The sequence below is a fragment of the Pipistrellus kuhlii genome, unplaced genomic scaffold, assembly GCF_014108245.1.
Source record: "Pipistrellus kuhlii isolate mPipKuh1 unplaced genomic scaffold, mPipKuh1.p scaffold_m20_p_2, whole genome shotgun sequence".
NCBI classification, from domain to species: domain Eukaryota; kingdom Metazoa; phylum Chordata; class Mammalia; order Chiroptera; family Vespertilionidae; genus Pipistrellus; species Pipistrellus kuhlii.
In genome coordinates, this window is record NW_023425515.1 from 142561911 (window position 1) to 142850268 (window position 288358).

Consider the following 288358-nt stretch of genomic DNA (forward strand, 5'->3'; position numbering starts at 1 on the left):
GACCCTATTTCAGTACACCTATCTCAGTAACTGATAGAATAGCAGGAAAAAATTAGTAAGAATATAAAAGATTTGGGCCACACTAGCAATGAACTTGACTTAATTGATTTAAAGAATACTCTCCACAGCCATGACAAAAATATCCACTTTTTAAAAGTTCACATAGAATATTCATCAAAATAGACAAGATCTGGGCCATAAAACAAGTCTCAATAAATTTCAAAAACTGAAATCATGCAGCGTATAATCTTTGACCACAATGAAATTAAATTAGAAAATAGTAGCCAGAATATTTCTATAAATTTCTAAGTATTTGAAAATTAAGCAACACACATATAAATAACCAATATATTAATGAAAAAACACATAATAGAAACAACAAAATATTTTAAACTGAATGAGAATATGATTCAACATATTTACAACTTGTAGGATGATGCTAAAGCAGAATTTAGAGAATTATTTATAGCTCTAAATTTAAATATTACACAAGACAAGAAGAATGGTTGAAGAATCAATGGTCTAAATCTCTACTTTAAGAAACTAAAATATGCACAATAAATTTAACTGAAGAAAGGAGAGGGTGAAAATCATAAAAATAAAAAATTTAAGGACACATTAAACAAATATAAAATAAAGACAAGATCCGTCTGGTAAATTATAATGAGAAAAAGAGATATACTATATATCCTATAGAAATTAAGAAGAGATTATTATAAAAAACTTTATTCAATTTAGATTAAATTTACTAAAAAACATGACAAACAATTGATCCAAGAGGAAATAAAACTCTAAATAGCTCTATATGTATTAAAGATATTTAATCTATAATTAAAAATCTCTTCACACAGAAAATTAGAGTTCTAAATGCCTTCAATTTTTCCAAACACTTTAGAAAGAAATAATACCAGTATTACATAAATGCTTTTAGAAAATAAAAAAGAGGAAACAATTCCTAATTTATTAATGACACCGCATAACTTTTATACCAAAACTTGATCAAGTTATACAAGAAAAATTATATCAAGCTATTTCATGAACAATAATGTAAAAATCCTTAAAAAATATTGGCACTCAAATACAATAATATAGAGAAAAGATTTTGCATTATGAAGTTTACTAGTATTCTAGTAATGCAAGTTTGTATTACCTTTTGAAAATCAATGTAATTTACCACAGTTACAAAATAAGGGAGAAAATCTATATGCTTATCATAATACATGCACAGTAAGCATTTTCTTTAATCTAAAACACACTAAAGATACAAATTCTTAGCAAACTAGAAATAGAAGGAATTGCCCTTTAATTAATTAAGCATATCTACTAAAAGCCTACAACTAGCATCATTTTTTGGTGAAATATTAAACAATTTTCCTCAAGGTTTTGAAGAAAATAGAAATGACTACTCTTCAATTCTAATCAATACCGCACTGGGAGTCTTACTTGATAAGAAAATAAAATATTACTATAATAAGAAAATTAAAAATATAAGATTGGAAAGAAAGGACTAAACCTGTCAGTTTTCATAAAAATAGGAAGAAAAGAATTCACAAACTTTTCAAATCCCAGAGTTCATTTAGTGGTTATTCTGGATATAAGATCAATATAAAAATTAAAATTTTCTATACTAATAACAAATAGGTAGAAAATTAAGTTGAACAAAAATTATTTAAAATTGCACCGAACAAACCTATCAAATACAAGTACCTAAGGATATATATTTTGATAGAATAAAAATGTGGAAAGCCTCTACATGGAAAACTTCAAATTGAGTTCATGAATTGAAAGACTTGATACTGTTAAATTGTCAATTCTCGACAAAATGATTCTTATAATCAATTCAATCTCAATAGAAATTCCAGCACGTTTTATTAAATGTGGAAGCTGCTAACTCTGATTCTAAAATCGTATGTGGGAATACAAAGTGCCAAGAATAATTAAAGCAATATTGAAGATTAATAAGCTGGATACTTCCCATTCTAGATATAAAGACTTATGCAGCTACTAGAGGCCCAATGCATGAAATTTGTAATGAGTAGGGTGCCTACCCACCCCTCTCAACCTCAGTGACCCCACCGGGCTCCTCCTGCTGCCCCATGATCCCCTGTCTGACCCTCAGCCTTGCTCCAGCCGCCACCACTCCCACATGCTGGCCCCGCTTGTGCTCACTGACACATGGAGCCATTGGGCCAGCACCAGCAGTGGGTGCGAGTGAGGGCTGCTAGCCCTGATGGCCCCTCAGGAGCAGGGGGAAGTGGAGAAGCCCTCAGGGGTGATGGGGGCCGGCAGCCACCGTTCACACCCTCTAATGAACTGAGTCAGAAGGGCTGGTGCCGGCAGCAGATACAAATGGGGCTGGGGGTGGCAGCAGGGGCAAGCACGAGTGGGAATGTGGCACGCTGGAGCAAAGATTTTCAGTAACACCAGAGGTTTGGCCTGCCTTGGTCTGACACACCTCCCCTCCCCACCTACTCCACCATCCTGCAGTGGTCCAGGCCCACCATGTTCTGCACTCTGCTGCCTGCTGCTGAGACTTCCATGTTCTGCGTGTGCCCCCTGGTGGTCAGCGCATGTCATAATGAGCGGTTGAGCAGCCTTAGCATATTATTAGCATATGATGTTTTGATTAGTTGGTTGTTCTGCCCTTTGGTTTATTTGCATATTACCCTTTTAATATATATGATATTAATTAAGATAACATGACAATTGTGCAAGAATAAAAAATGATTTAGAATTTAAAGTCAAGAAATACCAGCATAATCTTAAAGCAAAGCAATCTAACATATAAATAGTGACCTGATTTACTATCAAAGCACAACTCTAATTCAGTGGAGAAAGGTGGTATCTATAATAATAAAAGTTAATATGCAAATTGACCGAACAGCCAATCAGTGTGATGACCATCTGGATACCCTCTGGACTAAGCCAAGGCTGTGAGTCCTGAGGCAGCCAGAGCTGTGAGGGCCTACCTTTGCATGATTTTTGAATTTTGTGGATCAGGCCTCTAGTTTACAATAAATGGTGCTATGTCAATTGTGATCTTGGTATTTGTTACATGTGTGTACAGATATAGAAAATTTCATCTAAATATACATAACATCTGTGTAATTTATTGAATAAAAACAACCCAGTAAAAATTAGTGACTTACAAAATGAAAATAAGCATGGCATTCTTCAAGAAGAATAAGGTGAGGGGAAAGAGCCCTACCAGATATCAAGACTTATTATAAAGCTGTGTAATGAGGACTGTGTGGGGATAGACAATTCAGTTAGAATGGACCAGAATACAGAGAACAGAAATAAATCCTCACATATCCAGAAATTTGTTTTGCAAATCACTGGAAAAGAATGAATTCTTCAGGAAATTGTGCTGGGACAGTTGGTATCTACAGAAAACAAAAGTGATTTCTACCTCACTTCCTACAAAAACGTAAGTCCCTTACTGCCCCATGAAAGACAAAAACTTTGAAAATTTCAAGATCAAAATGTAGAAAAATAATTACTGATGGCTGTGGAAAATTTATTAAATAAAATATAGGCACCTCTAATCATATAAGAAAAGATAGAAAACATGACTGTACTGAAATTTAAAACTTTTCTGTTCATTGAAAGGCATCAGTGAAAAAGAAAAGACAAGCCACAGAGTGGAAGAAGATATTTGCAACACATGCAATCAATAAAACACAGTATCTGGAATATATTAAAAATTTATTCAAATAAAAAAAGGAAAGAAAAGTAACCAGCAGAAAGGGTGATGAAGAGCCATTTCACAGAAGAGGTCATACTAATGAAGAAAAAATACTAAACTTCATAAGTTTAGTCAGAGAAATGCAAGTTAAGATCACATGAGATAAATTTATAGGTACCAGATGGGCAAACTTTGCAGTCTGAAAATACCTAGCCAAGTGTTAGCAAAAAATGTGGACAACTACTGTTAGGAATATAAAGTGTCCAGACACTTTGGAAGACAATCTGGCAAAATCATGCACATGTGAACAATTTTTCTTCATAGCCCCACAATTATATATATTTTTAACATATCCTATATAATAAAGAGGTAATATGCAAATTGACCCTAACACCCTCACACAAGATGGCCACCCCCATGTGGTCAAAGATGGCTGCCACAAGATAGCCAGCAGGAGAGGGTAGTTGTGGGCGATCAGGCCAGCAGGGGAAGGCAGTTGGAAGCAATCAGGCCAGCAGGGGAGCATTTAGGCATTGATCAGGCTAGCAGGGGAATGGTTAGGGGGTGATCAGGCTGGCAGGCAGGCGAGTGGTTGGGAGCCAGCAGTCCCGGATTGTGAGAGGGATGTCCAACTGTCAGTTTAGACCTGATCCCACCGTTGCACATCATCTGAGGGGTCCCAGATTGGAGAGTTTACAGGCTGGGCTGAGGAACATCCCCTCCCCCCAGTGCACAAATTTCATGCACCTGGCCTCTAGTACTCTATATAAAAGTTCTTGAGCCCTAAAAGAACTTTCCAAGAATGTTCATAAAAGCATTGTGCATGTTAGCAACACACTGAAAACATTAATGTTCACTAAAAGAAGAATGGATAAAAATAAAATATGACATATTCACACAACAGCATTGTGCAATAGTGAAAATAAACTAGAGTTACATGCAAAATAAATAAATAAATAAATAAATCATGGGGGTGGAAGCAAGTATTAGAAACTAAACACACTGTTTTAATAACCTTATGTTTATTCACATGAAAAACTAAACAATAGATTATTCATTGATATATCTGTATATAATAAAACTATTTAAAAGCAAGAGAATGGTAAATAGAAAATCCAGGACCATAGAAGGAACATTCATGTAGGTTAATGGCTAGTGGTAATATCCTTCTTATATTTGCTTCATGATTTACATATGTGTCACTTATTATTTGGTATGTATCAAATATGACATATACTATAAATGTGATGTGATAGAATTGCTACCTGTAGGGTTAAATTTCTGCCACTAAGTACAAGGTGACCGAGGGCAGACTTTGGAGAGACCCTGTGGCTTCTAACTCGACTTTCCCACTTACCAGCCTCCTGACCTTGGGAAAATTACTGAAAGGCCCTGTGCCTCAGTTTTCATATCTGTAAAAGGGGGATGATAAAATAACCTATGTATTTATTGGGGCAATTGTGCATATTAAAGGCACTTATATATGCAAATCTATTGGAATAGTGCCTGGTATGTGACAGCCTTGTGTCCACCCTCCTGATCATCACTGTGGGGGGCCAGATACACAAACTCTCTTTGTCTTCCTGTACTTATTTGCACAATGACATAATAGGATTATTGTGAAATAATATATACAAGGCAAATGTCATTGTACAAAGCGCCCAGCAGATATTCAGTAGCTAAAGTGTAACGGGAATATTTTTATTCAGTCTCATGGATTTCCTATAGTTGGTTTTGAAATTGAAGAATTAGTCACATGGTAAAGAACTAAAGATGCTAACCCTTGAGATGATTTATGTAGTGAAGCAAAGACATTCTTTTAATGTGTAGTTAGACACGGCATGTACTAGATTTTCTCTGAGCACTCCTGTTGGGATTCAGTTTGAAATCCTGTTCTGATATCTTTTTAAATATTTCATGAAATAACATTATGTGATTATAATAACAATTTTGAAATTGTGAGAAGATCTCTAACTCTATCTATTCAGAAACAAGCACTTTTCTCAGTTTAATGCTGTGTCTTCTAGTGCTTTTCCGACACTTGACAAAAAGAAATAGAGATTACACAATTGTGGAAGAGTAGATGATGAAAGAAAGGAATTCTGTACTTAAGAAAGTAATGATTATGGTAGCCATTGGCTGCTAACTCAGCTTTACTGACTTTATGCCATCTTGCCTTCACAAGCAACCTGGAGGTAGCTGGATACCAGGTGCTGGCCAGGTAGTATCTCAGGAGCCTGGAATGCTCCACCTTTTCCCATGAGTTCTTTCCCCTCCCATTTGGGTAGAGATGAAACCATTTTGGATCACTTTATGGAAACACAAGGGTTTTTTTTGTTTTTGTTTTTTTTTAAGACACCTGAAAACTTAATTTTTACAGACCCTCAGTAACCACCAGTTGGATTTCCAGCAGCTTTTGGGAGCTGTCAAGTTCAAGGTAGTCTGTAACTCATCTCATTTTAGCCCTCCCTTTTGTAGTTGTACCACACAAGTCAGAGCCCACATTGCCCTTGGGTGTATGGTATAGCTTTTGTCAATGTTAAATTTAATTTGTGCCACTAACAGTGAGGACACAAAGCTTGCTGAACTTTACTTCACCTGTGTTCAGTACAGTCAGCCTTAGCAAACCCAATGAGTTCAGCAACATTATTCTACCAAAAATCTAGGTCAGCTCTGCCGATTAAAAACATTATACACTTGACATCTCTTAAGATGTAACTGTTTTACCATCTATTCTGTCTCCTGTACATCTTGAATGGAAGACTATATATCATTTACCAATCCACTAGGTATAGGTCAACATTAAGAGGTTATCATCAACAACAGACATTTATTGAGTGCCTATTGTGTGCAAGGCACTATACTAGGCATGAGGCTACAAAGATAAAGGAGAAACAGTTCCTGCTCTCTAAGAGCTTACAATCTAATTAGACTAACAGGACACACACATAAGAAGACAGAGCCACCCAAGGTAGTATATAACATTAGAGCTCTAAGTAGAAACAAACAGGAGTGCAACACTTTTTTTTTCTTTTTTTTTTTTTTTTTCATATTGGTTCAATACCCTGAGTTGGTGGGGATGAGTGAGCCAGAATAGAGGGGGTACTCCGTTCATGTTTGAATCTTACAGGCACTCTACCACCTCTCTCCATTCCAAATTATCTGTTGGCATATGCTAGGACCTAGGCAATTAGTTCTCTTTCCCTCCAAGGCTTTAGCATCACAGTTCTTTTTCTTGAGGTGGCCTTTCGATAGGGTGACTCAGTATCCTGTTTGCCTAGGAGTGTCCTGATTTTAGTACCAGGAGTCCGTGTCTTGATCCTCCTTCCCTCTCCTGCTCCTCTGGGAAACCATGATGGTATTTCAAAGACCCTTGTCTTGTAGCCAGATATTAATAGAATCTTCTCACCTAAAATGGTCATGGCATGATCCATCCTAAACGTGTTCCTACGATAGGTCTCTAGTTTAAAAATCTACAAGGGAGTCTTCAACAGCAGATGGTAAGACTGCTGGTTTAAGAGCACATTGCGGACAACAAAAAGCCTACCATGAGACAATGATAGCAACAAGATGAAATGAGGTTTAAGAGAGAAGCAGTGAAGATGGAAGAAGTAACGTGGTCAGGTATGAAATCTGCAGGTGTATAGTCACCTGGTAATTCAGTGAGAGAGAACAGAGACTCTTCTCTCAGAGTAGGTCTATTGGATAATCTCAGTCATCACCCCCTTGGAAGCCAGGGTACATTTCTGAAATGAGGCCATGCCTACATGAGGATATATATTTGGTCTATTGTAAATAGGTATTTAAGTGTTTAAATAACACTATTTTAGACCTAACAGAATTTCAACGTTTCCTTCCACTTTTATGTAGCATTCATTTAGCTTCAAAATCAAGATTTTTAATCCACGAGGAGTTTTTTTTTAATTTAAAAAGCTATAGAGGACCAGTGCATGAAATTCATGCACAGGTGTGGTCCCTAGGCCTGGCCAGAGATCAGGGCCAATTGGGGCTTTCCAGCTGCTGGCCACAGCCTTCCTTCCTGCTGTGGCCAGGATCTTCCTTTGTTCCATGCTGCCCCCTGGTGGTCAGCTCATGTCATGTTGAGCAATGGGACCCCTGGTCTCCTGGTTGAACTCCCAAGGAGACATTTTGCATAGTAGCCTTTTATATATATAGATGTTAGAGTCAGCCACTGTGGCTCAGTGGTTGAGCATCAACCTGTGAACCAGAAGGTTATCGCATATATCCAGGTTGTGGGCTTGGTCTCCAGTGGAGGAAATTGGGGATGCAGGAGGCAGCCAATTAATGACTCTCTCATAATTGATGTTTCTATTCCTCTCTCCCTCTCCCTTCCTCTCTGAAATCAAGTAAAAGAATTTTTGCCAAAACCAGTTTGGCTCAGTGGTAGAACGTCGGTCTGAGGACTGAAAGGTCCCAGGTTCGATTCCGGTCAAGGGCATGTATCTGGGTTGCGGGCACATCCCCAGTAGGGGGTGTGCAAGAGACAGCTGGTAGATGTTTCTCTCTCATTGACGTTTCTAGCTCTTTATATCTCTCCCTTCCTCTCTGTGAAAAATCAATAAAATATATTTTAAAAAAAAGAAAAAGAATTTTTTTTAAAAAAATGAGGTTATATCCTTCTATTTAAATGTAATTCAAATAATACTCTCAACAATAAAGGTTAAGATGAATAAATAAATGTAATTAAAATAGATCAGTAATGGAGAGAATTTCAGAAAACAAACATAATCTGACTTGAGAAGTGTTGTTTGGGATCTGATACACATATCTAGTAGTCACTAAGGACGCCGCAAAACCATACATAATTCTCTCTTTTGGGCACAATACTTCATGTTTTGCTTTCACTTATTTTTTTAAGAAAAGCTCTAACTCTGAAATCTTAGGAAATTGCTGAACTGCCCCGGTTTTACGTCTAGCCCTTAGGAACACATACCAGGATTAGTGAAGCGCAGGGACTCAGTTATCAAACACCCATCCACCACAATGGAAACCACACAGCGAAGTCCCTGCGCAGCACACTGACTATTCACCTCCTGATGTTCCTTTAATGTACGCTTTCTTCGGTGAATATTTACTATAGAATATTAAATGCAAGTGCCTCTTTTCATGGGCCATTTGAAGTGATTGATTTTGTTTGTGAATTCCTGTATCTTTGCTCATGATGGTTATCTATGGTAATGGCCTCTGCCAAACGTTGTTGCGTTGAAATAACAGACGCCATGGACCGTCCAGCTGTGGTTTTGTGCTGCTGGGGTCTTAGGCTGGGAGGAAGCTGATGACACAGCTGGGGAGAGAAGAAAAAGGTATATAACATAACGAGTATGACTTAGGCTTCAAACACAATCAGATACCGAAATCACTGAGGTCTGTAAACATGGTTTTATAGTCACCTTTTATATCAGAGTTGATGCTTAATGGTGTTGAATGGTGGTAAGACTGATAGTTATGAAATAGTGGCAATATAAGAATTCAATTGCCCACAACCAGGTCCATCAGCACAATCTATCAGAATTCTAGGCATTTTCTTTAAATGTTGTAATAAAACCACTGCCTAAGCGATAATTTCTTACATTTATTTATGGCATGTTTTAAAAAATATAAACTCACACACTCACATGTCCTAGCTACACATATATTTAAAATATTTCCCAGTGAAGACAGAAATTTCAGAATTTGCTGTTTTTTCCCACTGTTTTGGGTTTTTGAGAGGGAGGAGTTACAAAAAAAGAAGTTATCATAGGGTCTTTAAAAAACAAACAAACCCTAAAACTTGAGGATAGCACAGACATTTGAGATATTATTGGATTAGTAATATGTAGTTCTTTGCATTTCCCAAGTATGCCTTCTTAACTGTCTATAAAAATAAAAGTAGTTAAAGGAGCTACTTACATCTGAACAATATAATCCCTTCAAGTGATGGTACGGGTGGCCTGTAAGTCAACTATCTAAAATTTATACACTTTTCAAAGGTTCATAAAGTATTGTGTATTCAGAGTCCATGCTGCAGAAGAGATTGTACTGGAAAAAAAATTCTCTTTACAAACTATGAGAAAATTTATAGGACACATTCCAGTATGTTTTGAATAGACATTTCAATTGTACTGACTTTTAATAGCTCAAGCCACACCACGATAACACCAACTTCATTTTGCTATATGTATAAATATCTAGGCTGTGTTTGCATCTCAACAACCAGACTCTAGGTAATTAATAGACCCAGTTAGTGCAGGGACATGGGATCTTAGTACTGATAAGGACAGGGAAAAGAACTGGTAATTTTGTGAGACAACTTCCTGAATCACAAGCCAGGTCATGTTCTGTAAAAACAATGTCAGTCTTCAGACCTGGTATATGCTGGTGCCTTCAAATTTGGCATTAGAGAAACTAACGCCTCTTAATCCATGGGTAAAAAACAACACTGTTATATCTTTTAAAAGACTTTTTGAACAATATTACTTGCTTAAATGAAAATCTTTCATACCGACTGGCCTTGGCTCTGAATAAAACAAGTTCTTCACACTCCTCCACATCAGGGGATGAATGGTGTGAATCTAAATAGTTCATGGGATAAATGAGTGGTATGATGGGAGAATTCTCCTGACAGACTCACAGAAGTGCAGTCCCTTGCTCTTATAGTCAGGCAGCACCATGGAAGTTCTCTCTCTTACTTCTCTCTCTCTCTCAAAGCCGGGAGTAGATTTTAGTTACTGGGGACTTGGGATAACATATGGTTTTTTTTTTAATTTTTTTTTTTTTTTTTTTTTTTTTTTTTTTTTTTTATCACCAGAGGGAGATAGGTAGTAGGGCAATATGAAAGGTCCCCTAAAAAGGCCCCTGCTACTGTGGGAGCCCCATCATTCCAAGTTCAAGGTCCTGACATGGCTCAAAGTCCCATAGAATTTCAGGTTTGGAATGAAATGTTAAGAGGTCATCTATTATAGTACAGTGACATCATTCTGCCGAAGAGGAAACTGGGCTTAAGTGAACTCCATCGATTATTAGTGAAGGAAACCATCTCTCAGTTTCTCTTCTTAGTATTTTTCTGTGCTAATGACACAGTTTTTGGTTTTCAGTTTTGTCATTTGAGCATTTCTGCGCCTTGGAAAATGTTATAGCTATTCTGGAAGCCTAAGGGTTCGCAAAAATGTGAGACAACATTTCCAAGCGGAAATTCGAACTGCCCGCTCGCTGACCATGAGCATTGTGAGCACAGCAACTCCTCAACCCGACTCCAGGCCTTTCCAACCGTCTTTCAGGATTCAAGACTTAGAATACGTTACCTAAACAAAGATAGGGCTAAATTACCACATAATAATCTATAAAAATACTGGCCTAAAGTACACTACAAAACTCTCCATAAATAAATACTGGGCATTTGCTTTAGGAAAGTCCACGGAGCTGTGCTCATCAGAGACACTTTCAGGCAGCTTTATACAAACCACACACACAGGGGCCAACTGATGACAAAGGTTATATAGGTCAGTTCAGGATACACCTTGATAGAAAAATGTCTTTTGACAAGGCATTTCTATAAAGGAATACAACTAATAAATGCTGTTGAGCTGCTCATGTTTCAGTTTTGAAGGCAATACTTAAAGAGATCCAAAATGTAACCATGGCAGCATCATTGAAAGAAGAGGTCTGCTTCTTTGAAAGTGAGAACACACGTCAGAGTGCATTAATTCTGGCATTTTCCTGTAAGCCAGCAGCGCTGTTTTGTAGTCACTTCTCGTAGGCATCTGCACAGGGTACTTCTTGAGGAGTGAAGCTATTTCCTGCCACTTCTGCTCCTCTTTTGTGTCTGGGGCTCAGGAAGTCCAGTGGCCTGGTGTCTGGTTCTGGGGTGGGTGCTTGGGGTTTCGGTCTGACACACTCATTTCTCAGAACACAGGTTTATTCTCAGGATGATTTATAGCAAGTGGTTCTGGTTTCCAGTCTGGCTGGAAAAAGTGAATATTGAATGTCCGTGCCCAGTTCTTAAAGACTCGTTTCTCTGTGATGAAGCGGTGATGACTGCCCTTCCGCCCTCGCTCATGAGACAGGTACATTGTACATTCATCTGGTCCGAAAGGTTCATAATAGTGATAAGGGACTGAAGGGTGATGGGGTTCCCTGTAGAAGGAAGATGAAGTAAGTCATTAAAGCCAAAATAAAATTCTATGACTGATTGAGGTGTTATCTTTAATAAGCTGATAAGCACAAATCATATTTTCAAGTTAAATGAATTTCAACAAATGCTTTTATTCTGATGTTTAAGCAATAAGCAAGCAGAGAGGTTTTGATGCTGGGAAATAAAAGCAGTGGCCATCATTATCAGACAGAGATTCAAACAGTACAGTAGGATGTTTCAGCTTTTGGGATTCAAAAACTATATATTATCAAGACCCAACTAGAGTCTCTACTTCTACTCTTGCACCCATACAGTCTATAATTGCAAGCATCTCTAGAGATATTTGTAAAATAAAACAGGTCATATCCCTTCTCCATTCCAACTCCCAAATGGTCCAGGGACACCCAATTATACTAAGAGTATGGCTTTACAGAGTATTAGTTACCTGACTCCTTTCCAGACAGAGCCTTCTCCTAACCCACTTGACTTTGTCCCTATGCTGCAATCATACTGGCCTTCTGGTTGTCAGACCCTCCAAGCTCGTCCCAATTTTGAGGCCTTTGCACTGGAGGCTATCACCTGGCTGGAACATGCTCTCCCCAGCTCACTCCTCTCACCTCTGAGGATGGACTCAAATGTACTCCCCTCAGAGAGGCTGTACCTGGTGCCCGCCCCTCCAAGCCCTCTCACTCGGGTTTATTTATTTTTACAGCTGTCTGAAGCCATTGTTATTCCCTTGCTCATTGTCTGTTCATGAGGGCAGGTCTTTGTCTTATTCCTAGAAGGTGCTCAATAAATAATTTTTGAATTTCTTTTGTTTAAAGAAATGTATTCAGAGCTAGAGCTACACAGTAAGCCTCTAAAGACAATCTCTTCTCCAAGAATGGAGGGCTGATGATCTTAATTTGATTGCTTGAAAGAGAAATAAGACAGAAGTCGCAACGCCTTCATTTTCCTCCTGTTGCCCAGAAAGATGACAATGTACTTAATTCTACTCCTTAGTCCCTGCTGGGCAGCCTGATGGTCCCAACATCTTCATGTCTATATCTGTCTCCATTTCAAACAAGAAACACTGGCTCATGTCTTCAAGGTAATGTGTGCCCTTGTTGTAGGGTTACTAAAATGTCTAAAACCAGAGAGCCCTGGTTTCAGACTGGTTTTTATTCTAGGTCAGTCTACTCTACTTCTTCTGTCTTGAAGTCCAGACGGTAACTATTAATAGATAAGTCTTCCTACCCTGAGCTAACCAGTTAGGGGTCAGAGACTATGCTCTTCTTAGTCTCTTCTTAGCTCTCTTCTTAAAAGGGCCGGGCACATCTAGCCAGTTTGGCTCAATGGGTAGAGCATTGGCCTGTGGACTGAAGGGTGCCTTGATTGAAAGCTCGATCCCCTACCCTGGTTTGGGTGAGTGTGGAAGAAAACCAATCGATGTGTCTCCCTCACATCAATGTTCCTCTTTCTCTGCTGTCTCTTCCCCTCCTTTCCACTCTCTCTAAAATCAATAGAAAAATAACCTCAGGTGATGATTAACAAAAAACATAGAAAACAAAAAACAAACAAAAAAGGGCCAGGCATTCCAGCAAAACACCTTTTAGCACCTACTGTCCCTTCCGGTCACTAGGACTCTATCACAGTAACTTGGGCTCCCAAAGATGCTCGTCCTGCTAGACACCTATTCATTTTCTTTGGAGGAGATCAATACACAAATGGCTTTTAGAGTAGCAACTCTACCGGAGTCAGGGATCGAAGTATTTTATCAAGAGGGGTGTCGAGTTTGTGGCTCTGACAACAATAAACCTTTAAGCTGCCTCTCCTTGGAGGTTAAAGTTCTTCCAGGAAGAGAGATTTATTTTGGTCATGCAGCATTCAAACATTCCTCATTCTGGGTTGGATGCTGTGCTGAATGAATACTTTGCATCTCTCTATGTCCGTCTTGTAAGTATCTGTATGTTGGGTAGTGAAACACCAGCAACTGTCCTGTCTAGTTATGAAAGGTATTACTTATTTACTTACCCTATCAATTGGAGTCTCCTTAAATAGAAGGTGTTTTCGAAAATGCATGCTAGGAAAAGAGTAAGTTGGAACAACCACTATGATAAAAAGATAGGAAATGGAATCTTGTGAGATAAATCTCCCTAAACTCCCATGGCACAATTTGGGAAACCATGCCAAATTCATGCTGCTGTGGTCTACTTGGGGTTAAGCTTCTAATCCAGTACAGATCAAGCTTTAAATCTGATTCCTCTAAGTTTTGGACATATTCTTGGCATCAATCTGGACTGAAGAAACAATTAGGTTTCTAAAAATAACCATGAGATTGATTTGGCACCTGGAATAGAGGGAAATTGGAAACCAGCTGAAGGATGCTGGAGGATCAATTTTCTCTTTCAGGATGACCATCGCTTTGAATGAAACCCTATCTGGCTATATATTGATTACCTAAAGAGAGAATTATATTTACATATTTGGTAAATTTAATTCTTGATCTCAAAGGTGTCAAAAGCAGCAGGGGTTTGGATTCTGTCCAAATGGCAGACACGTGCTTTGTGGGACTGAGGAGGCAGAGCCACACCCCAGCTGTAATCCACCTTTCCATTCAGAAAGCCCTTCATAGTTCAAGGTCAAACAAATCTGACTTTCTAAAGGCTGCCGTGGCTGTTTCCTCCTTCACCTGATCCCAGTGGAAACAACAATAAATATCTGCAGAGATGCCACACCAGGAGGCCACTGTTGTAAAGGTAGAATCTGGCCCCAAGTCTCTGTTTGGGGCTAGGGGAGCTGAAGGAGTGAAGGTGTGAGGCAGGGGCCCTAGCTAATCACAGAGCCGGACACCTAAGTGGCCGCAGCCCGTCATCAGTACTCCAGGGCCAGGGTAGGAGCTAATCCTGCAGAAAAATGTGAGGAGGAATTTTTTATTTTTTTTTTCTTTATGAAGGAAGCAGGTAGGGAGAGTAAGAGAACTCACATTTAGCGCACACGGGGAGCTTTAAAGAAATACCGTTGTCTGTGTTCCACCTCCTTAGATTCAGATTTAATTGACTTGGAGATGGTCCCAGGCATGGTTATTTAAAAAAGTGCCTTAGGTTTCAGTATCAAAATAAATAATGACAGTACTGGATTATAAAACCCATAAAATAAAATAAATATCCACGAGTCCATGATGATCTCAATAAACAACCAAGTAATTAAATAAATGAAGGAGATGAAATGGCATTTCCTTAGAGAAAAATTCCAATGAACAAATCTAGAAAGAATGGGGGAATAGAATCACCATTAAAAGCGCATAGTAATTGTTGCAGGCAAGATGCACCAATGAATAGAACTTTAGTGGGGATTTAGATAGGAGAAATGGGTTTTTGCATAGAATATATTTCCCCAAGCTACTTATTAATGTCAAAGGGGATAATAGTGATTTTACAAGGAGTAAGTTCAGCAGACATAACCTCGACCAAGTGATAAAGGTTAACATGGCCAGCAATGAGACATTTTGACAGCATGTACCTCTTGATATGAGATACCAAGGGCTTATCTCTTCTGTGATATCCTTTCCCATAATGTGTTACCTAAATCTAGTCACAGAAATACAAAGCAAGGGACATCCTACAGTAATGACCAGAATTCTTCAAGAACATCAAGGTCATAAAAGATAAGGAAAGACTGAGGCCACAGATGGGAGGAGACTCAGGGCACATGACAAAGAAAAGCAAAGGCATCCGGGTTTGGATCTTCCAAGGAGTTAAGGGCATCAGTAAGAAAACTGCAGCAATCTGAGTAAAGTCTAGTTTAGTTAGGAGTATTGCACTGGTGTTAATTTCATAGTTTTGAAAATTGGACCATAATTATGCAAAATATTAACATTAGGGAAAATTGGGTGAAGGGTATACCAGAACTGTATTATTTTTGCAAGTCTAAAACTTGATGATCAAAACATAAAATTAAAAAGATATAATAATGTTACAAAGCTCCTTAGGGGATTCTTCTATGCAGCCAGGTTTGAAATGACTGATTTAGTTAAATACCTGCAAAGGACTTGGTGCTTAAATTACATTACCTCATGTACCCCTCCATCCATCTAAGAGAGTGGTCAGCAAACTCATTAGTCAACAGAGCCAAATATCAACAGTACAACAATTGAAATTTCTTTTGAGAGCCAAAGTTTTTAAACTTAAACTTCTTCTAATGCCACTTCTTCAAAACAGGCTCGCCCACGTGTTTGTGGAAGAGCCACACTCACGAGCTGCAGTTTGCCGATCATGGATCTAAGGTAAGTATACCTGCTACATTTGATAGGCGACTGTTTGGCACCCAGGTGGAGTCCAGTGCCTGGCTTTAAGCACGTGGCCTCATCCACAGTCCACCCAAGATGCTAGACTTGGCACTTTCACCCTCAAAACCAGTGCTCAGCACTCTACATAGACCAACTTATCTAATCCTCCCTGCACCCCAGGGAGAAAGGTACTGTCATTATTGCTATTTTACAAATGAGAAAACTCTTACAGAGAGCAATTGGAGAACTTTCAGGGCCTAATTTTGGACCAAAGTTGTCTTCTTAAGAGTGAGGCTTTGTGTCTTGGAAAAACTTCTGTCTCACCATGTGGGTTTCTGTACTAATGGCACCCAGGTTCCCATTGGGGTTGGCAACACATGGTTGGTAACAGCTTTGTCCTTTCAAGTTTTCCCAAGTACCCATCCACAGAGGTGTCTTGAGGTTGGTGCAGCAGATTAGGGTGCAAAGCAGAGGCCTCATGCTCATGGACAATCCTGCCCACTAATGTTAATGGCAGTGGGAGTTTGTCATGCACCATTTTTCAACCTTCTAAAGCTAAGCTGCACAATTGGAACAAAGCCTTATAACATTAACAAGCAAAGGAGGATAATTGCATTTCCAGATATGATCTAGGTGAGCCCTGCTCTCTGGGTTTGTGGCTGGATTATCTATAAAGAAAGAATGATGCCTTTGCTTCTCTCTAGACACTCTCTCTGAGCACTCTTCTTATTCTTGGCATGGCACTTGGCATATACTGGGTAGTCAGGAAATGTTTGAGGAAGGGAGTGAAATCAATAACTGTCAAGTGTCTGCGTTGTTCTGAAATTGGCTTGCAGGGGGGCCTCTGGGAACACCGTGTAGCATTCAGAAGAAAATGTTCCTAAAACAGGCCTTCCCAAACATCTGCCTCAGGCTGATGAAACCTACTGAGCCACCTTTATTCTGCTGCCTGGTTCCTCGTCTTTGGAGCCTCTTTTGGAAGGTAAACTGCTGCACACCTTAGAAGCTGGTGGAATACTTGTGTATTTGGGGCACACTGAGCACCGAGACATTGCAGCTGTTTACCCATCTTCGGGCAAAGAGCCAATGGGAGTCACCTGATCTTACCCTCCAACACCCAGGAAGCTCAGGTGGTGCCATAACAGTTCACAATATATCAGGAGTGCTGTACCCACAGGAGAGAAAAGGAAGGGAATGAAAACCCCTAGTGACTGGCAAGACCTGGACGAATTATGGTAAAGAAAGAAGAAAGGAGAAACCAAGATGGCAGCATAGGGTAGACACCTGAATGCAGCCTACCACAACAAATTTGAATTTAGAACTGGAAAACCGGGGAGGCATTGCCCTGAAGCGCCAGACAGCTGGCTGAGAGGAGGCTCTGCCATCTGGAAAGGAGAGAGAAGGCACGCTGAACCTCGGGAACTGTGAAGGACTTTTCTAAGGAGTTACTGACAGGAAACCAAAGATTGTCTGCACCACCCCGAGACCCCGCCCTATCCAAGCGGAGTACAGAAGCCCTCTTAGCTGAGACACTGCTGATCCTCACAGCCAATTGGCTTGGAGATCAACGCTTCCCAGTGATACCAACAATAAGCAAGGCTTAACAACAAGACTGCACACACAGCCCACAAAAAGCTACATCAAGACTGTCCACCACAGGAAACTGGGAAGGCTGTGCTACTGGGCTCTACCAGAACACCTAGCACAAAAGCTATTCCATCAAATCAGGGAAACAACTAAAATGCAGACAAGAAGAAGGACACAAAGGAAGGAGATGGAGGAAAAGAAAAGATTGGACATTGAGTTCAAAACTACAGTTATAAGGTTATTCAACAAAATCCTAAAAAAGGCAGATAAAATAAATGAGACCTATGAGGATATGAAAAGGGAGCAACTAGAAATAATAAGGGATCAACAAGAAATGAAGAAAAGATTGTCTGAAATAAAAAAAAATATACAAACTCCTAAAAACAGACTGGAAGATCGCAAGAATCAAGACAAAGATTTAGAATACAAAGAGCCAGAGGACACTCCTCTGCAGAAGAGAGAAGATAAGAGAATCCAGAAAGTTGAAGATAGTGTAAGAAACCTCTGGGACAATTTCAAGCAAACCAACATCAGAATTATGGGGATCCCAGAAGAAGAGAGAGAGCAAGATACCAAAAGAATACTGGAAGAAATAGTGACAGAAAACTTCCCCCACCTGAGGAAAGAAATAGACTTACAAGTCCAGGAAGCCCACAGAACCCCAAACAAAAGGAATCCAAGGAGGACCACACCAAGACACATCATAATTAAAATTCCAAGAGTAAAAGACAAAGAGAGAATATTAAAAGCAGCAAGAGCAAAGCAGGTAGTTACCTATAAAGGAGCACCCATACGATTGTCTGCTGATTTCTCAATCAGCAGGCCAGACGGGAATGGCAAGAAATATTCAAGGTGATGAATAGTAAGAACCTACAGCCAAAAATAATCTACCCAGCAAAGCTATCACTCAGAATCAAAGGACAGATAAAGAGCTTCACAAATAAAAAAAAGCTAAAAGAGTTTATCACTACCAAACCAGAATTATATGAATTGCTGAAGGGGGTTATTTAAAAAGAGGAAGAAGATAAAGATAAAAATTATGATCAACAAATACGTAACTATCAACAAGTGAATCTAAAAACCAAGGGAATTAAAAAATCTGATGAACAATATTAACTGGTGAATATAATAGAATCAGAGGTATGGAAGGGGAGTGGACTGACGATTCTCGGGGAAAAGGGGAGTGGGGATATGGGAAGAGCCTGAACAAAAACTGTGCATCTATGGATGAGGACAATGGGGGATGGGAAAAGGACAGAGGGTGGGGTGGGAACCTGGTGGAGGGGAGCAATTGAGGGGGGGAAGGGGATCACATTTGTAATAATCTGAACAATAAAGATTTATTTTTTTAAAAAAGAAGAAAGACAACAATATATTTAAAGACTGTCATAGAATGTGAACCACACAGGTGCATCACCACTTCCTACCCGTCCTCTGAAAGCATCTGACTCCACGTGTGCACTGTGGCCGTGCAGGAATGTTCTCTGTTATGCTGGCAGCTTTATTCATGTTCACAGACTAATAATTCTAGCAGAATCAACTCTCTGATACTCACGATGCCTTTGAGATGTCCTTCACATTACAGATGAGATATTAATTTAGTTCCATGACAGTGATCACTCTGAGTCATTACTCCTCTAATTAAGACTGAAGAAATAATGGGTAGCGGAGAGTTGTAAACTTGGTAATGTGTTAAGTAGGACCAGAAATAAGATGATTAGATAGAATTTAAATGCTGGGCCCATTATTATCGCCAATAATTGACAATGGAAAACAAGATGAAAAATACTCGATTTGGAAAGCAATGATAACAGATCTTTCCACTGCAATTTATAGTCCACTGAGGAACAGTGGATTGGCTTCCTGTGTGGGTATGGCATGATTTAAGGTCTCCGGTCCACACACTAGTGTATTTTGATGCTGTCTGGGATGCAGCATGGGATGGATTTTTCTCCAGCTTTCTGAACATGGATGAGCCTGGAGTCTGGTGAAGGCAAACTTTTGATGCCTGATGCTGAGCCCCTGTTGGAGGACCCAGTGCTGGCTCAGGTGGAGAATGAAACAGGAGGCCACCAGTGACTTCTGAGGACCCTTGAAATCTGAATTTGCCATTTGCAATTATACTTCTTACTCACCCGACACTTTTGGTCTTGAGATAAATTTAGAATCAGTCTCTTAAACATCGTCAAGGTAAGAGAGATTTTAAAATTCATCTATTAAGCCAACCCATATTAACATATATAGCAAGTGCAAGACACAATGACAAGTGCTAAAGCGACACATGTGGACATGACCCCTCCTCTTAAGGAGCCTGCAGGCAAATGAGGGAGATGGGGAAACCAGCCAATGAGGTGGGGCGGGGGGGAGGAGGCCAGGTAGGGTCTGACTCAGCAAGGAGGTGGGAGAGAGGAGAAGGAGGGCCTGCTGCATTGGACACAGTGAGTCCTGCAGACCTGAGGTGAAATCCTAGCTCTGCACTATCTGCTCTGCAAGCCTGGCCAGCTGGTTCACGTCTCTCAGCTTCCTACGTAAAATGATGACACTGACAACGTTCATCTCATGGGATTATCATAAAGGTTAGGTGAATTGGCACATGGATTCATATTAAGTGTAGGAGGGGGGGCATGCGGTATGTACAGAAAAAAAAATCAGCCATTAATATTCTTAGTAAGGAACCAGCAGTAATCTGGAGCAAGGGGCGGATATTCCAAGCTCAGGGCAAAGAGACCGGTACAGCTCCTTTATGCATTTTTCAGTCTGGCTAAAACACGTCTGTGGAAGCAGAGACGATGAGACTAAAGTGAACACAGAAGCCAGGTCCTAAAGGGCTTGTGTGCTAAGCTAGGGAATCACAAATCTGACTGTCATTTAAACTCTGTTCTAAAAGCTTTGGGGGGAGGGGGGGTGCCCAAGGATTTTAAGTGACAGTCAGATTTATGACACTCAGGTGACTGAAGGCAAAGGCCCTGTGTCATTCATCGTCAATTAAGTCCCCAGTGCCTAGCACACGGACGCTGAATGAATGAAAGTCTCTTTGTCTCTCTGATCCATTTAGTAAATGACTTCTTCTGAGGTTACTAATCGTGCCATAAGTTCCAAAAAGGTTAATTTTTTTTAAATGAACAGTTCGTTCTCTCTTTTTGCTGAAATCTGGCCCCATGTGTCTAACTCTTCATTCCAGTGAGAAACTGGGCACTTGTAGGAAGTACTGGAATGGGGTGAACAGCCGGTGATGTCCCATGAGCAGCTGGAGGCCACATGAGAACAGTTCTCCATAGTGAAGAGCAATGGGACACAGCTCACGTAGGAGGTCATGCCTGTCCTTCCCTTCCCAGCAGCCAGGCCTCCTCACCTCTGAGCACCATTTGTTAGTGCTCTCTCTGGACATCTCCTTAAAATGTACTGATAGGTGAGTGAGCCCCTTTGCCTGGTAAGTGAATGCAGCTTAACATATACCAGGGCTGCTTAACCTACACCAAGCACTCCTCACCTCTTAGCTCTTAGAACTATTATATAAACACTTGAGGTAAGTACTGTTGTCATCACCATCTTACAGACATGTAAGTACAGGCTTCTGAGACAGTCATTCCGTAATTCGCCCAAGGTCACTAAGGCTCAATGAGGTCAGAGAGTTTTGTTTTTTTTTTTTAAATTTATCTTTATTGTTAAAAGTATGACAAATGTTCCCTTTGTTTATTTTGTTGTTGTTGCTGTTTTTCTTCCCATTGACCCCCTCCTCTTCACACCTGGCACACCCAAGCCACACTATTGTTTGTGTCCATGGCTATGCATACATGCATATATGTTCCCTGGTCAACCTCTCCTCCCAGACCCCCTCATCCCAAACTTCCTTCTGAAATCAGTCTATTCCACAGATAGTTTTCTCAAAGGCAGTAGTTTCTGCCTTTCACCTACATCAGCACCCTTTCACTACAGCACTAAAGAGAGTAGTGAAGGACAGGACCTTTCACTTATATAATACTTACGGATTATCGCTATCGGCCAGAACAGAACTATCCCTTGCTGCCCCTCTAGGGGAGAAAGCACTAGTGCTCCAGCCGGGAGGCAGACACAGTCTCTGCCTATGGGGAGTGTACATGCCAATGGACTCACTAGCCCTTGCTCCACCAAAGGCTCTGTTCTCACAAAACCTCCCCTTACCACTTTTGGCCCTGTTGCTATCTTGCCTCTTTAAGGCCTAGAGATCATGACACATGTATCCTGCATGACATACAATCCTCACCTCCTTTCAAAATAAATACAAAAGGGGGTGTACTGGGCAGTGTGAGTGTTGGGGCTGTGGAGGTAGGAATGCCCGACCTGGGTGGAGAGTTCCCTCTCTCCAGCTGCCTGCAGTCAGAGCATGCCCCCATGACCTGGGGACCCCCAGCCTCACTTGCTTATAAAGACATGGCCCCCTGCCTACACCTCTGTTGCTGGAGAACAGCCAGGCAGAGCAGCTGGGAGGAGCAGGCCAACCCCCCCCTCCCCCCCAAAAAAAAAAAAGTTTGGGGGTGGAAACAATCAGACCAGTGGAGGAATTGACACACATATTGCTTTTTTATTCTTTGGTTACAGATACTGTTTGCAGGAATCCTTTGACTCTAAGAGGCTTTGCCGTGTTCATTATTTTTCAGTGTGGGTAAGGCTCATCGAAGGCTGTGTCCTATTCTTTGAACTTCTAAATTCTCAGTACCTTTTAGGGTAAATCTCATGTCCTCAGGAAAAATAGTAATAATGATAATTTCACAGACTAGTATCTTATGGTAGAGTAGTAATGCATTAGTAATAATAATGATCTTTCCTGAGCACTAATTGTCTGTTGGGCAATGATCTCATTTAATCCTCCCCATGACATACTTGCCCGTGATCTGCTTGCTCTTATTATTTTCTTATCATCACTTTGCAGATGAGGGGAAGCAAGGCTCAAGGTCTCCCCGTGAGAAATTGGTGCCTGGTGGTTTAACCATCATGTTCTGGAATGAAGATGAAAGGAACTTGAGCATCCGTCTGTGCTCCTCCTGCTCCTTCTCTTCCCATCTTCACAAACAGGCATTGTGACTGCCCTCTCTAGCCTAGCCCTCTCCTCCAGGGGACACCCAGCACAATTTTCCACTTGCTCTGACAGGATGCTGGGCATAGGGATCTATTGGAAGAGGTTTTTCTTTCCCAACACGTTTTTATTGATTTTTAGAGAGAGGGGAGGGGGATAAATAATGAGAGGAAAACACTGGTGAGAGAAATACCAATTGGCTGCCTCCTGCACGCCCCCTACTGGGGATTGAGCTCACAACCCAGGCATGTGCCCTGAGCAGGAATTGAACCAGTGACCTCTTGGTGCAAGAGTCAATGATCAACCACTGAGACACACGGCCAAGCTGGAAGAGTTCTTCCTGAAAGCATCTTGGGAGAACAACTACCGGGACAGATGATGGGAGCTGAGGGACAGACACCCAGAGCTGTGGCAGCATGTCGAGCCTGGACAATATCTTGACTTCCTTGCTGGTATCATTCCATAAACTGTTGGCATCGATGTAAAGAAGTCTTAATGAACTCACTCTGAGTAAGAGAAATGACAGGCTAACTCGCCTTTCATTTGTTTTCCATAATAAATTGAACATTTCTTTGAACACTTCAGTCATTAACATTTCAATTTAATCAAGCGTTTTCTCTCCGGTTCCTACTGGCAATATTACATAATTATATCTGCCCTATGACCATGGACTTTGACAGCTCTCTGCATGCCCATAAGGACTGCTCCCATTGTCTTTGTTAGCCTGTTGGTTTGAGGAAACAGTTTGCTTTCTTGCACCATCCTACCTACTTTTTGCACAGGAAAACAAGGCCAGTGAATTAAGTGATGAGGAACTGGGTAAAAATCCAAGCTAACTGCTGCCATGTACTAGCCCCTGATCCAAGCACTTTATGGGTATTAACTTATTTAATCCACCTGCAACCCTATGAGGTAGAAAAAAAGTTTTTTTTTAAAAAAAATAATAAAAAAAAAGGTTTTTATCAACACCTCCAGTCCTAATGACGAAGAAGCTGAGACACTGAGAGATTAAGCGATGTGCTCAAGATCATGCTAGGTTAGTAATGGCCAGGCCGGCTCCGGACCCCACACCCTTCTTCACTACATTATGTCACCCTAGGGACGAGTGAGTTCAGCACATAACAAAGGCCTGCTCTGCCCACACCTTTCCTTCTCTTTCATGACCTGACCCTTACATTTAAATGACGACTGTTGCTGTTGGGTTTTTAGGTTCAAAAGGGTGGGAGAAAAGTGGTCAAGCATGATTAAATACCCTTTTCTTATTTTTGCCTCAAACTGCACATTTTGTGTAAAGGCTATGGCCTTTTGAGAGGTTGTTAGGTGTCATATGTGGAGCAAGCATACATTTTACTGAACAACTTTAAAACATCCCTCACCCCAGGTTTTACCATTTGAAGACGGTAACGTGCCGCTGTCAGGCATTCCTAAATTCAAGGGCACTTTCTGAATTTATAGGCATAACAACTTTAAATTACAGATGAGTTTTCAGTCGAGCTTACGCAAATCAGCACATCTGTTAAGAAACCAAATTCTGCCTGGGCACCTGCAAGGCAGTAACTTATGGTAGCAACAGAGATGTGAGTATGTTGCCGTCAAAGTAATACATCAAAATAATTATGCCTGTGCTCTGGCCTTAGAAGCACAAACCGAGGTGACTCAGTGGTGAGAGAAAGAGACTCAAAGGAATATTTTAATTTTAGAAAACAGGCATTGCCGTCAAAGAAATTGCCCTCTTTAATTCATTAAAAATTACCACAGTCCTTTCAAATAAGAATCAAACTAATATTTCCTAATGCTTGCTCATCGTGAATATTATGTCAATTACTGCATTACTTTGGGTTGATAAATATTCAGAGGATAAACGAAGCCCACAAGATGGCTTAATTCTCCAGCAGTACAAACAAAAACTTTCAATATTTTATACCACATCATTAAATGCTGTTTGCTTTTCTAGAACCAGAACTTGGGGCGTGTTAATTGATTGCTTCAAGAAGACAGACGTGTTTTGTGGTTGACATTTGGAATCAGATGTTTATAAACATCTGGTGAGTTACACCTGCAGGATCAATCCTACCTGCAGAAGTCCGGGGGCACCATGCCGTACACGTCGATCCTGTCGCAGAGCTCCAGGGCGATGGTCATTGTGAACCAGCCAGTGCTGAGCCAGGTGTTGGAGATCTTCCTGGAAGTAACAGCAATTCAGTCTGCACACTGGTAAGATGGTCATTATACCCACCACCATTTCAAACCCTTTCTGGAGCAAAGCTGACTGTAAACACACACACACACACACACACACACACCCTCTCTCCATTTGATAAATAACTGGAACGTTTAACTCCACCAATACCACCATGTTCCACAGTACAAACATAAATGATGATGAGCCACCAGAGCAGATTTGTGACACTAAAGGATGCTCAAGGGACTTCCTCATCATCAAAGATGATGGTCAATGTTTCAGTGTTCAAGTGCACATTGCCACAACTCAATGTCCTGTAAGATGGTAACCCCCTTGTGTCAACCCTTTATTAACTAAAATACTTGACTAACCAGAAATATTCCTTGTTCATCCAGTGGCATGGATTAGAAAGAGCTCATTACATATGATTAAATGCAGATGTGTCTATTAATTGATTGTTCTTTCAAACAATCTAGTTGAAACTTGTCTTTAACTTGATTGAATGGCTTTCTTAGAGTACAGTAAGTCCTCACTTAACCCATCATAGATGGATTCTTGGAAACTGCCACGTTAAGCACAATCAATGACTTACCACAAAACCAATTTTACCATAGGCTAATTGATATAAATAAGAGTTCCAGTGGCATATTTCTAGTAACCGGAACATGACCAAACATCTAAATAAAGACTCCAAACACTTCAAATGTTAAACATTGAAATACATGTGAGATATACATATATTTAAGAAATATTAATAAAGAAGTAAGATGATTATTTTCCAACTTCATTTATTCCAGTTCAGGGTCAGGTTGACCAGAATCTATCTTAGCAGCTCAGGGCACAAGGTGGGACCATCCCTGGATAGAACGCTCTTCCATCACAGGGCACACTCCCACCCACACCCCTATATACCCACACACCCACATGGGGACAATGGAGATACAAAAGTTAACCTCCCAGGCACATCTTTGGGATGTGAGAGGAAACTGGAACATCTGGAGAAACCCCACACAGACAGGGTGAAAAGGTGCAAACTCTACACACACACACAGGGACTCTGGCTGGGAATTGATTTTCCCCCTCATTAACATTATGACAAAACATATTGAACAAAACGGTGCTATTTGAGGACCTGGTGTACATTCATTTGAGAGGGGCTAATGACCAGAGGAAGGGGACCAAAGTAATGCTTATGTTTAAACAAGATTTGCTTTATTTTACGTCAGAATACTCAGAGCCCTCTGGAATTTTTTTATTAGAAGACCAAACATTGACAAAGTTGAAGAAATGAATCTGTGCATTCCAACATTTATTCACTTGTCCACTCAAACATCAGTATTGAGCTCCAACCACGTGCCAAGCCTAAGGACCACTGTGGAGACACACACCAAGGTCTAATTTGACCTGTGAGAATGACTCGGTCTACTACACTATGCTGCTGTGTACAGTAATTCAATTCTTTGGGGGTTGCACTCCTACTTTCTCCTTAGTGCTTAGGGCATGCCTCAACAGCCAGCTTCAAACACCTATCCCCAAGGTCAGGCTGTCTGACTGCCCAGCCGCAGCCATGTGATGTGAACAACAGGACCGCAGAAAAGCTTTTCTACTTGCTCTGTGTGCCACCCCTCTTTCAGAAGGAAGGATTTTTGTAAAGCAGGTTGCATTATTTCCATTTCACATGAAGAACAACAACAAAAAAAAAAAGGGCATTTTAAAAAGTCCTTTCTTTTGTCAAATACCTGACAGGAATGAGTGATTTAGTCATTCCCGAATTCATGGATTCAACTTTCTGGTGCTAATGCCTTTACTCATTTCTGTTTTCCATTCCACTGTGTCGTGACCCATTAATAGCCCAGGAAGTACACTGAAAAGCTCCTAGAGGTGAGAACATCATGGGTTTGTATCACACCAGCTTCTGTCACTAACCCGCTGAGTGACCTGAGCAGGTTATTGCTGGTCTCTGCAAAGCGGGCATGGAAAGCTCCTTTTTCCTGGTCTCTTTGGAGGAACAATGAGAGAACGCCATACTTAAAAAGTACCTAGGCTGATGTGTAGATACATGGAGATCCCTTCTTCCTCTCGGGTTGCTAGGTTGGAGCAAATGAAAATAATAATTCAGCATCCCTTTTGGTGCATGGTGCGCTTTAGCAAGCACAAAGAAACTGATAGCCTTTAGTCATTCCGGAATTCATGCGTAGGAACCACCATCAGAAGTCAGGGCAGTAATTGCTACATTCTAAAGCCTCTAGCTTATGTGTGTATTAACAATTCCTGTGTCTTCTCACCCAGGATAGTTCATCAGACCTTTGGGAATGAAGGAGATGGGATAGAGCAGAAATGACTAAACTGGAAGAGAGAAGGGAAGGAAGTTCCTTGGCTCAAATTAGATCCTGTCTCCACCTATGTGGCTGTGACAATGGGATGGATGGCTGGGGGTTCTAGGCTCAAACAGGTGAGTGAATAGCTGGGAGGACGTGGAGCCCAGAACTGGAAAGCCTACCCATGTCTCTATGCTTTTAGAGTTGTCTGAAACACCATAAGAATATTTCCAAATGGAAGAAGTTCCCCCATGATTTTGGCTTTCTTTGTGTGTTGAAGTGATCACAAGCTACAGCCTGAAATACAGGAGGATGTGGCTTCCAGAGAAAGGTTTTGTGGGTAAAAATGGGAAGAATACCAAGTGAAAGACTAAAGAAACTAAAATAAATAATTATTTAAAGTGCCCTTAAAATTCCCCAGACTTTCTAAATAATAGCCTTTTGGGATCACATGCTATAGAAATGCAACTTCTTTGTGCTGTCTTTCTTTAAAAGATCTGAATTCTTTTTCCAACAAAGGAATAGCTACTGTTTTTACATTTAATCATCTGTAATGAAGGAATATGAAGAGCTGTCATGTGCTTATTAGGGAAAATTATCAGATATTCTTTTATATGATGAAGTAACACACTGAGCCGATAATTCCATAGTGCACACTAAATTACAATTAAAGGCCTTTCTGCTCCACCAGAATCTCATTTATAATCTCTATGGAAATATTCTTCCTGCAGTTATTTCATTTATGCTTCCTTTATTTAATTACTATAATATTGGTTCTGAATCATATTTTCCTAATGTACCCTTATTCAATTATAAAGTTATTTTCAAGTACAGTTACTTTCTAATGTTAAGAATACCACTTGGCCATCTATCTCATTTGTCATGCTTCTTAATTGCAGATTGTTCCTGAGTCATTTTTTTCTTCACTTTGAAGTAGTATGAAACTTCTATAAATCAAAATCTATTGAACTATTCTATTTCTTCAAAATATTAGCCTGAAGTGAATGTCCTATTATAAGATGGGCAAAATTAAATATTCCATACTTTGTGTATCTTTGATACATGCTACATTGTTGTTGGGTTTCAAGACAAGCATACATAGAGGAAATACTGTAGGACCTTATATGTTTTGTGTGTTAGTTTACAGAAGTAGTTTTGTTCTGAAGGGCTGTTTTGGACTTGTTCTTTTAGCTTGGAGTAAGTTGCAGGTTAAGAATATAGACACATGAGAATATCGAATCAATACAATATTATTTCCTATAAGAGAGTTTCCTGGCAGCACACTCCGAGGTCCTGATCTGTCTCTTGCTTCAACAGTGTTTGGACGGAACAGACCCAGGGATGCCCATTCTTCCAGCATCCAGCCACCCTCCTGCGTCTCATCCAGTCACCACCTTCAAAACCACCTCTGGGACCAGCCAACACACCATTTTTTTTTCTACCTTAACTCTTTATTGCTGAACAACCATGAGCTCCCAAATTCATCAGAATTATTCCACTGAGATGGAGGCTGTGGTCAATTGCCTGGCCAACCTGAATCTGCAGGCCTCCCACACCTACCTCTCTTTGGGCTACTATTTTTTTAAAAATATATTTTATTGATTTTTTACAGAGAGGAAGGGAGAGGGATAGAGAGTTAGAAACAACGATGAGAGAGAAACATTGATCAGCTGCCTCCTGCACACCTCCCACTGGAGATGTGCCTGCAACCACTGTACAGGCATGCCCTTGACCGGAATTGAACCTGGGACCTTTCAGTCCGCAGACCAACGTTCTATCCAAACCGGTTTCAGCTGGGCTATTATTTTGACTGTGATGATGTAGCTCTGGAGGCTGTGGGCCACCTCTTTTTTATTTATTTATTTTTTTAATGCTTTATTTTATTTTATTTTATTTTAAAATATATTTTATTGATTTTTTACAGAGAGGAAGAAAGAGGGATAGAGAGTTAGAAACATCGATGAGAGAGAAACATCGATTAGCTGCCTCCTGCACACCCCCTACTGGGGATATGCCTGCAACCAAGGTACATGCCTTTGACAGGAATCGAACTCAGGACCTTTCAATCCGCAGGCTGATGCTCTATCCACTGAGCCAAACCATTTTGGCTGGGCCACCTCTTTCGTGAGTTGGCTGAGAAGAAGCACGAAGGTGCTGAGCATCTCTTAAAGATGCAAAACAAGGGGGGCGGCCTCATTCTCTCCCAGGATGTGCAGAGACCTTCCCAGGATGACTGGGCAAAGCTCAGGGCCATGGAAGCCGCCCTGGCCTTGGAGTAGAGCCTGAACCAAGCCCTTTTGGAGCTGCAGGTCCTGGCTTCTACCCATGCAGATCCTTATCTCTGTGATTTCCTGGAGAACTACTTCCCAAGTGAGGAGGTGAAACTGATCAAGAAGATGAGCGGCCACCTGACTAACATCTGCAGGTCCTGGCCTCAGGCTGGGCTGGGCGAGTGTCTCTTCGGAAGGTTTACCCTCGAGCATGACTAGGAGCCTTTGGAGCTCAGAGGCCTTTCAGAGGCCCACTGCATCCCCCTGGGGTCTCTGGCTTTTACCTGGGCCTCTTCCCGAAACTACTAGCCATTCTTTTAACCAGCCTGGAGCCCTCTCCCATGCATTGGACCAAATGAAACAATACAGCTTTTTGCAGAAGAAGAAGAAGAAGAAGAAGAAGAAGAAGAAGAAGAAGAAGAAGAAGAAGAAGAAGAAGAAGAAGAAAAAATAGTTTCCTAAAGATAAGAGGCACAGAGGCATAGAGGCACTAGTCTCCAAATTTCCAACTTAAAATTATTTCTTAAGAAGATCCATAGCAATTGGTAATTATCTTAAATAGCAAACACTGCAGCAGTGTTTTAAAAATATTTAAAATTAGCCAACAACCATTACACTAAAAAGAGAGACATGCTTTCTATTGAAAAGATTGTTTCTACTTTTCAGTTTTCTAACCAGTCAAAAATTAAACTATAAATAATTCCCTTCATTATTCTTCCCCTATAAAATGCTCTCTTGATTAAATAACTAATTTAAATGAGTGACATTCTCTTTTACTTGTGGTTTTTAAAGGGCAATAAGTGAGTGGATTTTGTGGCAGCTTGTGACGATGACCTATGTGATCTGCTGGTTAGGCTGAGCAGGAAAGGAGGCCACAGTGCCAAAAGCCAGCTCCCCTTCTCCTCTTTTATTCAGATGCCACACCCAGTCCTGCCTAGACCAGCTTTCACTGGTCACAGGTTTCCAGGATTTAAGAAGAAAGCTCTGCCTGGTCAGGATGGCTCAGTGGTTGAGCATCAACCTATAAACCAGGAGATCAGGGTTCAATTCCTGGACAGGGTGCATGCCTGTGTTGTGGGCTAGATCCCCAATAAGGGACATCCAGAAGGCAGCCAATCAATGAGTCTTTCTCATCATTGATGTTTCTATCACTCTCTCCCTCTCCCTTCTTCTCTGAAATCAATAAAACTATATTAAAAATAAGTAAAAAGAAAGCTCTTCCAAGCAAAAAATTTGGGAACAATTGGTTTTGTTCTCAAAAAATGAGTTGCCTGAACTAGCCAAACAGTGGATTTAGTACTTTATATTCTTTATTTATCACATCTCTTTAGTTTTAAGATGAGATTGAGTCAGCAACAGTTCTAAGGGAGGGAGTAAATGACATGATTAAATGTATATTAATTATAAAAGTACATGCTTGGAATTAAGGAAACAAGAGAGATTAATTATTAGACCAGTCATATGAGGCATAGTCCCTATGTTCTTTTCACATGTGAAGTCACTGAAAGACTAGATAAGATGTCTAAGGACACACAACTCATGAGGGGCAGGGTCAGAATTCCAACCTAGAGCTGTGTATTTGGAATACCATGTACTGCTCCTTCTGATACCTAACTGCTCTTTTTTTAAAAAAATTTAAACCTAGATTTTGCCAGCTCATGAGCCTATATGTCTGCCTCATCTCTGGCTGTGACCCTCATCCCACCCTCTCCCCACAGCTTTAGGGAACTTTTCTCCAATTTAGGGTTAGGGTTAGAGTTTAGGGTTCTTCCGCCTCTGACTCCAGTGCCCATAAAGAGGTTTCTCTCTTCCCTTCCCAGGTTCTTCTTTTCCTGGATAAAAATTATTGGCTTAGGTCTCAGCTTAAATACACCTTTTTGAGAAAGCCTTTCCCTCATTCCTCATCTCCTAGACTCATGCTTTTCAAAACATTTTAATCTACAGTGAGAAATGCATGTAACATCATGATTGAGCACATATACAGATGTTTGTATGCATGTGTGGTTTTCATTTTATTTCACTTTTTGAAGTGTGCATTCAGAAGTTTTTAGTATATTCATAAGATTGTGCAATCATCACCACTATCTAATCCTAGAACATTTTTGTCACCTCATAAAGAACCTTCTACATATGTGTAGTTACATCTCTAAAACCAAAACCAATATTATTGAATTAAGCAATACTTTGCAGTGATGAGGGTAATAATGTCTATTCTATGTCATTCTTGCTATTACATTAAAAACAACAACAACAACAAAAACCATCCTGCCGTGATTACTACGCTGACTTCATGTCTCATTACTGAGTTGTGACTAAGAATTGGAAAAGCCTTCCCTAGACTCGGGCAGGCCTCCCTGCCCTCCTCACTGAAGCACGGCTTTCTTCCCCTCGCGACGCTCAGCACACTGGCCACTTCTCGGTGCCTGTGCGCCTGCCCTGTAAGCTTTATATTCCAGGAAGGCAGGATCTAGATCTATCTCGTGTTTTACTCCATCTCTGGTGCCTGGTGCAGTGAAATAATAGGTATTCCATAAATATCAGCTGACTGAATAAACGCTTGCATTTGAAAAGAAAAAAAAAATCAACCCCTATATTTCTTTTTGGTTCATGTTCACACAAATCAAATCAAATGAAATCAGTAAGGTGATTAACTCACACTCGTTACACCAGGGTAAGCCAGCCCTGTGTGGCCTCTCCCTCACAAATAGGGATTTGGTCCTGCATTCCCCACACAGCTGTCTCGTTTCTTTATTTCACTCTGCCTTACACACTCAGCCTGAGCCGCCCAGTTTCCAGGAGGCCCTGCAGGTGAGCTCAGTCAATGGCATGAGCAGTGGGGCCACAGTAGTTGTTTGGGGTGAACCAGCCAGCGACATTCCTCCCCCCACTCCACCCCCGCGCCCCTACAGGGACCCCCAACCCCGCGCTCTGTACCTGTCTTTGCCCGTCTCCCGCTTGAAGAGCTCGTCGAACTGCAGCATCTTGTGTCGCGTGATCATGAAGGCCTTGAGCCGCGGCAGCACCTGGCTCAGCAGGTGCAGGTTGTTGTACACCTGGCCCTTGCCGTCGCGCCGCATGTAGCTGCTGGGACCCCAGAAGATGAACACGGTGCCCTGGCTCACGTTGAGCAGGTCGTGTCGGTTGCGCAGGATCCGCTGGATGCTGGAGTGCGCGATGACCCGCAGGCTGGTGCGGTTGCCCACGTCGCGCCCGTAGCCGCGCGTGGGGGCGTCGTTCATGCGGATGACACACTCGGTCTGGTCGATCCGGGGGCCTAGCTGGCTGCGCAGCAGATGTCCCGAGCTTGTCACCAGGGCACAGACCCTGCAGTGCATCTTCAGGGGCTGGAAGGCGCGGGGAGAAGGACACCATCAGCGGCAATTATAGAACAGTACCTGGCATCTGAGAACATCCAAGAATATATTAGCCAAAAATATGTTAGCCAAAAATATATTAGGCAAAGCAACCACTCTTTCCTTTGTGCGGAGCCTGGCTGTGCTCTCCGTAGTCCCTTTTACTAATACTTTTTTGCACAGCGCCCCTCCTCAACCTATTACACTTACTGCACCCCTCTACGACCCACTGTCCCTCACGAAGGGATTCTGCTTTTCCCGTCTACTTGCATTCTTACTGCCCAGCAGAGTTCCTGTCACCTGAGAAGAATTAGATGTCAAGTGAAGGATGTGTAATGGCAGAGTCTCCATTGCATAAGCCCATGTGTCAATTATCAATCCAAAGTGATTAGTACTGACTTACTGAGTGCCTACAACGTGCTTTGTTTGGGCTGATAATCCCAATAGCGGTTACCACTTGCTGAATGATCGCTGTACCAGGTCTTATGGTGAGGATCAGGCTCAACTCCCTGCAATGGCTATTTTTACAGGTCAAATAGTGGCTGTTCCAAATGGCTCAATCTAATGCTGTATCTTAATAATATCAAGGTGACATGGGGATATTAACTATCCTTGGTTAAAAAAAAAAAAAAAAAGAGGCTTGAGATTAGTGGCTTGCCAAAGTCCCATGGCTAATAGGTAAGGTGACCAGACGTCCTGCTTTTGGCGGGACAGTCACGATTTTGAAAAATCGGGACTTTTTAAAAAACGCCTTGGGACGTGGGACAAATTGTTAAAAATCAGAACTGTCCCGCCCCAAAGCGGGATGTCTGGTCCCCTTACTAACAGGTGAAGACAAGGCTGCACCTATCCAGTGAGCCCCCCGCAGTGAGGTGCAGAAGACAGAGCTCTGGCTCAGGAAACGCCCAGGGTAAAAGCAAGACTGACCTCATGCCGCACTAAATTGGATCCGACTTCCTGAGACCGTACAGGGTGTCAGCGTATTCTGTTCAAAGCCGACAGGGAAGAAGGGCTGAAGCTCCCGGGAAAATCTAACAATGCAACTTCCCTTCCGAACCTTCTTGATTGTCATTTTTCTTGTGCACTCACTGGCCTTGGCCTCGGGCCCTAATTACATTATCTTCATACAGCAACTGAGAGATGTTTCTCATTAAACACGAGCAGGGGAATGTTTAATTTGTCAGCACACAGGTTGTTCAGAAAGCAAATCATTGCCTCGGGGTGTTGAAACGAGCATCGCCGTTGCAGCTGTCCCCGGTGGGCATGACGTGGCCAGGGCTTCCACAGGGCACACGCGTGTTCACCGGGGGAGGTCTGTGACTCTGAGCTCCAGGCTGTCTACATTTTTAAAAATGGGCCAACCCAATTTCTCTCCCTCTACCCTTAAAATGGGGCAAAATGTCATTCCAGAATCATAGCATCTTAGGAATTACAATTTGTATGTTTTCCCCCAGGCTATTCTTAGATGTTTCTTATGGATAAACATATTTGTACAGCATCCAAGAATATCGATAAACACTTAACCTCCAATAAGGTGAATCAAGAGCATTCAAGCTAGTGTCACAGTAATTTGTGGGATAGTCTGTTCTCCAATTATGAGGTAACTCTGGGTCTAGAAATACCTGGGTTTGAAAGTGTGACTCCATTACCTGCTAGTTCTGCATCTTTGGGCAAATTTCTTAACATCTCTGAGTTTGGTATCCTTGCCTGTAAAGTGACTGCAACCCTCTATTGACACCAGGAGGTCACTTCCCTGACCCTGAAGGCTGCCATCTCCATCTCCTCCCTTTCATGCCCTGCTGTTAACTCATCAGCATTTTCATTCTTACCATTCTCTTTTAAATTGGTGACAGAGAGGGAAAGAGAGCTAGCCCTGACTCCAGGCTCTAGGCTTTGCTAATTTTTGGAATATTAGTTCTAGATCTGTGAGATATGCTACTGGTATTTTAATAGAAATTACTTTGGATCTATAGATTTCTCTGGGTAGTATGGGTATTTTAATAATGTTAATTCTTCCTATCTAAGAACACGGTATATGCTTCCGCTTGTTTGTATCTCTTCAATTTCTTTCTTCAGTTTCCTATGGTTTTTTTGACCACAGGTCTTTAACCTCCTTGGTTAAAATTATTCCTGGGTACATTATTTATTTTTTCAAAGATAAATGGGATTGTTTTCTTAATTTCTCTTTCTAATAGTTCATTATTGGTGTATTAAAATGCCACTGATTTCTGAATATTAATTTTGTATCCTGCTACTTTACCAAATTCATTTATCAGTTCTAGTAGTTTTTGGTGGAGTCCTGAGGATGTAATATATACAGTATCATGCCATATGCAAATAATGACAGTTTTACTATCTCCTTTCTAATTTGGAAGCATTTTTTTTTTCGTTTTGTCTGATTGTTGTGGCAAGAGCTTCCATACAATCTATATATAAAAACATAAGCAACCTTTAGGACTGAACAACCAGAACAACTGGAAAGACCAATCGCTATGATGCACACTGACCACCAGGGGTCAGACACTTACCTCAAGAGCTGCCTCCTGGTGGTCAGTGCACTCCCACAGCCAACCCCCTGTGGCTGGCCAACCTTCTGTGGCCCCTCCCCCTGGGCCAGCCAAACTCCCACAGGCCCTCCCCCATGCCAGCTAACACCCCCCCCCCCCCCTTTGTCCTTGATTGCTAGCCATGCTGAGGGACCCCACTTGTGCACGAATTTTTGCACTGGGCCTCTAGTGTTGAATAAGAGTGGTGCAAGCAGACATTCTTATCTTATTCCTAATCTTAAGGGAAACACTGTTATTTTTTTGCTCATTGAGTATGATGTTGACTGTGGATTTGTCATACATGGCCTTTATTATGTTAAGTTATAACTTGGTTGAGAGTTTTTATCATGAGTGGGTGCTGAATTTTATCAAATTCTTTTTCTGCATCTACTGATATGATCATGTAATTTTCATCCTTAATTTTATTTGTGACATATCATGTTTATTAACTTGCAAACATGGTACCAACTTTATATTCCCAGAATAAATTTCATTTGATCATGGTGTATGATCTTTTCAGCATATTGCTGGATTTAATTTGTTAATATTTTGTTGAGGATTTTAGCACCTATGTTCATCAGATTGATCTATAATTTTCTTTCTGTGTAGTGTCTTCATCTAGTTTTGGAATTAGGATAATGCTGGCCCTTTAAAATGAGCTTGGGAGTCTTCCCTTCTCTTTAAATTTTTTGGAATTGTTTGAGAAAGATAGGTGTTAATTCTTTGAATATTTGGTAAAATTCATAAAGACATCTGATTTAGGACTTTTGTTTTCTGTGAGTTTTGTTTTTTCTTATCACTGCTTCAATTTCATTAGTATAATTGTTCTATTCAGATTTTCAGATTTTTCCTGATTCACTTTTGGAAGATTGTATGTTTTATGAATTTGTCCATAAAATTTGTCCACCCAGGTTGTCCAATTTATTGGCATATAATTGTTCATAGTATTTTCTTATGTCCCTTTGTATTTCTGTGGTGTTAGTTGTTATTTCTTTTCTTTCATTTCTGATTTTACTTATTTGAGTCCCCTCCCTTTTTTCTTGGTGAGTCTGGTTAAAGGTTTGTCAATCTTGTTTATCTTTTCAAAGAACCAGTTCTTGGTTTCATTGATCTTTTGTATTGTTTCTTAGTGGCTATGACATTTATTTCCATTATGGTCCTTATTATTTTCTTCCTTCTACTTACACTGGCTTTGTTTGTTGTTCTTTTTCTAGTTCTTTTAGGTTTGGGGCTATATTGTTTATTGGATAGTTTTCTTGCTTCTTGAGGTAAGCTTGTAATGCTAAGAACTTACCTCTCAGGACTGCTTTCACTGTGTCCCACAGATTATGGTTTGTTGTGTGTTCATTTTCATTGGTCTCCAGTTAATTTTTGATTTCTTCCTGGATCTTATTGTTAACCCATTCATTGTTTAAAAAGTACTATTTAACCTCCATGTGTGGGTGCAGGGGTCAGCTCTCTCTGTACAGATGAGTTAATTTTTAAAAAGAGGGAGTGCTCAATGGTGTCATAAAACTTGATAGGACAAGTGAAACCAGACTTGGAAAGTGATCTTTGGATTTGGTGGCCTTGACCAAAATAGTCTCAGTTGAACAGAGGTAGCAGAATTTGATTGTGGTTGGATATAAGGAAGCAGAAGCTGAAGACTGGCTGCTGAGGGCGGATGGAGGTTTGATGTTGGAGCAGGACAGATCCCTAAGACAGATCCCCAGGACAGACTCTGACACTTAAGGTGACCAACTCAACTGGTTTGTTAGAGGTTGTTTGGGTTTTAGTATTAAAAGTTCTACATCTCAAGAAACCTCTACTCATGGAGAAGCCCACTCAAAGGATCCTACAAAGATGACAGGGGCATCTGTAAATAGGATGCATCTCATTAATGATTAGGCACAGGAAACCCAGGGTCTAAAGCAGACTTTATCACAAATCAAGCACTTGACCTTGCCTGTAAAACAAAAAGAGGACCAACTAGATACTTGTGACCAAATGACCTTCATTTGTTCATTCACTTAAAAGACATTTCTCTAGCACTTAATACACCCCTGAGGTGCTATGCAGCTTAGATTTGCTTAATAAGGACACTTTGTAAGATTTCATTCCACTGGACCTGAAGAGCATTGGGACCTGCTTTTCCTCATCAGACTCACCTAGAATTATCATCCTGAATTTCCCAGTTTGATTTATAATTTCAAGACATCGTGCTGACTTTTATAGGAGAAAACAATCTGAAGAAGGGTTCCAGCATCTTTCTCCCATGATTAATTATTCTGCTGAAACTCTCAGATCACAGGCTGGTTGGCAAGTGAAATCCGTGTCACCTTATGGAGATTCCAAGGTCTTCTGTCTCTTTCTTTACCCTGAACCCATGTGAGTTCATCTGAGGACCCTTCCAAGGAAGGCCAAGGCTCCTGCCTGTGCCACACTGACCCTCTGTGATTAGTGGGCACCACAAACACACTGGGGTCCACTCACTCCCAGAAGCCCTCCCTCATGATGCCTGCCCATCTGCCTTAGCTTCTAGTATTGATTACCTTGGGCACCAATACCCACTCTCTGAGTTGTGCAGATGCATCAAACAGTGCGAAAAAAAAAAAAAAAAAAAAAAAAGAAGTTTGAATTATGCCTTAAGTGTTTTTTGGTAAGGGTGCCAATAAAATGACAATAATGGTTCTAAACATAATGTTACACTTCCTGCAGCTGACAAGAGCATGTGCCAAAGGCTGAATCACTTCCAAAGGAGGAAATGAAGTCTGTTTTCTGCATTTGGAGGGACTAATGATGTCTTGAGAGGCAGAATGATTACAAATTATACTGTGTGACCGTTTCTCAGGGTGCGATGCTATCCTTGGAGAGAGTCAAGACCCTGCTCCTCTCAGTACCTTTGTAATCCTTAGCGTCTTAATGACATGGGTGGAACTACTCGTGTTTTGGTGAGTTATTATAAGATTCCTCGCCGGTTTTTGCATGATCTCCCTCGTGTCACGCAGTGGAGTGCGGGAACGTGAGCTTTGGGCTCCGCTAGGCGGCCTAGGAGATAAAACTCCAAGGAGGGGAGGGGCTGTCCAGGGAACTCACTGCCCAGCAAGGCCTCCTCTCTGACTCCTCCTCACAGTAGCCAGCTTCCATGATTCCTGGTGACATTTCCCTTAAACACCTGTTTGCTGAGGTGTTTCATCCTTCGGTAGGAATCATGGGCACCCATATTAGGTCACTTTAATCTTGGTATCTGACCCACAAAAATCACCCCGTTAATGTTGAATAGGTAGATGGATCGATAAATGACTGAGTGAAACTTAACCTCCTGCTTTCTCTGTCCTCTGAGAAAACCTAGTTCCTGAGACATAAAAAGAAGACCTAACGTGGTGCCCTCACCAGTGACTTGCCCACAGACCCAGCCCTTTGTGTTACTGCCATAGGGCGGAGAAGGGGGAGTCACTGTGGGAGTCTCTGCAGAGAAGAAGGCTCCTGCCATTTGCCTCAGGGCAGCCACTCGGCCCAGGGAGCCGTAATGGCCAGAGCCTGGGGAACTGCTTGGAATTAATGGCTGGCTGAGAAAATGGCCCAGGACACAGTAAGGGCCATTAAGCCCAGCCAGTTATTAATCCCCAGTAAGAGCTCGATGCCAAGGTCATTAGAGCTGTTGTGAGGTGAAAAATGCCCGGAAAAATCTACAGCACACAGAGGAGTAACCGCCCTCCAGCCCACTGATCTCGGAGCTTTAGGCCAGGCCCCAGAGCCTGCGGGACAGGAGCCCTCCGGAGGCAGGCGGGCTGGCTCTCTAGAGGGAATGCGTGGGTACACACACATACACACACACACACACACACACACACATGCCAACACAAAGCTTTCCACTTTACTTCTGCTGTCATATATATATATATATATATTATTGATTTCAGAGAGGAAGGGAGAGGGAGAGAGATAGAAACATCAATGATGAGAAAGAATCATTGACTGGCTGCCTCCATGCCCCTCACTGGGGATCGAGCCTGCAACCCTGGCATGTGCCCTTGACTGGAATCAAACCTGGGACCCTTCAGTCCACAGGCAGACGCTCTATCCACCGAGCCAGACCGGCTAGGGCTCTGCTGTCATTTTTGCTTTATAATAATGTGTGAGCATTTGTCATTATCCTGGTACCTGGGACAGTGTCTGCAACTTAGTGAGGGCTTGCGAATGTTTTAAAATGTTTGAATGAGACTCTTCTTCCACTATCCCCACCCACTCGCCACTACCCCTCCCCCCAAAAATATTCAGGGAATAGGGAAGCATGACAGCTTTCATCACAGCTTATTCCTTTGGGCCGTGGGGACAGCAGCAATCCTTGCCTGACAAAGCACGCCTGGAGAATAAGTCACAGCCCGAGAGCAAGAGCAGACGGACTCCTCCCAGTGACCCAGCCGAGGCCTCTGGGGCTTTTCCTAACAGAACAGACCCGGCCACGTCAAATTTAACTCGACACCTGAAACACCCGGTGATGTCCCTGCAAACATTTGCAGCATGGCAATCTCAGGCTTCACTTTTCAAAATTCTGATTTATGTGGAGAGGGAAAGGTACCTTGGAGCACAATGTCCATTAGCTCAGTAATGAGACCAGTCTTGCCCTGGGAGCTGCCTGTTGGTCTGGAGCAAACATAAGATATATGAAATGGCTTCAGGTGTTTCGAGACTCTCTGTACTTTCCAATCTGATGTTTTCCTGTAATTACTGGGCTTTTATTAGCTGTCAGTCTCGGTTCAGCCTGACACTGGGTATAAGCCACTCTGATGATGTAATGCAATTCATGAGGAAAAGGCTACCCTTCTAAGCTGTTCCTTTTCCTCTTGTTCAATGACAAACCCACCCACTAGCCTTCACTGCCAAGATGTCCTCCGCTCTCCATGCAATGCCACCTCCATGCTTTCCATCTCCCAGCTGGCTAAGGACGAAGTGCTCCATTGGGTGTTTAAAATCTAGCATTTGGAGTTACTGGCTTTGAACCTGCGTCTTCTGCTTTTTAGGTGGATAATTTTGGGCCAAGTGGCTTAGCTTTTCTGAGCCTCAGTTTCTTCATCTGTAATTTAAACATCATCAAGCCCACCTCAAAGGGAAGGTTTACCATGTAATTTAATGACATTCCTTCTACCCAGTTGCTCAAGACAGAATTCAAGGATCATGCTTGATACCTCTCTTTCTCTACCCCCTACAAGTCATCCAATCCTGTTGTATCTGTTCTTCTACATATATCCCAAATCCTACCACTTCTTACCATCCCTGCTGCCACCAGCTTCATCTAAGCCACCACAATCTCTCTTGAGGCTCTCGCTGCAAACTCCTAACACTTCTTCCCTAATTCTCTCCCTTCTGTCTCCTGGGTTGCCATTTAATATATAAATCAGATCATGTCACTCAACTGCTTAAATCCTCCAGTGGTTTCCTATTGCACTGGGAATGAGAAGCCAGACTCTAAGTCAAACTCTTTATTGTAGTCCTCAAGACATGCAGCTTCTTTATCCTGTCTATCTCTCCAGCTTCACCTTGTACAGAATCCCACATTTCTCCATCGCCTGCTGTCGGATGTGAGTCATATTAGTTATCCCCCCCTGCCCCTCCCTAGGTCACTCTTCTCCTGATCTTTGCATGTCTGCTCCTTTACATTCTTCAAGTATTCCCAGGTAGGCCTCCCTGACCCTTTAATCCACACTGTCCCACCTTTCCTATATCCTGCCCTTCTCTCCATTATCCAGATTTATTTCATTAAACTCATGTACCACTACCTCCATACTCTTACTGATGGCTTATGTCTTTAATGTTTAGTAGTACAGGATTTCTCTTTTATTAGAATGGAAGGTCCATGAAAGAGCCTTTCTTAGCCACACTGTATCTTCAACACCAGGAATAGTGCCTAGCACAAAGAAGAACTTCAAGAAATACTTTTGAATAAATGGATGAATGGAAAGACATGTCTCCTGAGGAATCCCGAACACCAATTCAAAAGAATATATGCACCCCTATGTTCACAGTAGCATTATTTACAATAGCTAAGATTTGGAAACAGCCCAAGTGCCCATCAGTAGAGGATAAAAAAAAGCTGTGGTACATTTACACAATGGAATACTATGCAGCAATAAAAAAGGAAGGACCTCTTACCTTTTGCTATAGCATGGATGGACCTGAAGATTATTAGGCTAAGTAAAACAATCCAGTCCGAGAAAGAGAAACACCATATAATCTCACTTACATGTGGACTCTGATCAACAAAATAAACTGATGAACAAAATAGAAACAGAGGCATGGATATATGCACCAGACTGACATGTGTCAGAGAGAAGGCTAGAGGGGGAACTGCATAAAAGTTCTATATGCATAACCCACAGACACAGGCAACAGCGTGGTGATAGTCAGAGGGAAGAGTGGACTGGGATTGGGTGCAGGCGGGCAAAAGTGGTGGGGGAAATGAAAGTAAAGGGCAAAAAACTGGGGGGAGGGGGGGGAAGAAAAGGCATATAGAACTCACCACATTGCTTAGCACATGAAGAATATGAAAGAGATGTACTCATTGTATTTAAGTATCACTGTCTTCTAGTAACCAGTGTCTGATATTTTCTGTCTGGGTAACTAGATTGATGTTTCCTGAAGGAATCTCCTGCATATGTCATTACCACCTTCAGCACTAGGTGACCTTCAATGAGAGGCCCAGGAAATCACATTCGTTTTCTTTTTATTTATTTAATTACATTCTATTTTCCAAGTGTCTTTTTAATAACTTCGTTGATATATAAAACATAAATTCAATCCTTTTTAGTATATTTACAGAATTGTGCAGCCATTACCACAATCTAATTCTAGAACATTTCTATCACCCTGAAAAGAAACCTCATGCCCATATATAGTCATTATCTATTCCCAAGGCCAGCCATAGGCAACAACTAATCTATCTATCTATCTATCTATCTATCTATCTATCTATCTATCTATCTATCTATCTATCTATATTTCTCTACAGATTGGCCATTTCTGGACATTTTATATAAACAGAATCATTTAGTCTCTTGGGTCTGGCTTTTTCACTTAGCATATCTAGAAGTGAAATTATTGGGTCACCTATGACAACTCTGTTTAACATTTGGGGAAGTTGCCAAATTGCTTTTCAAAGTGGCTACACCATTTTACACTCCCATCTGCCCTGTATAAATAAGGGTTCCAATTTGTCTACAGGTTCATCAACACTATTGTCTCTCTATTTTATTATAACCATTCTAATGGGTGAAAGGAAGTTCTCATTGTGCTTTTGATTTGCATTTTCCTAATGGCTAATGGAGTTGAGTATCTTTTCCTGGGCTTATCTATGCCATTAGTTTTCAAGTTTCTAATTCCATCTATTATAATCCCATCTCTGCCTTAAATAATTCACACCAGGGTTAAATGCTTCTGTTGAACTCTGGGTCAACATTCTGCTGATTTCTGCAGAATCTTATATGTACAGAGCCCAGTAGCTGGAGGAGCATGGATGGTCTAAGGAGAATAGAGAGAAAGAGGAGTCACTTAATCAACACACTTGTAAGGAGAGGTAAATCCAAAGTAAAATAAGGTAAGCAATGGCTGAGTCATATTTTAAGTCATATTTTGTAAAACTGATTTGCCAAATGACCCAGCAATCCCACTTCTGAGTATATATCTGAAGGAAACAAAATCAGAATTTTGGAGAGATATCTTCACTCCCATGATCAATGCAGCTTTTCCCACAATAGCCAAGATACAGAAACAATCTAAGTGCTCACTTATGGATGAAAGGATAAGGAAAATGTGCCACATATATGCAATTAAATAGCATTCAGCCATAAAAAAATAAGGAAATTCTGCAATTTATGACAACCTGGATAAACTTGGAGGACATTATGCTAAGTGAAATAAGCCAGATAGAAAAAGACAAATACTGTGTCATCTACGTGACTTACAAAATCTAAAAAAATGTATTTTAAAAAGTCAAACTCATAGAAAGAGAGTATAATAGTGGTTGCCAGGGCCAGGGGTAAGCAAAATAGGATGTTGTTGGTCAACAGGTTCAAACACTCATTTATAAGATAAATAAGTTCTGGGGATCTAATATACAGAATGGTGACTACAGTTACTTGAAATTTGCTAAGGAGTAGAGCTTGAGCATTCTCACCAACACATACACACACACACATACACACAGTAATAATATGAGGGATAACTATGTTAATTAACGATTATGGTGATCATTTCACAATGTGTATGTATATCAAATCATTACATTATTCACTTTAAATATATACAATTTCATGTGTCAATTATACCTCAATAAAATCAGGAAAGAAACAGATTTTGATAGCTGAAGTTAGAATATTCACTTTACCTAGCTAATTATATTGTAATGAGTTTCTTGGAATTACAGAATATCTTTACTGGCTGAAATCTCAGAGATTATCTCTGCCAATAATTCTAACACTATGGTTCCCAGATCAGCAGCATCAAGGGAAGTTAGGAACTTGCTAGAAATGCAAATCCTCAGGCCCCACCCTAACCTTCTGAATCCAATGTTCTGAGGTGGGTCTCAGCAATATAGGTTTTAAAAAGTCCTAAAGGTGATTCTGATGTATCCTCCAGGCCGAGAACCCCTAGACCAGGCCAGTACCCCCATTTTACAAAGGAAGAAGCTGAAGAAATTCAGGGAGTTTATGTGACTTGCTCAAAGTCATATGCTAAGAGTAGCACCTAGGATAACCCCAGGTTTCCTCACTTATAGATACCTAAGAAAATCCACTATGTCCATTGACAGTTCAAAGTCACTGGGTACTCACTAAAGGGGAATCATGACTTAATAGTGCCCTTAAGATGGACCTAAAAATGGAAGTATTATGGTGAAGAAAGATAAATAAGAAGAAACATTCATACTTGTCAAGCCATGCTCAGCAGGGCTCTCTGCCTCTGTTCCACCAGCCTGCTTATTTGGAATAAGCTTATCTATCTATATACTATATATAAAGAAGTAATATGCAAATTAGCCAGGACACCTTAAGGTGTCACAACTGGCTCAGGAGGAGGCTGCATCACGACCGGCTCAGGAGAAGCTTTGCACAGAGGGGCAGGAAGGGACTGTGTGCAGTCCCCAGTCCCAGCAGCTGCAGGAAGGCTGGGGTTGGGGGCGGGCTGGAGCGGAGACACAACACACAGGGCACCTGCTCCGAGCTGCCAGGCCAGACTGTGGGGTGTGGGCTCCAGAACTGTGAGAGGGGGCAGGCTGGGCTGAGGGACACCCCCCTTTAGTGCATGAATTTTGTGCACCAGGTCTCTAGTTTGGAATAAGCTGTAGAGCATTTCAATCCCCTATGAGAGGGAAGATGTTGAATGCCTCTATGCATGACTGGGGGCTGTTCTTGCCCCAGCAGTTGAGCTATAGCTGCTTCTCTCCAGCCAACACAACCCCTCGGAGTTGTGCCTCGTCAGTACCTTCCTGTTCATTGTGGGTTAAATCATGTTCTCCCTTCAAAAGAAATGTTGAAGTCCTACACCCAAGCACCTATGCATATGACCTTATTTGGAGAAAGGCTTTTTGCAGATGTAATTACGATGTAAATCAAGATGAGGTCATATTGGATCAACGTGGGCCTTAAATCCAATCACTGGCATCCTTTTAGAAGGAGACTCAGAGACACAGTGCCACATGAGGGAGAAACCATTGATGATAGAGCCAGAGATTGGAGTGATGTGTCTGCTGGCCAAGGAGCACTGAGGACTGCCAGCAATCACCAGAAGCTGGAAGATGTAAGGTAGAACTCTCCCTTAGAGCTTTCAGACAGAGCACGTCCCTGCCAAAAACCTCAATTTCAGATTCCTGGCCTCCAGAATTATAAGGGAATACACTTTTGTTGTTTTAAGACACCAAGCTTGTGGTAATTTGTTCTGGGAGCTCTGAGAAACGAATATACTGCCATCTATCCTCTCACCAGCATCTCCACCCACCAATGCTGCTTCCTGGTCTCTTGGCTTTCACCCTTACAGTTCAGTCTCTGCACAGCTGCCAGAGTGAGATTTAAAGCAGGAAGCATGCCATTCCCCTATCATGCTTGAAGAATAAAATCCTAATTCTTTACCTGGTTGGAGTCTTTCCTGCCTTGTGCCCCTCCACTCTTTCTACTCTCCATCCTCCTGCTCCATTAACCGCCAATCTCCGTTCTGCTCCCGAAAGACCGTGCTCCTTCTTTTGTCTCTGGCCTTTGCTTCCCCAGTTATTCACATGCTTGGCCCCTTATCATCTCTGAGGTGTCAGATTAAAAGCCTTCTCCTCCAGGAGGCCCTCCCTGACTGCCCTAATTGAAATGGGCCTTCCCCACCTATGAAACCACAAAGATATTAACCACTAATAATACGGACAATAATGTGTCAGGCACTGTTCTAAGTACCATGCATGCCTCATCTAACCTAAATCCTGAAAATAGCTTTGAGAGGCAGGTTCTACCATTTTCCTTAATTTACCAGGTAAGGATGTGGAGGCACACATTAATCATCTGTCATGATCCTGTTTATTTTCTTCACATCATAACCTCTAACGATTTACACTTTTCTTTACTTCTTTCTTATCTATCTTAACCACTAAAACATGAGTGCCGTGGGGCAGGGATCATGATATACCCATGGCATATCCCAGTGCCCAAGAGATAAAGAAATATCTTGCTGAAACCGGTTTGGCTCAGTGGTAGAGCGTCAGTCTGCGGACTGAAAGGTCCCAGGTTCGATTCCAGTCAGGGGCATGTATGTTGGTTGCGGGCACATCCCTGGTGGGGGGTGTGCAGGAGGCAGCTGGTCAATGTTTCTCTCTCATGGACGTTTCTGGCTCTCTATCTCTCTCCCTTCCTCTCTGTAAAAAAAAAAAAAAAAAAAAAAAAAAAAAAAAGAAATATCTTAATACCTCACTGCTTCACTTTTTTGGCAAGAAGTAGGTAATTTTTCCTTACCCAAAACAGGTGTGGGTGAGTTGTCAGTGAGACAAACCTGTTTCCAGAGCCCATTTCTTCTCTGCGATGCTAGTGCAATGGTTGATGTTACACACGGGCTCACCACACAGCCTTTCCAATGACTCCCTGAGGTGATTTCCTTCAAAGGTCACTTACAGGCAATTACCTCCTCCAGGAGGAGATGAGATGTAAAGGCCCCCTGCGCTCATTAAAACAAACAAAAAGATGCATTTTCATTAGAGCGAGGTGATATTTAATGCTGCCAGACAGGCCTAATTCCACAAAGCTGGCTTCTGCCACATTTGAAAAGGCCCTAAGATATATACAGTATGGCCCCAAACTGGAAAGATAACTAAAAATTATGGTCAAAGGCAAGTAAATTATGAGAGCTTAGAAGTTCCACATATAGCTGAATTAAATGGGTGGCTGGGAGTGGAAGCAAAGGTTTCAGTTAAGTAAGTGAGAAAAATATAGAATTGAACAGAACTTTATATTTGTAGAGTTAAGATGGCAAAAGCACTGTCTTGGGAGTCAGACTTGAGTTCAAATCTCAATTCAGTTATTTGTTCAGATCTCAGTTCAGTTATTTGTTGGTTGGTATTTTCTTACTCTCAACCTCAGTTTTCTCATCTGTAAAATGGCCATGATAGACACGTAGTAAGGAGTAACTATGATGACTATCATAGCTTAATTATTACAGATACTAAAAAAACCCTTCTGAATAAAGTGTTACTCCTCATGTTCAATCACTCATGGAGGGAGCCTGCTATCTCTGTTGAATTTGCTAATTTTTATCTATCTGTACTTTGATTCCCCTTGACCTACCCCTGGTTCAACCCAGCATCTCACCCAGTCACAGCCACACCTCCTACGCAGTCCTCTTACATCTACTTTCTATCTATTCTCCACACCAGGTAGAATGGTCTCTCTAAAATGTACATCTAATTAGGATATGCTTTTGCTTATTATCCCTAAACTAGAGGTCTGATGCATGAAGATTAGTGCAAAAATGGGCCTTCCTTCCCCTGGCTGCAGGCACCACCCTCACTCCAGATGGAGCCACCTTTTTGCCTTTCCATGCTGCCCAGAGGCCCGAGCAGCTGAAATGGTGCGGAATGCCTGTGACCTGCCCCGCCCACTTGCTCCTGTGTATACAAATCAATCTGCCACATTTGTTGTGTTAATTTGCATACTCATTCCTGATTGGCTGGTGGGCATCACAAAGGTATGGTCAGTTTGCATATTACTCTTTTATTAGTGTGGATTAGTGTAGATGGCCTCCTGTTGCTTTCAGAATGAGGTCCTTCCAGGGGCTTACCAGTTCCTGATACCTTGCCAAGTCTTGAATTGGCCACCCTTTTATGGCTCTCCACACACAGTAACACAGACTTCGTTGGACTTTGCAGCTCCATCACTCATTTAAAGCAAAATTTCCTCAGAGAACTTTCCCTAAACTTCAAAGCTAGCTTAGTATCCTGTTTCTCCCGTTATAATTTTATCACATCTGCAATTACTGATTCAAGGTCTCTCTTCCCCACAAAATGGCAAGGTTCTTAAGAACTGGATTCATGTCTCTGTTAGGTCACCAAACACAGATCTCCACAATATCCCTGGGACCTAACATACAGTAAGTGTTTGCTAAATATTTGCTGCCCAAGTAACTAAATTGGTTCAGGCCCATAGCCTCTCTCCCAGGCTTCTGTTTGGGTTTCCATTTCCATTTGACATGCCCAAGTGTAGACCAAGAAACAAACTCGTTCAAAAGAGAATATTTGATTTGGGACAAATACTCATTTTTCTCATCGAAGGCTGAGTAGTATAATACAAACTAAACTAATCACACTGAAACCTTACTTCTACTCTCTTTATTATCCAAGCATAGAAAAGTTTCCCAAATGAATCATTATCTGAGGTTGTTGAGACTGACTACTACCAAGTAGCAAGTATAACCAGACTGTGTCAGTGTTGACACTTTGGTTCAAGCTGATAGTTTGTTTACTGAACCGCTACTTTAGGGGCTCTGAGAATATAGGACCAGTCCTCAGCAGCCCGGATAACAGCTCAGCACCTCAGCTGGAAACACATGAGTAAACAAAATCATAATTTTTCACTTTGCCAAGCTCAGTAAACACCATCGTGATGAGCTACCAGTGAGGCAGTCATTAGTTATATAAATAGAGCACGAGGCTAGGAACAGGATTATGGATGCAAGCACAGTCTACTCATTTACTGACCATCGATGGACATTAGCCGAGATGTAATAGGGAGGTATAATACTTTGCCATCTGCTTTCATTTGCTAAACATGATGCCTCCTCTAGGCCCTAGAATGACTTTCTTTGTATTAGTAAAACAAACAAACAAACAAAAAACTAATCACACTGAAATCCTTTTTTCTTTTTTTTCCATTTCATTTTCTCCACATAGTTATTAAGGACCTACTGTCTGGGTCATGGAACCTCTTGGGCAGGCTGCCCAGTATGCAGCTACCTTCACTCCTCTGGCTACACCTGAACTCAGGCAGGGATATAAGGAAGCTGATTCCTAGCAACAGGCATCCTAGCTCCTTCAGGAGGCCTGGGAGTGGATGGAGGCAGAAAGAAGTGCTGGTTTTGTTTATAAAGGTGTTTGTTGTTATTTTTAGAAACTTGGAAGACTTTTACCCACTTTTCTTTTTTACTTGCTATTTCTCTTTTTGGCTTCATTCATTTATATTAGATTTTTCTTTAGATCATGCTCAATCACATTAGTAGATCCATAACTCCTTGCAGACTTTCAGGAATCCTGATTCATGGCTACAGTCATCCACTCTGTGGAAATGTGTCCTATATTCTGACTCTTTTTCCATCTGTTCCTGAATTTTCACTCCCTGGAGTCCTGTGGGTTGTTTTCATGTCTACTGAGGGTGCCCATGAAAACCAGGTTTTAAGTGCCCAAATGACAATAATAATGGTTACCAATGTTTACAGAGAAACGTTTTATGTTATTAATATTATTATCTGAATTAACCCTAAGGTAAACCAATAAGGTCTATATGACAACCTTGGTTCATATCTGAGGAAACAGAAGTTGGAGGTTAAATTGCTCAAGGTCATAGAGTTTCTATTGCACACTCCGTGTTGGCACCTAAATTAATCCCACTCCCAAGCATGTGCAAGACCTTTTGCCTTAACAGGCAAAACAGAGTTGAAGAGGAAGGATTGAAAAAAAAAAAAAAAAAAAGACGATTAAAGAGTAAAGGGGAAAAAAGGAAAGCCTATGGAGGGGAGGGAGTAGTAGAAAACAAAACTGGCAGGAAGAGAGAAAACATTAGAAAACCAAAATAAGAGGCATCGAGATGACACAGTGACTGTGAACATTCTGAGGCAGCCAGAACTGTTAAAGAGGAAACTTTGCAGAACAGCCCAGAATTCTGGAGGCATTCAGAGCAGGAACAAACATTTCCACACCTCTCTAAAGCCATCGGTATACAACACGCTGCATTATGGTAAGTGACATGCATAATGGAGATTCTAAGTCATCAAGAAAAGCTTAAATTAGCTTAAGCTCTGTTCACTTAGGTGGGGAAGTTTAGGATCAATTTCGAACCTTCAAAAAATAACTTAGACAAATATGAGTTGCTGCCAAAAGGAACCTTGCTTTTTATGTTATTTTAAGCCTCATTTGCTCATAACATTCATTCCTCAACCAAGCTTCAAAAGGAGGTGCTAGACTACTTTGAGAAGTTATTGCTGAAGGATAAATAAGTGTTTCTTCTCTCACCCAGGTGTTAATAGACTTCTCACCAAAATTCTTGCTTCCCTTCCATAGTGTAGTCAGAGATGAAAGTGGCTGCCCAGGGACTATATTCCTCATCCCCAGGCTTCTAGGGGGAACCCTGTGTCTCCCAATGGAATTGAAACAGGTCATTGGAGAATTTAAGAAACAGGTGCATTCTGCACTCTCTTTCCCCTTTGAATGCCTTCATATGCTTGGTATGGTGAACTCGGAAGCCAGGTGTTAGAAATGGCAGAGCCAAAGAATGGAAGGAGAACAAGTCTGTGGATCATTGCTTGTGCGAGAGATGTTAGGAACTCTCACTGTTTTGACTATGTGAGCAAGAACCATTATATGTAATTTGGACCTGTTTACGAAGCAGGCAGTATGAATGGAATTATTATACCAGGCATCCAGGAAACTTCATTTTTTTTGTCCACTTATCGAACGAAGGGGCCAGCGTGCAGGAACTGTGTTTTCTTTCTGAAGTGCAGTTCTGATCCTATCAGTCCTGCTCAAAGATCTTTTACAACTCTGTTACCTACAGAGGACAGCCTACTAAAAGTGGCCCTTCATATCTGATTTCTTTTAACCGATACATTTTGAGAACTCTAAACTCCCTCAAACTGGACCGCTGCTCCTATTTTACTAGAAAGTTTTGTTTCAGCTTTGAAGGCATGAGACTTAATGAGTGGCTCTGGCTAGGTTGAGCAGAGGTCAACACTTTTGTCTTTTGTGCTTATTCCTGGACATGCCTGGGGTGTCTGAGATATCCAGGATTTGTCTTAGAGGCTATGGAGGTTTAAATAATTTGAGGCTCGAAGGACTAAGTAACCTTCAAAGCTGACAGTGCAGGAGGCCAGGGCAGGGGTTACTGAGGGAAGGCATGGCAAGTACAGAGCCTGACAGGCCGTATTCCCCACTGGTCTGGCCTGGCTCATTTTCAGCTGCACTCACAGCTGATGCGGTGTTTGTTTCTAAAATAAGACAGACGGAGGAGGGATGCCAGGACTGTAAATCAGTCCTCAAGTGCAGGAGGACATGTCTACCCAGATCATTGCTGGTGTAATGTAAAAATATTACACAGTGAAACTCTTCCACTTTTCAACTGGTGTTTTGTAATAAATTATTCCACTTCCTAATGGACTTTTCCTGGATGGACCCTTACCTGCTTCATAAACATCTGGGGCTGAACCCATCATCAGTCTCCTCGACTGCCTCTCTTCCTCTCCTGGGGGAAGGCCCCGGCTGCACCCAGCTGCCCACACCCCAAACCTGGGAGTCATACTTCACCCTCCCTTTTTTCCTCTGCCTCAACCAAGAAAGCATTCGGTTTGGTTGTCCTTCATCCTCTGTTTCTCTCACCTCTGTTCACTTCTCCTCATTCCTAGACTAAGCACCCCTGGTCAGTTCTCTAGCATCCCTCACCCGAATGACTGCAACTCTTTACAGCTGTCATTTACTTGTTGGGGTCCCTGGCCCCACCACAAATGCCTGGGGAATGATGTCTGATCCACGGAGCTTAGCGCAGTATCTGACACACAGTAGATGCTCAATAAGTAGTCACTTAGGCTCACGCTTCCAGCCATTGGAAGAAGACAAAGAGAACCTGAAGTAGACCTTGACCCCTGCTCCCAATGGCTGGTCCCCTGAGACTGGGTCATAAATGCCACATCCAACTATAAAGAAACCTAAACACATTTCATTTCCTCCTCAGTATAAACAACACTATTTTTTTAAATATATTTTTTATTGATTTCGGAGAGGAAAGGAAAGGGAGAGATAGAAACACCAATGATGAGAGAGAATCATTGATTGGCTGCCTCCTGCACACTCCACACTGGGGACTGAGCTCGCAACCAAGACATGTGACCTGACTGGAAATTGAATTGTGACCTCATGGTTCATAGGTTGATTCTCAACCACTGAGACACACTGGCCAAGCAACACTTACTATTCTTAGTGTAAGTAATTAGCATCCAAGAAACATATATATTTTTTTAGGATTAAATACATTATATTGTAGAACTGGTAATGGAACCCCCAAGCACTGTGCAGCTCACTTCCTTTTGCTCTCTTCTATGTCAATAGCTCTCATAACATCCTGCCTTTGGAGGGGAAGGGAAAGCACTCGTTGTCAGCACTGCTCTTCCCCATTCCTTCTGTCACCCGGGGACATTCACAGTGGGCAGCTGATGACCCAGACCACTGTGCCCTCCCGGGACCTTTGCCTGCTTTGATTTTGACCAGTTTAGGGATGGCCTGTAGGGTGAGGGCCAGACTCCAAGAGTGTGTTCTGCACCATTTTCATTCATTCATTCATTGGTTCAAAATCTATTTCTTAGTAGTTTATTATGTTCCAGGTACTGTGCTGAGTGCTAAGGACACAAGAGTGAGCAAACAAGACAGAATCTCTGCCATCACAGAGGCCACCCATAAACCGAGGGGATGGACAGTAAAACATGTGCAGTGGTTGGTGGTCCCCTCTCTGCTGACTTTGAAGAGCCCTGGCCAGTATGCTGCTCCTGGGCACATGGAGCCGGGCTCTGTTCCCATGCCCTGGAGGGTCACTAAGTTAGTTTCTGGACCCCCACAATGACACCTCTGTGAGCCCTGCTGGGCTGGAATTAGGCCGCTGAGATGCTCAGTCCCAGCTCCACACAGAGGCAGCCCAGCCAGGCAGCATGCATGTGCTCCTTAGGAAGCAGTTTTAAATGCCATCGGCCATGCTGGGCCCTTATACAGGGACAGCAGGGTTGGAGAGAAGGAGGGGGAAACTCACACAGAGGCACTGGGGCTGATTGATCCAAAGTGCCCACGTGGTCTGAGCAAGAGGGCCTGTCCCCTGGCCAAGAGGCCGGAGTCTCTTTTTTAATCACCTCTCCCAGGAAGCTTCTCCCCTCCTCCTACCCCCGCAAAACTGGCAGCAAACAAGCCAAAGGTGGCATGGCATTTACATGAAAGAAAGAGCAGCCCCAGGAGGTGAGGGAACCTGCCTAAGGTCACACAGTGCTTCCTGCTCAAAGGGGATCAGAATTCTGGTGAAAACTTCTGGCCCAGTTCCCTTCCCATGATGCAATGCTGCTCTTCACAGAAAATCTGGGGGATAATATTCTTTCCTGACAATAGTTTGGACAACTGCTGGCCTCCCTATGGAAATAAGCTCTGTGATAGAGATAAGCTCTGTGATAGAGTAGGCTCATCTACCTGCATTTACAGGGAGGGGAGTTAGGCCTCTGGGCCACGTGGTCTTTGCAGGTGGGGGGGTCTGCAGTGGAAAAGGAGGAGACTGCCAGTGGGGGGAGGGGCAGCAGGAGGGAGGGCGGCTTGGGGTGGGCCAGTGACTTTGCCACAATGGTAGATCTGTGAACTGGTTGCCTCACTTCTTTTAGCCTCTTCTAACTAACACTCCGATCTTCCTTGCATCACCTCCCTTGGGCCCTCCCATCCCTCCCGCTACGACACAGTCAGTGCATGGTCTTTGCCTGCCTCCAGCCATGCAAGGGTCTCACTGTAGCTAGGAAGCACCTCATGTTCCAGACCTTTTCTAACTACATTTCCTGATCAAAATCCATGTAGTCCACAACCCATATTTTACCAAGATTATCCCAGGTACCTAGAGAAAGCTAATTCTCACCAAGTAAACTGTCCAGATATCAGAATGGTTTAATTGTTATTCCATATATATATATATATTATTGATTTCTTATAGAGAGGAAGAGAGAGGGATAGAGGGTTAGAATCATCGACGAGAGAGAATCATTGATCAGCTGCCAGAATCATCGACCAGCTGCCTCTTGCACTGGGGATGTGCCTGCAAACAAGGTACATGCCCTTGACCGGAATCAAACCTTTCAGTCCACAGACTGATGCTCCATCCACTGAGCCAAACCAGTTTCGGCTCATTGTTATTTCTTTAATTCCTTGAGCCAAAGGAGTGACTGTGTCACATGAAATAGCCCAAATTTGGTGTCCATAGAGTGGGATGTGGACAGGGATAGGTGTGTGTGTGGGTGAGAAAGAGAGAGGGAGAGAGAGGAAAAGAGCAAGGTTTTAGAATCAATGGGCGTTTCCAGCATCTTTAATGCCTACAGCATTTATGCGTAGGACAAATGGAATCCACAGAGGGAGAGCTGGGGACCTGGGGTTGATGCAGAAGAAGTTAGACTGTGCAGAGGGCCTTGGCAATGACCCAACTGGTGTTGGGCAAGAAAGGCAGGTCACAGCAGATGGCCTTAGGGGGTAGGCAGCTTCTCTGAGTCCCTGCTCTGGGCAGCAGGGTCTGGTGCTTCCTGGATTGCGATGGTCTTTATTTGCTCCATCACACCAGGCTTGGAGGCTGCCGAACAGCTGTCTGTGTGGTCCGTGCTTCTGCCTGCAAGGACCATGGACTTTTTGGACAAAGATCATAACCAGGCCTGGTATCCACAGGCAAGTCCACTGGCCTTGTTTTCTTTGCAGAAAGTTTCTGTGCCTCACATGTCAACGCCTTTTCTGAAATCCAAAAATTTGGCTAATTCACTAGGATCCCTGTTGGCCTTCCAGAGGCAAAATGCTCTTCCAATCCACATTGATACACCTGCCATCTGAGACCCTGAGGCCAGCTGAGGGCATGGCACGGCCTTCTCTGCTGGCCCCTGGGAGGACGCGACTTTCTGTCCTTGACATTCCATGCATCCCACCACGTTCGTAGCAGAAGTGAGGCTCTGACAGCTTGGGAGCATCAACATACATCAACTCATTCGCCCATTCAACAAATATTTCTTGAGTGTCAGCTCTTGCCAGGGACCGTGTTCGGTATTGGGACTTCAGTGAAAAATGAAATAGTCATTGTTTCTGCCTACTGCAACATTCAGTATAGTAGGGAAGACAGACATTAATCAAATAATTGCACAAGTACGTAATTACAAACTGTAATAAATGCTAGGAAAGAACAGCACAGGGTGTTATGAGAAGAGAGCTGGTGGGGAGCTGACCCAGTCCTGTGTGGGGTGTCAGAATGATGCTGTGGTCCTGGCTTCTGAGAAGCCCCTAAGCTTTCAGGGCCCCCTGAACTGAGCCAGCCTCTCCTCTTCTCCCTAGGCTGGGCTGCAGCTCGTTGCCCGGATTATCTCCGAACTGTCACCCTGACAGTGACCCCTTTACCTGAATGGGCACTATTCAGCCAGCCTTAGCACAGGACAGAGATCCCATGGCACCCATATGGCACTGGCTCATGCCCCCTTTTGTAAACTCTTCTACCTGCTTTGTAGCTCAGGCTCTTCTAGTTGTCTCTGCACTGACCCAGTTCCTCTAGACGCCATGTGCAGCCTCCCATTTCTCTGCCTGCGCTGTGGAAACACAATAAAGGGCAGCGGGCACAGAAAATCATGCCAAGCCTACATTCTGACTTCAAAGGCTCCTGCCCCCTTCCCTGCCAGGATTGCTGAGCCTGCCCAATATTTCAGGTCTGCTTTTATGGGGTTTCCTCCTGGGCCCATGACATCCCACAGTTCAGCATGGCTCCGGATTCCATGACTGATTGCTGCTATGTCAATACAAACTCTGGTTCCTTCCCATGCCTCTCAGTGCTAGAAGGGCTTCAATAGCACTTGTCTGTGTATAGGCTGTGTCTGACTCCGGTGGCCCTTGACAAAGATCCCTTGATCAGACTCTAGGAAGGCTTCTCTGGGCCTTCCTCTCTACTAGCCTGTGAACCTTGGTCTCTGAAGAGCACTAACGTGGGTCTAGGCTGCGTCCCTAGGAGGACCCTAGCTCCCCTTCCAGTGCCTCCTGAGAAAGCTCCAGGCTGTCAAAAGGATGGACTGCTTGTTCCAGCCAACACCTGAGCGTGGAGCTCCTGTCTTCCAGTCTCTGTGGGAGGACAGGGGACTAACTTCAGTAAGTGCCAGTTAACAAGCGTGGGTGGTTTTCACATGGACCAACTGGCCCTTCTATAGTTTTGTAAATTTTCAGTTCCTGGATTCTGCTGAGTCCCCTGGCTCACTCCCCTGGCTCAGTCCCTCAACCTCTCTTTAAAAACCTCACTCACCTTTGTATAATTGAACTTGAGTTTAGTTCATCTTTCTTTCTTTAGTTCATCATTCTTTCTTCTTTTTTTTTTCTAAATAATAAGTATATAATTATTTTTGTATATATTTTTAATTGATTTCTGAGAGGAAAGGAGAGGGAGAAAGAGATAGGAACATCAACGATAGGAGAGAAGCTTGCACACCCTCTACTAGAAATTGGGCCCTCAACCCAGGCATGATCCCTGATGGGGAACTGAACCATGACCTCCTGATTAATAGGTTGATGCTCAACCACTGAGCTACATAGGTAGGGTAAATCAGTATATTATTATTATTTTTTCATTAAATATATTTTTATTGATTTCAGAGAGAAAAAGAGAGGGAGAGGGAGATAGAAACATCAATGATGAGAGAGAATCATTGATCAGCTGCCTCCTGCACATCCCCCTCCGGGGATTGAGCCCGCAACCTGGGCATGTGCCCTAGACTGGAATCAAATCTGGGACCCTTCAGTCCCCAGGCTGACTCTATCCACTAAGCCAAACCAGCAAGGGCACAAATCAGTATATTACTGATACAAGTTCATCCTTATCACTTTAACCGGTATCCAACTTTTTCATTGACATCCTGAAAGTAAGACCAAGCTATTGTCACCTTGCTCAGAGCTGCCCTAGAAATGTGCAGGTCACTTTTCCTTAGTTACCCAGAAAAATGAGTTCCTGTTATAGGCAGGAAAAAATTTCATTCGCGAGTGGGTGGCTTAGTAATAAAAATGTATTTTCTCACAGTTCTGGAGGCTGGAAGTCTAAGAACAAGGTGTCAGCAGGTTTGGTTTCCTCTGAGGCCTCTCTCCATGGCTTGCAGATGGTGCCTTCTCCCTGTGTTCTCACATGGTTGCCTCTTGTTCTGGGATGTCTGTGCCCTACTTTCCTATTCTTGTAAGGACATCAATAATATTGGATTATAACCCACCTAAAGTCTTAATTTTAACTTGATTACCTTTCAAAAGCCCTATCTGCAAATAAAATTATATTCTGAGGTAATGAGGGTGAAGGCTTCAAAATACATATTTTGGGAGAACACAATTTAACCCATAAGGCCCAATTTCCACAGAAATATTTATTCAGAAAAGAACACAGATAGAGGGGAAAAAACAAAAGGGTTCTGGGAAATTATATCCTCTGAAAGGGCTAATATAGATGTGAGAACAAGATTGGGAGTGATATTTAACTACCCCAAAGAACTAAGTTTTTGTATATTCATTTTTCTCAATATATATAACTGGCTCTGAATTTTTAAGTTAAAATACCAATCCAGCCCACTTTTCACAACTATTTGTTTTACTGGTGCACTGTGTGACCATCCTGAGGGAGAAGAGACAGGCACTTCTTAGAGTTTCATGTAGTCTAATTAACAAATTTTATATCTAGCTTGTGTTGCTTAACAGTGTTGAGTCAGACAAGTGCCTTATTTTCTAGTGCAAGCACTCATTTGAAGAATACACTGGATCTAATACAGTTGCAAGCAAATAGAGCATTGTATTGCTGCTTTGATTTTCCCATTTTAGGGGCTCAAACTTTTATATGAGGAATCAAAGCTTTTCAGAAAACAACTTCTTGGGTCTGGAAAAATAAAATATCAACCCAAGCATGTATCAAATGAGGAGGGTGACAAGCGTGTCTGTAAATCTGTCAGGAGCTCAGTTTTCCTAGGAAAGGTACAGTTATATTAGGAAGCAAAGCTCCTGCTTCAGTGAGGTGTTTGCAATCACCTTAATTTTTGTATGTACTTTTTAAAATGGAATCAATGGTAAATGAAAGCTTTCATTAGTAATTAAAAACCATGTTCTTTAGAAGAGAGAAATGAGCCCTAGCCAGTTTAGATCAGTGAATAAAGTGTTGGCCTGTGAACTGAAAGGTCCCAGGTTTGATTTCAGTCAAGGGCACAGGCCCAGGTTGTGGGCTTGATCCTCAGTGGAAGGGTTGCTCACTCATCACTGATGTTTCTAGCTCTCTCTCTCTCTTCCTTCCTCTCTGATATCAATAAAAATATGTTTAAAAAAGAAGAGATAAATGATGTATGCTGATCTCCTAGGAACTGGCCATGTCCCGAATAGCACTAATCTAAAAATTTAGATCCAGAATTTCATTTAAAGAGAGAGAGAAGGAGAGAGATGTGAGAGAGAAATATCAATTGGATGCCTATCTGACATGCATCTTGACCAGGGATTGAACCTACATCCCAGGTTTATATCCTAACCTGACCTGGAATTGAACCAGCAACCTTGCAGTGCACAGGATCACATTCAACCAACTGAACCACTCCAGCTGGGCTGAATTATTTTTTTTTAAGACAGCACAGACTGCTGAATGGCATGACAGGCATTTCTGTTCTTATTAGAAGGTCTGGTTCTCAAATTTCCCCTAAAGCCTCCTCAGATGAGTGTAAGGTGCAACCTTGTAATTGTCAGCACATATAAAGCTCAGATTTAGAGAGTGGTTTTGCACTGTGCGTCCATGAAATGTGTCCCATGAGGAAGATTAGTATCAATCACAGGCTTATTGGAGAGGGAGTTGGAAGCCAATGATAACCTGGCACTATCAACTAGAGTAATGGTCTAAAAGAAAAAGCAATCAGAGAGGAGGAAGGAATACCCTGAAAGAAAGACAGAAGTAGAAAATCAGTGTGCAATGCATCATATTGATTTACAGGAGCTGTTATCCAAGACAAAGGCTCATGTGAACCATGCATGTTCTCAAAAAATGGATATTGCCAACTGCTCAGCTTAAGAATGCAAGGAGACGTACACATCACAGCTAGCAGCCTGACTCTGGGCAAGGCAGCACCAAAATGTAATGGAGTCATTACTGCTCAGGAGTCATGCCTATCTTCCCATTTGCTAATTTCAGGGCTTCTAAAATAGGATCTGTCATCCTAGTTTCACAGATAACTTCATCCTGGAAAAGAAAAAACGCAACATTCTTCAGCCCAGCCAATTTGGTTAGTTGGAGTCTGGTAGACTTATTTGAGTTGTTTGTGTATAAATGTCCTAAGGAATGCAGAAAACATATGACCACTTTTTAAAAAGGAGGCTGGTCTGACTCTTTTTTAAAATAAAACTGATTTGAAGTTTTTCATCTTAGAATTCTTTGACACGCTCTTATCAAGAGATACAGCCTAACCCCCTTTGCCTAACTATAGGCTCACCTGTTACAGAAAACCAGAGAAGAATCAAGCAATACTTAGAGAGATGGAGTTATGCGGGTCCAGAGGAATATATCTCTCAAATTCTCGGCCCCAAGATGGAGGAACTTTCCCTATTTATATGTTTTTACCTTCTCTGTCTCCCAAATATGGGGTGTTTCTGGCCCCCTTTGTAAGTTCTTAAAGAACCCCTATGTGCTAAGGCCTTGAGATCTCAACCAAAGGCCTGGCCTGGTGCCAGCACTGATAACCCCATCCAGGGAAGGTTTAATGGCCTCTCTGAAGTGGGAGTAGCCTTATTTTCCTTATTATTTAAGCAAGCAAGCAATTACAGAAGCCAAATATCAGGGTTAAAATTCCAAACAGCAGTTTTTCTATAAGATGGATGCTTCACACCTTCCTGCCTCACCCTTGATGAATGTAATGCATTGGTAATTATCCCTGGGAGACTCCAGGCTAAATTAGAAATGGTGATATGGCTTCTGCATGACCCTCTGTACTGGGATGTTCCACTTTGGAACTCAGCAGCCATGCTGTGAGGAAGTCCAGGTAACACAAAGGGACCATTTGTAGATGCTCTGGCCACAGCACCTACTGAAGTCTCAGCTAAGAGCCAACATCAGCCCCAAGAGATGTGACCCAACCTGTGATGATTCCAGCCCCAGACTCTGACTGCAACAGTGTGAGTTATGTGACAGACCTCAATGGAGGTCTGCCCCCCTGGATCTAATCAATCCTCAGAACTGAGAGGTAATAACAGTGAGTCTTGTGGTTTTATACCAAGTTTGGGGTAGTTTGTTACTGATATATTCAGTAAGAGGCATGGCCTAAACCCGTTGCCCCTCTCCCCCAAACTATAGAACTCCAGCATAATGAGAAAGAAGCTGAAAATTCTTGGGACTCCTTCATGAATGCAACACCACAGCCTTAAAAATCAAATTCTAGGCACTTTAAAAACATTAATTAAATAGGAGCAACTCCTCCCACGCACACTTGTCATCTTTGCATGGATCATAAGGAGATGCCATAGTAGAAAAGCCATCCCCGATTTACAATTCAGAGTTATTGCTAAAGCCTCACTTTAATGTTAGTGCAATGAACGTTTTCTTCACCAGCAAAATAACACGGATAGTTGGCTCAATTCTTTGCACCGTTTGGTAGTATAAATGCAGTCTGAGGGGTTTTCACATAGAATATGGTCTGGTTCTTTTCCCTGTACTGTTGTGTTTGCACCACAGCCTGATGTCTGAGTTGATGCCAAGTTTTTTTTTTGTTTTCAGTGCAGTGAGAAGCCTAAGATGGGAATCTGGAGGAGGGAACGAAACACGAGACACTCCTACATTCTCATAATTGTGAGCAAAGTGGCAATTTTTAAATGTGACAAGCACATTTAAAAAAACACGTGTGCCAAGGCTGCAGGCACATCCAAGGTAGCTTTTTTAGCAAAAGGAACTAACCTCCTCAATGCTACAAAAAGAACTTTCGGGACCCTTCTGCTCCTTGGCTCATTGCAAGCACAGGACTCAGGCAAGCTAGGCTCACTTTAAAGTCTGCGAAGGCCCTCCAGGCAGGCTTTGGAATGAACATGAACTGGGAATGGAGGTGGTGCCTTGGACAGTGTGGGGAACTTTCTGCCGGAAGGGCCTGCAGGTGCTGCTTTCAGTTCTCTTCTCCTTGTTAGCTACGAAGATGCCTCTGAGAGAATGCAGGGGAGTGTGAGCAGCAGGTGTACCATGAACACAGCAGCCACAGCACATCTGCCCGGCCTGCTCCTCACTGCACTGAAGGGCTTTCTCCTGCCCAACCTCACCTGTGCCCAGAGGCACTTTGGTGGTGAGAACAGAGCACTCCGCTGATGGCTTCACTCCCTCTCCTTGCACACACACCCATGTAGAGAAAGGGCGTGTTTTCCAGTGTTTCTCGCCATCGAGCTGTGGGGAGCATTTTCGTACTTCCGCCTCTAACAAATTACATGTGAGAATACCCACGAGCATTCTCCCGCCCTGTCATTTGGAGGATGTCACTGCTTTACAATGGAACAGTTTAAGCGGTGATGACATTTTTTTCCCTCCCTGAAGCTCAAGGGATTTGATGTGGTTTCACTCCCTCCTGGGGGCTTCTAGGAATCAACGTATCCAGTCAGTGGGGCCTAGGGACTGGGCAGAGGCCCGCCTCGTCCTTTCGTGTCTATGGCTCCTTGAGGAAATTCCATATTCATCTGTTGTGTAAGTTCCTTGTCTTCCTGCTCTCCTTATCTCATACCCATCTCTTTCCATCCGATTGAAATATATAGCAAATGACCATTGTTCCTCTTAGTAAATAAGGATACAACCAAGGGGTTGCAACATTTCAAAATCAGAAACTCCCTAATATAAAAACAAAAGAATCACAAAAACCAGAGTTTAGTTTTCCTTGTAAAGTTAGAGGATTGGGATCACTGGATGGACCCCAGGCTTGTGGAGCTACATTACAGAGGGCATTTGCCATGTGCCCTTGGCACTAGCCAGGCCAGCCTCACACAGTCATAGCTCCCGCCTGGCTCTGGGGGCATCTGTGTTTGCACCCCCAACACCATACAGTTGGACAGCTACCAGCTCTGTTCTCCAATGAACAGCGATGCTGGAGGAATTAGAAACTGGCGTCACATAGTTCAAGTGCCCCAGCACGTACTCCCTGGAAGGCAGTGGAGGGGTACTAGGCTCCCCATTCTTTTGCCTTTTCCTGGTGACACAGCTTGGACTAGGTGTGCTCCCCAACTCTGAAATATCGCAGGAAGGCCCAGTCTCTCTTTTTTGAATGATCCCACCCAGACTTGTGGCATGTGATGTCTTATCCACGTCATTGCTAATTCTCCTTCCTTTTGAATAAATTGCTCATGTCAGTCGAACTAAGACGTCTAATATCAAGGCTTACCACATTATTTTTGAAACAATGGTGCATGGATTACTTTATTTCAAATGAAAAGGTAGCATTTGAGAATTTGTTGAAGATCCTAATTTTGGTGCAAAACCCCAAACTCCAAACCCCTTTTGTGGATGAAGGAAAGTTTAAAGACTGTCCTCCACCCCAGATCCACATATTTTCTCCAATATGAAGCATTTTGGAAAGGAAATAATATATTAATAATTTAAAAGAGTGTGTATCTCAGTGATTTTTGTTGTTGTTGAAAAGACTGACATACAAGAGTCAAAAGCAGTGCTAAGTATCACCATGAAAGCAGCCGGGCCAGGTAGCCTGGCCTCAGAGCTCAGCTCCTTCCCTGATCAGCAGCAAGTGACCTTGATCAGATCACTTAGCCTACAGTCCTTTTCTGGGGGAAATGGTTGCCTGAGCCATCACCATTGTTTCTATAAAGCAGAAGCATTACTTCTGATATCGCCACTCTCTCTGGTTCTTGATGGTGACCAAAAGTCAAACCTTCTTTCTCCTGGAGGGAAGGGCATGGAGGAGGAGGAGAAGAGGGGAGCAAGGCCTGGATCTGAGGGGATAGCCCCTTTCAGGCTTCCAAGCTTCTCCATGAATAGGCCCAGGAGGCCTTCAGCCCACTTCTCCCTCTATCCACCTATTCCCAAAGATAAAAGTTGGCGCCCCTTCTCCATACTCCCAAAGCACCCACCCTCCAACCACCTTCGTCACATCCACATTGTATCGTATTGCTGCCTTGCTGCTCTCTCTCCCTGGATTACAAGCTCCTTTAGGGTACAAAAGTAAGCACACAGCACACGGTGAGTACTCAATAAATTTTTGTTGGGTAACAGGACAATAAAGGATGTGTCTATGCAAGAGAAAACCGGTTAATTGACATCTACTGATTAAGGTGATACTAATAAGGTTTACGGAAAATACACTTTGCACTGATGATCTGGAATCAAAACTCAGCTTTGCCATTAAGGAGCCACGGCATTAGGAAGGCTGATCAAATTTCTTTTCCTACATTGTAAAACAGGTTTTAAATACTTCACCCTTTCCGTTTTCTCACAGTTAATTGTGAGAAAATCAAAGGCGGTGTTTTAAATACCAAAGGCAGTGCTAAATGCCACAATTAATTGTGAGGAAAATGTGATCATTTTGTACTTGGCCATGTTTCTCAGAAAATTCCCTTCTGCTTATTTCCTGGGTGATGGTGTCCAGATCCTCAAGGCCTTCTCTGCCCGGGCTCCAGCAGGTCCTGTGTACGGGAGGAGGTGAGGGTGTGGGGTTCACTGGAGTGAGGAAGTGTGCACATAAACTTGAATCTGTAGGATCTCTGCTTTCTCCAGGGTCCACTGGCCCACCTGGTAGGTCTCTACCAACCCTGCCAGCAGGGAGTTTTAGGGGCTGCCAGTCAACTTATCCAGGACACAGTCCATTTCCCATCATCCTCGGAGAGGGCAGTGCTTAAAGTCACAAAATTCATCGCTTGGATCTATCCAAGTCTTTTTTCTTTTCTTTTCTTTCCTTTTTTTTTTCTTCTTTTTTTTTTCGGAGAGGGGGTAGGGGAGAGGGGGGACCTGCCTCCCTGCATCCTTTATTCACAACTTCCAGAAAAGCTACATTAAATCTTCCATTGCCTCCTGCTAATTGCCTGTAAATCAGTCATGTGTGAGGTTCCGCAGGCCTGTCCACGGGCATAAAGCTGAAGGGCCCCGCACATTCCGAGGCCCTGATGGGGGACCCTGTCAGTTGGCTGATGGAATGGTAATAGATGTGGAAGTAAGCGATGCATAATGGATCATGGGATTTAAAAACCAACCTCCACATCCGAGCTGCTTGACAGGGTTAGGGATTATATGGCTGCTGGCGCATCTATTATGAAACAGAAAGTACTCTCGCCTCCCTTTGCATCTCGGAAGGTGGTAAACATTTTATACTGTTCCCTCCGTAAGAACAACATACTTGCTCTTTATCGATCAGCCTGGGATCTAAGTCAGTGGAAGAGATAGGGAAAGCCGGTCCCGAGAATGATGGGCAATGATCCTTTACTTATGGCTTTATCCACAATTTGGCTTGACAATTGATGGGAAATGAAGTGTGATCAATTTCAGCCGCCTGTATGTTGTTTCTCATCGACTGACCTGCCAAATCCTTGATTGAATAATTAGTTAAAGGTCCGTCTGAGCAGCCATGTTGCACAGCCCTCCCTGAGACAAGCCTTAATGGCATCCCAGAAAGGCCAGCCTGCCGTCTGGAGCTGGGGCATTAATTGTTTGTCCTTTCACTTAAGATGGTGAGCCCCACGTCCATGTAAATAATTGTAAGAGTCCCTAAAGGATGAGTGGCAGCTGGGAGTAGGGCTGTTGAGGCAAGTCACTTATTGAAATACAATGTAGCATTAGGATTGAGGGATGGCTTCTCACAGAGGAAGATGCATCTAAATGCAAATAGAAGCCCAGGAGAAAACAAGTCACAACTCATCTCTGGGTAACAGAGGATGCTGCCCAGTGATTGATTAAGGCTAGCAGCTACAAATTGGTGAGAAAGTTGCTGGGAAGAGCAATGATGAAAAAAAAAAAAAAAGACCCCCTCCTACCAAAAAGCACCTACCCCTGTGCCTGAGACACAGTGACTATTCAAAAAATATTGACTCATTTCCTCCTTGGCAATTCTAATTTCACAAAAGGGGCATCCACTGTCCAAGTGGCGTTAATATGAAATTGTGCACAGAATCCCAGATGAGGCTCCAGAAGCAGGGAGTTTGGATTCAGACTGAAATGCAGACCCTGCCTAGCCAGCGTGGCTTAGTGGTTGAGCGTGGACCTAAGAACCAGGAGGTCACTGATTCGATTCTGGTCAGGGCATGTGTCCGGGTTGCAGGCTAGTTTTTCAGGGTGGGGTGTGCAGGAGGCAGTCGATCAATGATTCTCCCTCATCATTTATGTTTCTATCTATCTCTCTCTCCCTCTACCTTCTTCTCTGAAATCAATACAAAAAAAAAAAAAAAAAAAAGAAAAAAAAAGAAAAAAGAAACATAGACCCTGGCTTGGGGTTCTTAAGGTTCTAGAACTGGATTTCCACATTCCATCAAAGAGTACAAAGGAGTTGGGGGTGGACAGTTCCAGGTGGTCACAGTGCACCTGCAGAATTGTGGGTGCCTTAGCTTTGTGTTCTCCTGAGAACACACTGCTCCCTCTGCCTGGGATGCTCTCCACATCGGCCTGGACAGCTGCAGATCTCTCATGACATAATGCCAGGCCTCCTATAGGGGACTTTCTTACCCCTACGAGATTGTTTTTAAATTTTTTATTTAAAATAATATATTTTTATTTATTTCAGAGAGAGATAGAAACATCAATGATAAGAATCATTGATCAGCTACCTCCTGCACACTTCCTACTGGGGAATTGAGCACAAAACCTGGGTATGTGCCCTGACTGGGAATCAAACGAAGACCTCTTGGTTCATTGGTCCATGCTCAACCACTGAGTCACACCAGCCAGGCACCCCGATGAGGTGTTAAGTGCCTCTGCCTCATGGATATTATAGTAAATCTTAAATATGTCTATGGAAACACCTCTTGAAGCTGGTGCTGGTTTTTTCTTGTCTGTTTCCACCACTCAACTGTTAGGTTATTGGAGAAAAGAACTATTTTTTCCTTATTTCTATATCCATTCTGCCATATCCCTTTCTGTATACCTTACTGTGCTGCCTCGTTTACTGGAAACACTCGATAAATGTTTACAGAAGAATAAATGAATCCTAAGGGGTATTAGAAACCTCTCCTAATTTACCCACAATCAACTGGAACTTTAGCTAAACGCATCTAGGCTGGCTTGTTACAAAATCCTCTCTACTGCCTTTCAATGGCCAACGGGGCCCCAACCAGGAGGAGGACCATTCACATCAATGAGGACTGGTCCTTCTAGCCTTCTTTCAGCACAGAAGACTGTCCATGAAATGGAAAATCCAACAAGGCTTTTAATTAGAAGAGTAAGTTTCTGTATCTCCTTCTGTGCCCCTGCTCCTAATGTCCCTAGTTTGAACTGGCATTTAGAAGCAAGACCTCCTCCCATTCTGGGGTGGGTGAAGCCCTGGCGATATTTCATCTTGATGCTTTTTCTTTCTCATTTCCAGAGTAAGTGCTGACCTGGAGCTCCCGTGTCTTCTGTACCACATTCTCAGCTGGTTGGTGAGGTTCTGCAAAGTCTCTATTTCTATAGGTTTGGATATTAATCAACTGAGTATGCTTCTGGCTACAGTAGTTGGTATTAGTTTATCTAAGGCCTGAGAGACTCCTAACCATTATGTCTACAGAGAAGGCATCTTTCTTTCCCTTTCCATAGACTTTTATATTTCTCTGCTACCTAGCCATGCGATTTTCTCCAGTCTGATTTCCAAAAGTGTCTGGTCACTGTGCCCAGTGCAGTGTGGTGGTTAAAAGTCTCAGGCATCTGAACCGCCAGGTCTGGGGTAAATTTCAGCTCCACCATTCAGCAGCTAGAGGATTTTGGGCAAATAACTTAGCTTCTCTCATCTGTAAAATGATGATAATAATACCACTTCTCTCAAAAACAAATGTGAGGATTAATAGTGATAATGTATATAAAGCATTTGGAACAATATTGTGTATATAGCATGGAGTTATTATATACACAGTTAATACATATGTTATTATCACTATATTACAATATAAAATATAATATAGATATACTGTGTGCTAAATAATTATATACTACATATGCACAGTATAAAGATATTTTATATACAAAATGAAAAAAAAGTATTATTATTATTATTATTTAAAAAATATGTTTTATTGGTTTTTTTACAGAGAGAAAGAGAGAGGGATAGAGAGCTAGCAACATCAATGAGAGAGAAACATCGACCAGCTGCCTCTTGCACATCCCCACCGGGGATGTGCCTGCAACCAAGGTACATGCCCTTGACCAGAATCGAACCTGGGACCCTTCAGTCCACAGGCTAATGCTCTATCCACTGAGCCATACCAGTTTCAGCACAAATATTATTATTTATAAAATAAAATTTAAACATGTTTAACTAGTCTGACATACAACTAGACAGACTACCAATGAGGGCATGCTGTCAGGGACAGTTACTCTCCAACCTTTAGAATCATTTGAAGTGTTTGGTAAGAAACAAAAATAATTGGGCTACATCCCTGGAGAATAATAAAGTTTCTCTGTCCCCTAACAACTCCAGGAGGTAACGTGGTACTGTTTCCACCGACAGCACTAAGTCTTCACTCCTTCCTGTTTAAATGTGTGGGTGCCTTTGGACAGGCCAGAGAGACCATGACACATAAAATAAAATAAATATTTCTCCACCCTTTAATTCTGTCTGGGGAGTCAGTGCTTCCCCTGTTAAAGCTCTCATCACTTTAATCACTATTGTCCTACTGAGTGCCACACATAAGTTACTGGGCAACCTTGGAAGACAGTGGAGCTTATTCTCAGCAAGGACTCACCTACCGGTCAGAAAGTGCTGGGCTGCCATGTCCCCTGCTTTAATGAGGCCAACAGCAGTAGCTTCCAACTTCAAGGAAGATGATCAAAGTTTCTTATTTGCACTGAGACATCAGGGGTTGAAAAAAAAAAAATGTCTGCCTGTTGAGGGTCCTCTGCATCTAAATAACATGAAGATTTCCTTGGGAAGGTAAAGGCAGCTGAAGTGTGCTTTCAAACATTTTCAGGAGAATTGGTGAGCTGAATCAATTCATCCCCAGGTTGCACTTGCTTTTGGGAATATTCTAAGAATTTCCACTTCCAAATTAACAAGAGCATGATCCTTGACATATTGAAAGAGAGGAGTGGCCAGGTGTTCAGTCTAGTATGCCCAGGTGTCCTGGAAACACAGGCTCAGATGACGGTTGCACACTGGCTTCCCAGGATTGAGTCCACAGGCCACACTTTAGGATGAGTGGCTTCTCAGGTTGAGGCAGAGTATTTTAAGGAAGGAGGAAAACGCTGCCCTGAGCAGAACTGCCAAGCACCACCTGTTGGAGGTGCTAACTCCAATGGTTTCACTTCTACCTAGCAAGGTTATATTACATTGTAGACCATCTCTCCAATCGGTGCTGAATACATATTTATGGAGCCCTGATGGAGCAGCAGGCCCTGTGCTTGGGCCTGGATAAGACAGACACAGTGAAGTGCCATGTCATAGCATTATCACTTCACAACAGTCACTGGTGAAAATGACCCGGGGCTTTGCTTCAAGGTCACCATCAATGTGGTGACTGGCATTGAGCTAACAGTTCCTTCAATTCAATTTGTCCTGCCTCGTGCTAGAAATTAGAAAGAACAGCGCATGGGAAGGGATCAAGGCCACTCTATTAAAAAAAAAAGAAAAAAGAAAAAAAAAGGGCATTTTAGTATTTTCCATAAAAGAGAAAATTGGCAATTTGTCCTAAGAAAATATTCTAAGACTAGTAAGAAACTTGAAGACTCTCAATTTCCACCGTGTTAGAATTATGATTTCCTCCCGGGGGAAAATATTACCCTATAACAAGGTAGAGGGTGAGGGGAAAAAGTGAGGAGAGAACCAAAACCCCTGAGAGAAATAAATCTAGGCAGGCAGATCAGTGTCCTGTCATACAGGGGAAGATGGGAAGATGGTGTTTCCCACACTGCTTTCCAGTTAATGTGCCTCATGGAACTCAGCTGAGAAGTTTGCTGTTCACCTTCATTCATTTCCTCTAGGCTCCTTGCCTTACCTCCCTGCATCCTCGGCTCCAAAGAAACACAGTCTCCCTGGATGCCCAGAGGTGGCATCTGACCCTCTCCTAAGTGTCTCATGTTTATGGTGAAATTGGATTGTTCTAGAGAATGTGAGTAGCATGGCTCTCATACCCATGCTCCAAAATTCTCTTTCCCTCCTCCTCTTACCTCATAAAACTCCTGTTCCCATCCATCAAAGTCGACTCCCAACCCAACTCCCACTGGGCCCAGCTGCTACTTTCAGCTCAGTCCAAACTGGAAAACATGAGATGGAATACATTCACATTTTGGTAGTGAGCTCTTCTAGAAAGCTTAGTGGAAAACCACTCAGTGGATATTTGGGGGAAAAGAGGTTTCTTTAAAAAATATTTTTATTGATTTTAGAGAGAGGAATAGAGAGGGATAGAGAGATAGAAACTTTGATAACAGAGAAACATCAATTGGCTACCTCTTACATGCCCCCTTCCCCCCTACCCCACTGGGGACCGAGCCCACAATCTGGGCATGTGCCCTGACCAAGAATTGAACTGTGATCACCTGGTTCATAGGTTGACACTCACCCACCGAGCCACACCAGCCAGGCAACCCTAAAATCATTCCCAGCAGGGTGCTAATGTTTGAAGTGCTGGGTTTTGTTGTTGTTGGGGAAAGACTGATTTGTTGCTGTTTCTGGGAGAACTCCAAGTCACAGAAAAATAGCTCAATTAGTGGGCAATAGCCCAAACAGAAATCCCAGACCGGCAATGAATAAGCAGCAAAACTCAGCTTCCTAAATGTCTTTGTCTGAGTTTGAAACAAGGCAACGATAGTTCATGGAGTACTTCCCTTATAGTTTAGATTCTGTCCAAGAGCCAGGCCAAGACACCTCCTGTGGTAATGAAACTGTAGATTATAAGAGTGTTTATGAAGGTAACAGCCTTTAGCTGGTATTTTTTTTTTATCAAGTCCCCACTACAATACTGTGCTAAGATGTCTACATGCAGTCTCTTAAGATTTCCAAACTTCCTGAGGTAGATAGTAGTATCATCCCATTTTATAGATAAACTAAGACTCAGAGAGGTTCAGTCACATTTGCTCAAGGTCAATGCTAATAACTGACACATCTGTGGGACTTTACAGTGCACCCGTTGAGCCCTCCCACATGTCATCTTCTAATCCTCTGCCACTGTGATGTCCGATTACCCAGAAGCCTGAAGCTCGGCTGCTCCCCTAAAAGAGCTCTCATTTACATAGTGAGTTTTAGTTGGCCAAGGTGCTTAGTTCTGGGTCTCTCAGTCCCTCTGAACCACTGGCTGGGCATTAAGCTGATCTCATCTCCAGTTGCAAAAAGGCTGTGAGAGACTTTTAGTCTATAAAAGTCAACCTTTCCAACAAAGTGGTGTTAGTTTAAGAATACAGAATTCCACTCTACTCCCACAGGACTAAACACGCACAATAAAAAAAAAAATGTCTCAAGAAAATGTGTGCCTAGACATCCATCAGTATTCAGCTGTAAGTGGCACTTCAGTGCCCTTTGAGCTGTAACGATCAGCTTCCCTCCTTCAAGCAGCAGTGAGGCCAAAAGTTTCAGCCATCAAACCTTGCAGAAAACATAATGGAGGTGAAACACAAATCCACCTTGTGTAAAGATTATTACCTAAAACTCACATTCCATGTCCTTACAGAGCTTTACATCTGCTTTTCGGCATTCAAATATCTGGAACTTTTATTTAAACAAACTATTTTTCTATATTCAAATAGTCATAAAAAGCACAAAGGGGTGGAGAATGGGAAAATGAGTGAGACTGAAAAAACAAACAACTTCCTGGATATGTGTGGGAATCCAAACACATTTATTCTTACTCTCAAACTTTCCCACCTACAAGGGAAGGGAAGTCCTGAGAGAATAGAAGCCTGCACTATTTTGTTGGTGGCATTGTCCCCAAAGCCTAGAAGAGTTCCAGACACAAATAGATGCACAATAAACGCCTGTTAAATGAATGAATGAGCACAAAAACGAAGAGCATTTCAGAGAAGCTGGGACATGTAGGTCTTGAGGCCCCCATGCAATTTCAGAGACCATTATGTTTCACTGACTGATTTGGGATGGCAGGAGGAAGTTTTTGGGTAACCCAGAGTTCATCAGAAAATTGAATTAAGCAGGTAAGCTGTGATGGAGTGATAACAGCAATGGCCCCAGCTCTTTTTTCTGCTTCTTGATACCCACTCTTTGGTAGTGTCTTCCACACTGACTCTGGGCTTGGCCAGGTGACCTACTTTGACCAATGGGACAAGCAAATGTAATGCAAGCAAAGACCTGCAAAGGGATTGTGCATTGGGGCTTGCCCGTTTGCTGTTCTTGGAATCCTGCCAGCATGGGAACATGCCTGGGTGAGGCTGCTGGACAATGAAATTCTACACCCAGTCACATCATTGCCGTGGTCCATGATGTGAAACTAAATAATCACCATATTTATGATGGAAGCTATCTGGGACCAGCTGACACCCAGTGACCAACCAAGTGACCATAAAAGCATGAGCTAGATAAGACAGAGATCAGATAAACCCATCCAAGTCCAGAAGAGCCACCCAGTAGCATGGTGAGCTGAAAAAAATGAATACTGTTTTAAGCTATTAATTATTGGGGTGGTTTGTTCAGTAGAGGTATGTAACTGATAAATGTTTCCCAAATTATCTGATCAAGTCACCTGCAATATTGATTAAAAACTACATTATTGTTCTTCCTCAAAAAATTAAACATAGAATTACCTATGATCCAGCAATTCCACTTCCAGACATATACCCATAAGAATTGAAGGGAGAGGATTGAGCAGATATTCATACCCTAGTGTCCTCAGCACTATTCTCACTAGCCAAATGGCGGAAACATCCAAATGCCTATTGATGGCTGAATGGATAGACAAAGTATAGTACATACATACAATGGACACAATATTCAGCCTTAAAAATGAATGAAATTATGATATGCTACAAAATGATTAGCCTTGAAAACATGCTAAGTGAAACAATTCAGGTTCAAGAGGATGACTGTTGTATGATTGGATGATTTCACTTAGAGGAGGTACCCAGCAGAGTCTAATTCCTGGAGACAGAAAGTAGAGCCTGATTACTATCCTGGGGAAAGGGAGAGTGAGCAGTTATTATTTAATGGGTACACAGCTTCCAAAAAAGTCTGGGTATGGATGGTCATGCTGGTTGCCCAACAATATAGTTGTACTTAATGCCATGGATTGGTGCACTAAAAGTGATGGAAATGATCAGTTTTATGTCATGTAAATTTCACCACCACCATCACCATAAAAAATTCCCCATACATTCCTGAACCACCCCTCAGATCTACTAAGTCACCATCTCTAGCGCGGGTGCAGGTTTGTACTAGACAACCCATCTCCCAAATTGTTTTAGTGTATGATTCAAAAGAACATACATACACATTAGATAAGAATTAAAGGAAGTCTCTTCCTCTTTATGAACCAGGACAGTCTCTGGAAAAGGCACAAGACATTGGCTTTGTTGGAAGGATTACACTCAGTAATCTAAACCTCTCATTATTATAAAAAAGCACCAGGTTTGAGATAAAACACAAGAGAAATCCCTTACTATCCTGGAGTCCAAAGTTGGCAAAGCCATTTGCCTTCCATTTGTTTAAGCATCAAGGGGAAATACCACACTGAATCCAAATGGCAATTCTAACCTTTTATTTTCCTATTGGAACAAAAATAAATTGAATCACCCTGTCTGAAAAGAGCCAGCTATGTGAGTTTACTTCTCTTTCACAGTCACTAGATCTAACTAATAATGAAAAAAATGTTGCATGAGAATGATTCTAAAATAATTTTCATTCCAGATAGGAAAACACTGCTACTCTTCTGCAAGAGACTGTTATTTATGCAAGACGGGACTTTCAAATAGTATCCTCAGGTAGGTAATTCATATGGCAGAAACTATTCCATATTCTGCAGTGTATAATTACAAAAGAGAGTTTCATCTTCAAACATTTCACACAAATTAGTCACAGAACTTTTAACGCCTCTGGATTTTGGATGGATTACTCAGTGTGGGTTCAAAGTCTTTGGAGAATTTTAAAAGTCTAGCCTTTAAAAATTTAAGTTCTAATCGTGAGGAAGGAAAAAAACCCCACATACACACACCCAATATGCAAGTGGTATATAAAGGAAATCAGATTTCCTTTTCCTGTGAATAATGCCATTCATGCTGCTCAACACAGAACACAATTCATCTCCTTGTTCAGAGTCCTTGCAGATCGTCATTGGATCTGAAATAAGAACATGCTTTGTTCAATTATACAATGCAATTGTCCTAAACTTTTTCCCCCCCTTTAAAATGTCATTTACAGAGGGTTTCAGATGAAACACAAAGGAGATCCTTTCTGTACAGCCCCAAACTGCTAGTTTCAAATGTCACCTGTATTACAGGTATCTAATTTCATATCTTTACTACTAAATGAAAGGAAAGATTAAATCTTGACATGATACCCACTATAGTATTCAATGAGTGGTAATGTAGTCGCCTGGATTATCTTTGGGGGAATCAGCTAATAACATTCCTAGAGAAGCTTCAATCCATGTGGCAGGGTCTTCCACATTCAAGCACTCATTGGTTGGAAACTTTCTATACAAGATTTTCAGGCCGTGTGGAGCCAAAGCTAGCCTAATCTTGCTGCCATGTTTCATGCAAAGGTACTCCCTCTAGACACATTGCAACCTTGCCATGTTCCTTCATGCTCTGAACCACTGTTCCCAACTGTCTCCTCCTGAGTGTTCTATCATTTGTTGAAACTAGGAATTATTGCCTCCCAAAACAGTACACATTCTGTGTATCGCCTACATGTGAGAACTCACCCTTTGTCACTTAGTTTACTTCTCAAGTTCTACTTATTTACAGCATTATTTTTCTTTTTGCTTCAAATTCCTCTGTTGTGCAATAAACAAAAAACAGATTTGTTTTTTAATTTGCACTTCTTCACAGGACCTCACCTCTTCCTGCTCTGCTTGACCTGCAAGTGTGACAGCCCATCAACAGCCTATTCTTGTCCGGGTCTCAAGTGGCATTCCTGAAGCTGACCCTCCTGGGAACTCTTCTTGTTAAAATATAACAGGTCCTCGTACAAATCCTGGAAGACTGCTCTCATGCATTAAAGCATCATTTTCTTTCCCGTCATCTCTGACGATCTCACCTGCATGAATGTTATAATGTGATCTCCAACTCACACCTTTGCAGGTTATTTTCTCACTTGGGATTCTATGGAGACATGAATGCTGAAGAAATGGAAAAAGCAAAAGGCACTGTCTGCCTATATTTTCCTGAGTAGTTCTCTGACAATGACATCCTGGTTCCAACTGTACATTCTGAAGGAAGTGCCATAGTCATTTCACAAATGCAATCTTCTGGCCTCAATTTTCAAACATGCAATATCGTGAGGATTCTAAACCCATCTGTAGAATGGTTAAAATCTTGTTTCAAACCCAAGGCAATCGTAGTTAATGTATGTGCAAGCCACCAAGCCTTGCTTTTCCTTCCATGTCACTGAATGCTATTAGAATTGTGGGCAGGGTAGGATAGCAACCACAAAAAAATTCAGCAATATAAGTTGAAAATTTGCATATTCTAAATGACAGATCATGAGTGTTTTTGAGGGCAAGAACTATATCTTATTCATGTTTGCTACATGAAAGCTTTGTGCACTATCTAACGCTGAACAAGCACAGACACATGTGTTGGGTGAGGGATAAGACATAATCACCATCTCCCCACTCCGATACAGAGGAGTCCTGTACTGGCAGGAGAGGCCACCTGGTATGGAGAGCACCCACTGGCCTCGTTCTGGCTTAGAAGACGGGGCTTCAAAGCCTGGTTTTGCCAGGAGTTAGCTGTGCAACTTTGTGCAAGTTGCTTAACCTCTCCAATTCTCAGTCTCCTCAGTAAATGGGTGGAGGCCAGCCTGCTTGTCATGTTTTGAATGAGGACATATTTACAAAAGCTCTTTGTGAATGAAAAAGATACCTACAGCCCTGCAACATGATTAAGCCACATTTACTAAGAGCAGAACTTTCAGACTGAAACCTAGAGTTCTCTCTCTTCTATTTTCTATTCATTTAATATATACTTACTAGAGGTCCAGTGCATGAAATTCATGCACAGGGGCCCAGGGGGCCCATCAGGCCAGATTGCACCCTCTCCAATCTAGGACCTCTCAGGGAATATCCGACTGCTGGTTTAGGCCTATCCAGAACTGGGAGTCAGACATACCTCTCACAATCCAGGATGGCTGGCTCCTAACCCCTCACCTGCCTCTCTGCCTGATTGTCCCTAACTACCTCTGCCTGCTGGCCTGACCACCCCTAACTGCCCTCCCCTGATGGCCTGATCTCACCCCTAACTGCTTGCTCCCCTGCCAGCCTGATTGCCCCTACCCAACTCTGCCTCAGCTCCTGACACCATGGCTTTGTCCAGAAGGAAGTTGGATGTCCAGAAGATGTCTGGTTGACCTGGTCTAATTAGCATATTGCCCTTTTATTAGTATAGATTCTGCTACTTCTGGTCTCACTGCTATTTGTTGAGAATGAAATGGTGAGAGAGAAAGCAGAAAAAAAAGAAAACAGCCCTAGCTGGTATTGTTCAGTGGTTAGAGCATTGGCCCAAGTACCTAAGGGCTATAGTCAAGGGCATGTACCTGGGTTGCAGGTTCCATTCTTGGCCCCCATCAGGGTGCATGTGGGAAGCAAACAATCTCTTGCACATTGATGCTCTCTCTCTCTCTCTCTCTCTCTCTCTCTCTCTCTCTCTCTCTCTCTCTCTCTCTTTCTTTCTCTCTCTCTCTCTCCCCTCCATCATTTCCTCCCTTTCACTTTCTCCAAAAAAAAAAAAAAAAAATGAAAGGGAAAAAAAGGAGGGGAAGAGGCCTTAGATGGTTTGGCTCAGTGGATAGAGCATCAGCTTGCAGACTGAAGGGTCCCAGGTTAGATTCTGGTCAAGGGCATATGGCCGAATTGCAGGCTCGATTCCTAGTAGGCAGCATGCAGGAGGCAGCTGATCAATGATTCTCTCTGATCATTGATATTTCTATCTCTCTCTGCCTCACCCTTCCTCTCTGAAATGAACAAATATATATTTTTAAAAAGGGGGAGGGGGAGAAGAAATAGTAATTTGAGAGGTGCAGGTAACTTGGTGTCAGTGAGAATGTGGCCCATATACATTTGAGGTAGTGACTCTGAATCTACACTTTCCTCACTTTGTTCAGTTCCCCTGCCTCTCAATGCCATGTTGAATTAAATACAATCTCTAGTAGTTAAAGATACTAGGTTTTATGCAACAAGACTTAATGCAAACTGACTACTTAATCTGGTGCTCATGTTTTTTAATGCATGCCATTCACATTCTTTTTCTCTTTCATTAACATGAGACTTAAGAAAAGGTGTACAGCTCATTCAACAGGAGGCCACACTACAGACAGACAGCTCTGAGAAACTTTGGGAAACCCATTACCTGCCCCAGGTCACACCATTTCACATTCAGTTGTGCATGTTTTAGTCACCGAAAAATTATCACCTAAAACAAAGTCATTTTGGAAAGAGAGCCAATGACCAAATTAATTCTTTTATGGAGCTGTCTGATTTGATTAAGTTGTTGCACTACATTTTAAAACTCATTAACAGGAGCTATCAAGCCATTTTGTAAGCGATTTTTTTTTTCTCTTGTCTTTGCAATTCATTGTCCTAGAAGGCTTTTGGTGTCAATCAAAATAGATGACAATGCTGAATCCCTGGCTTAATAACATAATTCAGCAGTGGGTGAACTCAGCTGTCTCCGTGAAATCTGACCTTGCAAGAGTGGCTGATTCACCTGTTGTCTTCTTTGATAAGAAAATGTATTTATAATGAGATTGTGGGTGCATGTACCTCTTACTGTGCGTGTTATTTTATAACAGGTTTGTTTAATCTTAAACCAATTTCCTCCGATATTAGGTAAAAAGGAGAGACCTTTAAAAACAAGGCCTTTCCCCCTCTTTCTCCTTTTCAGCCAACACTTCCTCAGATTCCATGTCAGAAAGCTCCAGTGGAGAGAAACTCACAGATGAAAAGGGAAGGAATATGGCTTTCCTGGGAGAGCTTACTGAAAGGCAGGGGAGTCAGTCAGATAAATCCGCATGAAGGAGATGAACAAGGAGCATTTTCCGGGGCTGAAAGCCAAACATAACACAGCGGAGAATGAACTGCTTAGATACAAGGTATACAGCCCGGCAAAGCCAGGCTTTGCAAATTTCTCCAACAATAACGATTTCCTTAAACAGAAATCTCCGAGGGTTGCCATTGTAGGGAAAGTTATTTCTAGCAATACAGGGAAATTATAAATAGGAATTAAATTCCCATGTGCCCAAAGGACAGTGCAGCAATATTCCATATTTATCTCAAAATTCATTAGAGAAATCTTCAGTGAAATATAAGAGAGATGGTACTGTTTAATGACCACTAAAAATGCTCAATAAATTAGGTTAATAAAATGCTCATTAATTTATTAAACATTGATTCAGCCTTTGCTATTTTCCCAATTTTGCACAAAGAAAAACTATGATTTTTCCACATCTTTGAGGCTTTTGAAGTAGCCGAATAAACATAAATATAAACATGTAATTACTGTGCAGTGCAGACATAGACAAAACCCTGCAAAATCACAGAGGAAGGAACAACAAAAACTAGAGAGTTCATAAAGACATCATGGTTGGGGAGATATTTGAAGTCTTTCTTTTTTATTTTGTTTTTAAAGCTTTATTGTTTCCATTTAGTCTTATGCATGGGAGAGAGCTCCAGGGTTGTTAAAAGAATGAGTAATGGTTTCAGAGAGAGAGAAGCTCAGGCAAAAGCCAGACACCAGGGAGATGCAGAGGGACCCGGGGAAGACCTCTGGGCTCCAATGGCTCCCAGTCCTGCTCTAGATGGAGGCGTTCGACGAGATAATCCCCCAGCCCAGCCTGGGGGCCCACCAGCCTGCAGAGGTGAGTCAGGTGGTCACCCATTTTCTAGATGAGTTTCACCTCCTCATCCAGGAAGTAATTCTCTAGGAAGTCTGAGATGAGTGTCTGTGTGGGTATAACCTAGGGCCTTCAGCTCCACAAGAGCCTCATTTAGGTTCCTTTCCAAGGCCAGGGCGGCTTCCATGGCATCCTGAGTCCCATCCCACTCATCTTGGGGAGGCTCCAGCCCATCCTGAAAGAGAATGCAGCCATGGCGCTGGCTTTGCATCTTTAAGAGATGCACAGGGCCCTTATGCTTTTTCTCTGCCAACTCACAGAAGAAGTGGCCCACACCCTCCAGAGCCACATTACTGAGGTCTAACTAGAAGCCCAGGGAGATGTAGGTATGGGAGGCCCGCAGATGCAGGTTGGCCAGGCAGTTGATGGCAGCTTCCATTTGGTGGAATAATTCTGACAAATTTGGAAGCTCATGGTTGTTCAGCAATGAGGAATTAAGAGAAAAAAACAAACAAACAAACAAAAAAACCCCACAACAAAACAGTGTTGGCTGGTGTTGGAGGTTGAGGATGGCTGTGAGGTGGTTCTGAAGGTGGTGACTGGAAGAAAGGTTGGATGATGGTCAGAGGCTGGAAGAAGGGATATTCCTGGGTCTATTCCACCCAAACACTTTTAAAGAGACAGATCTGGAGGCACTGCAGAGGCATTTCTTAAAGGATAAGTAGGAACTACTGAGAAAGTGAGAAAGGTACACGACACACAAAAAACATTTTAGAGAACTGTGGAAGTTGAGGTTTCATGTTTCAAATGCATGGATGGATAAGGAGGGAAAGATGAGGCTAGAAAAGCAAGTTAATTTTCATGCTAAGGATGTGAGGCAGCAAATGAATATTTGTACATGGGGACAAACTATAATCCAGTTTCTTTCTTTTGCATGTGGCTTTCCAATTTTCCCCAAATCGTTTATTGAAGAGGCTTTCTTGACTCCATTGTATGTTTCTGGCTCCTCTGTCGAAAATTATCTGCCCACATACATGTGGTTTTATAGCTGGGCTCTTAATTATGTTCCACTGACCTGTGTGTCTATTTTTCTGCCAATACTATGCTATTTTGATCATTGTAGTTTTGTAGTATAATTTGAAGTCAGGTGTTGAAGATCACCCTTGAGGTGTGCTTTTGGGAAACTGACCCAAAAAAGACTATAGAAATATTTGATTTCTTCCTCACTATAGAAAGCACTGGTGAAAACTTTTGAATATTTCCTTATTTCCCTGGCAAAGGAATCCCTTCCATAATTTATCTATTTTTGTTAGAAAACAAAAATTAAGGAGGCCATAAAATGTTAAATAAGTTTGAGAATTCAGGAACAAGTGTAAGTGTGTGTGCTGGGGGAGGGGTGTCAGATGGTTTAAACAGTGGTCAGCAAACTCATTAGTCAACAGAGTGGCAAACCGCGGCTCACGAGCCAAAGTTTGCTGACCACTGGTTAAGATAATGGGTTAGGTTTTCAGTATGTAAATTTAAGATGTTTATAAACCACACAAGTGTGAGTGTCCAGTGGACAGCTAGATCTATGGGTCGGGAGCTCAGGAGGCAGAGCTGAGTTGAAGAAATAGTTTGAAGTCACATTAGAGAAGACATGGAAACAACATCAAAGAAACAAACAAATCTATTCAAGAGGAAGAGTGGAAGTAGCAGAGAAGAAGACAGGTAGGAAATCTAGTAGAAAAATTAGGCTGGGAAGAAGAAAACTGTTTATGGAAACTGAATGAGAAGTGGTGGGGCATTCAGGATAAAATGGTAATACAAAAGCTGAATGTTTTTCAGGTTAATACTCAGTGCGTATGTGTTTAAACAATTCTGTGCCTTACCTTTTAGCTTTGGATACTTGTTCATTTGTACATAATGATGCATAACTGTGTTGATCCTCCAAATTCACCTTTTAATTGACATGTAGCCTCAGTTTTGTTTTCTTTAGAATAATCTTGTATTTTCTTTCAGCAAGCCAACTGTCTTTGCAACGTGTTTGCTATGGAATAAAGTGCCTTTTCAATTTTGTTTAGTCAATTGGTTAATCCACAGAGTACTGTTAATCTTCTGTCTGCCCCTCCAGGTCCACTCTCCACCCTCTTCCCCTCTGCTCTGGGAGGCTGATCATTATGGACTGATCAATGGACTGTATTTCCCATGTGGCTTTTAACTGGTTTGGCCAATGAGAGGCTCTGAGGGAGCTGGAGAGTGAGAGGGGAGAGGTTGGCAATTCCCCTCATATGCTGTCCAAATCCTATTATTGAAGGCCTCAGTTTTTCCAGGAGCCCTCTCTCTACAATACCTTCAATGGGTTCCTGTACCACTTTCATGGTTGGCCTAAAGATGGCACAAGGCTTCCTGCCATTTAAACCCCCCAGATACTGCAATCACTGCTTGACTGCTTTCCTCAGTCCCTGGTTGAGTGTTCTGAGTCCCACAGAGTTAATTAGTAGCTCCTTTATTAAAATTCTCAAATCACCCAGATCTTACCTCACAGCTATCTGGTTTGCTGTGAGGAACAAGTTATTTCATGAAACAATTTGTCAACTGTCACTGATCCATTGGCTTCTAGTAGGAACAAGGAGTGTATCTGAGAAGATTAGGCAGGAGAAGAAGCAGGACTAAATCCGGGAAGGCACAGGATCCCAACTTTTAGAGTCCGGCTACCTGCATAGAACCTGGAAGTTAGCCCCAGGTTATTCCTCAGGGGGCATTTCTGCTCATCCGGTTTGAAATAAGCAAAAGACAAAAGAAAGCTGGGAAGGTCCACATTTCGCCTTAGCAGAAGAGACAGATTGGGGGAGGCAACCTCATGTGTCTGGGTTTTCAGGTAACTGCTATTTGAGTTCATGCTGAGAACCATCAATTCTGTGGTGAAGTTCCATACATCAGGCTGCCATACAATGAACAAGGCCTACAGTTGCAAAGAAGATTTTTTTGCACTATTTTTGGCTATTGTACAAAGAAACTAAGGTGGCAAAAGAATCTTCAAATGTATAAAAGAATAACCTTCTGGTAGAGGTTGGGGTTGGGGCAGAAACTCTCAGCACATATGCATGGTTCTGTTATGCAACCTTACACTTTTTCTACCTGGGAACCAGCCTATAGCAACAGAAGAATGGGAAAGATAAACACAGACTCAGCTTTCAATAAAATGTCAAGACAGATTCTATTATATTTTTAATATTTTCTAAAAACTAAGTTCTCCCAGGAGAAAGTACAGAGATACTGAGGGAAATTCTCAAGATTTCAGTGGTTGGAGCTCAGCCTTGACAGATTGCAGGAAATGCCACACACACACACACACACACACACACACACACACACACACACGGAGTTCCAGAAAGTGGAAAATGTGCCTTGAGATGCCGAAGTCGAATCCTTTGCTGGCAAAAGTGTGTAGACAAACAGGTCACTTTCCACCCCCAACAGAACCATAGTAAGTTTAATGAAAAAGAGGAAACAAGGCCAAATGGAGATTCAGACAGAAAGGAACATTTTTAGGAGGCATTGTAATTTGTGGAAGCTTAGAGAAGAAGAGAGCCTGTGCAATGTGAAGCTGTGCTGGACAGGAATGCTAACCTGAACCTGCTTCAAGAGGACTCAGTAAAATTCCTAACTGTCATTTTAATGGGTCAAAAGGGAAAATAATATCTTCATATGTACAAGAAAATATTTGAAAGATCCAAATCCATTCTTGATAAACACTCAACAAAATAATAATCAATGGTTAGTTACTTAACACAAGATAATGTTTCTATCCTTTCTCAAAGCCAATGTCATTCTTAATAGAGAAACACTAGAAATATTCTCACAAGCAAAGGATAGCAAGTCTTAACATTATCATTGAACAATGTACAGGTTTACAGTCTCATAAAATTATTATAAAAAATGAGAGGCAAAAATATTGGAAAGGAGAAGACATAATAAGACATAATAAAATAAAGAAATATAGTAATGCATTTGCTTATAAAACTAACACATGGAAATCAATAGCCTTCATACAAGACTCCATTTACAACAGCATCAAAAATAATAAAATACCTATAAATAAGTTTACCAAGAAAGTGTGCAGGCTTCTATAAGGGGGAAAGCCTATAAAGCAGGCATAAAGAATATAAAACAAGACTTCAGCAAATGAAAAGGCATATTACATGCCTTTTTGATACAAAGCTGTAGAATCATAAAAATGTTAATCTTACCTAATTTATAAATTTAATAAAAATACAAACATGTTTTCCCCCCTGTAATCCGATGAACTGATTTTTAATTTTATAAACTAGAACCATCAAAAAACAAGAGGGGAGAACTAGCTTTGTTAGAAATTAGAATGTTGCAGAAAGCATCAGTAATTAAAGCAGTCTGGTTCTGCTGCATAATAAGGCAAATGAATACATCCAATCAGCGTAGCAGAACACTACAGAAAATTATGGGGCAATCTCACTTGGCCTAGATGTAAAAATCCTGAATAAAATATTAGCAAACTGAATCTAGTAAGACACACAGACACACACACACACACACACACACACACACACCCCTCATGATCCATTGGGGTTTATTTTTGGAATACAAGGTTGGTTTAACATTTCAAGGATTAATTAATATAATTTACCTTATTAACAGCATAAAAATTAATGATATGGTCATCTTTGTCGATCAACCTCCATCCATGTTTTAAACATTTAGCAAATTAGATATAGGAGAGAACATATTTAACCTGATAAATGCTATCTACAAAAACAAAACAAAATAATAACTTTCAACAAACTTCATACCTAATAATAACTTGCTGACATCTTTCTCAAATTGAAATGTGACAAAAATGGCTGCTATTGCCATTTTAATTCAACACTGTACTGGAAATTCTAAATAGTGCAACAAAGAAAGAACAAGAAATAAAAGGAGTATTTTTTTGTCAGATGGGTGCTAGATTATGGTGCGACTATTTCATAAGGTATATAAATGTCTAATTACTATGTTGTACACCTGAAACTAATATATTATTGTATTCCAACTATCATTGAAAAAAATCTAAAGTACCTTTGGAAAGATACAGATTTCCCCTTGCTTACAGATATTATTGTTTACCCAACCAATCCAAAAGAATTCAGAGCTCATGGGCATAGACAATAGCGTGGTGAAGGCCTGGAAGGGGTGGGTGTGCTTGGGAGGGGTCAATGGGGAAAAACAACAAAAAACAAAGGGGATATCTGTAATACTTTCAACAATAATGATGAAAGTCAAAGTTAGAAGAGGTAGGGGAGGTAGCATATGGAGATTTTATTACTTATTATAAAAATGGTAACTAAATTCCCCCTTAAAAAAAGAATTCAGAGATTAATTATTAGAATGAAAATGAACAAATTTTACCTATATGCAACACATGATTTTCAAAGAGAGTGTTGAGTAAAAGCCACACTCAAAGGAATACTTACTGAATTGCTCCATTTATATAATCAACAAACTGATAAAATTAAATTGTATGATTTAGTGACATATACATAGGTGATTATGTTATAAAAAAGTCAGAAAAGTTACCTCTGAGAGGGAATTTCTGGGTCATGAGGGAAAGCAGTGTGGTCTCAGGTTAGAGAGGGGCCATTAAGAATTATGGGTTTCATCCTAACAAAAATGGATTTATTGAACAGTTTTAAGCTAGAAAATACTACTTATCTGAACAATTGTGGGTTGTGGAAGAAGAGAACTGCAAGTAGAGAAGGAAACTAGTTAGGAGGTGGCTGCAGTAGTTCAGCTGAGTGATGTTGGTGGCTCAGATTATGGGACTGTATTAGTTTCCATTGCTGCTGTAACAAATTACCACATACTAGGGAGTATAAAACAACATAATTTATTTTACATTCTGTAGGTCCGAAGTCTGATGAAGGTATCATTGAGCTAAAATTGAAGAGCTGACAGAGCTGTGTTCCCTCCTGGATACGTTAAAAAGAATTTATTCCCTTGCCTTTTCCAGCTTCTAGAGACTACATACATTCTTTGGTTTATGGCCCCTTTCCTTCCTCTTCAGATACAGCGGTGTTGCATCTCTGTTACCATTCTTTTAGAAAATGTTATCTTTATTGTTGGAAGTATTACAGATATTCCTCTTTTACCCCCACTGTCCCTTCAACTCAGCTCCTATCCCCTCCCCAGGCCTTTCCTATACTATTGTCTGCCAGTGGGCTATGCATATATGCATGTAAATTCATTTGTTAATATCTTCAGAAAGAATATATGCATCCCCATATTCATAGCAGTATTCTTTACAATAGCTAAGATTGAAATAAGTCAGTCTCTTGGATGCTTCAATGTCTACGGGTCCTTTTTGTTCATCAGTTTATTTTGTTCATTAGAGTCTACATATAAGTGAGATTATGTGATACTTGTCTGTCTCTGATGGGCTTATTTCACTTAGCTTAAAACTCTCCAAGGCCCTCTATGCTGTCTCAAGGTGTAAGAGATCCTCATTTTTTATAGCTGCATAGCATTCCATTGTGTAAACGTTCCACAGCTTTTTTATCCACTCATCTACTGATGGGCACTTTGGCTTTCTCCAGATCTTAGCTACTGATTGGTGTTTCTGGATTCTTAGAATATATTTCTAGAAGTGGATCACTGGGTCAAATGGCAGTGACATCTGCCTTTGACTCTGACTTCAGCTTGGAAAGAGTCTCCTTTTTAAAGGACTCATATGATTATACTGGATTCACCTGGATAAGACAGGACAGTTACCTCATCTCAAGGTCTCTAACCTTCACATCTGCAAAGTCTCTTTTGACAAGATAAGGTAAGGAATTTGAGGTAACATTCACAAGTTCTGGGGAGTAGAATATCTATTAGGAACTAATAGATATTAGGATATCTTTGTGGGCTTTTATTCCCCTATCACAGAGGTAAATGTGGAAATGGAGAAGAAAGAACATACAGTATTCATCTGCCTTTGAGAAGGAGTCTGAGTGCTTCTGGTAGCCTCTGCCTACCTACTGAATTAGATCCCCAACCCACTCTTCTATATGCTCATCACCTAAACTAGGCTGTCCTATAATTAAGATACCCCACTCTCAATTCAGGTCTGTCCTGAATTTGTTCCTTAGCTCCCATTTTGCTTAGTCCTACTTATTATCTCAAGGTCAAAGACATTCAGATGAACTCAAGTCTTTGCTTATGCATAATTTCATGATGGCTTTGTAGGCAGAATTGTATCTATTCTAACACAAATGGTTGTAAATGCACAGTAATCAATTAACCAGAATACTCACTGTGTGATCTTAGCCTATCTATAATAATTAAAGCATAATACGCTAATTAGACCAGACAGCCAAATGACCTTTTGGATGTCATTCTGGTGGTGGGCTGAGGGAGAGGCAGTTAGGGGCAATCAGGCAGGCAGGCAGGCCAGTGGTTAGGAGCCAGAGGTCCCGGATTATGAGAGGAATGTACAACTGCCAGTTTAGGCTCAATCCCACAGGGATCCCGCAAGCCTAAACAGGCAGTCGGTCATCCCCTGAGGGGTCCCGGATTGAGAGAAGGTGCAGGCCGGAATGAGGAACACCCCTCCTCCTATGTATGAATTTTGTGCTCCGGGCCTCTAGTTATTAATAAAACATTGGCTGGTCATGTTTGAGTTGCTTTATCTTCTAGCTAGAAATAAATGCATGGCTCTGAGTCTTTAGCCACATTCCTTAATGTGATAAGTAATCAAAGTCTAGCTAATGAGCTATATTGCTCTACTATCATAGTCTTCACCTTAGCTGCTTCTTAACTCTGTCTGTTCCCAGTCATCCTCCCAACTTCCTTCTTCTCTATTCTCACCAGATCTTCTAAAAATGACCCTAATAATTCTATACACAAATTCTCCACAGGATAGAAGAACTATGTTTCAAGAACTATATTTAGAGAAGCCAACTCCATCTCTATAACTGTATGAAGTATAACAAACAATTCTATAAAAAAGTCAATGTTCAGCTATTCCCTAGAAAGCCCTTAGTAAATAGTAAAAAAAATTATAAATTTCTCCTCATTTTTTAAGTCAATTGAATACACTGAGTGAAAAACAACAGCCATTCTTCTGTTTCTGTTAAACTAAGAAGAAAGAGGCTGATTAACATGCAGGGGAAATATGTAGCATTTTGGTTTAAAAGGTCAAATTAACACTATCTCTGTGTTATACTGTTTACTTTTACACTTTGTGTAAAATGAAGGTATATTTATATGTGTGTGTATGAGAGAGAGAGAAAGAAGAAAGGGAGAGAGAGAATGAGAAAAGTCATCCACAAATATAAGGACACTTTATCCTTAGATATAAATTTTAAATACTCAACATTACCATATGCTTTTAGGTGCTTTAGTTGCTTCTGATAAAACAAAATGGAACAATACCCTAAATTTGTTTTGAATTTTCTGGACCTCCACTCCAGGATCTTCACTGCATACATAGGTGTTTGTTAAAATGAAAGTATTGGAGACATTATCATACACAGCATTTGAGATTTGGATCAATAACTACATCTCCTTTAAGACTTCTTGACTTTCTACTGTTAGTCTCTCAACTTTCTGTGAGCTGCTTGGCATTTGATCTGGGATCATCCAAGCTGCACTTCCAGGCTCTTCTCTTCACTATGTCTTTAAACTCCTTGAGGAAGTGATGTGACTAGGAATGAACACTGAACTTTCAGACCGAACCAACAAGTAGTTCTGAATTTTAAAATTATGTTTTCTCCAACATTTCCCCTCAAATTTCCCTCTTTGTTATTCCATCTTTCTCTTAGGCTATGTATGTGTCTATTTCAGCATTGTTTTCAGAGATTACCAAATAATTATTTTATAAAATCAGTCCACTGTCTATCTGATTAAATGACTGTTCAGTACTGTACTGGCGTCACTTTGGACAGTAAGCCCTCACCAATTGTTTTCCATTAAACAATTCATTCATTTTTCTGACAAAAAAATGTATTCAGCATTTCCTATGGATCAGCCTTTGTTCTAGGCATATGGGATTCAATGATGGCAAGAATAAACTATGTTTCTACATTTATGGACCTTATCGTCTGGTGGAGAAGGAGACCATTGTTAGTGAAAAGACCCTGTCAAAAGTTTATAGTTATAAGTACTCTGGAAGTAGAAGTTACTGTGAAAATGTGTAATAGAACATTCAATTGGCCCTGCCAATCTGATCTTTACTCCTAAACCAGAAAAACTAATGAAGGGCTTATTTAAGGGAGGGTGACCCATCATTCAATTTTCATCCCTTCCTTCCTTCCTTCCTTCCTTCCTTCCTTCCTTCCTTCCTTCCTCTTCCTCCCTCCCTCCCTCCCTCCCTCCCTCCCTCCCTCCCTCCCTCCCTCCCTCCTCCTTCCTTCCTTCCTTCCTTCCTTCCTTCCTTCCTTCCTTCCTTCCTTCCTTCCTTTCTCCTCCTCCCTCTCTCCCTCCCTTCTCTCTCTCTCTCTCTCTCTCTCTCTCTCTCTCTCTCTCTCTTCTCTCTCTCTCTCTCTCTCTCTCTCTCTCTCTCTCTCTCTCTCTCTCTCTCCCTCTCCCTCTCTCTCCTTTTCTCCCCCTCCTTCTCTCTCTTACTTTCTTTCATTTTTATTTATATTCTAGGGACATGTGTGCACTATGAATAACAATTGTAAAGAGAACTTTTAGAAGGCCTGTGACCTTTTGAATTTTCCATACAAAGATTCTTAATTGAATCCATAATCTTGTCCCTCCAAAAGTGCTTTACAGGCAATACCCAGGCAACTATTAGGGTGTCTGTTGTTGGCTATATCAATATAACGTAAACTTCAAAGGGTAGTATTGACGGCCTTGCTTTTTCACCACTTCTTGAGCAAAATGAAAAGGGTTTAGCATGTTAGAGTCAGCCTCAGAGAGGTTGCTCCTAAACTCATTTTTGTTCAGGTGTCTTTCTTTTATCAGTCTCCAAAGAAAAATAAGCTGCTTTGGATGTAACACTGCTTGTGATCTCAAGGGAGAGGCTTTCAAATGTGATGGAATAATCCCTGAGAATTTACTTAGGGCAAGGCTCCAGCTGGGTGCCCTGGGAGAGAAGGAAGTAGTGGTTGCTCATGAGAAGATGAAATCTGAATGAAGAATTGGGTGTAAAAACAAGTGACTAAGAATATGACAATCCATAAAGCTGAGAAATCTGACAAGCAGCCAACTTTGAAGGGCAGTTGGTCCTAAACAATAGCTCATTAGAAATGAGAGCCTCAGGTGCCAAAAGACTGGCACTTAACTTTTGTTAAGAAATTTACAAGCAAACCTACCCCTGCCTCTGTCCATTTTGTGATTCAAAAATCACCAACCACATTTGGACCAAGTCCTAGTTTGCCCTTCATTTCTCTAAGCATCTGTCTGCCTCTAAGCAAACTAGGCCATGATTACTTATGTTCTACTGTGCCCGTAGGCCACAACAGAAGGGGTAAATAAGCCAGAAGCAAGTGATATTTACAGGAGAATTAAAGAGTTAAGTGTAAAAAACAAACCACAAAAAAAGAGAAAAATATGGATATTATTATGCTGCCATGATAGATTTTAAAATGCAAAATATATCACTGTATTTATATTAAAACACTAAGAAAACATGCAGACTTTACGTACTAGACATTAACGAAATAAGGATCTCTCCACGTCTGTTGTCCACAGCCTACAGAGGTCATGAAGAGCAAATAAAACCACCCATAGCCCTGCCTACAGCATATCAAACCATTATGTTGAGAACCTGAGATGAATATGTTTTATGCCAGTTATATCTAAAAAGAAAAATGATAAAGCACATCAACCAAGAAATAGAAGTGCTCAGATGCCTCATAGCCCCTGCCCTGTCTTGCCCTGCTTGGGTGGCCCGCAGTGAGGCCAGTTGCCTAGTAAGCCAGGGGAGACTTAGAGGAAAACCAGAACAAAACATCACAACCATCTAAATCACATGTGTCAAACACAAGGCCCGAGGGCCAAATCCCTCCCGCCAGGCCTTGCAATGTGGCCCGCACCGCGCTGTCATCACTGCACTCCGCTGCGTTTCCATCACAATGACAGTTTATGACTGTTCAGTAAACCATTCGGCCCGCGATTTAGGCTGGATTTTAGATTTTGGCCCCTTCTCTGATTGAGTTCGACACCCCTAATCTAAATTGACTTTAGTGAGTTATTCTGATGCAAATACAGAAACTCAAGTGGGAAAGCAAAAGGATATTAACAGGCTTGGAATTTTATTTAATGTGGATTTATGGACTTTATGACAAAAAACACACACTTTGATTTACAATAACTTACTACCAAACAAAACCCTAAGTTGAAAATAAAATCACCAAACACTTCCATAGTCATCTCATTGTCCTAGGTTTCAGGATTCTAGTTCCTAAATACGTTTTCATAATTTACAAAAGGGCACAATGACTGAGGGTATGGTAAAAATGTTATTAAAAATATAAACATATATAACATCTGACCTAAAGGCTAGCACATTGATTGCTCTATGTAAACATATTAAACAGATCCCTGCTGGACACATATGATGATCAGAGATTCTTAGAATAGGAGAGGGCCCTTAAAATACATCCAATTTAGCTTTGCATGCAAAGTGGGCATTATAATGTACAACATAAATGACAAGTAGTCAGGACCTCAGATGAGGTCTCAAAGTGTGCTACACCGATTTTACCCAAAATCTGTAATCATCATCATCATCATCATCATCATTATCTACCACTTAGTAACCGCTGTGAGCTAGGAACCAGGCTATTGTTTTTTTTTATTATTTGTTTGTTTGAATCATAGCACCTGCTTTTTCCCCTTTATGCCAGTTATCACAGCTTTAATACCATTTTACTAATGTGCTCATTTGGCCCCTGCCCAGCTCTCCACTGGACCATAAGTTCCTTAAGGACCAAAATCATGATGACTTTGCGCAAGCTGTATCCCCAATCCCTTCAACATAGCCTGGAACTCATCAAGTATTTGTTAAGTAAATGGGCACAGCTTTTAATTCTTCTCCCCAGTGAGTTGCTTCTTCAGAGATGGTGAATGTCAGAACCAAAATTCAGACTGGCTTTATCTGGCCACAGAGGCCATGAAAGTTCTCTACCAAGCTTCTTGGTCACTCAATTAGCTTGAAGGAAGCCTATTAATTAAGCAATTTCAAATGAATAGCATGAGTTACATTCAATTCCTGCTCTCTCTCCTCAAAGCTAATAAAGTATGAGTTTCAAACCTGAGTTTTAATTTTCTGTAAGATGGTACTAATGCTACCTCCGGGCCTAATGCTTTTATAATGTTTAATGTTATATGTTTCACTGTTTACACACACTTAACATCCTTAATCATCCCTATGATGGTCTTTTCTCCTCCTAATCAAAACCATACAGACACAGTTCAAACTAATAGTGTGCTGAAAACAGACTATAAGGTCTCCCAGAGCAGACTGTTACATTTTTAGAGAGTTTGTGAGCTTGATATTAAGCATAGCCATTATTAAAAATTAACTTACAATGAGATAAATTACACGAGCAACAAAGGAAATTTCAGTAGAAAAAGGGCAGTCTTTTTAACAAATGATGTTGGAACAATTGGACATCCATGGGACAAAAAAGAAATTAAGCTTTGACTTAACACTTCACACACTATTAAAATTAATTAAAAATGGATCATGGGTTTCAATGTAAAATGTAAAGCTTTAAAATTTCATAAGAAAATTTAGTAGAAAATCTTTAAGATCTAAACCTATGTGAAGTGTTCTCAGATATGACACTAAGGCTGTGATCCATAAAATGGAATGCTGACACATTAAACTTGATAAAAATTTAAACTTTTTGTGCTATAAAAGACTCTTTTAAGAGGATGAAAAGAGCAGTTATAGACTGGGAGGGAAAACTTGCAAACTACATATCTAACAAAGATCTTTTAAAAAAAATTTTTTTAAATTGATTTCAGAGAGGAGGGGTGAGAGAGACAGAAACATCAATGATGAGAACAAATCATCGATCCGCTGCTTCCTGCATGTCCCCCACTGGGGATCAAGCCCACAAGCTGGGCATGTGCCCTTGACCAGAACTGAACCTTGGACCCTTTAGTCCACAGGCCAAGACTCAGTCCATTGAGCCAAACTAACTAGGACCTGACAAAGTTCTTATATCTAGAAAATGTAAACAACTGTCAAAACTCAACAGCAAAGTAACAAACAATCCAGTTAGTAAGTGGGAAGAAGATATAAAGAGACATATCACCAAAGAGATGATATGGGTGACCAATCTACACATGCAAAGATTTCCAAGGTTATTAGCCATTAAATAATGCAAATTAAAATCACAATGAGGTATCAGTGCTGAAATATTAAAGTAGTTGAAATGAAAAATGGTAACAAAGCTAAATGCTGGCAAGGATGCAGAGGGGCTTGCCCCTCATACCTGCTGGTGGGATAGTGAAATGAAACAGCCACCGTGGAAAGTAATTTGGAAGTTTCTTGCACTTATAATATGACCCCAGAATCACACTCTTGGATATCTATTCCAGAAAAATGAAAAATTACATTCACACACCACCCTGTACAGAAATATTTATAGCAACTCTATGCATAATAGCCAAACTGGAACAACCCAAATATCCATCAGTGAGTGAATGGTTAAACAAATGGGGAAATCCACACTATGGAACAGAACTCAGAAATAACAAGGAATGATACACACAACAAGCTGTAAAAACTCCAGGGAATTATGCTTAATGAAACAGATCAGTCTTATAAGTTTATATACTACATGGTTATATATTTTTGACATTCTGGAAATAATAAAACCATAGAAATGGAGAAGAGATTAATGGTTATCAGGGAACAAGAAAGGTATGCTGACAAAATAAAGAGAAAGAACAATGGAATTTCTTTGTTGCAGTTGGACATTTTCCACTTAAATGTGCTGATGGTTACACAATCTACACCTGGGATAAAATTACAACACACACACACACAGATGAGCATATATAAAAATGCTGACAACTGATGAAAGTCTATAGTCCAGCCATATCATGGCAGTCTCAATTTTCTATTTGTGATATTGTACTATAGTCATATAAGATGTCAGCATCCGGTCATCCCACTGGTTGTTCCTCCATTCAGTCATATTAGGCTTTTTTAAAAATATATAGGATAAAAAGTAAACAACACAAAAAGGAAAGAAACAAATACTCAAAATTCACCCCCTTCGAATTGTCTTATCACATTTTACTATTAATCATGAGGTTATTTACATTACCTGTATGGCAGATATATTAGTCTGCCATAATAAACTACCATAGATTGAGTGACTTAAACAGTATGCATTTATTTCTCACAGTTCTGGAGGCTTGGAAGTGCAAGGTCAAGATGCTGGGCAGATTAAGTTTCTGATGAGGACCCTTTTCCTGGCTGGTGGTGACAGTCTTCTAGCTGTGGTTGTGTCATCACACGGGGGGAAGATAATAAGCACTGGTCTCTCCTTCCTCTTCTTCTGAGGACACTAATGCCATCAGAGGGGCTCCACCCTTCAGGACTTATCTAAGTACATCCCAAAGGCTTCACCTCCAGCTACAACCATATTGGGGGGTGGGGAATGAATGAAGGAATTTTAGGGGGACCTAAATATTCAGTCCACACCAGGGGAAACATTATATAAAGTCTGATACTCTGCTTCTCTTCCCTACTCTGCATTCAGTGATCTCTCACTGGTAGCTGGAAATCAGCCTTACGAGAGTATTTTTATCAAGAAAGAAAGCAAATTCTACAGATCATAACATGATTATACTGTTGAATGTTAAAAAAAAATAATGGAGAAAATATTAATAGATTAAAATTGCAAGTGTGTCATGTCTGTAGCCATTACATCATGAATAGCCTAAAAGTGAAATTATAGCTTTTAATTATTTGAAACTATTGTTTGACTCAGCAGAGAAGTCACTCATGCTACTATTGAAGAGTAAGTCAAGTTCCAACATAGGTTTTTTTTGTTCTTCACTTTCATCTTACTCAATAAGTAACCCAAAATATCAACCACATTCATGTTGGAACTATACTTATTCATCCATTGCAATCACAGGCTGGCTACAGACATAAGAATTTGGCAAAAATCAATGAAAGCATTCTTGGAGAGCAAAAGGGCTATATGAAATTATAACAAAGAGCATTATATATTTTATTATTGTAAATTGTGTGCTACCTTTATTTTAGTAAAATTCAAAATAAATGTAAGTGTGTCTAAGTATTAAAGCCTGCGAGTGTTTAAACCTTTACCTTCACTGGTTTAAACCCAATCTCTTTTAGTTCTTCAGTGGAGAGAACTCCCCACTCCACTTTAATGCGGTGATGCAAGTTATCAAGTTGTATCAGGCTTTTGTCTTTTGCAGAGTCCCTGTTTCCTGGAGACTGATTTGACCCATAATATGTTCAGATTCATGGACTCACAGAATCAATGGCCTCAACAACTGTAAACCCTTTTGACTTTCCAGGAACATCCTCTAGTTTCTCCCATGAAGAGAAGCTCACAGAGGGCTGGGTCACTTCCACTTTGCTTTTAGTTTGACACCAACCTTACACATTTTGTATTAATTTTCTGATTTTTTTTTTTTTGTATAACAAAATCAGAAAGTAAGATTTTTTTTTTTTTTTAATAGCAGGTGGTTAATAAGATTAGTCACATTGGGGATTTATTTACCAAATGTTTGACACTCACTGTCCCTTTGTTGCCTGGCCATGTACTGGTCAGAGATCAAACTTCCCGACTAATTTGTTTGGTTTTATGCATGGAACCAGAGCACGTGGGCTCTGTGCTTGCTTCTGTATAGTCTGGAATTTCTTTCACCCCAATTCCAGTTCTCAGCACATATCCTTCTTTTGAGGCTCAGTTCTGCTTCATCCTTCCTTGTGTTCCCTCCCCTAATCTATTTGATATGGAAAAAATACTTTCTTTTCTTTGAATTCCCTTGGGATATAGCCAAATCTTCTGACAGTAGTTCTATTTCTCCATTTTATAACTATTACACATGTCTGTGGTTTATGTCAGATGTCACTGTTGTTATCCCTTTGAAGGCTCAGCTTTTTCCTAATTTATCTTTAAATTTTACCACAAGAACTAGTTTAATACTTTTACATAGGAAAGGTCTAAGTTGGTTCAATGGGATGTCACCAAATAAACGAATTAATTAATCTCTCTAAGCCTCATTTTTCTTACTTATACATTTAGAATAATAATAATAAAGAGAGTTATTATTAAAAATAAAGCTAAAGTTTCTATAATAATAAAGGATAATATGCTAATTAGTCTGGATGTCTTCTGTAGTACTTTCTGACAAAGCAGGGGCTGGAAGGAAACCGGCCTGGGTCTTGGGTGCTTGCGGGTAGCCGGAGGAGGGAATCCCTGGTCTCAGATGCCGGAGGGAAGCTGGTGCCAGGGGAAGAAAGGCCTACTCTTGCACAAATTTTTCTGCATGGGATCTCTAGTATAAAATGATTAGCACAGTGGCTAGCTAATGCTGACTGCTCAATAAATGGTGTGTGTGTGCATAGTAAATATGATATACATATAATATAAATATATGGTATATATAATTACCATTATGGGTACTACATTAGCATGTTACTCTTCTTGATACCAAGTTCAGGTTTCAATAAGAGTCTGAATTCCCTAGCACAGGGTGGTGTAAGGACATAGGCCTCTGAGTTAGGATCCAGAAGATACACGTTTCCGTTTCAGTTCTGCCCACTGTTCATGATCTTGGGTTAGTCAACCTCTCTGAGCTTCAGTTCCCACTGCAAAATGTGTGCGAACACGGGGAGAGGGCTGAGCCTCTGTGAAACCTGAAAGGTCTAAGGTCCACAGTGATATATGACAAGACCCATGGGCTGAGTTGGAGTCCCAGTGTCAGCCAGCACTCTACCCTCTATAATTTTATCTAACTCCATGGACTCTCTCTCAGCAGTGGGCTAAAGACTCTTGGCAAGGATGTCTTAGTGATGTATTAGTAGGTGCAAAGACACCCAGACATTCCACTTTGTGACTTTACTAGCTAGAGAAGGATAATTTTCTTCTGTGGTCGAGACCACAGGGAGCATTTGGAAGTTGCAGGAGACAAAATAAATGCCAAAGAACTCCTAGGTGATGTACCAAATGGTTTTTCTCCTGGCATGTCTCTGTGGGAGGGCTCTTCCTGAGTTGATCAGCCTGGTGACACATCTCTAACACATCCTCCCTGCAGAGCCCCTTGACACAGGGCTGGTGACCTCAATTACAGAGGCAGGTGGTGACCATGACCAATGGAATATGAGAGGAAGTGACAAGATACTTGGAGAAAACTTTTGGCTCTATTCTTGACACAGCAACCTTGCAGGCTACGTGATGGAAGAGGGCCATCTATCTGATTTACTTTGGATTTTGAGTTAGTGCAGAATAAACCCTTAGTGTATTAAATAATTTACTCCTTTTTTTGTTTTTTGTTTTGTTACTGAAGTATAACTTTCCCTACCCTGACTTTTCTTCTGATTTATCAAGTTCCCATCTGAGGTTGACACAGGGTGGGGGGTGGGATGTGGGGGAGGCAAGATTCAGGACAGGAGATTTCTGTAGGATCAAAGATTTTCATTTGTCCAGACATCATCTCCTGCTATCCTATTTGGGAATATAAATGTGTCGGTACAGGATAGAGAAATTTGAAAAGAAAATATATTCATGCCCCAATTTTCTCTTCTGCTTTAACACATTCTAGAAGTCATGGTTTTCCCTAATTGTTCCTTGTTTTAATGTGTTCAAAAATTCTTTAAGATAAAATAGAAAACATTTAAATGAATTAAGTGCTTCAGCTAGTTTTTAATACTTTTATAACTTTTTAATAATAATGATCTAATTTAAACTCTCAAAATCCATTATAAAAAGTTATTTATTTAGTATAAAGAGCTTAGTTTCTACTTATGTCCTGCTATATGACAGAAAAACCATTTTTTCCTCTTAATCCTCATATGAGGATAGTTTTTATTAATTTTTTTTTTTTTTTTTTTTTTTTTTTTTTTTAGAGAGAGAGAGAGAGAGGAAGAGAGAGAGGGAGAGAGAGAAAAACAAACAAACATTGATATGAGAGAGAAACATCCATCAATTGCCTCCCATATTCCCCCCTCAACTAGGGACCAAACCCACAACCTAGGTATATGCCCCAGCTGGGAATTGAATCCACAATGTTTTATGGTATATGGGATGAACCAACCCATAAACCAGGGCGAGAAAACTTTTGCAAAACCTACAAGATAGGGCTTTTAGGTCACAATTATTTATATCATTATCTACCTAAATGTAAAATTATTTTTATTCTAAATGTCAGTTATTGTCTAATGAAACAAACAAACAAACAAACAAAAAACGAGTTCATGAATTTTGAGCCTGGCTGCATTTTTGTTCTTGAAGTTAATCTACTGTTAATAAATAAAATTATTGTTATGAATTTGAATTGTTGCCCACATAGATTAGAATCATGGATGACTGAATAAATAAAATGTGTTTGAGTTTGAATAAGTATGTTTCATAGGCCTAATATTTCATAAGAGGAAACCAGACTCAGCTAATACTTCCACATACTAAAATTATATAATTCATATCTAGTTAAATTAATTTTATAATTTGTTAGGATGCCAATCTATCCATTCAGGGATGGGAACATCCATTTGAAAATAGGTTGTTATAAGTTCCAAAAAAAAATGTATGTGTGCTTACTCTTGTATACATAGAATGCGCCATTAAGTTTAGACAGAGAAACGTAAATCTAAAACCACTTAAATTTTCAGGTCAATTCATTTGAAGTGTTAAAACTAAACACTTCAAACTTTTTATCATCTACAAACCATTCTGGCCTATTCTAGCGAAAAAGAAGCTCGCTAGGCGATTTGTTTTGGAGGCATTTTTCTTCTTTGTCTCTTCCAATAATATTGTATTAGCATGTTCAATAAAGCAAGTAACACTTGCACTTGATTGTTTGAAACCATTCTTGACCCTCACTTTATTCTAGTTGGAGGTAATTACTTGCTGCTAATGCAAAGTGCTAAGGACAGCCTTAAATTCTGTTGAGTTATTATGTAGATTGGGAATCAGACCTCATTTCTTCACTTAAAACAGCACTGTAATTCCAATCTCTACTTTGTCAAATTCAAAAGTCAACCAATTTTTTCAGAGTGAAAAGTTCTTACTTACAGTAACGTATCGGTCTTGGACATGCTGGGAGAAATGGGTGAGTTGCCTTGGTAATGAGGTCAGGAATAAATAAATCAGAAATGGTGGAGGTGAAGGATACGCTATTTTTAGGGTCTAATATACATTAGAATTGTGCAAAGTAGCTTTTGCTCCCTTTTGTCATATTCAGTGCATTGGAAATGCAAGTCTTACTTAGGCAATTTAAGGAGCAGCTCTAGAATTTAGCTACAGTGACTGGATAATTTTGTTTTATCTGAGTCTCGATGGAAACCCTGAATAGTAGTAATTCATTTAAATTCAAATCAATCATTTCTGTACACTAAGAACTCATGTCTTGATTAATAATATTTACGGTAAAAGGAAGCAGGGTCTCTCTCAGCCTCCTTCCTGGAATCTATAAAAACAACAGGGAAAGGCTGTTTTTCCCCGTGAATACCTAAATGACTTTCACAACCATTAGTCCGCTCAGAGGAAAAAAAACGATTCTTATATCATCGTGAGGGGGAGCGAATGCATGGCTTCTGTTAAGACTAATGGCAGCCGGGATGCAAAGTTCAGTTGTCAGAGAAGACGTCAGTGGCCACAGGCCTGGAGAACCAGAGGGAAATTTACTAATTAGTTCTTCCTAAACCAAGGAGCTTCTTGTTTTCCTCTCTCTTCTTCATGAGACAGTAAAACACAGGATCATCCTAAATTCCAGAAAAGGGTATATGAAATTTCTTCCAAAGATGGCACATATAATAATGTAAGCTTAAATATAGGTGGTTGTGTATTAGTTATTTCCCCCTCCCCCCCCCCCCCCACACACACAATGTAGCACATGTAAGCCTACAAATATAGATGTATCAGACCTAAAAAATTGGCAACAGTGGGGATGATTTATGACCTTGGTTCATCCCAGGAGGGCAGGCTCCAAGCATATTTTCTCCCACAATTCTACTGCTTTCCATTTTCCAAAATTATGCTGTTGGTCTAATCAAAACACTAGTTTGACATAGTGTTAAACTTTTTAATCTTCCTTGTCTTTCCCCCCTCCTAAAAAAATCACCTTGGGGATCACAGGTACATTTTATTGGAAACCATCATCAGTCCTGTACTTAAGGCACAACCCCAGGCCCCCTGGACACTTAAGTCAGGTTTAGGTGAGTGCTAACGTCTCAGAATGGCAGATGGGATTGGGGCCCATAAGGAGGCTTTCACAGACCCTCACCATGTGTGGTTCAACCCGAAATCACGTTACGCAGAGACTCTCGCATTGGCTTTGCTCTTCTGCTTAACCAAGATTGAATCCAGAGTTTGTTCCAGTTCCCCAGAAGAACCACCCTGTGCCAAGCCCAAACTGCCAATCATCCCCAAGGCAGCCAGGGCAGACTGTCTTGAGCTTCCATGCCTCTGATGTTTCAAAAACAGTCAACTATTCACCCAAGTTGGTTTACTCAATTTGCTGAATCTTAAATGTAAGGAAAACAATTTTTCCTCAGATGAGTTCTGGAGAGACAATGCTATACCTGCAGGTCCAAAACAAATGCTGGGGAAGAAAAACTGGTGGAGGGAAGCAGAGAACAGTCCTCTGAGAAAGCAATGTCATTGGACTAGATGCTAAAATCCCCAGCTCTATCGCATGTTAATTCTAAAGCCTGCCCTTAATCAGAGTCTAGCTTATTTCCACAAATGCATTCTTTTGAAAGGATAGTTCTTCATATTGCAATGCACTCATTCATTCATTGGCTTATCAATGAATATCTGTTGAATACCAGTATACACCAGACTGTGCTAGGCACCAGGGTTAACACAATGATCAAATGTGAACAAAAATCCCTGCCTTCATGTGGCTCACATTCTTGGAGTGGGTAGGGGATGCAGAAGGATGACTAAGGGAGATAGAGAAAGAGCCAACCTAATTTATATTCAGGACCCTAAATACTCTTTTATATTTACACTCCCTGGGCCTGTGATTGAAGAACAATTCTTTTCAAAAAAATATATATTTTATTGATTTTTTTACACAGAGGAAGAGAGAGGGATAGAGAGTTAGAAACATCGATGAGAGAGAAACATCAATCAGCTGCCTCTTGCACACCCCCTATGGGGATGTGCCTGCAACCAAGGTACATGGCCTTGACCGGAATTGAACCTGGATCCTTCAGTCCGCAGGCCAATGCTCTATCCACTGATCCAAACCAGTTTCGGCTTGAAGAACAATTCTTTACCAAACAAAACTTTTTCATGCTGTATCACAATGAATACTATTGACCTGTAAACTATTACTAGATGCGGAAATAATATAATGGCCGCCTTCTTTAAAAAAATGAAAGCAATCCTAAAAGAGTTGTTGCCCATGTTCTCAGACAGGTGCAGGGTGATATAATCTCAAGCTGGTTAATGTAACTATATCTGCAATATCCTTTTTCCAAATAAGGTCATGCTCATTGTTTCCAGAGTTTAAGAAGTGGACATATGTTTTGGTAAGCCACCATTCAACTCACTATTGCAGGTGAGGCTAGCAACCAGTCCTCTTAATTCGATTTTTAGGGTTCAGGCAGAACTCCTGCATTACCTCACATAAAAGTCAATGATAACAGTGTCTATTATGCTGATGATAGTGGGGACTCCTCAGCATGGGATGCAAAGATAAATCCAGGTCCATGTTAGAGAAGCTGCTGACTAACTTTCCTGAACACTGCCTGTTACATATTCAGTACAACGGTTGAGCACAACACTGGGAATTTAAGAATGCACAAAATGGTATTTAAAAGGCCAGTGTAACAGGAAATTACACTATGTCTGACCTATTAGCCAAGCTTGCACAGTTGTCAATGCTGACATCTGGTCACCACAGCCACACCTTCTGTCTCTTGTCTTCACTTGCTACATAACCAGAGCTGTGCCCCATAATGACAATTTTTGTTTAATACCCCCAATTAAAATACTAATTTTGTGAGGCTCCAAACAAAAATTTTCAGTGAATTTAAGCAAGCATAACTAAGCCACAGACATCCAGTGAAACCAGCTCTGATCATCAATCCTGGCTGGTATTTGTGTTTGGCAACAATTTCTTTGAAACTGCTTTCACTTTTTAAAAGAGAGAAATAGATGGTTAGTGTATCACTTACGTAGCCAGTACTTTACAGGTCAAGGTGATCTGGAGCTAAGAAATGTAATATTCAGTATGATACAACATGAAAAAGACAAAAGTTCTCTTTTGTAAAAGACAGATGGCAGAGCCTGGCCGATGTGGCTGAGTGGTTGAGAGTCAACCTATGAATCAGGAGGTCATGGTTTGATTCCTGGTCAGGGCACATAACCAGGTTGCAGGCTCAGTTCCCAGTAGGGGGATCTCATCATTGATGTTTCTCTCGCTCCCGCTCCAAAATCAATCAATCAATCAATCAATCAATCAATCAATCTAAAAGTTTAATATGCAAAGTGTCCCCTGGCGAGTTCAATCACTCGCTACGATGTGCGCTGACCACCAGGGGTTGGCGCGGAACATGGCATGCAACTAGCGGGGGTAGCAGGATGCTGAGGGAGCGAGGGAAGGAGGAGGCAGGGAGGTAGGGAACCTGGTCTCGGAATTTCATGCACCAGGCCTCTAAAAATACAATATATATATGAAAGTGGCAGAAAGGTGAGGAGCCAGAGAAGGCAAAATTGGTGCAAACCAACACTTGTAACTAATCTTGGCATAACAAGAAAGGTGTTTGAAGCCTGCTACTGTGGTGTGAATGGTACTTATCACCACTGTCATTGAATATGAGATGAAGTGGTTAGAGGAGAGGCATGTGGGGTACAGCAGGCCTCTTCCCGCTGGGCAGACTTTAGTTCCAGTTTGCCACTCACTATGTGACCTGGGCAAGTTATTTTACTTCTCTGGGTCTTATGTTTCATCATCTTGAGGGAGCCAGATGACTTCATTTCTATGGACCTTTCTATTTAGTACATACTTGAAGTAGCTCATCCTAAAAATGCACACTAATTTGTGTTAACTAATGTTTATTAATGATTTGTTATGTACAAGCACCATAATTGTGCTCCATGATGTCAGTCTTATTTACTTACGAAGGCTTCAGAGTCTAGTATTCATAATAACACTGACAACAAAAGCATTTATTGAGAACTTATTTCATGCCAACTCTTATATCCATTACTTGAATTCAGAAATATGTCCTCTTGAACATCTGGTCACCACAGCCACATCTTCTGTATCTTGTCTCCAATTGCTACTTAATCTAGAGCTTTGCCTAGTAATAGTTTTTAATTTACTGCTCATAATTAAAATGCTAATTTTGTAAAATGCCTCAAGTACAAGTTTTGAGTGAAACTATACACGCGTAACTAAGTTGCAACATTACAGTGAAGCCAGATGCAAATACCAGTCTTATGATTTCTGAGTTTTACATACATTTGCATGTAAATAAATATTCACCACAACCATCCTATGTGGGAGATATTCTGGTTATTTCTATTTTACAGATAAGGAAATTGAGGCCTTACAGATAAGGAAAAATGGAAATTAACCTATCCAAAATCATTCTGCTAGGAGATGGCAGCCATAACTCAAATTCTAGAGTATAACATTCACTGGAATATAAGATTCATGGAGGTAGCAACCACATCAGTCTTATTTGCTTTTATGTCTCTGGTACCGAGTGCCTACCACAGTGCCTGGTGTACAACAGATGATCAGTAAATACTTGTGAAATAAAGTTCTCATTCATATATCTTACTCTTAACTACTATGCTGTATTTATGACATAAACAACTTTCCCAGTGATCTTTTAAGTGACTAAAGGCCCGGGGCTTGAAATCCATGCATGGGTGTGTGTAGTCCTTCAGCCCAGCCTGCACCTTCTCTAATCTGGAACCCCTCAGGGGATGTCCAACTGCCAGTTTAGGCCCAATCCCTTCAGGCTTAAACTGGCAGTCGGACATCCCTCTAACAATCTGGGACTGCTGGCTCCTAACCACTCACCTGCCTGCCTAATTGCCCCTAACCACTCTCCTGCTGGCCTGATTGACGCCTAAATGCTCCCCTGCTGGCCTGGTTGCCCCCAACTGCCCTCTCCTACTGGCCCGATCACCCCCAATTGCCTTCCTCTGTAGGACTGAAAGGACTAGGAATCTCCAGCTGGATGAGGCAGGGCTGAGGGGACTGGGTACCACCATCTAGTGGCTGTGGGCACCACCATCTTGTGAGGGTATGATGGCCAATTAGTATATTCTCTCTTTTTTTAGATAACAAGGGAGATTCCTCTAGTGAGCATAGGTAGATTAGCATAATAGGTACATTCCCATAAATTCTTCTAACTCCGCTCCTGGAAAATCAACAGAAAACAGTTCACATTTTGTTGAGCACAGTTCAAAGGATAATGGAGCTGTGGGGTATTTGTGTCAGAGATGCCACAGTGAATAAGCCTATTTCCCTTGGCCTTTGTTGCAGAAATGACATTCTCATTGACAATGGGTTTTGATTTTGTTTTGGAAAAATTGCCTGATCAGTTGTGTGACTCACCATCTCTTGTGGGAGCTGTGATTAGTTTTCATCATGCCTCTGCTTTTTTACCACAAATGAAATTCTTCATTCTTCTATTACCAGAACTGGTTCCTTGTAAATACATTTTCAGCTGTTCTGCAGGATAGATAGCTGCTAAGGCAGGAGGAGGGAAAGGGGGAGGAGAAGGAAGGGTTTACCTCACCCACTGGACAAAGAAGTCAGCAGTCTTGGGACTTGCCAAGATAAAATCGCCAGATGTTCTCACAAATTCTGGGAAAAGCCACAACAATGTAAAAGGAGGACCTTGAAATCTAGTCTATCTGGCAGGGGAACCTTGAAACCTATAGGTGGGAAAGTCTAAAACCCTTGAACAGGCAGGATGCTCAGACTAGCTGAGTTGCCCCCTTGTGCTTTATTTGCTTGCTTTACTTCTTTCATAAATTTGCTTCCTTTTCTTCAACACTGCTTTCTGTCACCTGTCTGAATTCTTTCTCAAGAGAATGACAAGAGCCATGGAGGGAGGGCTCCCTCTGGCTCTCTGTAACACAGTCCTTTCAGAAGACAAATGAGAAGGGAGATGCGTGAGTATCCCAATAGCACTCAGCCTGCTAACACTAATGCCACGTAGGACAGTCCATCCCATTCCATTCATCAGAATCTCCTTGAGACAAAATGGATGCTGCCATAGCTGAAGCTGTAAGAGCCCAGAGAGCAGTCACCTCCAGAGCACTGGTGTGCGAAGGAAGCCTCCTGGAGGAAAGATTTGCTGCAAGTTGAAAATATTTACTTCTGTGAAACCCAAGAGGATTGATTGTTTAGTAAATATTTCAATGAGGACATTGTGGAATTCAGATGCTTATGTAATGCAGACAACAAAATCTAAATACTTAAAATTAATAATGTTTGAAATGTTAAGAATAAGGTGATAAGTGGTTCATCAGTATAAAGGGGGTCCACTGGTCATGAATATCTGCTTATTACCATCAGTCACAGCAGAAATGGCTGCATTGATTCCCAGTTTTCCTCAGAGTCAACCCTTCACTCCAACTTGGAAAAAAGCACTGTCAGTGGATATCTTCTTGTAGAAAGTACTATTACCCACATATCTTTCCAAAGGAATGACACAGAGCAGTTACTAGGGTATGTGTGTGAAAGAGAGCAGGGGAGATTTTGCAAAGATATTGCCAGACATCAAACTTCCAGCCAGGAGCTAGCAATGAAACAAAGATGAATCCACATTTGTATAGTGAATTATGTAATGGAAATAAGCACTCTAGAGAGTTGTTTTATTTAATCTTTTCTGTTCCTCTCATGGTCTCATCTTCAATCTCTTTTCCTCCTCAGTAGCTACTTCTCTTCAGTCCAAAAATAATATGTCTAAATGTTCCTCACTGTACAAGGACTTGCCTCCTTATAAAAGCAACTCTCCTCTCTCCTTCCTTCCTCATCAAGCTTCTTGAAAAAAAAAAAAAAAAAATGGAGCACATTTCCTGCCTCACCCCCTGCAGGCCCTTTCCTGGTACAGCAGCTTGGCTCTGCCCCTAGCAAACCAGCAAAACTGTTCTTACCAAAGTTATCAATGCTAGACTAGCTGATGAATCCAATGATCTCTTAGGACCTTTCAACAGCATCTTATCCTTGTGACACTCTTTTTCTGAAATCCCCTCCTCCTTTGATTTTGGGTCTAAAATTTTCTCCAGACTCTTCATCTTCCGCTCTGATTGCCAGTTTTTAGATCCTGGCCTGTCTTTAAGTATGATCTTTTCCCCAAGTTATTTTATTCTCTACACAAGGATTGCAAACCAAAATTCAACAGACACAAGGCAGGAAACTTAAATGTGTGAAGTGGATGGAAGGTGAGGGTGTATAAGACAATAGGGAGTGGTGGAGTGTGTGGCAAATGAATATTGAATATCCAAGTCTCAGAGGCATTCAAATGGAAAAGTTAGTTTTGACCTCTTCAGGCTCCTTACTCAGAACAATGAATTATGAGCATAAATATTACTTATCAAGTAGATGAGGGGAAAAAGGGCATGCTTCATTTTAAAAAATTCTTTATTGATTAAAGTATTACATATGTCTCCTTTCTCCTTCATTGACCTCTCCCCGGCCACTTCCACCCTCTAGCACATAAGGCATGTTTCTTTTATGTGCTCCTCTGGTAACAATGAAACTGACATCAGTATCAGGTACACGCTCATATTGGTTTTAGTTTCTCCCCCCCCCCCCCATAATCTTAATGTGTTGCCCCAGTAAGTAGCAGCAACTGATCCCTAAGTGCTTAGCCAGCCTAATGTATTCATTCTCTCTTCCTTAAAGTTTGCATGTATTCTGTGTTGGCAGTACCTCTTGGGTACTTATCTTAATGAATGCATTTTGCTCTTTCCTCTACAAGTCAGCAGCTTCAACTCTTCCTCATACCATCTTCCATCAAACTACCAATCATTTTCTTTTAAAGAAATTTTATTGGGCCCTGGCCAGTGTGCTCAGTTGTTAAGAGTGTTGGCCCATGTGGTAGGTCCAATTCTCAGTCAAGGGCAAGTACCTGGGTTGCAGGTTCGATCCCAGATCCTGGTTGGGGTGCGTGTGGAAGGCAGCAAATCGATGTCTCTCTCTCAAACACATAAATATTTCTCTATCTCTTCCCACTCCTTCCCTCCCTTTCACTTTCTCTAAAATTCAATGGAAAAAAATCCTTGGGTGAGGATTAACAACAAAAATTTATTGGGAATCTAACATGGTTTTGATTACAAATGTTTGGGTCTTGAGTAGTCTGTCTCACTCATATTTTTAGCACTTAAGTTTTTCAGTGCATGATTTTGCAAACTTAGGTCTTTAAGAAAAACCTGTATAGTCAAACATAAAAAACAACAATTAAAAAGAAAAGACAAGAAAAAAAACAAAACATAACAAAACAAAACAAAACCCTGCAAGCTCAGGCTCTCTGTTCTGTCTCTCTTCCTGGAGTGATCCCAGTCCTATATACTCTAGACTAGAAGACTCTTTGGAGAGATAGATGATATTCAATTATCTACAAAAAATATCAATGTGGCATCTCCAAGGATTGAGTCAAACATAAGCCTCTTAAAGTTCCCCTTTCCATACCACCATCAGCATGCATACACGTGTACACACACACACACACACAGGCCCTGCTTCTCTTCTTGTCTGCTAACTTGAATTGTGACTTCAGAGTCAGCTTTGAGTTTCTATTCTTTTTTACCTTCCACCTTCAGTAGGTAACAAAGTCGTATTGATTCTCACTCTGAAATAACTTTTCATCTGATAGTTTTGCATCTAATTCTGTTGTCACTTCCCTCATTGAAAGCTGAAGAAATCCTCCAACCTTGAACTGCTTCTCAGATACCATCCCTTCTTTGTGCCAGTGTATCTCACTGAGGTTTCAGATAGAAATGAGAGAAAGACAGCCAGGGGAATAGATGAAAAATGAAAATGGCTGTTCTTAAACTTCTATTTTGGTCAGAATCAGCCTTACTACCTCTTTAGGGGGAGAAAAAAATAGTGAGACCATCCTGAAAATCATCTAAATCCATTTCATCTGATGGCTGCCAACAGTAGATGAGGCTGATTTTCTGAGCATCTGATCCTTAGAGAGTGGTTGGTAGATGTTTGCTGAATGAAGGATGGTGCCTTAGGAACCAGAGAACTCCCTGCCATTTTTACCCATAGCACTCTGATTTCAGATTAAAATCCTTCCATCAACTAAGAGAATGGGGGGCTATATGGTATTTAGTCAGAGGATGGTTATTCTGCTTCCTCAGAAAACACACAAACTTGACTTTGAGGTATCTCCTGTTTCTTGGAGATGCCAGGGAACTGATGATAGAGTCTGGGAATGACCTTGCAAACATAAGGGTCATTCACTTTCATTTTAGTTTTTTGCCTTTCCTTTTACTCAGACTTTCAAATTGTACCTAAAGGAAAATCTCTTCTAAATCTTTTTTACAGAGAGGAAGAGAGAGGGGTAGAGAGTTAGACACATCGATGAGAGAGAATCATCGATCAGCTGCCTCTTGCACACCCACCCCTGGGGATGTCCCCACAACCAAGGTACATGCCCTTGACTGGAATCTATCCCGGGACCTTTCAGTCTGCAGGCCGATGCTCTATCCACTGAGCCAAACCGGTCCCAGTGTAAATCTCCATTTTAAATGGTTATCTTTAGAGCAAACTTCTTTACTGAAAATGCATTAACTTTCAATTACCTGACTGGTTAGGAATAAGCTCTTCCACTGGCATTTAATGTTTCATAATATCTGTCCACCTCCAGCCCTTAACTCACTCACACAAGGACTGGCTGGAGCCCGCTCAGCCCCTATTCCGCTTTCCGAGCATGTCCTATTTATGCCCTTTTCCTGCTTTGGATTAGTTTTTCTCCTCTATCTGGAATGTCTTCAACTTTAGTTTCTCCCACTGTCCTTTAGGCCCAGATGAATTATTTCCGCCTTCATGAAAAATTTCCTGAAGATTTTCTCGATTCCCCTTTTCTTTAAAATAGGATATAAGGCTCTTTCTTCTAAATCCTAAATTACATAGGAATTCAAACAATCATTATATGAATAAGATTTATTATATGAACCTTTTAATACCTTGATTGTTGGATTATTATTATATTTTTTTGTCTTAATTAATTCTGCATCTCATGGGACTACCAAATGGCATCCCCAAATGGTGGCCTGCCTTCTTTTCCAGTTCCATTTCTATAGAACCACTATATTAAATTTTTTCAGTGTACTTTCCTGAGTCCTTCTAATTTCATGTGTTTTTTTTATGTTGCCAATGTCCATGGGCATTAAATAATATTTGCCTACTAACAACTTCAAAATGTGTGCCTTCAGTTATATTAGGTCTAGTAATAATTAATGTCGTTTTCTAATATCAATACTTTTTAAAATCAAATTTATTTAAGCAATACAACAAAATTTAATCAACAATATAGTTGCCGTTGTTTTCTACTACTTGTGCCCAATGCTCAGGAAGCATTTTAATCCCTCTGTTGTAAAATTCTTGTGATTTTGATGCAAAAAATTCGGTCAATGCATTTTTGAGGCATTCTTCATTATTAAATTTTTTTCCAAGAAGAAAGTTTTGCAAAGAGTGAAACAAATGGTAATCGGAAGGGGCAATATCAGGAGAATATGCAGGTTGAGGGAGAACTTCCCATTCCAACTGGCGCAGTTTTTCAGCGGTGATTCTTGCAGTATGCGGTCGTGCGTTATCATGATGAAGAATTACGCCCTTCCGATTAATCAGCACAGGTTCTTTTTCTCTTAAAGCTTGGGCTAACCTTTCCAATTGGGCACTATACACTGCACTTGTAATGGTTTGGTTCAGGCGTCTTCAAACTATGGCCCGCGGGCCACATGCGGCCCGCAGAGGAGTCTGATCCGGCCCTCCAGGTTTTTTGGGCAGTGAGCGCAGCCGAGGTGTTACAGTAGGAATTAGCAGTTCATATAGTCCGGCCCTCCAGCTCTCTGAGGGACCGTGATCTGGCCCCCACTTTAAAAACTTTGAGGACCCCTGGTTTGGTTAGATGGTAAAAGTTCATAATGAAGAATTCCTTTAAAATTCCACCAAACACACAACATCCCTTTTTTTGCATGCAAGTCAGGTTTTGGCGTGGGCTGCGGAGCCTCATTTTTGTCCAACCATTGAGGCTGCCTTTTCAAATTAACATACAGCACCCAGTTTTCATCTCTGGTAACAATTTGCTCTAAAAACGGCAAACGGTTTTGACAAGAGAGGAGCGAACTGCAAATTGTGACTCTTTGATTACGGTTGTTGTCGGTCAACTCATGAGGAACCCATTTATTTTCCAAACTTTTGGACTTTGCCAAGTGCACGAAATTGATTGGAAATTGTTTTTTGTGAACAATTTAAAGTTGTCGCAAGCTCTTGTTGGGTAATTTGAGGATTTTGCACCAAAAGAACTTGAAGAGCTTCTTGATCAAAATTGGACACACGGCCTCGACCACTCTTGTCATCTAACGAAAAATTTCCCTCACGAAATTTCTCAAACCAATGCTGGCATTTTCTGGCGCTAACTGCATCTTGACCAAGAGCACTACAGATGTTTTTTGCAGCCTCACTTGTTTTTCTTCCTAATTGGAACTCGTAAAGCATGCAGTGCCAAATATGCTCTTCATCCGCCATCTTCTTAGCCCTAGTTTTGCAACAAAAACCAAATCAAACACAAACTTTTTCAAGCAAAACTTGTTAATTGCACTTCACACGTTCTGTAGATACCACGTGTTTGAAGGTTATGTCAATACAAGTCAACGCCAAGCAAGATTTTAAACGAATGTTTAAAAACGACATTAATTATTACTAGACCCAATAGTTTTTTATTTGGACTTCAAATCCATACAGCTAGCTAAGAGCCAGCTCAGATATCTAAGACTCAACATGTACAATTAATTTCTTGAACTTTCTAAGTCTGGGAAGGAGAAGAAAACAGAAACAATAATCCTTATTTAAAAAGAGAAAGACTTTTCCAATGGTCTTAAAGGACCATGGAATAATACAATCCATATCTTCATTTCTAGATGAAAACTAGATTTTCTGGCACAAAGTCCTATGAATATTCTTTCCACTGCATCACCACATGATTTTGCTATGGGCCTTAAAAGAATCTTTAGTATCTAAGATTTATTATCAGTAGTATAGCAATTAATGCAATTTCAGAAGAATAGTGATTATATAGTTGAAAGTAAATCTTCCAGATTCATTTTATTTGAGCAACCTCACGAAACACTATTAAATTACCTTAGAATAAACTTCTCTAAATTAAGGATTGGCCCCACAAACAAAGCCACTCCATTGAAAGGATTCCTTCTCCCTCAGACTCCCAAAGCACATGCACATAATGTCTCAACGAAAGCACTTCCTTCACTGAAACTTGCCCATAAACTTTAGTCCAAGGGGAAAGGCTCATTCACAGGAATAAATAAACTATTATTTTTGGTGTCTATCTTTTTCAAACCATATTTTAGAGTTCGAAAAACCAAATAAATTGCATGTTTGGTTCTCACTTTAGTCATCAGATAGATCTGTTGCTTCAAATAAAAGATAATGAACCAGATATTTGCTTTAAAGAACTGTGTACCAATAAAATAAAGTGACAGACAGGGGCACTTTTTATAGTATATGCAACAAAGGAATACTACTTTAATATATAAAGAGCTTCAAATGAATGTAAAAATATGAATGCCCCTGAAAAATATTCAAAGAAGAGGTTACAAAAGGAAATAATATGAACAAACAAACTTGCAAATTTCTTTTAACCCATGTAGAGGTGTCTTTATTGCCTGTTAGTTTTCCTTTGAGAAAGTAATAATATTTTTTTACGTCTGTAGAAGATTACCTTCCTGCTGCCCCAGAGGAAAGTTCAGAGTGCTTGGGGAATCAGACAGGAGCCAACTCCTGGTTCTTCCCCAGTCTAACAAATGACCGCTCAGAGTCTCAACTTCATTTGCTAAGAAATTGGTACAATACCTCAAAGAGCTATTGGCAATTTTACCTGAGATGTTACACACAGGGTTTGGCACAGAATGCATGCCTAATAAGTGTAAGCTCATGAAAGCAGAAATTAATTTTGTTTACTTTTCTATTCTCAGGGGCTAGAAAGTGTCTGGGCTTTTCAGGCATTTAACAATAATAATAATTATTGAATTAAATTGCATAAAAATAATTTGAATTACCACCTTGTTGTAGGTCTTTTCTACAAATCCAAAATGCATGGCTATAAATGTTAGGGCCCAAGGTCTTTAGTTCTTGTGTTACTATCTTTACATTTCAATTATTCGATATCTAGGCAAGTTTTCCTTTACAAAATACATAAATAAATAAAAACCCAGGGAATTTAAATCATAATAACCAACTGAAACAACATTAATTTAATTCCCAAATTATTAATATTACTTCCAGTATGAATATTAATATTTATCACTTCACAGCAGAATTAATGTGCTAACCTACAGGTTTACATACCCATATCTATTCAATTCTACAAGAGTATGCAACACCACACTCACTAAACATTGCCACTAGTGATTATTTGTGCCTAAATAGTAACTCCTGAATAGAGCTCACTGTTATATAGGTCTTTAGTGGGATTTTTTAAAAATGAATTCTGCACCAGAAATGACATAAAAAAGCGAAAAACCCATAATCTGATATTTCCCCCCCTCTGGACTTGTATTAGTTTCCTTTTATTAATATAAGCTATAAAATCTCTTTGACATGCTATTGTTATTATTTATTTCCTATATTTCCAAAAGAGAATTTAGAGTAGTGTGTTTTAGCATGCTGTTAGTGTCTTTAATACAGAATGTGGTTCCCTGGAAGCAGCTGTAGAATTGAATATACTGTATAGAGCTAGCTCAGGATAGCATAATATAGAACATTTTTTTTCTGTGACAAAAGTGTTTATTATATGCCCACAGACCTATTATGCTGAAATTAATTTCTATTAAATGAACAGTTAAGCAAAGTAGAATCTAAATTATAAAACAGCCAACAACAGAAAGAAATGGAAATAATGTCTTATTTGTGAAGATTGTATCCAGCCTTAAAATATAACTCATGAGTTCCTAATTTAAAAATCATGACTGAAGACGCCATGGAGGCTTCCTTCGTTTCTCTCTCCCTCTCGTCTTCCCCCTTCAGGATTGCTTCAGAAGAGCTAATGAGCAAATACTTTCCTTTTAACCTGCCAGTAACGACCACAATATACACACTATACCCTGGGCTTTCCCATCTTCAGGGTTTAGCATGCAGGCCTTATTCTCAACCCAATTACCTGGATATAAAGCAGGGACTTCGCAGCTGTCACAAAACACCTATACCATTTTAGAAAGGCATTGCTATCAATAACCCCAAACGGGGATTTTATCACAGACAGTATGTGAAATTGCACCTCCCTGAAAAAACCATTGCAGAACCCGGGTGATATACAATATTATTACAGTAATTACCATATGTCTTACACCAAATGCAACTCCAGCTTTATTATCTTTCAGGTTTTCCAGAAGGAGATAGGAGGAAGCTGTCACAATTCGACAGGTAGCGTGTCCTCTATTCCACTGCCATCCCCTCTGAAAACCAAGCTTTCCTTTTCACAGAAGGAAATACGATTATAAATTATAACTCCATTTGCGTTGAGAACAGGGGAATCCCAGGGTTAATTACAGGTAAGGTTCTGTTTACATCCCCTGGGGCTAGCCACTGCCAGATTCCATTTTTGAGGTGAAAAAAGCTGCTGGAGTTTGAACTACATCCACATTTTTTATTTCACTCTTGCAATTCTGTGTGGCCAGAGGGAGCCTGTCACTCAAAGATCGTTTAAACGTAACCTCAGAAACCTCCATTTCCAACAGCCTGAATGTAGTTAAAGTAAGTTCAGAATCCAAAGTCTAAACAAAAAGAAGGAAAGATGATAGTTTGATAGCATCTCTGTGAAGATCAGGAATAATCAACTGATTAAATATAAGACAAAGGAGTAATAAGAGGGGGGAGAATTAACCAACACACTAAGGGAACTATTTACTGACAAGGGACTGCATTTCTAAAAAATAATTTTCCTCATCTGTAATGCTTCCTGGCCTCTTCTTTTCTGGCTTATTGGGACTTTTTTTTTTCTCTCTTCCCCCCCCCCCCCCCCCCCCCCCCCCCCCCCCCAGAAAGGATGGTCTGGCAATATTACCCTCCACAGATGTCAGGGATGTGTCTGTCTCTGGGCTCCCAGGTTCCCCAAAGAGTTATTTCTCCTAATTTAGATTCAGCTCTTCAGAAATATGCTCAGAGAAGGTCTTATGCCATTTATGCTCTTGCCAGGGTAATTGAAACTATTTAGCTGTCTGATTGCAACCTGATAATCTTGTGAATCCTGTATATTTTAGATGTCTAAAGCTAGCCTCTTTCTATTCATTATGTATCATACGTCCATATTTCATTTTGCTTATCATTCTCACTTAATAATTATTTGATGTATCTTATTTGTTCATTTTCAACTTCATTGTCCTTCCCCTCCCCAATCACGTGTACATAATACAAAAGGGACCCCTGGCTGGTTTGGCTCAGTGGGTAGAACGTCAGCCTGTGGACTGAAGGATCCTGCGTTGGATTCTGTCAAGGGCACATACCTGGGTTGCAGGCTCAATCCCAGTGGAGGGCACGTATGAGACAGCCAATCAATGATTCTCTCATCATTGATGTTTCTATTTCTTTCTCTCTCTCCTTTCCTCTCTGAAGTCAATAAAAATAATAATAAATAAATAAAACAATGCAACAGGGGTCTTTATTTGGATCCTAGAAGAGCACCAGATATGTAACAGGTATTAATCACTATGTTAAATGAAAGAATAGGCTGTTATAACAATTCCAGAACATCTGAATGCTGGCTTTGGAAGCAGTCATTGCCGGAGCTCCATCTAGGCACAGCTGCGCTAGATATAGAAGGTATTTTACAGATAGACCATTTTTCTAGGAGCAATATTTTAAGATTCCACTTACGAAATGAAATGGAAAACAACCCTAATTTTATTATCTTAGATTCTCTGAAGAAAAAACAAGTTAGCATGCATAGTTTCCAGAAGAAAGAGTCTTAAAGAAAAATGAGGGATGACTCACATTGTTTCTCTTAAATCAGGGGAAGGAAGAGGTGGGGACGAAACAGTAAAGTACTATCACCCCTTCTGGCGAGGAAGGTGACCATGCCACCCCGTTCCTTGCAAGGAGCATGTCCTATCAATGGAATTCTTTCATTTCAACCTGAACACCTATTTTTCTTTTTATGTTCATGCTAAATTAAAACAAGACGAAAGCCGTGTTCGTCAGCCAAGAGGCATGAGAATAGTTCATGTGAATGCAAGAGAGATGACCTTGGGAACAGTCTTAAAACTAGGCTGCAAGGTACTGCTCAAGTTCAGGTTTCTCACGCTACTGTAGACAAACCAAAATCTCCTCACCTTTAATGCAACTGTACCCCAATTACTCTTAACAGATAGGGAAACTGAAGTCATGTTAATTCCATGACTTCTTACCCCACACCTATGAATGCATCTACTTCTACACATAGACTAATTTCTTTCTCTGTAGTCTGAAAGTTGTTCTTCCCCACCTCAGGCTAATTCTACATGCTGTAAACTCCACCCCTGCCCTCTTATCAATCCTGGACTTGAACAATGATCCCCTTCCTTCCCTTGATAATTCTTCTTGGCTAACAAATATAAAAAGCCTCTTCTATCATTTAAGAAAGAGTCTTTCCCTGACTCTGTGTTCTCTTTACCTATCACCTCAGTGAGTATTTTCCTCATTCTAAGTTATTCAGTGAGTCACTGAAGTCCAACTTTTATTCCACTAAGCTCAGCAATTACTTCTTAATTCCTAAATCCAATTAACTTAGGTGTATGTATGTATGTATGTTATCTCTTAAGTTTGAAACTCTTGGCATCTCTGACATCACTGACTCCTAAATCTCTGCTTACCTTCCTGACTTGGTTTCCCTTTTGCTGATTCTTCTTTGTGCTCCCTTAATTATTGTTTCTTTCTTGGGCTTTGTCCTAAGTCTTTTTTTTTTTAATCTTCTACAGATGATGAAGTAATTTAATCCATTTCAGTAGCTTAATTACCATCTGGAAAAGCCTAATGATTTGAAAAAAAAAAATCTCTCTCTGGTCCATATCTCTCTTTGGAGCTCTAGATATATATGCCTGATACAGACCCAACCAAAGAATTATGTCAAGGTAACAGATGAGAAACTGAATCATCATCTACTAACTAAAAGGTATTAAATGCAAGCTTTAAATGCTGTAAATGATAACCGATTTGTTGTTAAATATACACTAAAATCCCTCAGCCAGGCTTGCTAAAATGGCAGAAGCTACTAAAAAAAGGAAAAGAAACTAGTTTCAATTATTGAAAGAAATGTATCTTGCTTTGCTCACAAAATATGCTTAGAGGTTAAAATTCAGATAGTTCAAGGCAATTAGTTATCTATTGCTGAATAACAATATTACTACAAATTAGCAGCTGAAATCCACACACTTATTGTCACCGTTTCTATGGGTCAGGAGTATGGGTGTGGCTTTGCTGGAGCCCCTGCTTAGAGTCTCACAAGGCTACAAACAAGTTGTTGGCAAGGGTTTTGGCTTTATCAGAGGCTCGACTCGTGGGAGATCGACTTCTCAACTCAATCTGGTTTTTGGTGGAACTTAGATGATAAGACTTGGTGCATGCAATTGTATTAATAAAAATTGTGCTAGAGCCCCTGATAGGCACCAAGACCTGAGGATAGACAGATGCCAGGCCTGTGTTCTGCTCTTAAGATGCACACAGGAAGACAGGCACTTTAACACTATCATGTGAGTATGAACAGGGGCAGGACCCTAACAGCCTTGAGAATGATTACTTGAGGTGGAGATAGGGATGTGGGGATGGCAAGAGGCCCAATCCTCAAAAGCAAAGCTGACAAATTTTGAGGTTGGGCAAGAGCAGATAATGCACATTTCCTAAATAAGGCACTTTTCTCACTTGTAGTTGTCCAATTATGCACTTGACTCTTACTAGCTAGAGTAGATTCACCCATATGATTTAGTTAGGTGAAATGCCATGGAAACTACAGGCAAAACCCTCATTAGGTCAAAATAACTCTATCACCTATGTAAGGCAATGGAACCAACTGCTATGAAATAGGAAAAAAACGTCTTTATTGAATTATAGTATATTAAGAACTTCATGTGTCTCAGTTGATGTGGCACAAACATTCAGAAGTATTTCCTTTTATTGAAGTTGCACTTCCAAAAGTATAATTCGGTGCATCACACTGTAATGAATATAGATATAACACATCACATCACATTAAAAAAATCAATGAAGGATAAAGATGCAAGTATAGTATTAAAACAATTCAGATTGGGATGAAGCTGCTGACCTTTATGTTCTATTCCCTGGTCTTAGTGAAGAAAAGAGAGAGATCAACAGAGTCGGTAGTCAAACGTGAGACTATACTTCACCCTGTTTGGGGCTAGAAGTCCCGCAGTGTAAACCGTTGAATAACAGCCAAGCAATACGAGGGCTATCTGGGGGCTCCCTCCCAACAGTGTGCTCCCAGATTGTCCCCATCAAACTTCGTTTTCTTTCAATAAAACACAGATTGAAAAGATCACTTCTTTCCTCATTGAACCCCAAATTAGGCCTACAACATATGGTTAATCTTCTGGAAAGCAGCATTAATGCTGGCATACACAATTATACTGGAATCACAAATAAATGACTTAAACAGATTTATGAACAACCTTTTTGGATAAACTCATCAATCAAGTTTAAATGCTTGAATAATGCAATAATGGCACTTATTAGACAAGTCTAAAGAGAATGAATACATTTTATTGTCGGCAAGAGTAACAAAAAGCGATGGAAACCACGAGGGACTCTATGATTAAGGCAAAAAGGCCTCATGTCCCAATTAAACTAACGGGACAAATGCAAAGAAAAAAAACCTTGAAGTTCAATTAAAATCACCGGTCTATTAAAACATATAAATTTAAAGTGCTGCTGTTCTTTGTTTATTAGTTTTCCTTGGGGTTATTTTTTCTAAACATGCATCCCATCTATTTTTAGGGTATCACAATTGGGCCTTTGCTAGTTCCTCGTCCCTTTTCCCAATAGTAATAAAAGAAAAATAGTCTCACCTCACTTTCAATTTCTGTTGTTAATAAAAATTTGAAGATCACAGCTACTTTATTTTTCTGCCAGCTTATCACCTCACTACCCTCAATACAGTATTATTTATAGTTGGGAGAATCTGAAGCAATAGAAATATAGCCAACAGTAAGGAAACAGCTAAAAGGTGATACATTTTAAAATGTATCACTTTATACATTAATTAAATCATTTTATTAGAATTTTAATAATAAGGAAAAGTAAAAGCAATACAATGTTAAAAAGGCAAAGCCAGATATAAAATTATGTATTAGGTGCTTGTATGAAGATATTAAAATGTATACATAATTTTAAAACGTTATAAACAAACCAAAAGACAACAAATTGGGAAAATATTTGCAATAAATGAAGCCTATATTAGTTACATAAAGTAAATCTTTACAAAGCAATTTAAAATGAGACAAAAAATCCCAATCTGAAATAGGCAGTTTATAAAAGAAGTAAACATGGTCAATAAATACATGAAAAACTGAACTATTCATGAAAATCTACTCGTACAAATGACTTATTTTTTCATAATGAAAGGAGTAAATATTTTATTTTCTCCTAGCAAACTGCTGATAAGAGTCTGAATAATCAGATACATTGCTATGTGCATACATTCTCATAACCTCTCCTTTGGCAATTGTAAAACTATAAAAATTGATCCATCAATTCCTCATCTAGAAATGTCTCTGAAGGAGCTATTAAATGTAAGAACACACACACACACACACACACACACACGTGTATATATATATATATAAACACCTAAGCAACCGTCCAACCAGTAGCTATGACACACACTGACCACCGGGGGCAGATGCTCAACACAGGAGCTGTCGAGCTGCGGTGACTTGGCAGCAGCGGTTCTCAGGTGATGCACCTGGAACCAGAGAGGAGGGAGCCGATTACAGGGTGCATCACCCAAGAACCACCCTCTAGCAACTCAGGACCCCTCAGGGGGTGTCTCGGAGCTAGATTCCCACAGACCAGACTGAGAGACCCCACCAGTGCATGAATCCATGCATTGGGCCTCTAGTGAATGTATAAACAGTTTCACTAAAGCATTAATTGGAGAACAAAAAACTGGAAACCACCTACATATTCATAAATAAGTGATAGGCTGAATAATTTCTAAAACAGCCACCCACCATTTAAAAGAATTATCTGCATTTATTACAATAAAAGTTTTCTATATTTCCTAAAATGGATAGATCTCACTGAAATTGAATTGAATAAACAAAGCCCATGTGCAGGGCATGATGACACCTTACATAAGTTATAGTGATAATTGTGAGTGTGTGAGTGTGAATAGAGAGGACAGAGGATTCCCTGGTACATTGACAATGATTGCCTCTAGGTGATAGGATACTCCACCCACCCTTTATTGCCTGAATTTCCTAAATAAACATGATACTTTAATTTTAGAAAAATATACACAGAGATAAAAGTGATCATCACTTGATATCAGGGTTATGTGAGTCTTTTTCTCTTTTAGAGCTTTTGATATTTTCTGAGTTTTCTACTATTACTTGGCTTTATTTTCATAACAAGAAGGAATGAAAAGAGCAATGAAGTTGTCCCCTGGTCCCACCAGGCAGACCCATTTGCTGAGTTGTCTTGCACTTGTGTCAGCTGAGTGGGAGGTGCGCAGGTGTCAGTGTTCTGCTGACCTGGCCAGGTTTCAGTAGCCAGGCAGCCTGTAAAGCTGCATGTGGGTTGGAAATCCTGGTTTCAGTGTTGCTGCCTTATGGACTAAAATGTGTCAATCTAGCCCGGTTGGTTTGGCTCAGTGTTTGAACATTGACCTAGCAATCAAGGAGGTTATGGTTCAACTTCTGGTCAGGACACATGCCTGGATTGCAGGCTTGATCTCCAGTTGGGGGATGTGCAGGAGGCAGCTGATCAATGGTTCTCTCTCATCATAGATGTTTCTATCTCTCTCTCCCTCTCCTTTCATCTCTGATATTAATAAAAATATATTTTTTAAAAATGTGTTAATCTAGGTCCTAGGATCTCTTCCAAGGAGCTGTATCACTAGTTATCTTTTAAAATATTATTTCTTTACAGTTGACAAAAACAAAACGTGCAGAATTCCTTGAAATGGCAATTTGATCTCCCACAGGTTCAAGGAACAGGAGAAATTTTTACATTTATTACTGGTACTCCATAAAAAATTTGAATCCAGGTTTTTATTTATATGTTTGTTTTTGCAAAATATAACTAATGAAGGGATGTATCATGTAGGACACACAGACCTCTTTATTGCTCTTCTTCTTTAGGTATTAAACATTGGGTGAGTGTGCTTAATGATGGAGGTTTTAAAACTCTGGAATGCATTGCCATGAGAGGCTCTGTAAGTTGAAATTTTAAAGCAAATGACAGACTGCTCAAGTTTTGAATTAATGTGAGCACAGTATTGACAGAAGGCAGAAAAATGGACTCTGCTTTGGCCTGTTCAGCCCTATAATCATCAAATATAAGTTACTTTGATGACAAAGATAAATATGTCTTTAGCTTTGAATTGGCAAATTCAAATTGATTGCTGGAATCTTTAAAGAAACCAGGACAGCCAGAATAACTTATTCATTTTAGTTTAAAAAAGTGTGTGTGTGTGTGTGTGTGTGTGTGTGTGTGTGTGTGTGTGTGTGGTGGGGGTGAAATTACTGCTCATGGGTTTGCACTGGACCCAAGAGACCACACATTTCTTAATCCTTCAAAGTCCCTTGGAACTATTGGTTCCCTTCACTGAAACACTCTTGCTCTGAAACCCTGGATGTTTCACTAGCAGAACTGCTGATGCTCCAGTGATTGTTGAACACTGGGGAAAGGCAGAGAGGAACTTTGGTATGTATGTGACAGTATGTGAGGAAGCTAAAGAAACATGTTTCAACCAGTCCAGAAAAAGGAAATGTGAAAACTCTAAAACAAAGATAATGTATTAAATGTGGGCTTCCAGACAAGATTGCAGTAAAACATGGTTCTCGCACCCTCCCACAACCACATCAAAATTATGACTGGACTACACAACAACCATCTTTCAGAACCACCAGAAGTCTAGCTGAACAGAAGTCCTACAACTGAAGATATAAAAAAGAAGCCACATGAAACTGGTAGGAGGCACAGAGAGTGGAATGGGCTGGTTCCACACCCACATATGGAAGATCAAAATGGGGAGGAATATCTTTATGTGGAGGTACCCCTTGAGAAGTGAGGGTCCCAGCCCCACATCAGGCCCCCCCGGCTCAGGATTCCAGTGCCAGGAAGAGAAGTCCCCATAACTTCTGCCTGTAAAAACCAGCAGGGATTGTGGCTGAGTAGGATGGAGGGCTGCTGGAGTCCCCAATGTTCCTCTCAAAGAGCCAAACATGGACCTCCTCAGACTCATTTGCTCTGAGCTCCAGCTCTTGGGTAGCAAGTCAAAAGGCACCAGTGCCACACAGGGAGGAACAGAATTGTTGTACACAAAGGCAAGAGCTGGGGGAAGCTTTCTCCCAGAGAGAAGTGCTGACAGAGTCCATTGTTCCTTTTTTGAGCAGAGTTCAAAACACTGCTCAGAAGAAGAAGAAGAAAGATCTAAAATATGAATAAAATGGCAATAAATACATATTTATCAACAATTGAATCTAAAATAATAAAGGAACAAGCAGAATGGAAATAGACTCATAGATACAGAGAACATTTTAACAGAAGCCAGATGGGAGGGAGATTGGGGTGCGTGTGAAAAAGGTGGAGGGATTGGTAGTAACACAATAATCATGGGGATATAAAGCACTGCTTGCGGAATATACTCAATAATATTGTAATAACTATGTATGGTGTCAGATGGGTACAAGATTTATCAGGATGATCACTTATAAGTTATATAATGTCTAATCACTGTGTTGTATACTGGAAACTAATATAATATTGAATTTCAACTGTAATTTACAAGTAAAACTGTATTTAAGAAAAAAAAAAAAAAAAGGTGTTGGATATTAGATCAGCACTCTACTAACCCTAGGGCCATGGTCAGCAAACTGCGGTTCTTAAGCCACATGGAAGCATCAAGGTGCAAAATAGATCTGCCATCGAGTTTTGAATGGCCCTCCCAAATAGTCTAGCTACTTAGTCAGTGGAGCCTCCTTTCAATAGCCTTTCAAGTCACACAATTGGAATTGGAGCAAAAGGGCTTTAGTGGAGAGAAAAAGCAAAGCCACTGAAGAGACTCTCATTTGTAGGTTTTGAAGATATAAATAATATTTCTTTTATCTGGAAGAAAGGTCTTTAATTTGGGCCCAAATTGTCCACACTTGCCCAGCTGGTGTGGCTCAGTGGTTGAGCATCAACCTATGAACCAAGAGTTCACTGGTTTGATTCCTGGTCTGAGGACATGCCCAGAGTTGCAAGGCTTGATCTCCAGTAGGGGCATGCAGGAGGCAGCTGATTGATGTGTCTCTGTCAACATTGATGTTTCTATCCCTTTCTCCCACTCCCTTTCCTTCTCTGAAATAAATAAAAATATATTTAAAAACATTTCCCACACTTACAATTACACCCACGTAACATCATTTATACCTGTATTTATACTTACACACACACCACATTAAACTACTCAGCAGAAATCTATTTCTCTTACTCTTGGTGTCACAGTTGATTTCTCCCTATCCAGCTCTAATGCTCATTTTGGTATGCTCATGCTGTGTTTATTTGACCACATTTTCCATTGAACTTTCATTTGATGTGTTTGCAAAAGCCCAGGAGTACAGCATGCAGTATCTTTTCATTGAAATGGCACAGTAAATTTTTTGAAGTGTTGAGCTGATGCATTATAGTTTCTGTGAATATCTGTATGGTGTTCGCTAAATGTGATATGAGGCAGTCTTATCTTGAGATCATGATTTTCCAAATACATTTAATTATATCGGTTGTTCTGCTGCAAATCCATAAAATCTAACCTCAGTGGGGCTGGTAATGGCACTGGGTAACCCTTTTATTCATCTCTGGTTGAGAAACAAATACTTCCCACATGACCTCTTCCAAATCCTGTCCTGTGGCTGAGTCTCCAGTCTCCATTCACTATTTTTCACTTCATAGTATTATTTAATTTTTAAAAATAAACATAGTTTTAAAAATAATTGTAGATCCACATATAGTCATATGACATAAGAAATACCTTGTATGCCTTTTTACCCAATATTTCACAAATTATAACCTCTTGAAAAACTACAGTGCAAGGACACAACCAGAGTATTGACACTGATATAGTCAATGAGGAAAATATTTTTCTTTTCCACCACAAGGATCCTCATGTTGCCCTTCTATAGCCACACTGGCATCCCTTGCCCTCCTCCCAACCTCTTCTCACTAACCTCTTGAAAGCTACTAATATGTTCTCCATTGTTTAAATTTTGCCATTTAAAAACATTATATAAATGGAAACATCTACTAGATTACTATTTAAAGTAGACTTTTTTTTTTTTTTTCACTTAGCAGAATTCCCTATAGATTTCTACAAGTTGTTGTACCAGTAGTTTGTTCTCTTTATTGCTGAGTACTATTCCATGGCATGGAGATGCCACAGTTTGTTTATCTATTCAGTCGCTGAAGGACATCTGGCTTGTTTCCAATAGGTTTGGCTATTATGAATAAAGCTGTCATGGACATTTCTGACAGGTTGTTGTGTGAACATAAGACTTCATCCCTTTAGATTAAATTATCAAGAGTGTTATTGCTGGGTGAGATAACAAGTTTTATGAGAAACTGCTAAACTGTTTGCTGTGGCTGTTTCATTTTACCTACTTCCCTGCAATGTGGGAGTGACTTGGATTCTCTGTTTTCTTGCTAGCATTTTGTCTATTACTACTTTTTATTGAGTCATTCTGGTAGGTATGCAGTGATATTTCATTGTGGCATTAATTTGCATTTAACTAATGAATAATAATTTTGAACATCTTTTAATGTGCTTATTTGTCATATGGACGTCTTCAGGGAAATGCATATTCACATCTTTGCCCATTTCCTAACAAAATAGTTTGTTTTTTGTTTTCCACTGCTGAGTTTTGACAATATTTTATATATTCTACATACTGGTTTTTTGTTAGGTATGTCTTTTGCAAATATCCTTCCAAATCATATATATCTTTTTTTTTTAAACAGGGTCTTTGCTGAGCAAAAATTTTAAATTTTGATAAAGTATAATTTATCAATTTTTCCTTTCAGAGACCATGTTTTTGGTGTCAATTCTAAGAATTCTGCTTAGCCCTAGATCTTTAAGACTTTCTTCAAATGTTGTTTCCTAGAAGTTTTGTTTTTTACATTTTACTTTAAGTCCAAATGCATTTTGGGTTACTGATTTATAATGTGTGACACTTAAGTCAAGGTTCACCTCTTTTACCTATGGATGCCCAATTGCCCCAGCACCATTTGTGGAAAACACTATCCTGCTTCCATTGAGTAGCTTTTGCACCCTTGTTAAAAATCAGCTAGGCATGTTTGTGAGGATCTATTTCTAGGTTCTCTTTCTATTCCAATAATCCATGTACCTATTTCTTTAGTAGTACCACACTATCTTGATTTTATATATATATATATATATATATATATATATATATATATATGCTTCAATATCAAGTAGAGTAATTACTCACTTTATTCTTGTTTTTCAGGATAATTTCAGGTATTGTAGAGGCCATGTCTTTCCATATAAATTTTAGAAGCTTGTCTATGGCTACCAAAAACTTTGCCTGATTTGACAAGAATTGCATTAAATCTACAGATCAATTTTGGGAAAGTTTACAACTTTACTACATTGAGTTTTCCAGTCCATGAACACACTAGGTCACTCTATTTATTTAGGTTTTCTTTGACTTCTTTTTGTCAATATTTTGTGGTTTTCAGTATACATACTCTGCACAAGTTTTTATTAAATCTATACTAAGTATTTCATTTCCTTTGGTGTGACTGTGAATGGTTTTGAATTTCTATTTCCATATGTTCATTGTATTTAGACATAGAGCTGATTTGTGTGCTTTGATCTTTTATCCTGTGACCATGATGAACTTCCTTATTAGTTTTAGGTTTTTGTTTCCAGCAGATTATTTGGAATTTCCCATATAGATAATCATGTCATTGGCAAATAGAGATAGTTGCTTTTAAAACATATTTTCTTGACTTATTTCAGTGGCTGGAATTTCCAGTACTATGCTTAAGAGGAGAGGTGCCAAACATCCTTTCCTTGTTCCCCATTTTATTATTTTTTATTTTTTCTTGTACCCCATTTTAGAAGGGGACATGTCATCTTACACTGTTATGTATGATGTTAGCTATAGGTTTTTGTAGATATTTTTATCAAGTTCCTCTCTATCCTTAGTTTGCTGAGAGTTTTGATTATGAATGGGTATAGGATTTTATTTATGCTTTTCTGTGTCAGTTGATATAATTATACATCTTTCTCTTTTAATTTGTCATATGGTAGATTACATTGATTGATTTTCAAATGGTGAATTAGTTTTAGACATGTTGATAATCCACTTCCTGGAGTTTTGAAATTACAAATTTAATTTCTTTAATGGTTATTGGGCAACTCAGGTGGAGGTTTGGTAGTGTGCAGTTTTCCAAGGATTGCTCTATTTTTTTTCTAATTGGTAGAATTTATGAATGTAGAGTTGCTCATAGTATTCTATTACTGTCCTTTAAATGGATCCAGAATTTGAAGTGATAATCCTCATTTTATTCCTGATGTTGGTAACTTGTATCTCTTCTCTTTATATTGTTGCCAGTCTTTCTGGAGATTTATCAATTTTAGAGATTATTTCTAAAAACCAGTATTTTGTTTAATTGATTTTCTCTTGTTTTAACTTTCTCACTCTTTCATTAACTGAAGATCAAGTCTCCAAGACAGAAGAGTTCTTATCTCCCCCCCTACTCTCCCACTCCCTTTCTTCATCCCCTGTTTCGGAGGACAGATGCTTCCTCCAACTTTCAAAGGCTAAGCCCCTATCCCCAGCTTTGTTTCCGCTTTCTCCTCTGGGGCCAAGATAATATTTTTCTGTCCTTCCCTTCCCTTCCCTTCCCTTCCCTTCCCTTCCCCCTTCCCTTCCCTTCCCTTCCCTTCCCCCTTCCCTTCCCTTCCCTTCTTCCCTTCCCTTCCCTCCCTTCCCTTCCCTTCCCTTCCCTTCCCTTCCCTTCCCTTCCCTTCCCTTCCCTTCCCTTCCCTTCCCTTCCCTTCCCTTCCCCTTCCCTTCCCTTCCCCCTTCCCTTCCCTTCCTCTTCCCTTCCCTTCCCTTCCCTTCCCTTCCCTTCCCTTCCCTTCCCTTCCCTTCCCCCTTCCCTTCCCTTCCCTCTTCCCTTCCCTTCCCTTCCCTTCCCTTCCCTTCCCTTCCCTTCCCTTCCCTTCCCTTCCCTTCCCTTCCCTTCCCTTTTTCATGTCAAGTTTCTCCCCAACCTATAAATTTGTTCCTTGCTCCATCCTACCCTAAATAAAGTCCCTTAGGTGTATTTCTCCTAAATGATGGCTTCCCTTCACCATCAAACTTCTCAAGCAGGAGGTCTTCACACTCTGTTCCTAGCACTTTATTTCCCATTCATTCTGGCTGCTTCCTATTCTCATGACTTCACCCTAACCATGTGTCACTTCATTTCTGATTCTGCTTGTTGGCTTCTACCCCTCCTGACACTTAAATCTCACTGAAACAATAGTTTCTACTGCCTTGCACAACTTTCTATTCTTCTTCCCATTTTGTATCTTTTATTTTCTTGTGGCCTCTGCCTACTGTTTCCCTGTGTGTCTGTGGGTTTTGTCATCACTAAATTATTTGTGTTTCTGCATTCAAACTCTTCAAGAAAGTATCTGTTTGATTGGCCAGTCATTCTTCAATACAAATTGCCTGACTGGCCACATTTGTTTCGTAAGATTAGTTCATAGACTGTCGTCCGGCCAGCCGCTGTTCTGGCTGCTTTAATAAAGGAGATAAGTGGACTATCCAATGACTGGCATTATATCTGAACTGGTAGTTTTTTAAATAAAGCCTATTAGTACGTTTAGTTTAAATGTCTTCATAGTTTCCATAGCATTAGTCTGAAATTCACCAAAGATATCAGTGACATGGCTCTTTTCCTTTAAGATGTCAAAGAATAATGAGGTGGATTCATGAAAAGTTTTTGAACTTACAGCAGCTGAGATTTTTTAATTTCCAAGCTTTGTTACTTCTTCATAGAAGACAAGATTTTAAAAATCATCAATATAGCAAAAGAGCAGGTATATAGAGCTGAGTAGAGAAGCTGGTCAAGATACCAGCTTCCTTTCCCGGGCATGACATGCACACATTTTCCTTTTCTTTTTTTTTCTTCTTCCAATTTACATGTAATATATAGTCATCGCCAGAACAATGAATACAGCATGTCAAAACATGATACAGTACATTATTTCCCATGCCTTATTTTTCCACAAATATTTCCCTCTCCAAGCTTTTTACCTTCAGCACAGCTTTTTACCTTATTTAACGCCATGTTTATGGTGTTTTCTCTGATTTTTATTAGCAATTCTCTATGAAATTGGTTATGGCTCTTTTCTATTATTTCTTGCACAATGCTAAAAATGCAAATTTTACACTTCAGTTCTCATTCTCATTCGTTTCACCTCTTTGATTACAAATTTATTTTAGGGTAAAAGGTATTCTGAGTTTGCCAGGATTATAATGAAAGAGGTCAGAAGTTTAGTTTATTTGTTTGAGTAATAGAGAACTCTAAGCTTCATCTTTTGGAACTTAGCTTAGTTCATCCCATGTTTACTCAGTGCTTATACTCTGTAAGGCACTGAGGATGTTAAGACGAATTAATTCAGGTCCTAAAATCTGTGAAAAAGCACCTGGTCCTTTTGAGGGACGAGAGAGGGTATTAGACAAAACGTTTCAGACAAGAAGGTAACTGAACCGGGCCTTGAAAAATGAACAGAAGCTCATTAAAGGAGGAAGATGGGGATCTGCAAGGTTTGGGGAAGAGGGCAGTCCAGTAGTGGGAATAAGTAGTGTGAACAATTGGTGGGTATGAAAAACAAACTGTTTAGTACCAGATAATAACAGAGCTGGCTGGGAGGAGAGGAACTGAGAGGTAATTAGGCTGAGATGGGATGGCCTGGTCCAAGTCACACTAAGAGCTTTCTCCCAGTCCCAGGAAGCTCAGATGCCACTTACAGAGAGTGTTGTGGTCCTATCGGTCTTTAAAATTGCCCCAATCAGCTGCATGAAAGATGAATTTGAAGGGGTAAAACCAGAAGTAGGCAAACCAGTTAACAAAGATCTATACTCAAGTACTGAAGCGAAAGATAAAGGAGTAGGCAAAAGGAGTAGAGGGAATTACACCTGAGGAAATTAAAAAGTAGAACTTCAGTGCTATTTTACAATATTCTAATGACATCTCAGTAAACCTAACTTGTGAACACACACAAAAAAAGGGAAGACAACAACAAATGGGCAGAATGGAACCCTTCTGATTCTTCATTGTAGAGACAATTTCACATTAATAAACCTCATTTTAAATCTGTGTGTGTGTGTGTGTGTGTGTGTGTATGTGTGTAATAGATATACTCCAGTTAGTTATTTGTGTAGTTGTCCAACTAAAGAAAGTCAAGAAGTGTCTAATACATGGCATGAGACCTCATTCTTCTCTAAGACTGATTCTAGAGTAAAAATCACCCTCATATTTAGAAACATTTTATTGAGATCTTTTCCTCATTTTTAAACTTTTTTAAAAGCTAAAAAAGAGCTTTCATGCGAATTATCAATTTAACTCTTATCTCTATGTCCTTCAGAAAAAAGATAATTTCTATCCAACTGATTAAATGCATTTTTAAATATTTATTTTTATTGATTTCAGAGAGGAAGGGAGAGAAAGATAGAAACATCAATAAGAGAAAATCATTGATTGGCTGCCTCCTGCACACCCCCTACTGGGGATCAAGCCCACAACCCAAGCATGTGCCTTTGATTGGAATCGAACCTGGGACTCTTCAGTCCACAGGCCAACGTTCTATCCACTGAGCCAGCCAGCTAGCGCTGATTAAATATATTTTAAAGTAACTTTAATATGTTACCTGAATACTAGATTATCTATTAAAACATAAACCAAAATTTTTAATTATTTATAACCCCATTAACTAGAGGCAACAAGAATATGCATGTGTGTATGTGTGTAGGTTTAATTGAATCACACTTTGTATATGTATTTGCTAGGGATCCTAGATCAATAATAGATCATAAACAAATATAGGACAGTTGACTCTGCTGATAACATTTAACCTAAGTTTTCCTTGCTTGATTTTTAGTAATGTTCAATGTTGGTAGCAAGCCAGTTTTTGTCTATCGAAAATTGTCCATGCTTTTTTTTTTTTTTAGCTTTACTTTGTGTTGATCATTTATACCAGTAACATTCATTATGAATTGAATGAAAACCCCTCTTTGTTTTTATATGTAGGCAAAGAGCACTAGTGAAGTGCATGTGTAAGGTCGGTTATAGGCAGGGTCAAATAATAAAGTCAAAATTCCCTTTTCCAAATCAAAACTTGTACAGGTGAAGGAAGTGGGGTACAGAGCTTTGCCCACCTGACTTTCCACTCACCCTCAAAGGGCCCCTGGGGAGATTCACAATTCCCAGGAGGAATTACTTCTGGAGAAGCACAATGATTTTACTTAGGATCTTAACAACTAGTTTAGTTTGTTCATTATAATTATTTAACAGTGTACTTTGTGAATATACTAAATTTTAGATATTTGGTATCTAACACAGCAGAGCTTAATTTACAGGAACCTATGCTAACATTTTTGTTTAACAAAACATAAGGAAAAACATCGCTTGGACCATGAAGCTGTTCCTCAATGCAAGTAGAATACCTAAAAAGAAAGAAAAAGCCTCAGATTTTGTATTGACAGACTTAATCCTATTTCTTACAAAGCCAATGACACACCAGCTAGATTTTAACTGGAGCATTAAAGAAGATATATGGGAAGTTTATTCAAGCCTTGCGGTTTCTCCTTACTGAAGATTGCTTCAAAATCCCATCCTTTAATAATTTCATTCATTTTCCAGTGTATACCTAAACCATGATGCTTAAAAAAACTTTACTTTTTCTATTACTTGAAAAATAAAAGGTAAACAAAAATTAAAGTTGGAAGAAAATTTTTGATCATGAAGTTTTTAGTTCCAGCCCCTAAGACCAATGAATGACATTTGAATAAGACGTAGAGAGTTTTATTTTTATTTTATTTTATATTTAAGAGGAACTAAAGAGACAACAAGAAGATTGAGAGACTCTGGCAATGCATGACTTCTAAAGCTCTGAACAAGGGTTGGGTTGGCAGACAATGTGAAACAGCTGTGTGAGGCGGCCCAGTCACCTCTCCCCTAATGTCTTCTGTTCAGCCTCCCACCTGTAACCTCTGTGTCTCAGAAGCACTTATTTAGAACACAAATACAGAAAATTACATTTTCAATCCAAATTTGGTTTCTCTTCTTGGCTTGAAGGCAAAGGATACTTTTGTCTTAAAACTATGAATACAGCCAATAAATGGGAAATCTATTACACATGAATGTTTAAGAAGAAAAAAACTGAATGCAGCTAGCTAGATCAGCCTTGCCTTTATTTTGGTAGCAAACATGTTTTCTGTTCACTCTCCATATTCTCAAGGACACAAAATGATTGTTATTACTATCATTTTTTATAAACATGTCAAAATCTTAGCAAAGAACTGTACCAGCCTCAAGACTTCCCTGAGTGAACATATTGCTGACCTGCCTGTCCCTCATCTTCTAATAGCAAGGGCAGTTCTTTAGTTAAAGATGAATGTAGCTCAGTGGACCATGCTCCCTCATGCACAGGGAACCTGAGAGCTAATGAGGCTAGCTTTATTAAAACCTGATTTTAATCAACTAGGATTCCTGTGAGTGCTGAATTGGATTATGCTATACTTTTTGGCTTTGACTACTTATTTAAACATATTATTTATTTACCTAATGTGTAAACAAAGGAACAAATTTTACAGTTATAGGAATTTTGAATGGCATATAAATAAATCACCACCTTCTATATTTTTATCTATATCAACATAAACTTCTTTAGTTTTATAGATATAAATGTCAGTTTTGATAATTCACATCCAGTTCAAGGTATTAATAAATATGTATTCAACTTCAAAATAATAATCTACAGGATATTGCCTTTAAAAGCATATGGTCCTCAGTGTCATATGTTTTAAAGTTAATATTAAAATCCTCTTTAGTTAAAACTCTCTTTGTAAGTGTTTCACCAGGTATCAGACTTGTATTTAAAACTAAAATGTTCACATCTCTTAGTTATAAGTACAGGCAAAAACAAAACATCTTGTCTACAAATAAAAATGTATAGTTGACTTCTTTGGGTAATCAATTTTGACAGCTAAATGACTATATTTACTTTGCTTCCCTTCCCCAAAGATTAAAAAAATTATACAGCTTCAACCATTGCAATTGTAATAGCTGCTCATGTCCTCCAATTCCATGATTGCACATATTTATACAAATTATAAAATAAGATGTAACTATAACAATTACAGAGAAATAGGCAAAAATTGAAAAAAATGACAAATTCTCACTAAAATAACACTCAATGATAGGAAAATAATCCGACAAACCAATACAAGGAAATCAACAGTTTTAGGATGAATAAAACAATGCAGCACCAAACAACCCAGCAAAATGCCTCAGTCTCAGCAAAGGGAAGCAGGTTATGCTGGGAAATCAGAGGCTTCGGGTGTAAGCGTAAAATTATCTTTCTTTTCAATTGGTTTCCCACTGTAATTGCTCACATTATTCACATTATAATGTTGTGAGTACTTAACATCTTGACTTTCCTAAACACATTATGACTAGAGAACCTTATTGCTTGGTGATTTCTTATTGTTATTTCAAAGAAAAGAGGGAGAATAAATAATAAGGGCTAAATAATAGAATATAAATGAAAACTAAAATAAAGTAAGAAAGACCAAGTAAGTAATAAAGACTAAGATAGTACCCTACAGACAACTTTGTAGAATTTTAGCTAGAAAAGAACAAGTCTTGCTATGATTTTCTTGCCCCATTTTCTATAAGCTGTCTCCAAGTGTACATCTCATTTGCAAGGATTTAGTGTCTGAGTATATTACCTGTCCAATTCATTTTCCTTTGTGAAAAGAATAGTCATAAGACAAATCATACAACTGATACATCTGAGCTCTCTATAAATTGTCTTATAGTGTATTTTATTTGCATCCTAACAGCTCACTTTGTTTTCTATTCCAGATAAATATTCTTAATATAAAAATTGGGAAGATTGTCTCTTTGGCTTCTTTTGCAAAGATTTTATTAGATCTGAGTCTGTGTCTTGCCAGCCTATGACAGTGAAAAATTAACATTCTGATGCACCAGAATTCTTCACAAAAAAGCTTAAATTTGCCCTTCAATCTAGCTTACTTGTAATTTCTACATATTCCAGTCATTTTTTTCACACTTACTATTTTATATAATATTTCATAACAACCCTGCAAAATAATCTATTATACTAGCCAATCCCCATTTTACAGATGAAGAAACTCAAACCGAGGCTTTGAACTCTTATTAATACATACATAGATAGGGGTCAGCGACAGAAAGTAGTCAAATCAAGTCTTGAATTCTGGCCTGACTTAAGCATTTATATAAACATTTGCTGACTGCTGACACTACACTAGATAAGTGGTTGTGAGGACAGAAAAATGAATATGATATGCTCACTGTTCTTGAGGCACTTATTGTCTTACAGGTTACAGACACACAGACACGAACACTTTCAATATATTAAAATGAGAAGTGCTGAGAGAGAGGCCTAAAGCGTTTTTACTACGGAACAGGTTTCTTAGGGCAATATTAGATACATCATGCATTTTATAGTATAGCAGCTTGGCTTTAATAAAAATGGTAGTGATGATTAAAAGTAGAGATAAATCTGATTCTTTAAAAAGTGAAACTAATATATACTTTCAGAAAATAAAATTTCAATTTCTTAAGAGCATCAGAGACTTGCATAAAATTGTAAATTTGATTCACTGATTAAATGATTAATAGAGTGATCTATTATTCATTCATTAAGCAATGATCATTAAGTACTTGCTTGGGGCCAGGTACTGCAGCTGGCTTTGAGGATGCAAGGATGAATAAGAGAGACAAGAATCCTGCATTAATGGAGCTTACAGATGCTCAAACCAACCCGACAGAGTGTTTTAGGAGCTTCCTGAAGGGAAGGGGAAGGTGCTGGAAGCACTTGGAAAACCTCTAGCCCAGATGTTTTGGTGGAAATAAGGTCTCAGCTGAGATTATAAAGTAGCCAAGCAAAGAGGTAGGGTCAAACCACACTGGTCCGGAAGCAGTCTGTAGTGTAAAAACCTTGAGGAGAAAGAGAACATGGCAAAATCAGAACCTGAGAGCTTAGTCCTCTTGGAGCCACAGGTGAGAAGAGAAATGCTGAGAAGTGAGTAACAGGCAGTACCAGCAGAAAGGAAACCTATTGCATTAAAACAAGGTTTTTGACCATGAGCATGCAAATGAACACTTCCACAGGTTCTGCAGGTGGCCTTGCATATGGGAAATACCCTGTGTACCAGCTAATCCTATCTAATAAAGAGAGAATATGCTAATTGACCATCACTCCATCACAAAGATGGCTGCACCCACAGATGAAGCCAAGTTCCCATAAAAAGCCTTAATGAGCTACACCCTCCCCCACCAGGCAGGGCTTGACAAGGGACCTCAGGCTGCGCCTCCCACCTTGGCATCAGGCTGGAGGACCTCAGGCCACATCCCCCACTCCAGAGCCAGGCCGGGGGACCTGAGGCCATGCCCCCCCCCCACCCAGTGGGGCTTGATGGGGGACCTCAAGGTGCATTTCCTGTCCTAGTTCTGGGCTAGGGAACCTCAGGCTGCTCCCCCAACCCCAGAGCCAGGCAGGGGGACCTCAGGCCATGCCCCCCACCAGGTGGAACATGACAGAGAACTTCAGGCCATAACCCCCACCCTGGCACCAGGCTGGGGGACCTCAGACAACACACCCCACCAAGCAGGGCTTGACAGGGGACCTCAGGCCATGTCCCCAATCGTGGTGCTTGGCCAGGGGATCTGAGGCTACACCCCCTGCCTGGCAGGGCTTGATAAGGGTGGGACTGGCCTGTTCTGGTCTAGCCCAATTCGGGGGGGGGGGGGGGGGGGGAGAGGCACCTGTAGCTAATAAGTCACTGGATATTAAGATTTTCAGCTCAGGAGCAAGACCTTGAGAGGGAATACAGACAGACGTCTTGCATCAATCTATACACTTCTTAGCAAAAACAGACAAGTTTAAGTCCCAAACACATATGCCTTTCTACTTAGGAATTTCTGTTTATATCCTGTCTTATGAATTAGAAGTGTCTTCTTAAAATTCTTGTCATGCTGTATTCAACAATCAAAAAACTAATGGGAGAAGTGCTATATTTAATGGCTGCATATTTCTAAAATTCAACACTTTAAGTGGCATTAATTTTCCTCCTCCTCATATACAGATTTTTAAGAATAATTGTCTGATCAGCAAGTTCAAAAGTTCAGGTATTATTTGAGCTGCCTTTCTCAATGTAAATCTCACCTCACCTTTTGCATATTCATGAACAACCCTGCACTTTACCCTCCCCCCCCCGCCCCCTCCCCCCTCCCCCAGGACGACTCCTGAGAAGTGCTACCACGAAAACCAGGGTGAGGAACCTCCAGGAGGAGGCTTAGCTCCAGAAGCTCCTGGAGAGCTCACTGTGGTTGGGGGGGGGGGGGCCACTTTTCTTGTCACAGTCTCCATCTCAGGAGGACTAGTTTTAGCCTGGCTACATCACCGCCCAGGAAAAAGAACCTTGGGCAGGTAGTTTTTTGTACATTGGCTTGGGATTTTTTAGTTACTAGATAATAGCCTATCATGTGCTTTGGTTCAGAAAAAGATAAAGGACTCATTAAAGCTGTTCCTCCCTCACAATGATGCATCTGTTTAAGAGCATTTCGCTTCCTTTGAACAGTTAGGGAAGGATGGCTTTCTGTTCCTATGAGGATAAGGAGGTCCTGCCATACCACAAAAGGCACCTCTCTGGATCTCAACACCAGGGAAAAGTCGCTCAGCTCTGAGGAAAGGTTACAGCAAGCTACTGAGATGAATGTATCACTCGCCTCCCCCAAAGCTTCCTGCCTACTTCAAACAAACAGAAACCAGCCCTCGCACATTCATTGGGAAGATTTTCTTGATAATCCACACGTGAACCCATTTTACGAAAAGCTGATTTAAGAAACTAAGATTTTATTCTATGAAAATTGCTTCACACTACAGAAGTTTTGACTTTATAACTGGAATTAATTAATTAATTAATTTATTTATTTTTACTTGTTATTAAAGCACTGAACTCAAAGAAAGATCCCTTCCTCCAATCACTGTTGGAAGGAAAGTGGCCTGGTAGTTTCTCAATGAAAGAATGAGCATGTTTTCTAATTTGGGCAGGAGCACGCTTTAGAGAAATGTGCCATCCCGCCCCCCCCACCCCACCCCCTCCCTTTCCGGCTGTGCCCCTGTCTACTAGTATGTCTTCCATCTCTATGTAAACCTGGTAGGAAGGTCAGGACACCCAGTCAGTGTGGCAGGGGATGGCCACCATCACTGCTAACCCGGCATCAGGGGAAAATGCTGGACTGTTTGCTTCCACGACAATAAAAATGAAAAGGCTAAGCTGGAAGGAACCTCTTCTTTTCACACTCAGAAGACATCCCATTACCATGATTCTTGTGATTATTATCCATCCACTTCAGCTCTGGGGACAGTCTCTACGCCTGCATGAGAGACACTCAAGGATGCATAAATAGTAAGTGTACATTTCCACAAAGGAAACACACCCAGAAAAACAGCACCCAGATCAAGAAACGGACCCCTCACACCCCAGAAGCCCCTCCTCTGCTTTCATTCATAGCGCCTTCCCCGCCCCTGCAAGGAATCTGTCTTTATAAAACACAGTCATCCAGCCTATTTTTGAGCTTTATTCAAATGGAATCATATAGTTTGCATCTTCGTAAATGGCTCTTTTCATTTCATGTTAGCTTTTGCGAGATTCATTCATAGTACGAGTTTTTGTGGTTTAATTACTCTTGCTGCCACATGGTATTCCATTTTGAAGATACCACAGTTTATTTGTTCAGATACTGATGACTCCTTGGATTATTATAAATAGCCCTGCTATGGACGCTCTTGTATGTGCCTTTTAATGAATACTGGATGCCTGTCATGGCCCTCAACAGCTGTGAATTTGAATTGTTTCCTTTTCCTCTTCCCAAAGCCTCTAATATAACCCTCCCTTGGTAAAGACCAGATCTCTTAGTCACCTGGAGGACAGGTGTAGTAAACTTTTTCGCTTTTTAACATCTGGTGTTGTTCATCCTTTGTCAGGAAGATTATCCTCTGTCCATTTTACAATTCATATTCCGGTGGTACCAAACTCTTCCCCTGGAATGGGCAAGGAGCATATGGCCTGAGCCTAAGCTGATTAGAGCCTAACATTCCTGTTTTATTTTTATAAATCCTTATTGAGATACTAGAAGCCTGGTGCACGAAATTTGCACACTGGGAGGGGGAAGGGGTCCCTCAGCCTGGCCTGAACCCTGTCACAGTCTGGGAGCCCTCAGGGGATGTTCGACTGATGGCTTAGGCCCCCTTGTGAGCCTAAGCCGTCAGTTGGACGTCTTTAGCTGTGGAGTTGGGAGAGGCTCTGCCACCACAGCTATGCTCACCAGCTGTGAGCCAGGGCTCAGGGCTTCTGGCTGAGCAACACTCCTCCTGGTGGTCAGTGCATGTCATAGCAACTGGTTGTTCTGACTTTCAGCAATTTGCCTATTAACCTTTTATTATATAGGGTAATTCACACACCATACAATTCACATACCCCACAATTTACCAGTCTAAATTACACCCTTCAATGGTATTCAGTATATAAGTAGATATGTGAGACCATCACCACAATTTTAGTGCATTATGTACCAATGCCCACTACTCCAGCCCTAAGAAATCGCTAATCTATTTGCTTGTTCTGGACATTGAATAGGAATGGAATTACATAATATGTATTTTGTTGTAATTGGCTTAATTTAGCATAACAGTTTCATGGTTTCAGGGTTCATCTATGTTGTAGCAGGTATCAGTACTTTATTCTTTTTATGGCTGAAAATATTCAGTCGTACAGATATGCCACATGTTGTTTATTGATTCCTAGGTTGATAAGACATTTAGGTTGTCTCCACCTTTTGGCTGTTATGAATAATACTGCTATAAACATTTGTATATGAGTTTTTGTAGCTATTTTTATATGTTATATATACCTAGGAGTGGAATTGCTGGAGTATATAGTAATGCTCTGTGTAACCATTTGAGGAACTGCCAGACTACTTTTTGATGTGGTAGCACAATTTACATCCCCACCAGCAGTGTATAAGGCCTCTACCTTATTCACATCCTTGCCAATATTTATCATCTGTCTTTTTCAATATAGCCATTCTACTGGGTATGAGATACATCTTAGGAGATAGCTCGTTGTGGTTTTTATTTACATTTCTCTTATGATTAATAATGTTGGAATCTTTTCATATGCTTATTGTTTTTTCTTTGGTGATAGGTCTATTCAGATTCACTGTCCATTTTAAATTGGGTTATCTGTTTTTTTATTGTTGAGTTGTAAGAGTTCTTTATGTATTATGGATACAAGTTTCTTGTGAGATATATGAGTTGCAAATATTTTCCCTCATTTTGTGGGATAGCTTTTCACCTTCTTAATGGTGTCTTTTGAAGTACAGAAATTTTTAATTTTGATGAAGACCAATTTATTTTTCTTTTGTTTCTTATGATTTTGTTATTTATAACTAAGAATACACTGTCAAATCCAAGATCATGCAGATTTACTATTAAATTTTCTTCTAAGAGTTTTACAGATTTACATTTACATTCATCTTATATTTAGGCATTTGATTCTTTTGAGTTAAATTTTTTAGCAGGTGTGAGTAAGGGTCCAATTTCATTCTTTTACATGTAATTATCCAGTCATCCCAGCATCATTCAAAAAAATTCTTCTTTTTCCATGGAATTGTCTTGTCTCCCTTGTTAAAATCATTTGACCAAAGACACATGGATTTAATTTTGGACTCTCAATTCTATTCCACCGATCTATTTCTATAAGACTATAATACCCTATTGTGATTATTCTCACTTACAGTAATAAGTGTTGAAATTTGAAAGCTTCTAACTTAGTTCTTTTTCAATATTGTTTTTGTTACTCTGATTCCTCTGCAATCCCTTATGAATTTTAGAATCAAGTTGTTCATTTGTACAAAGAAGTCAGTAGGGATTACTATAGGAGTTGCATTGAATTTGAAGATCAATTTGGGAAGTATTGTCAACTTAACAATATTAAGTCATCTGATCCATGAATTTGAGATGTTTTTCTATTTATTTAGATCTTCTTTAATTTCTTTCAACAATATTTTGTAGTTTTCAGAAGATAAGTTTTAATGCTTTTTTGTTAAATTTAGTCCAAAATATTTAATTCTTTTTTATACAAATGGAAATTCAATTATTTCATTTCATCTTTGGAATGTTCATTGCAATTGTATAGAAAGATAATTTATTTTAGATATTGATCTTATAACTTGCAACCTTGCTGAATTTGTTTATTAGTTAAAACAGTTTTTAGTGTATTCCTTATGACTTTATACAAATCATATATCTTTTTCTTTAAAGAAACATAATCACACTAAGAAGAGAACCAGTTAATCTTAATATATCATCTTCTATCAATTTTCTGGAGATGGGAAGATAGCATCCTCTGACCTGAGGAGCTATCATGCAAAGGAATTGAGGGGAGAAGAGATGCGTTCTGCTTTCTCAGCTTACTATACAAATGGGCTGGGGAAAATCATGTGTAACATTTTGCCATTAGAAATAGGTTATTACATTTTATATTGTCACCTCATGAACACTGAAGAGAAATTTAAAAATTGACTATATAATAAAATAATAAAGCAAAACTTAAATTGATGAAGACACTATGGAACCTTTCTAAAAGAATAAATAGGAGTTTATTTTTTACACTAGGTAAAAGATCAGGAAAATGTTACCCAGATCAGAAGACCAATGCTGTAGAATTTCTCTGCAAGTAGCAAATTCATTTATAGCCAGCACAAAATATTTCTCATTCAGTAGGTCTTATATTCCCAAAGTGTCCTGTTCTCTTGTTTCCTGTTATTTCTCAGCAGTTTCTGAATGTACCATAATTTATTTTCATGTTTCCCAGATATAGTGTTTGATGACTTGTAATAAAAGAGCTAAAACGATACTATAGTCAACTGCAAGAACATATATCATCACAGCCTGACTCGAATTCTTCCACATAAAACCCTAGGTTTTAACTACACTCACAAGGAAGAACACTGCCTTTCTGCAAAAGGAAGCAAGCCCAGTCCTGGACAGAGGTATCTCAGTGCTGCCTACTCCTGGCTGATGCTGAGAAAGGATAGAAGGAGGTATTAGAAGCAGCCAAGCTCCATTCCACCTTAACTGGGAAAGGTCCTACAAGGTTGACCAGTATGCTGTGATATGCAGTAAGCACTTTTATTCTACCCTAAGGACATAGAGGATTAAGGAAATAAGGTGTATCACATGAATACAGAATTGGTGTATCACATGAATACACAACTATTTAAAAATATTTTAATTATTTTTTATTTTTTAATTTTTTTACAGACAGGAAGGGAGAAGCATAGAGAGTTAGAATCATTAATGAGAGGGAAACATCAATCATCTGCCTCCTGGACATCCCCCTCCCCGCCCCAACTGGGGATGTGCCTGTAACCAAGGTACATGTCCTTGACCAGAATCAAACTAGGGACCCTTCAGTCTGCAAGCTGATGCTGTATCCACTGAGCCAAACTGGTTAGGGCAATACACAATTCTTTATGTCCTGGAAGTATTTTGTGGTCCTGTTATTGATGTATATGAATATACCAATTAATTATCTTTAACAGAAGAGGATATTGGAATTAATGAACCATGAATACTTACTGCAACTACTTCATTTCTCCAAGTTTGATGTTTTAAAGCAAAACATTTGCTCATTAAAGACTACCAAGGAACTTCATAAAATATTTATGAAACTACACTGACACCTAATAAAGCCAAGAATGTGCTGACTGTAAATATCATGTTATTCCCTAAAATAGCAATGTTCTGAGCAAATATTAGTCCATAAGTATGCTCAAAATTCGTTATTTTAAATAATTATATATTCAGATAATTCTCCACAAACCAGTTTTTTAAACTAGGGAAAGTGTTTATTAGCAACAATGTGTCTAAATGTAATTTTTTTAACCACTGAAGAAATAAGAAACATATATTTAAGAAAAATCATCCTTATTTGCAAAGCATAAAGATGAAGTACTTAAAACGATAACCATTTTTTACAGTTTTCCCACTTTTGAAATTAGACTGACCATTTTGCTGCTTTAATTTTGTTCATTGCTAGTGCATATTTAACTGCTTTGATCAGGAACTTACTAAAGTCCTAGAAAAATTACAAATAATTGGTTCCTCCTATGGCAGGTTTGATAAACATTTTCTTATGCAAAAGTATATTTGATTCTGATCTATTGATAACATCAATGAATATTTCCACTCTCTTATGACCTACACAATCTTTCATAATGGTAGTGAGAAATAAATATAAGATGCTGGGTATTAGTTATGATTGTAATCATATAATTTCACATCTCAAACTAATTTCAATACTTATCCCATTTCAATCTACTTTTATCAACATCTTACCACCTGAAAAGTACATAGGAACGTTTCTATTATTAATTTACTTTAATTTTTAGAAGATTGCCATTTAAAAAAATTGAGATATAATTGACATATAACATTGTGTAAGTTTGAAGTGTATGACATGTTGATTTGAAACATTTACATATTGCAATATGACCAGCACTTTTATTGTTAGCTAACACTTCCATCACATCACATGGTTATCATCTCTTTTTTTTGTGATGAGAACATTTAAGATCTAGTCTCTTAGCAACTTTGAAGTATATACTACAGTATTGTTGTTATAATCGCTAGGCTGTGTATTAGATCTCCAGCACTTCTAACTTCATGTTTGTGCCCTTCGACCCAGCATCTTCCCCAGTTCCCCACTCCTTGCCCCTCGTAATCACCATTCTATTCGCTGTTTCTATGAGTTCAGCTGGTTTAGATTCCACAAGTAAGTTATATTATACTATATACTATACATAAAACATCCTTTTTATTCATTCATCTGCTGATGGGACACTTATGCTAGTTCTGTATTTGGGCTATTGTGAATAATGCTACAACATCGGAATGCAGACATCTTTTTCACATCCCATAGTTTCCTTTGGATATACACCCATGAAGTGGAATTGTTGGATTCTATGGTAATTTTATTTTTAATATCTTTCAGAGTCCCTTTAATATTTATCTTAATTGTTGAACCAATTTACATTCTCACCAACAGCACACAAGTGTTCCTTTTTTCCACATCCTCACCAACACTTGTGATTTCTTGTCTTTTCAATAATAGCCACTTTAACAGGTGCAGGCTGATATCTCATTATGGTTTTGATTTAAATTTCCCTCATGATTAGTGATGTTAAACATCTTATTAGCCATTTGTATGTCTTCTTTTCCAAAAAATGTTTATTCAGGTCCTCTGTCCATTTTTAAATTATTATTTATTATTGTTTTATATGAGTTCTTTATACATTTTTTTACATTAACCCTTTATCTGATATATGATTTGAAAATAATTTCTCCCATTCCATAGTTTGAATTTTAATTTTGTTGATTTTTTGTTGTTGTTGCTGTGCAAAGCTTTTTAATTTGATGTAGTCCCATTTGTTGATTTTTCTTTTGTTGCTTTTGCTTTTGAGGTCATATCCAAAATTTATTGCCAAAACCGATGTTGAAAAGATTTTTCTCTATACTTTCTATAAGGAATTTTATGATTTCAGCTCTTATACTTAAGTATTTATTCAATTTTGAGTTATTTTTCTTGTGAGTAGTATAAGCTATGGGTCCAATTTCATTTTTCTACATGTAATTATCCATTTTTCCCAAATTATTTATTAGAGAGACTCTTTTTTCCTATTTTGTATTTTAGCCCCTTGCCAATTATGACTTGACTTTATATGTGGGTGGTTGTTTCTGGGCTCTCTATTCTATTCCACTGGTCTATATGTCTATATTTATGCCAGTACCATATTGTTTTGATTCTATGGCTTGGTAATATAGCTGAAATCAGGAAGTGTAATGCCTCTGGTTTTGTTCTTTCTCAGAATTACTTTGGTTATTCTGGGTCTTGTGGTTCCATATAAATTTTTAGAATTTTTCTAATTTGGGGATTTTAATAAAAATTGAATTATTAGATGGCTTTGGATAATATGGACATTTTAACAACATTAATTCTTCTGATTTATGAACATATTTCAATTTGTTTATATCTTTTTCAATTTCTTTCATAAAAGCCTTACAGTTTTAATTATGAAGATCTTTCACTTCCTTGGGTAAATTTCTTCCTATGTATTCTATTGTTTCTGATACTATTGTAATGCAATTGTTTTCCTTATTTCTCTTTCATATGTTTCCTTTCTAGTGTACAGAAACAAACTGATTTCTGAATGTTGAGCTTATATCCAACAGTTGATTAGTTCCAACATTTTAAAGAGTTTGGAATAATTATTGGAACATCATCATCTTTATTCATGAATTGCCCTGCTCAGTGATAACATTATAAAATATAAGGATTTGTTTTTCTCCCCTTTTGAGTATGGCCTCAATCACCAAAGGACGAGGGACAGTGGGAGCCCATAAAGACCACAAGGAAGGTGCACTGGGCGCAGCTGCAGACAGTCTCCCTGCCTAAGGTTCCCCTGCCACTGTGTGACCCGAACTCACGTGTCACCTGGTATCATTAGCTACAGGTGGCTGATCTCTGTTGTAATCCTTACATAAAACTCCCTGGGATCTGAATCACTGCTGCCACAGGGATGATGGCCAGGTGGGGTGTGCACTCTGTCCCTGAATGGGACTGCTCAGCTTGACAGAAGGTCAGTTACAAGGAGACCTCACTCATGTTGCTCCAAAATAGATTCAAAGCAATCATCAAAAAGGTTTATGATGGTTAAGTTTCTGTTTCAGCTTCCAGAATAGCCAAGGTGAAAACTTTGGGCATTTGACAGATTTAAGAAACACAAGTGGCACAAAAATGGTAGTTTTTCATACAGATGTTTTCCATAATAGCAGTGTCTTGAACCTATTTCAAAGGTACAAAAAAAAAAAAAAAAGAATCTTACAGCTTACCATCCATGACTGATTTGAAAATGCTTACAATCTGTGTGCCATGGCCACATTTCAGGGCCAAAGAAAACTGACTGTAACTAGCATCTTCTACTAAGGGCTGATAATTCCTGAGTTCTTCCTTGCATTGGGTTTTGCACTAAAGGAGTCACATTGATTAGTTTATTATGTTCTTATTAAATCCATCCAATAACCCAATGAAGTAGGTACTGTTACTCCTTACATAGTGTGGAGGGAACTGTGGCTCAGAATAGTTCAGTGAATTGTCCCAGATCAGTCAATGAATGGCAGATCCAGGATTGAAATCCAGTCTCTTTGTCTTCAGAGACATTGCCCTTAAGCATTATGCTATGCTTTTTCTTTTCTGGTGCTGTCTTCCTTTAGCTCACCTCTCCTTGTCTTTCACACTGTTTCATGTCCCAATGTGTCATATGTGATTTCATCTTTCACTGCTATGAGTGATGGAGTCCAAGTCAGTCTATCCACCTATTTGTCTGCTCCCGCCCTCTCCTACTTTCTTTCTTTAAAAAAAAAATATTTCATTGATTTTTTTACTTTACAGAGGAAGGGAGAGGGATAGAGAGTCAGAAACATCAATGAGCTGCCTCCTGCATACTCCCTACCGGGGATGTGCCTGCAACCAAGGTACATGCCTTTGACCAGAATTGAACCTGGGACCCTTCAGTCTGCAGGCCGACGCTCTACCCACTGAGCCAAACCAGTCAGGGCATTCTTTTATTTATTAACAAACTTCTACTAAACATTCTATATCAAGCTATTGAGTGCTGAGTTCCCAAATCTCACACAATCCTGAATTTCCCCCCTCCCCCATTGTGTTATTTCCTGTACTTGCCAAGACTACAGATGTAAATTATAGAGTAAATACATGAATGATATTTAGAACAAACCTTGGTCTCTAGTAACTTCACATGCTTGGAGTCTATAGCAATCTGGACATTCTAGCAAATGATGCTTGCTGCTGGGAATAAACAAGTTATGGTGGATGATGAGTAGGTGTTGATCTGTTTTGAGGAAGAGCTTATGAAGCAGCTAGACGCACCCGCTATTTATTGCCTATTGAACCCTCTTCCCTTCCCTGGCACAACTGGACAAGTTGAGTGCAAAAACTAAAAATGAGAGGTCTACTTATGTGTGCTCTGATTACCATGTGTACTACCAGTATGTTGGTTCATAGTGCCATGAAGGACTTAAAGGTCTCCAAATATAGGAAATCTGTCTTTTTTCTTCTTTTCCAAATTTCCTCTGTATCAGCTACAAATGACCCTCCTACTTAAAAAACAACAAAAACATATAATTGTGTGCTGTTACTTAAGGGTCTTCTCTTTTTTTTAAAAAAAATATTTGATTGATTTTCTTACAGAGAGGAAGAAAGAGGAATAGAGAGTTAGAAACATCAATGAGAGAGAATCATCGATCAGCTGCCTCTTGCACACCCCACACTGGGGATGTGCTGGCAACCAAGGTACATGCCTTTCACCGGCATAGAACCTGGGACCTATCAGTACACAGGCCAATGCTCTATTTACTGAGCCAAACTGGTTTCGGCAAGGGTCTTCTTTTTTATCCCCTCCGACAATCAATGTTTTATGTAGGAGTCAGATTAATTTAAGTGAAACATTTAAAATACATTCAGATGTTTCCAGAATGGAAGGGGAAGATGAGCTATGGCTTCTACTCTATTCATAAAGATGAGTATCATCAGGAACCACATTTATCTTCACTGCTTACAAATAATGGTGACTGCCTTCCAGGGCAAATGGAAAATCACTGTGACAAAAGAAAACAAAATTCCTACCCAGGCCTCTCTCTATTTAAGATCTATCTTATGGTCTTGCTGTTTATTGCAAAATGCAATCTTTGGAAGCAACAGCAAGAAACAAAGAAGCCCTAAATAACAAGAGCAGCAATAAAAGAGGCACAATCTTTTTCTCTGTCCGTAGTAACACTCTCGTGGGAGTACTTTTATTCGAGACTTGTCATGTAAGAGTTGTGAAATCAAGCTTCCTACAAGTGTGAGCTCTGAGAGGCCTGAAAAATTTTACAACCTTTTAACTACTTGCTGAATAGTGTACAAAGCAGACCTATTCTTAGCCCATATAAACCAAAAAAAAATTCTCAGCTGCACAGGCATCTTTATAGGACCTTTGGAAATAAAAGACCATGGATCTTTTTTCATGACAATTTATCATCGTTGCCCATGCCAATCTTAAGCACATGGGGACATAGGATGGCTGCTATCACTGGTGACTATATAACATAATTGATGGAATAGACTTGAGAGTCCACAAATAAACTTTACATTTATGGCCAACTTATTCTGACAGGGGTGCCAGAACAATTGAATAGGGAAAAGAATAGTCTTTTCAACAAATGGTGCTGAGGCTAGTTGGATGAAGTTGGACCTCTACGTAATATCATATGTACAATGAATTCAAATTGGACCACAAATCTAAGAAGTAAAACTTAGAAGAAAACATAGGATAAAACCTTCATGATCTTTGATTAAGCAATGGTTTCTTAAATATGACACCAAAAATACAATTGATGAAAAAATAGACAAGTTATGGAAAACAGTATGGAGTTTCCTCAAAAAATTAAAAATGGAACTCCCATTTGACCTAGTAATCCCACTTCTAGGAATATATCCCAAGAAATCAGAAACACCAATCAGAAAGGATATATGCACCCCTATGTTCATAGCAACACATTTTACAATAGCTAAGATTAATCCACTCATTTGCCCATCAGCAAATGAGTGGATTAAAAAACAGTGGTGCATCTACACAATGGAAAACTATGCTGCTGTAAAAAAGAAACTCTTACCATTCACAACAGCATGGATAGAACTGGAGAGCATTACAGTATGCTAAGTGAAATAAGCCAGTCAGAGAAAGATAAATATTACATGATCTCACTCATTTGTGGAATATAATGAACAATATAAACTGATGGACAAAAATAGGTCCAGAGACATTAAACAGACTGTCAAACCTCAGAGGGAAGGCAGGGGAGGGTGGTGGGAAGGGGTAAGAGATCAACCAGAGGACTTGTATGCATGCATATAAGCATAAGCAATAGACACAGACACCAGTAGGGTGAGGGCATGTGCTGGGGTGGGAGTGACCAGGGAGAGATCAATGGGGGGGGCAGGGGGGAAAGACATATGCAATATTTTATTCAATAAATAATAAACATAAAAATAAAAACAAAGTAGACAAGTTAGTATCCTCAAAATAAAAAATTATGCATCATTAGGTTAATGCAAATAAAAGTCACAATGAAGTACTCACACCCACTGGGATGGTTATAATTTTAAAAAAGATGATAACACGCATTGGTGAAGATATGAATAAACCTGAGCCCTCATACATGCATCACTGGTGGGATTGTAAAATGGTGCAGCCTATCTGTAAAACCATTTGGCAGTACTCAAAAGGTTAAACTCTGCATTACCATATGACCGAGCAATTCCACTCTAGGTATAATACCCAGAAAAGTTGAAAACATGTCTTCACACAAAAACTTATTGTTAAATGTTCATTCTTCATTATTTTTTAAAGCCGCCCCCCCCAAAAAAAAAAAATTGGAAAAGCCCAAATTTCACTGAATTGATGAATGAATAAATAAAATCTGGCAATATTCAAGGGAGTATTATTTGACAAAAAAGAAGTTCTGATACATTAATGAAGCTTTTAAAATTATGCTAGCTCAGCCAGTGTGGCTCAGTGGTTGAGCACTGACCTATGAACCATGATCACAGTTCAATTCCTAGCAGGGCACATGCCCAGGTTGTGGGCTCGATCCTCAATATGGCGCATGCAGGAAGCAGATAGTTAATGATTCTCTCTCATCATTGATATTTCTGTCTCTCTTCCTTTCCCTTCCTCTCTAAAATCAATAAAATATATATTTAAAAAATGATGCTAAATGAAAGGAGCCAGTTAGAAACAAAAACACTAAATATTGAATGATTTTATTTATATGAAATATCCAGACTAGGTAATCCACAGAGGTAGAAAGTATATAGTAGAGGAGAAGAGAATGAGGAGTAACTGCTAATGAGTATGGGATTTCTTTTAGGAGTGATGAAAATATTCTAAAATTAGATTGTGGTGATGATGGCATAACTCTGTGAAAAAACCACACCAATAAATTATATACTTTAAAAGGGTGCGTTATATGCAAATAAAACATTAAAAAATCCAATTTGATAAAAAACATTTATTGCCCATTTCCTTTACTGTCTGCTTTTTCTAAATATATTAGGAGCTCCAAGTTAGAATTCTCCCAATGCACTTCGCTGACAGTTCAGAAATAAGAAGTGTTACACAAAATTGACAGCGAAGTTGAAAGTAGCTAAGAATGTCAGCCAGGCAAATCAGAAAGTCCATCCACTAGCCTATTCATACTGAGAAAGTAATTTTTATGTCCATTCCAGCCAAATGAGATGAAGAAAAAACTAGCAAAATAAGAAGAAAGTTGGGGTAAAACAATAGGGAAGTCTGTTATCTTATTTAAATATGAAGTTAGAAAAGCAATTATGGATCCCATTTCTTGTGGTTTTTTTTTTTTTTTTTTTTTTTTTTTTTTGTCTATGGGTAAGATTGTCTTTAAACTTACTTCCTCTGTTGTTCCACTTAAGATTTTCATTCCATTCACAGAACTAGATCTTTTGCTTTTATTTTTTATTTTGTGCTTTAGATAAAATCTCTTGCCATGTTTGATGACCATTTAAATCAATTATTGAAACTATCCTATTCCAACACATGCTGCAAATCATTATTTAAAGAATATGGTTGGGACACTGTGCTGAAAGAATTACTAAATGAATTTTTTTTGTCTTCTGCAAAAGAAGTCTGCATAACAGAGTTTTATTGTAAAAAATGCATGATGAATTACTATGTTTTTAAAATATTATTGGATGACATGAGAATTGAGATTTTTATTTGAAAAGGTTTGATATTATTTGTTGTTAACCTCTTTATATAACATTCCACTCTCCTACTCTTGGGTATTTTTAAATATGCTTAAATTTATACATAGGATGTGATCTCATCTATGTAAAAATAATGTACATAGAAAAAAAAGATTGTAAGAAATCATTCCAATATTTTTACAGTAGTTATACTATCTCTAGTTTATAAAATCCCCAGAGATTTTTATTTTATTCTTCTACTTTTGTATATTTCTAAAATAATCATATATCAGTTAAAATTTTTTAATATTTGCCATTGATACAAGCACCAGCTAAAATGTCCTAAAATGATTGATAGAATGTTTCAAAATCTTTTTTATTAAGTGAATTAACAACAAAGTAAGGAAAGTACACAAAGGTAGAAAATAAAGCCAGAATGCAAATCTAGCATGTTGAGTAGACACTAGAGATAGTGGCTGCTTTAAGGAAAACTGCTGACTCTGTACTCAGAGCCTTGGATTTCAACAGCCAGGTGGAGAGTCAGGGGGAACAGTTGAGCCTGAGCAGGTAAGGGAGACTCTGAAAGATCAATATCTCCATGGAAAGAGTAAATGATAAAAATAAAATTCATGTAGCACCAGAAAATATGAGAAAACTTATCTACTCTGTCCTTGTCTCCGAGTGAAGGAGGTACAAACATCTTCCTTGAGAATTCCTAAGAAACATGTAGATTTGTGGTTTACAGTTACACTACCAGCATGTGTGCAGAAGGTCAGGCTTAAAGATGTGGGACTCCCAGAAGCTTGGCAGAAACAAATGCAAGCTCACTTTGGAGGCATGCATTTTCAATAGAGGTCACTAAAGATTTCTGCAGACATAAGCCAGATGAACATGAAGTCAAGATAAACACCCCCTTAAAATAATACACATAAATAATACACATAAATAATACGTATACATAAATAAGCTTCCTTGAATAAATCCACAACAAAAACAAAAATATTTAAATATCCAATGATGTAAGATACTGAAATTATCAGATAGCAGACATAAAATGTATATATGTAGGAAGACACTAGGAAAAAAACTGAACAGTTTGGGGGTGTTATCTAGAAATGACTTGAGGAAAAAAATACTTGGTAGATGTTGAATTACAGATTTGAAGCAGTTGAATAGAGAATTAGCCAAATGAAAAATAAGAAGAACATACCTAGAATACAGCATACTAGTACTTAGATGAAAATATAAAATATAATGAAAAGTTAAAGGAGAGACAATGTATTTAAAGAGTATAATGATTTAGGTTACCTAAATGTAATGCCAATTCACTTGATGCCAAGCAACTTAATATCAACATTGAGATGGAGAACACATAGAAATTAGGTTTTCAAAATACTAAGAAAGAAAATAATTGGTAATATTGAATGGTATTTTTTTTTTCCAAGAATGTAGACAAAATAAAAGCATTTCAGGTTAATGGAAATTGTGTTTACCACCAACAAAACTTCATCAATAAAACTTCTAAAAATTATTTCTGGAACAATGATAATGAAAATCTAAGTTGTAAGAAGGGATGATGAGCTAAGGAATTGAAAAAGTTGGTAATATGCATGTAAATCTATATAAACATCAACTATCTGAAACAACAATTGTGCTAATATATAATTTGTTGGTCTTTGATAAAAATATCTAAAATACTTCAATAGAATAGCATGTAAGATTAGTGTTTGGGTTGACCAGGGTTAACGTGTTCTAAGGTTCTTGAATTAACTGGAAGGAGGATAAAGATATTAACTTAAGACTTGGGTAAGTGTGCATGCTAAAATTTCAAGAATGATATTAAAAGAATAGAAATCAAGAATATAATTTCGGAGCCAGTATAAGTTAAATATGGAATAGGGTGACAAAATAAAACAAAAACAATCCCCACCCCGCACACACACACAAAACTCCACCAATCCAGAAGAAGGGGGAAGAGAACAATAACAACAAAAACATGGAATAAAAGACAAATACAAAATGAGGGGGAAAAAGACAAACCTCCAATATTTCAGTAATATAGAGCAAAAAAGTGCACTAAATATAAATAACCTATATTTAACTCTTAAAAGACAATACTTGCAAGCTTAGATTAAAAAAATTCAACAACATGCTAACCTGGGCCTTATGCTTCAGAGTCTTGCCACTTAAAATGTGGGTCTTGGACCAACAAGATGACTGTTAGAAATGCAGATTCTCAGACTCCAGAACTAAAGATTTAGGATCTGCATTTTCATAAGCTCTTTGGGTGTTTCAAATGCACATTAGTACTTGAGAAGCACTGCTTTCATGGCCCAGCATATCACCAGCATTACACAAATTATATTGAAGACCATATGGGCATCTCTGTCCTTCTGTCACAGCATGAGCCGTGACTGTTAACATCCACTGTGTCTAACACATTCAGGCCCCAGATAAAGTGCTTCCCCGCAGTTCTTGCCCTCTGCCTCAAAACAAAAGGTCACTGTGTTCAAATGCCATGAAGATTTGTGGGTTGTGCAACTGCTAAGGTAGAGCTGGTCACGGCATCAGAGCATGTATGAGGAGCAGGGGTTAGAATGAGAAGAATGTTAGATTGTGATAAATAAGAACATATAAAAAGGAACTTCAGTTGGGGGGGACAGCTGAAAAACTACATGGGAAACCTTTGAAGAGATATTCTGTTTACATTTTTGAAAACTGGATTTAATCTAAGTGGGTTAACTCCTGTCAAGCATCTCCCACATAAGATTTCCAAGCATGATATTATACATCTTTATTTAATAAAGATTTATTTACTGTTTAGACAATAAAATGACCAGGAAAATTATTCTGATCAAATCCATAACTGCAGTGGTCAGATGAAACCTTTGAAAGGTGAAAATAATTCCTAATTGAAGACATAATTATTGATAGCCTGTTAGGATGTATGTAAACTTCATTTGTACTCTTGTGTCAGGCCCAGAAAATATCTGGGGATGGTCTGAACATTACATAAAATGTAAGTACATAGGAAGACTGAAAATTATAGGATAGAAAAAGATATAAAAGTAAAACACTAACCAAACGAAATCTTAATGACTATTTAAAATTAGCAAAATGGGCCATGGCTGGGTAGGTCAGTTGGTTACAGCATCATCCCGATATGACAAGGTTGTGGGTTCAGATCCTGGTGAGAGCACATACAGGAGTCAATCAATCAATCAATCAATCAATAAGTGGAACAAGAAATTGAAGTTTCTCTCTCTTTATCTACCAATTAAAAATCAGCAAAAATGAAAATAAAACTAACAGTTCTTAAAAAAACACATAACATGCTCACATTCAGGTTTGTGTGTGTGTGTTTTTTTAAGAAAAGAATGCAATAAAAATATTGGCAGAAATCAATAAAAATTGTAATTGTATCATTACTTATACCAAAGGCATAGGATTATGGGGACATTTACCCTTTCTTATATTTAAAATGGTTACATTATTTTTATATAAATAAATATAATTAGTGCAATTAATGGCATCTCTTTATTTTTTTAACTTTTATATGTTTTTTTAATTGAGGTGGTAACAGGTAAAGGGTAGGATGAGGGAGCTAAAGACTTAGGTGCTGCCATGGAGATGGAAAAGGAGTGAAAAAGGAGGGGAAAATGAATAAGAATGCCAGTGTTCACCGTAGCAGCATTATTTCCAATTGCCAAAAGATGGAAACAATGTGGGTGTCTAGTGGTATATCCATACAATAGAATATTATTGAGCCATAAAAGGAACAAACTTCTGATACATGCTACAATATGGGTAAACCTTGAAAACATTATTTCAGACATAAAATGACATATTGAATGAGTCCACTTATATGAAATATCAAGATTAGGCACATACATTCATAGAGACAGAAAGTAGATTAGTGGCTGGAGGGAAGGGGCAATTAGGGAATTATTACTTAACTAGAGGCCCAGTACATGAATTTGTGCACAAGGGGGTGTCCTGTCAGCCTGGCCCTAATCAGGGCGGATCGAGGCCTCTTGGAAGGAGATGGCAGGAAGTTGGCTGGCCGGCCCACCTGGATCAGGGCCTGATCAGGGCCTCTGATCAGAGCTAGACCAGTTGGTGGAAGGGGTTGAGTGTGATTGGCTGGCGGGCCCTGACTCCAATTGGAGTTGAGGGGCCAATTATGGATGGGGCCAGCCATGGGGAGGGGCTGTGGGTTGTGGGCCAGCTGCCCCCAAATTGGGTGGGTGTGGGGTGCTGATTGGGTGCCAGCAGTCTGGAGGAGGGGCTATGGGTGGTTGGCTGGATGGCCCTTCCCCTGATCTGTGTGGGTGGGTGGGGCCAATCTGGGGTGGTAGGGGCCCATAGAGGTGTGGCTGACCACGGGAAGGGCTGCAGAAGGTTGGCTGGCTCCCTATTTGAGTGGCGAGTATGATCAAGGGTGGGGGTCCAGGGTCAGGGGCTGCAGGTTGGATGGCCAGCCCTCCCCCTATTAGGGTGGGGGGTGCAATTAGGGGAAGGCTATTGTGGTGAGGCAGGCTGATGGGGGCGCTGCTAGTGGGAGGGGGTAGAAGAGGGGAGAGGGGTGCCAGCAGGCCCAGCTCTTGATCGGGATGGGAGAGTCCGATCTGGCGCAGGTCGGCAGGGGGGAGGGTTCGTGAGGTTGGCCACATGTCCCACCCCCTGATTAGGCTGGTTTGCTGGACACATTGAGTGTCATAGCAAACAGGTTGTTAGGTCGATATGGCCTTTATGGTCTCTGCCCTTTTATATATACAGATGGCTATTGAGTCTTTGGAGTAATACAAAAGTTTGGATGTAGATAGTGGTGATGTTGACAACACTGAATATCAATACACCAGACTGTATACTTAAAATGGGTAAAATGTCATAATAATAAAAACATTTTGAACAATGGGTGGGAAGGATTCGGGGATAAAGAAGGGAGCTCTATGGAGGTAAAAGGAGGATATATGTAATACTCCAAAAAATAAATATTGTTTTTTTAAAAAAGAAGAGAACTCAGGTAGCAAAATAAAGGCCTAATTAGAGAAAGAGCTTGTTGGCAAAGACTGCGTGTTTTCAGACTCATTCCTTTACTTGGAAGCCACCGACTGAGATGCATAAAATATATCCCCTGCCAGTTGGCCATCATGAGAGAGGCAGACCCTGATGTCTATAATGACAGAATTATTCCACCTGTGGCCTGGAAGAATAATGGGAGTTCTGAGGTTCTGCCAAAATCAAGAAATAGCAGCTAGACAGTATTTGAAAAATATAAGAAATAGAGTTGCCCAGAAACATCATTGAGCACCAAAAGAAAAAAAAAGAAAAAAAAAAAAAAACAGCAGAGAAGAGCAGTCCTAGAATTTAATAAGTGGTAGGTTAAAATAAGACAAATGAATTAAAGTGTTTTATAAAACTAGATGAACAAGAAATACATAAAGGATTGCTAATTAAGAAGGTGATAATTACTTGTGCTGTAAAATTTCTTTTTAGCAAAGACAATTATGTCACAGTAAACCTGTACCATATATGGACAAGGAGTGAGATCTTTACTATATGTAGACAGGGAATTAAGTCACAGAGTGGAACCCCAATAAGTAAAGGCAAATATGAGGCATATGTCTGGAAAGGGACTATTCAGCAACTATGAAGATGGAGATCATCGTCTCTGATCTGCCCAGGAAGCCCATGAGTTTGCCATGAACAAAGTCCCCAAAATAGCGACTGATGGGTTGGAGGACATTTAGAGAAAAGTGACAAGAAAGATTAAGGGACTATTAGTAATGAATAATCTTGAAAACTTATACATTCTGAAACACATCCTGTAGATGAGCAAACAGATGTGGAATTAAATGTAGGGATGGGGCATTGCCATAATTAAAAAGTGATAAACAGCCCTAGCTGGTTAGGGTCAGTGGATAGAGCATTGGACTCCAGACAAGGGCAGACGCCTGGCTTGCAGGCTCGATCCCCAGTTGGGTGCATGCAGAAGACAGCTGATCAATGATTATCTGTCATCATTGATGTTTCTATCTCTCTCTCCCTCTCCCTTACTTTCTGAAATAAATAAAAATATATTAAAATAAAATAATAAACAAACAAACAAGTGGTAAACAACAGAGACAGAAAGGTGTTTCTAAGCTAGTGGAAAGATGTACATATTTGGAGAATTATTAAGTGCAGAATTCACCACAATTATCAACACACATTTCCTATTATTCAAACTCTAATTGGAATATATTTTGGTTTTAAGCTATTAAATGAGATAGATCTTTCACTAAGACCTAATAGTATTGCTCATGCCCTTCTTTATACAATGGGCCATGTTTTATTGGTAAACAAATGTACCCATGGATGCCATAGACCCTACATATGTGAATAAAAATGGGAAGGAAGTACATTAAAATTGCATATACACACATCTGAAATGTGTGAAAACATCTGCAAGAAAGTACATTAAATTATCTGCAGTAATCCTGTCTTGATGGTAGGTTTATGAATAATTATTCTTTTCTTACCTTTTGCCATTTTGAGAAAATCAGTGTTATGTATTTCCAACTGAATGGGCTTAAGTTCGTTTGCAGAACCAGCACTCTGGCTCTCTGCTCTCTTCTCTCTTTCTCAACCTGCTATCGTGCGGATAATGCAGAGGAAGCTTTTCCCAGATAGAAGGCATTCCATGACCTCAAATATGGTCTACAGGCATAGTTTGCATGAAATACTACTGTGTTTTGGTGTTCACATGTTGGCAGGATATCCTGGAAGATATGTAAACTAAGATTCTGCCCCTTTTTCATACTTCAAACTTCGAAAGAGTGAGACATCATCAGAATGTTGTCTGGGCCCATAAAGTACTGTCATTTATGCCCTAGCCAGGTAGCTGAGGTGGATAGAGCATCATTTTGAAACCAAGATTGCTGGTTCGATTCCCAGTCAGGGCACATACCTAGATAGTGTTTTGATCCCTGGTCAGGGTGCCTACAGGAGGCAACCACTCAATGTTCCTCTCTATAGAAAAAACATTTTAATAAAAACATATCCTCAGGTGAAGATTTAAGAAAATAGTCCTTTACTTGGCAGAACCATCAGCATTGATATTCAAAAATCCCTCTACAACTTGAGCCTTTTGGTTTTAGAGGAGAGCTATGGTGTTCATTCCAGAAAAACAAAAACAAGAGCAGCTGTTGTGAGTCCTCGTCTGAAGAACTTATCTTTGACAAAGTGGTTCCTGTTCTGTTATCAAACAGCCCCTCAAGTCGCATTCAAATGTGATATCGTCAATACCTGCGACCCTGTGTAAACCCTGCACAGCCCATGATAAGCCACCCCCCCACTTGCTCTTCTAATACTTAGTCAGCATTGCATGTCTCCATGGCCAGACAGCGAGCCCCTGTGAGAACAGGGAAGGAGCACCTGATGTTACATCTTACTCTGGTCCTTATTCTTGGTCCTGGGTCCAGTGATTTCATCTTAACACTTCACTACCATAGGGGCATTCCACTGGGAAATCCTGTTCTCAGAGAGAGCTTTTATTTGACTTTTATTATCTGGCTTTTACTTCTGAACTTTTGGATTAAAAACCCATCGCATTTCAAACTGAGCCAAAGCCACACACCATTGTTAATAAGGGCAAGGGGCATGGTTCCTCCGGGGATTGTGATGGCTAGAGCATCAAGCCAAAGCTTCGCAACGTGGGGCGTTGGTGACAGGAAACACACACAGGTCCCTATCATCCCCTTTCCCTTTTCCAGGATCCGGAATATAGGCAGAATGTTATCATTCTCTGCACTTTGATTGTTCAAAACTTGAAACAAGCAGAATAAAAACGAAACGAGCCAGCTTTATGGTTTGCAATACAGAGTGGAAGCAGATACCACTCCAGGTAATTGGAGACAACTTGGAAATCCCCAACAGCAGCCTGGCAGGTGGGACATTGCCAAGTTACCATAAAACCAGAGTTCATTCAGATATATAACTTTTTGCTCCAAACCAAATGAATGAATTAGGAATCAGACTCCTTTCTTGGCAAATTTTACATTCCTTTACGGCCAATTTATTTCTGAAGCAAGGGAAATAGAAACTTTCCTTTCCTTAGAAGTTGTTAACAAACTTAAGTGATTAAAAAAAAAAAAGATAATTGCTCACTCTCTAACTATGTGGGAAATGAAAGGAGAGAAAGTACTCTCTACCCCATACTTCCAACAGAACTAGACCTGGTTAGATTCAATACGCAACAACGTTTCCCTTGGCAAGGTTATTCTAGAAGAAAGCCTCCCCCAGGAGAATTGTTACACCATAAAGTTTCTTCCAGCACATTCATTCCACACCCCACTGGCCCTGTTGCAGGTGGTGGGCTCAATTCCTGCCACAGCTAGCATATAGTGTGGAGTCTCCACAAACAGTATGTGGTACTAAGATGCGCAGGGAGGTTCAAAATTAGAGAAAGGTGGAGTGCCATCTGGGCTCATCCTCAAACTCTCTTCACTAACTACTGAGAGGCAGTCTTGAGCCACTAACCTTCCGCTGTTTGAGAGCGGCATTCAGACTGTCTGTGCCAACACATTGGGGTGGGCAATCACAGAAAACTGAGGGTGGCAGAAACCTTGGGTCCCTTCAACCTCTAGCCACCAGCATCACTTAACGAAGATTATAGCAACAGTCTGCTCACTGGTCCCTCCTCCTATAATCTAAGACTTTTCTGGCCTGTGCCACACAGAAGCCAGGGTGATCCACTGGACTACACATCTGATGGAGCCACTCCTGTAATTTCCCCTTAAAAGACTTCCCCAAAGCTTTCAGGATAGCACCCCATCTCCATGGCCTGTAAATATTTCTATCCAAACCTTCCCTGTAATTTTGTGTTTACTTGCCCCTCCTCAGAGATGTAAGTTTTGTGGAGTCAGGCATCACACTTTATTCATTGTTGCATCTTCAGTCCTGAATACAATGGGAACTATATGGTAGAGGCACAATTATTATTTGATAAAATGAGCGAATGAATGAATCTTGTTTAAGCTCTTTTTCTACAGACAAGCTCAGGCCAAAAAGTGGCATGCCTTGCTAAACACTCACAGGTAAAAAGTGATCTGATAAGTACCAGAGCATGCCCTCTGCCTCCCCGGATACCCATCCTGTCCTCAGGGATGGGCATTCCTGTATCTCAGCACCTGGTCAAGCCGCTCAGGAAAGGTCAGCAAATGCTACTCTGTATGGAGAGAGGAGCCAGAAATTAATTGCAGGTCACAAAGGGGAAGTCCTGCCCCTACTTATCATTCCTGTCATTTCTATCATTAGTAAGTCTATTAGCCAGACTTGTTTAAATCTCTTCCTATTACATATAATTACAACAGGAGTCTGTCCACCTAACATTCAACACAGATTTACTGAGTTTGATGTGTGTAAGTTACAGTTTTAGGTTCTGGACATATAGGGATGTGTAGGTTATGTTCCTGGCCTGAAGAAGTCAGGGAGATAAGCATGCAGATGAATTATCACAATATTGTGTCATTAGAGGCATCATAAGAGGCAGAGACTACTTTAGCACTGAAAAAAGTGTAATAAATTATAATATGTATTTCCTCCACTGTGATTTTCCTGTGGGTAGGAACTACATCCTTCCTCTCATTTTCTCCATGTCTAATGCATAGTATTTACTCTGTCAATATGTGATTGGCTACTTGATACATGGCTAGCGTAACAGAATGTGGGAACTACTCTGCACAGGGGTTGTATCTGGGAAAGCTTTAGAAAGGAGATGCTTGAGCATCCAAATGAGTGATTAGTTCTTTATCTGGTAGATAAAATGAGAAAGAAAATTCCTTGATGGACGAAAAGCAGGTAAGTGTGAAACTGCAAGCTGTGTTCCCAGGGTGTGTGGAGCCTGGGCTGAGGGGAGCTGTGGGAGGTGCGGTTCAGAAAGTAGGCCAGGCAGACCCTATCGGGGCTTTGAGGGCCTTCCTACGGGGTCTGACCTTGATGCTCTAGGCCACTTTTGACATATGTGTACCCCTTCTATAATTTTCATAATGCTGAGTACCCCTCGTACTCATGAGAATGTAGAATTAGGCGCAGCTAAGCACCGTGCAGTGCATATCCCCACCAAACTCCGGTGCAACGCGTACCCCCACCAAACTCTTCCAGTACCCTTGGGGGTACGTGTACCACACTTTGGGAAACACTGCTCTAGGCAATGGGCAGTCAATAGAAGCATGCAAAGAACATGAACATATCTGTAGATTAGTCAGTGGAGAGGTCCCTTAAGTGCAATTAATTTCCAGAATATGTTTTCTCATTAAAAAAAGTTTTAGCTCTGCATCTCAGTCTGCCTGAGTATCCTAGCAGCTTTCAGGAACACTACAGACCCCTTCTTAGCCATTCAAAGAGAACAAAATAAAAAGTTTCCTTTTCATATTGATTTACAACTTATCAACCTTACTTTTCCTTGTCATACTAGTAGATAAAATGGTTTCTTTTTTCCCCGAAGTGGTTCTATCTCGGAGTAAGTATTCCATTTCAGAATTTAGGGCGAGTGGATGATTACTTGTGGAATGGAAGTTTTTCAAACCCTTGGTTAACTGAGTCTCCTTACAATGTTTTCTTCCCCCCTGTGGAGAAGGTAATTCAGACAAATGAGTGGTCTGCTCTTGACATTTTCGGTTGGTTTGGTTTACTTTTTAAAGGCAAAATTCACTCTGCTTTGCAAATTGTTCCATTTATACAGGTACCGTACGTTCTATGCCGTTTTCGAATCCCCATTGCTGAAGTTGGTGGCAGAAGCTCTTTAACTATCCAGAAGCATATTCTCATATTCATTTCAGAATAATATGATGTTCAAATATTTATTTCTTTTCAATAACTGGGTAGGCTTTGGCTTTTCATTTGAATAAATTCCATTCAAATAATGTGGAGTCACTGCTTAGGATATATTGGCACCAAACTTCCCTTATGGAAATGATATTCACATCAGAGACCCACATTTTAGCCTCAGCTCTGCCACTAACCCACAACTTTGGGCAAATCACATGACCACTCAGGAATTCCTTTTGATATTTTTTTTAATTTTTCCTTTTAGCTCTAAAATTCTGAGTATCTTTTAAGAGATCTGATAAGTACCAGAATGAAGAAATGAAATAGTTACAGAACTACAGATCATGGCAGGAGAAATAGCTATTTCTGATGTGCAGCTATTCATTTTCAGGAACTCCAAATGGTCAGAAACTCTTAATATAGGCTTATTTTACAGGACATTTAATATCTTTATATAAATATACTTATTTATTCAACAAATTTTATCAAAGAGCTATGTTACTAAAGGCTGAGAATACAATGACAAAAAAATAAAGAAAAAAATTCCCAGCCTCCAAGAGTTGATTATCAAGCGGGCAAGGCAAACAATTTTAGATAAGAAATAACAATAAACCAGAATAAGTATTATCATGCGATCCTGGCTCTGAAGGTGAACATACAACTCAGCTTTGACCTAGGCTGCAAATCAGAAAAAGTTTCCCTGTGGATATGCTGTCTAAAGTGAGAATATACATGCCTGTGACTTTTATTTGGGAACCCATATTGAATGGAGCATGCAATAAAAATACTTATTTGTCTCAGACTCAGAGTTTAAGACTAAAAGAGCTTGTGAAGAAGAATCTGAATACAACTCATAAATATCTCCATCCCCAAGTTTTGATCAATCACTTGATCATAAATTTACTGACTCCCAAGTCAAATCTTCTCTTGAATCAAGTTCAGAAGGTATGGGAAATAATATCATTATTTAAAACATAACCATTCCTTGTCTTTCAATCCTTAAGATCTTCACAGCTGCTCAAAGAACATATAATAGGCAAATGATTCGTTGATTAATGATGGGTTTTAATTTTTCAAAGTATTTTTCATCTTTAATCTCCTTTTACCCCAGTGTTCGAAGGACAGGAATTCTATTGTGCTGCCACTTGACCTTAGGGTGATAAAAAGTCCTCTCTAAAAAAAATGCCAAGATTTGGGGACAGATCTGATTGCAAATATTCTGTCTTGTAGTCAACACAATTATATTCAAATTCACTATACCACAGTTATGAGATTTGGTTTGAAAATATGGTCACCATATGTTTTAGATAGTGAAACAGGGTAACTAGGTTACCTTCCTTCAAGAATCCAGGAAACCCTTTGCTATATCAAAGAAAAGCATACAGTGGTTGTATATATTTTGCATAAAATCAATGCACTTTGAAGTTGCTTTGCTATTGAAGTTGGATTATTCATTGGATGCCATATACTAAATAATATATATACAAGTACATTTGTATGAAAAAGGGTTAATAAGTAACAAAATTTTAGCTTGAAAGTTTTATAACTTCTATGGTAATAATAGTATTAAACCTATTTTGTAAAAGAGATCACAGAAATTGCCTCTTTTTTAGTCTCAGTGTCTTAATTTATTGTTTCCTGGTTTTATATTATTATTCAGAACTTGCTTTATTATTCTTTCTTGTTTCTTTGTCTTTTCTTTCCAATTAGATCAAAAGTTCCTTGAGAATAAGGACTGTGTTCTGTCTCCAGAGTATCCAATTTTGCAACTATTAGGCCTTCAATGAGTATTTACTAAGGACTATGATTAGTTAAAAAAAAAAAAAAAAAAAAAAAAACCCAAGAAAAAAATTAGCTATAGAACTACTCATAGTGATGATTAAAAATGTTGCAAATGATGATTTTCAAATTTTAATGTGCACAAGAATGATAAAGAAAGCCTATAAAAACATAGATTCCTGCTGGTGTGGCTCAGCGGTTGAGTGTCATCCCAGGAACCCAGAGGTAGCAATTGAGGTTGTGGGTTTGATTCCCAGGAGGGGGCATGCAGGAGGCAGCCAATTGATGATACTCTGTCATCATTGATGTTTTTCTCTCTCTCTCCCTCTACCTTCCTCTACGAAATATATATATGTATATCATCATTCCCAAAAATTCTTATGTTTTAAATAATTTCTTCTTTTTCCTTCCCATTATTATTATAACAAATTTAAGAATGATTGATGAGTCATACCAGGGCCTTGGGACTGCACTGATATTTCTTGTAGAGGAAAAAACTTAACATAACATGAGGTAGCTCTGTCCTTCTTGACACCCTCCTCCCACCCCCACCCCACTCATCCTACTTTCTTTCAATAAATACTTACTGTGTGCCCACTAGGTACCAAATGCTGAGCTAGGGCTTATAGTTAAACTGGTCAACAAGATGTACAATTCATTCTCTCTCACAGTGCTTAGATTCTCTCCGAGGGAGGGCAAACCACAGACAATAAACTTAAAGATTATTTCAGAAAGTAAGAATTATAAGGAAAATAAAACAGGCTGATATAATAGAGAATGATTGTTAAGGAGGGGGCTCTTTTATGATTGTTGAGGAGGGAGTCACAAAAAGATGACATCTGATCTGAGGGCTGAATGACCAGAAGACATCTTAGTGAAAAGATCTCAGGCAAGAGATTTACAGGCAAAGGGAACAGTAAGTGCAAAGGTCCTGAGGCAGAATGAGTATTCCAGGATCAGCAAGGAGGCCAGAATGCTTCAAACTTGAAAGGGAGCCAAGTCAGACTCATCCACCAGGTATGGCCTGGGCTTTGACATGGAATTATCTTGGGATTCTTGCTGTGGGAAGCTGGATAAATACTCCTGGCTCTCATAAAATTAAGGAAGATTAATAAATGTCATATAAACTATTCTCCCATTAACAATAAACACATTATCATTATCATAGCTCCTTACCCATGAACAAGTAGTCCACGTTGTTTCCTTTGGTTGATGTTTTGTGAAAACAGGGTTTCATTATCAGTAGTTGATTATATTTTGTACTACTTGAGTACTGAAAATGAGCTTGCTTTGGATCTATTTAAAAACCAAATTATTTATAATTCACCAGGTGACTCCAATACCATAAAATAGAGTCTAATGAGTGGTATAAACTTTATTTGAGTATTTACATACTTTTCTAAAGGAAGAATACTTATGCCATAATTTCAAAGTAAGTTATGTGGCATGTGCCCCCTTCCCCCTTTTTTTTGGTTTTGAATTATTTTCTAACTCTTGCATTGGTTTGTTGTATTTCAAATGGACATCTACCAATTAATAATTGTAGTACTATTACGTTTCAGCAGTTTGTTTTGCTTGAATAACTGAAAACTTGTGGAAGAGGCAAATCAAGAAGCATGTTACAGGTATGTCTAAAATCCACCCCTGGGAGCTACTACTGAAGCAAGGAGATAGCAGCTTGGCTTCAGACCCCATTGATCACTGCCCTTTTCTAAGCCCTCTTCAAAAAGGGCAGTCCGGGTGACAAATGGGCCTTCTGTGATAAGGGCTCCTGTCCACTAGAAATGGGAATCAGCTCACAGTTTCATTTCACAGAGTCCACCAGATGGCAAATAACTTTATCTACCCAGACCAGATCTAGACTGGAAATAGAATGGTGCTCCGGACCCCCTTCCCCTCTGCTGGGAGACTCGGAGCTTTCCTCTGAGGGTTGCTTGATCGAGGGCACTTGTGTGTCAGTTTAGTTATATATTATGCCACAGTTCTAAATGCAGAAGGTTGTCCAAATTGCCTTCTTTGATTCCATCTGGCAAATAAGGTTAGAATCAATGACTTTTAAAAATGGGAACCAAAGCAAGATACAGATGCAGTAGTTGCAATGACAGACATGTAAGAAGGTGGAAATGAACTGGTGAAACATTTATGGGGAAGGGCTGGGGGAAACGTATCAGAAATTAAGAGAAAAAATCCAACAGCAACAAAAATGAAATGCCTTCATTACCACAAGAAACTTCAAGTAGCCTTCACATGGTCCTACTCGAATTACAATTTTAGCCTGCATCATCTGTGAAAAGAGGGAGTAGGAAATATGACCATGGAAAGCGATACTTTAAGCTGCAACACATATTGCTCATCACTGACTTGACTTGCAGCGTGTCGTTCAACAAAGGCATACAGTGATTTAATCTCAACAGCAATTTAGTCTGCTGCTGCATGAGACAAGGCTATCATTGCCGACAGACTGTAATTTGTGGAAGTCAGGTGCTTGGGATTAGGACCACCTGTTGAGTTTAATCTTGGAGTTATGATGTTAATACCATCATAGAACAGAACAGAAACACTACATATTTCACAGACTCTGGGACCTCTGGCCATGGAGATGTGAATGGTTTCCTAAGTGGAATCTAACTCTCCGCAGATTCTGTAAATCAGTGGCAAATAAAGAGTCTGCTGGAATTCTGATTCAATATGCAGCAGCATATGGCTTGGTGGTCATCACAGACAGCACATCCTATAATTTTTCTAAGGCCTGATGTGAGGGTGAAAACAAAAAGAGCAATCAGAGTATCATCTGGTAAATGTAACAAAAATAGAAAAGCTGTCATTGCCTACCCTCCCCGGTGATAATTTAAAAAAGAAAAGAGAATTCCTAGCAATATTCTAACAAGTCTCTGCCTAAGCAAGATTCTAGGAAGATCCCAAGGAAATATGATTAGACAGAACCTTTTGGAGAGAGGACAAATATTTTACACATGCACATTCAGACAGCCATCAGACATGGAACTTGGCCTAATTTCTGGCCAGCTAACTAGTAACAGTAAAGAGGGTCAATGATTGCATTGGGAGCAGAAGTTTACATGTAGCTCCATTTGACCATTCAGAGAATGTTTAGAAAAAGGGCATAGATTTTAAGGTTTGCCTTTGTTCCTTTGCTTGCGTGGGGTAAACCCTGCTGAACCCTTTGCCTATGGAATTTTGTGACATACTGGTTTTCTATGAAAGAATTTCATTACTATAAATTATCTGCAAAGATTTTTTCTGGCCATGTTTATAATTCTCTGCTAACAATTTCAAGGACATTCACACATATTTATCATGCCCACAACACTTCACAATTTATAAAGCCCTTTTATTACAGATTATCTCACTTTCTCATATAGAGTGTCAACATTCCTTCCAGAAAAAAGAGCTGTCCTTCAATTTAATGAACTAAAGCTCCAATACATTGAAAATGGGATACGACCTATTTGTGCGAATAAACACTGTTTAGGAAACATGAGGGCATTATATTTTGACTTAGGCTCTCAATGTTCTTAGCTGGTGTCCAGCAGAAGAGCACAAGGAGGGAAGCATTAGGAATATTTTCCCACAGGCCCATCAAAGCTCTCAGCAAATGTACCTTCTGACACCCTCTTAATCGAAATTCCGCCAGTGCTAATACCATTTCCAGTAAACAATAGCTATGGAAACCCACTTAGTTCAATATATTCATCATTTCCAGGTACACATCCACCCACAGTCAGAGGTCGATCTCTAAACTTTCCTGGAACTCCAGCCCTTATCAGTTGCTCCCACATGCAGATACAAAGTATGTAATCAATCAGCAACTTAGAAAATTGCAGCTGGGATTGTAAAACTGATGACCCTCTCTACTTTTGATTTGAGCCTACCACCAGGCCCCTCCCCCTAATCACTTTGTAATGAAATCTCTTCTTCTTTTCTGCTTCTCTGAATTCTTCCCAGTGCAAGTCCCATGTTTTCAAAGAAACTTTCATTGATGCTTCCAGAGGGCAGTAACCTATCTTTCTCATCTTTGTACCCAACAGTATTATCAGTTTACATCTTGCATTTCCTATACATGTATATTTATCAGTCTATCTATCTATCTATCTATCTATCATCTATCTATGCATCTAACTATACTTCATAGTAACTCCCCACCCTTACCCACACCCCCACCTAGTCAAAGACCCCTAAAGGCTGAGTCCTGTCTTAAATATTTTTGTACCTTCCAAAAACCCTTAGCATCATTCATTGCACAGATGAGTGGAAATGTTTTGATTGTTTCTTTTAAAAAGTTTGGCTTTTTCATGCAGGGTAAGAGCAATCTTTCTACACAAAAGCCGTACATGCTAGCTATCACTCTGGTCCACAACCATAAAATCGAGTTATATTACTGGCAGATTAGTTAGGTGGTTTCAAGAAATCCTCTAGCTCTCCAGAGCAGACACAGAGTGGAATTGTATTTTAATCAAAACATATTAGCGGCTTCAAATAAAGCGGAATGCATTTAAACTGTCTTTTCAGAATCAGAAAAGTTGATTAGGATGCTCCCAAAGGCTTCACACACTGAAACCAGACACTCATTATTCCAGGAAGAAGAGGCTCAATTTAAAAAATTTATCTTATTAATTATTAGCCAAGCCAGGCAGCGGCTTCCCAGGAAGTCAGAGGGAAACAGGTCCTCAATGATGAGTTTCAAGCCAAGGGAAGCTGAGTTGGTGCCTCTAGCCTTGCGCTCCTGTCTGGGCACGCTCTCAGGGGACAGTGGCAATTCTGCCCAGAGCAACTGGAGCAGAGATCAGAGGGGAGTCTTTGAGCCTGAGCAGCGGCCTCACCTCCAGGTTCACGGTAATAGGAAAGCCAGGGCTGCTACTAGCGCCATCCCGGGTCAGTTCCCACAAAGGCGAGACTTGGTGGCCAAACTCTATCTAGGCTTCCGGAAGCCAGCACACACTGGCCTCTGTAATTCTGGGGATCAGAGGGTTCAAATTCCAGGGCCCGTTCCTGATTGGACATCGGGCTTTGGGGTGCACTCATCCCATCCCCATTCCCTGGAAAACTTTGCATCCTTTTCCAAACAGGAATTCTTATCAAGTAGGAACCATCCCACGCACCCCAGCGGGGCCACTCCCTCCTCCCGGCCTCTGAAAGGCATCTAACTCACGGCGCCTCCCAGCCCCTGGAAAGAGGGCAGGTTTAGGGGTGTGGGATTCCCCCAGCCGGGCGGCGTGCGAGTGGGAGAGCGAGCTGTCACCTTGTGGTCCACCACGCCAAGGTATCCGTCTAGCGGTCGCGGTGCTGCGGGGGGCCCGGGGCGCGACGGGGCGCTGATCTCCGCCAAGGGCTGCGCGCTGCCGGTGGCCGCTGCTGCCTGATGCGCCTGCTGCTGCTGCTGCTGCTGCTGCTGCTGCTGCTGGGAGGGCCGGTCCTTCTGGCAGCCGAGGCTGCTGTACACGAGCAACAAGCTGGTGCACATGGTGGTGAGCGCTAAACACACTGCCAGACCATGGCGCTGCGGGCGGGCGGAGAGAGCAGAGAGTGGCTGAGAGCCCACCCGGGAGGAGCGCACCCAGACCCGGTCAGGGGAGAGCCCCGAGCGGGAGCTGGCCAGGGTGCTGGAGCGGCCGCGCGCAGCCCCTCCGGGTCAGAGGCGGCACACGGTTCCGTGGGTATCACAGGGGATGCTCCCGCCGCCGATGCGATGCTGCTCTCGCTCGGCCCACGCCACCTCCCCGATCTCTCGGCAGAGGGCAGGTGGAGCGCGGCGCCTGGCTGCTGGAGGGAGAGCGCGCCCGCCGGCGGAGGAGAGGGCAGGGGGGGGGCGGGGCGGGGGTCTCTCGCACTTTGGGGAAGGGACTCTCTCTCTTGCCATCTCCCCAGCTGGAATCTCTAGCCTTCGCATCCTCTCCTTTCTGGACCCCAGAGGCTTTACCTCGGCGATTCGTGCAAGTTTGAAATCATTCAAGGAAACCCAGAAAGTCTGCAAAGGTCTCCCCTCCCTTCTCTTAGTTTTTGTTTTTTTGCCAGGAGGTTGCTTTTGGTATCCCTCCACCCCCTGAGCAAATGCGCCCACCACTCCAGCTCTCTGCTGGCCCCCCAGACTTCCTGCCGAGATCCAGGAGCTTAGGCAAGCTGAGTTCCTCCCGGCTCTGGGATTCCTACCCAGGCAGAACCCGGGAGCCCTGCGGGGGACCCGGAGCAGGTGGAAAGTTATCCCTTTGTAACAGGCGACCTCGCGGGGGCTGGGTTAGGCGCCCCTGGACCTCTCCCCCACGCACCCTGGGAACGCTGCTCCCGGGAGGTCCCCGCTCCGCTCTGAAGAGTTGTAACAAATGACTCACCACCAGGGTCTTCATTTTGGGCACCTCTTTTGTGCGGAATCCTCAGGCACACGCGTCCGGAGCCACTTTTTCTGGAAGGGTTTCCATGATGGGTGATGGGGGCGCGGGCAAGCTCTGGTTTTAGCCCGGCGGCCGCCGGCGGCTGAGTGGGCAGGGGAGCCGCGGGACCCAGGGAGCGCCGCCGCTGTGGAGATTAGAGACAGAATTAAAACTGAGCCGGACCCTCGTAGTCTCTCCGTGATCTACACAACTGCCGCCTGCCGCCGCCTGCTGGGTCCTAAAGACCACTGCATCCTTCCCCCCACCTTACCGCCCCCAAATATTCTTTTCAGCCTAATGGAATTTCTGGGGCGAGGGAGTTAACTGTGTCAGTACCACCACCCGTTGGTCTGAGAGCTTATTTATCTTTTATGAAATCATTAAAAAAAAAAAAGAACCCAACTGCATTCTGAACGTGATTCCCATTTGAAAATTTGCAAACTAAATGTACTGGTTTTTTTTGTTTTGTTTTGTTTTAAAAAACAAGTCAACTTCCCAAATGTCAATAGTCCTATTTATAGCGTTTGCATTTTATGTTGATTGTATGGGGAAATCTATCACAAAATTTTTTTTCCAAAAAGTTATTTATTATTTCAGATTTTTATTGTAAGCTTTCTCATATTCTCTTCACCCTTAATTTTACTTTTCTAATCCAGTTATTTTCATACAATCTTTTAACCACAATTTTAATCTAAGTTATTTCATTCATTATTTGTTTTAAATATTACAAATTTCATTGCTATCAGACTTTTGAAGTTCTTAGTGATTTGAAAGTGTAAAACCACTCAAGCCATCATATCCACATGGTTAACTGAACCTGTGGAATCTCCCTAATTTTAATGAAAGATTTCTGGCTCCTGGAGATAGAACTGCATACTGCTTATTTTGTAAGCCTCCTAAGGCCTTTGGTGCTCTGCTCGTGTTAGTCTATTGCACTGATAGTACACAATTTCATGCTCAAACCTTCAATTAAAAAAATTCAAAACTTATTATTATTTTTTTTGTTGGGAATTTCACACCAATATCCTGTTTAAAGGGTCCTCCCCCTCATGTCGAATTTCAAATGACATTTGTTAAATGTCTAATTTAGCTAAAAACATATTTCTTGTGAAATTGCTCAGTGAGAACAGTTGTATTAATATATTACTTAACACCTCACCTGTAGCAGTGTAATGTTAAAGATTACATTAAGATGGAAATGATCAGCAGGCCAACTGAACCATAGGCATAATAAGAGCTTTCTCAAGGCCAAAAAAGGCATTACAATCCTTTTTTTAATCTTCACTAATCCATGGCTGGACTGATGATACAACAGGAACTATTTTTAACTTAGGAGGCATCCTTCCATACTTAGTATTAGGGACCTTAAAATTATTGATGCAACAATGACTATCACTGCAATGTGTTTGGGGAAAGAAACATCCAGGATTTAGCCTTGCAAGGAAAAACAAAAAATTCAAAACACCATCCAACTTTGGCAGCCTTGAAGCTATTTATTCAATTTGTGCTTTAGGCATGAATAGCACCAGTTGTTAAGGCAGGAAAAGCAGCAGCCAGAGGAAAATCTTATCAGGTCCTGGCAATTCTTTATTGTATGGTTGCACTTGACACTCAAATTAGTGAATCAAAGGACCAACTTGATGAATCATTGCGGGCAGGCTATCTGTGTTTCTCCACAGCTCCTTTTGAGAGGCTACTGGACTGAGCTACAGCATTTTTTCAGAATTATTCCCCTTCCATCTAGCAAGTTGCTCAGTGACCGATAAAACACTTCTAATATATTTTGCCATGCCAAACAGAGCCATCATACTTATGATTTAAGCTCATGGCAGCACATTGGACATCTGTTACACAGTATGTCTGACCAAATTCATTAAGCTTATGCTTCTTTTTTCCTCCTCCTGGGATAGCAGTTAGCTAGTTGTTAAATTTACTTATGAAATGATCAGGGTAAATTTAAAAATGTAATTCTGAACTTGATTTAAATAATTTCAAGGCCTCGGGCCTTCAAATATTTGATTAGATGGATCCAGTGATTTTTAGGCACTTTAGCCTGAGAGCTAAATGGACTTGGGAGGATGGGAAAAAGGAAGATAAAACCAGTAACAAAAAATAAAATTCTTGTGCTGTTTCAATTTAGTGATCTTTAATGCTTGCCTGCTATCTAGTGGTTCTACATTTTTGGAATATAGAGATAAATAGACACAGATATTCTCTCTCTCTCTCTCTCTCTCTCTCTCTCTCTCTCTCTCTCTCTCTCTCTCTCTCTCTCTTTCTCTAAGTGTCTGACTCAAGTCCACAGGTAGGCAATAAAAGGCAAAGTACTAGAGATTGACATATATTTATGAAGTGCCTACCATGTTGAGCACCTACTCTGGTGAGCACCTACTATGTGGCAGGTAGTTGGGATATGTAGATGAATAGATCACATACCAGCTTGCAGGAACTGACAATATATTCCCAGATCAGTGTTATAAACCTTTATGTTATAAAGAACTAGGAAACAATCAAAACACATGCTTTATTTTTCAAGTCTGAGTGTTTGCTTATTTAAGATATGAGGGATTTGGTACTTTAAGGGTATCCACCTATTTTTGTGTAACTTTATGCACACATTTAAGTTAATAATTTGAATAGCCAGAAAGAACAAATAGTGGCATCGTTTATAGACACTTGATTGACGTGGAAGCAAGTAGGCAGGTCAATAAAGCTTTTATAGTTCATCTAGCTTGTCCAGTTCAATACAAAGTGAGCCAGGAAATCACAACTTGCTTTCCAAAATCCAGGTAGCTGAGATGGATTTCTCACCATTTAAAATTTGGTTACATTTCTGCCTCTAGTGCTGTCACATCCAATCAAATAGATTTCTACGAGAAAAAAAAAGAGAAGGAAAGGAAGGAAGGAAGGAAGGAAGGGAGGGAGGGAGGGAGGGAGGGAGGGAGGGAGGGAGGGAGGGAGGGAGGGAGGAAGGAAAGAAAGAAAAGAGAAGAATTTGAGTGTTTTACAATGTGGGTTATGTGATAAACAAAGGTGAAAATTTAAGAAACATGGCATGTCATGAAGTGAGGAGGGAAGAGAGGGAGACTGAAGCTTGGAGGGAAGGTCAGCCTGTGCCCACAGCCTCAAAAGCACCACAAAACTAGCAAGTAAAGCAGAAAGACAAACTGCTGGCATGCACCAGCCTTACCCATGACTCCTAAGTGACCTCTCAATTCAGAAGCAAAAGTTTCAAATATCTTCACTATGGAAGAAAAGCAGAAAACAACATAAGGTAAAATGCATTTGAGATACAACTGCTCTTCACCTAATGATCTTTGAGAAAAAAGAAAGATTCTGCCACATGCAGCAAAAGCAAAAGGCTTACGGTGGCAGACAGTCTTAGAACAAATTTGATACTGGTACATTGGTGTCCTGCAGTTTACTTACCTTTCTTTCCTTCACAGGCTGTGCTTGGTGAGCTGGTAGGTCGAGAACAAGTTTCTGGAGTCGGGGCACCAGGACCCAGATTCTGTCCTAAGCACCTACCCGCTCTCTGACCTTGGTAAGTTACTTAGCAGTGCTTAGTTTCCTTATCTGCAAAACAACCATGGTAGAAGTGCCCACCTCAAAGAATTGCTGTGAAGGTTAAAAGAGATACAAGTGACGTGTCAAGAGGAGCACTAACAGATTATAACTATTTCAGTAATATTTTGTGATTATGATAATACACTGGGTTTGAAGGCAAAAGACCAGGGCTTGACATATATGACCAAAAGGTGCATGACCTTAGCAAAGGACTTAAAAAATATTAAACAGACTCTTAACTCACCTTTAAAATGTGTGCAACAAAGCCTACCCCACAAATGGTTAAAGAGCTTATTAGGATATTGTCTGTGCCTGTTTTGCATACAATGAAGCTCTGCAGTAGCTATTAGTAACTCATTTGTTCATCCTGAAAGTATCGATTGAGCATTAACTCTATGCTGGGCACCATTCTAGCCCATGGGATGTGACCAAGACACACAGAGGGCCTCTGCCTTACAAGGCGTACATTTCAAGCTAGGGCAATAGAGCAGTGGAATAGAACATAAGACCTAGGGGAAAAGCATGGTAAAACAGTTAGCTATTAGGGTAGGGGTGTATGTGCTGTTTTAACTAGGCTGACATTTGAGCAAAGATTTGAATAAAGTGAGGGAGCGAGCCATGGGACCATCTGGAATAAGGGAATTCCAGGCAAAGGGAACGGCCCCTGCAAAGGCCATGAGGTAAGAGCTTGACTGGCATCTTGAAAAGACAGCAAAGGGGGTCAGTGAGGCTGGAGTGGAGGAAGGGAGAATAATCATAGAGGAGGAGGGCAGAGGGCCAGATATGCCAGGGCCTCATAGGCCAGGAGAAGGACTCTGTGAAGAATACCAGATGAAGGTAAAGCTTTGAAAGAGCATGGGTTTTTGTTATTTTGCACAGATCACTTATCTACTATGCTGGGGAGCAAGAGTGGAATCAGGGAAACCCCTTATGAAGCTCTTACAGTAGTCCAGGTTGAAGGAGTATGTAGTGCTTTTAGGAGAAATGAATGGTTTCAGGATTTGCTGATTATCAGATAGGAGATACAAGAAAAAGAAAAGAGGCAAGCAAATGCAAGGCTTTTGGACTGAGCAGCTGGAGAACGGAGCTGTTATTAAGGAAAATGGAGAATTTGGATTCAGATTTACTCAGTATGAGGTGTCACAGGGAATGGAGTTCAGGCATGGTGTTGGTTGGGCTTAGAGATATGAACTGGACATGATGGTTCATTAAAGGACGAGGTCACCTAGGGATGATCCAGGACATAGAAGAAAAGAGGTCACAAATTTCAGATGCTGCCAAGAATGGGAGTCATCACTATAATAATGATAATACTAAAAAACAAAAATAACTATTTGAACTTGATTTGATTTAGATTTCTGTTATTGTCATTCTGAATGGATTTTCCATTCCCAGACAGTTAGTCATTTATGTCCTGAAACACTTCTCAAATTCTATTACTGTACTAAGCATATTCATTTATGTACTTATTGTTCATCGTTCCTACTAGATCATAAATTTTCTAGTACTGGAACTATGGCCTATGACCCTATAAGCCTGGCATATCATTGAGGGAAATAATGTTAACCATAACATTTATATAGCCTTTATTATATATATACTACAGGCCTTGTGCACGAATTTGTGCACCAGTGGGGTCCCCCGGACTGGCCTGCAGGATCTGGCTGAAATCGGCTGCACGACATCCCTTGGGGGTCCCAGATTGCAGGGGGGCACAGGCCAGGCCAAGTGCATGATTGGGGCCAGGGAGTGAAGTGGGAGGTTGGTCAGCCAGGAGGGGACTGCGAGAGGGCTCCAGAGTATGTCCAACCCATTTTGCTCAGTCCCAATCAGCTGGACCCCAGCAGCAAGATGACTGGTTAGAGCATCTGCTTCCTGGTGGTCAGTGCATGTCATAGCGAGCAGTTGAGTGTCCTTAGCATATCATTAGCATATTATGCTTTGATTGGTTGAACAGATGACTGGACGGCCTGACGCTTAGCATATTAGGTTTTTATTATATAGGTTGCCAGCATGTGTCTGAGTTTTACATGCATCAGCACATTTAATTCCTACATATACCAGGAGTTAGGTATTATTACTGTCCCCATTTCACAAATAAGTAAACTGAGGCATTGAGAGTCATTTGTCCAAAGTCACCCAAATAGTAAGTGTTAGCACTGGGCTAAATAAATATTTGTTAAAACAAATAAATATTTGTTAAATAATGAATTAATTCTTTTTGTAAGAGTTCCTATGACCAAGTTCTACTATTGAACTCTAAGGATGGTTTAATGATAAGAATATGGTTTACACCCCAATTCACTAGATAATATACCAAAGGCACTTCCTTGTTTTGTGATGCACATTCTGCTATTTTAATTTTTTTCAAGGTATATTTTACATACAGTAAAATACACAAATTCAATTGTACAGTTTGATGTTTTTGAAAATTATACACCTGTCAACCACCACCACTGTCAGGACATACCATAGATCATTTCCATCATCCCAAAGAATAACCCCATGCTGCCATCCACTTATATTAACCCCCATCCAATAAGCAAACAGGCTAACATTGTTTTGATTTTTATCACTATCAATTAGTTTTGCCTATTTTAGAGCTTAATACAGGTGAAAATATACAAGATGTGTATTTATTCTGACTTCTTTCACTTAGCATAAAATTTTGAGGCATATCATGTTTAGTGTATTGATAGCTTGTTTCCTTTTATTGCTGTTCTCTATTGTGTGAAAAAAAAACACCATTGTTTTTATCGATTCTTCTGTAATATTTGGGTTGCTGCCTGTTTGGGGTTCTTATGAATAAAGTTACTAAGAATATTTTTATTTTTGTAAGTTTATGGTTTCATTTTTCTTGCATGAATACATAGGAGTGGACTAGTTGGGTCATATGATAGACTTCAGGAGATATTGTCAAATTGTTTTCTGAAGGAGTTGTACCATTTTTTATTCCCATCAGCAATGAATAAGAGTCCAAACTTTTTCACATCCTTGTCAGCACTTGGTGTGTTCAGGTGTTTTTTTTGTTTGTTTGTTTGTTTTGTTTTTTAAAGACTTTGAGTTTGTTTGTTTTTGTTTTTTGTTTTTAAATATATTTTATTGATTTCAGAGAGGAAGGAAGAGATGGATAGCGATATAAACATCAATGATGAGAGACAATTATTGATTGGCTGCCTCCTGCACTCCCCACACTGGGGATGAGCCCACAGTGCGGGAATGTGCCCTGACTGGGAATCGAACCATAACACCTGGTTCATAGGTCAACCACTGATCCATGCCGGCTGGGCAAAAGTCTCTGTTTTTGTATAGCCTTAAGATAGAGTTAGAAATCCTTGCATAGCAACCAGCATTCTTCCTATCAAAGATTCCTTCCCCCCCCACCCCTCCCCAGGAACCTGAAACTTTATCTTCAGGCTTCTGTTTTTTTTCTTATTTTTATTTTAAAAAATTGAGTTATAATTGACATGTAATATTATATTAGTTTCAGATACAACATAACGATTCACAACATAATGATTTGATATTTGTGTACATTGGGAAATAACCAATTTAATAAGTCTAGATAATGTTCTTTACCACACATAGTTAGAAATGAGTGAAGAAAGTCAAAAGGTATAAACTTCCAGTTATAAAACAATAAAGTCCTGGGTTGAAATGTATAGCGTGTTGACTAGTTAACAATACAGTATTGTATATTTAGAAATTGCTGAAAGAATAGAGCTTAAAAGTCCTTATCACCATTCCTCTTAATCCCATCTCTTGAGTCTCCACATAGGAATACTCCAACTAACTACAAAATTGTTTTTTAGATTTACAGTTCGAATAGATTGTGTAGTCAGTTGAGTCTCAATATCCTCTCTCCATCCTGTTCCTCCTTCACACCCTGCCCTGTCCACTGATGACTCCCACTTTCTGAATCTGAACTTGGACAGTGGGGTCCCTCTTCTATCAAAGCAGCAGCTTAGACTCACACAGACCAGATAGCCTGGTCTCTAATAGGGAACTTTCCTGTGACCTAAGGCAAGCCACTGATGGCTCTTCTCTATTTCCTTACTTGCAAGTGAATACTTTCTAGCAGAATGGTTGTGTATTCAAAATATACTAATGTAAGTGAAGTATTCACCACCATTCTGATCATACAGATGGATCAAACAAAATGCATGTTTTTCATAGGAGTCTACCTGTTTGGAATAAAGGGAGGCACATTCATCCTTAAATGCTTATTGGAAATATATATATATATATATGGCTAATATGTTAAGTGTCAGACCATCCGACCAGTTGCTATGGTGTACACTGACCACCAGGGGGTAGACACACAACGCAGAAGCTGTCGTGATGTGCACTGGCCATTTACAGAGAAATGCCACCGCAGACCTGTCACCCACAAAGCAACACTCAGCTTCCCCCAAGTGAGACACAGGCCTTCCATCACCCTGGAGCAACCCCCCACCAAATTGCAGCCAACACTGCCAAGACCCCATGGCACAAAATTCGGCCCACAGTTCAGCCCAGCCTGGAAATGGTGGCTGTGGGCACCAGGTAATGACGTCATGTAGCAACACCTGGCTTCCTCTCTCTAGTGACTAGCCTCCTTCGAGCTTCTTCAGCCCAGAAACATGGCTTGCTTTATAGCCAGGTGCAAACATTTTACACTTTAACCAAATGTCTGTGAAGAGTTTTCCCGTGCCTCATCTCATTTGATCCTCACAGAAGTCCTGGAATAGGTAGATAGGAGACTCAGTGGAATCCTACTTTCTTTTTATTAGCCGGAAAATGAAGACTTAGAAAGCTTAGAAACTTGACCCAACTGAAAAGAAGTAAGAAATGGTGGACCTTGAAAATGACTTCAGGTTTTCTCACTGCGCAGAATATAGTCAAACACTGCTGCAGTTAAATATATTACCCTTTGTTCTCCCTGCATGATCTACAGTAATAATCTGCTTTGTGTTGATATTTACTGCTGTGTTGCTGACAATTACCTGAAAGAAGTTGGGGTGCTTCACTGGCTGGAAAAAGTTTAGCTACATCAGAAAGCAGGTCTAATTAAGCAAGTTTATTCTATATGTATAAAAGGCTAAGTTGACTTACACATGCATGATGCATATAAAGCTCTTGCTGGCGCCAATCCACATGCATGTGTTGTAATCTGTCATTGTACATCATGAACTTGGTTATACTTCTATTATAGAGAAAGGGTGAATAGCAATATTAAAATATTTCTTCTAATTCATTTCCTTTCAATATGCATGAATTTATGCACGTGGCCACTATTAATAAAAATAATAATTACTAAGATATATTGTGTGCCTGCCATCAGGCATTATGCTAATTATAGGCAGGGGCTTATCTTTAATGACACCATCTTCATTTACCAATAAGAAAACTGATATAGGGATGTGAGGCCATTTGCCCACAGTCTTGTGGCTAGAAAGTGACAGCCAAGTGTTGACAAGATCTGTTTGACTGCAGACCCTTCCCTCATAATCTCCATGTTCCACACTCCACTGCTTTCTAAACACTCTGACCCTACGCCAGGCCCTCCACTAGATTCTGAAGATTCAAAGAGGAGTTAAGACACAGCCCTCCCTGAGCAGATAGTTAGAACCCAATATGTTAAGTATAAAAGTTGATTAATACATGAAGAACTAGAGGGGGCAAAGAAGAAGGACACATGGTGGTGTGAGAGTGGTTCAGAAATGATTTCTGGCAAAGAGGAAAGGCTCAGTTAGTTTTAAAGGGTCACTAGAAATAGCTGAGAGAAGGCCAAGCAGAGAGGATGGCAAAATAAACAAAGGCGTGGAAGCATGGCACCTTGTGGGTGTGCTGAGAGCAGACAGGGAGTTTGTAGGTGAGGCAGGGAGTTGTCAAAACCAGGTTACTCTGCGCAGTTGAGCAGGTTGTGTAGTGCACAAGGATGCACATCTAAGTGGGCATAGCACATCGTCCACACTGTATATTTACTTTGTCATTTTTCTTAAAAATGGCCAGCAAGCATCTTACTCTACAGATATCAGAATATTACATTTTTACCCCCATTAGATAGAAGCAAAATATTTTCTTCCATTAGATAAAAACAAAACCTTTTGTCAATTATAAGGCGATGTGGGTGGGAAGAGAACTACCAAGGGGGGGGGGGAGATATATATAGCCAATGGACACAGACAATAGGGTGGTGAAGGCCTGGGTTGGGGGGTGCACGTGGGCTAAAAGGGGAGAAAAAAGGTACATATGTAATACATTTAACAATAACAATTAAAAAAAAACTTTTAAAATTTTCATAATAATGCTCTTTGGGTTGGCTGGGAGTGATTTGGCCAGAATTACTCTCTAGGTGGATGTCTCTGGAGACAGTATGAAGGATGGATTAGTCAGGGGAATGACAGGAGCCAGAGAGGACAATGAGGAGACTGTTGTGGAAATCCAGGTGAGAGATCAAAGCTTCAGCCAGAGCAGTGCTGGTAGGATGAATTATAGAAATTCTTAAACAGGCATTTTTGTTCTAATGGCTAAAGTGGATCACATCCTAATTATGTAAAAGAGGGTTTACAAAAACAAACAGTTATTTTATTTTATTTTTATTTTTTTGCCATGCAACATGGTTTGAATAATTCTGGCTACATTTCAAATAGACATAGAATAATACTAATACAAATTGGCTTACATCTTATCTTACTTTGAGTTTTCTTGAAAGCATAACCTGGGTTAAGGATCTACATATTTGTTTGGCAGATGATGAAAATGCCATTGGGGGTAGTGAGGAGGTGACACGGGAGGGGAAAGCAACCAATAAATGGTGCGTTATAAGTCAAGTTATTACTATAGACAACTGGGGCTCATCATGTCAGGGAAATTCTGGCAGCTAGTGTGGAACTCAGGCCTCGGTTATTCCACCCAAGGGCAGAGGGAGTCCTGTTATTTGTTTAGTTGAGGGCTGCCCTGGGTGAGGCCGTGGGCATGGATTCCTTGGTATGTGCCCCTTGCTGCACAGGTGGCAAAGCAGGCGGGCTCTGGAGGCAGACAAAAAATTACTCTAGCAGAGACTCACAGGTGTGAGAGCTTTAAGACCCCAGTTTGCATTATTGTGGCAAAGGCAGGGGACTTGGGTGGGGCGCCCACAGCATCTGCCACCCAGGGAAATTGCTCTTTAGAGTTTTCAAAGGATTGAAATTCCTTATGTCATTTGAACCTTCAGATAACCTTGTGAGGTAGAAACATGAGTGGTTTCCAACTAAGGCTGGGGATCTTTTACTCATGGCTATTTCCTCCTGCCTCCACAACTGATATCTGAAACAGAAACATCTCTTGTCAAGCAAGGTCCTTCCCCTTTTTCTCACCAATAATTTGCCTAAATGACCATCTCCTGATGTCCATTGTGAGCAATTGAATTGAGAATTTTTGTATTATTCACCTTTGTTTTCCCATAGCCTGGCAAATAGTAGGTGCTTAGTTAAAGTGATTGAGTGGATGGATTCATGATTATTATAATCACTGTTTGAACTTTGTTTAAATTAGGACTGAGCTAAAGCAACTCACCCAAAGTCACATGATCCAAAGTCACATGACCAACAGAGACAGGACTTGAACTCAGCTCTTCTACCTTCCTGTAGAGACATGTTGTTGCCAGAGCACAGGTTGGGGCATTGAGAGGGTGGACATGGCGAGTTTTTTATTTTTATTTTTTTTTATTCATAAATCTCCCAGACCTATGAAGTTTGGAATATTTGAGGGCATGCCAATTGCAATGAAGGAAGACCAGAGAACTTCAGGAGAGGAAGCTTTTTACATTACAAATTGATTTTTGTTTTATTATTTATAATATCTCAAAGTAAAATGGGGGGAGACAAATACCAGTGAACACTGTGACCCCTTCAAAGAAAGCAACATTTCCCTCCATATCTGAAAGATAAAGGACCAACCCTGCAGGACCCAATGCAATGACCTGACAGCCGAGTGAGGATGTGCGCTGCAGTGTGCCTGTGCTTCTGGTTCTCCTGGAAAGTCAAGGGCAATGCTGGGCCTACCGAACAGAGGCAGGCTCATTGTTCTTTTAAAGCAGCCTATACCATAAGGGGTAGCAGCTGCAAGAGGGGAATCCAGTTAAAGAGTTTTCAAAATGAATTGAAAAGTGCCTTCTTGAGTGTCCTTGCAATACTTCTGCTAACGTAAAAGACATGATTAATCTACATGCATCTTCTGTTTCTTTTCCCACGCTAACTTACATCCTTCTCTTGTCTTCTTACCTTTGTTTGGAAATGTTGCCTATGCCATTTAAAATAGCTGATGTTATTTAAGCAGCATTGAAATGTTAAATTTTTTTAAAAGTCAACACTTAAAAAAAAAGTTAACCTGAATTTACCTCCTCAATAAAGACCTAAATTTGTGATTTTAAAGTTTCTTTTTTTTTTTTTTTTACATTTTAAAATTGATTTTTAGAGAGGATGGGTGAGGGGGAGAGAGAAACCTAGATATGAGAGTGCAACTGCCTCAATCGGCAATCCTTCCATGCACGGGTTGATGTCCAACCGAGTCACACAGGCAAGAGCTCAAATTTTGTTTTACTATGTGAAATCTACACTTCACCTCTGAGTAAAGTTGATGGGAAAGCTCCACTGTTGACTAGATTCATGTTTGCATCCCAGTTGTGCCTTTTGTAGACTGTCCTCAAGCAATATACGAAATCTCTCTAAGCATCAGTTGTCCTATCCATGCCAGGGTGATGGGAATACTGCCCTTCTCAGAGGGGCTACTTTAAGGATTAAATGAGATAATAGTGAGAGTACCTAATATGTATAGAGCATTTTCTGTGGACTTAATTCTCATCACAACCCTCTCAATTAGATGTCATTATTATGCCCCTTTTACAGATAAGCAAACCGAGGCATGGAGAGGCAAAGTATCTTGCCCAACATAAGTCACAGTGTCAATAGTGGAACCTTCACACATAATGAACTTAAAAAGCAACAACAAACTCCTGTCAATTATTATTGTCATTAAAACAAAAGCTTATCTGGTGTCTCACTATTTCAATTAAATGGAGCTGTTCCCACATTTAAGTGGGAATCCCAGATCTCCACGTCCTGCCTGAGGCAGCACCCTTGGAAAACTAGGGGAACTTGGAAAAGAATGGCCTTTGTAATGCTGGGAGAGAAAAGAAATATTAATTAAAAAAATTAAAGCAGCCCTGACTGGTTTGGCTCAGTGGATAGAGTGTTGGCCTGCAGATTGAAGGATTTCAGGTTTGATTACAGTCAAGGGTCATGTACCTTGGTTGCAGGCACATCCCCAGTGCAGGGTATGCACGAGGCAGCTGATCAATGTTTCTCTCTCATTTATGTTTCTAATTCTCTATCCCTCTCCCTTCTTCTCTGTAAAAAAAAAAAAATCAATGAAATATATTTTTTTTAAAATTAAAGCAGGCTGGTGATTGCTACACATGTTCTGTTGTCCTACCTCAAATGGCCTATTGGAAATTTCAGAAGTAAAAGAACCTCTCCTGTCACTCCTCAGATAAACAGCTGCATCTCCTAAGATGCCAGACAAGAGCCATGACAGCGGCTGTTGGGCCCATTTTTATGAGAGCTGAAAGTGTGTCATTTTTATGAGAGCTGAAAGTGTGTCAGTGGCTCAACCAGATGACTTTGCATTAAGATATGTACTTGAATAACAACTTAAACTATTTTTTAAAATATTCATTCATTCATTAAATATTGATAGAATACAAAGTATGTATCAGTCTTTTACATGGTTCTAGTATTTAGGGATTGCTAATTGGGCTCAAGATACTGAGGCAGAAATCCAGCTATGAACACTTATGCTGCCTCCCACTAAATCATCTCACTGGGTACTTGCAGGTGGCCTGTGGTAACCCATCCCTCCTGTGAGGTTGTGGATGAGCACTTCTCTGTTAAGTCATCTCAGTCTAGAAACTGACATTAATTTCCACATATAGGTTTTGTAATGATTCTCATTTTTCTTCCTGGAGAGGCATGTATTGTTTCATTCTGTTTTCAGATCTTTCCTTCCACTTTCTTCCAACTAGGGCTAACTTCTCATGTGAATTTTATTCCCTTTACAAGTCAGATCGAAGGCTGGGTTTCCTTTAACATGATGTCTTTGAAGGAACAGGGTTGCCACTTGCAAGATTATCAAGAGGCTTGAACTGTATAATTCAATTAACACACGAGCCCTCAGTTACATGCGATTCCCCCTCCTCTTTGAGAACATGATAGCTGGAATGATATGTGGTGAGGCCATTTACCATTTATGTATTGTAATACATCAAGGGCTTTAGTGTATAGAAGTCATTTCTTCTTTTTGTAAGCGATCATCAAATAGAATTTATGAACCTTCAGATTCATGAGTTTGGAATGAAAGGTATAAAATTGAGGCGATAAAGTTCCAATTCGTACTTTTTCTCAGCATTTCTTTCACATGTGTTTTGTACCTAATAATATTTTGCTACTGTGGTTGGCATTGTTTTATGCTTTTATTAACTAGTTACCAATGCGCTGGGTTTAAATTTACATGGACAAATTTGGTGTCTGGATTTATAGGTGTCATAAGTGGAAAGGCTAATTGAAAAGTGATGAGGTTTGTATCTAAGTGACTGGACATGCTGTGGCTTCTAGGACTAATTAATTAATTAATTAATTGCTTCATCTATCAAACATTTATTGAGAGCCTACACTGTGACAGGCAGTGTGCTAGGTGTCTCGGTAGAGGCAGTTCCAGAAAAGATTGCAGTGGGGTATGTGGAAAGTGCAATAATAGCAGCATGCCTAATGGTGTGATGGTGGCAAAAAAGCAATAGCAATGAATCCACCAAGTTTTAATGTATCAGTTATTTAATGGGTTATTATTTAGGCACTAGAGATCCAATGCATGAAATTCGTGCATTGTTAGGGTCCCTAGTGGCTGCCAGCCAGGGGCACTTCCCTTCCCCTGGCTGCCTGCCACCACCACCAGCCCTGCCCCCTGGTCAAACTCCTGGTTGAGGGCACAATTTGCATATTAGGGTTTTATTATATAGGATGATGAACTCAACAGACCAGGAGATGATTGTGATTAAAAGATGGTTGGCTATGCTCAAAGACCCTGGCAGGAGGAGGCATGTCATAACACAGGAGGACACGTTTCGTCAGGAGGTGGAGGGAAGAGAGGATACGGGCAAGAGCCTTTCTTGGGGTTGAGCATAGCAGAGAATGCAAGTTTAGGATTGGCTAACTGAATAATTTCAGTGGGCTCTGGGGCATAAGGCTGTCCTTAGTTTCCTGGCCCTGGGGTGATTAACTTAGGTGGATAAGAGGTGAAAAAAAGAAGTCAGTTGAGGGGATGGGCTCTGGCTTGCTTTATTTTTTCATGTGTAAGACACCCCAATGTATAAAACATCACCCAGTTTTCCAACCAAAAATTAAGAAATCAATGTTTTAAATTTAAACAGAACACATTTTTATTTAGTAATTACCTCAGGTAATGTTTACATACCAGTACCATGATATTATGCAGCATGTCACTTTACTCAGCCTCTGTTGCATCACTGCTCTCTTCCTCATCACTATACGTTCCAGACATATCAGTTCCTTCAACTTCTATTGTATCACTGCTATCTTCTGAGTCACTGTCTATTATGTGAGATCATCCTCATAAACTGGTGGCATTTTCTGAGCTAACTTTTATTCATGTTCTATGGTCAACCCTTTTCTCCTCATGAAACTGAAGCACCATTTTGCCTTTCTTGTAAAATCTACAATGTTCATTTCACTTGTAAACATTCTTGCCTGACATTGAATAAGCTTGGTTGACACACATAAGCCACTCTGGTGCTGCTCCATAATCCAAGCCTTAAGCCTCTGCTCCAAGTTTGCCCATTTTGCTGGTTTTCCTCTTAAGAATTTGTTCTTCCTGTTTTTTCCATTGTCTGATCATACACTCAGTGAGAGGAAGTCCAAATTGTCTCTCTGCAATTCTATTTCCATGCGCTTTTGCATAGCTGATTATATTCAGTTTGAATTTTGCAGAATAAGGCACTCATTTATCTTTTTTTTTTTTTTTTTTTTTTTTTTTTTTTTTTTTTTTTACATCTTTATGGACTCAGAACACTCAGGTCTTTGTTGCATCTGCACACTCTCCTCCTCCACCTCCAGTTACGGCATCAGCTGACGTCAGTAACAATAAGGCTCGTGATTGGAGGAAGTCTGTTTGACAAGGTATGGGCAGCTATGCACTTTTGAGGCTCCCTCCTTCACTGACTTCCGTTTATAAGACACCTATCAGATTTTTAGTCTGAGAATTTTAGAAAAAAAATGGTGTCTTATACATGAAAAAAATATGGTATCTTGCATGTAAAGGCATGCTCCTAGGTGAGTTGTTTGCTATTTCTAGGAATTAGTAAACCTTCAGAGGGGCAGTTCCTCCAGAATCAGTAAGGTCCCCAAAAGCAAAGCATCAAAATATGTGATGTAATAAAACATTGTTAAAACAATCATGTGGGGCCAGGGCAGCAAGAAGAGGCCTGAACCTAGAGGAGAAGAGCATTCTGGGCAGAGGGCTTAGCTTGTGCAAGTACCAATGGCCATGGAAAAACATATTTGTATTTCAGTATGTTTGGAGTCTGGAGTGAGAATGCAACATGAGCAGTAGGGCTGAAGGGGGTGGCGTGGTGGAGTGCTTGGTAGGAACTATCTAGTCCATGAAGTTTGCCTGGCTAAAGAATTTGGACTATATTTGAAAGGTAGTGAGGGATAACTGGAGGGTTTTACACAGGAGGATGACAAATGATTTCAGTTTACTTCTGTTTGGTGAAAATCTATGCTACTAAATCTATACTACTTAAAAATTAATGAGGTTTCACATTTCATCTTTGTAAGATAAACAACATGATATGTTTAGTACTTTCAATGGTTATGTAAGGAATATTTACTCTTTCTCTCCTATGGGTTATATAAATCCTTGGTGTTCTCTTTCCAGCATCCTCCAAGAAGGCAGGCAGTATACTAGTGGCAGAGAGTACAGAGGGATAAGGCAGTAATTAGATAACCAATGTCCTGGTTGCTCTGTTGGTTGAGTCAACTAACTTCAAAGAGAGACTCAATAGTTAAGACATCCCCTGGATCCAGACAGTGCAAGTGAATCCTGTCTCTGCCACTTACTGTGTGACCTTGGACAAATTAATTAACTTCTGTCTCAGTTTCCTCATATGTGAAATGGAAATAATAAGAGCATCTATACCATAGGATTGATTAAAGGATTTGCTTGTGGTTTCCCCACCCATCCTACCTCGCCAGCCCCTCTGTGCAAACCAACGTCTTAATGCAGTTTTATGATGGTATATCCAACGCTGGACCAAAGGATAAACATTATAGCAATAAAAAGATCAGTAGGGCCCTGGCAGGTGTGGCTCAGTTGGTTGACTTTTGTCCCACGAACCAACAGGTTATCGTTTTGATTCCCAGTCAGGGCACATGTCAGGGTTGAGGGTTTGATCCTGGGTGGGAGGTGAGCAGGAAGCAGCCAGTCGATGTTTCTCTCTCATTGATGTCTCTCTCTCTCTCTCTCTCTCTCTCTCTCTCTCTCTCTCTCTCTCTCTCTCTCTTTCCCTCTTCCTCTCTAACATCAACAAAAACAGACTTTTTAAAAGATTAGGTGATGATGCATATGGAAATCACTAGGACTATTATACTCCTCAACCCCCAGAAGCAGCTAGTCTTCAACTGTGGAGAAATGGAATATTAAAGACTATTGTTCTTTATTAAAGCCAACATCCTATAAAGTTAGTGTGCTATCCTATAGGTGGCTATAAATCAGAGATCACTATATGTCCTGTTTTCTTCTTCCTCCTGTCTATGGCCAAGATAGAGACATCTGGGAACCAGCTGGTAGAGAGGAGTGGTACTTTGCAGAATTACACCTAACGCCTTCTAGCAACATTTGTATCTTCTGTCCTTATGAATATGGGGTCTATTTTTACTAGGAGATACAATAATTCTTCCCATGAATTGGATATAAACCATTCACTTCTGTGGTATTCTTGCAAAGAATGCATTCCTGGGTCTGGCCATGAGGAAACGAGATGGACCCAGTCTGTGCCACGTTAGTTTCTGTTAATCCAAAATATTTCCTCAACATTTCTTTGTCTTTCACATCTAGGATATATTAAACAGTGCAGGCCTTCCATTTTATAGGACCTCATTGCTCAATACATGAATAATATTGTAAATTTTTCTAGTAGCCACATTAGAAAAAGAATCAGGTGAAATGAATAGCAATAACATACTTATTTAATCATTTGTATTTTATCGTATAGTGTTATCATTCTATAATATAATAAGCATAAAATTATATATTTATATACTTTTCATACAAAGTATTTGAAATTCAGTGTATAGACAGCATATCTCAGTTAGGACTGGACAAATATTCAACAGCTGTATATGGCTAAGTGGCTATCATTCCAGATAGTGTGTGTTAGTAGGTCCCACAGTCTGAGTCCTCTCAGTATTTCCTCGTGGCCAGCTTGGCATGCATGTTTTGCAGAAATGAAGCTGTGCTCTTGGTAATCATGTCGGAAGGTGCACAGTGTTGATCTGATTAATCACTGCTGATGTTACCTTGGTCACTTGGTCATGATGGTGTCTTCCAGGTTCCTCTACTGCAAAGTTATAATTTTCCTTTTGTGCTGATAGGTATTTATCCTATTCCTCATCTAATCATCACCCACCAGCCTTGACTTCCAAGACAACTTCTGAATAATTCAGCTACCAAGTATATGGATGGTTGGATGTTGTTTTCTATTATTGGTTAGCTTTCTATTTTAAGGAAGAACTTTTCTTTCCTTCCTTTCTTCCTTCCTTCCTTCCTTCCTTCCTTCCTTCCTTCCTTCCTTCCTTCCTTCCTTCCTTCCTTCCTTCGTTCCTTCCTTCCTTCCTTCCTTCTTTTCCTCCCTCCTCTCTTGCTCCCAACTGTGTGGCCTCATGGATATTTGTTTTATTCAATAATAGATTTTAATCTATTACTATCATCACTTAGTTTTTGCTTGTAATGTCTAAGATTTAACAGTGGAAGTCTTTCTTAGCCTTCTCCTTTGTCCATTTGAAGTATTTTTGCCATTCTTTGAATATTCTTTATATTCTGGTCAATTAGAGGTTCATCTCATATTTTCCTTCTCTCACCCTTCTCTCACCCTTAGCTATTTTCCTAAGGTGCCCTGGTTCCTATTAATGCAGATGGTATTTAGAAACCAAGATTTTTTAAAAAATACCTTTTTTATTGAAAGTATTACAGATGTCCCATTTTCTCCTCCAACTGACCCCTCCCCCCACCTTCACTACACTATTGTCTGTGTCCATGGATTATACATATATTCATATAAATTCTTTGGTTATTTCTTCTGGACCCCCAACCCCCTTCCCTCTGAAATATGTCAGTTAGTTGCATGCTTCATTGTCTCTGGATCAGACTAATAAAATAGAAATTAAGATTTTCATGTGTGATTTACTTATTGCTATTGGGTAGCTGGACAGAGCTAAGATACCTATATCTATCTATCTATCTATCTATCTACCTATCTATCTATCTATCATCTATCTATCTATCTATCTATCTATCTATCTAATCATCTACCTACCTATCTATATGCATATATATATATAGAGGGCCAAATGGGAAGACACCTGGATATTCTTTAGATTGTTGCTTACTGGGCCTGAAATATTGGCAGTGTCATGTCAGTTGCATTCCCTCCCTGGGAGTGCAGAGATGTTCTTAGTTCCTGGCTTGTGTTTGTTCAGGAGGAAGGAGAGGGTGGAACCTGAGCTCTCCAAGGCTCCTTGTTTTCCTGTGAAACCCCCTTGTTGGATTGGAGTATAAAAAGATGTGCTGCATAGCTTAGCAGGCCGTCAGTCTGTCTCTCCAGCAGAGGAGTTCAGTGGCCCTCCCAGCTCTCAGCTTAAAATCTATCTCTGTGTCTTCTCTCTGTATGTCTATTATTTCTCAATCCCTGGCCACTTCCACTTAGAACCGGTTCATTCATCTCTCTTTCCATATGGGACACAGAAAAGGGAGATCCACGCAGCTTCAGGCTCTGCATATATACACATATATTTATATATAATACATCAATATTTACTTACATATTTATTAAAAACCCATGATTTTATACTGACACCTTTAATTCCAATCCAACACCTAGAGTTCTTTCTAGCCATCCTTTTATCTATATTTTTAATCTTTTCTCTGACAGTGAGAACCCATTCCTATTATTTGAAGCATATTTATTTACTAGTTCAATCCTGCTGCATGTCACCAATCTTTAGGTCAAGTCAGCTGTCTCTTTGATCCTCAGCCCCACTGCTGCTTCCCTGGCCTTGTTGCTGTCTTTTCCCCTCCCCACTCCTTCCCCCACTGCCTTCTCAGCCCCCCACCCTGCAGCCACCTCCTTGGCTCTGCTGTCTTTCAGCCCCATACCCTCCTTGGCTTCTTTCTCCAAATGAATGGAAGGGAAGGGGAAAGGAAGAAGAAATACTTTTTTTTTTTAAACTAAGAAGTCAAACATAGGCATTTAAGAGCATGACAAATTAGATATTTTGAAAATCTCTTTCACTGACAAACACCCAGGTGGTGCATAAATTAAAGGCACACAACAAAAAAGCTTTAAATACTTTACTAAATATGCAATAAAGTAAGAGAAATGTTCAAAGGCCAGTAACATAACCATAAATAAAATTACAACATTGAGATGCTGAAACCATAGGACACAAAAACTGGGCTGTCCTGGGTGGAGGAGGGGAGAGGTGAGGTTCCTGGAAAACAGAGCTTTGAGGATTGAGGTCGCATACAGGCATAAAGAATATTGCTGCCTTGACAGGTTTGGCTCAGTGAATAGAGCGTCGGGCCGTGGACTGAAAGGGTTTGATTTTGGTTGAGGGCATGTAATTTGGTTATAGGCAAGATTCCCTATAGGGGGCATGCAAGTGGCAGCTGATCGATGTTTCTCTCTCATTGATGTTTCTGACTTTCTATCTCTCTCCCTTTCTCTATGTAAAAAGTCAATAAAAAATATATATTTTTAAAAAAGAATATGGCCCAACAAGCAGCCAAATGTGTCAATCCCATATACATTTGGGACACTGTAAGGAGCCACACTCTTAAAGTGAAACTGACTTATCTCTTCCAAGCAGAAAAACAAAAGTATCTCCTGAGACTTTGCTACCAAAGACCTATTCCTGTGTGGCATCTGGGTTTAAATTTATATGACCTCTGTAGTCAGGCAAATAGCAAGCCCAGAGATTAAATTAACCTAGTTCTGGCATCTGAAGCTTTTGAAAATTTAAAGTTGGAGAAAGCCATCTCAAACTTTCGCTACTTAAATTTCTCAAAATTAAGTTCAGGCAAATATAAGCTTATTATTTAAAAAACCACCAACAACTGAAACCGGTTTGGCTCAGTGGTAGAGCGTCGGTCTGCGGACTGAAAGGTCTCAGGTTCGATTCTGGTCAAGGGAATGTACATTGGTTGCAGGCACATCCCTGGTAGGGGGTGTGCAAGAGGCAGCTGGTTGATGTTTCTCTCTCATCGATGTTTCTAGCTCTCTATCCCTCTCCCTTCCTCTCTGTAAAAAATCAATAAAATATATTTAAAATAAAATAAAATAAAATAAAATAAAAAAAAAACCACCAACAACAACTTAACAAACATGAGAAAACAAGCCACTATGTTTGAAAATCAGCAGAAAGAGCCAATCAATGATTTGAATTCAATAAACTACTACAGATATTCGGATTATATAACATAAAATATAATGTGCCTATATGTAAAATATCAAAGAAATAAAAAATAGACAAAAGCAGAGAACAAGAAACTATCAAAAACAATCAGAATTATTTAGGTAAAAAATATATATAATAATTGGAATGATCAATAACTCCAAGAGCATCCCGAACTCTCATACATCACAGTAGAAGTGTAGATTGGAAAATACAAATACTTGGGGAAACTGGTTGTATAGAGTAAATGTAAATGTAGAGCAAACTCTCTCACCCAACAATTCCACTTCTAAGTACAGATCCAGTAGAAGTGGTGTATGTGCATCAATAACTTGCCCTGGGATGTTCATAGCAGCACAATTTGCAACTACCCACATGACTATCAACAACACATTGTAATGATAAAAAAATTATGGTACATTCAGACAGTAAAAAACCATGTAGCAATGAAAATGAATAGAATACAGCTACACAGCACACTGTGTGCTTGTCAGACAAAAAAGAGAATATACTTTGGTTCCATTTGTATGAAGTTCAAAAATAGATAATATTAACTTATGATCAATAATTAGCTGTGATGCGAGTTGATGACTGAAAGGAAGCATGAGGGGGTTTTAGAGTAGTTGGCAATGTTATGTTTTTGATCTGGGTGCTGGTTATAGATATGTGTTTGCTTGCAGAATTTAACATGTTTTTGTACTTTTAGGATATGTGTGCTCTTCTGAATGTATATTATACTTGAATAAAAAGTTTAAGTATAAAAATAATTCTAGCTTAAGAGATAGCGAGTAATGTATCAATATTTGTTCATGCACTCAACAAGTGCATGTCCTCCCAAAATCTATTCACACTTTCACAGCTGAAAACTCACTTAATTTTCACTCCTTTTCAATATTAGTAAACTCTGACTTTATAATCATTCAAAGTGTGTATGCATTATTTGTGACACCCTGTATACGTATGCCTGTTGATGTGGCCACTGAGAATATAGCAGTAAACAAGGAAGATCTTGTCCTTAAAGAACTTCTATTCCTAGTGGATAGAGAAAAAAAATAGAAAAACAAAACAAAACATTATAAAATCTCAAGGAGTGATCAATGCAATAAAGAAGACATTAAGAAAAAGTAAATGAATAGAAAACTGACTGGCAGCCATCAGAAATGTCTCCCTAAGGAGATGGCATCAGAGCAGAGGCTGGCAGAAGTGAGAATAAACCATGAGAAGATATGAGAGGATACAAAGGTCCTGAAAAAAGAAGAACCTTAGGGTCCTGGAAGAAAAAGTAAGTCTCCCCTTAAAAATAAAGATTGACAGTATTTTTGTTTGTTTGTTTGTTCCCATCCCTTGTTTAGATTCAAAGTGTTTAGCTACTTTTTTTTTCTTTGTGAAATGAGATGTTTAGCTGGTTACATGTACAAATATTCCCTCAACAGATATCTGTGATGATTTTTGCTTTGCTTCTTTACTTTGGTCAGCAGTGGGTGAGTTCTTGAATCTAAATGACATTTGTCCTGGGTGTTGCAGTGGGAAAGCCATTGTGAACCACTGTCCTTGGCCATGAGAAATTACTGGAGGGAATTAGAGGAGGAGTAACATGATGAGATTTGTGCTTTAGAAGGATTACTCCAACCACAACCTGGAGAATCCAGAGGGAGAGCCATTTCAGAATTGACAAGAATGGTCTAAGTAAAAGCACACTGCAAATGTGGCTGATTTTGGGTTCCAGTGGCACACGGGATGCCCATGGAAAGGCTAAACTGTTCCAGGTGCTTTGCCCGTAGGCTATAAACTGCTAATGAGAGATTGTGCTGATATCACTCAGCTCTCAACTTAGTTTTCATTTAGTTGAGTATGTTTTCACTTTATACATAAATACTGATGAATGGCTTTTTGGTATTGTTTTTTAAAAATTTTTATTTGAATCACTCTTGGGATTCAAACCAATTTAGTAATTCCTCCTCCCCCCCAAAATGTCTTAGAAATATTGAATAAAATGCTGGTTGACATCTTTTTAACTGCATCCCTTCCATCAAGCAAGACAATATGTCACTGAATTATTTAGATAATTCACTAAGAAAACAGACCGGTCTCACCTGGAAATTGCTTCTCTTCTTTATTGTAAAACAACCTGTGTCCAGGGAAGAAAGATATGCACTCCCCCCCCCCCTTTTTTTAATTCCCATAGTGTCTTCCCTTAAGCAGCCTCATACAGAGTGAAAGGGAGGATAATTCCCACCTTTCCATCACCTCTCTGCCTGGCTTTCAATCAAGAGTAAGGCAGTGAGAGAGAAATGTCTATTACTCTTCAATGGGAGTGATATTGACTTTCCTCCATGGAGTAAGTCCAGTTGGTCAAGCACACAAGGGATATTCATTTCCATGTGAACATCCCTGGATCTCACCTGGACATACCATGGATATTCACAGGTGCTGTTGTAATCACTCTGACATATAAAGAGAAATCACTCTTTTATTCCACCAGGTGAATTAAGCAGCATTTGTTGAGGACTACATATGTACTGATCAGATTTTTGAAGGAACTAACTCAACAGCAAGAAAGCATAGGACAGTAGGTCACCATATTTTTAGTCTGTGGAAGAGACAACTACCTGTCTCTCATTGTCTTCTCTTCCTTTCTATAGTTACAGAGCCTCTATCCCCACCAAATTTTAGCAGGGCACATAGAGGCAACCTGGCCAAAAGCAAATTTCCCAGCTCCCTTTGCAGCTCACTATGGTCATGGGCCCAAGCTCTCTCAAAAGATGATGAGTAGAAGGAAAGTATGCAAATTTTATGACACTTGCCTTAAATAAGTTTGCTTGAGCCCTAGCTGGTTTGGCTCAGTGGACAGAGCATCAGCCTGTGGACTGAAGGGTGCCAGGTTTGATTCTGGTCAAGGGCACATTCCTAGGTTGTGGGCTTGATCCCCAATAGAGGGACTTGCAGGAGACAGCTAATCAATGATTCTCTCTCATCATTGATGTTTCTGTCTCTCTTTCCCTCTCCTTTCCTCTCTGAAATCAATAAAGATATATTAAAAAAAAAAAAAAGAAGTTTGCTTGCCTTCCTCGTGCTCTCTTTCTGTCTTCCCACAGGCTGGAAATGGACACTATGCTATTGAGACAGCTCTAATTATATGACTAAGACCACTCCTAGGAGATGGCAGAACCCCTAGAGTTCAGAAGGCAGAGTGTGTGTGACATGTGTGGTTTCCTATAAACTTGATTTAACTGCAGGTCTATACTCCAGAACATGACACAATACATTCAACAATATAAAAGATATTAGCACACACATGAATCACTGTCAGACTTCTGGTGCCTTTTTTTTTTTTTTTCAATACATTGAAAAACACCAGTAATCCCCTTCTGATTTTCCCACTCCTTCATTTTAGAAGGGGAACCAATGCCAAAGCACAGGGCTGTCCTAACACACAGTTTTACTTGTTGCTAATGTCGGAACTTCTTTATTAGAAATCCATCCCTTTTGTTTAGGGGATATTTTCTGACCCAGAATGAAAATATCCCTGGAATGTCAGTAACTATGAAGATTTTATTCACTTACACATAAACCAGTTAGGCTGCCACAATTTCATTATTACTGATGGCTTAGCAGACTGCTTGAGCTTTATGTTCACATTAATTCCTCTTGTCCTCAAATTCCACAGGGACCTAGGTGATATGCACACAGTAGGTTTGCATTGCAGCTTTGGAAATGCCTATCTTTGAAAAGGTGTTGCTAGTAAACCTTAGTCCAATTTTGGGTTAATGTCTGGAATGAAACAGTATCTTTATCATCCTGGGTCAGAAAACAAATGTGCTTTCTGTCCTGCAGGGAGATACTATCTCTATCGTCAAGGACTGTCTATCATACAGACATCCTTGAAAAGATGGTCTAGAATGAAAGCTGATATAAAACACACAGAAACACCATGAAGAATTGTCAACCAACATGTGAGAGAAAGAATAGTTGGCCCTTAAAACTTTATACACATGACCAAGTGTATCTAAGGACATTCTCTGAGTCTATTCATTTGAAATGATTCATCACTGAAAGGAAGGCAAGCACAATAGGTAGCTTTCAGCATCCCAGTGGCCTGTTACTCACATGAGTGACAGTTCTGGATAAAATACTCAACTAGAGACTCTGGAATAGGAATAAAGATGTCTCCTTCACCTACTTGACTTAGTTCCCCTGGTACTTTCTGCCTGGAACACTATTCCTTCACCCTTAGCAAGGATAATTACTTCATTTTTATTTTAAGAGTCTGCTAGGACATCTATTCTTTTGCAAAACTTCCCTGAGTGCTTGCCTTGAACACCCATGCTCCCAAAGCACCCCATGCTCCCAGGGCACCCCATGCTTACTTTCCTCTGCAAAAGCATGTATTGCACTATATCACAACGTTATGCATGCTGGTAAGTTTCCATTAATCAATTGTAACTTCTTGAGGGCCAAAACTGTTTGTCTGTCAATCTCTCTGGTTTACAATAAATGTTTGAAGAATGGAACTGAATTGGGGAGAATGTTAATACCTAGATTTGACGCTGCATATTCACCTCTCCTTAAATTCAATGTAAATTCTATACAAGATTATAATTTCCTCCAGGTATTTGAATTTCTTGATATTTGCCTGAGTGACACTTTGTAAAAGGAGGAAAACAAATTAGACCAGCCACCCCCCACCTTTTTCCCCCGGTAATTATAAAGACTAGCTGAGCAAGAAGTTACTCAAGGTTAGGTTAGATATCAAACAAGGCTGCACAATTGTACTGGCCTCCAAGAGGTCTACTGTACAACTCAATCTTAGATGCAGTAGTGTTCAGGCTGACTTTGCAGTTGTGGATTAGTTGGGGTTCGAACTAACTTGCTGTAACATAGAAGTTCCAAAACATACTAACACAAATAATATCGACATTTACCTCTCATTACCAATCCAGCGTTTGATAGAAAGATGTTCCAGAATGAGTAGGCAGTTCTGCTCCAAAGACCAAAGTTCTCATTTAGTTTGCCACTGAAGGTTATTTTTACATCTCATCTCTCCCTGTTTGGAGTCTGGAAGCAGACAGTTTTCCTGGTCTTGCAAGACCCCACATTTCTAGACTCTCTAACTTCATTTCTGCTTGAAATTGCCCAATTTTTCTCTGATGAATTGCTTGTTTTGTAATATTGCCAAACACAGCCAAACATGACACAACATTTTGATTTTTCTCCCTCTCCCTCGAACGATGCCTATCCAGAAGAACTACCTTCCATGGCACCTTTGAAAATAGTTTCACCAAAGATATGACACAGATATCCATCTCTTCGACTTCCCATAGCAGTCTTCTCAACACTTCACTGCTAAGCCAATGTCACATATTAGAGTGTTTTTTTTTCCCCATGACATGGGGATTTGTGCTTGCTTTGGTATTTGATGACAGTTCACCACTTATCCATATCCCAAATATGTGCCAGCCAAGGTGAGGCAATGTGGTAGATTCTACTATTCTTCCCCATTATTTGCTGTCCCTCCCTATGAAGGGACTGTAGTGCTCTGCCCCACTGTAGGGAGGCTTGACCATGTGACTTGCTTTGAGCAATGGAATGGGGACAGATGGGTTGTGTGCCACTTTCGAGCAGGAGGCTTTAAAGTCATCCTGTGGTTCCATCTTTGTTGCCTCTGCCACCAGAGCAGCAGCACACCAAAATAAGGGCTGTTTCTTCACCCTGAATCCCGAAACACAGACACAGAAAGCAGAGACACAGTCAATTTATAGCCACATTTGATGGAAGAAAATCCAGTAGTGTTTAGGTCACTGGTATTTTATGGTCATTTGCTTTGACAGCATTATTTAGTGAAAGCTAACTGAAATAGCCAGACTATACTGCAGTATAAAATAAATCTAAAATTTTAGTGGTTTCGCATAAAAGAGTTTAATGCTCTAATTTAAGGTGGGATGGGGGGTAGCTCCATTTTCTTGGGGATGCTGCTTCCTTTTAGGCATTGCTCAGTAAACCAACATGAACCACCATGGCTTTGGTCTTCTCTGACTAATTTCTATCTGTACCACATATAACCAAACCCACTGGGATGGAACCTCAGAGAGGTCTGAATGTTCTTTTTTATTTTCTTGGACATCTGATCTTCTTAGCTTGGTTATATAGTTTGACTCTTGCCGGTTTGAGATTTGTTTTGATCTTGGGTGCGCCACCTTTTAATCATTAAAGAAGGATTAATTTGGTGGCTCCAAAACGATTTCCATTCTATTTTCCAAATTCAATATTCTTTTGAGCTTATGCCAGAACCTGCACAGGACTATTGCTCTCATGATGGAGAGGGCTATTTGGGCCTCTGCAGTCCTGGTGTGAGATTCAGTATTCCACCTCCTTGTTTCAGTCTCAAACCTGGAATTGAATTTCTAAATGTACCAAAGTGACCTGCTTATTTCTCTCTTATCTAAAGATGGTGATTAAAATTAGCTCAGCACGGAAGCTCTCCATGCCTCTGAGCAGATTTCAGCTGTTCAGTCTGTCTTTGATTAGGATATGTTCATTTAGGTGTTCCAACTCTTCAAAACTCTTCAGTAAATTTCCAAGGCTCTTGTCTAACTCAACTGACCGATTGCCTTTCCAATTCCCAGCCCTAAAGGGGTCTAAAATAATTTCTCTGACACTCTCATCAACTAATTGGACTTTGATTGGTGTCAGCTGCTGCCAACTGTGATAAAACTGTTCTCAGTAAGCCTGGGCTTTCTAGAGGTGACATTGGGTCATGCCTCACACTTAGAAACAGGAAAGTTTTAGAATGGAGAGGGGAGTTGGTACTATGGATAGTGTCTCATTCGATGAATCTAAATTAAGAACTGTTGCTGTGCCAGATACTGTTGCAGTAGGGTAAAAACTTACTCCCTCCCCCTATTTCCCACCCAGAAGAGCAAGTTAATGTAATTGAAAAAGGTGGTGAATCCAGACTGAGGGAAGTGCTGTCTAGCTTTGAAATTGCTGTGTGGGGAGGAAGAGCCCAAGGATGGGAAAACAGGGGACACAGTGGAAGTTCCCAATGCCCTCTAACATAGTCAACAGGGCCACTGGATATGATATGTGATTGAGTGGGCGCACAAGTGCATGTGTGTGTGATCTTCACAACCGCACCATGAGGTATGAACTATCACCTACCTGCCTTATAGATGAGGCAACCAGCCCCCTCATAGTCCTCACTACGGGTTTGTTGTTGGCTCAGATAATAAGCTAAGCTGTGCAGGCTCCTAAGAAAGGCGGTTGTGCGAGGGGGGAAAAGGAAGGAGGAGCGCCAGCCAACTTTATGGCTGACAGGACATCTCAAACTAAAACTACGTAAATCTAAATTCACTCTTTTCCTATTTGTCTTCAGCCTGAAACACTTGGTTAGGAACCCAAATTCTCCCTGGCAGAATCTGCCTGAACTCTCAATGCTGGGTGAGCGTAGCAGAATGGAGGAAATGCACTAGATATTTGAGAAGCTGCAGCAGCTCTAGAAACAGCAGGCCCACTGATGAACCCGGGCAAATATTGGCCTTCAAGTCACAGGAAGAACAAAATCTCTCAGGTAGTCTTTCATTTGTGTTTTCAATAAGGTATATTGTATTAACGAGGCAAAAATAGGAAATCTTGAAAAGGAAAGAGTCTGAAAGTCTCTTCAGAGGGAAAGAGAGATAAAAACATCAACAATGAGAGAGAATCACTGATCAGCTGCCTCCTGCATGGATCAAGCCCATGACCAGGGCATGTGCCCTTGACTGGAATTGAACCTGGGGCCCTTTCGTCCACAAACTGACATTCTATCCACTGAGGCAAACCAGCTAGAGCCAAAAATACTTTGAGATAAAAAAAAAATACGAACTCCTAAATCATGCAAAGGAAAGAGAGTAAATTGAACACAGAAGAAAACGAACTCATGTGTGAGAACTAAGCTTGACACATTGTACCAAGACATTAAGCTGTGGTTGGCAAACTGTTGCTTGCTAGCCACATGCGACTCATGAGCTTCGGTTTGCCGTTCTGTCTAATGAGTTTGCTGACCACTGGGACAGGGGCTTAATCACAAGAAACAACAACAGCCTGTAATTATTGGAATCAAGAATCTAGTCAGTGGTCAGCAAACTCCAGAGCCGCAGTTTTCCGACCACTGCACTAAGGGAATGGGTAAAGGTATGGAAACAATTAGAGAAAAGAAGTGGAACACAATTTAGGTGAGCTGATATCATGAAATTGAAATGCCTTTAAGAGAGCACATGTCAGGTAGAGGGAAGTAACAGTCAAAGAAATAGTAAAAGACAAATATTTTTAAGTGGAGAAAAAACTTGAATTTTAGAGTTGAAATAATTAAAATGATGATATATTAGGACAAAGCTTTTTTAATTCACTGATTTTCCAATGCAACAAAACAGATAAATTATAATGAAAAATAGTGTAGTTGACATAAACATTTTTCTCTTTAAAATGAACACTGGCAGAAAAATAATGAGACATTGTCCACATAATTTTAAGGAGAGAAATGTTGTGTTACCAGAATTCTAACCCAGCCACATTAGCCTTCATATGGAAGGATAGAGGAAAAACAATCTTGGATGCATAAAGCTTCAGAAAGCATATGGTTAGTGTACCTTTCCTGAAAAAAATTATTGAATAAGTGCTCCAGTGAACCAAGAAATTAATCATAACAAAGAATTTAGAAAGCAGGAAGACTTATAAAAGAAACTGTAGTAAAAGATGTAGCCAGTGAAATAGCATTAAGTTTAGCAATAGCTAGATTACTATTTCTAATGTAGTTATAAAGCTCACTGCAAATGTCAAAAATAAAGGGGAAGAGAAGACACGTAATATCAAAATGTATTAAAAGATTGAGATCTAAAGTCCTAGACCATTTCAATAACTGAAGAGTGGTAAAGGGGAGGAGATTAAATTTCACATTTTACAGTATGGAGTACACCGTTTCTTGCTTGATGTATCTTCACGAACATTTCCAAAAGTTTTAAAGATAAACACCAATATTGTGGGCTAAAATATTGTGGGCTTTGTTTTGAGAAATTGAAATCCTTTCCTTTCCCATACATACACCCAAATATAAGAGAGGTAACAGTGAAGACTGCTCTTGTCACGTGACAAGAGGCAAACCCATGCCCTTCACCCACACGAGGGTTCTGAGGCCCTATAACAAAAGCCTGGAGCTCAGAGAACAAAATCTGAAAACCATCATTCACTAGTATTGGGTCGGCAGCTAAGTAATTGCGGGTATCACACATATATGGCTTCAGTTGAATTTTTAGGTTTGCAGACGTAGTACAAATGTAAAACACATTTTGTTATTTGATAGTTGGCTATTCAGCTGTTAATCAGTAAAAAAAGTTTTTTGATTTGTTTTGTAGTTTTCGTTTAGCATTCGTTGAAAAATGGAAAATCAAAAGGAACATTTTCGTCATATTTTGCTTTTTTATTTCCCCAAAGGGAAAAACGCATCGCAAGCTCATAAAAAGTTATGTGCTGTTTATGGTGACGAGGCCTTAAAAGAACGGCAGTGTCAAAATTGGTTTGCCAAATTTCGTTCTGGTGATTTTTCACTCAAAGATGAAAAACGCTCTGGTCGTCCAGTTGAAGTTGATGACGCCCTAATCAAAGCAATAATCAATTCGAACTGTCACAGTACAACACGTGAGATTGCAGAGAAGCTTCATGTATCTCATACATGCATTGAAAATCACTTAAAACAACTTGGCTATGTTCAAAAACTCGATACATGGGTTCCTCACGAACTGAAAGAATCACAGTTAACGCAACGCATTAGCAGCTGCGATTTGCTAAAGAAACGTAATGAAAATGATCCATTTTTAAAACGACTGATAACTGGCGATGAAAAATGGGTTGTTTACAACAATATCAAGTGGAAAAGATCGTGGAGCAGGCCAGGTGAACCAACTCAAACAACATCAAAAGCTGATATTCATCAAAAGAAGGTTTTGTTATCAGTTTGGTGGGATTACAAAGGAATTGTCTACTTTGAACTCTTACCACCCAACCGAACGATCAATTCTGATGTCTACATTGAACAACTAACGAAATTAAACAATGCAGTTGAAGAAAAGCGGCCCGAATTGACAAATCGAAAAGGTGTTGTATTCCATCATGACAATGCAAGGCCACACACATCTTTGGTCACTCGGCAAAAATTAATGGAGCTTGGTTGGGATGTTTTGCCACATCCACCATATAGTCCTGACCTTGCACCATCTGATTACTTTTTGTTTCGATCTTTACAAAACTCCTTGAATGGTAAAAATTTCAATAATGATGATGATGTCAAATCGTACCTGATTCAGTTTTTTGCTAATAAAAACCAGAAGTTTTTTGAACGTGGGATTATGATGCTGCCTGAAAGATGGCAAAAGGTCATTGATCAAAATGGGCAATACATTACAGAATAAAGTTATTTAGTTCCATAAAAAAATTGTCTTTGATTTTCTTTAAAAAATCCGCAATTACTTCGTTGCCGACCCAATAGAATCAAATGAATCAAACTTCCCTAGCATTAGGCCACAACCTTGACCCGGTGCTATGAATGGCTTACAGGTGAGCCATAAGATGATGATCTCCTCTGACTGCGGGTGGCTGGGCAGGCCTGGAGCTGCTGGAGCCCTGTCACAGCCTTTGACTCAGAGCTGCCTAATCTGGGGCTCCTTGAGTGGTGGAGTGGTCTGATAGTGAATACGGTGCTTCATGGGTCCTGGGACTGTGGGCCAGGATCAGGGGCTTGGGGCTGGTTATCCTGTTGATGGGCATCTACTGCCTTAGTACCCATAGGCTGGCATTGTGTTGTCCCTCATTTGTGCTCGGCTTCACCATGCTGTGCAGAGAGCAGGCGAGGAGGTACTCATACCACTTGGATTTCTCTTTCAACAGCCAATGTCAGCAAGATGCTGGGGCATACTGCGCTGGCCCTAGGTGAGGTAGGTTCAGTGTGGGAGAGTAAAGCTCCTTTTCTGGGAGAGTAAAGCTCCTTTTCTCACATATATGGGAAACTTCTGTCCATTTGTGGAAGAGTATCCTAAATTTTTGGTGACAACTTATCTAACTTCAGGATGGCCTCTCCAAGAATATATGCTTATTCTGAAAATTACAGCATTATATGTATATATATGCACACACATATATGCATATATCTATAATTTTGAAATACTTAAAATAAAAAATTTCAATGTATTCAAAATCTATTTATATCATCACAAGAAATTTAAATATTACATTAATAGATAAAAAGAAAAGAAAGAGTTCTTTGTTTTTTAAATTAAGTTTAAGTGTAAATTTTTGAATAATTGTAAAAATGCTTTACATTTTTTAATCTGCAAAGGTTTTTATTGATGTTGCTTATCAAGAATTTGAAAATATCCTCATGAAAATATTTCATCAGGAATTTGTATAGTTATTTCAAGCATCAAATCTGATATAAATGAAAGAGTGGAAGCAAGCTCAGGTTTTTATTAAACCTTAAGAATATTTTATTTGGAAGCTTTACACAAATTCTATATTTAATATGTTCTTTCATTTATTATTTTGCTTTTTAATAACAACTTTATAATATAAATAAAATATAATTTGTATCCAGTTATATCCTATATAATCCTATATAATAAAAGGCTAATATGCAAATAGACCAATCAGCAGCACAACCAGAACAATGGAACAACTGGTCACTATGAAGTGCACTGACCACCAGGGGGCATGTGCAGAACATGGTGGACGTTGGCTGCAGCAAGATGGTGGAGCAAGTGAGTGGTGGCGCTCCACCAAGGCAGGGCACCAGTTGCTGTCATTATGGTGAGCCTCTGGTAGTTACTGAAAATTCTTTGCTCTTGCATGCCATGGTCCCACCCAGCACTCACACCCACTGCCTGCACTAGAGATGGAGCTTCCACTTGTACTCACTGCTAGCTCTGGCCCCACTCACACCTGCTGCCAGCACCCAGCACTGGTCCCGATCACTCAGCACCATCAGCAGGTGCAATTGGCAGATGCCAGCCCTGATTGCCCCTTAGGGTTTCTCCACCTCCCCCTGCTTCTGAAGGGAGACAGGGGCAGCAGCTGCCACTTGCACTTGCTGTTGTCCCTGGTCTCACTGCTGGCACCAGCCCCAATTGCTCGGTACTGTCAGCATGTGGGAGTGGTGGTGGCAGGAGCAGCGTTCCTCTGACTGTGGGAGGAGCTGAGTGGGGGCATGGAGGATGAGCTGAGACCTACTGCAGTGCCTACAGCTACTCTCACAGCCCATAGTTTCTTTCAAGGTGCACAAATTTGTGCACTGGACCCCTAGTGAGTGAGTGTGTGTGTGTGTGTGTGTGTGTGTGTGTGTGTGTACATGCCCTATTATTTCCTCCAGTTTACTGACTATGCAACAAAAGTATTGTTTTCTGTGTGTGCACCATAATGAAAAAGACTTGTGAAAGTGCTCGATTAGGGAAACAAACTTTGGTCAATTACAAAAATAAAGGGAGAAAAAGAAAACCAATTTGAACATTAGGCAGCAGCTATTGTGTGTGTGTGTGTGATAATTATAAAACAATATGTGTGGTTTGTTTTTACTTTTGAAAAATAAAAATACTGCTAGTGGCTATCCATGACTGTCTTGGCAGCTCAGTGATTCCTTTCTTTGGGTTGCTGTCCCTCTTCAACTCAAACATGCGGTCACAGTGAAAACAGCTGTGTTTATAGAACCAGAAGGTAAGCATGCCTCTGTCCATGGCTGACTGGGTCAGGATGGGTCCTTTGAAAGTGCTACTCCTTTCACAGAGAGCTTTTAATGGGGATTGTGTCCACTCTCAGTTTGGCTGCTAGCTTAAATAGAGGAGATTTAAAAGCACAAGGTGTTGGTACTTGCCCTTTTCTGCCTCAGCAGGAGGAAACAGAGATAAAGGTTGGAGAGAACCCCACCCCTCCTGTAATGTTTTAGTCTGATTCTAAGGCCTGACTGCATTCCTTCTTGTGAATTCAGGTAGCACCCTACCATTCTTATGGTAAATCAGCCCTTTCGCATTAATTTCTTCAATTAGGTTTCCTTTGCTTACATCCAATGAATGCACTGCCTACATATTAATTTATAGGAATGATAAAAGACAGGAACATCTACATTTAAATATTAGTAGAGCTTTACTCTGGGTGAGTGGCTAAATTTTATTTTGTTTTTAGCAAAATTCTCTCAAGAAGCATGTATTGCTTTTGTAATAAGAAAAAAATTTAAATAAGGCATTTATTTAGGGAACAAGAAGTTAGGTAACCATGTGCAAGTCTAATTTTTACATGTAAGATGATAACTGTTAGTCTTACTACACTTGACATAAAATGGAAGACTTGACAAATAATTCTAAAAACACTGGTCTTAATATTAAAATAAAAATTCACCAATATACTCTAAATGCATATAAAATACTTATATTTTTAATTTGCTTGCTGAGGGAGGAACTTACAAACTTTTTATTGGTGTATAAGTAACACTCCATTTAGAGAAATATTTTATGTAGGGAAGGACATTTGCCTTCGATTTTTTTAAATTAATGCCAAGTGAGCCATAGGAAAACTAACACATCCCCAGTTCTGACCCTCATAGTGGTCTTCCACTTCTTGCAATGTCTGTGACATCAGTTAAGTGAGATTTCAACGAAGTTTGGTCAATGTTATTATCCTAGGGGGGATGAGGGAAGATGAGGCTGCATATTTGATTCTTGGAGCTTCCCACTGGTTAGTGGATAAATAGGAGACAAATGGTTTTAAAGAAGCACAAAAAGAAAAAGCGGTGCAAAATCTCTAACTCCAGATTGCTTTCAAAATGTCAGGAAAAATGTAGCCATCCAAACCCTTGATTTAAATTTAAGATTATAAGGGGGTGTGAATGAGAACTTCCTTCTGAATTGTCTCTATCTGAGAGAAGTAAAAACATTAATAATTTGGCAAAGTTGGCCATCTGACTCTAAAAGCTTAAACACTGAAATAATTCATCCTGAAGACTCTGTGCTTTTATGCTTAGCACAGATGGGTTCACCTGTGTGAATTTGGGTTCTTATTTTATGTTGTCGTCTTTAAGATGAGAAATAGAAGGTTGACATTTTCTGATGCATTTTCACTGGCAAGTATTGAGCAGAAATAATCACTAGCACGATTTGTCTGATGACAGTACAATGGGGTAAAATGAATGATGACGGCTCTTGGCACCTGTACTTTGGGTGAGAAAGAAAAAAGAGTTTTCCCTGGTAGAGAAAAGAAAATAGTTGATTAAATAAAAAGCTGTTGGATAGTCAGTATTCATATGTGGATAACTCTGTTTTTCTCCTTAATATTTAACCATTAACATTGTTTAGGTCTTGGTGTTTTGTTTTTTAATTAATTTTATTGAATTTTAGAGAGTGAGGGAGAAGAAGAAGTAGAGAGAGAAAAACATTGATGTGAGAGCATAACATTGATTGGCTATCTCCTGCACATGCCCACAACTGATAACCTTCTGGTGCATGGGACAATGCCTAAGCAACTGAGCCATATTGTCCATTCCAAAACTGTAGGACCCAATTGCTTTGAATTTCAGTGTCAGTGCTGTCTGGGTCCAACAAAAATCATTTAGATGGACACTAATTTGTTTCTCAGGTTGCCTCATCTGAATAGGTCTAGGCTCAGGTGGAGCAAAAGATTATTTGATTCATCTATTTTATTCATTCCCAATTTTCTGGTAAAAAACAAACAAACAACAACTCTACAGTAACAAAAAATTGGAGTAGAATAAAATAATGAAAACTATACTCAAGCTCTTCCACTTAGTTACTGAAAACATTATAGAGGTCTCCTGCAAAGTCATTACCAATTTTAGAGTCTTTAACCTATAAAAATTGATGTAAAAACAATGAAGTTAAAGTAATAGTAATTAGCCCTGGCTGGTGTGGCTCAGTTGGTTAAAGCATCATCCCATACACAGAAAAGTTTTGGATTCAATTCCTGGTTGGGACACATACCAAGGTTGTGGGTTTGATTCCCAGTCAGGAAGCATACAGGAGGCAATGGATCAATGTTTCTATCTCCCTCATTCTTCCTTTCTCTATAAAAAGAAATTAATATAGTAATAGTAATTAAAAACAAGCATAGAACCCAATCAAGACCACACAAATCATCCTATATAATAAATAATATACAAATTGACCATCACCCCAACACACAATATGGCCACCCCCAAGTGGTCAAAGATGGTCGATCCCACGTGGATACAAGATTGCCACCACAAGATGACCAGCAGGGGAGAGCAGTTGGAAGAGACCAGACCTTCAGAGGAGGGCAGTTGGGAGTGACCAGGCCTGCAGGGGAGGGCAATTCGGGACAATTGGGTTGGCAGGGGAGCAGTTAGGGGTGACCAAGCTGGCAGGGGAGTCATTAGGGGTTGATCAGGCAGGCAGGTGACCTGTTGGGAGCCAGCAGTCCTGGCTTGTGAGAGGAATCCCAGATTGGAGAGGGTGCAGGCTGGGCTGAGGAACACCCCCCACCCCACACACACACCTGTGCACAAATTTCATGTACCAGGCCTCTACTATTATAATAATAATCTTTCTTTTCCTAAACTGAAAATTTTAACCATGTGTGTATTCCATGCAGACGGTTTTCCATGTTGCCAAGCTTTGAAGAATGGTCAGACTTAGTAGAATCATAAATTCTGGCTTCTATAAATTCTGGTTGCACACTAATTTTAGTTTAATATCACAAAGATTATTAATAGGCCCCAGTATCCTGAAATCACTGGGTATAATAGTTATATATATATTAGTATTCATGAAGTTTATTAAGTGACACGCTAAATGTAATGCTGAGAACACTGGGTGGCACATAGCACAAGCACAAAAAAAGTTAGTATTTAATTAGTTCATGCAGTTTTAGGAATTGTATTGAGATGCTGCTAACTCCTTAAATTGTTTTTATCTTTTTGTGTGAGCCACACTATATCACTTGAATGTACTTCCTTTCATTTAAAGTTGTAATCCATTTTTAAGCACAGTGCCTTGGGGAAACTGACATTTTATTTCTTTATATGTTTAGCACATATATAAGTGTATATAATGAGCTAAAGACTGTGCAATGCACTGTGTGGGAGAGGGTGTCACTACAATCAATGTCATGGTCCTTGATTCCAAAACTATCTTTTTTGGGGGGGTGGGATGTGTGTGACTTTCTGAATTAATCTGATAACTTCTGTGACCCGGCCTGACCAACCTTTCAAAATAAATTTGCTATCACAGTGTGTTATGCAACTTCTACATTGAATCACTATGTTTCCTAAGCAATCCTCATTCTTTCCTAACTCTGTGTCTTGTCACATTCTATTTATTCCAACTTGGAAAGGTTCCCATCCTTGCTTTTAGAAGAAACAGGTCAACTGTAGCTCACCTCTAAACTCTTCCTATATTCTCACAGTCTGAGAACAAGATCTTCTTCTTTGAGTAGCTGTAGGAGCATATATCATTGGTCAATGAATAGATGTGTGGATGCGAAGATTAAATCAGATAATAATTATTAAGCTCTTAATATGTTAAAATCTTGCACATGATAGGAATTAAATAAATATTGATTATTATTATAATTTGCTGTTTTATGAGTTTCTCAATATCCATGTACCTGTAAGACAAGACTCAGTGTTGGCCTTGAATCTTTCTCTTGTAAAGCCATATTTCTTGGTAGATACACATTTTACTTTTCTATGCAACTGTAAAACTGGAAATTATCAGGAGACTGTTTGAAACATCAGAGAATGTAAGTTGTGGGACTTATATTATCTGTTTCAGATAAGCCAATTCTTCAGTGGGAGAAGTCTCTACACTAAGTTTGTTTCTAGGTCACTTGAAGGTATTACCTCTTGAAATAGTTGAAAATAATTGGAATGCAACAAATAAATTACAGCTCTCATGTAACATGCTGTTGAGTTGTATTAGAAGCATTCAGGCCTGTTTGGTAGGCAGAATAAGCTGAACACCTATTGAAATGTTATTTGAAAGCAACTGAAATGCTTTCCTCTGAGTATCACCAATAAAGCACAAAAAGCATACCAAGAGTATCTAGATATGGTGCTATTTACAGCAAATTTCCTTGATCAAGGATAAACACACCATTTATGTTATGTTTTATGTGTTTTAAGTCCTGTATGTCATCCACTTTAACAGGAAATTACGATAGTGTAATTTGGAAAGAAAAGTACAGATGAGAAGATTAGAGCTTTGTCTTCCACACACTACAAAGGATGTGAAACACAGCATTCGAGGTCAAGCAGAGGTTTTTTCAAATGATTTTTCATGAGGTACTTCAGCTACACCTCATTTGCCATTTTGTAGTTTCCAAGTGGACTGGTAGTTTGGACGGTGGTTGAGTGAATCCCTCACAGAATAGAACTGAAAACCATTTGGATTAGGGGTGAAACATGACAGGAAGAAACATCATGGAGGCGAGGAGCTAGAGAAAGAAGTGGCCCTTATCAAAGTGATATAGCTGGTGTTGTTATGTACCTGGGTGTTTTCAGAAGAGTGTTAGTTTTCACCTGCATCAAGGCATCTTACCTATTTATCACCCATTTCACTCTCATTTTCCCAGTTTATCAATAAATTACATGTCTACTGCAGTTAAAGCTAAAACGCTCAATGCCACTCTCATAAGCCAGAAAAAAGTAGTGTGGACTCAAATCTGCCACTGGCTGCTGAAATTCCAATTTATCTAATAGGGATTTAGAAGGAAAGGCAAGGGATTGCATGCTGAAATGTCTAACTAAATACATTCACTTGGTTACGGAGATAATAAAGATGGCACATCTGGGGCTGGCATGATACTTAAGTGTATTAGTACCGATGCAACTTTGGTCCTCTGGAAGACTAATCACTCTTTTGGCTGGGAACTCTCTGTGCTCACCCAGTGGCGGAAATGTTGCCTCCTTTTTGTATATGTGTTGCCAAAGTGTGTTCAGTTGCCTCCCCTTTCAAAGTAGTTGAAGTAAGAGAATATACATTAAAAGGCATGGCTGCTTATGAGATGAAGATTTTATTCAAGAAGGTATGCTCAAAAGAATGATTTTAATAGAGCTGAAACTTGTTACCCTGGAAACAGTTTCCTTCCTCAGAAAGCAGACCTCACCAGAACAATCACCTCCTTGAGTCTCTGTCCAACTATAGGAGAGGCCAAGTGCTACCTGAGATACCAGTGTCTAGTTGTCTCTCCCTTTGGCAGCACATAAACTACAATGGAATGAGTCCAAGAATATTAGCATGACCTCCTTTGCAAGAAGGTCATTGAAATATTCCAGTTTTTGGAAGCCAAGCGTTATGACTTTTATTCAACATTGTTCTGGAAGCTCTAGTCATTGGAGTAAGGCAAGAAAAATAAATGAAAGTTGGCATGGTTAGAAATGAATAAGCAAAACTGGTTGTTTAGAGAAGACATGAAATTTGTCCAAGTAAAAGACTTATTTTCTATACACACACACACACACACACACACACACACACGTGCGCGCACAAGTGTTAGAAGAGTTTAACTAGGTTGCCAGATACTAGATCAATTTTAAGTCAATTGCACAATTATACAATAGCAACCAATAATTATTGGTTTAAAATAAAATATATTTAAAACAGCAACAAAATACAATACTGAGAAACAAACATAACAAAATTTATTATGTCTAAGTCTTTTATGTAGAATACTAAAAGACATTAAAAAAGAGCTAAGTAAATAGAGATACATATTCCTAGGTCAGGTCTCTCACAATTGGTCTATTAAAGTAATAAATGAATTCTTGATGAACCTTGATAGGTAACACATAACAAGGATGTGAAAGAAGAAAGGAGAAACAGCTAAGAACAGCTTGGAAAAAATGAAAAAAATGTGAGGAAATTGATCTATTGAGTATAAAAATTTGTCATAAAACTGTATATTAGCCTAATGTGTTGGTACCTAAAGATATCACTTAAACAGAATAGAACCAGAAATAGACCAATCCACATGTGGAATCCTAACAGATACCGAGTTCCCTCCTTGCAAACCAAGGGGGAACATGGACTATGTAATAAATGGTATTGGGATAATTAGCTACCCTGTGGAAACAAGTGAAATTGGATCTCTGCCTCATATTCTAAACAAGTCAATTTCAGGAGAATTAAAAGTGAAAAGAAATCTGTAACAGTTCTAAAAGAGAATACAGAATAAAATATTTACATTAGGCAGAGATGTAATTTTAAACTATTTACACAAAACATAAACCATAAATGAAAAAGTAATAAATTTAATTATACCAACACAAAAATTATGTTTATCACAGTACAAATAAATAAAAGAAAATCTGAGAGGAAAAAAATGGTCAAAAGATAGTTTGAAGAACAAGAAATGTTAATGCTAATAACTGTGTAGGGTAAAAATTAACCTAATTAATGACCAGAGAAATGCAAATTAAAACTACAATAAATTAGTACCTTATATTCATCAGACAAGCAAAGTTGGACAATACTGTACCTTGTGAGAATGTAAGATATAGAGACCTTGTGAGAGTGTAAATAAGTACAACCACTTTGGACAATTTTTTTGCCGTTATTTTTTAAATTTGAAGAAAACATATCCCATTACCAAGCAATTCCATTTGTATGTGCAGACTATAGAGAAATTCTTGCTCATATGAATCCTATGTAATAAAATCATAATATGCAAATCAACCAAGTAGCTGAATAGCGGAACGACATCTGACCACCTGGAAGACTATCTGGAACTACCCTATGACACCCACTGATGCCAGGCCAGTCAAGGCAGGTGTGATGAGATTAGTCAGGGACCCGGCCATCGCCCCATGATAGCCCCCAGAGGGAGGCCCAGGTCACTGGCCGGCAAGGCCAGCAGTCAGGGGACTCCATGACCACCCCAAAGAGAGAGGCCCAGGCCACTGACTGGTGGGCTACAGCAGGTGGACACAGCCTCCTTCTGCAAGGGAAGCCCAGATCGCAGGTGCTCGTGCAGGCAGCCAGGGGAAGGAGGACCTACTCTTACATGAATTTCGTGCATTGGGCCTCTAGTAATGCATAAAAATATTCATACTGTGTTTACACAAATATCCATTGACATGAGAATGGAGCAATAATTTGCATACTATATAGTAGTGGACATGATTGAATACAACTGCTTCAACATGGATGAGAATCAACAAGGTGGAGTGAAAAAAAAAAAGCAAATCGCAAAAAATACACAGACTGTGATTACACTTATTAAAGTTCAAATGTACAAAAATGAGTGCTAGCATATATTTCTAGTTAACATGTATCCTATATAATAAAGAGATAATATGCAAATTGACCATCATATCCTCACAAGATGCCTGTCTATGATCAGGCTGGCAGGGGGTTAGTGAGGAATGATTAAATGATTGATCAAGCAGGCTGTGTAGGGTGACCAGGCTGGCAGGGAGGGTCGTGAGGGATGACCAGGTAGGCGGGGGGGGGGGGGGGGTTAGGGACAATCAGGCTGGCACACAAGCAGTAAGGAGTGATCAGGCTGGCAAGGGGGAACAGTTAGGGGTGACCAGGCAGACAGGCAGGTGAGCGATTAGGAGCCAGCGGTTCAGGATTGTGAGAGGGATACCCGACTGCTAAGGATCAGGCCTAAACTAGCAGTCAGACATCCCCCAAGGGGTCCTGTATTGGAGAGGGTGCAGGCTGGGCTGAGGTGATTCTCCTCCCACCCCCCCATGCACACATTTTGTGCACCAGGCCTCTAATATATTATAAAATGCTCACCCAAGGATATGTTTAGAGATAGGGCGGGGGGAGAGAGAAAGAGAGAGAGAGAGAGAGAGAGAGAGAGAGAGAGAGAGAGAGAGAGAGAGAGAGAGAGAGAGAAATATATTATATTATTACGATAATTGGTTACCTCCAGTATGCATCCTTGCCTGGGATCAAACCCCCTACTTAGGTATGTGAATTGACCAGGAATCGACCCACAATCTTTTGGTATATGGGATGAAACTCCAACCAACTGTGCCACTTGGCCAGGGCTGTTATAAAGCTATTTTTAAAAGCCACAGTCTTTGGTGGGGATAGAGGGAAATAAAAAAGAAAATCTAATAGGGAATGATATTGGGGGATATGCCAGAATTAGTAATTTTCTGTTTATTAAACTGCCTCTGGGCACATGGCTGTTCTCTTAATCATTCTTTTTCCCTTAGCTATTCACTAGACATACTTTTCTAAGTGCACAAAATATTTCATGAAAAATAAATTTTTAAAAAGGTTCTAGCTGGCCACAAACTACCACCAATGGATGCAGGCATTCCAATTATTTCCTTATTTACAGCTGGATTTATACTTTTAACTTTGGCTCATCCCTGAACAAATTTACTGAGCATGGTCTAGTGATCAGATTAGCAGCCCTCCATAATGTTTTAGCCAACCCCAACCTCAGCATATGCATAATACAATTTTAATGGCCTAGAACAACATATTTAGTCATCTAGTATAGGCAGTTTCCCCATTAGCAACTGCATAGGAAATCCCCCAGAATGTAATTTCTATTAGTGACTTTATTATGAAGTTCCATTACTGCCTGGTGGGGGCTATATCAGGAACCAGATTTGATGATTCTACAAATGTTACTTCCTTTGTGAAGCCTTCCCCAATGCCTGAAGGCAAAATTTGTTACTCCAGTCTGCTCATCCCAATTGCATTTCTTTGCTTGCAAAACGGAGTGTATTGACTTACACCTGATAGGTTGCTGTGAGGAATGAAAGAGATAATGCCTTTAGAGCTCACAGCAACCACTCAGCAAATATTAGTTATTCTTATATTTGTGTTTGTTTTGTATTTATGTTCTATTCTTGCTCTTATTCGAATGCCTTTATTGGAATGCATGACACAAGGTGACATGCATGAGCTAATGAGGTATAACTGTGTCTCTCTCCAAGGTCTGTAAATCCACCGAGGGTGTGATTACTGATCTACGTGTTCCTGGGCCCTTGTATTATTTCTGGTGTGTACTCAGCACTGATATATATTGGATTTATTTAAAATAAAATTTTTTATGGTTTTAAATTCTTCTTTTAAAAGATTTCTAGAATTTGTAGACCTGTTCTAGGTCCCACTTGAGAGTCCCTGAAGTGTGTGTCCCAGCTCTGTGACTGGGGATGCAGTAGTGTCTGCATCTGTCCCTCACTGGCTCTACTAACCAGTCTGTGTGTTGACAGCAGGGCCTTCATCAACACTTCCTGAGGAAAAAGCAAAATGTCCATTCATGGTTAGGGAGAGTAAAAAAAAAAATTCTCCCTATCCTGGTAAAAAAAAATTCTTAAAATGATATTTATTGCCATATAGCTTAGTCAGAAAATGTAGGGCCCACATATGAGCAAAACAATATTTTTCCTAAGTCAAATTGGTTTTTAAAAAATATCTATTTGGAAAGAAGGCAAAGAATTCAGCATTTTTGGTCACGAGGCTACAGTATTGCTTTCTTAGGAAAATATAATGTGCTGCTGAATATAATCCAATGGACAGGTAGAGCTGGGGCCCGATTCACTTGCTGAAGACATTGTTTGTTTATATAGAACACTCTGAGAATCAGGCGATGGTTGATAGGATACATGGCAAGGTGAGGGCCAGAAAATATGGACAGTTAAGATATATAATTAGTCCATTTCTCCAAAGGCCTTGCATTCTAATCTTGATCTGTGGATAATTCTAGTTGTATAGTCATATGCTAACAGTGTTTAAGAATGTCTCTGTTTGAAAGACAAAATAGTGTAATATGACATGTAATATAGATTAGTATGAAATTTTGTGGGGACTTTTATGAGTTTAATTAATAAGCATATAAAATGTATTTGGTTAGAGGGTTTATAAAGATATAATTATGTGGTAACATATGCTTAGGAATAATTTGTGTTATATTAATAGAAATCGAACACACTGCATCAGTGGATGTGTGGGAAGGGGTTTTAGGTAGTAAGCTATTTTAAGGCACTATTAAGACGAGAGGAAGAGGCTATGAAGATCTATGTTTTTTGTGACCACAGTAATGGTGAGAGCTAAGGACAGCAATCAGAGTCTGACTGTGAGGCAGGAATCTGAGATAAGGATGAACTCTGTAAGCATCACTCTTGGTGGTCTAGGTACTGAGTCCTTCCTTATCTTGAGATATAGGATGAGCAAAAATCTATACAAAGGAAATAAGCAGTCACCCAGGCAGAGCAGAGGATAGTCTTATCAGCTGACTCTTGGAGTAAGGCTAGGAGTGAAGGAACAGTTGGAGTAAATGTTAAAATGTGAGATCAAATGGGGAAGGGATTTTTTGGTAAATAAAAGAGATGTACCAAGCATTCACTCTTAAGATCCCAGGACACACTGTTCTTACCTGTGACCTTTTCCCACTAGAGTGGCCATGATATGGGTCAATAAACCAAGGTTCAGAAACCCATGTTGCTTTCTGGAACTATCACATTAATGGCAGGGAAGGAAACCATAGAAGCAGCAGTTAGGGGAGCCCACATAGTAAAAAGAGTGTGACTGAAGTCAGGCAGCATTTTCTGTAAGTGCTCACTCTTAAACTCTGCCACCCACAGGGCAGAAGGTCTGTGTAAGGTACTTAATATTTATGAGCCTGATTTCTATCCTATAAAGGCTAGTATGCAAATCTACTGAACGGCGAAAGACCAGTCACTATGGCATGCACTATCACCAGGGGGCAGATGCTCAACACTGGTGATCAGCATCATTCAACTAGAAGTGGGCAGCGTCACAGTGGCGGGAGCCTCTCTTGCCTCCATGGCAGCACTGAAGGTGTGCCTCGAGGGCCCCCTGACTACAAGAGGGTGCAGCCTGAGCTGAGACACTGCCCCTCCCCCAAGTACATGAATTTCGTGCATGAGGCCTCTACTTTTTCATAAAATGGGATTGAAACAAGTTCTTTTTTAAGTGTACTTTTCTAAAAAAGGTTTTTATTTTATATTTTAATTAAGAAAGAACTAAAGATCACATATATCAACTGCCTGGTTTATTGCAGGTGCTTCAAATTTGCCTTTATTAATAAACATTTATTGAGTGTAATTTCTATTAGGTCCTCTTAGAACCTGAGAAAAACACTGCTTTGTTTTAACTTTTCTTTAACTTTTCTCAAGAACTTACCAGCTGCTTGAAAACACAGGTAAAGAAGTGTGGTAACCTCTTAAAGGAGTGGGAGAAACTGCAATGCCTTCTACTATATCTTCTTTCTTACAACTAAGAACCCCAAACTTTGTCAGAAGCATTGCCTTCTAGCTAAAATACTATTTACCAATTTCACTTTACAGATAGGTGTGTCCTTGCAATCAATTTATAACCAATGGGTGATAAGCAGAAGTTCTGTGTGCAACACCTGGGATGTTTTCTAAGATAAAAAGACATTCCTTTGTTGTCTCCTGTCTTTCTCTGCTATCTGGAATGTGGTAGCTGGAGTTTGAATATCCATTCTTGAAATTGAGGTGAAGACCATCAGAGAGAGAATATGTCAGAAGGAAAGCAGATTGACCACTGTGTCTAGATATTGGTGACCATAAAGCCAGCCTCCAGCTTTGGGCTTCTTACCTTAAAATGTCATTTACATAGAAGGAAAATAAACATATCTATTGTTTAAACCTTTGTTTTTAAACATTTTCAGGAACTTGCAGCAAAATAATTGAATTTCAACAGGATACCTTAAGGACTGGTGACAATTTTATGGATTGACCAGGAAGAGCTTCTCAGAAGAGGTGATGGTAAGTAGGTTGGGGTAAATGAGTATGGGGCCTGCCACTGGACATGGCACTTCCTGTGTCCAGATGTTAGGAGTTTGGTATTGTATCTATTTACAGACATTGTTGGCATGACCTAGACAAGCTCATTAGAATGAGGGTTTGAAAACTCTTCTTTAAATTGATCTTTAATTTCCCAAGGAAGAGAGGACTGGATATTTTCCTTGGGAGGCTTAAGCAGTTGGACTGGTATTTTTTAATTTACTCATTTTGTGTGTGTGTGTGTGTGTGTGTGTGTGTGTGTGTGTGTGTGTGTGAGGGTGGTGTGCATATGTGCATGCATTTACATTAGTGTGCAGTATGAAGTTTTAGAAATGTTAATAACTGTTTTTCCCCCACATTTCTTTTTACCCCTTGACCTTTCTCCCACATTTGACTAACTAATCTTGTTTGTGTTTACTGGTTCAAAAGAATAACAAAAAGGCTACATAGAGAAAGAAAAGGATGTTTTCCTGGCTTTTGAGTTTCAAAAGCATAGTCTCTGAGAAGATTCTCAAACTTCAATGAAGACTGGAAAAAACATCTGTCACTAGAGATAGAAGACTGTCTGACATGAAGCATTGGGGAGTCCCTAAGAAACAAGTTCTGTGTGTCCTGCTCTCTGGGAAATTATTTTCCCCTAGGAAAGGCCAAATGAGTATGAAGGATCTGACAACAGAGGGTCTCTGAGCCCTCGCCTATGCTGAGTCCTGGGTAAGTGACAGGATTACAGAAGAGAAATAACTGTGTCCAGAATGGATCTGAGATACCCTCTAAATCCAAAGAAATCTGGGGGAGCAAGAAGAATAACTCAGAGGCAGCAAGAGGGGATAGTTCTGTGGGAGTCAGCATGGAAAGATGACTGCAAAGATGTGGTGCCCACTCTCTGTCACATTGACACTGTGTAAGGCTCCAGACTTTAGGTGAGATGGACGACCCCACTATTGAAAAATGGGACTGGACCACACACTGCTAATCTGGTGAAGATGAGCTTTCATAAGTTAAAGAAACCCAAAGAAAAGGATTGTTTTTGCAGATCCAAGTATGAAGGTAGAGGTTAGCATCTGTTGCATACTCTTCCATTCATCTGTCCATCCACTATCCATGCAACGATAATTTATTGAGGGCCTATGGAGAGGCTGGCACTATTCTAGGCACCAGGGACCCTGCAGTGAACAAAACAAATGAAATTCCTGCCTTGATGTAGATTAGATACTAGTTAGAGAAACAGACTATATATAAAAAAAGTAATTATATTAATAAGTCAACCAGTGATAAGGACAAAGTAGAAAGATAAAGCAGGGTCAGGAATAACTTACGTATAGTAGAAGCTGAATATTCTTAGATTGATGTTGTGTCCTAATCAAACCCTTTGCTTTTATTGCCAGTATTGTCATGTGTTGCATTGATCTTGTGTGTCTGGTAAGAACCCACAATCATTGATGCTCTCGAGGTGGGGGATGCCAGAAATGATGATGAAGTAAGTAAATTGTTTATTAAATCTTCCAAAGTTCAGGGCAAAGGTGAAGGCGAGTACCAGATTTTGGGTACACCTCAGGGCAGAAGCTAAGTGTTAGTGTAAGCCTCATATATTCCCCCTTTAACCCTCCATCCACCCTACTGCATAAATATATGTATTCTATTTTGTAAATGAGAGTACTAATTCTCAGAGAGTTAAGTGAATTGGGCCAGCATTAAACCAGGTTTCAGACCCAGGACTGAGTTCAAGCACCTCATTCTGACTAAGCCGGATAAAACACTCCTGCACTTTTCATGGAATGCACCCCTGCACTCTCTCTAGCTTTGAAGTCCATTTAGAACTGTCAAATGGAAGGACAGGCCTGAGAAATCTTCTGCCACCCACGATAAAGGACCCTCTCTTGGCCAGGAAAGTCTCAGAGTCATTGTACTGCCATTGGAGAAGGAGGTGGAGTAGAAGAAGGGTTGAAATGTGTTTCTGTGAGACGCAAAAGTCTAGACTATTCTGCAGCAAACCTCTATGGATTACGTTAGCTGTTGTAAATCCATAGACCATTCCAGAGACATAAAGGGTGGGGCAAAAGTGAGTTTACAATTGTTCATATGGAAAATAATGCAATAATTAATAAATAATAATACAAGAGTAGACTGCACTTCCCATACTCACAACTGTAAACCTACTTTTGCTCCACCTTGTGTGTTGCAGTCCTTAAACTAGAGGATCGTCCTCATCCATGAATTTCTTCAGTAGAATCTCTGGCTTGGAAATACCTCACCTCTGTTTCTCCTTCCCATCTCTTATTTTAATAAAGAAATTCTATTGAGTAATTTGACTGAGCAAAATGCCTATGTTGTAAAAGATTTTTCTTCTCTAGAGCTGAGCAAAGGGTATTGACCAGATTCTAGCTCTGGGTTTTCTGAAATGGACATTTCAGGACAAATCTCAAGTATCTCTGTTCAAATTCCAGTGTACCCACTGATAACGATAGTAGAAGGAAATTGGAGTTGATTTTATCACAGTGGTGGCCATGAACCTCAATTTCATGGCTTTCCAGAATATAGATATTAACAACTTGGCAAAGTTATTGGCCAATTGACTCACAGAATAAGCATTCATAAAAGAATTCAACCTGAACAATGTGCTGTTTTATGGCCACTACATGGAGGCTCACCTGTATGAATTTACTATGATTATTTAATATCCTCTTTAAGATGAAAAATGATGTCTGCTCAGTGTTAATACTGTCTTTTGACATCTTCCTGTGGATCTAATGGCAGTCACGCCCTCCTCAGACAGAGATTGAAACTTTATATCGAATAGCTTGCAATGGTGATGTTATCCCATGCAAATGTTAGCACTAGATGCATGCTGACTGAACAGTGCATTGCCATAGATCTTGACTTTGTGAGCTCACAGGCAAGTATGTCCTGATTCAGCAAGCCTTTGTCAGTTGCCATCGAGGTAGTGTAAAGGAAACTGCTAACTAGTTCATATTTCAATCTATAGGTTAGTTCTTGTGCTATTCTTTATTAGATAGCATATTTTGCTTTTTCACTATTCTATGTCTTACTACTATCTCGCTGAGTCTTAAAATTCTATCATCAGGAAAAATGATAGATTTTTGAAGATACTATGGGTATGAAATTATTCAGATTCCCCTTAGAGATCCTAAAAGTGATGGGGGGAAATGCTATGGAAATACTTCAGGAAATATGAGGAGCACAAGATATGGATCTTAACTGGGGCTCAGATTCCCTGTCTAGAAAGTCAGAGAGAGTCTAAAGATATCTTCTATCCCTAATATCTCAAAGGCTTATCATTTCTCCTCTGCCTTTAGGAACAGATTCTTAGAAAAGTGTTCCTATTCAGGCACAGACCATTTTATTTCTCATTATTTTCTATATAAGATAGTGTAAATTGGGTAAGGTGTTGGGCAGAAAATAGCATTGGATTAGGACTCAAGGAGCAGATTGTAACTTTGGTCAGTGAAAGCTGTATGGCCTTGAGCAAATCACTTAACTTATCTAAATCTCAGTTCATTCATTTGTAAAATGAAAACACTGGATTAACCTGTTTTTTTTAATTAATTAATAGTTCTAAGAACTGTAGGTCTTATAGACTATTGGGATGTTGTAATATGTATGTGTAATTTTGTAAAAAAAAAAATATATATATATATATATATATATATCTCCCCGTGTCCATGACTACAAGGATGACCAAATGACCGGTTACCATGTGGTGGCATTGACCATCTCTCGGTCCCTCTCCCTCTTCCTCTGGCCCATAAGCAGAGCGGGGCAGGACTGGGGACTGGCAAGAGGCCTGAACGGCTGACCTCTTGGTCCCTGTCCCCAGCCTTCCGGCTCCGATAGATCAGCAATGGTGAATTAGGGAATTGGCGTGGGTGGCGGGAGGATCGGGCTGGCTGTCAGGCTGTTGGGATCACCAGCTCATCCCAGGCTGCTCAGAGGCTCAGGCCTGTGAGAAAGCAGGCACCCACAACTTCACCTCCATGCGCATGAGGCTGGCCTGCCACTGATGGAAGGTGTTGCCTGCTCGGGGCCTCTCAAGCTGGGGCAGGTAGGTTGTGGGTGCACCCAGTAACTTCTGTCAGTGCCTCAAGCCCCAGCAATGATGGCAGCAGCAGTGGCGGTGGCAGCACTAGCTGATGCCCACGTGAGCAGCCCCAAGGCACCAGCATGTTCCATCAGCGGCCAGCTGGTGCAAGTGCATGGAGGTGAAGTCGCCAGTGCCTGCTTTCCCACAGGCCTAAGTCCCCGAGCTGCCACCGATGAGCGGGTGATGCCAATGGCCTGTGGTGGAGGCGGCATTCAGTCTGGGGACTGGTGAATGGGCAGTTGCAGGCCCTGTTGGCCCTAATGCCCTCCTCTGCTGGCTTGATTGCCCCTAACTGCCCTCCCTTGCAGCCCTGGTCCCTCCCAACTGCCCTCCCCTGTCGGCCATCTTGTGGTGGCCATCTTGTGTCCACATGGGGGCAGACATCTTGTGTGTGGGAGGGTTGGTCAATTTGCATATTACTTCTCTATTATATAGGGTTTTTATATAGGATTATATAGGGTTAACTATTATTAATGATGTCATTTTGTTTTACAGTGAAATTACAAGATTGCTCTCTTAACATGGTCTTTAAAACAACCCTTTGGAGGTATCTTAACCCCTACTATAGAGACAAGAAGACAAGAGAATGAAGCCCCAAGGAGGTGGAGTAGTTTGCCCAAGGTTGCACTGCTGATAAATAGAGCAGATTTCAATGTTGATTCCACCACACTGCTCATTACTTAAAAAAAAAAAAATAATGGAAGGTTCCCTGAGGGGAGATGTTAGACTAGTAATTTATTCATATTTTACCTTTGATTTTTGTAAGTGAAAAATATGACAATTTTATTTGTGATCTAATAGACTATTTTTTTATTTTTTTTTGAGAATTGAATTTAAATGACATCATCAATCACCAAGCCAGGTGATATATGGCTTCAGGAGACAAAATTAAAAGAGTTGAAGCAGTTAAGCATATATTTTATTTCTCTTTTGCATTTTTAACACACCTAGAATACAGCGTAGTCACCAGCACCTGTTTGTTATTTGCGAAATGCTATATTTAACGTGTTCTTTTCTTTAATTGAGTAAGATTTCATGTCAAATTCAGATTCTTCAGGTGGATTGTTTAGAAATAAAGTGTCAATGTTCTTTTCATGCAGCTAATTTTCTTTTGATCTCAGAAAACAAGTCTAAAAACTGCTAGGAAGAGAAACAAGAAGATTCTGACTGCTATCAGGCAGTTTTCTTTCTCTGTATGTATTTTTACAATATCTATTTTGCAATTACTAAATGGTGGTCTCAGGGATACATTTGCTATGCCTAATTAGGAACTATAAATGGGTCTTCAGCAAATATTTCATTAAAAATGAGATTTCCAAGTAATAGAAAAATTTTACACCCAAGCTATAATGGCAAGTACCTTACAAAAATATCACAGAGAAATAGGGGGGAAATGAATAATATACTACATTATCCAGAATTTAATTAGACTAATAGAATGTTAACATGAGAAGATAGTTCAGAGAGAAAGTGGCTGGAAGGTAGGGAACTAAACATCATTTAAATAAATATGCTTCATTTAATACCCCAAACACCACTAGAAAGTAGGAATAATTATTGTCATTTTACATACAAGGAAACTGGGGTTAGAAAAGTTTTGTAATTCTCTCAATAGCACACAACTAGGAAATGGCAAAGGTAGGATTCACACCTACTTTCACCTAGGTCAATTACCCAAACTCATACCAATGAGTCAGTGACATTAAACCAGAACCCAGTGCCCTTCCAACTCACTATGATGCCGCCAAGCCAGGGTGGACATGGACCTTGAGAAAAAGGCCTGAAGCTTTGACTATTGTTTTTCTCCTAGTAATTCTTCCACATCTTTCTAATGTTACACATATGGACATTTATTTATGTTTAGTAGGACTCATTGGACATGCATCAAGGAGGAAGAGCTCAAGAGATGTCCACATCTTTTCTCTCTTCTTTATTATAATTAATTTACATTTCTTATAATACTCTCACCTTATCAAGGACTGCAGTGACTCAGCAAATCTTATATAAAGCCATGAATCTGAATAGGCATCATTGGATTGAGGAACCAGAAGATTTGATAGAGATAGTATTATCTTTTCTCCTATATTAGTATCTGAAAATTAAGTCCCAGAGAGCATCAATGAGTGATCCAAAGTGGTCTATTTTTTTTGTAATTTTATTTATTTTCCATTTTACTTATTCCCTCTATGTCCTCTTCTACCTCCACCCCTCCCCTGTAATCACCACACTGTTGTCCTTGTCCATGAGTTCTCTCCCTCTCTTTTTCTTTTTTGCTCAATTCCTCCACTCTCTAACAAAGTTATATATTTATATCAAGTTCTAGAAGCCAGATCTTCTGATCTTCAAGAAAGTTTGTTATTTCTTCACATTAGTTTGTTCCAAAAGCAACATCAGCCAAATGATATTTTTAAATGAACTCTAATGATATTTTTAAATATCAGTTTATTTAAAAATGATATTTTTAAATGAATTCTAAACTTTATAATGATATTTTAAAATAAATTTTTGTTGATGTTTGTGCTAACAACAAACCTCAAGAAAAATTTAAAAGAGCTGTATTGATATCAGGTAGGAAGAACAAGAAGGTAGTGACACTTGGGAAGAAAATGATATTGGCCTCAAAGTTTGGAAATATTGGAGTAATATCTTTAGTGTTCTGAGAAAAGAGAATAAAGGGTAAACCAAGAATCTGTTTAAGCCAAGTTGTTTATTAAGAAAGACAAAACAAATATAGAGGGTGAGGCAAAAGTAGGTTTACAGTAGATGGTATGGAAAATAATACAATAATTAATACTTACTAATTCTGTTTCTCATACTTACAGCTGTAAATTTACTTCTGTCCTACCCTGTGTTCTCAAATATTTGAGCTGTAATTAATGAAGAAATCAAGCTAAACATGAGAATCAAATGAAGACCTGTGGCATTAGATAGCTATAACAAGAAATAATGAACTATGAGAATTGTGGTTGCCAATCAAAATGTAAATTGTTATTCTTGAAGTAAAAGTAATAAAATAATTGACAAACCCCAATATGTGAGATGATAGAGGCTCGGGGAAAAATAAGGAGAGAGATACGTGCACTAATGTCCTCAAGTTTCATATTGCAGACTCAACAGATTCAATACAACATTGCTAAACCAAGACACAGGGACTTATGTTCCTTTTCTATAGTTAATGTTTTAACACCAGAAGAACTAAAAGCAGATCAGAAATGAAAATTTACAAGTCAAAATGAAGCCAAATACTGACCATCTAGCAAAAGATTGAAAAGACATAACGTTTGGATGATTTTATGATGTCCCTTATATAAAATTAAATGCATATAAAAATATTTATATATCTCCACCTGCCTTCTCCAGTCAAAGATTACCTGTTCATAATAATGCATGTAGATGTAAATGGGAAGAGAAAGGGAGGACTGTAAGTTTTTATCTTTAGCATTTTTATAGCGCATAAGTAATCCTATAAAATAAAGAGATAATATGCAAATTGACCCACATGACCTCGCATAAGATGGCTGTCCGATGTGATCAAAGATGGCTGCCACAAGATGGCCAATAGGAAAGGGTACTTGAGGCTATCAGGCCTGCAATGGAGGGCAGTTGGGAGTGACTAGGACTGCAGGGGTGGGTAGCTGGGGGTGACCAGACCAGAGGGGGAGGGCAGTTGGGAGCAATCCAGCTGGAAGGGGAGCATTTAGGCATAGATCAGGCTGGCAGGGAGTGGTTAGGGGTGATCAGTCTGGCAGGCAGGTGAGCAGTTGGGAGCCAGCAGTCCTGGATTGTGAGAGGAATGTCTGACTGCCAATCCCTATGGGATCAAGCCTAAACTGGCAGTTGGACATCCCCCAAGTGGTCCCAGGTGAGAGAGGGTGCAAGCTGGGCTTAGGGACACCCCCCTCCCAGTGCACGAATTTCATGCACCAGACCTCTAATTGTTTTATAAACATTATCAAATACTTTAAAAATTAAACAAATAAATGAAAGATGGATTAGCAATAAAGATTACCATAAAAGTGTAGCATTGATTCAGATAAAAGAAATACTGGAATATAAGAGTTACTACTTACCATCTACAATTGACTATTAAAATGTTGTCACCTCAATGTACCAAACAATGAAGTTGTATGCTAGAGTACCAAGTTAGGCTGCGCTACTGCTACCACCATAGTCTATGTACACTTTAGAAATCATTAGCACTTTCCTACAGCCAACTTGGACCAACCTAGTTCTATTAAATAATGGGAGAGTTCAAATTTCATTTTCAACCCAATTGTGTTGGCTCATCTACATAGGGAATTATCTTGATAAAAATTAGAATGTTCATTATCCCAAAAATGGTGCAAGCAGAACTTTCAGTTCTTTCTCTCTTTAGACAAGTGGAATATGATAGCAAGTCAGGAAGAGAATCTGACAAAGGGCTGGTAGCAAATTCCTCACATTTTAGGAAGGATGTTCTAATACATGGCATTGAATCTTACCAAGAAGGTTTTTCAAGCTCCTTTCAGTCTTCTTTTTGAAATTAACACTACATATATTTTAACAAATGTTTTTCTATTATTTGGAATATTTTAAAACAAATTGGCTTCACAATACAAATCACATTTTCAATGTTAGCGATGTGTTGCATTTAAGCATCCATAAAAAATTTAAGGCAGGAATCTACCTAATAAAAAAGTAATATGCTAATTGACAGTACCTTCGCAACACCCACCAGCCAATCAGGAATGAGTATGAAAATTAATCTGACAAAGATGGCAGGTTAATTTGCATATGCAGGCAGGGGCAGGAATGGACCCTTGCATTGTTGCCATGGTGATGATGCAGGCTTTTTGCACCACCTCAGCCACTCTAGGCCTCTGGGCAGTGTGGGAAGGCAGAAAGGTGACTCCAAGCTGAGGCAGAAAGGTGGGTCCGGCCAGAGAAAAGTGTTGCCAGCAGCCAGGGAAAGAAAGGCCCATTCTTGCATGAATTTTTGTGCATCAGGCTTCTGGTATTAAATAAGAAACTTGAAATTTTGTTTAAAAAATCTACTATTCTATGAAATTTTATTTGTCTCTATGACAATTTGCTGAGAATAGAAGTTCATTAACTATTCTTTGATGATATTGTTGTGTTAGTGATGATTTTAAAAGTTATTAATTTGCATTATAGTTGTCCAAAATTATTTTCATATGTCTATTTGAGTTTGTGTGTGTGTGTGTGTATGTGTGTGTGTGTGTGTGTTTTCAGTCATAACAATCCTCTTACCCTTACCATTTTATGTCTTCCTCAGGCTACTGAAACCTGCATTAGAGCCAAGAAATTAAGAATTTACAGGTTGGTACAGAGTTCAGAAATAGTTCTGTGATGGACTTGTCTAATCAGCCTCCTTGAGGTTCCATCGTTTATTCAACTAATATTGAATTGTACACTTGAAACTTGTATGGTTTTATGAACCAATGTCACCCCAATAAATTCAATAAAAAGACCCTATTATGTGGCAGAACTAGGCTCTAAAAATACAACAAAATAAAGTTGTGATTTCAATGTTTTAGTTAATTTTTGCAGGTTGGTTCCCCAGAGAGCAGACTCTGAGTTAGAGATTTATTTAGACTGCATTATTGGTTTCAACACATAGGAAAGGCAGGGAGAATATGATAGAGGAAGACTGAGCTGCACTATAATAATATTTGCTTGTACTAAAATCCTTTTTCTCTAGAATTCCTTCTTCCCAAGATTCCCTCTCTTTTTAGACTCTATGTTCACCAGCCAAGACATTTGCCACATATTGACTTATACTCTTGACTTAGGCCATTTTTCTTTTGACACAAATTGGGTGACCTGGTAAACTGCCTAAAGCTCTGCCCATTGGGGGCATTTCGACTTATTACTGTCAAAGACACCTCTGAATGAGGTGTTATTGCTGCCACCACTTATTTCCAGCTTTCACTTATATAGCATTCTGACAGAGCAAGCTTGGAGCTCATGAGAGATCTCTCAGGGGGCCCCAGGTGTAGAAGTACAGGTGAGGGAGAAGTGCTGGAGAAAAACTGGTGGGTGACATGTGGATCTGTCCTACCTCCCCTAGATGCTTGTTCATGCATTCCAGAATCACTTGTGCTCACTCCTAGCTGTACCACTTCCAATTTAAGATAGATTGCTGCTGGGCACATCCAATTTTATGACTTGGTAAGTCTGACAGAATTCAGGTCATGATGGACAGTTTGGCCTCATGGTCATTTGATGCCCTGTGGCCTGTTTCTTCCCAAAAGCCCCAAGGCAAGACTGCAAAGATATATTGCTGTCTGTTCAAGTGAGTGCAGTTATTTATGATTCTCTTTTCTGATAGGAATGAAAAATAATTAATTTGCCAGATAAATAGCTGCATAACATGTATCAGAGACTGTGTTAATCTGCTCTAGCATAGATAACACATTTAACATAGCAGCTGCAATTTGGGCTCCTAATTTTTGAGTTCGCAATAGCATGCTGTCATCCTTCACCATTCATGTGTTTCCTTATAGGGTCCAGACTTATGAATTAAATGCTATTATGATGGGAATCAGCATCCTTACCTCCTTTAGGCCTAATAATGGCACTAATTTCTGCCATTCTTTCTAAAATGTGACATTCCTTTTTACTTCTTATCTTAGCTGAAATTGTGGAGCAATTTCAGAGGCTTCCACTTGTCTTCCACAGTATGGTAGTTCTTGCCCCACAGACACTCTCTGTGTCAGTTGTACCAACTATTAGGTATCTTCAGACTAACTACACATTTGAATGCTGGGTGGGTCCATGGCATCAAGAGGCCCATTGATACCTAAACCTGTCCAGGCTACATTTATTGCCTGCCTCCTCCATATCTTCACACTAATGATAAACTATGATGCCACCTTGAGTCTCCAGGTGTCCATGTCAACTTAGACCTTGTGTCTTTGAGTCCTCTCAGGGTTTGGATAATCTTTCTTCACTGTACACTGCTTGAGGGGAATTATTATGTACACTTGTGTGGCATTAAAAGGTCCTTTTTTTCTAGGGCCTTCCCTTTCTTTCAGTCAATGGATCCAGGTCTGAAACCTGACTCAGCCTTGAAAACTGGGCAAGGGGTTGTGACTTTATAGTAGGCTTACTGCCTTCTTTGATTATTGTGATGTATTATTTCATCTATTTTTTATATCTTTTTAAAAAAAACATATTTTATTGATTTTTTTTTACAGAAAGGAAAGGAGAGAGATAGAGAGCCAGAAACATCAATGAGAGAGAAACAGCGATTAGCTCCCTCCTGCACACCCCGTACTGGGGATGTACCTGCAACCAAGGTACATGCCCTTGATCGGAATCGAACCCAGAACCCTTCAGTCTGCAGGTCGATGCTCTATCCACTGGGCCAAACCAGTTTTGGCTATATATTTTGATTATGTATGTTGACTGGCATCCTTGTTGGCTTCCTATTTATTCTCCTGCCTATGCCCTACCCAGACATGCCATATATAATCACCCTCCTCCATAATCCTCTGTGGGTCAGACCCCTACCCTACAATCTGTCCTTCTGACTTGGTCACTCACCAGAATTGCTTCCATCAGGCTTCTGGCATCTAGCCTTCAATGTCTCAGGGTGTTATCACCCTGCTATTTGTGAGTCTAATATAAAATGGAATCTCCAGCTCTCAGCGCTGGTATGAAAAGGAGAGCCACCATTGCACTTCCTGGAGTTACTGGCACCCATGTCACAGGTGTGTTCCTTCTTACTTGGTGATTGGTGTATCATTCAGGCTCTCACATGAAACAAAGACCTCTAGTGAGCTTTGCAGCCTTGCATAGAATAGCTATAATTAAGTGTGTTATTCTTTTACTTATTTATTCCCTCCATAGCCTCACTGGAGGCTGACCTGACCTTTAGGGCAGTTCCAAATCTGGACTAAGGCTTCAGAGTTGTCTTAACTTGGGGTGAAGGAACTTGGCCTTTATATATTTATATATCCCATTTGAATGAATCATTAGATACCTGTCACTCCAGAAAGGGTCTGTGACCTTGTGGAAGGTGGCTCTTTGCAGCTAAGAATATTTCTGTAGACACTGACAGCTAAGAACTCTCTGTCGACAACACTCTCCACTGGGTGAGAAGTTCCTTTCTTCCTTAAGAAGAATCTGGGTGATGGTGCATCAGTGTCCACTACAGCCATCATAATGATGATCAGCATTTCCTAGGGTGTGATCTGTGCCAAAACTGGACTATATGTATAACTAACATTATGTCATCAACTATTTTCAAGTTGATGACATAATGCTAAGCACTATTATTTCCCCCATATTAAAAAGAACAGAATACAAGTGTAGAGGTAAAATGACTTTTTTGGGATGACAGTTACTAATCAAAGGAGCTGGAATTTGGACTCACACCCAGGAACCCACATCCTGCTTTCCTCATATTCTGATCACTACACAACCAGACATCAAAGTGTAGCCCATCTGAATGAGACTGTGGCAGGTTCTTTGCTGCTATTCTGCCCTCTTTCTGGGTGTTCTTCATTTATAACCAAACATGCTGCTTACCTACACTATGCTTTTGTGCACTTTAGAAAAAGGTGCTCTTCCTTGCTTTTCTGAGTATCACAGTTCCTTGCCAGAAAATACCACCTTTTGGTGAAGAAGCAAACTTCCTTTCTCCAGTGATCTCAGATTTTCTCTAGGGCACAATGCTTGGGAAGCCAGACCCAGGCACAATTACTTGTGCCCTAGAATCAGTACCAATGTGTACGGCACCTTGTCATACAAATGGTTTCAAGTGCTGCTATCAAATACAGTTGGCTCTTAACCCCATTTCCAGCCCACATCGGTGCCCCAAGTTTCATTATCTTTTATCAGTGGGCCACTAGATATCCCTGATTGTAATTTCTCCAAAACCTTAAAATTGACAGTTAAAACTTAAAAAACTTTCAAAGCAGAATTCCTCATCTTACTCCTCCATCCCCACAAAAATTTCTTATTTCTCCTGTATTCTCAAACTCTGTCATTGGCACCACCAGCTCTCATTTGCTCAGGTTAGAAACATGAACTCAGCTAACACTTATTTTGAACCTAGTATGTGTCTGGCCCTGTATTGATGAACAAGACAAACATTGAGTTACTCTTCATTGAGTTTATGACTTAGTGAGAAGGCAGACAAAGGCTAGTAAACAAATAAGTAAAATAATCTCTGATTGAGATTTCTATTATGAAAAACAGCACAGTGATGTAATAGACAGATATTTTAAATTATTTTTTTAATTAAATGCATTGGGTGACATTGGTTAATAAAATTACATAGGTTTCAAGTGTACATTTGTATGATACACAATCTGTACATTGCACTGTGTGCCCAGCACCGCCAAATCAAATAATCTGTCACCATATATTTGGTCCCATTTACCCTTTACTCCCCTTCATCGTCTGCCCTTTGGTAATCACCATACTGTTATCTATGTCTATGAGTTTCAGTTTTATGTCCCGCCTATGAGTGTAATCATATGGTTCTTAGCCTTTTCTAATGACTTATTTTGCTTAGCATACTTTTCTCAAGGTTCATGTTGCCATAAATGGCAATATTTCATATTTTCTTTGAAAGGTTGTGTGTGTGTGTGTGTGTGTGTGTGTGTGTGTGTGTATGTGTGTGTGTGTGTGTTTAATAGGGTAGTCAAGGACTATTTCTCTGAAGAAATGACATTTTAACTGAGATCGAGGGGAAAAAAAGCAAGTGAAGATGTTTCAAGTTCATTGAGTGAGTCATTTGCAATGCTAAGCTCTCCTACTTCCCACACAACCCAGGTCTATTGCCTTTATTTCCTAAATAGCTCATAAAACAGTCTCCTTCCTTCCAGTTCTCCTGCAAGTTCTTGCATTTAGGACATCATAATTTTTGCCCTAATTACTTTGTATGCATCGCAGCCATTGCCTTGGCCAACTGCTATGGTCTCTCTCCATTCCAGTCTCCAAAAAAAAAAAAAAAAGACACAAACTTGATCCTGTTATTACCCTCCTTAAAATTTGACAGTTGCTTCTCTCTTCCTTCAATATAAAACTCAACTTTTCTGGCATGGAATACCAGATGTTCCTACCTTGGATCTTGCCAGTCTTTCTTGACTCTTTCCCATAATTTCCCTGGATACATCCTGCCTTCTAGTCATATTGAGTTGTTTGCAGTTCCTTTACCATACCACACCTCACCGCTTTCTGTTCCATGTATGATCGTGACTCCTTCCCCTGTAGCATATTGGCAGGCCTGGTGCTGTGAGAATTGTGACCAACTCACTCCAAGCTTTCCAGCTGTACTCTCATTATGGCACCTTTCTTTGTCACACTTGCTGTCCTCTACAGAATGTGGTGTGGTGGTTTTATTTATTTACTTTTCTCTTGTCCATATCTCAGTTTAAAACACTGTTGGTTAGGTTACTGAGCCTCTTTGCAAATACTTTTTCCCAGAATTTATTATATGTATTTTATTTCTTGCTAGAATTTGTGTCCAACAGCTAAGTTCTGTTTCTCTAACTGCCATCCTGCTGTTTGACTCAATGTGCTTATTTCTCTTACACTGAGAGAAATTTTTATTGAGAGAAGGAATTAAAATGCTATGTAGACCCCCACCTCTTCCTATTTCTGAGCTAGAACTTGAAACTCTCCAGAGATATAAAACATGTTTATTTTGATTATAGCATTAGCTTTTAGCATATTCTCTTTACCTTTATTATTCACTAGAGGCCTGGTGCACAAAATTTGTGTACAGGGGTGTGTGTCCCTCAGCCCAATCTGCACTCTCTCCAATCTGGGACATCCCTCTCACAATCCAGGACTGCTGGCTCCCAAATGCTTGCCTGCCTGCCTTCTTAATTGCTCCTAACTGCTTCTGCCTGAAAGCCTGATCAGCCCCTAACCACTCCCCTGCCAGACTGATTGGTGCCTAACTGCTCCCCTGCCAGCTTGGTCACCTTTAACTGCCCTCTCCTGCAGGCCGAGTCACCCCTAACTGCCCTCCCCTGCAGGCCTGGTCACTGTTAACTGCCCTCATCTCCATGCCTAGTCCCTCCTAACTGCCTTCCCTTGATAGACATCTTGTGGTGGCCATCTTGTGTCCACATAAGGGCATCCATATTTGACCACCTGGGGGCAGCAATCTTGTGTGTTGGAGTGATGGTCAATTTGCATATTGCTGTTTTATAGTATAGAGGCCTGGTGTATGGGTGAGGGCCAGCTGGTTTGCTCTGAAGGGTGTCCCAAATCAGGGTTGGGGTTCCCTTGGGATGTGGGGCAGACTGAAGGAGGGACCTGTGGTAGTTTGCAAGCTGGCCATGCCCCCCGGAGGACCCAATTGGAGGCCCTGGTATCTGGGATTTATTTATCTTCTATAATTAAAACTTTGTAGCCTTAAATGGAGGCCTAGGCTGACAAGGGTGTACGAAAAGCTTGGCTTCCTTCATTACCAAGGAAGCCCAAGCCTCCTGCTTGCTCAGTTGTTGCAGCCATCCTGGTTGGGTTAATTTACATACTGGCTCCTGATTGGCTGGTGAGCATGGTTTGTGGTATAGTGGAGGCATAATCAGTTTGCATATTACTCTTTTATTAGATAGGATTAGCCATTCAAATATCATGTATTGTACACTTTAGTGGTTCTGAGCAGCTATGAAGTAAAAAATAGGTTGACTCAATCTCATTCTACTACTTTCCACCTCTTGAGCAAGTTATCTAAACTCTTTGTCTTTATCTGGAAAGCAAGAATAAAATGCCATTTTATGTTACAATCATCATAATAAAAATTTTATCCATTTACTAAGTACGTACTTTGTGCCAACCTATGCCAAATATGTTACATACCTTGTCACTATTTTCAGTTATCTTGCAAGTGGGTATTAATAACTCCTGTTTTACAGATGAGGAGGCTAAGAGACTAAGAGGTTTTTCTAAGATCATTTAGTAAAAAAGTGGAGGTCTAGGTCATGTTATTTTGTGCTACTGCAAATCTTGAATTCTTTAGGTGGTCCTTTGGCCACTGTGCTTGTCTCATTACTTAATACATGTGTTTCTTCTTTGGTGCTAATAGGGGTGCTGAGTCCAAATTTTCACTCTATAAGTAGTCTCATATACTTACTACAGTTTTAGTGGGATTAATTTCTTCTTATTTTAACTTTTTAAAAGTTGTTGAACTTGCAAATAGTCCAGGCCATTTTTTAATAATTTTTTTGTTATATCTGACTGTAAAGTAGTACATATTTACTGAAAAAAGTCATAGGGTTGGAAATAAAGAAAATGCCAATTCCCACCTTCCAGGTCATTATTAATGTTTGATTTTTATTTCTTTATCCACGTTTGGATATTTTTAAATTGCAAAACTCCTGGATAATTTATTTGATTTTGTCTACGAGTCCATCATCTCAGCAAAGTAAAGCAACATCGAAAGTGTTTTGTCTTTTCATCTTAATTTGATTACCCGCTTATCAGGTTGCATTTTTAATACCCATAATCCATCACTACAGAGATAGAAAGTCAAATATAATTCTTACCTTGAAGGCAAACTCTCTAATTCCCTTGAAATCGTTAGAACTCTCCCTTCATCCTAAAAATGTCTGCCTTACTTGGAGCTCTCCTTATGTAAAGATCACTGGTTATAGACATTTAAAGCTTGCTTGTTAGTCTTCTCAATCATCGTGATCTCTTTGCCCATCTTTCAAAATATTAGTAGTAACTTATAAGAATTGGAGTCAGTTGAATTGCCAAACTTTATTGATTTCAGAAATAACAGCAACTCATAGACCTTAGTCCCTTAACATATAAGAAACTCACATAAATTTTTAATAAAATTAGCACTGCTCAATAGAAAAATAAATATATTTTATATAAGAAGAAATATAAACAATGTATAAAAACTCCAACTGACTATTGTTAGTAATAAAATAAATATAAATTAAAATAAGACTTATGCCAAAACCGATTTAACTCAATGGGTAGAGCGTTGGCTTGGGGACTGAAAGGTCCCGGGTTTGATTCCTGTCAAGGGCATGTACCTTGGATGCAGGCATATCCCCAGTAGGGGGTGTGCAAGAGACAGCTGATTGATGACTCTCTCTCATTGGTGTTTCTAACTCTCTATCTCTCTCCCTTCCTCTCTGTACAAAATCAATAAAAATATATTTTAAAAAAATAAGACATTATTTATTGGAATATTAATGATTTTTTAAAGTTGATGAGCATTGGTGAAATGAACTCATGCTGGCATTGGGAAGCATTTTTAAAATATGTATTGAAAACCTTGTTCTTCATATCCTTTGATGCAAAAATTCCTCTCCAGAATCTGTTCTAAGGAAATAATAAAATATACAAGCAAAAATTTAGTAATAAAAATGTTTATTATGGTGTTATACAGTAAAATGGAAAAAAGAAAGTGTTTTTAATTAGAAATAGGGCTATGTAAAATATGCATAACTTTCTATGTTGGCTATTAATATTGTGTCTTTGAAGAACTTTTAATGACATTGCAAGATGATAATATAAAAAGAATGCAAAATGTATATTTCAATTTGTGTGAAAATATTAATATAAAATACTGAAAGCAAATATATCTAATAAAAATTTAAGGGACATTATTTCTGGGTGGCACCATCATTGGCTGATTTTTAATAACATTCTACTTCTTACAATTAGCCAAATCCTCAATGGAAAAACAATAAATGTTATTTGTAAAAAAGCAATATACTATTGCATCATTTGTACTATTTATCACTGCCTATAAGTTATTTTGGTATTGTTGAGTGTGTTGTAAAAACTGGTCCTGGTTTGGTTTCCTTCCTGTCCTCATTTGAGATGAGGGACTGGATTAACAGGTCATCAGTCCTCAGAGTTCCTGCTCCTCCTGTTCTTAAAATGTTCCCCAGATCCCAGTCTGCTTTGGTGATTGCCTTAAGGACTGGGGTCCTCTTGAGACCATGAGACTATGTACTTCCCCTCCTTTGACTCTAGGATGGTGTGTTTATTTGGAAGCTACCAAGTCCCAGCTACAAATCAAAGTAATTGGCTGAAGTGGGTCAGAAGTACAGGGAGGACACATTCCTCAGAGATAAGAAAATGATGAGTTAGCTCTGTCTGTGCTCATCTTCCTCCTCCTCTGTTCTTAGTCTCTAGCATTACATCCTTGATGACTTATGTGTTTCTAAGATGAGGAGAGTTGAATAAAATCTTAGCTTTATCTGGTTCATATCAGAACACTATATTTATTATAAAATTTTTCAAGAGACATTAATAATCAAGATGAATTGTGTTTGGTTATCACAAGACACCTAACAAAACATTAAATTATTGAGGCTGCCAACCAAACCAAAATGCAAGGACACAGATAGTGTGGTGTTGTGCAAACAGATATTTCCGTCATCATTTGCTATTTGATATTGATGGTGGGCAGCATTGCTGCCCTTTGTTCATTCTCCCAGCCTAGATGATAATGATAAAAATACCCAACACCTGGTGATATTTCTTACCAAGTGCTCTCACATACACTGTCTAATTTAAGAGGGGAAGTCTGCATGGTGAAGTGGAAAGAATTGAGGTTTTGGAGTCAGACAGTCCTGGACTTAAGTTCTGCCGCTGCCACTTACTGCTCATAGATCCTGTCTGCAAATTTAGAAATACTGCCGACTTTGCAGTTTTGATATGAAAATGAGCAATTACGTATGCAAATACCTGGTTTGTTAATTCTTTTTGTTCACTGTTCAAAAGACACTGTCCTTGTACAATCTCAGTAAACAAATAAATTTAAATTAAACAATACATTGTATCTAGAGAACTAAATCAGACATTGTTCCTCTTTACATAGAACTTATGGTCTAGAGGATTTAGATGAGCATTAATCAAATATTAAAAAATACATTAATAATTGCAATTATGATGGAAGCTATAAATGGTAGTGAAGTAGAAATTTATGCTTAAGCTGAGATCTGAAGTATGTGTGAGAGTTCCCCAGGGAAAGAGGGAGGAGAAATACGTTCTTGAAGAAGAATTGGCATGGGCAATGGCTGGGGAGTGTGGCAAGTAATTAGGACAAAGAACAAAGGATGGTGACTGCTATGCCTAGAAAGGTAGGCAAGGGCCAGACTGCAGAGACCAGTTTGTCTTAATCCACAATATTTTGCATTGAAAATTCAGGCAAAACTGTAAAACCTAGATTAGGGGGAGAATTTGCAGTTAGTTAAGAGACTCATTTAGTAATTCAGGAGAGAGATCACGGTAGCTTTGATTGTGATGGTGGAAATACAGAAAAGTAGATGTGATCCAGACATATAGGTAGCAGAATAGAACTTGATTATGAATGAATGTGTGCATTGATGAATTATCTATAAAACCTACTCAAAGCAATAACCCAAAGCCATAAAAACAAGGTTGAATAGCAAACCTTAGAGATCATTATCAGGAGTTCATTGTCAAGATTTCATTACCTGGACACATTAAGTCTGGGGCATCTTTAAGATATTCTGAAGGAGCCTGGCTGGTGTGGTTTGGTGGTTGAGGGTTGACCTATGAACCAGGAAGTCACAGTGCAATTCCAGGTCTGCCTTGATCTCCAGTAAGAGGCATACAGGAGACAGCCAATCAATAATTCTCTCCCATAATTAATGTTTCTTTCTCTCTCTCTCTCACTCTCCCTTCCTCTCTGAAATCAATAAAAAAAATATATTTAAAAAGAAATATATCCAAAATGAGAGTTAAATAGGTAGTTGGTTTTTAATAAAACGGAATGTGCTATTCATCATATTATGCAAACATTTTTTTCACAACCATATAATAAACTACCTATACACTGTTCCATAGGACTCTACTTCCTATACCACTTAAGGTCCTTAGATGTATAGACAACTGAATCCACTGTAGCTATTTGTAACAGGACAGTATCTATTAAAGAAAACTCATTAACAAACAACAACAGAACAAAAAACAAACAACAAACAACAACAAAACAAACAGCTAATGAGTTTTGGATACTATATGGCCATAAACAACACAGCTAGGGGCAATGCATTCCACACAAATATCCAACCACATTCTTGGATTCTTTGGCAGATATTAAGCTTAATAACAGGACCCTAGAATTCTGGCCATACCAGAAGACCAGACATCTTGGTCAATTTCCTGCCAGAAAAGCTGGTATCTATAGAGCATTAATATGCCACCACTCACTACCCACTTCTGCATCCAGAATTTGGGAGACTTTGTGTAATGGGTATGAACTAGAAATAATATGCCAGTGTCCCAGCTGCAAAGGGATCTAGGAATATTGTTTCCGAAAGCAAGTTAGAAGAGGGCTGCATGGCTTTTGAGTGAACCGACTTACTGCATCTTTCAGCCTCCTTCTCAGCCCTTTTACATTCAGGCAAGTTTCTTTTCCTGCCTTTAAACTTACAAACAATAGCATGTCTGCCTCACACAGCACAGCCATCTGAATTACAAGCAAACAATGTCCACCCTCCCTTCAAAAGATATAAAGGGGTGGACAATATTTGATAGCAAAAGCTTGTTATCAAAACAAGCTTTTGATAATAAGCTTTTGCTATCATATATTCATTTTTTTCTTTTCCCTTTCTAAGCCTAATTTTGTCTGAAATGGCAACAAACCTAGATTTAAAAAAAAAAAGTTTTTTTTTGAAACTCCCTTGCAGATAGGGTTGGCTGCGTGACAGTTCTGAGTAGTGATATGTGAGTAAAAGTTGTTGGGTGGAATTCGGAGAAAGTCTTTTTTAGGGGTGGGGACAGGTGCTGACATGTTCCATTTTTTCCTTAGAGCTTCCTTTTTCTTCCTGCCTGAGATGTGACAATACTGGCAGATGCCCTGTGGCTGCCCCAGGACGGAAAGGCTCGGATAATCACAGAAGCCCCAGCTCTGACATATGAAGCCTCTGCCCAGCCCTGGGTTGCTCTTCTGAGCTTCCTCACACACAAGAGGAGAGTTGGCTCCGAGCTTTTTGTAAGCCATTGTTCTCTGGGTTTTCCATTATAGGCAACCAAACCCAAATTTCTAACCAAAAGTTCTTCTAATTGGGCTCTCACATTTCCTCCAGCTCCTTCAAATCCGTTTTCTTTTTTAAAAATATATTTTTATTAATTTCAGAGTGGAAGGGGGAGGAAGAGAGAGATACAAAATTCAAGAAAGAGAAAGAATCGTTGATGGGCTACTTCCTGCACGTCCCCTCCTGGGGATTGAGCCCACAACCCAGGCATTTGCCTTGACTGGGAATTGAACCATGACCTCCTGGTTTATAGGTTGATGCTCAACCACTGAGCCACACAGGTAGGACCAAATACATTTTCTACACCATAGTCAAGTAATCTTTAAAAGTTAAAAAGATTACATAATTTTCTTATTAAAAAGAATTTCCCATTAATTGTAGAAATAATTTACAATTTTTAACTTGGTCCACTCATAAGTCATAGCATTGTCTGGCATCTGTCAACCTCTCCAAGCCCACCTTAAGAGACTTACTCCCTCCTTCACCAGGCTCTGGACACACCAGCTTTCCTGTGGACAGGTATTCTTAAATATCTTCCCTTGACAGAAATGGTCTCCCTCTGTCCTCACCTCCTATGCACCCATTAGGACTTAGCTTCAAATATTTTGTCCCCATAACAGGCCCCATAATTTAAAATAAACCTCCCCTGTTACTCTCTCTTACTACACATTATTTTCGCCCACATACCTCTTCTTCCAAATTGTATTTACATGCAAGCCTATTTCTTTATTATGTTTCTCTCATTAGATTATAAACTCCATAAAGACAATGCCTTTATTTGCATGGTTGAGATACTAAGCCCAGGTACTTGAACACAGTAAATGTTTAATAAATTCTGGTTGAAGTTTAAATGCATGAATTTATCAGACTTTGCCAATAGTGAACATGTTTGAGCAATCAAATCTTATGTGTGTTCATAGGCACAGAGAGTCAAATATTGATACTAGAGTTAGGAATTTTATTTATTAAAGAACCTTAGTTATCAATAGCCAAACACAAAGCTGGAAAATTAAATGAAATTTTCAAGGGTCATAGCACCTCTTTGCCCAGAATTCTAAAAAGTTTTAGAATTAGATAACTCATCTGTTGAGCAACTTTATTCATTCAGTAGTTTACTATGTGTCAGGCACTCTGCTAGAGGGGAGGTATTAAAGATGAAAGACATATTTTACCCTCGAAAAGTACATACATTGATAGATGTGTAGACAAATGTTTTTGCACAAGTAAGTGTAACTTTCTCTGGGACTACAAAGTCAGGGCACCTGACCCAGCCAAGGAGTGTTGTAGACAGCTTCAAGGGAAATATGCATATGAGTAAAGTCTTGAAGATAAAAAAAGTTCCACAGGGCATGGAGGTGAACATTTTAGATGGAAGGAACAGCATTTATGAAGACCCAAAAATTACCAGTGCAAAATGGAGCATTTATGAAAGATGCAATCAACTCCTGACATTCCCTATGGATGAGTCTCAGCCATCAACATTCTGAGGATCTCTAGATTTAGCTTTCCAGGCTTCTCCCTATTATAGTTTGTATCAGGCTCTTTCATGATTACTCATGTACTTCTTGGTCTCCCACACTAGACTGCACATAAAGGTATTCAGTGAATATTTGCTTAGACATTTAGATTGGGCAAGGACCAGACAGTGGAATGCAGGAGCAAGTGAATGATGTGGCTGGGATTTTATTTTTGATAGGTTACAGTGGTCTTGGAAACTGGGGAGAGGTCTGAATGGGAGGGGCTAAAAATGAAGTCAGGGCAAATGATAGAAGGGTATTGGAATAGAGAAGCAATTTTTGAAGATTTGGTTTACACTTAAAGCAAAATCTCTTCTGGTAAACACCTCAAACTTTATAATCATTAAAAAAAAAAAAAAAACAAAAAAAAAAACACCTTGACCCAAGTTTATCTCATACACCTAATATAATGTCAATTCAACTCATAAGGTTTGCGATATGATTTTAAAGTATAATAAACTAGAGGCCCATTGCAGGAAGATTCCTGCAAGAACAGGGCTTCCAGCCAGCTTCCCTCCTGCCGCCACCACCCCTCCTCCTGCCGCCACCACCCCTCCTGCCGCCTCCCCCAGCCCCCCCTTTACCTGCCCTCTCTGCCCCCTACTCCCCACCCCAAGCTTTTCCTCCCACCTCTGTCGCCCCCCTCCCCCTCCCGGCCCTCCGTGCTTTCCCTCTCCCAGCCGCCAACCCCCCTGCGCTTTCCCTCCGGCCGCCCCTGCTGCCCCATGCTTTCCCTCCCACAGGCACCTGATGCTTTCCCTTCCCTCCCACCTTCTCTGCTCCCCACCCCATGCTTTCCCTTCCACTGCCGCCCAGCACATTTCCACAGCCCTCTGCCTCCGCTGGCCACCAGCCCCCCTACCCCGCCACCTGCTGCCTGTGGACGACGCCCACCCTACCCATGCTTTCCCTCCTGCAGCCACTTGCTTTCCGATTCCCCTCCCTCTTCCTTCTATTCTGTCTTCACTCTTCCCTCCCTCAGTGTATGCAAAATAACTGCCATCTTTGTTAATTTGCATCCTTGCTCTGATTGGCTGTGGGCATAGCAAAGGTACTGTCAATTAGCATTTTTCTCTTTTATTAGTGTAGATAATACTCTCTCATTTGGTTCTCCATTGATTCCCACTTTATCTCTCCTTGTTCTATCCTCCTCATCAGCAAACTTCTAGGAAAAAAGTCATCTACTTTCTAAGCTCAGTCATTTCTCAAACAATATTCTTTCACTACTTTCCTAAAAGTTCCCACATTGTCTGAATAGTTCTATAATGATAGCTCTTGGGCTTCCTATATATATATTTTTTTCTTCTCTCTTTCTGTCCCTAGCCTCATCTCACTTAACAATTGATCTACTATTCTGAGCTGCTGTTAAATGTTAAAATTCCCTTCTCTTCCCAGACTACATAGAAAAATATCATTGTCATTCATCTCTCAAGCTTCAAGTATAACCAGTGCATCTGACTTTCAAATCAATATTGCCTAGCTTCCATTTCTTTCAAATGAATGTAGCAGAGACACCTCAAACTCAACATACTCAAATGTGAATGTTTCATCTCCCTCTTCACCATAGAGCCCTTTTCTTCTCCCATATCCTTTATCTCCGTTAAAGAAATCATCATATGCTCAACTAGACAAGATACAAACCTCAGGGTGATTCTTGGCTCTTTTTCCCCTCTCTCTCACACCCCCACATTCAATTATTCACTAACTCTGATTAATTGTATCTATACAATAACTTTTAGATGGTAGTATAATAAGCAACATCATCTGAAATGACACTGGAAGCTCACCCTCATTGTTTGAACAAAGCTAGCTGGAACTAGGAATTTTTTTTTTCTCTCAGAGGGAGGAGCAGCACCGAAGCTTTACTTTCAATGTATCAAAAGGTTTCCTCCCTCCAGTGAGGTCAACTGCTTCATTTCATGAGCTCAAGCTTTCTAGGTTCAGAAGAACTAGCATTCCTAGCAATTCCCTAATTGCTATCACCTCAAATTTAGACAGTCTTATTCTAGGCAGACTGTGTATTCCCCCAGGGGCAAGGCTTGGTTCTTAAGGCTTGTCCCATAAAAAGAGTGATCCATGGCTGAATGGGGGGCATCTTTCCACTTAAACATAGACCCCAAATTTATACCTATCAGAGCTTCAGCCCCAGCATGCCCCTCCAGAGACGTTCACCTTTTCTTAAACCTCTTGATCCAGCTTGTAAGTTATCCTCTTCCCCCAAAGCATATTCCATAAACATAGCCATATGCTGTTGTATAATAGATCCCAAACCATTGTAAACAACATGAAGTAAATCACAAGGGACCCACCTGGCATGTCCCAGTTCCTCTCCATCCTGAAGCAGTATCTTTTGTTAAAATCCTCATTATCTCTCAACTAGATTACTGTTTCCTATCTGAACTCCCCTCTCAAGTCTTGCCCCTTCTCATGCTAACCTTCACATACTGCCTGAGGGTAAATTTAAAATGAAACCGTGTGGTCACCTACTCCCCCTTTTAAATATTTCAGTGGCAACATAGGGCCTATACTAGTGTTTTTCTTTTAAAGGCAAAAAATTCTTTCAGACTCATAGTACTGACTTAAATTATTTATTATAATATGAACAAAATCTATAGACATATGATGAGGTATAATAACTTATTTTTCTCATAAATAATATATAAATCTAAGCCCCAAAATAAATATACAACCAAATACAAACAAAACTATATAATCAATAAGATTCTAATTACCACATTAATTTAATGTAAAAGATTAAAGTACAGTGATAAAGCTAGATTTTTCTATATTTTGTATGTGTTATCTTTACTCAGTTTCTGTGTCTTAAATTTAAAAACACCACAGAGGCAATGCTGTTAACTTAAGGATGTTGTCCATAAGAGTATTAAGTAGCATCACAGTTTTGTTTACTCTTTTAGGATATTCAGACCACATACTTATAGTAATTTTGTCTATGGAAAATCATCAAATGCCAATTGTAGTGAGGCTGTCCCTTGATTCCTATAGGGCTATCTTGGTGACTTGATGATAGGTTTATCATTATGGCATATTTCAACCTGCATTATATTAATATAATTACCTAATCCAATTATTACTGGAGCTGTGTATGGGACAATAATATTTGAAGTTATTTTTTATATCTTATAGTTGGAAAATATTCATGGCTGTAGCGCAAAACCAGTGGAAAGATGTCAGTAAATTCTGGAAATGGCTAAGTCAGACCATTTTGAAATGACTTGACTATAAGTCAAGTTTTTAATCATTGTTTCCATTTTGTCTGAAATTTGGAAGAAAAAACTTACTCAAACTCAACCAAAGATCTTTTGTCCAATGCCTCATGATGTTACATGGACTTTATTTGTTTTAAACAAAGAATTTATTTAACAAATCTGTCTCTGACCATTTGTTATAAACCAGAAATCCTTAGAGGGGCTGTCACTCTCCTGTACAATGTTGTTTTCATGATCTCACATCAGACTCTCAATTTATTGCTTAACTTAAGGAATAAAAGTTGTATTCTAGGAAAATGTGTTTTATTTAAATTACATATGAGACATAAAACATTTTTCATAATAAATGGTAAAATAATTCAATGTGAATATAATTAATTAAGTGTAGGACAGTTGTCATTTTGCCACTAGGATGTGTCTATGTAGCCCCATATAATCAAATGCACTTACTAGCAAATGAAAACTTAAAAACTGTCACTTTATGTCAAGGTTGAAAACTGGTGACACTCTGTTTTATTTGAACTGCATAAAGTTTTTTTCTTTTAAAATCAGACTTGGATACTTTATAAAATAAAGCATGTATGTCTAATAAACATAGACCTTGCCACTCTTGATTGTTTTATAGTCAGAGTGATTATTTATTTGCAAAATGGATCTATTGCATATTTGTCTCCCACATTAGATCTAGTGTGACAATGTGACCAGAGTCCACAAATATGGTAATAATCCAAATGATCTAGAATATAACTATATTCATTGTAGGGTTTTTGTTTGCTTGCTTCTTTGTTTTGTTTCATTTAGGTTCTCATAAAAAGGGAGGGGAAAAAGCTTTTCTGAGAGAACTCTTGCATCCCAAGTGTATGCCCTCACTTAACTCCAAGGATTCATGGACTCTAGTTTGAGGAATATTGGCCTATAGGATAAAACCAAATTCCTTAAAGGGGTGTGCATTTCATATTAGTGCATTTAAATTGTTCACCAAAACTTCCCTCCTGTCCTATCATGTACTCTGTCTCCAAGCAACATGAATTGCTTCCTTATGCATCCCATGAATTTTAATGTCTGGATGGTTGCACACATTTTCTCCCTTTTGCCTAGAATGCCCACTCCACCTTATGAATCTGACAAACTCCCAGTCTTCCCTCAAGACTCTTTGTGTCCCAGCTGAAATGTCATCTCTTTGGTGAAAGCCTTCCAAGCTCCCTGTGACTGAGTTACTTGTTTCCTTCTCTATGATCCTCATAACACTATTTTAAAAACATATTTCATTGTAGCACTGATCCTTTGGCATTGCAATGAGATCTTTTTTTGAGACACTCAATAAGTCCTTTATTTCTTTCTATAACACATGGTGAGCAGAATCATCATCATTCTTCAAAAACAACTGATATTATAATTTTTTTTCAGGATAAACTCTTATAGAAAGAGTAACTGAAGGAAAAGAAAGGTAAATGTCAAACAGTAAAAAAAGACTGGGATAAAGAGATTTAAGACTGTGCCAACCACAAAGAGAGAACATACAATTTGGAGTTACAAGCCTAGAGTTTAATTTTGCATTCAGAAAAATTATCTGCAGTTTTTCAAATGTTTCTCTCATCACATTCCCTCTCTCCCATTCTGATTTAAATGTATGTTAGTCTCACAGTGCCTTATATGTATTTTACCTTTTCTATAATCCGTATTTTGCTTATTTGTGCTCGTATGACCTGTCTTTCAGTTCACCAATTCTGTCTTCAGTTGCATTTAACACGGGTTAAATACAATTTAATTTTTAATTTGTTATTTTAACCCCATATAAATAGAAGAATGTTTAGAACTTCTATTTGGTTCTTTTGTTTGTTTGTTTGTTTGTTTGTTTGTTTTTATTAATCCTCACCTGAAGATAGATTTTCTTTCTCCATTGATTTTCAGAGAGAGAGTGGAAGGGAGAGATAGACACACAGAGAGACACACATGGATTGGTTGCCTCCTGCATGTGCCCCCACTGGGGCTGGGGATAAAACCTGCAATTGAGATATGTGTCCTTGACTAGAATTGAACCCAAGATCCTTCAGTCTGTGGGTTGATGCTCTAACCACTGAGCAAAGCTGGTGAGGGCTCTGTTTGTCCTTATTCAAATCTGCTATGTAACTTTATAATTTTTATTACTTATATATGTTTTATTGGATACTTTTTATTTCTTTAAATATGGTAAGCAAAATATGTCATTTTATTATTTGTGTTTGGTAATTCAACCATTTTACTAATTCTTTGTAGTACTCCTCTTGACTCATATGTCCTTGCTGTTTGGTCCTACAGCTATACTTGACATTATATTATTAAAAATTGGAGGCCTAAGATAATTATAGTTTTATCCAAAGAGGATATTTGTTGGCCTCTTCCAGGGACTTGAGTCAATACTCATCTCGTAAAACATTAATAGAAGATTAAACATTAAGGTTCTTTGGACTCCTAATTGCCATGAATATAGGCTGAAAAATAGCAAGAGTTGGTTTATTTCTGGTTCACTCTTGAGACTATATGCCCCATGGGGTCCCACCTTAATGTAGGGAAATTGTCATACTCTCTAGGTTTGGCAGGTCCTAGAGTTTTATCCAGCTCCCAACCCCCTTCTTTCAAAGTCACCAAAATCACAACTGTTTTTGCTGCTGTTTCTTCCAATAGGCAATATTCTCAGGCAAAAACAGCTTTGAGAGCTAGTTCTAATTCTCTGGATCCTCAGCTCCTGCTAAACTGTGGCTGAGTCATTCTCAGGGTCTTTGTAGCTCTTAGGTGCTTTAAAGAAGATGGCTTTTTATAAATTACCCAGATTGACATCATTAGAAAACATTTCTAGGTAGTGGCGTCACTACAAAATTTCTCTGCGCCATAAGTTTGATTATCCCCAGAATCTAGAACAGTGCAAGGCATATGGCTGTGTTCAACCAAGGCTGACTGTTGTAAGAATCTGTAGAACAAGGATAGCAACATCTAGCCTAAAGAGCTCTGTTAAGAAAAAGTAAGATAATACATGAAAAATACGAACTTAAGGGGCTGTTGGATGGGTCCAAAGAAGTTTAGCGACCTGCCCAAGGGCCCAACGCCAAGTGTGGGAAGAGGCAGAAATACAAACCAGAATTCCTGACTCACACTCCAGCGTTCTATGAAAATTGATGCTCCACTGAATAACTGCTGGTCTTAGTAAGGCAAGTCTTCCTGGGAGTGAGGGAGCTCAATGCTAATGGCCTCCTGTCAGGACAAAACGGCCTCAGTGCAACATGACTGCTTTCTAGGATCTCTCTGGTTGCACATAAATTGACCATCTCAACTCACAGTCTGATGATACTGCATTGCCTGAACAATCCAGTGAAGCAACAAACCAAATAAATGGAACATGTTCAGCATGTTACAAAGGGGGGAAAAGGACAAGAGCTTGGGAGAAAGGCAGTTTTCTTCGGCCATTGTCTCACTCTCTAAATTGAACTCTGTATCTGTGTTCAATCTGTCTGGGACTATGTAATGGAATGTGATGACAGGTTGTGGTAGTTTGAATCTTTGATCTATCCATCTGTGCTGCACTCATTAAGCATGGCTAAGCTAATACCCACTGTTTGACTCACCTCAAAATGCTTTTACTGAGGGCATGCCATATTCTCTGTGCTGTGGGGCCTGGAACCAGGAGCCTTCCTTCAGAGAGACTATATTAATCTAGTGGATTATTATAGGAAAATAATTATTATATCGCAAGTAATTTTAGTAGTAGTGTCCCCAAAGAATTACTTGTTTGAGATTAGAGTGTGGGAGTGTTCTCTGCAATAGAGACTCATCCAACAATTTAAGTTGTAGACTACATGTTAGATCTTTAAGCCCAATGACAGTGAACACCAGAGTAGATGCTGGTCTCTGTATTAGGCTTAAATGTAACTCCAAAGGTAATGACTACAAACTCAATATTCTAAGAGCACATGTGTTTCTTTAGTTGTGTGTCCTTTAGTTGTGAGTCCATTGTATTTTCCTGGGCATGAATTTCTCCAATAGCCAGAAGGAAAGAGTATTCTTAATAAAAAATTCAATCCTAAAAAGAAGCTGGACACGATGCAAATCTTCTAAGAAATCTATTTCTCACCAAATTATTCATTCACTTTTACAAATTCAAAAGCTGGGATAAGTTTCAGGAAAAAGAAGAAGAAATCTGATCAGATAAGCTTCCATGCTTCCTAGATTTTGGGCACTAATTCACTCTAAGCTGATCCAGCTTTCACCATCTAATATTTCCACACATCTCTAAAGGGTACAAAGAATAGACAGTTTTTTTATTTACTAGTCAGGTAATGATGGGGAACATGTGTGTGTGCGCGTGTGTGTATGTGTGTATGTGTGTGAGTGTGTGTGTGTGTGTGTGTGTGTTTGTGTTTGTGTGTTGTGAAGGTTATGAGAAAGACAGTGGGAATAAAACCCACCTCGAATAAAAATAATGCATGTCCAAAGTGGATCTGGCATTTGACACTGAGCAGGATGAATTTTCTGCACAGTATTTGATATAAATGGGAAAAAGGAAGGAGGGGGATGGTGCTGTGTCAGCATATGGGTTGCAAATGCAATAAAAATGGTCCCTGAAACTAAGAAAGGGAAATGGGAAACAGTATAAAACACTGTGAGTAGAAAAAGAGAAATTATTTAAGTGGACAAACATAAATGTGAATCAGAAAAGGAAGAAAGGGAGGGAGCAGAAAGAGAGGAACTTGGAGGCAGAGAGGGGAAAGGGAGGGAGGGAAAGAAAGGGAGAAACTCGAGAAGCTAATTCTAGAAGACCTTGGTCCATGTCTTAAAACGCTCTGAAAATAAGGTATTGTGTTCTTTGAGAACTCTCTCCCTGCCTTTATTCTGAAAGCTTTTTCTTCCATGTTCACATTCTTCATTGACTCTGTCACCCAGTCCCTTCTAGGATATTTAGTTTTCCTGTCAAGAAGGAAAGCTTTAACTTGCTCCAATTGAAGTGTTAAAATGAATTTCTGTCTTACAGAGAACATGGGGAAATAAATTGCTGATAGAAATGTGGGAACCATACTAGAGACATTTTTTGGAAGGAGGGTCTTCCAGGGAAATGTCAGACACATCTCCCAGGTAATTAAGAATGATCACAAATCAAGGGTCAGTTCCGAGAAGGACAGAGAAAAACCAATGAAAGAAATAGAGAGAAATCTCAAGAGAGAGGCTACTAGAAGTAGGTACCAGTAATACTCATTTTCAGAAAGTCCAGAGTATAGATGATCATAGCAGGCAAGAGCGAAAACTATTTGATGATCATAGCAGGCAAGAGCGAAAACAAGTACTCATTACCCACTAGGTGCTAAGTATGTTGCTAACTGTTTTTATTTTTTTTAAATATATTTTATTGATTTTTTACAGAGAGGAAGGGAGAGGGATAGAGAGCTAGAAATATCGATGAGAAACATCAACCAACTGCCTCCTGCACACCCCCTACCAGGGATGTGCCCGTAGCCAAGGTACATGCCCTTGACCGGAATAGAACCTGGGACCCTTCAGTCTGCAGGCCAATGCTTTATCTTCTGAGCCAAACCGGTTTCGGCTGGTTTTAATGGTTTGTTTCAATTCTAGCACTTGCCATATGAAGTACCTTCCAAGTGTACCCATTTTCCAAGTGAGAACATGAAGGCCTGGAAAAATTTAGAAATGCCTTGAACGCAAAAACTGACACCGAATTGCTACCAATATTAATGAAAATTCTTATCAGTTATTGAGAGCTTACTATGTGGCAGGCATCAGGTTAAGCACTTTGCCAATATTATGCAATTTAATCTTCATAATGACATTTTGAAACAAGTATTAATTCCCCCAAATTACAGAAGAAGAAAAGATCACAACTAGTAATTGGTGAAGATTGGACTTAAACCCATCTGTCTGTCTTTGGACCCCACACGTGGTTTTCAGTACAGGCTCTCACACTAGCTCTCACTGAGTACTTGAATGCTCCTGCTAAGGGTATGCTTTCCCTGCACGCTGACTCTTTGTAATGTACTCTTCTGTCTTCCTTTAGTTCTCCACTTGATGCCCAACACCTTGACTTTGATCTCCCCACATTCCCCCAGGAAAGAAACAAAAAGACACATTTTGCTGTAGGCACTACTCTACTCACCAAATCTTTAAAACAATTTTGCAAAAGTACACATTTTTACCTCTATTTTATAGACGAGGAAACTGAGGCTCCACTAACTTGCCCAAGGTCACAGAGCTAGAAAGTGATGGAGTTGGAATTTCCAACGAAATCTGCCTACCTCTGAGGCCTGTTTCCTTTCAGTTTCCTGCAGGGCCCTCTACCGTGTTCTGGGGAGTAATCCCATGCTCACAGTGGGGTGGGGGATTGGAATTCCCAGCAAAGTGCTTTCTAATAATTTTACAGTTAGAGGGCCTCTGCTTTACTGAGTAGCAATCTCCAATATTTTTTTTCCAGTAAGAAAGGAAGCCTTTGCAAAATAAAAAATAAAAAGTGATTTCATTCCAGAGAGAGAGCCCTAGGAATAGAAATAATAAATAAAAGGAATCCAAAAGAAAAGCAGTGAGGGAGATGACTAACACCCACTCATTTCATGCTCATAAAGGAAAAAGAGACATTTTGGAAAAGATCTGTTGTGTGAACTTGACAACAAGAAGTTGGTCCGAAGTGCTGTGGTGGCAGGTCGTCGGAGGAAGGAGCCACTAGAATAATAGCCTTGATTGCAAGCCAGTGTTAAATAGGCTTGTGGGCCCGAAATGAGCAAAGAAGATTGAACTCCAACCATCAGTTCTCCCATGAAGGTTTTTTGTAATGTAAAAAAATCATTTACTTTTCTTTTCACGTTGTCCTTTTGAATCCTTACATTAATAAAATTGCTTTCAGTGGAAATATCAGGAAGGAATATAAAATGCTAATAGCAAAAAATTTTTAAAATGCCCACAAGAGTAGCTGGGAAATTGACACCTGATTTGCCAGGCAGGTTTTACAGCTTTGCTCTTTACCACAGACTGGAGATGATTTTCCTTATGAAGAATTTACAAGTTTCTGGATGCTGGAGACAGCAAGGCAGATAGTGATATCTAACTTGCAGTGCTATTAAAAAACTACATGATTTAATCTTTGCTGTAATAGTGCCTGGTACCTATGTAAACTAGATAAACTTTTGCTGTATAATTTTTCATCACAGCTGTATCCCCAAGATATACTGTATAGCTACTGTTGGGCTTACATAGAATAGTTTTTAAAATATATATTTTATTGATTTCAGAGAGAAAGAAAGAGGTATAGATAGAAACATTAATGATAAGAGAATTATTGACCCTCTGCCTCCTGCATAGCCCCTACTGAGGATCAAGCCCCCAAACTGGGACTTGAACCATGACCTCCTAGTTCAGAGGTCAACACTCAACCACTGAGCCACACTGACCAGGCAATGGTTTTATCTTTTTGAAGGATGAATGGATAAATAAGTGAAACAAAAATGTCATTTATTTTTCCTTTTGGAAAGTAATGATGTTTTGCTTAAGCGATTAAAAGGACAAATTTGTTCTATTACCTTTATTTTGTTTCAAATGCTAGAATAAAGTCAAGACCAAGATACATGCCCAAGTAGTGGTACACTTATATTTTTTTTGTTCTTGTATCCACACTCCTAATAATTCTAATAATATACATAACTTCTGTTTCATGGTTGTTTACAAGGCAATTATACCTGTGGAAAGACAATTCACATTCACCCCTGAAAATAGTCTGGTTCTTGCCAAACATGCTTTAACTTTAACTACAAATGAAATCGATGTTGACCCACTGAGAATTCTGTAGAACAAAGAGTTTTTTCTTCGTTTAAACTTCCTTTGAAGCCAATTCATTATCTTTATTCTGAATTTCAATGTATTTATCCCTTTTCTCTTTTCCTATTTCCTTAAAGTTACATTACTTTAATGTATGGAGGACTCCTCTGACCAAGGAACAGAGAATTCTTCTGTGATGGTAGTTGGTACAGATGCTGAATTGAGATCAGCATTTACTCCAGAAAGTGGCACCTCATTTAATCTACGTGTATAATTTGAGATGCGGCTGAGCAATTTAAATCATTCTATTAGAGAGAGAGAGAGAGAGAGAGAGAGAGAGAGAGAGAGAGAGAGAGTAAGAGAAATTCTATTTCCCTGTTCTTACAGGATGGGCTCTAGTAGCCCCAAATGGCCTTAATAATCTTCTTTATGGGGTGTGTTATATCCTATGGACATTATTCTAAAAATCTATCTTTTTTCCCTTGCTGATGTGGCTCAGTTGGCTGAGCATAGTTTCATCCACCAAAATATCACCAGTTTGATTTTGGTCAGAGTACATGCCCAGATTGCTGGCTTGGTCCTGGTGTGGGGTGTGCAGGAGGGAGCAAATCGATGTTTCTATCACTCAGTGTTTCTTTCTCTCTCTCTCCCTTATTCTCTCTCTCTAAAGCTAATAAAAACATATTTAAAAAAAATGTTTCTTTTCCTGTTTTATCATCCTGAAGAGATGAAACCATGTTGTCCAGAGATGTGGCTTGATGTTCAGAATCTCTCTGGATTCTAAATGAAGTACTAGTAAGAATTCTTGGTATTTGTGACACCAATGCCTCCTCATTGTGTATGTTCTGGACTGTGATTTCTTACTTTTTTGGAAGGGTGTTGACAAATAGCCCATGTCAGCGAAAACTTTGAAGAGTAAGGCCTACTAATAATGAAATAATAATAATAATAATAATAATAATAATAATCCTATATAATAAGAGAGGAATATGCTAATTACCCATTACACATTGAGGCATAAAGACCAACCTCAGATCACGGATCTGCAGGAGGGTGGGGCAGCAAACTACATGCAGGCAGCTAAAAGCTTCAGGAGGGGGCAGGACAGCAAGCTATGAGGGAGGTGTAGGGGGGAAGGGGACAGAGGAAAGGGAAGGGGGCAAGGGGGGAACTACAGGAGGGCAGGGCAGTGGGCAAAGAGCTATAAGAGCGCAGCAGAGAGCTTCTGGCACATGGATTCATGTGCAAGGCTACTAGTAATAACAATAATGATAATATTAATAATAATAAATCAAGAATAGTGTGAAATATAAGGGCCCAGGTATTACCTCAAGTTGCTAATGTAAAAAAATTGGGTTAAATTGTTATTACTTTAAGGTTTGGCTTTCTTTTATTATTTATCACAAATGATTGAAGTCAAACTTTAAGTCTACCTTTGACTAAATTTTTATATTAAACTTTTTATATTGAAACTAGTATCCTGGTGCACAAAATTCATTCACATTAAAAGGGTATTAGAGGAAATATTTTAATATTGCTATTTTGTTTATATCTCTCTATCCCAGTCTCTCCCAGTCTCTGTCTCTCTTTGTTTTTTTGTTCAGCAGTCCTCCGGGCCTCCCTGCCTCCCTGCCTCCCTCTTTCCCTCTTCCTCTTTCCCAGCTGGGAGGACCCAGGGCCAGTGGGAGCAGCTCCACACTCTGCTGACCATTCTGAGAGAGGCTCCAAGAGTGAGCTGGGTGGAAGGGAAAGAAAGGGAGAAAGGCTGTGAGCTTGTGGGTGCTGTGTGTGTCTGTGCATGAGCAGTTGTGAGTTTGAGTGTGAGGCACTCTCTCTCCCGGTGCCCCCACAGAAAGGCCTGCACCATGGCCACCATGGTGCAGAGTGGAATAGGACTCACTGATGCCATGATGTGGAGTGGAGGAGGGACTTGGGACACCTTTGGGAGGCAGTTTTAAGATACTGGGAGTCTCCAGATGGGAGGGCACCCTTCTCCATCCCTGCCTGTAGCTTTGGCTCCCCTGCTCACTTCTGAGCACCACAGGTGAGTTGGGGGAGATTTTGGTGAAACACTTCAGTTCCTGGCTCCCACAGACCTCCCTTCCATCCAGGCCTTCTCAGGCCCAGTCTGTTCTGTTTCCATCTCTCCACTTCAGTCTCTTCTCTCTTTGTTTTTCTCAGCAGTCCCCAGGCCTCCCTGCCTTCCTCCCTCCCTCCCTCCCTCTTCCTCTTTCCCAGCTGGGAGGGGGCTGGGCCAGTGGGGGCAGCTCCACCCTCTGCACACCCTGAGGCCTCATTCTGAGAGAGGCTCCAAGAGTGAGCTGGGAAGGAGGGAAAGAAAGAAAATGCTGTAAGCTGCTGGGTGCTGTGTGTGTCTGTGCATGAGTACAATTGTGAGTGAGTGTGAGTGCTGGCCCCACCTCTCTGGCCCTTGTCCCCTCTACCACAAGTCCCCATCCACCAAAGCTTGCTGCATGCACAGCCTGGACATTAGGTTGAGCCTTGATTGTTGTGGATGTTTTGGACTTTGGCTCTTTATGTATATGGATTATTGTAGATTCCTATGCAGTTATAGGAAACTGTTGTGTGAATTCATGCACGGGTGAGGTCCAGGCCTTCTGAGAAGAGGGGGTGCAGGAGGTTTTGCCCACTGGCCCTACTCCTGAATCAGGGTGTGGGGCTAGAGAGGGCAGGGCTGGCCAGCAGGTTGGCCATAGCAACCTGTCATTCCAGTCACTTGGCTTTTATATACGTATATAGTTAATACAGAGAGACTTTGTGTATCCTTTACTCAGTTTCCCTAATGAGCATCTCTTCAAACTATAGCACAATATTATAATCACGGTACTGATATTGACACAGTCAAGACAGAGACCCATCATAAGGACCTCTCACTTCCTGTCACTGTCACACCCACATCCACTCCTTTCCAGTCCCCTTTATCTCAATCTCTGGCAATCATGATTCTGTTCTCCATTTTTAAAATGCTGTTATTTCAAAAACATTCTATAACTGGAAACATGCAATGTATGTTTTACTTTCATAGTTAGGAAAAGAGGGCTGTGGCTAATGATGGGCATAAAAATAAAATATGAAGGTGTTTGTTGGATGTTGCTACTGACTAGTGCTGTGACCTCAGGCAAGTAATCTAATCCCATTTGTAAAATTAGTTAAATCTGATGATCTCAAAGTTTCTCTCCAATTCAACATTGTTAAGCTGACCTGAGGAAATAAGGGGGCAGAGCAGAGACTATGGGAATGTGGAGGGTCCCTCTAAAGCTTCTGTCTGAGAATGTTTCCAGCAATGATCTCATCTTGTCTAGTAAAGGGTCATTATTAGATGCTCTCCTGCCATGTAAAAATCTCCCTTCTTTTATATTATAAGAAGCAGTAGAATAATATTCAGGGCTTTTTCTCTCTGCCCTTTCATTAAGTGGGGTTACAGAGGCTTCTCTGAAATGCACCTAAGTAGGAAAAGCATTAAACCCTTATTTGAAATTTGATCTCTTCTTATTTTCTCTGAATCCTCCAGAAAGGATATGTGGGTATGCTACCATTCAGGGACACCTCCTTATAATGAGGAGTTGGCAGGCCAGTGGACTTTAGGGCTAATACTGAGGGAAGGTAGGCTTTTGCTACTACTCCAGATCCAGGTTTTAACGAGGTCACGGCTGGCTTCAGCATATCCAGCCTGTGCAGTCACAGGGGTCCATACCCGGGGTGATTTGCTGCTGCCACAGTCCCAAAATTGTTAACTTTTATCTTTTAACTTATATTTTATAAATAAAGTCCAATGAGATAGTGGAGTGGGTGTGTGAGCAAAGGGGTATGGGCAATATGCATGTTCACTGCTGTTCATTGCCATCTCATTTGCATATAGTCTTTGCAGCACCCCATAAGCACAGAATTCGAGTGGATATCCAATGTGTGGGAGTTCAGTGAGACTCAAAGTCACAACAAGATAACTGTGATAAATCTACAACCTGGTAAATAGGGGTGCTGACAGCCCCAAGAGGACATGCTTTCCATTCGAACAAGAGCCTGCTCTTAATGAGGAAAGGCAATGATTTCTAAGAGAGATGAATGACTAAGGAACTTTATCATATCTCTTTTCACTTGTGCGGCCATCCTGATACTTCAGAGAGGAAGAAAGAGGGAGAAAAAGATAGAAACATTAATGATGAGAGAGAATCACTGCTCAGTTGCAGTGTCTAGGGACTGAGCCTACAACCCAGGCATGTACCCTTGATTGGAATCGAATATGGGACCCTTCAGTCCACAGGTTGACACTATCCAATGAGCAAAAAAAGGTAGGGCTCAAATTGTAATTTTTGAAACCTATTGTAGAATGATGCTAAATAAATAAGAAACTCCATGATGAGTTGAGAGACAGACCACAGAAGAAAGAAAAAATTTTATTTGTAGTATTTTAATAGCACTTCTCCCTGGTTTGTAAATGGAGCCCACAGATGATGTAGCCAGCCCTGGGTGACATGACAGTGGTGAGATGCTGAGCACATCTAAACCTCCATAGATGCACTAGTTGAATTTTTTGTTTGTTTGTTGTTTAATAAAATGTAAACTAACTTGGCTAACTTAATAAAAAAAACATTTTTGTTTTGTTTTGTTTGGGAAGGATGCAAGGTACTCAGATAACTAAAGGAACATCTGAGAAAACAAGATTCAGTCCCATCCCCTTTTCTCCATTGTCTAGATTTACAGTGCTGTTCCTTAGAATTTTCTCTAGTATTGGAAATGTTCCGTATCTACACTATTTGAAGAGCAGCCATTAATCACAGATGCCTCTTGACACCATGAGATGTCGCTAATTAATTGAGATTAAAATTTAAACAGTCACATTTGACTACCATATTGGACAGTGCAAGTCCAAGACAAAGGGACTTTGATGGGATACTGGAGAACATAGTCTTCTAGTTACAGGCAGTGGGATTTCTCTGATAGGAGTACAGCTAACTTGAAGAAAAGAAAAGGGTTAAACAGTTATCGTCTTCCTCTCTTCTCTTTGCCTCTCTTTTGTTCTTCTTTCTACCTCACATATAACCCCTGGGTTATAAACCTTATCATCATTTGAAGAGACAAAGATAAGCCCCAAGGTAAAGATAAGAGGGAGAAGAACCTAAGCCTCTAGCCTTTATCCTAGCCTGAAAGGTTAAAAAGTATACTTGCAGGTGTCACATGCACTAGCTTAGTTCACCAGGGTAGAAGACTGAAAGAATATTGGATCAAAAGCCTATCTAGTGACTAAGAGTTTGAATTTTGGGGGTGTTTTCTTTTGAGTCTCTATTCATCTGAAGTTTATTTGGAGAGTCCGGATTCAGGGACTTTAGATCTTGGCTATGAAATTAGGAAAGATTATAAGCTTTTAAAATTTCCTACTTACTGCCCTGATTTTAGTTCCTTTTAGGTACAATATTTAGAAGTAAAATTTCTAAGTTTTCTTTTTCCAAAAGACTTTGCAAAGTGCTGGCTACCTTATTCCTGTTAAGATAAAGATAGTATATAAAAATAATACCAAGAAATGTACAGTTTTGTTCTCACCGTTTCCTTAAAGGTGAATGGCATATTCCTTAGATAGTTGGAGGAATTCATGCTGCCTTGAAAAAAATAAACATTGAGAATTGTTGCAGCAGAAATTCATAGGAAAAGAAGTGAAGTTGAACTTTTTGGTATTTTTTACTTCCGTTTTAAACTACTAGAGGCCTGGTGCATAAAATTTATGCACTGCGGGGTGGGTGGGGGAGAGGGAAAAGGATTGTCCCTCAGCCCAGCCTGCACTTTTTCCAATCTGGGACCCCTTGGGGGATGTCCAACTGCCCATTTATGCCCAATTCCACAGGGATCGGGCTTAAACTGGCAGTCAGACATCCCTCTCACAATCCAGGACTGCTGGTTCCTAACTGCTCACCTGAATACCTGCCTGATTGCCCCTAAATGCTTATGCCTTCCAGCATGATCACCCCTAACTGCTCCCCTGCCAGCCTGATTAACACCTAACTGCTCCCCTGCCGCAAAATCACCCCTAACTGCCTTCCCCTCCTGGTCTGGTCACCCCCAATTGCCCTCTCCTGTAGGCCTGATCTTACCCCCAATTGCCCGCCTCGGCCAGCCAATTTGGTTCTGATTGGTCGATTCTATGCCAGTCAGCGGCAAAAGTTCCGTCTTCTAGGCAGCCATTGGCTCCTCACAGTTGACTCAAATTTGATTTTGATTGGTTCAGTTTCTATGTCAATCAGCATTAAAAGTTCTACCTCCTAGGCAGCCATTGGATCCTCACACTTCACCCAGATTTGGTTCTGATTGGTCAGTTTCTATGCCAGTCATTGTCTCTGGGCCTATCAATGGAGCCTGATCAGAAAAGCGGGGCTGATCGGCAACCCGGGTAGAGGCCTGGAAAGAAATGGAGGCACAGCTGCCAGCCAGGCCCGGAGAGAAAGAGAGAGGCAAGTGCTGATCAACAGCTGCCACAGAGGCTATGGATCAGACCCCGGTTCTCTCTTCAGGCCTCTCTCTAGGCCTGATTCGCAGCCCCCTCAGCAGTCAGTGCTGGATCACTGTGCATGTAGCCATAGCAGTTTGTGCTGGGTCGCCACAACAATCCAGCACTGTCTGAAGAGCTGACTTTTGGTTGGTTGAGCTTCCAGTCATTGTGGATGTGACAAATCCAGGTTTTTTTGTTTTGTTTTGTTTTTAATGTTTTTTTAATTTTATTAAATTATTATCTGTGTACATATCTTACCATTCCCTTCCCCCCACCCCCCAGCTCCTGTTCATACCCTCCCTCCCCAGAGTTTTGTGTCCATTGGTTGTATTTATATGCATATATATAAGTCCTTTGGTTGATCTATTATCTCCCCCAGATCTCCCTACCCTCCCTGCTGTAACTTGACAGTCTGCTTGTTGCTTTACTGTCTCTATATCTATCTTTTGGTTCATCAGTTTATAACATTCTTTATTATCCATAAATGAGTGAGGTCATGTGGTGTTTCTCTTTCATTGACTGGATTATTTCACTCAGCATAATGTTCTCCAATTCCATCCAGGTTGCTGCAAATGATGAGAATTTCTTCTTTTTTATGGCAGCATAGTATTCCATTGTGTAGATGTACCATGGTTTTTTTATCCAATCTTCAGCTGACGGGCACCTAGGCTGTTTCCAAATTCTACAATAGCTATTGTGGATTGTGCTGCTATGAACATAGGGGTGCATATATCCTTTCTGATTGGTGTTTCTAGTTTCTTGGGATATATTCCTAGGAGTGGGATTACTGGCTCAAATGGGAATTCCATTTTCAGTTTTTCGAGGGAAGTCCATACTGTTCTCCACAGGGGTTGCACCAGTCTGCATTCCCACCAGCAGTGCACTTGTTGATTTGTTGATGTTGGCCATTCTGACAGGTGTGAGATGGTACCACATTGTTGTTTTGATTTGCATCTCTAGGATAATTAGTGACTTTGAGAATGTTTTCATGTGCCTTTTGGCCTTCCTTCTGTCTTCTTTTGAAAATATTCTATTTAGGTCCATTGCCCATTTTTTAATTGGATCATTCATCTCCCATTTATTTAGTTGTATAAGCTGTCTGTAGATGTTGGAGAGTAAACCTTTATCAGTGGTAACATTTGCAAATATGTTCTCCCATACAGTGGGCTTTCTTGTTGTTTTGTTGATAGTTTCTTTTGCTGTAAAAAAAGCTTTTTATTTTGATGTAGTCCCATTTGTTTATTTTCTCTTTAGCTTCCATTGCCCTAGGGGCAGTATCAGTGAAGAAGTTCTTTTGGCATATGTCTGAGATTTTGCTGCCTATGGATGCCTCTAGTATTTTTATGGTTTCCCATCTTATGTTTAAATCTGTATCCATTTTGATTTTATTTTTGTGTATGGTGTAAGTTGATGATCAAGTTTCATTCTTTTGCATGTATCTGTCCAATTTTCCCAACACCATTTATTGAAGAGACTCTTGACTCCATTGTATATTTGTGCCTCCTTTGTCAAATATTAATTGAGTATAGTGATTTGGGTTGATATCTGGGTTCTTGATCAAATCCAGGGTTTTTATATATTAGGATTAAAGTCTGAAACAGAAATTTGTTTTGAGGGGTAAAACTTTGAGTTAGATTCATTTAAACTTTGAGTTAGATTCATTTAAAAAGGAGAGGATTTGAAAATCACAAAGGCAGCCTTCAAGCATGTCTGGCCTAAAGGTTATGCCAACACTTCATACAGGAAAAGGAAGCAAAAAGGGTCCAGATGATCTTTCTCTCAGGGGCTTGAAATGAGGGTCACTGAGACAGTTGAGAAGTGGAATGAGGCATAGGCTTAGAAGAGGAGCTGGGGTAGAAGTCACACTTAAGGAAACCATAGACAGGGGAAAGTAGTCAGCAACAGAAGATCACTGAGCCAAATGCATTGGCCCATGGTGGAAGCCAGACAATCCTGCAGAACATCAATCAGCATTCTGGAAGGTGCTGCCCATCATCTGAGCTAGGAATCCATGTTAACCCTCTGTGATGCTCCTGAGGCCTGGTGGGGTCCTTTCAGTAATGGCTTCCAGCAAGCCTATCATTAGTGGGCTATTTACTCTCACTCACACCAGAAGAAATGAAGCTTTGCTGGGCCCATATGAACCATCACAAGTGCACATGCCTTCATTTTTTAATCCTTCTGGGATACTTGCAAGTCCCCTTCACCACATGATGGAAATGTTTGATGGTGATAGGCATGTTAGCAGTGTGGAAGGGACATGGGTGGATTGCATAGAGGAAAAACTCACCCCAGTTGTGTAGGAAATGCTTCACAGCCTTACTTCGCTTACAGCTGAGCTCTGTCTCTTTATAATCTGAATGCTTTAGGCTTTTTGTATATGTTTTTCCTACTCAGTTATGCTACAGTGTAAAAGATACCATTTTGAACTGTTTTGGTAAAAAAGTAGCTTTCTGAATTTCTCCTTTTTGGCAGAAGCATGGCTCCATGTATTAATATTAGACCTTCCCCTCTGGTTGCAGTAATAAAGAGGATCTTCCCAACTTTCAGTCCCAATGTGGATCATCTTTACAGCACATTAAATGTGGTTTACTCAATTTCAATAAGCATGTGTTGAGTGCAAACCTTAAGTCAGGCACCATGCTGCTCACTGGTGACAAGAGGTTGAATAAAACATGGTTACTCGTGCTCATGGTCTGGATACAGCTTAGTTCTGCATAACTACTTAGAGATCATGATCATCTAATATATGCATGTTACCAGTATAAGACAATTGGTAGACATGAACACATTCCAATAAGTGAGTTTGTTTTTTTCCTTTCTTGCCTTCAAACTATTACTGACTTATTCAATAGTGACTAATGTGGTCTTTAAAGTGTTAAGTTAGTCCTCGCTGGTTTGGCCTGTGGACTGAAGAGTACCAGGTTTGATTCCAGCCAAGGGCACATGCCTGGGTTGCAGGTTCGTTCCCCAGTAGGGGACATGCAGGAGGCAGCCGATCAATGATTCTCTCTCATCATTGATGTTTCTATCCCTCTCCCTTCCCCTCTAAAATCAATAAAAACATTTAAAAAATAAAAAAATAAAGAGTTAAGTTAAAGAAGGTATTTGGTGTTTCGCTTATTCTAATTTCTCTTACCTTTGTCACCCAAACTTCTCAGTCTTAAAACCCTTTCCCACTCTCATGACTACGTCAGCATCCTACCTCTTTCCTTGGCCTTGGGATAGGCTCATGTGTGCTCCCAAAGCTGAATTCTTATTGGCACATTTGTCCCTATTTAGCTCTTGGAGACAGCTGCTTGAGGGTGGCTGAGTGGGTAGCTGGAGGCTGTCCAGCTCCATTTGGCTTCTGCTAATAGTTTAGAGGTTTTGTTTCTCTCATTTGTTTCCCATTCTGGATTGAAAATATGGAAATGTGTCTGCTGTGTGGGATGGAAAGGTAGCAGGTGGGTGAGGCTGGAAGAATGGGACTGGGTACATTATTCCTGCCACCTGTTAGGCTGAGAAATTCATTTTTTTCTCTTTTGTGCTTTGTCCCCACCATCTGCCAGGTTCTATTAGTCAGGTCTTTTGGTTACAAATAATATGAACTAACTTGACCTCACTTAAGCAAAGAGAACATTTATTTTAAAGTTACGGGGATCTTTCCCTGGACAGGTGGTCCTCAGGAAGGATTTGGAAAGAGCACCTGGGAAGTCTTTGGCTCTCTTTGTTTTTTTTCATCTCTAATCTATCTCTCCTTCTTATGATTCACTCTATTTCTCTCTCTGTCTCTCTCTCTCTCTCCATCGCCTTTCTAGATTTCCTGTTTAACATATGGAATATGGCCAACCCATAGCACACAAATCAGATGTTATGCTCCCATTCAGCTGCAGATACTAACTAAACTTCTCAGTTTCTTTTCCTCATCCATAGGTAAAAAAATTCTGGCCGGATAATTAACTTTGATCCAAACAACTACAGTTAGAGGTGAGGGGATAAATGTATAAATTAATGGAAAGATCCACTTTGTTGACCAAGAGGCAATTCCAAAATAAGGGGAGATATTTGGGAATACGGGCACACTTTTTTTTAGATACTGTTATCCCTAGAGATGTTCTATATCGTATACTTCTCTCCTCCCCGCCCCCATAGCTTCTTCCAGTTCATTATTTATTTATTTTGCCACAAAAAATATATGATCATTGTAATTCTTCAAGATTACCCATCGGCATCCAGGTAATTCCAGTGGGTATGAAGCTCCATGTATTTACATTGTTGGTTCCTAAATTACCAACAAATGTGCTTGTTCTTTAGAAGTGCTGTGGCCTATTAATTTCTGAGTGTCTCTGGCCAATTAACTGAGTAACCAATGACAACAGAAAAGGAGCAATAACTCTGTATTTCTGGGGTCCTCAGTTCCTCATCTACTCAAAGAAAGGGGGATAGTGATATTGGAAGGTCAGAATACTTGAGTTCAAGCCCTGACTTTACTGACTGTCCCTACAAAATGTGATCATAACCTCAGTATCCTCATCTGCTTCTCAATTTCCTCATCTCTAAGTACTATAATAATGTCCACTTCATTCACAAATTCAGGAATTTATTAGATGCCCACTATATGCCAAGGTCTGTGCTAAGCTTTGTGATACAGAGTCTCTGCCCTCACATACTTTATAGTTTAATTTGAAGACCAACATTAGGAAAAATATTAATTAGAATTAAATATGTATTTTATAATTATCATAAAATATTTCAGACATGAAAGGAACTATGATGAGTAAATATTTGTGTATTCATGATCAACTTAAGTAATAAAATACCCTAGAGTAGTGAGACAGTCCAGTCAGCCAGGTCAAGTGGAATAGGGAAACTGAGACAGATGGCTGAACAAATTGATAACAATTTACAGCAGATACAGAAGGTCACCTCCCTAGAAATGACATCTAGGACTTAGTTGTATTTCAGCTCCAGGCCCAGGAAAACAGCAAACCCAGGTGGATGATACCAGGATCAGCTGCAATGACTGACAAGCCCCTGGCCTACACTGACCAATCAGTAAGGACCAGGATCCTGGAGGAGCACAGCTGGAAAACTGATTAATATTCTGCTGAGACCCTCCCCTGAGACCTCCCCTAAGATTTCCCGCCTTCAAGAAAGAGGTAAAGCCTCAAGACAAAGGACCTAAGCCCTGCCATTCCCTTTTCCCTCTTCTTCCTTCCCGTTTTTCTTGCAGGTATGCATCTTCTAAACTCTAAGAGACCCCATAAGCAATGGGCAGTGGCAACTCACCACAGGCTAGTCCCCTGGACCTATCCCCAAGGCCCCCCTTTCTCTGACTTCCCAGTCCAGCCCAGGCTCTCCTGTTGCTTTTTCTATACTTAGTGCTTCTTTGTTTCACTAGCCACAGGTTTAATAAACATTCCTTCCTGGTCACCTGGACTCCTGTTATGAAATTTTTTCTTTATGAAGTCAAGAACCCACACACTAGTGGCCAGCCCTAGGCAGACCTGCTCAGAGCCTGGTCCCCTTTCCGGTTATAGCAGCTGAAGTCCAAGTCAACCCCTTCTTGAACACATGCCCCTCCTTTTCCCCTGAAGTAACCACTTTCCTTGATTTAGCATTTATCATTATCATGCATTTCTTTATATATTTATGTTATGGGTTGGATTGTGTCCCCCCACTCCCCCCAAAATTATTTGGAAATAAGGTCTTTGCAAATTATCAAGTTAAGAAGAGATCATTAGGGTGGGCCCTAACCCAATATAACTGTGTCCTTATAACAAAGGGAAATTTGGACACAGAGACAGATATGTACACAGGGAGAAAGCCATGTGGATTGAGGCAGAGATCAGGATGATGCATCTGCAAGCCAAGAAACACTAGAGATGGCATGCAAATGGCCAGGATCTAGGAGAGAGGCATGGAACAGATTCTCTCTCACTGCTCTCAGAAGGAGCCAACCCTGCTGGCATTTTGATCTTAGATTTATAGCCTCCATAATTGTGAGACACATTTCTGTTGTTTGAGCCATCCAACTTGTGATCCAGGTTACAACACCTGGGATAAACTAATACAACTCACTATATGTTCCCTAAGCAAGTTATAATTTTGTTTAAATATTTAAAAACTTTATATAAACTATATCATACTGCAGGTGGTCTTCTATGACTAGATTTTTCTTTTAAAGTTATGTTTATGAAATTGATCCATTGACACATGTAACTTTAATATCTTCATTTTATTGTTGCATGGTAGTCTGTTTTATGAATATAGTGGATACAATTTAATTATTCATTTTGTTAACGGCATACATTACAAAAATACATCTATGCACATTATCAGCAATATCTTTTTGTATATGTGTAAAATAGTTTCCCTGGGATTGATACTTACCTGTTTAATTTCTATTCTGTTGCTTATTATATAGATCTTTACTCCAACCAGCAGTGTTAAAAAGTTCATTTTGGTGCGCAGCCTCACTAATACATAATATTATCTGACTTATAAATCTTTTTCAATCTGGTCAGTGTGCCTAGAGAAGATATTTAAAATTATAAAGGGTTCTGTGAACAAATAAATGCAGTGTGCTACCTGAATGCGTAAGGGCGTCCAGACTAACTTGGGTAGTTGGTAGAGAAGGCTCCCTTGATAAAGTTCCACCTTAGCTGATATGTGAGGCAACCACCAGGTGCAGGAAGAGAGAGATGGGTGGTGGGGGTAAAAAGAGAAATTTGATCAAAAGTATAAATGTGAGCCCTGGCCAGTATTGCTGAATGGTTAGAGTGTTGGCCCTGTATCGAAGGGTCTCAGTTTTGATTTCCAGTCAAAGGTATGTACCTGTTTGCAGGTTCAACACCAGTACTTGGTTGGGGAGGCAACCAATAGATGTTTTTGTTGCATCAATGTTTCTCTTTGTCTGTCTCATTCTTTCTCTCTCTCTCTCTCTAGCTCTCACTCTCGCTCTCTTTCTCTCTCTCTCCTTTTCCCTCCCTTCCACTCTCTCTAGAAATCAAGGGAAAAAGTATACTCTAGTGAGGATTAACAAAAAAGTATAAATGTGAGAATTAATACAGTACCGTTGATTATGGGGGCAGAGAGTGCATCGACTAGTGGTAATATAACTCTTCAATGGTGATTTAGGTGGGACACCTTTTTTAGGTCATTAATGATTCCTAGGCTGAGACATATGCCTTGAATATGAAATAAATAAATATTTTTCCTCAATATAGATTTAGATCTGAGTTAAAAAACTGGAACCAGAAGGCTAACCTAGATCCTCAAATATATTTGTTTTGTTGTCACAGTGATTTTTATAATTTGTATATCTATGCCTTTAATGTTTATCATGGTTAATGATATGTCAACTTGACATATAATATTAATCATGAGTGTCCATATTAAACATAATTTCTGGATGTGTTTGTGAGGGTGTTTTGGACAAGACTAGCATTTGAATCAGTAGACTTAGTAAAGTAAATGATCTTCCCCAAGGTAAATGGGTGTCATCCAATTCATTGAATGTCTGAATAGAAAAAAAGGTGGAGGGAGGAGGAATTCACCCTTTTGTGCTTTCTGCCTTCCAGCTTGAGTTGAGACACCTCATCTCACCCTCTCTAGCCTTTGGACTTGGGTTTAAACCATTGGCAACCCTGTGCTTAGGCCTTTGGATTTGTATTGAATTATAATATAGTGACTTTTGTGGGTTTTGAGCTTGTTGAAGGCAGACCATGGAATTTCTCTACCTTCATAAATATGTGAGCCAATTCCTCATAATAAATCAGTACGTATTTCCATATATATATATTCATATTTCTAATTCTATACATGGATATCTTATTGGTTCTACCTCTCTGGAGAACACTGATTAATACAGTGTGAAATAGCATTAAATGAATTCTCACTAACCTTCTCTACTGTCTCATATCCATGTATCTCCCTGATCTCTGAAGTTACTTACATTTGAGATTCTCAGCAAAGACTATACTTGTGTGTGTAGAAAATGGAAAGGGACAAATAACTCAATCTTGAGATAAGTTACCTGATTAACTTATTAGACTCTCTAGCTGAAGTTGTTGGTAGGAGTACAACTCTAGTGATGAGCGATAGGAAACAAAACTCAATTGGACTATCCAGGACAACCTTTTCTCCTGGGACTAGGCCCAAGGCAAGTTGAGAAGCTTGGAAGGCTAAGAGAATCACTGTTCATCTCATATACACAGATGGCTGCCTCTCAAGGGGAAATCCAATTTGGAATATGGTGTATAGGAGAGGCCCTGGGAGTGGGAAGAGGTGGTGTTTTCCTGGAGAAGGAAGAGATTATATGACCCAGCAATCCCACTTCTGGGTTCTTATCCAAAGGAAAGGAAAACACTAATTTGAAAATATATGTGCACCCCTATGTTCATTGCAGCATTATTTACAATACCAATATATGGAAGCAACCTAAGTGTTCACCAATAGATGAATGGATAAAGAAGGTGCATACATGCAATGGAGTATCACTCAGCAAAGAAAAAAAAATAAGACTTTGCCATTTGTGACAACATGGATGGACCGAGAGGGTATTATGCCAAGTGAAGTAAGTCTACTGAGATTTTAGAAATAAGGCCTTTGGTGGACTTTGCTCCCTGTGATGGCAGGGGCCCTGGTAGATAGTGGGGGACTTACCTACGAGACTTCCCTTTTGTTTGAGGCTCAGGAGATTCCACTTCAATAGAAACTCCTGTTTGTTTGTTTTTCTAGACTCAAAACTTCTGTCTGAATTTCCCCCAACCCTTCTACTAAGTTTTCAGTCGATCTGATGAAGTCTGGTGTACTAAATTTTGGAAGACTGAATTTATATGTGTGTGTGTGTGTGTGTGTGTTTATTGAGAAGCCCAATAGTGTGAAAAGGGGGGCTGTTTTAATTCATCTTGCATTAGACTCTATCAGAAAAGGGCATTAGGCCCAGGCATGGTGCTACAACTCAGACTTACAATATTTGCTTGTGGTGGTTCAGGAGAGAGGCCCATGGGGAATTCTGGAAGGGCAGGGAAGGAAAGAGATATTAGAGAAAAAGATTTGCAGAAACAATAAATCCAAATGCTATAGGTTAGTTTTACATTGGTTCTGAGCCACGGCTGCAAGTTAGAATTACCTGGGAGCTTAAAAAAAATCCCTGTGCCATGCTGCAGCCCAGACCAATTATAAATCAGAATCTCTAGGGAGGGAGGATCCAGGCATCAGTATTTTTTTTAAAAAAAACTTCTCAAGGTAATACCAGTGTTCAGCCAAGATTGAGAACATTGTTCAGAGGACATACTGCCTCCTGAAACGGGTCAGATGGGCCATGGCTCACCTGTCCTATCTTTAGTCTCAATGACAAAATAAGGTACATTTGAATAGCAATTCACTACCTCAGGGCTTCTGCATTGTTGTTTCACTGACTTATTAGTGGAGATAACAACAAAACACGGATGGCTTTGGGGCGGGGAAGAGAAAAATATTATTAGAGAAAAAAATGCTTTGTTTGATTTCTTTTTTATGGCTTGTGAAAATTTTGCAAAATATTCCAAACTTTGCCAAAAGAAGGTTTAGTTTCCCACATTTTCTGTCTTGTTGCAATTCCAATTCCTAACATCAAAAATGCCCTCCTGGCCAAAACCGGTTTGGCTCAGTGGTAGAGTGTCGGTCTGTGGACTGAAAGGTCCCAGGTCCGATTCCGGTCAGGGGCATGTACGTTGGTTGCGGACACATCCCCAGTAGGGGGTGTGCAAGAGGCAGCTGGTCGATGTTTCTCTGTCATCAACGTTTCTAGCTCTCTAGCTCTCTCACTTCCTCTCTGTAAAAAATCAATAAAATATATATATTTTTAAAAATGCCCTGCTGCACCAGCCTCTGGTTCACAGACTCCAAAGATATTGCGTATGCCATCTCAGAAATTCATTTTTCCTTGAGCTTACCAGTTTTCACTCTAAGGGCTCAGAAGGAATTGCTTAGAAAAAGCCCTGCAGGGAGCTGACATTACGATGCGGTTTTAAAGAACACCCCAGACCACTTGTAGGGCATCACTCACACCCTCCTGTGTTTCGTTCTCTTTCCCAGCCTCTGTTTCCTGCAGTCCCTTGTTTTGGTTTCCAGGGCAGGACTTACGATATGCTGCTGACTGAAGAACAATTGCATTTTATCCAACAGTCTTGTTGGGTTTCAATTTCTCACTGGGAGAACCAAGTACAATTTTCCCAGAGTTTTCCTCAATATGCTGGTCTTTGTTTTGTTCCTTGTCTCTCAAAGGGAGTGGAGAGGGGAGGCAGAAAAACACACCTGCCTTTGGCAAGAAGGCTGCAAGTACACAGGTTCCAGCTCCTGTGTCTAAATGAAGAGGCAGAAACTCTAGTTGTGTGTGTGTGTGTGTGTGTGTGTGTGTGTGTGTGTACATATGTAAATGTGTGTGTGTGTGTGTGTGTGTGTGTGTGTGCACCTGAGTCCTTTGGTGTGTGGTAACAGGGAGGAAAATGGATCATCTTCTAAAGCTTCAAATAATGGCCAAGTGGGAGCTTGGGTTTATCTTACAGACACCGATTGCTTGAGTTTCATGACACTAACGGGGCATTAGCTTCCCATCTCGAGCTTGCTGTTCAGTGAATCATTTCACCTGCTAAGCAGTTGTTCCATGTGGATAAGGGCCTATGTTTGGAATTTAGAAGCTATAATTGAAAACCCCAGAAGCTGGCATTTGAAGCCTGGATTTTAACCAGAGGATGCCAAATTCCTTTTATTACTAGCTCACATTGCTTTTTTGTGTGAACTCAATTGAGTGAGTTTCTTTTAAAAAACAGACTTTGTGCTCTCCCCCCATCTGTTTTTTTCAATATTTGTTTCTCATCAAAATTCAGGCATCACTTCCCACGTCTTCACATACCTGAGGTTAGTTTGCTTTCTAATTAGATGCCCCCGGTTGGCCGCCCTAGTCCTCTCTGCACTACAATTGTTTGCTTCTCCCCTTCCGACAGCAGGCCTTACGAAGATTCCACAGGTGTTGTCATAGTTAGCATATTTTCCTTTCAGCTCTGAATGAAGATTGTCTGAGATGGTCTATGGAGCGATACTGATAAAGAGCTGATGGAGACAAATAGGCCCACAATTGCTCTAGGCAGGACCAGGGAGGCGAGCAAAATGCCAATTGAAGGCCCAGTGGTGAACCAGCTGCAGTGAGCAGCACCAGGGCTGGATTAATGAACTCACAGGGGCTCAGCTTGCACAGGGAACTAAAGCAGCTTTGGGGAAAGACATGGCAAAAAATAAGCCCAACTTAATCGCGAAGTCAGGCATCCCAGAAAGCAGCATCTGCTGGGAAAGGAAAGCACATCAGCCCCCTGCGCAGGAGTTTCTTTTTTGTGCCCCGTCAAGCTGGGAGATATGCAGAGTGGGATTAGCAGGGCAACAAACCCCTGCGCTGGGGTGCTGAGCCTTGCGGAGGGCTTGCCAGAGGCAGCCAGCTGTGGATCTGATTGTCGGCAGGCAGCCAGTGGGCATCCTCAGTCTTTTTCTGTTTTTCCTTCTCACCCATAAAACAGCCCCCACCGCGCTCTATTGTCTCCCCATGGTTCTTTGGGCACTGACTTTCTCAGGCATGTAGCCTGCGCACTTCGGGCACTGACCTTTTTGAAGGAGCTTTGGCAGAATGTCAGAGCCCCGATTCCCTATCCTCCTTTCTGGCCACTTGATTCTGAGTCTGTCATAATGGCCACAAAGAGCCCCTATGTCCAGGATTTGTAACACTTCTCCTCTCCTCCCAAAGGGACAAGGAGAGACCAGAGGGTTATGGACTGGCTTGGCTTGCTGCTTTGCCTGGGATTTGTTTTCACTGTTGTTATGGACAATGACCATGGTGTTAGCCTCAGGCTGCTGTCCTGCTTGAAATCTGACTGCGTTTTCTGAGCAGTGTTTCATGGAATAATAGTGGGTGTAATGGATGTTATTCAGGAAAATAGATCCCCCAGTTGCCTGAATTTGAGATACATTGAGTCTTATAAAGCTTTTTTTTTTTTTATTGTATAAAGTTTCTTTATTATAGAGGCTCAGTATTTTCAAGAAGGTAGTGGATGGAGTTGGCAAAATTTCCCAATATTTTTAAGCCTTAGAATCATTTTACAAAAGAGTGTTTGCTATGGATTAAATTGTGCCCCCACCTCTCAATTCATGTATCCAAGCTCTATTTTAATTCAAACTGCTGTAATTAAAAAACACACACCATAGGCTGATGGCTTAAACAAGATTTCGTTCTCACAGTTCTGGAGGCTGGGATCCAAGATCAAGGTGCTGGCAGACTTGGTGGCTGGTGAGGACCTGCTTCCTAGATCATCGATGGCCATCTTGGTGCCGTGTCCTCACCTGTGGAAGGGACAGGGAGCTCTCTGCAGTCTCTCGTGTGGGGCATCAATCCCATTCACAAGGGCTCCACCATCAAGATCCAATCACTCCCAAAGGCTACATTCCCAAATACTATCGCATTGGAGATTAGGTGTCAACATATGAATTTGGGGAGGACACAGACATTCAGTTCCTACCCTGTTTCCCCGAAAATAAGACAGTGTCTTATATTAATTTTTGCTCCCAAAGATGCGCTAGGTCTTATTTTCAGGGGATGTCTTATTTTTCCATGAAGAAGAATACGGTATACATTTATTGTTAAATGAAAATAAAGGAAATTTATTAGCTGTATACAGTACAGTAGTACGGTAGTTGTCAACACAAACCAGACAAACTGTGAATCCTACAGTATCAAGAATTTACTCATTTATTCAATGACAATCATGTCATCATCTTCTGGAACATCATCATAACAATCCAATTCCTTAATTTCCTGGTGAATTTCTTGTGACTCCATTTCTTTCAGAACCAGTGGACCAAATCTCTCATGTTTAGCTTAGGGGGGAGGGGGCCTTATTTTCGGAGGGATGCCTTATATTTCACTCAGAAGGAAACCTGTAAGTAGGTTTTATTTTCAGAGGATGTCTTATTTTTGGGAAAACACGGTAGTAACACTCAGCTCCACTACCGCAGAATGTTACTGTACTTGGACATAGGGCTATTGCACCTGCAATTAATTTAAGATGAGGTTAGGGCACTCTGATCCAATATGACTGGGATCCTTATAAAAGGAGAAAATCGGGACACCAAGACACACACACACACACACACACACACACACACACACACACACAGAATGCCATGTGAAGATGGGTGCTGTGCTGCCACAAGCCAAGGAGCTACCAGAAGCTGGGAGAGAGGCCAGGACCGAGTTCTCCCTAGTGCCTCCAGAGTGTGGTCCTGACACACCTTGATCTCAGACTTCCAGCCTCCGGAATTGTGAGAAAACAGATAACTGCTATTCCAACCACTCTGCTTTTGGTACTGTAATGACAGCCCCTGGAAACTTATACAGTGTGCAGTTTAATACTGTCTTGAAGAACTTACCTTGAGAAATGCTGTTTTAATAGGCATCCCAGAATAGCAATTACTATATTGCAGTCTAAGAACATATTTGTAGAAGTCTAAGATGTTAAGAAATGTAAGGCCCAATTGAAGACTTCTATAAATTTGTGGGTATGGTTAATTCTGACTATGCTGATGTTATTTCACATTTAAAAGAAAACTCTTGGGTCAACTACATGATATATTTTGTAAAGCAAATGGACACAAAGCCCCTCTTACATTTCTAAATGTTCGCTTTATAGAACTACTTTCACTGCTTCAGCCGAGGGTAATCTTGCTGCCTTGCCTGAGTAACCTCTGCAGCCTCTAATTAGATGGGCTGGCAAAAGTGTCCCAGGAGCTACACTAGCTGTCTTCATTGTATTCCTTTATCCCACTTGCTGGAATTAAAATGGAATGTCCTACAATTTGTGGCTGCACATCAGCCAGTGGTGCAGCTGTTTTATTGAGGAAATTCCTACGGGTGAGAGTGATACCCACATTTGGGTGTTTCATGGACCATTCCATTTAAAAAATTAATGTAGGGATTGACATGGGTTTGTAAACTTTTTGTTTTGTCAAATAAAGATATTAAAGCAAATGACAAGAATGAAAAAGAATCAATAACTACTGTGTGCTAGTGACATCTTTCAGACTTTTTATGTGGCCACGTAAAAATATTAAAACAACAAACAACTAAACATACCAAATTAAATAAATAAATAACAACCACGTATTAGTGATACTACTTATATAAATAAGCAAAGCCTATTTTCCAAACCCAGAAGGGAGAAAGAACAAAGTGCCATGATGATACTAGTGGGTTATGTATTTTGAGTGCTATGTGCCAAGCATATTCTAAATGCATGAATTCAATGAAATCTCACACAAAAATTGTACAATTGAAACTTACAGCTTCGTTTTACAAAAGGGGGAGTTGAGGCACTGGGTTGACACATAGCCTGGGTCCCCCTCTGGTGATGGTGTGGCTGGGAGTTGGATCCACAGTCTGGATCTGGAGTGTGTAATGTGGTCTTGGACATCACATGGCCTTGCATCTCCAACAATACAGTCCTTTCCAAAAAAGAAACAGCATATTGAGTGGGCCTGGATGCTTTTATTCTATTTCTTCCCATGTCGCAGCAACCTGTGGTGACATTGGCATAGAACAGTCTGGATTGGCATTTGGGATGCCCGAGATTGCTGCCGAAGGCCTTGTGCCAGCAAGACACCTGAATGTAAATGAGCTGAGCTGTTTATGGAGGTAATTCCTATGGTAGACAGGGCAAATGGTTCATTTTTCTTTAATCAGTCATCGACGTTTTGTGCTAGGGCTTGAGCAATCTTATAAAAGGTGAATACAAATCAATCATTTCAACTGACATTTTAAAAATACTTCAGGGTGGCAGAAACTTAATGTATCAAATGTCATTAAAGGTTTAAAACAACCAAACCAAAACTAATACATTTTAAAGTTAACCTTAAAATCTGGGTCATGATTTAGTGCTAAGCATGGGGGTTTGTATGTATATATGTGTGTGTATGTCTGTGTGTGTGGGGGTCGGTGTATGTGCGATATGATTTGGATTCCATAGTTGAGACACATATGAAAACAGACCCCATAAACCACTCAAAATGGAACAGCATCAAGTATATAGTGACTTTCTTTACTTGGAAATTGCCACACAGTTATAACCTTTGCAAGTGTAAACCTTCACAGTGCAATGTGATTTAGTTAAAGGAGTGCATGCCTTGGGAGCAGATAAATAGTTCAACTCCCACTTACTATTTTTCCTTGCTGTGTGATCTTGGGAAAGTCATGTAACCCTCTAGAGTTTATTTATTTGTAAAATGGAAACAACAAACATATTTTATAGTTTTTAAATGTGGATTAGGCTAATTGATGTTCAATGGTTAGCATTATAATTTTATTTAATTTCATTATTAAACAAATACAGTGTTCATATTGCCAGACTTTGTCCTAGTAATTAATAAATAATCATCACCCACGAGGGTAGAATTATTATAATTTCCATTTTACAGTTGAGAAAAATAAGGCATAGAGAAGTTAAGTAATTTACTCAAGGTCATCAACCTGGTAAGTGTCAGAGGTGGGGTCAAATCCAGGAGGTCTCCTGACAGAGAAGATACTTTTAGTCACTATTCTGTAACTTCCTGATAACTAACATGGAAATAGTTCCAATATTAAGTATTTATCAGTCAACCGGACTTGAAAGATGTGCTTTTCCAGAACTTCAGAAACAAAGGAAACCACTGACTATGAACAGGTAGGACATAGATTTAATTAGTTCTGCAAATGGCCTGTTAAATGCATAGTGAGTATAGAGTGTGGATTTTCTTGTCCACCACTTTTTTCTTCACAACTAGGGGTTGGCACTCGAGTGTGTGGGCATCAGCTTCCCAGATGGCTCCTTTTCCTCTCTCATCTCTTTCCATTTACTCTCTGGGATCCTTTCTGGCCTGACTTGCCTTCCATTGGATGCTGGGCTTCTCAAACCTATGGGTTCCCCACCTTTGTCAATGCCTTCAGTATGGGTTGCCCTCTTCCAACCCCTTCCCTGATTCTAGGCAACTTTCTCTCTGTGTCTTCTTTCCCTGCATGGCCCAGACTCCCACCTGTGCCCAGTCCTCCCACTGTCAGCACAGGACTTTACCTCATCATCCCTGGAGAAACAGAGGCCAGTGTATACACTACTGAGCTCACCTTGCCCCATCACATGGCATATGCACAGCAGTAGGCAAACAGAGGTCCCTCCTCCTCTGCAGAGGTTCACTGCCTTGTGCTTCGAATCTCATTCTTTCATTTATGGGGCCTTCCTTTGTCCATGATTCTTCCTTTTTCTGTGTTGCATCTTCCTCTTTGTCAAGTTTTCCCCATCTTAAAACAAATGCTATCTCAACCTGCAATGCCATCAGTCAGACTCTGACTCATTCTCCTTTCCCTGCTCTACACACATCTTGAATGAAAGTTTATACTCACTGTCTCTCCTTTCTCTTGTGCAGTCCACTCTTCAACGCTTGCAGTCTGTTTGGCTTCTTTCCACAATACTTGACTGAATTGCTCTCCCGGTGGTCATCAATGGTCTGTTAATTGTCGAATCCAATAGCATCTTGTCAGTCATCACACTTGACCTCTCACCAAGACCCTGCTTGGTCTGGCCCAAGGCCAACACTCTTGCCTCCTTTCCTATTGCATCCCCCTTACTCACCACACCACAGCTGTACCAGCCTGCCTACTGTTCTGCAAACAAGCTAGCAGAACTGTTTTATGGCCTTTGCATGTGACAGTGCCTTTGCCTCCAGAAAAGATATTATTCTTCCATGTATTTGCACGGCTTTCTTTTTTCATTCCAATCTCTGTGTAAGTGTCATTTCTTAAAGATGCTCTCCCTGAAAATAGTTATCCTATTTAATAAAAGCCTAATATGCAAATGGACTGAAAGGTGGAACAACCGGTCACTCTGATGCACACTGAACACCAAAGGACAAACACTCAATGCAGAAACTGCCTCCAGCCCACAGGCCCCAGGCCAGCCAAGATGGGTGCCAGGGGGTCCCCCAGTCACCCTGCCAGTCACCCCACAAATCTACCCTGATCACTGGCCAGGCCTAGGGACCCTACCCATGCACGAATTTTGTGCAGTGGGCCTCTAGTCTAAAATAATACCCCTTCCCACATCATTTCCAATCCCCTTACTTGCTTTATATTTTTTCATAGCTTATATCACTGCCTACCTGTTATTCACCTGTTTCCCCTAGAATATAACTCCATGAGGAAAAGAACTATTCCTTTTTTTTTTTTTTTTTTTTTTTTTGCAAGTATAGTTTTAGCATCCATACTAGTGCCTGGAACATAATAGATGTTCTATTAGTGTTGGGCTGATTGAACAAATTTAAATGTTCCTCATCTCTTAGCTTCTGTGGCATCACACTTTCTGGTCTTACTGTCTCCCTGACCATGCATTTCTTCCCTTGTACTCAATCTTATTCGTCCATCTTGAACTTTAATGTTTTATTTTTCTTCCCTACTTGTATCTTGCATTTGGGCAATCTCATCAATTTTTCTGACTTTGACACTATTTTACATGGTGATGTCTCCTAGGAATTTATCTCTAGGACTTTTCTACTGAGAGGCAGATACATATTTCCAACAGCTCACTGTACACATCCATTTAGAGATTCCCTCAAATTTGACATGGTCAAATTGAGGGCTTCTCATGTTCCCTTCATATTTGTTTATTTCCTGTCTCAACTAGAGATTTTGCCACCCACCCAGTTGCCTAAGCTATGGGGAGATTAGCGAGGAAGTCAGGAGACCTGCAGGTTTAATTAAGGAGATACACTTGGCCTTGGGAAAATACATGTTTTTTCCTTTTTTTTTTTTCCTCTGGAGACCTTAATGACTGGGCCAAAGAGAATGCCATGAGTAACTGAGGCAGGAACACAGAAAAAAAAAGGTTTTTGGAGGGAGGAGTTTAGTTTTCTTGAAAAATAATTTGGGTGATTGAATAGAGATATGAAGGGGTGATATGGAAAATAAAGGGTAGGAGAGAGAGAAAGAAAGAGAGAGAGGGAGAGAGATGGTGGTGGAGAGAGAGAATATGAATTAGAGATGAATGAATGAGAGTCCTCTGTGGCCTTCCATCAGAGTTACTGAGTCTGGAAAATCCTTGTTTGGCATAAGGATATAACTCAATGGTTAAATTTTGGCCTTCGTGGCAATTAAAAAGAAAGACTTACCATTTGCAACAAGATAGATGGACCTGGAGAGTATTATGTTAGGTGAAATAAGCCAATCAGAGAAAGATAAGTATCACATAATCTTGTTCATAAAATCTAATGAACAAAATAAAATGATTAATAAAAATAGACCCAGAGACATAGAAGTACTGAACAGACTGTTGAACCTTAGAAGGAAGGTGGGGGAAGGTAGGTGGGAAGAGATCAACAGATGCACTTGTATGCATATTTGCATAACCCATGGACACAGACAATGGGGTGGTAAGGGCTTGGGGTAGGGGGTGGGGGACAGGCTGGAAGAAGTCAACTTGGGGGGGGGGGGAAAGAGAAGAATTTATGTAATACTTTCAACAATAAAGATTTCAAAACAAAGCAAAACAACAACAAAACATGGCCTTGTATTCCTTCCTTTCTGGCCTCTGCTAGTCTTCTAATAAGCCATGAGGCACTGCATCTTTAAAGCATTTGGTCACATGGAAGGGCTTAAACAGAGTAGCCCAGAGGAAGGACTGATTTAGCTCCATCTTGTGCATTTTGGTGAGGAAGGGGCTGAAAGTATTCTTTTGCATGTATTAATTTGGATCTGGAGAGACCAATAATCAAGGAGGCACCTCAGATGACAAGGGGATCCAGAGGCAATAGTACTCTACTTACTATTGACCCAGGTTGGTGTCCCAGGGCAAAGCCTGTCACAACCGGACACACTGCTTCAAGCCACCTTAAATGATTCATCGCTGACTTTTCAAGCAGGACCTCTTGAAAGGTGTGTCTGTCAGGTGCTGTTCTGTCTCAAACGACCTTCCTGCCCCCTCCTTTTCCTCCTACTCTTTTTAATTTTTTTAATTTTTATTGATTTTGTACAGAGAGGAAGGGAGAGAGATAGAGAGTTAGAAACATCGATGAGAAACATCAATCAGCTCCCTCCTGCACACCCCCTACTGGGGATATGCCCGCAACCAAAGTCCATGCCCTTGACTAGAATCGAACCTGGGACCCTTCAGTCCCCAAGCTGATGCTCTATCCATTGAGCCAAACCGGTTTCGGCTTCCTCATACTCTTGTCACTCCCTTTAATTCCTTCCCTTTTCAACGGGGGTCTTACAGTTCTCCAAGGGTATGCACATTTCTATTATCATATAAAGCACATTAATTTACAAATTTCTCACTAAATTGTGAGCTCCTTTGGGAGCACACTTTGAATTCTATTCTTGGTATTCCCAGCAAGAAGCACTGAGCACATGTTAGGTGCTTAATAAATGTTTGATGAATACATAAATGAATGAATACCTGTAAAACATTTAATGGTGCTGCAGCTGCTGTTGCTGTCACTTCTCATGCATCTGGGAGGATTTTAACTTTTTTTTATTTTTTTTATTTTGCATTGACACATTGTTCCCACTGAGAAGTAAATGACTCATTTTACCCTTGGCAGGTTCCAAGGATGTCATTTGTTACATGGTACCCTGTATAGCCTGCACATAATCTTTTATGCAGTGTCCTTTCTGTTTTTTAATTTTTACAAAAGGTATCTGCTTTGTAGTAGAATTCTTCTCTGATGGAAAATCTACACCAAAAAGACTTAAATTGTTGATAATGATTATGGAAAATTTTGCAGAAGGATTTACTTTATGCTGGCAACTGTGCTGGATACTTTCAACACATTTTATCATTCAATTCTTAGAGTAATTTCCATTTTAAAAAGAATTATTTTCCATTTTGAAATGAAGATATTGAGGCTTAGAGAGGTTGAGTGATTTGCCCAAGACTATCATATTAAGGATGCAACAAAGCTGTGCAATGAGGATCTAAGAGGAGATTTGAGTTTCAGAAGGCCCTTCTGATGCTGCATGGAGGATGGCTCTGAGGGCAACAGGTCAGAGCTAAGGAGGCAAGTATGAGCACATGGTGTGATTCCCACGAGAGAAGACTGGCACTCAGACAGAGTGGTTGTGATAATAAAAGAAGGAGACAGATTAAAAACATATTTATGATGTAAAATTGAGGGATATTGTAATGGATTATATGTAGGAGGTTGGGTGGGGGTTGCTAGGAAATATAAAAGGGAACACAGATAGGAGAGAAGGTAATATAATTCAGATGGGGATGTTGAATGCTATGTACTTGAGGATTCTAAGTATCGATAGACTTGGAATAGCAATTTGTATATATGAGTCTGAAATTCAGAGGGAATGCCTTATATCTTCTATATAGTCATTTGTGTTGTGTAATTATTTAATTTAGTTTTTTTTATTTACGAAAATTCTTCCAGTTAATGATCAGAGGAAATCAAGGGAGTATCTATTAGTGAATCAGAGCCCCTTAGGGAAACCTAAGAGAGGTTTCATATTATCCTGTTAATGCTTGAGTGAGGTTTTCCCTTTATTATATTTTTTTCCATTGCCTGAAGTCCTACTGCTTCCTTATATATCTTGGATTGAATATTGCTCATTGTCAGGAAACAAATAGCTGATTGTGTCACCTCTACTTTTAGATCTCAAATTTCTTTCCCTTGTCAGATAAACTATCTACCTCTCTCAGTTATCTCCAACTTTCTCTTTGAAAATACATGTTATAATAACATTTATTTTTCTTCCAAACCACCACCTAACTTAGAAGAATTACTATTTTTCCCTTTAATTAAATCTTCCCTTCAATATAGTCTTATTTATAATACTGGGCACAAATAAAAAACCCCACAATTTAAATCCTAGAAGTACCAGTTCTGACTATCTCACTCAGGAGACTGCAAAATGCTCTAAGATGAAAGTGAATACAGGATGGTAGCAAATGATAAAAGCATCATCTCACTGAACAAAGGAAAGAGGATGTTCAAGCAAAAGTGGGCTGACTACAGATCTCCTCTCCTTAAACTAGGTGTCCAGAACAGCTTGCTCAATGTAAGTAGGCTGTCACGATGAATTTTGGCCTCCCAGCATCTGAATACCCTTCTTATGTTTGTGAACCACCCTTAACCCTCTCATATAATAAAAAACTGGGACCTACTGGAGAAACTGAAAACATCACCACTGTTCTCCCAGGCACTTGAGTTTATAGTGCGGGAACATTACACAGACCCTGGCAATGAGAGATCGCTACTCCAGGCTTGCAGCTGAGTGCTGGTGACGTAAAGAAACAGGGACTGTGTGGATTCCACTCTGGTGAGAGTCACCACAGCAACATCAGTTTTCAGAGACTTCAAAATGTGATTCTGGGTCATATGCTATGTTCACTCTCCCTGGGTTCATGTGGAATCCATGTCCATCTCTGTGGCACTGGTGTCTTCATCAGACCAGCTCTGTGCTATGTGATCTTGCACACTACTTTTGTCCACAAATCCTCTATGCCTGGCTCTCCTAGAAATATTGTGAGCTACCCAACACCCTTTTAGTAAATCCATTTTCTGTTCACATTCTCCAGGGCTGATGTCTGTGGCTTGAAACTGACTGATGCAACCACATCTATGAGAAACACTAAACGTTAAGGATTTCCAGCACTCTGTCCTCCTACAGCTTCTCTCTTGGAATGCCTTTAGAATGAATTTCATTTTGCCTTGTATTGCAGTTACATTTTTGTTTTCCCCCAATCAGATTTTAGAGAGCCGAGACTACATCTTATTAATCTTTTGTAGCCTTCTGCTAATGCTCCATCCCAAATGCCTTGCACATAGTAAAGGCTACTTATAAAATTGACTTGAGCAAGCTGTAAATATACCAGGCCTTCATAGCTGGAAGAAAACAAAATAAATGAAGCCCACCTTTCACAGTGGAATGTGGAACTCTGAAAAACGCTGAGGAGGACAGATAAAGGGTATCCTTTGTGGCTAAGACCAAGGCAGTGATGCCTGGGGCACTCACTGGTCAGTACCTGCCTGAGTGATGGCAGTAATCTCTCCTCCAAGAATCTCCCATCAGAGTCTATTCATTGAACAATAATAGTCTGCATATCAAAACCTACTAGGTCTTCTGTTGAGTTATTGTCATGGACCCAATACAATTCCTCTTCTCAGCAGGGTGCACAGAAGCTCCTTTCCCTGAAAAAAAAAAAAAAAAAAAAAAAAAAAGTAGTCCCTAGAACCAGCAGTGTATGCTCTGTATTATCATCTTTATTTCTCTTTTATGGGTACGAAAGAAAATTCTATGTGAAGTTGTAATCATTTTTTTATACTAGTATACATGTGACTACCAGCCTAATATTTTCAATGTCCAATATGCTATTGAATAAATATAATATGGTACCTGCAGTCCTATTTCACTGCCATTTGGCATGAGATCAGTGCAAAAACCTTTTCTAAGTTGAGCTCATCAAACCTGAAGTTGACCATAGACCTAGTTCATTTTAGCATAAACATGAATTGACCTCCTTTCCCTTTAACCTTGTATATATAAAGTTAATTGTGGAAATTATCATGTATTTGTTTTGCAGTGTAAGCTGTGGTCTTAATCTATTTCCTACACTCTGCATTTAAAGGCATGCAAATTTCATTCCTTACCCCTCTTTTCTCCAAAAAGTATTATATAATACTCGTGGCCCAGTTCACAAAATTCTTGCACTGCGGTGGGGGGGGGGCAGGGGGGGCAGGGGGGGTAGAGGGGGCAGGGGGGGGGGGCAGGGGGGGTTTCTCTCAGCCCAGCCGGCACCCGCTCCAATCTGGGACCCTTTGGGGATGTCCAACTGCCAGTTTAGGCCTGATTCCATAGGGCAGTCAGACATCCCTCTCGCAATCAGGGACCACTGGTTCCTAATGGCTCACCTGCATGCCTGCCTGATCACCCCTTATTGCCTCTGCCTGCCTACCTGATTTCTCCTCTCTCTGACTGCCTGATTGCCCCTAACCCCTCTGCCTGCTTGCCTGATCACCCCTAACTGCATCTACCTGCCTGTTTGATTGCCCCTAACTCCTCTGCCTGCCTGATCACCCTTAACTGCTTTCCCCTGCTGGCCTGATCTCACCCCCAACTGCCCTCCCCTACTGGTCTGATCTTGCCCCCAACAGCCCTCCCTTGCCAACCTTATTTTGCCCCTGCTGCCCTCCCCTGCCAGCTTGATCTCGCCCCCAACTGCCCTTTCTGCCTCCGCCCCCATCACCATGGCTTTGTCTGGAAGGAAGTCGGACGTCCAGAAGATGGTCAGTCAAGCTGGTCTAATTAGCATATTATCTTTTTATTAGTATAGATAGATTATATAGGATAGGATTGCTTAAATAGGGGGCGGGGGAGATGCTGTTTTCAGCAGGAGGAGATGCTCTTGGCAGACAAAAGCACATAATTCTTATATCTGGACTGCTAGCCAGCCATGTGCACTATACTGCCAAACCAGTCATTAAAAAATTGAACCACTTTCTTACACCTTACACCAGAAAGCTATTGCCGTTAAAATCCCTCCTCAGCCTCCACTTTAGGTTCTGCCTTCACAGTTCACTCAGATTAGATTCTGATTGATTCTGCCAGTCAGTGTCAAAGGCTGCGCTTCCTAGGCAGCCATTGGCTCCACGTACTTTACCCAGATTTGGTTCTGATTGGTCAATTCCTATGCCAGTCAGTTTATCTGGTCCTATCTCTGGGCCTGATCAGAGAGGTGGGGCTAATCAGCAGCTCACAGGAAAGCCTGGAGAGAAACAGGCAGCTGCTGGTGAAGCCCAGAGAAAAAGAGAGAGGCAACAGCTGCCACAGAGGCTGCAGATAAGACACTGACTCTCTCTTTGAGCCTCTCTCCAGACCTGACCTGCAGTCCCCTCAGCATTCAGTGCTGAGTCGCTGGGCCCAAAGCACCAGCAGCAGTCAGTGCTGGGTCACCATGGCAACCCAGCAGTGACTGCAGGACTGACTTCCGGTCTGTGGAGACTAGTTGTTTCAGACCCTGGTTTTTATATATTAGGACTAGAGGCCCAGTGCACAAATTTATCATGCATGGGTAGCCTGCCTAGCCTGCCTGCCACCACCCCACCCCCAACTCAGTCCCCCACTTCCCAACCACCAGGAAACTGAAATTGGAGGTTGAGTGTGACCTGACCATGGTCTCCCAGAATAAATTTTCCCTGAATTCAGCCAGCACTCCATGATCCCCAAGTCTGAGAAAGGTAGGTACTCAGAAGCCTCTTTATATATATTTTTTAGAACCCTCTTTAAAATCTGGAATCACTTGAGTCTCCTTCTCCTCCAAACCTGAAGGATGTAGCACTGGCATTTCCTTACCAATGTGACCAGTGCCACTTGTAGCTCTGCTCTGCGTTCCCTCCCACGAATCCTGTCCTATCTTCTCTGCACCAAGTGCTCAGGTCCTGCTCCTCTCTGCAACGGGCTATTCTGCCTCATCATTAGCTGCCTCCTGATGATGGGGCATGAGGATATTTATAGGATACTTTCCTATACTCTAAAAATAATATGATTTCCTTTGGTAGAGAGAAATTCTTCAAAAGATTCTCAGCGTATAATAATTTTTAAGTCACATGTTCACATTTATCCTAAAAAGCTTATGTACAACATGATATAGCTAACATGGTTGTATGATATATAAGAAAGTTTTAAGAGAGTAAATCCTAAGAGTTCTCATCACAAGGAGAATTTTTTCCTTTTTTCTTTCTTTCTTTTTTTAAATTGTATCTATATGACAAGATGGATGTTAGCTGAATCTACTATAATCATTTCACAATATATGTAAATCAAACCATCATGCTATATACCTTAAACTTATATATTGAGGTATGTCCATTATTTCTCAATAAAACTGGACAAATTCATACTTTAAAGCAAGAAAAGTAACAGATTTATTAAGTATTTAAGTGTCAAATAATGCATATATATATATATATATATATATACCTTTATTTAAAAAAATACAACTAATGTACCATGTAATAAAAAAAAAATCACACATTATTCATACTCCTACCACCTCCACCTATTGCTCAACACTGCTATTGTCTATGTGACATAAATTCACAAAACTCTGCCATGAACTGTGGATCCTCCCACTGATTTAGCAATTCCACTCCTTGCTGTCTGATATGAAAAAGAAGAAATAAATTATTGTAATTATTGAAAAATGGAATTAAATGAATTGTACATGCTCATGGTAAAGTGAAAAATGAGGGGGAGGAACCCCAAACTATTCTAGTTCCCCTCTCTCCCATAACCCATTGTTAAGCACGAGTTTACCTTTATCTAGCAAGGGTCTTCAGTACAGGTATTAAAAGTATGGTATGGTGTAATAATTAAAGCTATAGCTTCTGATATCAGTCCATTGGAGATCAAATTCCTGATCTTTTATTTCATGGTTTTGGGCTATCAAAATAACCATAGCTTGACTGCATTTGTGAAATCATTATAATACTTATTCAGTGTTGTTGTAAAGGATTATTTAATTTTTATATAAAACTTATAACATGATTCTTAATAAGACTTCAATAAATGTTTACTATTTAATTTTCTTTTTATTTATTTGGTTTGAAACTATAAAGATAAAGCTATAAACATTGAAATTCAAAAGGAACCAAAATTGGAATTATAACATTTTAAACCTTTTATATTTGAAAGAGGTCTTAGATATTAGATGTTCTCATTATTTATCTTAGAAGAACCCCATTGCCCAAGGTCTCACAATAGTTAGGGGTTTCAATCTCAATATGGGCCATATTTCAAGAAGCAGTAGAACTACCTGGAAGAGAGTTGACTCTGCTTCAACACTAGATTCTATTATTTAATTTAGAGGACACACAGTACAAAAAGTTAGTCCACAAAGGAGCAGTGTAGAAAGAGATAAAAATAGGCTGTTAGTCAAAATAATTCTTACAAAGTAAAATACATATATAAAGGAATAAATTTCATATAACTGGATTTCACAGGTAACTAACACTTTATTTTTCTTAGATCTCACTGGAGAGATTTGACTGTCTTAGATTTTTCTGTTATCTTGACAACCAAAACTTTATCAGTGTGATTCTCCTATAAGTTTTTTTTTTTAAAGGTTGGGGGAGATTTTGGCCAACATAATCCTCTAGTCTATACCATTAACATTTAATATTCTGCTTAGGATATGATAAATACACAAAGCCTTTTAGAAATACACAGAGGACTTTTTCTTTACTTCAGTTTCATTATAAAATAAGGATAATAATGTGTGTCTCATGGGATTTTTTTGAGGATTAAGAAATGGGCATAAAGCACAATGACTCAGATGAGTGTACTAAAAAAATATGTTTCCCACCCCTCTTCCCTCTACACACAATATTTCCCCTTTCCCAGCAGGCCCCTTGCAATAGGGGCAGAAGTAGATGAGTATCAGTAACGTAAAGTGAGTTGATTACCCCAGAATTTCTTACAGCCATTAAAAAAATGTTAACATTTACTTTTTAACTAATAGTTTGATCTTAAGAGTTTATTAATTGTGTCATCAGGTAAAATGTCACCTCCTAAGAGAGGCCTTCCTTAAGCATCTTAACTAAAGAGTCCCTTCCCCAGACACTTTCCCCTTATACTTCCTTATTTTCTTCATGGTTGATATCAGAAACAATATTATTCTCTTCTGTTTTATTGTCTCACTCTCTCACACTGGGATGTAACTTCTGTGAGGGTATGTGCTCTCTGTTTAATATTAAATCTCTGTGTGCTAGAGCCACACCTGTCACACAGACCTCTCAGTGAAACCACATTTGTTTGATTAGATAAATAAATGAAGGCCTTAATGAGGAAGTTTGATTTTATTCTGAGTGAAGAATTTTTTTGTAGCAGATTTATATGATCAGACTAACATGTTAGAAAGACTCTCTGGTAGCCTTGTGTACTTTCCATTAGCAAACAGAAAATCAAATTTATCTTTGGACTTAAATTACACTTGGGACAAAGAAAACCAGGAGACTGGAAAAAAATTGGAGATTAGAAGAATATTAAAAAAAAAAGGGGGGGGGGGAAGAAAGGAAAGAAGGAAGAAAGGAAAGGAATAAAAACTAAAAAGAAAAATTTTGTGAAAACAACTGATTAGGAAAATTGATTTCAGATATTGAACAGGTGCATCTCAATGACATGGAGAGACTTGGAGAGGCAGCGAAGCTTCAGTGGACTAAAATAATTTCCTGGCAAGAGCTTTGGGTTGTGAAATGTTCTACTTCAAGAGATTAATTTGAGCCCTTATAATGTTATTTTCAGAACTGCTCTACCATCTTTTTATCTAATGTTTTTATAAAATTTTGTACTGATACATGGTCAATGACCCAAAGTTGACTGTAACTCAGGAACTCTATTTAGCCCTCCTGGGTCCTTTATGAACATCAAGTCAGCTTCTGGTGGGGGTGGGGGTGGGGGTGGGGGTGGGGGTAGTGATGATCTGAGGTGACCTTCTGTAAGTTTCACTATACTAGTGATGGGTGTCAACCACAGCAAAGAGGACCAGGGCCTCTTAAAATGCTGGATTCAATTCCAGAGTCTCAGATGGTGAAAAGAAGAGACCACATAATTAATTCTGAGTTAGTGAAAGGATAACAGTCTCATGAGTCACACAAACAGTAGATCCTTTAAAAATTGCATATAAAACTGGGCTTTAGGGTGCACTGTATGACTTCTTCAGCAGAGGATTTATGTCTTATTTGCTTTGCTTAAGCTAATAATAAAATTAGTTATTATGTCATATGCATTTGAAAGATGTTTGGTAGCAGGGGTGTAAAAGAAAAGGTATAGGAGGAGAAATGTGGCCAAGAAGCTTTCTGGCTGGCTGGGAAGTTCAGGGTAGGGTCAACACCTGCCACATGGACCTGCATGATACAAAACCTTTATGTGCACAATCTTACCTAATAAAAGAGTAATATGCAAATTGATCATACCTCTGCTATACCAACAAACCACGCCCACCAGCTGCGCTCACCAGCCAATCAGAGAGAGTATGCAAATAAACCCAACCAAGATATCTACAGTCACAGAGAGCAGGAGGGAGGCTTGGGTTTCCCAGGCAACTGCAGAAGCCAACTTTCCACCTGCTCTTGCTAGCCTAGGCCTCTATTCAAGGGTACAAAGTTTCACTTACGGTATAAAAGGTAAACAAATCCAAACAGAAACAGCTGCCAGCCACAGAGTGAGTAGGAGGCTTGGCTCTGCTCCAGGCTACAAAGTTTAATTGTAGAAAGTAAATAAATTCCAGATACCAAGGCCTCCACTTGGGTTGCTAGGGGGCATGGCCAGCCTACAAATCACCACAGGCCCCTCGCTCAGGCCACCCCACACTCTAAGGGAACTCCCATCTTGATCTGGGACACCCTCAGGGAAAACCAGCTGGCCCCCACCCATGTACCAGGCCTCTATCCTATCTAATAAAAGAGTAATATACAGATTGACCATCACTACGACACACAAGATGACTGCCCCCTATGTGGTCAAAGATCCTGCCCCTCTGTGGACACAAGATGGCCAGCAGGGGAGGGCAGTTGGGAGGCACAGGCCTGCAAGGGAGGGCAGTTGGAGGCGATCAATCCTGCAGGTAAGGGCAGTTAGGGGTGACCAGGTTGGCAGAGGAGGGATGTTGGGGGCAAACAGGCTGGCAGGGGAGAAGTTAGGCATCAATAAGCCTGGCAGGGGAGTGGTTAGGGGGTGATCAGGCTGGCAGGCAGAAGTGGTTAAGGGCAATCAAGAAGGCAGGCAGGTGAACAATTGGGAGCCAGCAGTCCTGGATTGTGAGAGGGATGTCCGACAGGCAGTTGAACATCCCTCGGGATGTCCCAGATTAGAGAGGGTGCAAGCTGGGCTGAGGGACAACTCTCCTGCCCTTGTGCACGAATTTTGTGCACTGGGTCTCTAGTGAATTATATAATCAAGTAATATAATTAAAAGCACCGGACCAATAAAATCAGCATTTAATAAATATTTGTTGAAAAAAAATGAAAAGACTTATTCTCTGATTTTAAAGTAATGACTCTTTATTTCATTGGAAAGCTTAAAAAGGTTTATTCAATTTTTATTAAGTGCTGTCTTGGTAAGAAGGCGTAGATATTCCTTTCTCTCCTCCTCCTCCTCCTTATATTTTCTCATTATACTGACCCCTGGGAGAGTAAAAAAAAGTTTGTAGGTTTGGAGTACAAAACCAGCTATTGCAACAAGAACTGAATACTTCAGTTTCAAACTTCAGTTTGAATTTCCAGTGCAATGTTTGAAATTTATGATTGGCTTTTAAGTATAGGTTTTTAAAAGGCTAGGGCCATGGTTAGCAAACTGTGGCTCACAAGCCACATGAGACTCGTTGGCCCCTTGAGTGTGTCTCTCCCACAAAATACCATGGCCTAGGTGAGTCTATTTTGAAGAATTGGCATTAGAAGAAGTTTACGTTTTAAAAATTTGGCTCTCAAAAGAAATTTCAATCATTGTACTGTTGATATTTGGCTCTATTGACTAATGAGTCTGTTGACTATCAGGATAGGAGATTCATCTGATGTCTCCAGCTCTTGAATGTCTGGCTGCTTTGGATAATTAGTACAAATGTATATATCTGATTACCACTGATGAAACTAGAAGCCCAATCTCTGCATGTCCTACTACTGGTGTCAGGGCTCCTTTCTGCTCACCTTATCCAGGGAGAGTACTATGACAACCTCTCTAGGGCAGCCCAGGCAGCAGAACACTTCCAGCTCACACTGCTGTCTTCATACCAGTTGGGGCCCATTGATGAAGCTATCCAGATCTCAGAGTAGCTGTGGATGCCAGAAAAAGTGGTGACAAACTTGAAGCCTTAAGCTCTCATTTGTAGGAATCCTCCATTATCTTTTGCACTGGATTTCAGTAGGACCAAGATGTTAAAGTTTGCTTGTGTTTCTACACAGATGGTGAGAACCTAGAACTCCCTGTTAGTAGACTAATCTTGAAGAGAGTGTGTTTTGCCTCCCCAATGTCAGACTATATAGGCATCTGTGTCTCTAATATCTCACATACACCTCCTATATGGAAGTATACAAACTGTGTCATTGCAGTAGAAAATCATACACCTTTTATATGGAAGTATACAAACTGTGTCATGGAAGTAGAATATCACACAAATATGACCAGATACAACACAACCACCCTAGAAATATCTACATATTCCTAAAATTGTGCCCTGGCATCCAGATCAATAGAAAAGTTAAAGAACTCAATTAAGAACACTTACTATCATATGTCATATGTCAATATATCTTATCACAGATTATATTCTCATTTGTTGCTTCCAAGCTAAGATAGTAGAAAAAGAAAACCAAGTCTAGGCTACTCTGTGACATTATGTTCTTTCATGTCAAAGAATTCTCTTAGGTGTCCCTCATTGCTAATTGCTTTGGTGTCCCTCATTGCTAATTGCTTTTGGCTGCACAGAATAGAAATTTGACATCAAGGGGTTAACAGAATAGGGCTTTGTTTTCCTTACATACTGAAGTTTGGAGGTAGATAATTCTGTGTTGTATTTTGGCTCTATGATGTCACAAGGGACCCAGACTTCACCTATCTTTCTGCTATGACATCCCACTGTTTAACTGTCTTCCTTATGCTCATAAAGTAGCTTTTTCTTGTTTGAGGATCACATCCAATTTCATGAAGAAACAGGGGGCGGGGAAGGGCAAAGGAAGGTAAATAAAGGACAAAAGAGATATGCCAGCGAAGTCTGTCCCTTTTTATTAGGAAAACAATCATTTTCCTAAAATCTTAGCTAAGTAGATTTTTACCTCCATATCTTCAGTCCAAAAAGGACCAAATAGCCAGCGTTAGTATCAAAAGCAGTGGGAAAACTTGAGTATCTTTTTTGCTTTTTCAAACAAATTCAGGGTTCTATTGGTAAGAGATATGGGGAGCATTTTATCAGTATGGGTATTGGTTAGACAACTTGTGTTTGCCTCAAGCTATAACATCTGTGAGATAGAATTTATTTGTAAATTCATTAAAATTTTTGATATTCCAAACAATTCATCAGAGAGGTTATTCCAAGCTTTTAATATATGAAGCAGACCAGTTTCTGACAAATTTTTTGGCGGGCCTTTTTTATTTTTCTCCCCTACTAGACTGTAAGCTCTGGTGGGGAAGACAGTGGGAGGGCAGGTATATATTTTTCTTTATTGCTTTTTCCCCCACAGGCATCTAACACATTACATATACAACCGCTTAAAAAAACATGTTGAATGAGTCAATGCATGAGTAAGAGTCAGTAGATCCAGGATTTGGACTCCTTGCCTATTGGTTAAAAGATCTTGAACATGAGAATTGACCATTTCATGTCTGCTTTTTTCCATCTCTGAAGTGGTGACATTACATGTGCAAATGTGCCTCCTGGGGTCTCGAAGAGTCAAATAAGCTAACACAGAATAAGCATTTCTTCAGCAGTGTAGGTATTTACACTGTGAAGTGCTTTCAGCGCTATTGCCTCTCTTGCCTAGTTCTGCTAATCACCATAGCTTCACCCCTCACCTGTGCTAGAGTGAGGGCAGGCATCACTCATCCACTTTTGTTAGGTTAAGAAACGAAGGTTAGGATGGCTTGTACTGATCTAATCTCAGATAAATTACAAGGGACAAATCTTGATGTTTAGGCTTGGGAAAAAAATAGTACACAATAAGCCTTCCTTATTTATAACCTGCCTTTTTTCCAGAAAGGATTTAAGGAGGTGGGGAATTGTTATTTCTTTAAGCTGGTTACTCTGAAAAATATATACATTCAATAGCTTTGCAGATAGCTTAATAGATAAGGTACCATTTAGCTTACTGAAGACAAGATGGAAAGCCCTCCTGAAGGGTTTTCAATAATATAAGGGACCCAAGGATATAGAAAAAAAGGAGTAGGAGCACAATAAAATTAGGCTAAGTATTGATAAATAGTGAGGATTTTATCAGGTGAACCAGGTTTCTTTCTGTAAGGGTTTTTAAAAATAAGATAGATTCACATCTGTGGGAGGTGGTTCGAGTGCTGCACAGTAAGAGCAGACCACGTGTTAGGCTTCCTTAAGTGTGCCTTTGAGCTTTATCATCTTTAGGCTCTTCAAATTCATTATCACTTCTGCTTATTTACTTCAAAATAACAACTGAAACTTTGCAATTTACAAAGTGCTTTCACACATGGCCTCTCATTTAATTCTCACAACAACCTACTGATACATTATGCACATTTTCCAGAAGTAAATAATGAGACTAAAATTTGAACCAAGTTCTTTTTATTCTAAATGTGATGCTCTTTTCTGAACGTGTCATCTATCTCGCACTGCCATGTGGTCATGCTGTGGCTGAAGAACTGTCTTCTGCTTCTAACTTGCTGTTTTTTATAGTCCTGGTTGTGGTTGGTGGAACCACTTTCTATGCAGTTGCCTTAGTCAGAGACCTAGGAGTCAAACTAGACTTTTTCCTCTCCTACTTTCCTCTCCCCTGCTCAATCAACAAGTCTTAGTGATTTTTAGCCCCTAAACATACAATATCTCAAAAATTGCCTTTCTCTCTACCCCACTACCACCTTTTATTTTGAAGTCTTCACCATTTATTTGAATTATGAGAATACTTGTTTTTTCTTCCTGGATTTTCTCCATTTAGCATTGCTTCCTTAACTCCAACCAGGGATCAAAGTGCAGCGCTTTAAGCAGGAGAGTAAAATAAAAATATTCCCATGGAAATCCCTGGCCTGGAGCCCTTCATCAGTTCCTTGACTCCTACTGCAGTGCTTCTGAGATTTTTGGCCACTTCCACAGCCTTCTCATATTGTTGTGGTAGTCCTGCACCAGAGGAAGTCAGTGTATTGCTGAATAGAGTATATTGATACCCATACTATTCAATATAGGAGAATCCATATGACCAGTCTATATGTTGTGTTCTTTCCAATCTTTTAGAATTGTCAGATAGGTGTTCAAGGTCTGAAACATTCCTGCCAGAACACTGGGTCTGAATGCATTGAGTCCAAGTAGGATGCATCACCAGAGCAGTGACTATTTTAGTCTATTCAATACAATAATGCCCATGAAATCATGAGTTTGATGTGCTAGCTATGTTTTTCCTCAATATACACTAATATATGTATAACTATGTGAATGAAAAGAGGTTCTATGGAAAGTAACCTCACAGGATGATCTATAATAAAAGCATAACATGCTAATTAGACCGGACTTCTTTCCAGACAACCTTCCAGATGAAGCTGGGTCCTGAGTGCCAGGGGGAAGCCGGTGCCAGCAGCTGGGGGGAAGGAAGGCCTACTTTTGCATAAATTTTGTGCATCTGGACTATAGTATGATTATAAATTCCTAACTGGGCAGGTCATGATGGCTAGTCATGCCCAAGGCATATAATGACTTTAGTAAAAGGCTAATCTTTGCCTTAAGCAAGCCCTATCCACTATTTCTCTGTAATTAGGTTACCACGCCCTAATAAACACATAATCTTGTTAACTATCTCGTAATCCAATCCCTGACTAGCTGTATCTCACCTTCCTGTAATCTTTATGTTCCTCCTTAATTTTAAGAAATGACAAAATTGTTATTCTTAGGAGCATTTAAAGTCTTGCTTTCTGGAAATTGTCAGTTTGGGCTCAAATAAACTGTTATAATTTTTTTTACAGGTTTGGATATTTCTTACATAGACAGCTATTAAAATTTTTTTAAAAAATATATTTTATTTCTTTTTTACAGAGAGGAAGGGAGAGAGATAGAGAGCTAGAAACGCTGATGAGAGAGAAACATCGATCAGCTGCCTCTTGCACACCCCCCCCACCAGGGATGTGCCCGCAACCAACGTACGTGCCCTTGACTGGAATTGATCCTGGGACCTTTCAGTCTGCAGACCGATGCTCTACCACTGAGCCAAACCGGTTTCGGCCAGCTATTAAAATTTTTAAGTTTGTTAGTAAATTAACTAAAATCATCTCTTAATATTTGTGGTAAGTCTGGAAACTTCTCAGTGTGAAATAAATGATTCTTTTGATTTGGCCTCTATTTCACTCTGTAGCCTCATCTGCAGGGTGTCCATATAAATTATCACCCAAACCAGGAGACTTTTGAGCGATATTCACACTTAACGTAGAGGTAAATCCAGGTATAAAACTTCAGCATCCCAGGAAAATCTGGGCATATGGTCCCTTTATTCATCTGCTTACTGACAGGCCAGCAGAGGACATTTGGCTGAGGTGGACCAGAAAGTCCCAAATGAGAAAGTGGCCCCTAGCCTCATTTCGTGGAACAGCCTGTGTCACCCTATCCAGCACAATAGGAGACAGCAGGCCAAGAATAACAACAGCGGCTTTCGGCCCACAGCCTGAAAGGCCAGCACTAATCAGGTTGAAGGACAATGAACTCCATCTAGTCAGAGGAACACTTACATCCCCCAGCCCCTGCTCCCGGTGGTTTTGGTACATAAAATTCAACCCCCAAGGACAGTGGAGGCTGAGTCCTAACCTTCCTTGGTTGTCTCCATTCCCCTTCTCTCTAATAAACTTCCCTCCTGCTTGCTCTCTGCGTCTGCCTAATTCCTTAATTGACTCCAGTCTTATACTTACTTGCTTATTTCCGTTTTTTGCAGTTTAGCATTAGTATTTTCAGATTTTTGTACCCACATTATGACTTCAAGCCTCTGAGTTTTTGTACATCCTGTTCCTTTTTTGCTTTTCTTCTGATTTTTCACTTCCAGCACTGGCTTCTCCAGGAAGTCTTTCTAGACTCCAGACTGGACCAAACGTCTGTTCCAAGTATTTCCTGAGAATTCTAAACTTACCTTTATCTCTCTTTCACGAAAGGCACTCTCCAGAGCAGGTAGCATGTCTTGCTGATTTTTCTTCCTGCAGTACATAGATACATGTTCAAGGCAAAACGTAAGTGACATGTATATGACTCACTATAGACCAACCCAGTGTAGGGATCCTCCTGTTGTCCTCTAGTTAACACAGGAGTTAGCCCTTGTCTGATAGTGATGCTGGAACTATCTAAAAGTACTGATCTTTTCTATATTTACCTTCACCTTTGGTGCAGAAGTAGAATACGGGTCTAGTAATACTTAATGTCGTTTTTAAACATTCGTTTAAAATCTTGCTTGGCGTTGACTTGTATTGACATAACCTTCAAACACGTGGTATCTACAGAACGTGTGAAGTGCAATTAACAAGTTTTGCTTGAAAAAGTTTGTGTTTGGTTTGGTTTTTTTTGCAAAACTAGGGCTAAGAAGATGGCGGATGAAGAGCATATTCGGCACTGCATGCTTTACGAGTTCCAATTAGGAAGAAAAGCAAGTGAGACTGCAAAAAACATCTGTAGTGCTCTTGGTCAAGATGCAGTTAGCGCCAGAAAATGCCAGCGTTGGTTTGAGAAATTTCGCGAGGGAAATTTTTTGTTAGATGACAAGAGTGGTCGAGGCCGTGTGTCCAATTTTGATCAAGAAGCTCTTCAAGTTCTTTTGGTGCAAAATCCTCAAATTACCCAACAAGAGCTTGCGACAACTTTAAATTGTTCACAGAAAACAATTTCCAATCAATTGCGTGCACTTGGCAAAGTCCAAAGGTTTGGAAAATGGGTTCCTCATGAGTTGACCGACAACTACCGTAATCAAAGAGTCACAATTTGCAGTTCGCTCCTCTCTCGTCAAAACCGTTTGCCGTTTTTAGAGCAAATTGTTACCGGAGATGAAGAATGGGTGCTGTATGTTAATTTGAAAAGGCGGCCTCAATGGTTGGACAAAAATGAGGCTCCGCAGCCCACGCCAAAACCTGACTTGCATGCGAAAAAAGTGATGTTGTGTGTTTGGTGGAATTTTAAAGGAATTCTTCATTATGAACTTTTACCATCTAACCAAACCATTACAAGTGCAGTGTATAGTGCCCAATTGGAAAGGTTAGCCCAAGCTTTAAGAGAAAAAGAACCCGCGCTGATCAATCGGAAGGGCGTAATTCTTCACCACAATAACGCACGACCGCATACTGCAAGAATCACTGCTGAAAAACTGTGCCAGTTGGAATGGGAAGTTCTCCCTCAACCTGCATATTCTCCTGATATTGCCCCTTCCGATTACCATTTGTTTCGTTCTTTGCAAAACTTTCTTCTTGGAAAAAAATTTAATAATGAAGAATGCCTCAAAAATGCATTGATCGAATTTTTTGCATCAAAATCACAAGAATTTTACAACAGAGGGATTAAAATGCTTCCTGAACATTGGGCACAAGTAGTAGAAAACAACGGCAACTATATTGTTGATTAAATTTTGTTGTATTGTTTAAATAAATTC

General features: G+C 40.0%; 1 protein-coding gene and 1 pseudogene across 1 annotated transcript; one reads left to right on the forward strand and one right to left on the reverse strand.

Moving 5' to 3' along the window:
* Positions 1 to 10472: 10472 nt before the first annotated feature.
* On the reverse strand, positions 10473 to 165965 carry ST6GALNAC5 (ST6 N-acetylgalactosaminide alpha-2,6-sialyltransferase 5). The gene is made up of 5 exons (XM_036446844.2): positions 165705 to 165965; positions 164618 to 164875; positions 32431 to 32840; positions 24801 to 24908; positions 10473 to 11821 (listed from the first exon to the last, which is right to left on the reverse strand). Exons 1-5 carry the CDS (start codon positions 165717 to 165719, stop codon positions 11590 to 11592), a joined length of 1023 nt encoding a protein of 340 aa, XP_036302737.1. The 5' UTR covers positions 165720 to 165965; the 3' UTR covers positions 10473 to 11589.
* LOC118723999 lies at positions 28614 to 29874 on the forward strand (annotated as a pseudogene).
* Positions 165966 to 288358: the final 122393 nt, after the last annotated feature.

Coding starts and splice junctions, on each gene's coding strand:
- ST6GALNAC5 (XM_036446844.2), bottom strand. Junction 24,909..32,430: donor CGGGAGACGGGCAAAGACAG/GTACAGAGCGCG, acceptor TGTTACTTCCAG/GAAGATCTCCAACACCTGGC. Junction 11,822..24,800: donor GTGCCCCCGGACTTCTGCAG/GTAGGATTGATC, acceptor TTCCTTCTACAG/GGAACCCCATCACCCTTCAG.